Below are 219,049 nucleotides of genomic sequence, written 5' to 3' on the forward strand. Positions count from 1 at the left end.
CGCTGGTATTAATCTTCCACTGATTTTTTAACTCCATCTTGGCAACAAATAAATAAATAATTCAGTGGAAATATTAATCTGAATTTGCAGCTTTTGTTCACCATATCATCTGTTTCTCCTCTTATTCCCCATCTGAGGATGAACAGCAGGCAGAATGCCAGGGGGTTTGTATTATTTTCATTTTATGTCCTTTTTACTTTAGCGTGCATCACACAAAATATGGGCTAACTCACAGCCCAGGAGTGGAGAAGGGGTCTACTAAATAAAAGGACTGGAAAATGAAAGGAGCAGGAGGGGCTGGGAGGACTAACCACTGCTGTCTGCCACGGGTGAGCAGGAGCTTTATCACTCTGCTGTAGTTAGGATCACTAATAGCTGCCTATCTTTGACTTGTGATAACAGCTTTTCTTTTCATCCAAAAGTATACTTAGAAAGCACAAATTTAAACAAAACGCCCTATTACTGATGGCATGACTTTTTGCCGTCTCTTAATGGATCTTTACATTAAGAAAAATATTCCAGTAGGGGGAACAGGGAAAATTCAGAATCTTGCGTTTGTTAGTCATATTGAAAAATACTGGCAAAAACCCACCTTTTTCAAGATGCTTATATACAATATAAATATTGAAAAAAACCCTGGTTAGCCTATAGCATCAGTAAGAGACAGCAGTTTTCATGTAACGCTTTGCATTTTTACCACTTAGCCCAGCTTGAATCAACCAGATTTTTTTGTCACTGTATTTTAGGATTGCCTTAGGTCATGTAATCACATTAATATAGTGGACTAAAAGTATTACTGTCAAGTCCTCAGAGTTTTCATACATTAACTTTATTAGACATCTTGTAACAAAGAAAAAACCATCAAACAAACCCGTAATTCAGTAGTCATTGTAACAGTCAAAAGCCTTTCACTTTTCAGTGAAAGCGCAGTATTTGAATGAACATTTCCTTTAAACCAGTATGCCTTCAGGTTTGTTTGGCTGCAGCAGCTGAGAGACTGCTCCATTTTCTTTCTGTATGTAAAGTGCCCTTTACGAAATACCTGTCACTCAGTAGCCCTTAACTTTTTTGACTTCCAGGCAGTTTGCATTTCTTTATCCTGACAGCCCATCAGGCAATGATTGCTCATGCATGCTAGGGCACACCAGAACCCTCTCCCTTCCCTAAACCACCTTCTGTTTAAGGCACTGATCAAATCCCTGCAGAACAGCTCTTCACACTCCAAACAGCTACCTGAGGTTGTTCTGTATTGACAGGAGGTATTTCTCATCCCATTCACTGGAGTTAGGAGTGGGAGGTGTTATTATTTCATCTCTTCTTATAATCCAGAGAATGAAAGAGCAAGAATGCCATTTGAATGCAGACAACTCTCAGGACAGTCAAACGTGTTATAAATATGCTACGGAAGCAGATCCACACACTGTAAAATTAAAACAAACAGAAATCCTCCAGAGATCGGGATGAATATCTAAAATGTTGTTAGATTGAAAAACTCGTGTTCTACAAACACACTAACTGCATTTCCTGCCATATGCCAGCATATTTTCTGCCTATCAGAAAGACTTGGCTGGAATATGAACAGGATTTCCCTGAGCACTTCCAATAGCCAAGATTCTTCTTTTAACCTCTCCAAGCACCCACCTCCTTCTCAAATGTTTGAATACATCCATGCCACACAAAGCAAAGTTGCTGGTGATTTTCAAAGCTGCTCATCTTGATTTTTCACCTAACTTAACAGCTTACATTATTGCACAAACATGTGCAGCCATTTCTGATAGCACGTGCTTGGGCAGCACTGTTCCAATTTTAGGGGTAGGAAGTGATTATCAGTGTTGATATCCATCTGTTTCTGTGCAGCCCCATCAAGCATGGGCAGCCACTGAAATTAGTGGAATTTCATATAAAGTCATCAACATGAAATATAATTCACAATGGGCACCAGTGTGTAACAGTCCTCATCTAACTCCCCATTTCTTAATCTTACAGTGCAAAATCCAATATTGACAGTTACCCTCACCTGCTACAAAGTACTCCCCAGTTCCTTGTTTACCCAAACAATCTTTTGGTCCATTCCAAGTGCTGGGCAAATAATTTACCAAAACGACAGTAACAAAGCATTTAGCTCTAAAATCTCAAATGTTTACTTTTTAAGTAACAAGTAAAAAAAAAACAATGTTAGCACTCAAGAAGCCTTTAGAATCCAAAATCTTCACATCCTTTGTAGAAACTCCAGTACTTTTCCATTACAGCACATGGTAGAAACTCCTCCTTACGTACCACTACTATCTCACGGAATTGAAGAAAATGTGTCAGACCTTCCTCTGAGTTGAACTGGACAGAAGAGCCTGTTGAAAATGAATGCAAATGATTACAGTGCATATCGGAGTAACAGAAAGCAATCCCTGTCACTGTTATCCAGAGAGGTGTTAACAGCTTGTTAGAACCGCGTGTTAGTGATCCCTAGGAATTTGTAATGCATCCTGGGAACCTTGTCACGTACAACCCTGGCCACCTCACTGGTATCCCTCACTTGCACTCAGGCTTCTGTGAGACAGGGGCCATACTACACGTTGTGGTGCTCAGGGTGAGAGGTCAGCCATCCCAGCCTTTGCCAATTATACAAAGGGAAAGTGCAGATGTTCTTCAGCACTGCTTACATTTGACATGTTGTTTTCACAAATAGGTAAGTTTAGTGTACTGCCCCAAAATTAAGGAATCCCTCTCACAATGCCCTTCCTACAGTCCTGAATGGACTATATGAAAAGGAAGGTGTACACCTGTGTACAAGAAACCGCAGGACTGAACAATGGGTATTTGCAATACTTAAATATCTGCTGGACTGAAGTAACTATTGCAATGCATAAACTTCAAGGCACTTGTGCCAGTGCAGGAGAAGCTGAATTTTTCGTTTTCACTGTTAGAATTAGCAGCACAGTAACACTGTGAAGATCCAGCAGTAAAAAATGTTACAAGACATTTACGTCATAATAGCGCAGACTCCAAAAGCCACTGGGAACTGCAGAGCTCCAGAGTTACTTGCTCTTGTTCATCTTTCGTCCACACTTTTTCCCTTCAGTACCCTTGCACAAAATATCAGAGCTGCTAAGCTGTCACAAACAGCCCAACGCAGAAACCGCCAGTGAGGGCAGAACCATCACATGTAGCAGACAATATCAAGAGAGGGAGGGCTGTCATGAAAGCTGTGATGGCCTCTGTTTTAAAACAAACCAAACAAACAACACAAATAACAAAAAACAGTGTTCAGACACTATTTAAGAGCCTTAAGAAGCAAAACAGGATAGGCATTTCAGGATTACTAGATCAGTCAAGGTAAATTGTTGTCAAAATGCAGAGAAAACATGTTTGAAATGACACCAGTTGGTCATTCAGCTTGCACTTACTTCTGGGCTACCATGTGCCATCCCAAGAGCTTGTCTGTCTCAGTTACCACAGTTTTCCAGTTGCGTTACCTACACTGATTCCAAAATGCAGAATATATTCACTGAACTGACAACACTGGCAGGTCCCAATGCTAAAACCATCAGAGTATCTTGCAGGTATTAGACCTTTTATCTCCATGTCTCAATAAAGATTTCCCTGCTGTTTCCTGACTTCCAGAGCTCACCACCCAAAGCACCAAAGTGGCAAACAGCAATTAGAAGCGAGAGGTCTGCGTTCGGAATCGCAAATATAGAGTCTTGTGCTTGAAGATGTGTGTAGTTCCACACCCATGGCATCCACAGCAAAACTTGTGACTTCAGCAAGAACAGGATTGCATTTGGTACCTCACACCCCCTGTGCATCTTCAGCACACTCACACTGTAACAGAGCACGTAATGGAACAAAGCACACAACCTGATATCAGTCCAGGGTATATTTAAGTATCTTGGACTACAATAAAGATAGACAGGCCGAGCACAAGTCCGACCTCAGAAGTTACATCGCAACACTCCTCACACAGTCGTTATCACTTACAAAGCAGCAGCCAGGCACAGAAGAGGTCAACTTACACACTCACCCAGAAGTGGCGTTTCAAAGGGCACAAACAGGAATGCTTGGGTGGGAAGTCACAAAATAGTTTTAAGGACACCTTCAGGTAAAAACTATTTCAAAAGTAAGTCTGTGATTTTTTAAATAAAATAAACTGGCAGAAACTGAGCTGAAACACTGTCATTGAGTCTACATGCACATTACAGGCATGACTTCAACCTGTTTTGATTAGCTGGAAAAAGCTTTTTCATTCTTAAACGTACACATTTTATACGTAAGTACAGGAAAACTTCTTGGCCAAGTCTGAAGTTCATTTAACATCCTGTTTTGAGAGACCATAATTGGAGAAAAGACATTCCTTTCTTAGTCTGGAAATACTCCTCTCAGCACTCTCACTGCAATATTCTAACTTATTTACTAAAATTCTCAACTCAAATTTGAAAATGTAATAAAGATATGACCAAATAAGTCTATTGAAATAAACTGTTTCAGCAGCTGACCACTTTCTTTGTTGATTCCTTTGGGTCAAATTAATGTTTTACCTGTTGGATTAATATTTTGTAGATTAAATACCAGCATTCTATCATGAATACAATTTACCTGGTGAATAATTAAAATCTCTATCTAATTGCTACCTTTCAGTAACTTTAGGTAACAGACAACAGTTAGCAAAAGCACAGTAATTCATACATCTCAAAGCTGTTCTCCTCAGTTCTGCCATCAGAGATATCAAAGTTTCATAGACAATCATTTTTCCTCAGTAGAGATGGATCAGTAATTGAACATTTAGTTCCTGTGTTTCTTCCTCCGTATTCTGACATAGATGACTAATGTCCTTTCCATTTCCGTTTTTCTTTCTCAATTCTTCTTCCCTTTTCTCTCTCCCTTTGCTTACTTTTATTTTTAATCTTTTAATACCCACTTTGATGTTTCCTTTCTCCCTTTTGCTATCTGTTAACTCTCACCCCGTTACAGAAGACCGTCAGCATACAGGCTGTAAGCAGTGCAGACAGGCTCCCACACTGCTACTGAAAACTTGTCTTTGTGCCTCGGGTACAGAAGGAAGCTTAGTAAAGACGCACACGCCTTCCTGCCCTTGCTGTCCTGCCATCTTGATGAACTACAAGATAAAGTATCAGTCAATATCAATACCAGAATGAGCCTTTTTACAACAAATCCAGGGAAAACGCATATTTTCTCTAGGTACTGTCTCTGGTCTGCTTGCCAATAGCTTTCCTGTCTCTGTTGGTATCTGTTTCAGCCTTATACTTTTGAAACCATTCTAAATGTGCTTCAATTTTGTTACAACTTTTGCAAAACTTTGTAGCTGCTAAGAACCTGAAAATTGTATTTAAGGAGAATTCCCCTTAGTGGTGCAATGATATTCATGTCACATCAGAATCTCCTGTTGCACAAAGGTCAGTCACCAAGGATTGCCACTTCTGTGCAGTCACCATTCTCTGATCATTAAAATAGCCACTGAAAGATCAGTGTTTAAAAACGGCTATCTCACCAGTATCCTCCCTATTTTTCCCAAGCAAGAAAGCGCTAGAACTTTCCAGAGATATGGTTAAGCATTTTATAACTATTTTACTTGTGTAAATTATTTGTAAGAGGATTTAAAATGTTTTTGCAGTTTAAGCAACATATTTGAGGCAATTTACAGGTATCTGTAAATCCAGTTTCAATACTTCTGTTAAACAAGTAAAGATTATTATCACACCTGAGGGAAAGACAAACTGATTTGTAGTATCTGTGGCAAAGTCACAGAAGATGCTGTTCTTGTGACTCAAATGGATCTGGTCCAGTGCTGCTAGCCTGGACATGGGCTACAGATGTGTAAAGCAAAGAGAGAATCTAAGAGCAACACACTCAAAGGTGACAGCCTTTGATCTACAGTGTCACAAGGGAGTATTTAGAACAAAAACCTGTCTTAAAGCACTTTCAAATTTCTTGGGCCTTATCCACACTTCTCTCAGGAACTTAGAAACAGAGAAGACCAGTCACAATGCAGGGGTTGTCCATTCAGACCACGTAAGGCCTTGGAAATGACGGCAAGTGCCTCGCATAAACAACATTTTTGTATCCTCTGACTCTAAAAGGCTGCTACTGAACTCAGGCACATTAATTCTGCCCACACTAGTGGTCACTTTGAAAATAACTTTTCTTTCACCTGATCAAGACCTGGTATCTCGGAGGAAGCGATTTCTGTGGGCAGATTGTCATTGTAAGAACAGATCTTCTCTGACAAAATAGGATACTTTCCTGGTATTTTTTTTCCCCTCCAAGTGCCTTTGCTTGTCTCGAGGTCTCTCCACAGTTCTTGATTCACATGGCACAGATCTTAACTCAGATCCTCCTGTGAATGCTGGAGTCCAAGGTCTCAGCCCTCACAAACGCATCAGTAAGTAGTGATCTTCCTCTAACAATCAGACATACGATGCCAGTCAGACACCTCAAGTTAAGGTGTCCGTCCTCTAAAAGATAAAAGCCAGCAGGGATTTTGGCTTTTTGCTTTGTGATCCTCTGTGCCCACCCCCATCTGGATTTTGAAAGCACTTTTTCCCCAGGAACTAATTTATCAAGTGATCCTAAATTATGCATGCTACATTTTTTGCATTGGTAATTATGACCCTTTGAAAAAAATCGAAGGTTATTTGTAACATCTTATGAAATAAATAAATCATTTGTGTTTGGAAGATGCCTAATGGACAATAATGACCAGGTACTTCATAGCACAGCTCTCACACTCAATAAAGAATAGCATTCCTCAGAAGTTCATTCTTTCTTTTTGTTCTCCAGTGAGACTGGCAAAACCAATGTCACAAAGCAGAAAAAAAAAGGATTACATGTCTAGAATCATGCTTCTTTGGAAGTATTTCATAACAAGTGCCTTTCTTGTTACACTCTGTATTTGCATGGAAAAAAAGACTTGCAGGTATGATTAAAGATCAAGAATTCATGCCTTTTATTATAAAGCATCAGTTTCAAGGTTTATGCAGAAATCTCTTTAATTACTTTATGTTTCACGTGGCAGAAAGTATTGTTCCAACAACAGGGACCTGAAGATGTTATACTTTTTCAAGAGACACAGTTAAATCTTTCTGTTTCTAAATGTCTGAAAGATGTTCAATATTAGTAATACTTTATAGCTTTCTTGCAAGCTTTGCCTAGGTAAGTGATATAAATACATTATTCCCCATTTAAACTTTTGCCTACGTCATCATCCTATACAGTAACTGTTCTTTCTCCTAGGTAAATGCCTGTTAGCCAGTAACAAATACTTTATACAATATGACACATTCTGAGTCATTATTCTTCAGGGTCCTTGGATTAATGTACTAGGATATTGTTAAATTTTTTATTTAGCGATGTGGCAAACGCAAAACCTCCAATCTACTACAGAAAACCAGCAATGTTACAATAACCTATCAGGGAAATGAGAGAACAATTTAAATCTCAGTGGCTTACTTTCTTGAGTATAGTTGTAACATGATTTTTCCACAAAAGGTGAGAGAGGTACAATTGACATATATCCAAATGCCAATCAGGAAATGTACATAGCCTCCCATAAAATAAACTATATTCAAGATTGAACTAATAAAGAAATAAAATATACTAAAATAAGTACTTGTAAAATAAAACATAATGGCTGATTCAATTTTTCTCAAACAAATATTTTTATACAGCTGTCCAGATGGCCTGTCAGTTTCTTGATTAAGTCAATCACTGTATTTAAATATCAAAATACTGCATTTGACAACAACAAATGCATACACTAGTATGCATTAAAAGGCCCCAAGATTGCTTTAAAATTATTCACAGGAGACTACTTCTTGTTATAACTAGCAGGGTGCAGGTTCCCAAAGTAGGTTTCTTTCTTTTTAAACTTATTATTATATACTTGGTTATACAATGATTCACTTGTATATTAATTTGGAAGCAAAACAGAAGGTTCTCTAAAATTATTTCTTACTATCTTAGAAAACATTAATTTCATGTGCCAAGATGGTGGATAAGAACAGTTCCAGGGCCTACCTTGGGTAACTAAAACCAGAACACTTTAAAACCCTTGCAGTTTATAGCACATTGAGGTGCATACTGGAAGAAAAAGGGGACAAAGAATAAATCAGGTTTCAGCTCAGGTCAGAACAGCTATTTGATAAACAACAGCTGATTTTTTTTGTGCACTGGAAAAATCTACAGCCTTAGAAAAACTTCTAGAGCCTTCTGCTAGGCTATTATCATGTCATGATTTAAAGACTGAACTGTTTTGTTTTAAAGCTTCGTCCCAACTTTGTTGAAAGTATCTCCTGAAAAAGAAAAAAGATTGAAGTGTGATATAAGCTGAACAGTCACCAAGGTAAAATCTCCAGGCTGTCTCCTAAATGCTTTCATTTGACATCGTCAGAGTGTGGTGTCGAAAGTCTGTCTTCTGTTTCAAGCAAAGCAGCCGCTGAAGCCACTGCCTCTTGAAGCTTGCTGTTTATCATGTTGCCTTTCATTTATGGCTTTCATAAGTAAGATGAAAAGGTAGATGTGTTGTAGGAAGATTATCTACAGCAATTCTGTTTGTCTTAGTCGTCTCTCAGTCTCCACAGGACTACCAAAGCAGATGAAAATGTTATAGTGCAGCTGATGAATTAAGGAGATGTGTCAGTTTTCAAACAATTTCTTTTACAACTCATTTCACAAAGCCGGTGTTTAAACATCTTGAATATGAGTCAGTTTACTTACTTTTAGCCAGGCTTCTTAAAGACTGATGGTTTCTGTATGTAGCAAAAAGAGGCAATGGTTGCAAGTTTTAATAAGCAAGATTCCAGTAAGATATATGGGGAAAAATAATCACTAGGAGCATGGTTAAGCACGTGAATATGTTGTACAGCAATGTTCTGGAATGTCCATCCTTGAAGATAACAATAATTTGACTGGACAAGGTACAAAGCAACCTTATCTAACTTGAAGCTAGTCCTATTTCAAACTCCACAGATCCCACCTAACACATATAGTTCTGTGCACTCACACTGTCACCTAGTTACTTTTGAAGTGATTTTCCAGTTGCAGAAAAACCTGACTGACAGATAAGAAATACAGGCATAAAATTCTTAGAATTGGCTTCCATAGCATGTAGTCCTTGAAAGCTGCTTTGTTTTTTTGCGGGTTTGTTTAGGTTTTTTTGGCCTCCTAAAAAGTGAATTTTGTTTGGCTCTTGCTGGTCACATAGCTCACCACCGAGTCAGTCATGCAACATTCTACTTTCTACCTTATTGCTGATAGTCAAATAAGAGCAGATAGAGGATTTTGGAAATGAATAGTGTGCAGATGGAGGAAGTCTATACTTCAGACATGGTATGCAAAGTTACTGGAAAACACAGCTTTGTAAATTCTTCTGATAGAACTATGTGCTTCTTTCTAAAGTATGTAAGTACCTAAAGCAAATGCCTGGAACTTTAAATTGATGGAAAATACTTTAAAATATTTTGCCTGCATGCCATAAAGAAAACAGTGTAATAACTGCACCTTGAGATAGCTCTGAGATGGAAAATGATTATGGACAGAAGTATTTGTCTACAATCTCACTTTGCTTCCAAAGTACAAAATACAAAGAATGTATAGTTAATCTCCCTATCTTTTACAGTCACATAAATGGGAACATTGTGTAGTTGATGAATATTCTGCTATAGGTAACATGGAAAACACAAGTATTAGATGCCAGGTTTTTCTTTTTGTATGGTGTGTTTTTATTTTATTTTTTGTGTGTATGTGTGTGGTTTTTGGGGGGTTTATTTTGTGGTTTGTTTGTTGGAGTTCTTTCTAAACTCATCCAAGTACTTCTCTTCCATATTACTATTGCCATTACTGATGGTGATGATAAGCCACTAATCCAACAGTACCCAGTAAAAAAAATTCAGATGTACAGAATCAAGTTCCTTTAAGTCATGCCATTTTGTAAAAAAAAAAAATAAAAAAAAAATTAAACTTGAGGTTCTCAGTTTACATCTTGACTTTTCAATTTCTAAATGACACTCATAATTTTTTCCAGATTTCCTTCAAAACCATGAAGAATAGTACAGTTTTCCAGTAGTCTCTTACATAAATGTCTGAGCATAAGCAGAATCTGGGGCTCTGAACTGGAGCACGATGCAGCACAAAATATACTGCAAGCTTTCAAGAACGGGTAACATTTCTTTGCATAATAATTACATGGAGCTTTAAACATGTTGCAGAAAAAATATGCAACAATAGGCTAGATTTGTTGTTTGGACTAATACCAAAGTAATATCTTCAATCAGTTCAAAGAGGCACACGACATCCCTCTACTGAGGAGTTTACAATTTAAAGTCTAATGGAAGATTCTTGCAAATACACCCATGTGATGCTTACTAGTAGGCAAATTTTACGGCTACCTAGAAGGTACTGTAATACTTAACAGCTTGTTTTCATTCTACTGGAGGAATTCATTTGGATTTATATATTCTCTGGCCAAGTCAGCAGTTTCAGCATCACAACTTTGTACTAGTGCACAAGACAAGAATATAACATTGACTAGCAAGAATATGAAATTAATTACTCCTCTATCATTTTTCAGGACTAACAAAGCCCAGAAAGTAAACTAGCTAAAAGCCAATTTATACAGCTGAGTTTTACAGTCAGAATTTATTTAGCATGAAGAAAAGCAGCAATGGCATCGTGTATCTGACTGGTTCTTTGTAAACAAAGGCAGAGGGAAAACAAATACAGCAAATCCATCTCTGGGCTATGAGGCCTCTCATGGCACTTTCAAAGCTTAATTTAAGAGTCTCAGTAAAATACCCACAGAAACACTTGTTTTTAATGGAATCTCCCTAAGTAGGAGTTTGCTTTTCAGTGTTTGCTTTAAAAAATATTTTGGTCAGACTATGAAACCTGAAAAGCTTCTCCTCAGAACTGGATCCAAAAGGTTCAGGTTCTATAAGATAGATATGTGCTGCTGGTTAAAAGTTTTAAAGGTTACAGTGCATGCTAAGCAGTTTCTTCTTTCATTTAACAGGGTAATTGTAGAAGGTGTAAACAAAAATGTATATATGGAACATTTCTGTAAATTTCCAATCTATATAATTTTTATTGTATAATGAATCTTTAATTTGGCATAAGCCCAACTGTCTGTTAGCAGTTACCTTTGCTACAAAATGATTCTATACTCATGCTCTAAAACTTTCCATACAGGATTAAGCACTCGGATAATAGGGTGGCAAGGACCATATATGCTACAAGACCATTATCCTGGCAAACAGAACTATAACTAGTAACTATATTTGAGAAAACATGAATGTGGCTGTTCATCTGTTTAGTAAAGAAACATGACTCCTATGAGCCACAACTTGTGTAACTTTTCAGTTCATATACAAGGACAGTTCAACCTGGGTTTTTTATGCATAGATATGAATACAATCTACTACACAACGTATTTTTATAACTTTAAAGAGCATCCCCCTCCAAATATTCTGCCATGGCATTTAAGATAACAAGCCTACTTGCTCGTATTAAAAAAAAAGAAAAAAAGAAAAAAGGTGGGATAACAAAGCATTTTCCGCAGAGTACTCTCAGCTCTTGAGTTTACTTGAACCTTTGCACTGTAGCTGCAAGGTCTCTGGATAGACTATCAGAAGCATAAAGCATTGCTTTATGGTGGGGTACACTTTCAGTTTACAATGGCTGACACCGATTAGGCTCTTTGCCTTTGATTTCCCTCTGCATCCCACAGCAGATCTGACTCAGCCCTGGTACCCCCTTCAGTGCAAAGCATCACCTGAACTGACCAGTCTGAACTGACCGCTGTTTGCGGTCAATCAGGGTCAGCCCTCGGCAGTGTAATCAAAGGTGGCAGAGGCAAAAATACTAGGTCAAAGTGCAGTAAGCACTGTTTAAACTATATGAATATTAAATGCAAGGTTTAATGTGTAATCAACATACCAATGTAACACTGAAAACAAAAAATTACAAGCTCAGTCAGCTCCATGAAGATCAGAGGCCCTTCAGGAACACGTCCACTTTCCCCTTTAAATTATATTACATAGAACTGTTCAGCAATGCTTTTGTATCATATTTCTCCACCTAAGTCCAGAAGACATTTGCCTAATCTATTATTTCTCTGAGATACTTAATCTACTACTGAAAGCGATATGGAAGCTATTTTGTTAAATACATCAAAATAACAAAATGTTTCTAATTCAGGCACACGAATCCAACATAACGAGCTCTGTAAAACTTCATTATTGAGTCATCCAGATCAACCCAACCCATCAGAAAAGTCATCATTTTTCTCCAGCACTCCCTCCCTCTCCAACACAAATCAATTCCATGCCACCTACTTTCTTTCTGCTTTTGTATATCTCATATAGCCCTTGCACCCACCATTAGGTTTTTTAGGCAGTTAAAAAAAAAAAAAATCTTACTCTTAAATTCCCTGGCAGCAGCTGCTTCTCTTTCAGTGCACAGCGACATTTTCACAACTTCTGTTTGTGGCAACGATGGGGTTTTTGGCTGAATATTGCTCAGGTCAAAGTTCCCAAGAGGCTGAGAAATGGAGACAGCAGCAGGACTCTGATGGTGCTGGTTGTGGTTGCTGGTGTCCCTTGTGATAAAATTATTTCCTGAGAGCATAAAAAGATCAAGATAACTTTGTTCTAAGAAAAAAACCAGTATTGTTTAATGCTGGAGGTTTAATGGTTTAATGCACAGAACAGTCAAGCTTTTTATTTTTCCTAAAGGTAAATGCTGAGATTTCCACTTAGCCTTTTACACTACCTGACACGTGTAAGGGCGTACTTTCCTGTGCTCCTTTACCAGCACAGCCATAGCTGCCGTAAGATGACTGAGGTGTTCTTGTATTTTAAAAGTATGTCTTCCTTGGCAAAGTTACATTAGATGCCATGTAAACTTAACTTGAAAAGTAGCCTACTAAATAGATGGGAATTTCGCTGCTAGTCTCAAGGAACACAGAAACACAAGATATCACATATGATCTCATCAAAACTATTCTAATTTACTTTCATGCAACCTCATTGAGCTCAGCTGCCCATTTTATGCTAGATATCTGAAGTAACACTAACATACACCCCCTGAAACAGCTCACATGTTTTAGCTATCAAGAAATTATCTGGATTGCCTTGGAAACACCCTTTACTACACACAACTTTGGAGTCTTTCATGACCTAAAGGTGAGCGAGAGTTGTTCTAATCTTTACAGATGGCTAATGGTTATTAAAGGCAGTAAGGGATTGCCAGCGCATAGGAATTGCACTGCTCATGCAGTTTTCCAAAGACCATCTTCCTGAAACAGCAATCTGCAAAATGAATGTCCATATCATGCTTACTGTGACAACTGGATATGCTTTTATTTTAAGCCACTTTGCTGGAATTTCAGTGTGAAACATCTAACACCAACATCTGCTCTGCAACTGACATCTGGTCTTCAGCTGATATCTGCTTCAGAATCCTTGTTATTTGTGGCCATTTTTAGCAAACATTATGTCATCATTACACGTATCAGAAAGCACAGCCGTATAATCACTGTTTCTTCTGTTTTCCTATGTACAGACAGTCTAAAAGTGCTGTTTATTTTCTTAACATTTTGTTCTCACTCAGACTTGAATACAGAAATTCCTACTTGCATGATCCTAGAAGAAACTAAGAGCTCAGACTCAAAAAAGGAGCATAATGTTAAATTTAGTTAGGATTTAGATGACTAATTCCAAAATTGCAATCTTTATGGTTTCTCTTAAATACATGCATTGGTCTGGGACTGCTTCACTACATGGGCTCTTCAAGTTTTTTGCATTAACATTCTTCAGGTACCTAAAAATCTGCTGCTGTACAAACCTTAAAGCACCTTAATCTCAACCAAACTGAAAAGCTGGGACATTTCTTACGCTGGTAGCCACAAAACAGCAACTCCTTTACCTGTCTTGCTTAGGGACCCTGATTTAGTAGAGGTTCTTATGACATGCTTCCCAAATTGGGCTCTATACAAAGCTCAGTGGTACAAAGCTTTTTTCCATTAAAAGACGGCTAGACACAGCCACTGCATTATACAATTTTATTCCCACTTTCCCATTCTCTTCATACGGTTAACTTAGTGAACACTGAGCTAAGATTTGGGAAACTGGGAGGAGTTTGGGGGAGGGGTACTTAATAGTATTCTCCTCCAAAAACACTCAAATTGTCAGGCCCCAGTCTTCTTTTTAATGATGCTCTGGGATGCACAGGAAAGAAATTCAATTCATTAGTAAAGCAAGAAAAAAACAAGACTGATTCTTTATAAAAGCAGGATAAAACTTCTACTATAAAATACAGAGGCTGTTAAGTACATTAGAAAGATAAAAGAGTGCCTGGGAATGTCCTCAGGCAAGCAGCACAGAATTTCTCACATTCACACCAGCAAACCTTCCCGTGCTGTCAGGCAGGCTGGCTGCAGGCAATGTGTCCTTTGGGAACAGCACCTGGAACAAGCTGAATCCCGAACCGGGCCTGGAAACCATTCGGGAGCTGCACTGTACCCACAACTGTTCTCACAATGTAACAGTGCAGGTTAATCCCTCTTCTGGAGTGATTTAAGACATGGTTTAATTTCCTATTATATATCTGCCTGTGTAGTGTCTAAAACAGAACTGAAACTGAGGACACTTTGGCTTCCCCTCCCTCAATTTCTCACCTAGGGCTAATGGGCTGGAATTACTGTGGGTTTAAATTACACATGACAATAAAACTTCTTTAAATAATTTTTCCCAGATTACCCTGGGTTATTAGTGAAAAACGGGGCTGGCCGGGGGAGGGAAACAACCAAAAAACATGTACTGATCTTCAGGCTGGTTTTTGTTTGTCACGAGTATTTTTTGAATAAATGGATTTCTGATTTAGAAGTTACAATGTTTATAATAAATTTTCTATGAGAGGAATAATTACAATAATTAGTGAAATATTCAAAAGCCACTTAAAAAGTTAGGAGACTAAATCCATTTTAAGTCACTTCCACATGGTATAAACTTAAGTTATCAAAGTATGGCAATGTAAACTCATAATGAGGATGCTCTTAGCCTGAAGAAAATACCAGCAGAACACAGCAGCCTGAATATCAAATTAGTTATTTTAACTTACTATCTCTCAATTTACTTTTAGTATGTTAAGAACAGAACAAGCTTGGTATCCCAGTTCATGTGAGGTGCAGTGTCTCATTAAATCAACAGAATCCATCACAAACCTCACAGCTTTTAAGACTTCAAGTGCAACTGGCTGTCAAAGGGAATAGGGTTTCCCTGGGAACAGACTGTCAAAATTAAGCTGAAGTTTTAAACTCTGTTGGACAGTTCTGAAAAAATTGCTCAATGTCATTTTGTCATATTAATGCTGTTTCTTATGACTGTTTATTTTCAGAGAAGAAAGTATTCCCCTACTTATTACTGTTATTACTGGGATTTCCAACAACACAGATTTTTTAATGTGATTTTAAGATGTACATGAGATTAGAACTTACGCTAGTGTATCTGAGTTTCCAACAGAATTAAAAAAAATATTAAAACAGCTAACTAATAACTTCACTATATATTAAATATTTTTAAAATAAAATGTTACATAAATACTCTTCCCATAGCAACCAAATCCTTAGTAATTATTCACTTCACACAACCAACTTATGGAAGAAATGTACTTCTTTAGAGACCATGTATAGGTTCTGGCACTATTTATTTTCAAGCTCAAAATCAGCAAAAAGCATGTTGGCTGGAAAACTATCAGAAAGCAACAGAGGAATTTTGGAATTTAAGCTCTTTACAAATCACTTTCTGCTGCTTTCAGTCATGGTGAATATTAGATTTTAAGTGGTACATACCCAAAGGCTCTCCTTCTTGTGATGGTAATTCCAGGTCACTAGAAACTGACACTTCTTCATCAATAAATTTTGACAACTGTGTCCCAAGATATGTAACCTGTACAAACAAATCTAAATGGATATCTGATCATTTTAATTAGTGTTTATTCTGATGGGTGTAAAAACTTCACTTTTCTTATAAAACTGAGTTTATGAACTTAACAGTCTAATGTGTGTCTGTCAAGAGCAAGCAGATATTTGGATTTGCTAATTTGAATTCTAAATGAAAAAAGCATAATACAATCCACCTGCAAAGCCCTCTAAAATCTGCCAGTGTTTTTGCAACATTTGTCCTTGACACCCTGACATTTCTTACAATCTTTTAGCTTTTCCTGACTGTTTCTTAATCATCTTTAAAACTTCCATTTCAAAGCACTGAGAGCTTACAGAGTGGACATTCCACATTCTCTCAGCACTCGTGACTAAGTTCATCATTGTACAGCTACAGTGTGGCTCGCTCTTTGTTGCTTATTCATTAAGAGCAACAAAAGTTTATGAAATTTAGGCTTGTACCCTCTTTTGCTTTAAGAACAGTAACGTGAAATCTGTTATTGCCATTTATCAGTGCTAATTTGCAGAGTAAAATCAGGCCTACCTTATTCCACACATACTTCCATGTTACAGAAATATCACTTCCTAGTATGTCTTTAACCCACTGAACCACATTCTGCATTGTTTGTCTCTTACTGGTTCTGATCTTGCCATTGCTTAAGAGTGTGGCTTTATGACTGAATTCCTAAAAAAGAAAAATTAAGAAGTAACTTTCAACTCATACAGTCACAAACCTGAATTAACATTCTTAAAGCATGAAAAAATGCTGAGAAACAATATAGCTGAGAAGTTGCAGCTAATGCTGATTGCTTTGGAAAAAAAAAATACAATAATTCAATGCCAGTATCATAAACTGTGTTATGTAAAGCAAGAAGATTTATTCCACCACAATGACATTTTTGGCCACACAGACACCACTGTCAGAGGACAAATCTCCCTATACGTGTTGCACCTTAGGTCTTCTTAGACATAACAAGGCTGTGAATAAATTAATTTTGCAACAGTGAACTCAGGAACTCGTAGGAAGTAAATCTGTGCAACATGAAACTGTGCTGAAATGCAATCTGCCTTACACCTGTGAAACAAATGGATGTCACAGTGAAATTCCAGCAATGATTCAAAGATGAAACGTATTTACATAAAAACTTCACTTGTGTCAAGGGACATCACTTACACATTTTAGCAGGAACCTGACAGCCTTATCTTGTGCAAAATTAAGTATAAAATAATTTATTTTCACTGTCTCTTTGATAATGCTAATACAGCCTAGTTCTGCAAACACATATGCACCTCCAGAAGCACAGCTTATAGTTGTTCAGTAAATCACAGTTTTGTTGCACTGGTCTCAGTTAAGCTAACACAGCAAAATAATGAGGAAATTAGCTGCTGATAAACTACATTAGAATTTAGCAAGGGTGCTTCACATGTGTGAGGTTAAACAATCAGAATAAGACAATGATCCACCACCAAATACTGAACTGCCTCCGAGAGCATCCACTGACTTGGGTGTCTGTAAGAATATAAATTAAGATGTTTAACCCAAATATTTTGATGAACACTCCATCCAGTTCACAGTTCCACAGTTTAGGTCTACAGTGTTCAAAAAATGCATTTTCCCTGCCTAAAGCTAACTTTAATTAAGGACTATGTACTAGCTGTACGTTGTTCCCAAGTACATCTCTATAACGATAAAGAAGGAAACTTTACTCATCATCTCCTCTTTGCAACACAAAGGCACTGCCTTCTAAACTTCAGTTTCCATAGCACTATCTTCAACAAACAAACAAGTGTCAGTTTTATTCTAGTAAAAATCACTGATTTCTCTACACTCTAAACATCAACATTTCAATACAGGGTTATAATTCCTTAAGATCAATCTGCATCAAGCCAGTATCACAGATAACAGTCTTGAGAAATGACAGTAAGCATGCTGAATTCTTCATCCTTCCATTTAGTCATCATGAGGTTCGGAGGAATATTGCACATTGTTTAAAGAAAAAAAGCGTGTGTATATACCTATGACCCATCCCAATGTAGAGGCTTGTGACTTACTGATGCTGCCTTATGTTACGAAACACAAGACTACATGAAATAGCCACTCTCCGCAGAAAAGCATTCCTGAGCAGATTATAGGTGCAGAAAAAGGAGCCTTTTCTACATTAGCTAAACCTGTTGAGTTGGCTGAAAAGGACGTTTCATGTTTTAACAAAAATGTTGCCCTGGAAATAAACTAACTCGCAGCTGGGAATTCAGTCAATAATTCATTTCCTCAATACCAAGCCAGTCCACTGTCAGCTGCCTTGCAAATCTGCTCTGTATTTGGAGGCAGAGGGACATGTTTTTGTATTAAAAAAAAAAAAAAAGAGGTTTATTTTTCTTTTGCAAATACGTTTCATACCAGACTGTAAACTATAGAACCAAATGGCATGTCAGCAAGCAATTTTGCATATATTCATGTCTATCACAGCACTATGAAATCCTTGATGTCACATCCCTTTATTTGATGGATTTGATAGTTCTTTCCAGGAATCACATTAGGTCATAAAAACTTTAACGTTCCTGCTCCTTCCAATATGAAAATCAGGTATCACACAACGCAAAACAACCAACAATTCCACTCTGGTTCTAGCAACAGCAAAAGTTAGACACAAATCTTACACATGCAATATTCTGGGTGTTACAATTGTGGGCTAAGAAAGACAATATCCATAGCATTTTCCTTTAAAACTCATCCAAGATTATCTGTAAATGACAAATAAAAATTTTCAACACCAAGTGCTGAAGTTGCAGACTAAATAATGAGAACTGCTGTTTCCCCTTTCTAGTGTTTGTTTAGGTTTTTGGTTTTTTTTCATTATATATTACTATTAACATTATTATATCTCAACAATTACCTGCAGTTTGAATTCTAAAACATTTTCACCTGGCTTAATCCTTCCCAATTCAAGGAGATCTATCAACTGGAGCTTTTTCTTATTTTTATTTCTATATCTCACTTGTTTTTGTTCACATTTCTGATTACTATAGCTCTGGGAAGATTTCTCACTGAAGTTTACTGGATAATCTGTATTTGAGGTAAGATTTGTAAGCACTGAGTTGGCATTAGATGAGTTCTCTCTACTCCGAAAGATCATTTGCTGCAGATGATATGGGCAGTTCTTTGTTGATGTTAACCGAATAATTTGCTGCTGCTGCTGCTGGAAAGCTTCTTCCCTGTTTACATATCTGTGTAGATCCTCATCTGGAAGAATCTGCTCGCAGTCGCTGCCTGGCTGACAGACATTGTTATTGACAACAGTGCTTTGGGCTTCTGCAGTATTTAATGCGTTGGTCACTGAAGTGGGATTTAAAGACTTGTTTCCTTGTTCTGCAATCGCTACACAATCAATGCCTTTTTGCTGTGAGCACTTTGTTTTAGCAGTGGAAACAGCAGGTTCTGAAGGCAACGTCACCACTTCTACTGCATTTGTCGGCTTTGACATGTTGTCGAAGGGATATTCTCTGACCCTGTTTTCAGATGCCAAAGCATGATCGGAAGCCTCTTTGCGTCTAATTGCTTCTTTATTTGCTCCTGTCTCATCCAAGCAGATGTGTGGATGTTGGCTGCATTCCTGAACTGAAAATCCACTTTCTAAAGAGAGCTGTGCTTCTACTCTCTTTCCATTAGCCGTGCTGGCAGCAAGCCCCATACTAAATGTAACTACATCAGGACACGTGACTTCATCAGCAGTTAAACTTTGACTTTTATCATTTCCATGGGAAATAACTAAGTTTGAGATTTGCTTATCTAAACACGATGCACTGAACACTTGCTTTGCTTTTTTGTAGTTTTGTATTTTCTGGACTAATTGTTCCTGGTTTTGGGCAACAGTCAACAGGCTCTTTTGCCTAGAAGCAAGATTAACTAATTGTTTTCTCAGAGCTCCTTTTTTAAAAGAATCCACTGAAGCCCTATAGAGAGAAAAAAAAAAAAGTAATAATAAGGACACCAGAGTTACTGCAAACACAAAATAAACACAGTAGATATAACTCACTAAGAACAGGAATATGTTTCAAAGGACTCTGTCAATACCTAAAATTTAAACAATCTTTTCATCATGTATGAAGGTTATAGTTCAAATCCCAGGCTTATGGACAACAAATAGCAGAATCATGTCTAGAAGTAGGATGCAAAACACCAAAACTTCACTAATAGCCTTGTCCTCCTATATCACCTTTAACTCATGGAATCAAAACTGGGTCTGTATTATCAATGGCTGCTCTTTTACAACCACAAATCACAACAGTTTATTTAATTCAATGTCTCTGCGGCTCTAATTTGGAGCCTTTTAAAGTAAGCTCAGGATGAGTTACTGAAAGAAGATACTATCAGAATTGTTTTACGATGTACACAACACAACGTTTTGTGAAACCACAACTGTAATAATACCACATGACTACTAAGAAAAGAAAACAGAGCAGTTTATGATATTGTATATTAGTCTGGGAATGTCTCTCCCTTCATCAGACCCTGCTCCCTAGCTGAGCTGGTCTCCCTGTGTGACTCCTTCCCTGGGAGACTTAATTTCCTCACTTCCTCTGGCACAAAAGCCACCAGCACAGCATACTACTGTTTTCGCCTAATTTCCCCTCATGAGACAAGTGATTGCACTACTACTCTGGTACCATGGTGGGAAGATGGGGGGAACCACAAGGTGTGAGAAAAGGAACAGCAGTGTGGTTTAGAATCCTAGTCCATCGTCCCAGCATTCAGGCAGTCCCTCTTAGAAGGATGCAGAGAGGCTTTGCAAGAGCTTTGACAATTCACACAGTCCATGCTTGCACTGAGGTGAGCACTCCCAGCTCACAGTTGAGGTGTCCTCACAAAAAAAGGAATGTCTGCAATGATGCTCCAAGCCACTGCTCTATACGGCTCTTGTGTGCTGTTGGTTGAACTACTACCAGTCCAAGGGCGCTAAAGAAACAAAACCAGAGGCAGAGACACTAAAAGTTTCTACTGCCTTCCTACACAATGCTGCAAAAGTAATCTAATTGCTCAGAACCTCCATTTCCTAATTTTTACTTGGGTATTTTCCCACACCTTCTGTATGTTCATTACCTAATTTCAATGCTCACTGTGTGAACAGTAACTGATTAGTATGCATTAGCTAAACTGTGAAGTTCTTCCTTGATGTAAAGTCTTACTTGAGTAACTGAAGCCAACATGGATCACACTTTTGCAAAATCTGAATGAAAACCACAGTTTTACTTTCACACTACTGTGTGTTAACTTTCTATCAATCTCCATTAGTATTGCTATAAGGAATTGCTTCCTATAAATACAGTCGTACTTACCTGTATTTTTTAGCAAGGGTATCCCTTTCCCTTTTCTGTTTTGTAAGCATTTCATTCAAAGTATCTTGCACCTTAGACAGCCTCTGGATATACACATCTGCCAAATATTTTCATATAATCAAAATTATGATGGCAATGAGGAACAGAAAGTAATTCTAGTAATATGTTTTTAATGCAGCAAATACACAGCCAAAATATGAGAATTCTGTTACAGCAATTCCTTTCACTGTCATACATACTGATAGCTCTTCACAAGTACAATACTTTCAATGAAATTTTTCATAGAAATAATTAAATACAAGTTACACTTAAGAGGAGATAGCCCCATTTTTGAAGTGTAAGTGCCTTGTCTAGGAAATTACTAAGAGAACAGGATAGATTAAAGACCTGTCCTATGGATGGTAAGCACCGAAACTTTGGAACTTCTTTGTGTTGCTAGGAGCTACATAACCTGACAACTATATGTAAGGCAACCTGCAGAAGCTACACAATCTTAAGAAGGTGACTAAAACCTTTATGTTTGAAGTACTATAAAACAGTTCGATGAGCTTAGACTGTTCCAAGTTACATATAATGGTAGAAGCATATGTATCATAGTTCTACATGGTTTCAAATCCATATTATAAAATTTTAAAAATTATAAGTTGTCCCTTTTTGTTGACTATATTTTTCTAAAGTAAGAACAACAACTATAAATTGATCTTTATATGCCCTGTCTCTTAGCCATAAAACATATGGAAGAGCTAGTAAGTCAGGACCGGCAAACTCCACTGGGACAATATGCTAAACACATAAACTAATTGCTGAAGTTGTAACACAGGAAATATGAGCTTTCTATAATAATGAAAAATAGGAAACTACAGGATGGCATTTATGAAATGTTTCCCCAAACCTGTTTCATAGTATCTACCAATATTTACCTAATTATTATAATAGAAAAATATTAAAATTATGCTCTTATTAAAGCAGCTTAATAGGGAATTTGAATGTATTATTTACAGTAGGTTGTACTGCATGCAAATATCTTGATTTTATCCCACATTATTAGTTTGTCAATGTATTTTTATGTTCTTGTTAAGTCTCCAGCCTTTTCACAAGTAATAACTGTGATTTAGTTTAAGAGGTGCTAGATTATTAATGGTTTTGTCGGTACTGGTAGCAGATCAACATGTTCATTTCTCTCATTCCTCTAAACAGGAAAAGTGTGATAGCTTTATTTTTCTCATTTATGAAATCACCTCAATCTCTGTCTATACGCTCTGCCTATTTTATCACCTACCTGTCTGTCAAACATTTTTCAAGAAGACATGTTGATTTTAATGAACAGTTCATATGCCATAAATTTGAGTTGCAAACTATAAATCTGTGTAATTCCATATTTCACATTTATTTTTAAATGGGAGAGAGACTTGGGTCAATGGTGTTCCTGCAGAAAGCTTTGCCACTTGAACAGTCATGGCACAGACACAATACAATTAAACTGCTATACAGCACCAGCATTGTGTTCTCCCAGGAAGTCAATGTCACTTAGTGGGCTCTTGAGATTAATCTGAACTGAGATTTGATAGCCTAAGACAAATTACACCTCTGGGCACCAGCATTTCTGAAACTGCCCATCATCCACAGTCTGCCTTAAAGATCTCTCTTTTTTCGCTCATAAATTATTTTAGGCTCCTGAAAGTCCAGCCACTCTAGAATGAAAATGTTGCCTCTGTTACTTTACATACAGCCAGAGCTGCTCTTGATCATGGAGGGGCTCATGTACTTGTAACTAAAAAATGTTGCCAGCAGTGTGCATTCTTATCTAATTATCCCATTTTATATGATTATGTTGACTTGAAACACATGCCTTCAAGCAGCATGCTTCCCTTTTTATCATCATATTAATTTCTCTGTAAACAGGAAATAGCTCAGGAAGTGCACTTACCTGGGAGCTGTTTTCCAAATCTTATTCTCTGAAGCTGTATTTTACACAGGCAATATTGAAATATATTATGTGCAACAGTATTTTAAGAAAAAATATACTATCACAGATATTTCCCCATGCCCCGCCAAAAAAAGTCAAACAACTTGAATTTATGTCTACCTGCGTCTTTGGAAGTTCTCAGCTCAAGTAGCAACAGTTCTTTTTGCTTCTCTTCTGCATCTTGTATGGCATCAACAGACTTCCATTAACAAACACAGAAATGCTAGTAAGAAGTAGAGTCAAGTGCACCAAATAAAGCACAGGCCACGATGCATGGTCTGCAGGATAAGTATTGGTGGACTCAAGTCACTCCAGGAAGGGAATTACTGTATAAAGGCAGTGGAGGCACTGGTAGGACAGGTGTACGTAGTGCCAAGGGTATGCTCTGCAAGGGGCTGTCACAGCCTGGTATTGCCCAGGCATTTAAATTAGTCCATGCTCAGAGTTCCACCTCTGAGCACACTGCAGGGATTAGACAGCGAATTTCACCATAGCATCACCCAGGCAATGTAGACACAGCCTACAGATACCAGCAAGAGCTTTCCTAACATACAATTTGTGCAAAAATCTTCCTGGCTGTTTTAAATTATGATTAAACAATTCCTAAATACCTTCACTATCGTGAAGCAAAATCATACTCTTTCCAAGACCCATTTTGGAAATGTGAAGAAAAGCCTCATATTTCTGACATTTTTTCTATCCATACAGGCAATAAGAAATGTATAAAAGTATCAGCTACTGTTTGCACAATAGAAGTGTGTCCACAGAAATCACAAACAGAGAGAAGTGATAATACATACACTTATATACTGTAAACCACAGCTTATATACTGTAAGCCACTGCTTAATGCTGTTTACACATACACTCTAAAGGGTTAATGATTTAAATAATATTTTTATGTTATTCAGTCAGCAAAGGACACTACACAGTACTACACTACGAAGCAGTTTAACAAAACTTTTATCTGTATTTACCAAACTGTATTTCTCATGTTGTGGCTCCAACGCTGCATCATCATATTCAGAGTAGTCATAACAATGACGTTTTGATCTTAACCTATAGGGATATCTCCTCTCTTCACAATTAAGAAAAATAAATCGAATTCAAGAGTAATTTGCAGGAGCATAATATATTAGATTAGCTTATATAGATTACAAAGATGCACTGGCAGATCACATCATAAAAACGTATCATAAAAAATTATCTTGTACATGCAAATGACTTCAAATTTAGACAGCATAAGAAAGCTAGTCTTTAAAGCTTCCACTTTCAGAAACACAAGGTTCCTATGGAAGGTAGTATGGATAACAACAAAAATCCGAAGAGCCAAATATGTCCTTATACCTCATTTTCTCAGGAAGAAAAAAAACCCCTTATCTATACTGTTTTCTGAAAATAAATAAATACATAAATAGAATTCAGTAGTTAGCAGAGTTAAAAATATTAGTGCCAGGCAATATTCAGCTCCATAAATCAGCAACATTTCAATATGCAGTTTTTTTCTTTAGGACTACTGGATAATCCTATGATTTACATTATGAAACCAACATACCTGTAACTTCACTAGTCTCAAGAGAACGTACAGAGTCCATAGCACCATAAGACTTCAGCAGTTCTTTCATTTCATCATCACAAGCTTTATCCAAGGCACTTTCCCCTGAAACATCTCTCTCACAGGGATTTGCTCCATGCTCTAGTAGAATCCTGGCTGCCTATTATATATTCTTATTATTATTAGTGATAATTCTTGTCATGGACTTAAAATACAACTACGTGTGTTGCATCTATCATAAATCCCAAATAATAAAGGTACAAATAAGATACTCTAAAACCTCTTACACTTGCAGTCCCAACTAAACAAACAAGCTTAACTGGCTGTTATCACTACAGACTTGTATCTTACACTTCTAATTTTTCCATTAAAAGACACAAATCATTAATAACTTGTCATTAAACCTACTATCTTCATACTATGGTCTCGGAGACCAATTACAAAACTTCATATATCTAAATTAAATAGAACCGGTCAATTGTATTAAGAAAAAAGTGCAGAGAAGTGGATTCTTTTTAAGCATTTAATAGTGGTTTTCGTTTTTTTGGTTTCATGCTCTGATGATTTTTTTCCAAATTCCAAATCAATTGCAAGTCTGCTTAATTGTAAAATGTGGAAATGAGATGAGTGGCATCAGTGGAACCATCTACCCCTATATTTCATAGAATGCTAGGAATCACAGAATGTCCTGAGCTGGAAGTGACCCACAAGGATCATCAAGACCAACTCCTGTCCCTGCATGTGACAACCCCACAGTTCACACCATGTGTCTGAGGGCATTGTCCAGTCTCGTCTTGAACACTGTCAGGCTTGGGGCTGTGACACCTCCCTGGGGAGCCTGTTCCAGTGCTCCAGCACCCTCTGGGGGAAGAACCTCTTCCTAATGTCCAACCTGAACCTCCCCTGGCACATCTTCCTGCCATAATTCGGATCATGTGGAAGTGCTGATGACATCAGAGCTCGGATGGTAAAGAATTTGCATACATGTAATTTCTCATCTTTAGCATTTCTTCTTCTTTCTTACATTCAGAGGGCTGTTAACTATCACAAAGTTATCAGAAAGACAATATTCTCTTTAAGTTCAGAATCATCCCCATTGGTTTTCCCCCACAATACTGAATAATTGCTTATATATTTTCAAGAACCCTGCTGATAGTTTGGCATGATGACTCAGAAATCATCCCCTTCATTTTATCTTTCCTTGCAGAAAAGACAAACGGCATGAATTATCAACTCTTCTGACAGGAATAGAAGTGGTATGCTTGGCTCAACCTGGCATAAGCTTTTTACACTTAGTTCCCTGGAACTCATTGTGTCAAAACAACAATTTGTTTATTCGTGTGCAGTTCTGGGCCCCACAATTCAGGAAGGATGTGGAAGCCCTTGAATGCAGCCAGAGGAGGGCAACAAAGCTGGTGAAAGGGCTGGAAGGCTTGTCCTGTAAGGAGCAGCTAAGGACTTTGGTCTTGCCTAGTGCGGAGATAAGGAGGCTGAGGGGCAACCGTGTCACTGTCTGCAGCTTCCTGAAGAGGAGAAATTGAGAGATGCTGATCTCTTCTCACTGGGATTCAGTAACAGGACACGTGGGAATGGTTTAAAGCTGTGCCAGGGAGGTTTAGATTGGACTTTACCACGAGGGTGGTCAAACAACAGGCTTCCTAGAGAGGTGGTCGATGTCGCAGGACTGTCAGTATTTAAGAGGCATTTGGACAGTGCCCATAATAACACATGTTAACTTTTGGTCAGCCCTGAGGTGGCTGTGCAGTTGGACTAGATGATCATTGTAGGTTCTTTCCCACTGAAACAGTCTATTCTGATCTACAGTACCACAGAATGGTTTGGATGGGAAGGGACTGGTTAACGAAAACAATGGCTGATTTTTCAACAGCAGGCCTAGTTGTTGTTTTTTTTTTTCTTACAAAAAATTTTTGCGATGAGGGTGATGCGACACTGGAACAGGTTGCCCACAGAAGCTGTAGATGTCCCATCCCTGAAGTGTTCAAAGTCAGGCTGGATGGAGCTTTGGGAAAGCTGATCTAGTGAAAGCTGTCCCTGCTCATGGCAGGGTGGTTGGAACTAGATGATCAAATCAAGAATGCTCGATTTCAGTACTATTTTTTAAAAGCCCAACACATGGGAGAGAAATATGGGGACCTTCTCATTTTTTCTGATTTGTCTGTTGGACTGAAAAAGTCAACTCACTGCACAATTTCAACTGTCACTATTGAAAAATATTTCTTTCTATAATTTTGTAACATTTCAAGAATATTGGTTTATTTCCTAAATGCAAATCTACACTAAAATTGTATTAGTAAATTTGACTTTCCTTATTTAAACCAGGGTTTTGCTTTGCTGACCCACTGCTGTAAATCAGGCTCAGGAAATCTAATGTAAAAGGAAAATGTACCTCCAAATAGTTGCCATAAACAGCATCATGTATCGGCAAAATACCATCCAGACTTCTGCTGTTAACATTAGCACCAGCTTTGAGTAATTCTAAGATCACTTCAGTAAATCCTCTACTGGAAGCTTCATGAATTGGTGTCCAACCTGATAAAAGCAAGATGACACATAATGCATGTATCTGATTTGGAAAGATCCTCACAGATCACTAATTAGTGAGTATATATTTTGCTGCATTTGCTGTACTGTGAGCAATGGACTACTCTCTTTAAGATAAATCTCATACAAATAATCATCTTGAAACGCCAAAGTAAATTAAATTTCCTGTGTAATTTCAGTTTAGAGAAAAACTTATCCAATACTAAGCAGAAAAATCCTGTTTACTTTTCTATTACCCTACTAAAAACAATAAAAGAAACAAAACAATTGAGTAGCAAGACTCTAAAAACTCAGAAGCATAATACTAATAGTCTCATTTCTAATCCCAATGTTATTTTATAGTATCAAGTCTGCCAGACATCCAGAGTAGAATACCATCCATTCTGAGACTATAAAACAAGAAATGTGTTATACATTCAGGAAGAAAAAAGAAAAACAAAATCTTCTAATCTGATTTTTGTTGTCATTTCCTAAGGAAATAAAATTTGTGTGAATGTGCTTCACATGTACACATATTCATGTGCATTAGCATTAGCTTTCCTGCAGAACTTTCAAGTCTGCTTTCCATACGTATTTCCAAAAAAGTGCTCCTCAGCAAAGGAGCAAAACCCGATTAATGCTCCTGCTGAGAAAAAGGCTGCATTACCTCCATGCTGAGACACAAAATCCAGCAAGCACTGATTGTGCTTGCACTTGTTGCATGACTTCCTTTCCTCCTCACAATTACATCATAACTCAGGATTCCATAATTATATTTAAATGACACAAATTATATAACACTGTAAATACTGTAAACTATATAAAATTGTATCATAAAATAAGCCCATAAGAGAGGAATTTTCCAACCTGCATAGTCCTGTTCATTGACACAAATTCCAGATGATATTAGAGTTTTCACCAAAGATAAATTTCCCTTCCTGGCAGCAATATGAAGCTGATTTTCTCCTTTTCCATTTTTCCTCTGCTTGGTCTTTCCTCCAGCTCTTGTATTACAGGTGCCATGCAAAATTACAGCTTTTCTGGTAGACAGGGAGGATTCTAAACACATATTGGGTGTTCATTAGGCACCACAAAAAATGTTTCATTATAAAGAAAGAATTAAGCTTCATAACTCACTTGAATTAATGTAAAAGTCTACAACACTGTTGCCTTGATTATTCAATAACATTACCTGACTACATCAAAAGGTTAAAAGGTACTGCCTAACAGCTCAGATCACAAGCATACCCTATGCAAAAGAATTTACAGTTCAAATCTAGATGACTTAACAAGGGTACAATGAACTAGAGATCAACAAAAAGGTAACAAGGTTGACATTTTACACCTTATAGAGGTATGTTGTATTTCTCCATGGGCTGCTTTCAAGTTGCCATGCATGCCTGCTAAATATATAAAGCACACACATAAAGGTATTTAAGAAACTATATAACAGGCAAGACTTGACCACCTCTTTTCCATTCCTAACTCTGTATCAGGGAACAGATAGGTTTCTGCACATGGTATTTCTACAGCTTTGATATGAAAAAGTCCTATGGATTGACTGCAAATCTTTGATTAATGTCTTGTGACATAGATGAACTGGCTTTTAATTAAACTTGTGCAAGATTGGACCCATCACTGTAAATATGAACTTGATTTAAACCTTTTATTGGTTCACAAAGTAAACAACATCCACTTTAAATTTTATGATGTGATTATCAGACAGGTCCTAATTCTAATACTTCAAGTAACAGACATATCAAATTGTTAAGAGATACAAAGAAAAAGCAGATTAAAAAAGTACTGATTCTGTATATAAAGACAGTCCCATCTTCCCAAACTGCTACCAAAAATACAGGGTTCATAAATCTTCAAAAGCTCTACTATGCATGACAGCTTTTCTAAATTCTTGTTCCTGCTGTTATTATGTTGTGTTATCAAATTTTTTAGAGTTTCACTGTGTTCTCTCTCTGATTTCTGGAAAATCCGTAATTCAACCAAAAAAAGGAAGTGTAATGTTTTAAATAAGCATTTTGCAACTCCTATCCATGTGCTTCTTAATTATTCCTGTGAACAATTAGTTTCTGCACCCCAAGCATTTCCTCTTCTCATCAGACAAGCTGTCTTCTCAAATAATTTTCAGTTATCAGTATCCATTGCTTCAAACATCGCCCATGATTTGACAGCTGTCTTTCTTCAGGCTTCTCCTACCTTCTAGAAAATCTGCTTTTCTAAGGTTTCCTTTAAGGTAAACTACTGAGCCTGTCATTCAAGACTGTTTGGAACAACATGAAGGACATAGTGCAACCCTATTAAAGACGGACATATAGCAAGGATATATCCATGCTAACTATAAACTAGCTTGTTCAGGCAATGCTGCAGCCAGACTGTGGCAGTGTGGAGCTCATTGGAAGCTACTCTCATCTGTAAGAAAGCATTCAGGTGTCCTTCTTTGCATGGGGGGTGCTTGGCCCATACCCTACTTGCAAACAGAAGGCTTAATGAGTTTTCTTTTTTAAATGAAAACTGAGGTTCTAGTGCACACAGAGGGAGGCAGGTTATTAAAATAACCCTCTAATCTGAGGTGTGCTTTTCTGTAAACTGACGTACTATGTTTTGCCTAAAAGCTTCTGAGTCTGAACTCTCAAAGCAATCATCTGCTTTCTGGTTCTTCTGTTTCTTCCCCTTTGATTCATGGAAGAATGTCCTAGGGACTCTCTAGAGACATAGGAGGAATAAAAAGGTGCACAACAGCCCATTAAGCTAATGAACCTTAGCAATATTTACAATTATTTCTCTTCATCTGCAGCCAAGTTTTCCAGCTAAGTTGTCATGCACAACAGTTTTATTCATGGTTGTTAGGAAACATTTGCAAAAGCCTAATGGGACATTAGTATATGAATCACTAAATACTGGTTCTCCACGGAATGAATTGCCAGGTGGGTCACAAGCAGGAAAGATCAGCGACTTGACAAATACTAAGTCCAGTCAGTCAGTACACATGTGAAGATAAAATGGAGAGATTACAGTAACCAGCAATCAGACTATATTAGGCTGACATGCCTCAACAACTTCAAGGACATCCTCCTTCAAGAAGCCATTGGAATACTTCAAAAATGGTCTATAAGTAATTATTTCCACAGATTAAAAGAACAGAAGCAAGCTGTTTGTACCTTCCTTCTGTATAGTCAGAATAGGAATGCTGAGAGCCTAGCAAGTGACTGACTGTAGATGGAAGTGACACTGCCTCATTGAAGAAGAAAATATTTTTATTCAAGAACAGAATAATATAAGGAATACCACTGGGACACAGGAACAATCAGATGAGATATAAAAGACGCTTAATGAAGAAAAGGCATGAAACAGCAAAAATTCTGAAAACCCCGCAAGTCAGAAAACATTATCCGATCTTACACTTTTTTTCTGCTGCAATCTGAATGTCACTGCTCCAATCTCCAAAGCTATTAATGCCTCCAGCTGTATAAAGGGCTATACTTTCTCACATCACCTCTCAAACAAAAACATTCTCTTCGGACAATGGAAATAACTAAATTTTAGCTGAATAAAGTACTACTTGAATAATCTCTTTAGGGAGATAAAGTAATCTGTGACATGCTATTCCAGAGGAGACCAAAATGTAAGATATATGTATGGAATAAAGTTTTTTTTAAATCACAACTGTATGTATAGGGGGCAAAAAAATATAAACAAAACAAAACAAAGTATTAATGCATACAGGCCTTCTTACAAAGACTAAGCAGGAATATAAGAGATACAGAAAAAAACAACTGTAGGGAAAGAAATAATTTCTATGTTCAATGTTTATTCTCCCAATAATAGATGATGACATATATCAGATTTGTCAAGGGTTTTTCAAGAATGAAGTAAAAAGGCATTTCTACATCAGAAGGAACCAATTTGGAGACAGGAAAGCTAAGTACTGACATTGCCAAATAGTAGAGAGCAGTAAGTAACAAAAAGCACCTATTCCTTTCTTTTTCCCTTCAACTTCTAAAAGAAAACATGAATTTGGAGTCCAGAAACTCAAAATGCAGCATCTTAAGATGCGTTGAAAACTAGCAACCACCTGAGACAGGAAGAAGAAACAGTTTTCTGTACAGATGAAGGCAGAAGAGGAACAGAAGACTGTGACAATCAAAGAGAAAAGAATCAGCAGAAACTTCACACAGTTTCTTGGATGTTTTTTGGCACGTGTTACAGAGCATTGCATATTTTGGCTGATGATTCCTTGATGCAACTTATAATACTAGCCAGCATATAGACCGAGTCGCCAAGGAGCAGGAGGGTACTAAGCAAACAACAAAAAGAGATAAACAAATGAGTACGCTGACAGTACGCATGCTAATGTATTTGTCCACATCATATGTGTGTGAGATTGGGTGGGCATATGTATTTGTTATACGTGTTATTTTAAGTACACACGCTGTTATGTACAAAGGTTTTAAAAGCATTTAATGCATGCAGGGCATGAATCCTATTGATTTTCAAAATATATACAATATACTTAATGCTAGAATTCATTTACATGCCACTCAAAGGCAACCAAAGTTTGACCAGTAGACCCCAGCAACACACAGCTGCAGTACAAGGAGGAAACTACATTTTTTTTCTGCATACACTTGGAAAAAATAAATCAAATACTATATCCACAAACAAATACACATGCATTCACACATACTTCTATAAACCTACATAGACATAAACCACCTTTTCCTACGTATTTATATACAAAGCATGCATTTACACTGACACAGTAGTTATTTGAACAGTAAAGTTTCACAGGGCTGGAAACAATTACAACTAAACAGTGTGCAGAAGAAATGTCAGCAGAAAAACATTAATAATACCTAGGAGGTATTTCACAATATATCCCACACTCAAGACAAAAAGCTGCATGGATTCAAAAACTAACCTGTCTAGGGAATTAGAGAGCTACAGTAAATGAGAAATTAAAGAATGGGATGTGAATGGCAGGAAATACAAATTATGAGTTGTAGAAAACTGCTGTGGAAAACAAAAGAATACTAGGAGATAGTCACAGACAACTAAGGTCCTACGGTGGCATTATTTTAAAATCTGTCAAAACCGGAAAAAATTATTCCCAAACTCTTAATGTCTAGAGACAAATGACAGAATTGTCTAAGACAATCAGAAAAGACAAATACTCTATTCTGTAACAAGGCAAAGTTACATCTAATGACACAATTCTTTTCAACACAAGCAGAATGCAAAATGAAATGAGGATAAACATTTTTCAATTAGTTGTCCAGATAAATTACATTTTAAAGTTTTAAGAGAGAAGGGGTCCCATCTGAACTACAGGTTTTGATTTTAGTAAGTGGAGTGCTATGGTCCTCTGGTTCCAGAAAGAACCAAAGTACATGAGATGACTGCCAGCTTTACTAAAAAAGCATTAAGTGAAAAATAGTTGGGGGTGATGATGACTAATCAGTTGGACCAGGGCTCTGCTGTGACAGTAAGGCTACAAGATAAATGCAACTCTTAGACATGGCATGAAATTGCTAAAAGGAAAGCTGTACGTGGAGGGAGAAGAGAATATACCTAGCAGAGGACGCTAGGTCCTTATCCTCCTATAATCAGAGCCTATGCTGATTTGTGCCTGATGAGGATACAGTCTATAAAATATAAATGTATATATGTGTGCCAAATATATGGAAAGATATGTTTTCTTTGACCTGTGATATGTAAAATGGTTAACAGAGGACCAATTTAGTGTTATTGTAAAATATCATTTATGCAACGTAGTTAACTAAGGATCGATTTAATGTTATTTTAAGCTCTTGGTTATGATCCTGCATCCTCTCAACCACAATGCTGAAAAACTAAAGAACGTAGCATAAATAAAATGGAGTAAGTATGTGTGTTCTGTAAAACAGAAGTTCTGGAAATATTTCAAGTATTTGGAACTCACTAGAGTATTTGCTCAACATACTATGCATATTTTTCCAAACCTTCCCTTGTGCCTTCTTCATATATGTCTGGAAAAAAACCCAAACCAAACCAAAACTCCAATGTTTTTATAAAATATTAACTTTTCACCTGATTTCTTGGATGTTTGCTGTTCCGATGCTTGACCGAATTGTGATTGATTAGACGAAAGCTTGTTTTTGCTGCTACTGGAAAATGAGGCTGCCTTTTGGCTTGTCTCCTGAGAGCATAATCTTACTCTTTTAGTTTGGGCCACCTCTGTTTCAGTAAACTCTGCAAGCACGCTGGTCTTTGCATTTCCTTCTCTGGTTTCTTCAGTGCCGTCTGTTCCACTCACTCCAGCTAACACTCCATCTGTTGGTTTAACAAAAGAACTTAAGAGTATCAATGGCATAATGCTCAGTAATTTCAGAAATTATAATTAATATAAAAATGAATGCCAAAATGACCAACTAGCCTAGGTTAAAAATGCCTGCAGTAACTCACTCGATTTTTGAAAATACTTAAACACAATAAATCTTTTATCCACTATTCACCATATGTTAATGTACTGAGAATCCAAAACCATGCAAAGATTGTTTTGTGAAAATATGACCTATATTGATTCTTAGGTATTAAAAAAAAATAACACACTTCAGAATTTCATTCTTATTATTGTAATGACACATTTTGGTAAATACAGTGGGGACTTGGATATAAAACAGCCCCCAAAAACACAAAGCAAAAATTACTAACTAGTTAATCTGACACACTGGACTATGCCACAACACATTCCATGTGTCTGCTGTTTATTTATGGCAAAATACATTCTCTGGAGACCAACAGCTGTGCATTTTTTTTTTTTAATAAAATACACAGACCACTTACAACCAACTCATAAAATACTTATTTTCAAACAAAACACAGCACCTGCTTTCTGAGAGGTTTCTTTCTGCATATTTTCCACAACCTGAAATGAATAAGGAGACTTGTCATTTGCACTAACACCAAAAGGTAAAACTGGTGTTGAGTCGGTCTCCTGGAAATCCTCTCGTCTAATTTTAAGTGTGTCCTTCTCATGGAGTTGGAAAGCTATAGACTCAGTCTCTAAACTAGTCGCATTTTCAGTTTCCATGTGACATCCTGCAACACTTTCTTCTGCATTAAGCAGGATCCTCCCTCCTTTCTCTGGTTGTGGAGCCTTTTGTTCAATGGTGCTTAGTACACCAGTAGTAGAATTACAATGACTTCCAGAAACATTTTCTCCATTAGTAGCTGCTGAAAGCTCACGTGCTAACAGTGTCTCTGCATTTGCTTGAGGTCTCTGTTCAATGCAGCTGGTTCCATCTTCAGATATATTAGTATAAATGCTCTGCACCTCATTTACAGTAGTCTGTTGTAGTAAATCTGTGCGGTCTGAATCCACAAGATTTGTACACACTGGTTCTGAATAATCTGTCTGTAAGGAATTCTGTTTGAACAAATGCAAAGGGAGTCTCAGATCCATTAAATTTGTTTCCATTAACATCAGATTTAACTTGATTTGTCAAGTTTTTCAAAGAAATAATTGGTTCTCACGGTGTTCTTGTATCAGTATTTAGATTCCTGTCACTCAAACTGCTACTGTTACTCTGCCAGAGACTATGTTGATCACTGTCATACCTCCTGACTTCTTGTCACAACTTTAAAACAGATACATCATGAGAGGAAGTCAAAGCACCTAAGTATTGACTGAGAATCAAGTTCTCTTAAATCAGTAGTATGACTACTTTGGGCAGCCCCTTTTTCTCTAGAAACCACTGATGCAGGGCATCGCAAACCAGGGATCTTCTCCCCTGTTACAATAGTAACCAGTTCTGCCCTTTTCTTCTGTAAATGGATTTTCACTACTGCAACTACTGAATTCATGTTCCTGTTGCAATCCTGTTTGACTTAGCTCAGCTTTACCTACAGCATTAACTGGAGTGTAACCATCATGAGAAACAGCAACAGTGTGGCACATTTCACTACGTCCAGCATCAGGAAAACACATTTTCTGTAATTTAATTGTTCATCAGTTTATAAGGTTTACAAGGTTCCATCTAACATGAAACATTACTTCTGAATAGTTTTACTCTTGGTTGTAGCCTCTACTATAAGACTAGTAGATCTATTTGTCTTTTTTTTGAACTTTGTTTTGAAATTTGTTTTTCTACCTTCAGAATCCTGAAGAAGTTTATTTTTTGTGTATTTCACCAAATTTGTTTTTCTGCTTTTTAGCAAGACTTATTTTGATGCTTTAGTATTATCATGTTGAACTGTGCCATCCACAGTTAATTCTATCTACAAAGCACGCCATATACTTAATTTCATTTTCTGATAAATTGCTATACTATATACTAAAACTGTGCTGATTTCCTCTGCCTGTGAAGCTTCTTAAAACAGCAGGACAAAGAAATTAAGGAACTAAGAATTATCTTTATGAAAGTGTAATAATTAATGGGTGAAATCCAACAACAAATATTACTGAAGTGCTTTACACTTTTATTTCTTTCTGAAAACTGACCTGGTTTCAAAGCTCTGCCTCTAAAGAATTAAAACTATATTGCTTCTGTGGTCATATACCAAAGCTACAGTTTCACACTTCCGGCAACCCTGTCTGCAATGACTCTAGGAAGTTAGAAAGAAAGGGAAATAACATAGTAAAACCACACAGAACTAACTCATGGCAATCTCACAACAAAACTACTCCAAAGGCCAATGACTAACTAGAATTATCCTGTCGATTACTCTGTATCTGGAGACAGAACCAGAACACAAACATTGCTACAACTCACACAACTAATGAAATCATCAGTTACACAGCCACAGTAACAGGTTTTCCCAATTACATATTTACAACACCTTGCACTTGGAGAATACTCTTCAACAATGGACTAATGTTTTAAAGTGCAATCTAAGACTATTATACATCATGCATGCTATTATAGCATAACATTTCTAAGGACACAGGAGACTGCACCACTGTTAGTAACAAGGACAAATATCATAACCACATGAATTTAGGAAGCAAGAAAAATGTGTATGTGCAGACTGTATTATACGTTACAATTACCAGTTATAATTGTTCAAAGACGAGAAAACATGAGGGGGAGAATACAGGTTTTAGTATCAAACGCTGTAGTGCTATACACAAACAAATTAAGACCCAAGTGGCTGATCATGGTGTCCTGTCTTCCTGCAAGGCACAAGCTCCTCCCGCATCTTACGGAAGTCTCAGGGCATGATTGTATAACCAAGAACAAGCAAGACAGTGGCTCCCTAACCCTTTACTATGCAACCGCAAAACAACCTGCTACACAGAGACAAGAAGCAGTTATCCTACTGCTACAAGTCAGGCAACATTTCACAGTTTCAGTCAGGTTTCTGCAAGTACAAGGAGGCACTGATGTGCTGTGGTTATTGTAAATTACCTCTGCAGCACTTGCAAAAACTCAGCAAGAACCACTGTACCTGAAAGGCAGCCAATTGCCTCTGTCTTGCATCTTCATGACACTGCAGCTTATCCCAGTACCAGTAAGGATCAGCAACTGCTCACCAAAGAATTAGTATGACATTGAATACTACTCTGTTTCAGTCCCTAATGGGTACGAAGCATTTTGTACCTTATGTTTTGATTTTGAAACATGTCAGAAACAGACATCTGCTTTAGTTTAGTGAAGACTGTTACTAAGCCCTTAATAGGTTAGCATCAAATAAACATCAATATTCTTTGTAATGATGTACCTGGTGCAGGTCTGTATCCTCTGCACTTTGAGTATTCAACTTACTTCTTGAGTCACCTCTACCTGAAATGAAAGACAGAAAGAAACGAGAATTGAGAGAGACCACAATTCTTTACCTATATACCACCTTGTGACCATACTCTTGTGTGTAACCATACTTACGACATTTAGCTATCCAGAAAAATGATCAAGCCATAAAGCTTTTATTAGAATCTAAAACATATCAATATATGCAACACGTATCAAAATCTCAGAGTCCGATCTTTGTTGCAGATGGCATCTTGTATGAATCAGGACAGATGACAGTGAAGTATGACATTGTGCTTCCAAATTTTTTTGAAGATTACTGACCTGAGCAATTCTTTTGAAACTTAGAGGAGCTACTGCATTTCATTAACTTCTAATAGGCTTTCCTGATCCCCAAGAGGCTTTTCTGAAGCCAGTGATGGCTTACATGTCTCCTTGTATAGCATATTTGAGCAGGGAAAATAATGGAGTAGCTAAAGACAAGTTGTTGGTGTAAAAATAAGCAGGAACATTCCCCAGTACCAATTCAGTGCCTTGCTGATGGGTTAGTGCTCCAGCTGTGCTGATGAAATGGCATAAAAAGCCTGTACCAGCTATCAAGAGCTTACCCTAGACACCAATATACTTACTTAATCCACGCAAGCTCTGTTTACTTCTGGCCAATATGTTCTTAAACCTAGACTAGCCACATCATATTGAAAAAAAATCTAGCTAATCATCCTTTGTTACTTTGTACTGCAACATGAAGCCCAACCCCAGCCCTAAGGCTCACCCAGCAACTCATGCTGGAACCAGCCTTAAATTTAACAGACATTTCACAGCATGGCAACTCTTCCTCCACCACTTCTGGGAATCTGCCATGCCAGATGCTAACCCTAGGTTTAGGATCACCGTTAGTCCACTCAATCCTGCCAGTCTTAGTCTTAAATTAAGACCAATGGCCCAGCTATTGAGCAATGATTAAGCCAAACCATAATCTAAACCATTATTTTGAACGTATTTTTAGCTCTCACTAACACCCTGTCCTTCTAACCCTGGTGTGTCATCTCACTGCTTGTCACAGGCAAGCCTGGTGTTATCCTCTCACCCTTCAAGGCTAGTTTAAAATTCTGTCAACGCACACCACTGGCTTGTGAGCAAAGACCCTCTTTCCCCTTTGAGAAACGTGAACCCCATCTGATGTCAGCAAACCTGGTGTCATACAGACCATCCCATTTTCGAAAAACCCACATTGTGGTGGTGACATCAGCCACGGAGTCATGCATTAATAGACTGAGCCCATCTTCTTCTTCCAGTGTTGCTGCTCACAACTGGGAGAGGGAAAAATTACATGTGCTCCAGATTCCCTTGCTAACCTTCCCAAGGCCATGAAGTCTCTTTTGGTTGCCTCTGCACTATGTGTTGTGGCTTCATCACCACCCACATGGAGGAGTAATATAGTAATAGTCTAAGGGTTGAAGACTCCTTCCAGACTTAAACATGTCACAGCCCACACTGGCCCACTGCTGCCCAACAGTCCTAATTCTAACTCTAATCAAGGCTTATTTTGTGGCACATCTTTGTACCTGCCCCTGACCAAGCAGCCTCTTCTCAACCTTTTCCTCAACTTAGTTCTTAAGACTGTAGAAGATCCAACTCTCACCTTAGCTAAAATGTTCACCCACTGAATCCTTGCAAGCTCACTATCTATTACCTACAGCAGTTTTACCCTACTCCCACACCCAACACTAGCAGTTAAGGCGTGGCAACCCCTAAGATCTAGATCTAATCCTAAATCCTCCATTTTGTTATCTTACAGATGCTTCAAAATGCAGCCTCTACGTCAGTTTAGAACCAAATTATATCTCTAGCTCTAAGCCACACCTCAACCATCAGCAAGTTCAGCCATGCCCCATCGTACACTTAACTAAGCAACAGTATTTGTGCTTCACATTTTTGCTTCAAATTTAAAGGCAGAAAAGAAAAAGCTGGGTATTATTACCTTTTATACTTTGACAATGTGTAATCAACTGTGCTGAGTAAGGAGTGCTCACTGGTACTCAGGCATCAGCCAGTAAAGCCCGTGGAATTACTAGCAGTGATTAAGGAAATACAGTGCAATAGATGTTCTGAATCTCTCCATGTAGTGGTGATGGTACGTCAGAACAATTCTCTCCTACCTGATACTGAATGTCTTCTGGATTTTTGTACATAGTGTTCAAGCAGTTTCCTCATAGACTGGTCAGAAGCTTCATCTAATGCACACTTTCCCATCTCATTTTTTATTAAGGGATCAGCTCCATACCAAAGTAATAATGCTGCCACCTAGAAAAATAAACTTTTCAGATTGTTTCTTTTCCAACAGTGTTTTCCACACTCCCTCCTTATGCAAGCTTCTCTCTCTTGTACTTAACAACATGAGCAGCTAAAACCAAACCTAAGGCCTATGACAAATAATCCTGGTCTATTCTAGTTAATATACCCCAAGCATTACCCTAGATGCATCTTTATCCTATAGTCTTCTTCATTTTTACAAATTTGTTCTAATTATTAACCTGATGTCATTAAGCCAAGGTCTCCAAAAATAAAGGGTACGATTCATACCCCCGTGGCTCTTAACTGGTAGAAAATAACCACTGAATTTATGATAGGAGTCAGCTTATCTATTTCAGATACCTACTCCAGGATAAAATAAATTGTGTTCTAGGTGTGTCTATTGTGACTCCTGCTACTGCAAAAGTGAAACTGTGACAGCTATTTCAGATGTGCAACATACATCTCGTCAGGTGAAACCCACTGGGGTGGTCTTACCCACATCATGATTTCAGTACATATATAGAGCCTGACTGTTGTTATTCAATAAATTAACACTTCAGCAAAATGTTCCATGTACCTTTGCAGAATACGTTTTCAAGACACGGGAAATCTACACTCTCATGATTTCCTTTCTGTGCATAACCCTCTAGTCTTATTCCAGCATTAGTGTGGTTTTACTCTGCATGTCTCTCTTCAGCATGTGTTATCATTTCAGACTGAGCTTGACTCACACCCTTCACACACACATTTAAAGTCTCTCATACTTGTAACCAGTTTGCTACCAAGAAAATTGCTAGTGAAGTTTTCTCAATTTGTATATTCTCCTGACAACAGAGCAAATAAAAAAGGGTTCAATTCACAGCAAAAAAACTCTTGGGCTTCACAAGTTGTCCCAACTCTATTGATTTTTTCAATGAGTAATGTTGAGAACTCTTGTTCCTTAATGAAATCTTTAGCTACACATCACAATTGTATGCTTTCCCCTTTAGCTATACTATTAGAAAGTCTTTCAGAAACTTACCATTTTTCTGAAATAAGAAATAAATTTTGCCATACTGCAAGTGCAGAAAGGGATAATGCAGTCGAAAGTGTATTTCCAATCTACAATAACTTCATGCAGAGAAGGTAGCTTTGACAGAAACAGCTCCAAATACTATTTTACCAAAATACATATTACTGAGTCACTATCACTATTTTACTGCTAGTCAGAAGCAACAGAAATTAAGTCTGACAGACCACTGCAGACAATTTTTGCTGCTCCTGAGTAAATACAGTGCCACCAGTGTAGTACCACTCCCTGTGGCCATATCACCTCATATAACTCCTAACACAGCTCTGTGTTGAGTGATGTGGGTATGCTCCAGGTGACCTAGCTGAAATCAGTGTTCTTCCAATATCATCCAAGTTGCTGACCCCTAAATATTACTTGCGAAGATGCAGAGTCCTTCATACATAGCCTTGGACACAGAACTTATAAATATTTCATGAACCCGCAAGAGTCTGTGATCCACAAACTGAAAACCAAGCTTGGGGCTCTCAGGTTTCAGGGAAAATTATTAACCTAAAGTCCACCCTTCCTCTTCGCTCCAGGGACACCTGGGGAGAAACAGATTCTCTTATCTCAGTTGTGAAACAGAAAGAGAGCAAATGTCTAGGGACAAAACTTATTACACCTCACAAAAAACAAACAAACAAACAAAAATCTTGGAAATCAATAAATATTAGGCAGCATATATGCATTTACAGAGAAAGAAACTGCAGGAAGGTAAAAGGGACACACAGAATTCCTATCGAAATCTGGGCCACCCTAGCAACGTGGACAAACATACAGGCAGAGGCAAGCACTGACAGACTGAAAGAGGACCCACAATTCAGATACAGGCTTATGAAACCAAAGTATTTGGCAACAAAACTTATAATTAATTCACATTGACTATTCCGTGTCACTGAATAAGACCATGCAAAATATAAAGCCATGTCTTCATAACTCTCCATGCTATGTGTCAATAGACAGAAAGTGCCTGTGCATAGCTGTGGCTGCATTCCATACACGGATGTTTACAAAATCATGGGGAAAAAAAAAAAGTCTTTAAAACTCCAGAAGAATGTTCAGGTCATAAATTACTCTGCAAGGTGATACAAAATCACTGAAACACGAAGTATTAAACAGTAGCAGTCTATTCCTCAGTACTTCAGCCATTGTCCTAAACAGTTAGAGAAACGATTTCTACTTTTGGACAAATCTTGCAAAGCATGCAATGGTCTGAAGAGAAATTGGGCAGAAACAACTTGCAAGCTCCTAAATTCACCCACAATCTGAAAAGACCAGCCACATGTAAAAATATTATGTGACCTTCAGGACACAACAACTATAATATCTATTTCTAAACCATAATTTCTGTTCAATTTGGAATATACCTCATAATGGCCTTCTTTAACTGCATCTTGCAATGGTGTTATTTTTTCACTTTGTCTAGAATTAACATCAGCTCCTGCTTTCAAAAGCTCGTTTGCTATCCCATAATAGCCTTTCATACTTGCTCTATGCAGTGCAGTCCAGCCTACGAAAAAGCAAATGCTGTATTTCACATTTGGATGAAATAATTTATTAACATTTAGGTCAGTTTTAGGTTGTCTGTTTTATAACTATTTCAGCAGATATATTGAAAAGATACAACTTGATGCATTTTACAGTAAGTTGCACGAAGAAATGTTTATCAAAAAGTCACAAGTATTGGGAGATCTCATTCTTTTGTCAAAATTTGCACTTATTGAAGAACCAGGTGCTGCTGTAACAATATTAGTTTTATATTTGATAGTTGTGTTATGAAGGAAGAGAGTAAAAATGATTACACCCACATGTTAGTAATTTGTCCCTGAATAAAATGTATAAGCTATTTTAAGAACAACATAATTTTTCATGGCACTGTTTTATTTACACAGCCATGCTGAAGGGTAAGAAAGAAGAGATAAAATAAAGACCTGGAGTCTTTATTGCCAAACAAAAACGTTTTTTAAGACTATCCAATAACGGTTCGAGTTTTCAAATGAATCAGTGAAAAATCCTTACTGAAATTCCCTATCCATTCCCAGCTATATGAACTAAATCAAGACATGAGCTTCATGACCCACAGAACGATTTATTCATGAAGGAGGTGTTGAGGAAAAATAAAAGATGGCATGTAATCCTTTGAACTGGGCTTAGCATAGCCTTGTATCAGCTACTTAAACATTCATTGTGTAACAGTTTTTTCCTAAGGTGAGAAAAGGAAGGGAAAAAGACAGAGGATCTTCCACTTCCTATCTTCCACCTCTCAAACCAGCATGCCCTCCAGAAGAACAATTTGATGGACAGCCTCACTCTTCAACCATCTTCTATTATCAGGAGGTTATCTAGGCCTCATTCACATACTAAATAGACAAATTAATAAGTGACTTAGACTTGTTAAGACTGTTCTGTGCCCATTAAGCAAAATTATCTTAATTTCATTGGAAAGAGAAACTCTTTGGGCTCTCTTGTACACCACACAAACAAGAATATTGTATATTTATACAGAATTGGGTCTGTTATGGGCACAAGATGTTGTATCAGGTTGCCCAAAAATTTTGTACAATTAGGCTTTGCTCCTGAATGCTTGAAATTCAACGAAGTTTTGACCACACTGTCTAATGCCAACAGTGCTTCAAGACAAACATTTTTTGACAGGATCATCTGTAAAACATTCACATTTTATAGAGCCTATTTCATTAGGAACTCTAGTAACTCGATATCCTGGAGCAAAAGCTTGAAATCCATTAAGGGAAGGATAAAAAGTTTCACTAAGTGGAAAGTACCTATTTCTCTCTCAGAAAAAGAGTATCCTCTATCTGGTATTTGCCCCTGCAATATCCAACGTGCAACACGTTCAATTGATGATCATTAGAGTTTAGCAACATGATTCTCCAAGGACACCATGCATGCTCAAGATGAAGGAGAAACATGAGTTGCATTGCAACTGTTTTTTGGCTCCTTCAAGGCACCATCAATTGAGACTCACACTGATGCTATCTGTACCATGCTGTCTATATCCTACATACTGACGTCCAGGAAATAAAAAGAAAGGGGAAAACCAACCAACCAAACAAAAAAAGAAACACACAAGAACTCAGTAAGGTACTGAAGCAGAGTACTGTAGCACAGGAATAAGGACAAATACTATGCTGCAATATAGATAATCACTGTTGGAAGGCTTTAAAGAAAGAGAAAAGGTACTGAGGTAGAATACAGTAATCAGAACAATGATTCCAGAAGAGGGTGAGATCAAAGCACATTTCAAAGTGGCACAAGTCTGGCAACTACACTTCTTTCTGACTGCACCACCTTCACTATAAAAGAAGGAAGCAGGGCCAGGTCAAGTGCCTCATCTCTTCTAGGAGTTCAACCAAAACACATTTTGTACAGTTGTGCTCCTTTTGCACCAAAAAGTAGTGATGAAGAAACAGTGGCCTGTCAAAAGATGCACAGGCAGAAAAAGGAAGCAGCCCTGATGCCAACATCTGGCATCAGTGCACTTTAGTTCACTTGCACACAGAGGCTACAGCTGAACCCACATTATCAATATTTCCCTGTTGTTGGCAGGTGGCTTTGAAACTTACCAAGAAAATACCTTCTCATCTACCTCTAGCAGAATTTAACACTTATGACAAGTCATTTTGTTTGCTAAAACACCAGTACTATGCTGTAGAAATCTGAAATTTGCTGCTGACCCCATTTATTGATATGTTCCAGAAAATATTTAAAAAACGGTACATTAATTATTTAATTAAGGGACTGTTTAGTGATAAGCATAAACAGGATTCTTGAACTAAGGCTAAGTACACTTAATTGCATCACTTTGTAATTTTTTAACTGCTTACTTTTTCCACAAAATTTCCTGTTTTAATATAGTTATACATAGGTCTATATATTTTCTCATGAACAATTATCAAGTTAAACCAATAGAAATTTAATAATTTACCAACTAGTAACAAACCTACAGCCTTGTCCACTGCACTAACTCATAATATGCACTTTTATTAGTTACAGGTAGATACTTGTTTTGAAAACAGTATTTTAAAACTATTGCAACTTACCAGCATAATCCCGAACATTCACACTTCCATGGGATTTTATTATCTTACGTACAAGGTCTATATCTTGATGAGCAACAGCTCTATGCAGTAAGGTCTCACCATAAGTATTTCTCCTTCTCATTGTTGAAACTGAAATGGGGCTACCAGGGTTTATAGTAGTAGCAAGGGCTTCCTTTCCTGAAAAATAATGTAAAAGATAAGTTGAACAGAAAAATACCTTTCCTCTGTAATTTTGGCTTCACTTTGCCTACAGTTAGTAAATAAGCTTTCTGGAGAAAAAAAAAAAATATATATTCATTCAATCTAGTAGAAACAAATATTTAAAAAAAATGAACTACCAATTTAATAATAATACCACTCCATAAAAGATGCTATAGTTAATTCCATACCAAACCTCCAACAGAACTGAATAAACAGAAATACGGTTTGGTAAAAGTATGTTAAGCTTAGACTTTTTCCTTTTTAATGACATTTTTTCAAAGTGCATTGTTTCCTACTGGATGATAAAACTGCTATTCTAAGTTACAGTTCATTACAAGATGAGCATTTCAACAGCTAGCCAGTTTTTCACCAATTTATCTTTTTTTTAAAAGTAAAATTTATCAGCAGTTCTTTTGTATTTGTTTACATCTTAAAATCTCTGCTTCATGAGCAAGGAGTATTTACACTAGGATAGTGATTGAGATTAGCTTCCTGAGACTACTTTTCCCCGTTACTTCATAACAAGCTCAGACATTTCTGCAAAGAGAGAAAGGTGAACAGCTGCTTGGGGATACGAGACCTAAACGTAAAAAAATAAAATGTAAAAGATGTTATTTTTTAACTTTTAGTTTATTGTTTTACAAAACAAATGCTCTCTCCTCTTTTCACTCATTACAGTTTTCAGATTGGGTGAAATAATTTCCAATACATAGATGAGCTGTCTGTACTTCACCAGAAGTACCAACCTAGCATCCTTCATATTGTGGAGAAGAGCATCCTCGCTACTGCCTCTTCTGAAAAACAAGGAGAGAAGAGAGAAGGGAGGAAGGAAAGGACAGCTGGACTGCCTGCAAGACAGCACATTGCATGGCCTAGGCCATTCATCGATCTACTAATGAAAAATCTGGGGACTGCAGGCTATATACACTGTTCTTCTCCACAAGCTGTAGCAGATGCAGCTCACTGGCCCTAAAACTCCACCTGAGTGCCAGAAATAGATATTAAGTATGACCTTAAAACACATAGTTCTCCTAAAGCTCGAACTCACAAAACTCTCGGCTGTTTTGTGCATGGTGAGACACTGTGAGCTCAGACTAATTCCCAACCTTAAGTTTTTGACTCTGTGTAGATTTTTAGAACCTATATATAGGTAGATACATAGATACCTATATATAGAATAGATATGGGTTTACCCAAAACCTTTTCTCAGCTGAGGACATGGACAGTCCCTCTCCTCTACCTCTTCAGCCTTGCAAGACCTTAATCATTTCAGTTTGTAGTCAAAGCTGGTCTAACCTAGCCAGGCAGTTCAGGAGAGACTGAACCACACAGACATACAAAGAACAAGGGACAGTTTCATGCTACACTTAACCCAGTTCAACTTGCTACTTCAGGAGGACCCATTTCACATCACTTGTACCTTGCCTTCCTTACCGCCTTCCTTGTGTCTGACCTTGTGCAAAACAACTGATGCCTGCTGATCCAAACTTAAACTTTTTGTGAGGCTATTTTTTCAGTGAATTACCAAACTAAGATGACTTACAGATTCTAGATTATTAGGTCTGATGCAAAAGGGAGGTAAAATTGTTAGACTGGGTTAACAAAAAGTTACCACTATAGGCAGTACAACTCTTTCTGCAGAAATCATGCTAAAAACCCCATAGCTTGTTTTTTGAGTGGAAATTGAGTCAATTTTTTGAGTGGAATTGAGTCAATTTGAATAGATAAGCAGTTAGTCATACAATTTCACATCTCATTAAAATGGTGCTTCCATTAATTAAATAACTAAAACCCTGCAAAACAGAAGGGTTGTTAATTCAAGGTAGAATTATTCATATTTTCTAAGATCTATAATGTAGCTGTTACAATTCAAATACTTCTAAAGTTTGTAAGCTGTTTAACTGATTGTACATGCACAGATAAATCCAGACTAACTGGGCTTAAACAAACAAACAAAAAATTAAGACCCCCAATCTTAAAGGTAATGGAGTGAGCTCTTAAGTGAGGAAATTCTGTATTGTTCTACACACTCCCTCTGCGAGGCAAAACATTTCTCTGCATGTATTTTCAAAGGATGAAAAATACCAATCTTACCATTTGACAAAGGAAATTGCAAGGAAAAATACTTCCAAGAGTGCTTGATAACAGTGGTAGTGAAGGCCCTATAATCCTATATTTGCAACAGACAGCATAACAGCAGCAGGCATCCAAAACAGAATAAACTGTTCTGTATAGGCCAATTCTTCGGGATGGCACTGCCCTTGGAATCATGTTGCTCACAGAATACTAGATTATTGAAGGATACATGAATGTATAAAAGGACCTACATTCTCAATCTGCATAGAAACGTTTTTCTTCTACTTTTCAGAGTACATTGTATTTTTTCATATTTAACACTGTGATAAAAATTGCATCTTGAAAAAATTCTCATGATTCTTAATGAGTTTATGCAAACAAGTCAACTGTTAGGTTGCTATTATGTAGGTTTAAACAAGTAAGGAAAATTATCTATAACTTTAATTATTAAAATGTTTGTACCATCTTTTTAAAAGAAATCCATCCACAACATATTAGAGAGGTTAGGAATTAATTTGATTCAGTATAGTTTTTAAAATAAAAGAATAATCTGTATGATAAACACCAGACAATATCTTACTCAGCTTGTTTTTGATTCTCCTGCTCCTTCTCTGCTCAGCTTTTCTATCCTTGTTCAGAGTTATTTCTTGGCATATGTTGGTTTCTAGATCCTGCTTGTCTTTAGAAGCAGATTTCTGAATTTTACTGACAAAAGATTTGCTTAGAATCAACAAAAATACTCTCTTGTTTATATAAACAGATGTTTATAGTAGAGCTAAGAATGTGAATGTATTTGATTTTTAAAGGAAGTCTGTAACAGCATGCAACCATATAGGCTAACTCAGGTACTACTGAATAAAGAGTAAATAAAGAGAGAAACTAACTTCCAGAACATTAAATAAAAGGTAAAACCTTTACCTTTTGATCATTTAAAGTAATTCACATGAGGAACGAGTACTCTGCATGCACTGTATTCGTAACATTAATTTTAAAAAATTATTTAAGAATATTATGCATGATTTTGCCATACTCAAGATCCTTAGCTTTGTTTCTTGCACTGCCACTGTGACACATCCTCTGCTGAATCTTTGCTAGTGTTTGGCAATGACTGGAAATTGTTGTTGGGGCTGTTTCTGTACATGTTGCAGCCTCCACTGAATATGAACTTCCCTCCCCAGTTTGCTTTTCACTAGAGGTGGCACCCCAGTAACCTGAAATTACTTCTTTCTCTTTCTGATGACCATTCACAGGCTGTGGAAAAAAAAAAAAAAAAAAAAGAAGAAGAAATATTACAAGCAACTGGTAAGCATGCAGTTAAGGGTTGCATATATAATAGTTCCAAGAACATCATTGTCTTATGAATTACATGTGTGCTCACAGATAATGGAGGGGTTGCTTAAGTGAGTAACTGGAATGCTACAGATACAAGAGACAGAGGCTGCCACAGGAGAGGAAGTCCCAAAGTAGTATGCTGCACAATATGCCCCTGGCAGAATTAGCCAAGGGAATCAGGATACTCACAATCGCAACTTAGATAATAAATCTAGGCTGGCTGACAGCAAACAAAAGTTGTTACTATCCGAAAGCTGTTTGGCTAGACTTAACAGATTTATTTCAGTTTCCTATGGACACGTGCTCCTGTCCTAAAAAATAAAGTTATGTTTAAGATGTCTTAAGCTAGCACATCTTAACTCATTCTTACACAAGCCTAGAAATGTGTGCATGATCAAGCACTCTGTTTTGCCTGGGGTTCAGTTACTCCCAGCTGAGAAGTTATTTCTAAAGACATACTGTCCCTGAGCTATAGCCACCACAGATGAGATTCACTTCACGTACATTCAGCTTTCTGAAAGCCAGGGATCTAGATGACACTTGGCATTCTCCTTACCCCTACCACTGACAAAGAGGAAGAGCTACTTTCAAGAGATGATAGTGATTCACCTCGTCTTAAGTTGTGCAAAGGGGAACCTAAACGATTGGTGTATATCAGAGACTCATCTAACAGTAAGAGAGAGAAATCCTGCCCTAAAGATATATCATCACATGGCAGTTAATTTGCGTTACTTGAGTTTATTCACTGTTTTAGACAAATGAGTGTGACATGCTGCTGAGTATCACTCAGGTTGTTGAAACTTGGGTATTCATTGGCTTACTACACGTATGAGTGATGTTGAAAGCTCTTAGGACACACCCTGAGCACACATGCACACAAATTCTTTTGAAGTGAAGCGGAATAGTTTATTAATCCTTTCTTAGGATGCAGACCGAAATGGAGGTTTTGCTGATTCATATTTTTAATTGACATATTCAGCAAAGAGGCAACTGAAGTGGTGAAGTTCATTCCTATAAGTGGTCCCTCCAGGCCAAGAGATGATGCCTGTTAACATGGCAACTGGGAAACAACAGATATTTTAGTTCACAAAACTATCAATGCAGTACTTTCCATGGCATTACATATGCTATGGGAAGAGGGCAGGAGGAGAAGAAAAAAACATGTCAAAGGAAAAAAAAAAACCCAACCAAACACCTATTTGCTTTATAAGGGACCACATATTAAAATAAATGGGCTATCCAGCATCCTGCTTGCATCTTCAGGACAATACAGGCTCTTATATTTTGGGTACTTGTTTCACCACAACAAGGATACTCTGAAGAAACAAGGATGAGAAAAGACCAAGGTATACAGTATACTGTTAGAACTCAACAGTTACTGAAAAATTAACTAGTATTTTTCCCCCACTAAATCGCCTTCCTATTTTCTGTCTTGAAGAACAGCAGATGGAGGAACAAAAAAAAGCTAGAAACAATTATTAAGTGACAAGAGGTTATAGATCCTCGTTCCCACAGGACCCTGCTTCACAATCTTAACTGAGTAAATCCATACACTAAGCTTCACACAGCTGTGCTACAAATTTCAGAAATGAGCATTTCACTGAAAAAGCTCTGTAAGTTGCCATGGTTCTGAGAAAATTAGCCTAGAGACCTTTCACCACCTTGAAATTAGCTACCTATTAAAGATCAACTGGAGGGAAGGAAAAAGCAGAAGGGGTAAGCAAAGGGAAAAGGGAAAGGGAGTCTTTCCTAAGACTCATATCTCCAAGTAATTTGGCTATTCTATAAAATATTTTATGATAAACATAAATTTTCAAATATTAATTAAACTGTGTACATACTTGCTCATTTGTTGTCCTCTGCAAGGTAGATCCTGTTAAGGCTTTTATTTCTTCTGGCTGAATTATAGCAAGTTGAGGCTCAATCACGTTTGTTATTTGTGTACAATCATCATCTAATTGGGGAATACTGGGTTCTGAATTTAATGTCTCTCCCTCGGCGTTAGGCTGAATCACATTTGGCACTAGAGGAGTGACAGGTTGTACTACAGATCCTGACAAGGCATTCAGAGCTGTCACAAGCTCTATTGGCAGAGCATCACTGCTCTCATCTGCTGATGGATCGCAGGAAAAGGCATGACCCTTACACTCTAATGTATCAGGCAATGGGCTTATCATTTGAAGACTCTCAGAATCACTGAGGGATCTCAACAAATCACTCACTTCCAATTCACCAGTCTCTATACACTGTTCTGCGAATACTTCCATGAAAATCCTCCCTAGAGATGTCAGTGAAAGATCTGTATCATTATTAGGGGAATGTTCTTCTACTCTGTTATCTGTGTCAACAACTGTCATGCAGTTTCTCTGGCAATCTTCTAAAACAAGTGGAAATATATCTTGTGGTGCCTGTTCCTTTGGAACCTTCATTGTATGCTCCAGAAAGGCATCTAGACAGAGGTTTATTTCTGGAAAGACATCTTCATTACTTAATTTCTGTAAAATCCAAACATCAAAAAGAATGTTTACAAAAAGGAATGGAACAGCTCAAAAAATCAAATAATCAACATTCACTTAAGAATTAATCCATATATATAGATATACATACTTTAATTTGCAATTTTTTGCATAAACTATAAGACTCAAAGCCTTCCCTAAGAACTCATACAGTTTCTTAACAAGGGTTAGACTGAGGTCTCCATTTCAAAACCAGAGCACTTCAGCTGTTGTTTTCCCTAGCAGTGAAAATCCAGAGTAAGAGAGACTAAATTTATTATAAGGTCAAAGATATTATGCCCTTGCCAATGACCTGAGGGTGTTAAAGGGCTTTAGAGGAAATGCATTAAAAACTTCCATTGCCCAGAAATAATGAAAATGAACATATTCACAATAATATAAAAAGCATAGTTAGTAAAACACAATATATGACTTTTGATTATGTGTTTATATGGATCCAACACAGGTATGGAGCATTTGTGCCTCAGAAGCTCCAGTTCATATCCTCAGGAGTATGTTTGGAGGCTGCACATTTGAGTTTCCACTCCCAGTGCAGAACCACAAGACCATAAATCTTATTGGAAAAGTAACACTGCTACTGTTTTTTCTACTTACTTTGAGCTGCTTTCAACAGATGCACCCCTTTTTATACCCATTAATAGCTTTTTCATTTTTTTCCTATCCCTGTTTCAATGTTTCTGCAGGAGAAAATCAGATGCCTCAGCAGACCTAAAACATTTTTTCTGTATTACATTTGTACATAATAGTGCTGTTGCTTAGTAATACTGGATCTCTTTCAATACATTTTCAGACTCTTGCTGCCAGCAAGTGGCAATACTGAGTAGTACAAGAATCCTTTAACCACTGGTAACATAATTTTGATAATACTCACACAAAATTAAACAGAAAGGGCAGAAATCTGACAGCATTGACTCACATTCAGTTTGTAAGCCATTATAAATCCCTGATTCTTTGTTGAAAAATTATTCCCCTGTCTGCTGTTTCCCATCTTGTAACTGTGTAGTTAACTGCTCTTTTTTAAGTACTAACTACTTTTTACTTTTCTGTATTGAATTACAGTTTCTTTTTAGACCACTTCTCTCATTTGTGCAGACTTTAAAATATTGAGGAAAAAACCCACTGGCATAACTTTCTGTACTTGACGAACAGTGGTATGAACAGTGTGTGTATATATATTACAAACTTCCTAAGAAAAAAGGCTTGGTGCATTTGTTAAAAGGTAGGTGAAATATTTACACTAGTGGAGAAGGATCAGGCAGGCATAAATTACTGATTTTGCAAGATCTTAAAAACCCAAATGGCAACTGAAATCCAATACTTAAATGTGACTGGTGATCACAAAACCTCTATCAAACTACAGATGCCTAAATTTCTTGAGCACCCATTTCTGCTGGCAAAATCCTGTGAGACTTGCTCTACAAGTCATTAAAATCTACAAGACACAATAGAAGTCAAAACTTTCCATCCCTAAAACTCATTCTGAGCTGCCACTTACCTATAAAGACAATTAAAGTCCCGGTGCCTAAGGGCCCTGCAGCTGTCTGTTGAAAAGGAACAGAGGAGCTGCTGCAGGAGCAAGGCTGAGCCAGCTGGGAACTGAAACAAAACAGGGAGTTCTCTCTCCGGTGGACTATGGTCTGGTAAATACAGTCAGAATACACTAAGTTTCAAAGGAGGAGCAGGATTCCCTCTCAGTCAGCAGCTCAGCAGTAAAACATAAATATTGAGGTAAATGCAGGTTCAGGTCCATCCCTGACCAGGAGAGCTGTGTTTTAAGAAAGCGGTTCCTATGTAAGAATTCCAAAGAGTAAAAGGTATCTCTTTGGCATAAGGCTGTTAATACTTTTTAGGGTTTGAATGTCAGCTATCTCAAGGCACCTGTGAATCTCTTCGACTGAGCCTGAGCACATTACTTTGAAAGCCTTCATTTAAATCCCACCATCCTCGTGTCTCAATTATTCCCACTACAAATTCAAACCAAGGTGTTCCTTAATCCAGGCATGAATCCTGCTAACCTTCTAGCATTAGCCCAGAATCCCTTGGCTCCCCATCTTACCCAGTAAGCACACACTGGGTAACAGCTGAGCACAGCAACAGTCAACTCCAGCCTCAGCTGATTCAGAACTGCACACCAGAGGAAGCAGATGGACAGTGAAGTCAAGCAGAGGTCTCATCTAAAACAAAAACCCCAAATTTACTTGGCCGGGGACATAAAACTCTGCATTAATAAATTCACTGCACCAAATGCCAGTGAGTGAGCCCGGTTTAGCCATGCCTCAGATGCCCACCTCTCACTGTGCACTACATGAGAAAGCTTAAATCCAGCCTGTCAGCTCCAGCACACGGCAGTGCATTCACATCACTGAGTGAGCCATGACATGAGAGGATTTTTCTTCCACGTGTTTGAGAACATCAAAAAAGTTACTGAGAAACTGATGGCTATTTGGCGTCACAGACTGTGGCTTGCAAATGTTACAAGATAAAACCGGACTAATACTGAAGCATAAATAATAAGGATGGAGTAGAAATGTTAAGTGGGCTCCTGTATCTGCTGGCTCTGAGTCAGACAACAACAGAGAAGTTCAGGTTTTCAATACATATGTATAGGAGAATCACTGTAAAACTTCAGAAGGATAAACATTACCAGGTTTTGTGAGAACACTGAGCTGAAGATTCCTCCAATATACTGTGGCATGAGGGAAGCACAGATAAACACAGAACAGTTGAGGTTGGAAGGGACCTCTTGAGATCATCTAATCCAACCTTACCACTCAAGCATTGTCAGCTGCAGCAGTTTGCCCAAGACCATGTCCACTCATGCTCTGACTGTTTCCACAGGTGGAGAATGCACAGCCTCTCTGGGCAACCTGTTCCAGTGTCTGACCAACCTCAAAGACAAGAAGTGGGATTTTTGTGTTTGGATGGGATTTCTTTTTAATTTGTGTCCACTGCCTCTTGTCCTATCAGTGGGCGCTACTGAGAATTCTAGCTCCCTCATCTTCATTCCTTCCTGTCAGGTGTTCATACACAGTGGTAAGATCCCACAAAGCCTTCTTCATGTTGAATAATCCTAGCTCTCTCACCCTCTCCTCATATGAAAGACCATAGAATCATAGACTAGTTTGGGTTGGAAGGGACCTTCCATCTAGTCCAATGTCCATGCAACTAGATCAGATTACTCAGAGTCTCATCCAACCTGACCTTGAAAACTTCCAGAGGCGGGGCATCTACCATTTCTCTGGGCAACCTGTTCCAGAGTTTCACCAACCTCATCATAAAAAAAACCCCTCTTCCCTATAGCTAGTTCAAACTTCACCTCTTTTATTTTAAAAGCACAGGCTCTTGTCCTATCGCAACAGGCCCTGGTCCTATCACAACAGGCTTTGCTATAAAGTCTGCCCCCATCTTTCTAATAGGCCCCCCTTTTAAGTACTGAAAGGCCAAAATAAGGTCTACCTGGAGCCTTCTCCTCTCCAGGCTGAACAAGCCCAACTCACCCAGCCTGTCCTCACAGCAGAACCGTTCCAGCCCTCTGATCATTTTTGTGGCCACTTCTGGACCCTCTCCACAGCTCCATGTCTTTCCTGTGCTGGGAACCCCAGAACTGGATGCAGGAGTCCAGGTGGGGTCTTACCAGAGTGGAGGGGCAGAATCACCTCCCTCAACCTACAGATCACGCTTCTTCTGATGCAGCCCAGGACACAGTTAGCTATCTGGGTGGCAAGCACATCTTGCCAGGTCATGCTGAGATTCTCATCAACCAACACCCCAAAGTTCTTCTCTGCATGGCTGCTCTCAATCCATTCCCTACTCAGCCTGTATTGGTATCAGTGGTTGCCCTAACCCAGGTGCATGACCTTGCACTTGGCCTTGTTGAATCTCATGAGGTTCACACAGGCCCACTTATCAAGCTTGTCCAGGTCCTCTGGATGGCATCCTGTCCCTGAGGCATGTCAACTGCACCACTCAGCTTGGGGTCATATGTAACCTTGCTGAGGGTGCACTCAATCCCACTGCTTCTGTTACTGATGAATATATTAAACAACACTGGTCCCAGTATGGACCCCTCAGAGATGCCGGTCATGACTGATCTCCATCAAGACACAGAGCCATTGACCAGTACCCTCTGGACGCGACAATCCAACCAATTCCTCATCCGCTGAAGTTCATCCATCAAATCCATATTTCTGCTATTTAGAGAGAACAATGTTGGGGGGGATTTTCTCAAAGGCCTTACAGAATCAGATGCACCAGTCCTTTAACCATCTTTGTGGCTCTGTGTTGGACCTGCTCCAGTGTGTCTGTATCTTTCTTGTAGTGAGGACCTAGAACTGGACACAGAATTCTAGAGGTGGCCTTACCAGTTCTCATTGCAGGACCTACTCTCTCAACTCACCGGCAATATTCTTCCTAACGCAGCCCAGAATATTGTTCACCTTCTTCAATTTATACAGAATTCTAACTTTTATTTATAGGTTCAAATCTATGGGACTAGACAGAAGAGTGGTGATGCTACGGTCTCTGCATTAAGCAGGTTATCTCAGCAAACAGTTACACTGCATATTGCTATCAATTGCTCCACACTCGAATGTCAGAGAAGAAATACTGGAACTGGTATCCAGCTGTAAGTTAATGGGAGGTTTCCTAAGAAGCTGCAGACGGCAGGCCCAGTATGATTATCTTGTTTCTCTAGGACCATGCTGTTGATGCCACTAGTCCTCCAGAAATTCTCAAAACTGTCCATGACATTGCAACGGGAGTTAGTTATACCAGTTACTTTTTGCTGTGAAAAAGGCAACAGAGCAAATTTCAGTAACAATTTTTTCATTCAGCATACACAGACCTGAAAGCAATGAACCGGTCAGGGATCAACTGAGACTAGAAATCAAAAAGCACAAAGAGGGCATTGTGCTTCAGAGGGGCAACAGAAGGAGATAACGCAGAAGTAGCAGAGCAGACATTAAGCAACACTGCGGTGGCACGTGACAGCACACAATCATATGACACAGAGGCAAAGGCCAAGAACCCCTTCATGCAATGATGCCAGCATTTCCCCCGCTAACTGGAGAGAAATCTGCTTGGATTTCAGTGACTGAAAACCAAGAATGAAGGGAGTGCTGGAAGGGGAAGTGGAGAGGAATCGAGGGCAGATTTGACCACTGGGTGTTTATTTTGGTGGTTGCAGAATCTTCAACTCTTGCTCAAGATATTTCTGGATTGGATGGTTCACATGGATATATTGCAGAATTTTTGCTACCGTGTTTTCTCTAAGCTGTCAGGGAATTCCTTCTTCTCTCTGAGGTTTGTCTGTCTCTCTCTTTCTTTCCTTCTTTCTTCTTCCTTCTCTCTTTCTCTCTTTCTTGCTTCCTTTCCTTCCCTTTTTCTTTCTTGCCTCCTTTTTCTTCCTTCCTTTTCCTTCCTTCCTTTCTTCTTGTGCAAAAGCAGTGCTTGCAAGCAGACATTTACTAAAATAATCAGTACTATTTGTAAGCTACACTTGTAAGATTCCAGTTGCATTAGGCTTCTCTAAGTTAGTGTTGGTACAGTCTCCATCCCTGCACTCCCCTTCAGCTGTGCATTTCCACATCCTCTCTTGTGCTGCACTGATGTAGCTGGATTGAGAAGATAACTTGGCTGAAAACTAAGCCAGCTATAAAAACTGAAGAGCATCTGACAGTTATTCCTCAAAACTTACTTCATGTGGGGGGTCAAACAAGTGTTAGTATTGGCACAAAGGCAGCATCAGAAGCACATGGCAAAGAAGATGGGCAGTACCTTGCAACACCTAAACAGACAGGCCCACACTGGAGTGGAATCATCCCCAATGCAGTATCGCTGGGAAAGGAGCCAACAAATGAGGGGAAAGGCAGCTCCAAGGTTATTCCCTCACTTCTACCTCATCAGCAGTGAAACCTATCACTCATGAGCAGCTTCAGGACTACCAAAGAGATATATCAAAGAGATTAGTACTACCTATTTTTGGCCGTAAGTAAGTCATTACTCCCAAAGATTCCTCTTCAAATACCTTCCTAATGTCTCTCCCACCACTTTCATTGGTGAAAAACATGTTTTAAGCTACTAAATGTCTTCATTACTTTAGTTTAAGTAACAGCCCTTACATAGTCTGTGTCACAGTCTTTCCTACTTCACTGTTACTGCTACTCTTCTACCCTTGTGCCCTGCAAGCTTAATAACTGCAGTTCCTACTGAAAAAACAGAAAAAGTTAGCTCTTACATTGTTTTAACCTAATGCGCTCAGTGTCAGTTTCAAAAGTTGCGTGCCTGCTTTTAAAAATGAAAGAACCAGGTATTTTTCAGTAAAATACTCTCTAATGTTAATGAAATTAAATTAAATTTTATATACATTCAATTGTAAAAATATACTAACCTCTTCTTCTGAATCTTTCTGAAATCCATTCAATTCAATATCTAAATTTAGGAGAGTAAACATATTTCAGCTGTAATTTCCACTTCTGAAAGTTCTCATCTCTAATAAAATGGCCTCACTTCCTGATTAAGGCTGGGGTTTCAAACCTTAAAAATTACTATAGTCACGTTCCATAGTGAAAATGACAATACGGTTTCTAGTTGGGCTCTGTTAGTCACCGAATTATATTCCAGGGCTATTCTGTGACATTTCTTCACTGTGGTTTAAAGGCCTGCATTTCCAAACACTATCAGCAGGTGGAACTGCTGCCTATTCCACAGGATGAGACCTATCCCCTGCCCTCTGGAATTACAGTGCAATTAGACAACATGGCTAAAACAACCCAATAAATTACTGCCTCTGAAAAGGGCTGATCCCAATCCCCTTGCTCCTATCACCATGTTTTAACATTCACATGACCCCCTGGGTATTTCCTAACCAGATATAAAGTGAACAGTTTTCTGTTGGGTTAGCAAAATTAGCTCAAACAGGGAGACAGCAAAACAGATGGGGCAGTCTTGCACTACTGGGAGCACAGATGAAGACAAGTACAACTGAAGTAGCAGCAGAAGACACACAGATCTGGGGAATTACAAGTAGCATTTCTGTCTCTCCCTTCTTACACATCTTCGATTCTTGCTTATGTTAGTAAGCATCATGTAGGAACCCTCAATGACTGTTACATCCGTGCTTACCTTACATATTCATATGGGACTTGAGTACCATGAGCCCTGTAACTTTTGCCAGAAAATTCCACAGCAATAAAAGAATTTTAAGCTGGAAATACACCACCGGCTTGGGAAAACAGTTAATTCTTCAAACAATTGTAACATAATACTTACAGAAATACAACTATGAAAATTAAACAACTGTTGTAAAAGACACATACAGTCAGATTCTAAATAAACATACATAGATACTAATCTTCAATTTCTCAAATTATTTTGCCACACCTAGAGCAACTTTCAGTTTTGTACAAAATACAACATACCTACAGAATCATCTTGCTGTCTCTCTACTACAGCATTTAATGAAAAAACAGGCTTAGAAATATTTTCAGTAAATGATGGACAGTTTATCCAATCCCTAGAATTAAACAATACAATGAAAAGTTGTTATTCAAAAACAATTGTAATCTGCTCACCTTATGAAAATTTCTGCAGTACTTTTGGGTTTTTTAAATTTACTTACAAATATTTGTGGAAACAACTGTAGCTATTTTAAAGGCAGACATCTCTTTACAAGGACATGCAGTAACAAAGACTTTCAGATTTACTAAGTGGAACTAGATCACAGAATCACAGAATGGTTAGGGTTGGAAGATGTGTTTGTATACTCATTCTATAAGAGAAAAAATGGCCTTTCCTATTTTTTATTACTTCTTTCTGTATTTCTAGTATAAATCCATCTTCTACTGAAATCCTTCCATAGCTTTTAAGAACAGAAGGTCTAATATTATTATTACAAATTTGTATTTGTTTGTCTAAAGCTTTCCCCCGAGTTGTTTACTGTCATTCCTGTTGCTTATGCCATTATACCATTTAAGGTAATACCATCAATAAAAATAAACACACATACAGTTTGACTCAGACACAGAATTACCTCTGACAGAAACAGAGATCCTTCACTAAGCAAACAAGAAAAATGCTTCACAACAGAACACCAAAAATAAAATAACATACAAATGGAGGCAAATTGAAATTGCTTAATTACAGTATGCCTGACTGGAATTCCTGTGTGATTTATCATACTCACTGCAGTAGAGACTGAGACTGGTCAGACGCGTATGCCTCCTGAGGTACCTGAATGAAAATAAAAGACAAAACCAACAAGTTAGTAAACAAAGTACTTCATTAGTTATTTTCTCAGCTTTATTACATTCTTTTCTTCTTCCTTCTGTAACTAAGCTGGGAAATGGAATTTTTTAATCTGATTCTTACATACATTACTAATAAGATATAAAAGCCATTCCACTCAAATATTTTTTTTCAATTTGTGCTTTTTGAGATAAATGTTCAAAAATAAATCGATAGTAGGAAAGACAAGACTCAATCAGAAGGAAAACATGCCTATGTAAGTAAGATATGATTGCTTTAAACTTAGGGTGTTTTCTACATCAGAAGACCAAAATACATGGCATTTTTATTTCAGATCCCAGTTTTAATGCCTTTTGTAGCAATTCTCTCTTTTGGGGGTGGGTGCTGCTCCAGAGACTGTGGAGTTTAGTATATAACTCTCAACACCCTTGAAAAAGGCAGAATTAAGGAACTTAGCTGTTAAGACCTGTACGTCAGCAAGCTCTCAGTGGCAGGGCTGCCACATGCAGACACAGAAAAGGGCATGCAGATAAAGACAGAGATAATGTCAGACCAGGAGCTGAATTCAAACTCTTTAGTACAAGGAGCCTGGATTCACTTTTTGTGCCTCTGACTGTACGTAAGGGAGAGATCTTCTCCAGTATGGAAAAATGAGCCTTTATGTAAAGCCCAAAGCAACCTAGGAATGATTAAGATAGGCAAGTGAACTGCAGAAGAGTTCTCTTCCCTATGAAACGAAGACTGAGGATTACTAGTAGACCACCAGCATACTAGCTTCAATTTTAAACAAATCATTGACATACAGCTAAGAACATTCACAGTCCTAGGAAAACGCTGGGAAATAACATCTTGGTGTGGACATCAAGTGATCACTTCTTTGACTTTCACAAGGTATTAGCAACACTATAAGAACAACCATTTAAGCAATGACCTAAAGAGCAACAGGTAGAGATCACCCAGTAGAAAAGTCCACTAAAAGGCTCCCTGGAACAGAACAGATTATTTAGAACAGCTTGTGCAACAATTACTGACTGATGTAGTTCCAAAATATGGCAATGGGGTAGTTGGCAGAAAGTTACTCACTTTGCTAACACACCCTTTGTACAATTCAGGGTATTTACACAGAACGTTATCCAGAAAGCAAGTGAGGTCACGGAGACAGCAGAACTACTAAACCTCTCTGGCTAACATTGCTCAGATAGACGCTCAAAGCTCAATCAACTACCATTATATCTCAGAAGAAGAATGAGCTTTTTTCTGCTAAAAAACTGGGTTCTAAGCAAAACCAGTATATTGCAGACTGAGAGATCTTCTCAAATCAAATAGTGTTTGTGTCCACTGACTACAAGTACTGGGGTACAGCTTTGTGTCCTTCTCTTTTGCTTTTGGTCAGGAAATTCCTGCAAAACTCAACTGATCTTTCTCATTTGAGCAATTATTTATAGAACAAATCATCTCAGGGGACCCCGGATGTGTCCCAAAAAGACTAATGCTCAAAGGCTGTAAAGGCCACCTAACAACTTTAGGTACACTTCATCAAACTGGGGGGGGGGGGGAAGCCTGGAAAACTTGAAAGCACAAACTTAAAATTGTGAGGACTGCCTGAACAAACTATGGAAAAGGGTGTTAATAAATAATGGAAGCAACCTGTCAGCTGGAAAGAACCTGAATGGTACAAAATCTGTCTGTATACCTACTGCATCTCTGGTGGAAGAAAAGTCTTACTTACAGTCTCTTACATGGTAGAATAAAAGACAGGACTGCATATCCCAAGCCTTCCCCAACCCATCTGAAGTACAACGAAAGGCAAGACGCTGTGGAACAACTGAAGAGATGTGACATTTCCTGAAAAATTTCACAGCCACTCTGGGCTGCACAACCCTCACATCACATCAAGATGCTGTATTCATATAAGATCACATCTGAAGACACAGCAGAAGGAAAGCTTCTATGTAAGCACATTCCATGTTGGCTCTCAGAGTGGCTGAAGAACCAAACTGCTGCAATTTACACATGCAAGTATCAGGGATGACAAGCCAATACTGTTCCTTACAGCATTCAGTAAAGATTTTATTTCATACCGTTCCCATGCTATGTATGACCAGACTGCCAGTGGCATGCTGTATAGGTCTCACCAAAAAAAAAATGCTGACAGTTACCCAACTATTTGGTGAAAAGTACCAGGTTTCTATGCACTTCTGACTTTTCCTTTTGCAGACGGGGGATTTGTCCTTAGACTTGGAAGAATCCCTTACTGGGATTGTAGACTCTTGTGAGAGTCATGAAGCCACTCAGGTTAGGCAGTATTCAGCCAGATCAGCTTCCACAGGACACAGGGAGAGGGTGCGTACTTCCCTTATTCCCTCTCTCTTCAGAAATGGGCACTTCCCTCATTCCCTGTGTCCTTAGGAAACTGTGATAAGCTTCAGTCAAGACAACCTTAGGACATGCAAGCAGCAAAATAAACTTATGGAAAAAAGCCTCTGAAATAACAGCATCGTTCTGATTTTCTTCACTGTTTCCTGTACTGCCAGTTGAGACAAATTCGTTTGCAAACCTGCAGTGCTCTGTAAAATCACCCGCTTAAGCAGAAGGAATGTCTTTTTTCAATATATTTTTTGTCATCTAGGAGTCAGTTTAGTTCTTTTAAAAAAATGTCTTATACTGGAATAAGGATATATAGATGCAGGTCTTCAGACTGGTGAATCCACAGCACTAAAGACAGTGTAACAGTCACAGGTTTTAAAACAATCTCAGTGAAAGAGTAGAAACCTGTTTGTTTCTAATTTTCTCCTGAGCCTGTCATATGCAGGTGGAAACCTGATTGCTCAATTAACAGAAGTTTATGGGTTAGTTACCAACTGTGGCATATATATTACAAGGTGGGCAAATTAGTAGATTTGAGAATGCAGAATTATCCATAGAATAGAATAATGACCCGATCATCACGCAAGCAGACATTTTATTCTGCATTTCAGATTATTATCTCTCTTGTTTTTTAAAGAAACAACTGTCCAATCATTGGATCACAGCTAATCTCATAATGAGTAACCGAGGGTGTATTCTGGCATGGTCACGCCAGATGGTTATCTTTCAGCTCCTGAAGTGAATGTGCTAAAAGGTTTGTGCTCTGTGACTTCCTCATCTTTGTCATGGGTTTGTTGCTCAAATTTTAAAGCTCATGGCCAGGGAAGAGACTTAGATACATTCACAGAGAGAATGCGCTACAAACATGACAACTGTCTTGCCATAGAATTCATTTCAGCTGTAAGCCATCAGGCTCTTTTAGACACAAAGAATGGGATGCCTATTGAGTTTATTAATAATTAATAGTTAGGTATGCGTAGCAGAAGATGTATCAATTCTATACATACTGGATTTATGTGGTTTTCCCTCCGACTGTATGTGTGATCACAATACTTCTGTATAAAACAGATTTCTGGAGAGTGCATTCCTAGAAAGGAAAAAAATAAAAATAAAAACCAAAGCACAAACCAAACCACAACAACAATAATTACAGGAAGTTTTGATTACCTTAATTTCTACATAACTTTCCATAACTCTCATGGATTTCTACATAACTCAGTAATTAAGGCATATGTATCAAAGCTTCTGATATGCAATGGACTTAAGTCAGTCAGTCTAACTAGATTTTGAAACTACAATACAGGAGAGGTCAGAAATTAATAAAACAAGCTGGGGGGAAAATTGCATGATCCACTTGACTAAAAATATATGTACTCCTATATGGAATACTTTAATGACTATGCAAAGAAAGAACTTTTCTCTGGAGAAAGAAGAAATTAAAAAAAAAAAAAAAAGAAAAGGAGTAAGAAACCCTTAAGGCAGGACCCTTAGGTTTCAAAATCAGAATGTTGTCACTGACATTAACAAAATATCCAAGAAATTAATCTTTGAATGCATGTCATCACCAAATTGCTCCTATACAAGTACACATAAATACACAAATAATGAAATACTAATTCTCTAACTTACTGAATATAAAATGCTGTAGGCAGAATGCTAAAAATATCATAATCAACTACATTTACAGACACAAAAAACCCTCACCTAACCCTCACACAAATTCCCATTCCACAAACTGAGTCAAATAAACGTCCCTTAAACCATGTGTGTTGAACGGTGCCAGGTTTTAATTCCAGTGGATAACCACAGGTAAATTCAAAATGGGATGATGATTCTTTCCTTAGACAAAACTATGAGTAACTGTGAAAGGTTCAGCATGAAGAAATTACAGTCATAGGAAAAGTTTCTGCAGATTTCAGTGGGCTGTAGGTAAGATTCATATTAACTCAGAGAAGATTGATAAAAAATTATAGTCCACTCGGGTCTTCACATTGGCAAAAAGACAAAAAAGTCTGGAAGAACTCCAAGAACACCTTGTGTCACCTAAAGACTAGGCAGTATCTGTATTGCTGGACTAAAATGTACAGGATGCAGGTCAAATGGATTATGTAAAAATGCCAAGGAGGTACCAGTAAAACTGTTACGTAACTATAACATGCTTGTTCAGGCAACCTACTCTAAGGGAGTTATTAGGGAAGATTTTAAGGCTCTAAATGAGTGTGCATGCATTTATGTTTAAAGTAATTTACTAATACACTTTAAAAAATGCACTTAAATATCCCTATCCAAATTTTGTATGTTACATTTAACTGATACAGTAACAACATTTTTGAAAATATTATATGCAACTGTAGTTACATACTACTACTAAGCGTATAGATTCCATTTATATTACTATTATGTGTTTAGATTCAATTTATTTTATTCTGCTCAAACACAATATACATATATAAATAAAAAGGATATCCCTATATACAGTTCAAACATTTCCCAACCCAGGCATTCTCCGAGTACACAGGAAGAATACAGAAATAAAGAGCAAACCTATTTTTCAAATATTAAAAAGATACTGAAGATTCTTCAAAACTACGAGCTATAACTATGGAGATAGTAAGAGGGCACATATAGTCCATAACAATGAACTTACCATGTAACATTTACGTTTAAATAACATGGACTCAGCCAACATCCGCATCAACAGATCACTGAAAAAAACAGAGTGGAAAATATGTCCTACCTCCAGTAATTTTTGTTTCAGTTGTCAAAGCCATGTCCTCATAAAGAAAAAGAAACCTTTGCAAAAAAAAGGAAAAAAAAAAAAAAAGCCTGTTAAACAGTTGGATACTGTGCTTTTCACCTCTGTAAACCCAACGAACTGTTGAAGGCAGTGAAAGGCGCCCACCTCAGCCTCTGCTGTCAGGGCACTGCTGCCCACAGGCATCTCTAACGCTAACACCAACACCCCCAAACTGTACCCAATATTCTGGACAGAAAACCTTCGACAGGAGGCACATCACCACTTCACGGATTTTCAAGCAATACTGGGCCACAAAGCCAGCACGAAGAAGTGTAGCTGCTTCATAGCTTCAATTCTTTGCCGTGTCTCAACGGATACAGGATATAACACCATGGTACCAAATTAAACTGCCAAGAAATAACATCAGCAGCAAATAGTGTTTTCTTTATTTTCTCTGAGTTAGTTCTGGTATGTTTCACTTTCACTGACTATGAAGTTATTCAGGAGGGCACAAGAGGCAGAAACCTGGAGGCTAACAAGGGTGTGTGTGTGTAAAATCAACAGGGCCACTTGCAAAGCTGCGAACTACCGAGTCTAAGGGAATACAAAACCGATTTGAACGAAACAAACAACACATAAAAATGCGTATTTATGAAATAATGGAGAAGAGCTGTTTCGGACTCCGGGACATCGGGCGCAGGAGGGGATGGGTCCCGCCTGTGGTTGTTCTTCTGAGACGGAGCCCAGCGCTGGGCAGGCCGGAGCCAGCGCCCGCCTCTCCTCAGGAGGGCCCGGAGCGGCCCCCTCAGGCCGCCCCGCCGCGGGCTTTTCCCCACGCCACGCCGGCTGTGTGCGCACAGCTCCGGGCAGCGCCGCGTTACCACCTCCTGCTGCCGAACTCCTCTTCCTCCACATCGCTCTCCATCACAGAGCCATCCACGACAGTCTCGTCACTGTCGCTATCCCTGTTCGCCCCCCGCTCCCCCATGGCGCCACCGCTCCGCTCCCGTCCTCTCTCTTCCCCTCCCCTCCTCTCCCCTCCTCTCCTCTCCCGCCCCGTGGGCGCCGCCGCCGGCCGCCCCTCCCCCCGCGTGCCGCGCGGCTCCCTCAGCGGAGGCGGCGGCCGCCATTTTGTGGAGGCCTGAGGCCCGCGGCGCCTCGCTCCCCCCGGCCCGGGGGGCTCGGAGAAGGCAGAACGGGAGAGGAGAGCTCGTCTGCACAAGCGCAACCCCTCGAGTGCAGGTAATATTGGAGCGGCTGGCGGTAGAAGTTAAAGGCTGCCCTCCCTTCGGCGCCATTGGGATGAGTGTCCCTCAGCACTGCTGGGCACAGTGCTGCTGTCCCCACACCCTCAGCCGGAGCCGCCGCCTCCTCACCAGCCTGGGGCTCCTGCTTCTGGCCCTGTCGTGCACATCATTCGGAAGAGCTGCATAGCACTTAACATGCCAACCTGTGCGTCATCTAAAATCGCACCCTTTTCCTAATTGGTGTACTTCCGTGGCCACGTTCAAGCACCTAACTTCATCTGCTGTCCTGAGCACAGCAAATGCTTCATCTGTTCAAGACCAGGAGCATGTCTGAGATAACCAGATTAGTAATGCCAACGTTGTCACAGTACTTGACTAGCATTCTTGTACATATCCCAGTGTTGTTAAATGGCTCCGATGTTTTCCCCGGGCGGCCCCGCGGCCGTGCTGCTCCATGGCGTGTCTGTGGGGCTGCACCGTGGGCCGGCCGCCACGGTCACACGTGAGCAGACCGTGGATGGCGGAAGCCGTGGATGTTACCCACGTAGACTGCACATTCCAAATCGTTGTAGTGGCTCCTGCACCCAACGAAACTGGTAATAAAATTAGCGTTTTTGTTATTTGCCAAATCGTATTCATCACCCCCTGCCACGGAAAAAGTGTAAAAATAGAGCAAGATACTAAAGCTCATCTTAAATTATGTATAAATTATACATAATTGTTGCAACTATGTACAAATTGCTGGTTTGCTTCAACTTAGTCTTATCCATATGCAATTATAATAATTGCTGTGCATGTAATCAAATGACTCAAGAAATCCCACTGGTAATACTTTGCTCCTTTCAGGTAGGAAAGGTGAAATACTAAAGCGAGCGTGAGTATTAATAAAGAAGCTGTCAGGGAGGATGGATACGCAGTGGTAAGCTATTAGGATATAATATTATCGCACCAAGTGGTGAGCCACACCTGACTTGGAGGGCCCAAAGAGATAAGGAGCCTCCCGTGTTCATGAGGAAAAAAGAACTATTTCTGCTTTGGCCAAAAGCCACAAATATAAATATATTGTTGTTGTTTTTTTTTCCTGTCAGGGGCACCACTGCTCTCCGCGTTTCTTCACGCCGTGGCAAAGCACATCCAGGCACTGGGTCAGCAGCGGCGTGAGCCACAGCAGCACCACGACGGTACGAACTCAGCAGGGTCGCCCTGCCTGCCCACAGCCCGCCAACGCGAGGGCGGGCAGCGCGGGGCACAGACCCCGCGGCAGCCGGGGCGGCTGCGGGCGCCGCTCGGGGCGGCGTGGGCGAGGCAGGCCTGTCGGTCGATCAGCATATGTAAATAAGGCGCATCCTGCCGCCCAATCAGGAGAGGCGGAGAGGGGAGCGCGGTAGCCCATTGGCGGGCAGCCCATGGCGAGATGGCGTGTTTCTCGCTCCTGATCGAGTCTCGAGCTATACGGCGTTCGCCGGGCGGTTGCCTCGGCGACGCAGCGAGTGACGTGCCCCGGGATGGGCGTGCCGGGCCCTCGCCATTGGCTGCGCGATCGGGCGATGGCGGCGGTTGGCGTGTCGTGCCCCAGGTGTCCTTGCTCGAAGAGGAGCGGCCGGCTCAGTCCGCAGCGCCGGGGGAAGGAGAGCGCCTGTCTGCAGCGGTGCGGGGCCGAGGCGGTGAGCCGGGGCCGGCAGGGCAGGGGAGGGGAGGGCGAGAGGGCCGCAGGGCCGCGATTCGTTCAGGCGCCGTGCAGGCAGCCCGCCGTTGCGACACGGGTCCTCCGTGGCCGGGGAAGAGCTGCGGCTCAGGGCCCCGAGTGGCTTCTCGGGGATCGGCCGAATAACGGTGGCGCGAAGGCGGGCGCCGTGGTCATCGCTGCCACTGCGGAGCGGCGGCGGTGGCCCCGAGTCCCGGCCTGCCTTACCTGCCGCCCTGGTTTGCGGGCAGGGGCGGCCGGAGACGCCGTGCCGGTACGTTCCTGAGGCCGGAGGGCGTGGCCCCGCGGGGTGGGCCGCTGAATACCGTCCGTCGCGCCCATGGGCAACGTCCGGATCCGCCCGGCAACGCGCGGAGCCTCTGCGGCTGCAGGAGAGAGCTCAGCCCTCCCCGTTGCGGCTTCCCGCGGGCTGCGGGGCGGCCCAGCCTGGGTCACTCTGGCGGGCGGCGCCCCCCGCGTTTCGCACCGGGGTTTGAGGGCCTGCAGCGGCGGGCCTGCGTGAGGGTGGTTTCAATTTTTGAAAACACAAAATGCTACCTGGCAGTTTGACAGGGTCAGTGTGGTGTCATGTGCTTCTCAGGTGAGCTCTGCACAGGTTTTCGCTCATGTTTTCGCCACTCGGTTCCTTTACAGTACCGTAGATATTGCTGAATCAACCAGCAAGAGGTGGAAACTTGTGTTGGTCGGATGCATGGTGTTATAGATGATTGCTCTGAGGTTAGTGAGAGCTGTGTAACAAACCTTAGGTATTGAAGTCATGCAGTTACATGGCAGGTTAATGCTCTATAGTATTACATACAACCAGTCTAGTTTGCTTTCTACATGCTGGTTATGTTTTTGAATGGGTTGCATATGTTTTTTGTTTGTATTTTGTTTTAATTCCCAGAATGGATTGTTTTACTTAATAGTCTCCTGGAAACTTTTGATGGAAAATGACGGCGTGCAGGAAAATGGATAAGATTTATAAAGCATCCCTTTTGAACCACCATTTTGAAATTTAATAAAATATTTGTAATAAAATACAGCTTTGTATTTAATGTCATGTCTTGCTAATTTCAATGTAGATATACAAATATTTTAAACAATTAGGAATATGAGCTGATCACACGCATTGAAATATTTTTTACAGCACCCAGTAATGCAGAATCAGTGTATGAAATCTTCATCAATATTTTCTATAAATGACAACTGCATAGCAAAAAACCTCATTTGCTTCAGGCAGGTTAAATAGATGTGAAGGCTTTAATCCTTTTAGATTAGGAGTTACTGCCACTCATTTAACCCCAAGATGAGGCATCCTATATTTCATAGCAGCAGCTAATTGTAAAACATCGTCTAATAATAGATAATATGGATTATTATTTTCACAATCAAATTAATGAATTTTTCCCTAATTATGGAAAGCCATTTTATACTTCTTAGTTTTGCTTAGAAATGTGAGAGATAATATCTGAAGAAAGATTTAAAAATCTTTCTAGCTCTACTATTTTTAATTGTGTAGATAATAATTTCAACTGTCAGAGTTCAGGAGTTGTATTACTAGTTTTAGGACTAGTAGGACTCTCTATAAAATAGTCATGTAGTAAGTACTAGTTCTGATTTTCCTGAAACAGCACGGTATTCAAAAGTATTCGTATTTTCATAGGACCTTGCTATGCCTTTTCTGTTTTTTGTGTAGTATCAAAATCTTTGATGCTAAGATATTGCTCTGGCTATGTCTTATTTTAGCTTTCATAATTAGAAGATACTTTCCATTCTGATATGGAAAAACTATAGTACACTTTGGAGCAGTTTTGCAAAAACATACATTTACGAAACACTACGTAGATTACATTAAACAGGGAAAGACAAAGGATATTTTTTACTTTAAAAGGAGTGTGTTGTTTTGTTTTGTTTTTAAAGGAAAAAAGCTTTATGTCAGGAAATGAAATAATTTGTTCATAAGGAAAGCAGTCCTCTGTTATTTTTTCCCCATTTGGTTCCATAAGCCATGAAAATCCTGCCACACCTTCACTGTGGAAGGATAAAGAAAAACAGATTGATGCTGTTGGTGCTCATATGATTGAAATTGGCATTGGTAGGAAATCAAGATGATTCTGGTATCTTCAGGAACACTAAGCAGATAGATTTGCCCTATCTGTTATTTTCTCATTTGAATGGCAGCTTCATTTTTGATATACAAGCAAAAGAAATAATACTAGAAAAAAATGTATTCCTAGAAGCCTCATGGATGGGTTGTTACTTTTAAGGCAATGTGAAAGGACTTCTTTATCCACTTCGAGGTGGCAATGTATATAGCCTTCAATCCTTTATGGAAATCTTTACAGTGCTACTATTGTACATGTAAATACTGAATTATAGATTGTCTTGTTAGCCAGCTACTATTTAAGGGTCTTTTGAACCTGACGATATATAGTTTACATTCATGACAGAGTTTTATAAGCTGTTGATTTTGTGCAAGAAGAAAAGCAAAGTCCCAATACTAATGCATTTTATGACATTTTGTTTCTATTCTATAAAACATAAATAATTATCCTTGATGAACTTATCTAAAGGTACAACACAGAGAAAATAGACTAGGATGTGGGGTTTTTTTAACTGAATGATGTACAGAACATCCATATTCTCATTTGTCTGAGAGAGGTGTGAGAGTTTCTGTGGAATGTTTGTTGTCTGTTGAAAGCAGAGGGGATGATAAAATGCATCACTAGCCTGGGAATTAGTTATGGGTGCAAGAGAACTGCCACAGAATACTGTGTGTGATAAGGACTTGTACTTGAGGTGAAGAAGGAACTGTTTTGAGCGTGATTAACTTGAACCACTGAAGAATATTGAGTCAAAAATAGAGAAGATGCAGTCAGAGGAAAGCAACATTGCAATTCCAGCTGTTGAAATAGAGCGTTGCCGACAGTGGTAATTTATATAACATAAATTTATAGAATTTATATAACAGTTGGTAATTTATACAGTTAAAATAAAGTTCATCAGTATATTTGATAAGAAGAATAATATTTTTGATGGAAAAGTGAGTAGAAAGAAGTAAATTAATTTAGCAAGTGTTTACATTGGTGGTAAAAACAGGAAGTTGGAGTAAAAGTATCAAAATTTTGTGATAGGAAGATACTGAGAGATGTTCTGAGAGTGGCGGAGACTTCTTAATAAGACCTTGAAGAAAAAAGATAGAGGTATATTAAAAAAAATGTTGGGAAGGCAGGACAAGATCATGTATTTCAGAAGATTAGAAAGAAATGTGTTTTACTTTGGAGGTTGAAGGGTGAAGATTATTTTACTTACTCATCTATTACTTTTTTCTGAGGGATGACTTGCAGAAATTGATAGAGCTCTGTCTTTTTTCCCTGAATCTCGTATTTGCTTATACGAAATATTCTTTTATTGCAGGTTGTCTAAGTATATAACAACAGTCTTGAAAATGTTGTCCAGACTCTTTCGAATGCATGGCCTTTTTGTAGCCTCTCATCCATGGGAAGTCATTGTGGGAACAGTGACCCTCACGATCTGTATGATGTCCATGAAGATGTTCACTGGGAATGATAAGATCTGTGGCTGGAATTATGAGTGCCCCAAACTGGAAGAAGTAAGGATTTAAATTAATGTTCTAGTACTTACTGTTAATCAGTAAATCCAGGGTTTTCTGTAGAGTAATATCTGGTTATGACATATTAGGAGGAAAGGAATTGTGTAGAACCTTCTTTATTGCCTTCTTTTCCCATTGTGGATCTTAAAGCTGTATGCAAGCAGTGACATGCTACAAAAGGTTTTCATCATATCTAATGTTCATTTGCACAGTAGCTAGTGAACAAGGATTTTACATTAATATTGTTTGCAATATTTAATTTTTTTAAGCCAGACTAGCAGTAATTCTTATTTTATTCTGAAACTTCATTTTTAGTGCTCTGCACAATGTATTTTTTAGTTACTGAAACTTAAAAACTAGTTACTACTTAATGTAAAAGCTAACCAAATTGTTTTGTATTTCAAACAGGATGTTCTGAGCAGTGACATCATCATCCTGACAATCACACGCTGTATAGCAATCCTTTATATATATTTCCAATTTCAGAACCTAAGGCAGCTTGGGTCAAAGTACATTTTAGGTACTGTGCCTGATTTTTGTGTTTGCTGTACGCATTTCAATTGTTTCTTCTTAATATAAATTGTTAATAAACATTAGAATTTTAATACTTACATACAGACCATTTTAATTTTATTCTAATCTTAATAAAATTAGAATAATTTTAATTTATGGTAATTATTTTCTAGACAGAATAAATGTTCTGCATAGATCAAAGTACAATTTTTTTAAGAGAGATTGCGTAAGATTATATAAACACTGGAAATATAATTATTGAAGTAACTGTTTATTGTGTGAAACACTTAAAAATATAGAGCTGTGTAAGCCAGTTTGCTCTTTCACTGATAATGAATGAGATTTATGGCTTTTATTTCTTAAGAATCTTACTTTGAATGCAGTAAAAAATTTAGTTTTAAATATCTGTACAAAAATGCCATCTACTTCATTTGGTATCTCAACTGCTGTTAATGTATTCTGAAAGGTGAGAATTGTGATTTGTTTGCTTCAGGATTGATCTAAAGGTATAGTTTTTCTCCTCCAAATATATAGAACAAAAATTTCCAATTATTTTATTTCTTTTTTTTTTTAGGTATTGCTGGCCTCTTCACAATCTTCTCAAGTTTTGTTTTTAGTACAGTGGTAATTCACTTCTTGGATAAGGAACTGACAGGTTTAAAGTAAGTAATGGATTGTTATTCTGGATATTCTGCTTGAATTTTTTTTCTGTACAGTAAACCCTGAATTTTAACATATATTTTCTTTTTTTTTTCAGTGAAGCTTTGCCATTCTTTCTGCTTCTGATTGATCTGTCAAGAGCAAGTGCATTAGCCAAATTTGCACTCAGTTCCAACTCACAGGTTAGAGAGGTTGAGGTTTTTTTGTTTGATTGGGGGTTTTGTGTGTGTTTTTTATTTGGGGGAAGGAGGTTGTGTGTTTGTTTTTGTGGTTGTTGTTTTGTTTGGTGTTTTTCCCTTTTTTTTTTTTTTTTTTTTGCAATGGGTTTTTTAATTTAATGTCTGAAGATGAACATTATCCCATGGCAGGGGAGTTTGAACTAGATCATGTTAAGGTTCCTTCCAAGCCAAACCATTCTATGATTCTATGAATAATACAGATACAGATGGAGGGATATATAGGTGAATGGTGTATTGGTGATATATAAAAAAGGATCAGATTTTATCCATATTATTTGTTTTCTTGTCTTCGATCCAGATCGGTGTGCAAATAAAAAGACACTAAAATTCATGGGCGTAATCATGGGAGCTTAGTTATTTGTATGTATGAGTACTTCATAGGTTCAGAACTTTAAACAAGCAATGCTTATTGCTCTGTTAAGGAGGCTAGAGTTCTTAGACCAAAGTCTTGCCTAGAAGAGGTATTAACAGAAAAAAGTTAATTTCTAGAGCTCAGGAACAGTATATTAAAAAAACATCTAAAGTTACAATGCCGATACTGGAAAAAGCATTTATAGACAAAATCTTAGCAGAACAAACATAGCATGTATGTAGACAGAAACATTCATGCTCTAATGCAATTAACACAGCACAGCAGGAGGGATTGACAAGACATCTTGCTTGTCACACATTGTAATGTTTTTTTCCTAATAGTCTAAGTTATGAAATAAATATATTTAGTGAAACTAATTCATACCTACAAAATACTGTACAAGGTAATTTGGTATACTAAATGTAACAAAATATTGTATATTTTCACATATTGTAAATTAAAGTATATTGCACAATCTCTATATATGCAATATTATTACAGGATGTTGTTTATTATATTATAGTCATTGCAAGTACAGAAATTTTTATTCATTTTCGTGAAAGTATTTCACAAATAGGTTTTCACTGCAGCTTCTCTCTCTCTCCTCCCAAAACCACCACCAACAAAAACCCAGCAGCAGACCCTCCATCCCTTTCCCCCGACTCCGCAAAAGTTTTAGTGTCTTTTATGTCCTCTTCTCTGCCAGCTGAGTCTAGAGAGTTAAATAGTACGATAAAAAAATAATGAAAGTTAGGGTAGAGGTATGTGGTTGAAAGAACTTCTGAAATGCCATGACAAAGCGGCACCTATTTTATATCTTAAAGTGTAGAAGTCCTGTTCTTCTGAATGTAGTTTAACCAAAGTCTATGCCCACCAGTGTTGTAGGAGCTTAGAATGGTGATGAGCCAAAGGTAAAGAAGTTAACCAAAATTAAATAATCTTCTGTAAATAAAGGCTGTAAAAATAGAATAACTTATAGGAAATAACGCAATTATAGAATGCCTTCTCTCGTAAAAGTTCATTTTTAATATATGTTTTGTAAGACCTTATCACCTTAATGCTACTCAATTAACTAATCATGTACTAATCATGTTACATATACTCCCTTAATTTGATTTTTGTCTTTTTGTTAACATTAAGACATTTTTATTTTTAGGATGAAGTAAGAGAAAATATTTCACGTGGAATGGCAATTTTAGGCCCTACATTTACACTGGATGCACTTGTGGAGTGTCTTGTGATCGGTGTTGGTACTATGTCAGGTCAGTGCTATGGTCTTAAGAGTAAATCTTTCCAGTTAAAAAAGACTATTTGAAAGACACTGTGATATTGAGAGTTTCAAATAATAGGTGTTACCTATGAGAGTGGAGTGACTTAATCCATTTATTTAGCTTTTTTATTTACATAATGTCAGCTAATTGTTATTTGCTTAGATAAGTGAGGAATTTCAAGCTTTCAGTATGAAGCTTTAAAATCTTGGTGAATTGTAATTGTATCTATTCAGAATTAGACTTTAAAAGTTTTCTGTAAATACCCTACCATAACTACATACTGTGCTTAGAATAAGTTAATACACAATGACTAGGGCTTAACGTGCTTGTTTTTCATTAATCTAGACAGTTCCTTCTATAATCTGCGGTGTCAGTGTAATGATTAGTTTCTTACTTCTGCAATGCTTCAAGTATATAGAAAGCACATTGCATATTCAAATGTTAAAAATGTCTTATTTTTCCATGTAGGTGTACGACAACTTGAAATTATGTGCTGCTTCGGCTGCATGTCTGTTCTTGCCAACTACTTCGTATTCATGACCTTCTTTCCAGCTTGCGTGTCCTTGGTATTAGAGGTAAGACCAACTTCAAGACATCAGGCATAGTATTCAGACCCCGTGCTTCTTGTAGGCTGCACATTTCTTCATGAAGTTATGCACCAGCATGTTTGACTTCCTATCCAAGTGAACAGAGGGCAGGCGCATAAAAGAGTGAATGGTGGCTCAGCTGATAACAGTAACATGTTAATGCTGCTATAAATAAGTCACACTCAGTAGTATGAGTTCTGATCTAAAGCAGAGTAAACAAGTAAATTATTTAGTGTCCAGGGTTTTTCACTATTTGAAGTCTAATGTAGGCTAAACAGTAGACTGTAGGGTAACTCTTCCAATGGTAAATTCATAATGACCAAATAAAAATACAATGTTGAAGCTCACTTGTTGATTTTTCTAATATGTACTAAATAGGACCTATTTTTAAATTTTGTTACTTTTGCAGCTTTCAAGAGAGAGTCGTGAAGGGCGCCCTATATGGCAGCTTAGCCATTTTGCTCGTGTTCTGGAAGAAGAAGAAAATAAACCAAATCCTGTAACACAGCGGGTCAAAATGATTATGGTTTGTGGCTCTATTTCATCTGTGGTTATGCAATCAGTAAGGTGTCCTGACACAGTGAATAAAGCTCTTGTTTTCTGTAGACTTGTATTCTTCATCCCCTTATTCTAGTTTATTGTAGTAATTTTTAATAACATCCCCTGTATATACACCTAAAATCTTCCTGCGTATGCCATTTCTGTGTCACTCATGGCTTTTATTATGTGTACCAATTCCTTCCCTCTTGCCCCTACAGTTCCCCCAGCTTCTGTTTTTTATTACTTCAGCAAGAGGAAGGATGTAGTGGGACAGTTTCTAAGCTATGAGTTTTACGACAGGCCAATAAGAATGTTGATGAAAGGTGTGGATAATCAGCCTTTAGCTTTAGACTATTGAGGCACGAAAAACAAAAAAAAGCCCAAGAAAACAAACAAATGAAGAAAAATTTTAATCTTAGTAGGTTGGATACCTACTTACCGTTGAAAAATTAATATTTGTTGTGTTGTTTTGTGTTTTTAATACAGTCCTTGGGTTTGGTTCTTGTCCATGCCCACAGTCGTTGGATAGCGGAACCAGCTGCTCAAAACAGTACTGCAGAAAATTCAGTGGGATTGGATGAGAATGCACCAAAGAGAATTGAACCTAATGTTTCATTGTGGCAGTTCTACCTTTCTCGGTAGGTGACTTTGCAGAAGAGAAGTGCGTTTCCTTGGTCAGGCTGTATTCTCCAGTGCTGCCAAGCTATGATCTTAAGGTACAACACATGTAAACTTGTGGATCTGACCAATGTAGGATTTCTTGGAAGTAGAGATAACATTTCATAAGAAATATTTCAATATTATGCCATTCGTCCAATCTCCTTGAAGTAATCAAGAACATGATCAGGAGTCAGCTGTCTTGTATCCATCAAAACACTACCTTTTCCCACTAGCACACATACAAGTGCAAAAGCCATGCCACTATGGCTTTTCCTTCAGCTCAACTGAAGTTAGCAGCACCCGTGTTCCATATTAATTCTGAAAACTCAGAACTGTCTGGTTTATGGTGTTTTTTTTCCCCCTTCTCTTAGCAGTTCAGCTTGCATTATAGTAGCCATTATTGGTAAAGGATGATAATCAAAACTTTCTACTTTATCGTTGGGAGATAGGTGTTAAATCAATTTGATGTAGCTGCTAGATGGCGAATACTTTACAGTAATTTTTCTTACTGGGACAGCTTTTAGCTAAGATTTAGGAAATATTTCTTGACATCTGAAAATTCTTATGTTGTTAATAACACCAAACCCAATTTCTTTACCCTAACCTAGCATACGTGAATGTCCTGATAGGAGATGTCTTTTGACTGGAATTTCTATAACAGTATAAATTACTATGAAACTATTACGCTTTCTAAAGTAAAGGGATGTCAGAATGCTCTTATAAACAACAAATTGTATATACTGTGTATTTACTTTTTGATTTTTCTGTTTTAGAATGGCCAGTATGGATATTGAACAAGTCATCACTCTTGGATTAGCCCTTCTCCTTGCTGTCAAATACATTTTCTTTGAGCAAGCAGAGACTGAATCCACACTATCACTAAAGAATCCCATAACGTCTCCAGTGATGGTTCAGAAGAAGGTCCCTGAGAATTGTTGCAGGAAGCAATCTGGACTTCTGAAAAACAATCAGAGATCTAATACAGCAGAAGAAGCTTTAGTTCCCAAAGATGGAAATGGTAATTGTTAGCATTTTAAAGTCTGAACCTATTCCTGAATATTTGGAACAAGTAGTGAAATCTGTGTTGGTGTATTGTATTTGGAATCAAAACTTAATAATTTTGTAAACCAAAATTGTTTTACTTGTCTTTTTGCAGCCGAAGTCATAAAGCCTGTATTAGCAGAGTCATCAACCAAACCTACCTTTGTAGTTGGCAGTTCCAACTCTGTGGAAAATTCTTCTATTCCTAATAGAAAGGAGGAGGAAATTGAGTTACCTAAAGAACCACGTTCTATTGAGGAGTGTGTTTGTATACTTGGAAATGCAGAGGTATGGAAAAATAACAATTTTTTTTTCTTTTTTAACCCTCTACTGCAAAATCTGATTTAAGAATGCTTACAGCTAATTTTTCAGAATTTAAATGGTCCTTTTGATTATAATGTCATTCTTCAGAAAATTATATGACTTTAATAATTTGAGTGGGGGGGTCATGACTAAAACAAAACGTTTTCATTAGTCACTTCCCTTCCAGTCAGTCAGGGCAGGTGAGAGAGGGAAGCAGCTTTATCACTTATGACATACCAAGTCATTGAAGTGTCATCATGTATACCTAGAAGTGTCTGAGTGAAGAGTTTTGGATGACATCCTGGCCTACTGTAAAACCTGACATTGGCAGTTGGTTCCTTTAGATGTACTCTGATAGTGTCCAAGTAAAGTTGTTCCCTTTTTCATTTGAAAGGATTTTCACCAAGCGAATCTGTACTTTCTCTCCCCACCCTTTACATTTCCAGAAAGGAGCAAAATTCCTTACTGATGCTGAGGTTATCAGCTTAGTTAATGCTAAGCATATTCCTGCATACAAACTGGAAACCTTGATGGAAACTCAGGAGCGAGGTGTGTCCATTCGCAGACAGATGTTATCTAAGAAACTCCCTCAGCCTTCATCTTTGCAGTATCTTCCTTATAGGAATTATAATTACTCTTTGGTAAGTAAAAGGCAGACAAGGAAAACTCACTGTAAAGCCATTTTCCAAATACGTGCTCGGAGTGATGTATATAAATTAACAATGAGCTTGTTCAAAACTGATGTATAAGGAAATAAAAGAAGGGAAGCATAAGGCACTACCTTTTATTGATCTTGATGTTTCTAAACCTAGAGAGGTGGGTAGGTTTTGTAGCTTACCCAAAAAATATTTCCTACTGAAATATGCAGCTGCTTTATCTCAGAAATGCAGAATGCTGCTAATACTGAGCCTGAGTTCAGCTGAATGATAATATTACCTTGAGCTCATGTTAAAATGGAAGTTTATTTAAAATTCATTTAACAGTATTAGGTTTTGTTTAATAGTGTTTAAGACTTAATAGGATTTGATACATCTGCCAAATACTAGACTTGGAACAGTATTAGCTGTTGATAGTGGTGGCTGTTAACTTTTTGAGGTGGGAATTGGTTGCTTTATGAGTTGAGTTGTCATTTTTTTTCTAAGATACCTTGTTGTAGTCACAGGCATAATATGTAACATGCTGTACCACACCACTGCAGTATAACCTTAATGATACCTTTTGTATTGTTTTTGTAAGGTTATGGGAGCTTGCTGTGAGAACGTGATTGGATATATGCCTATTCCCGTGGGCGTAGCAGGACCACTAATTTTGGATAACAAAGAGTTTCAGGTGCCAATGGCAACAACAGAAGGATGTCTTGTAGCAAGCACAAACAGAGGATGTAGAGCAATATGTGTAAGTATTGTTTGACTAGCTTGAAAAGCTTCCTATATTATAAAACATATTTGGGGTGATATCGGGCACATTTTTGTATTCTTAAAAACACTTTCAGTAATCTTATTTTGTTTCTCTTCTGCTTTGATTTTTAGCTTGGTGGGGGAGCCAGCAGCCGCATCCTGGCAGATGGGATGACTCGAGGACCTGTTGTAAGGCTGCCCACTGCTTGCCAGGCTGCAGAAGTGAAAGTTTGGCTTGAAAGCCCTGAAGGCTTTAAAATAATGAAGGAAGCTTTTGACAGCACAAGTAGGTTAGTACAGTGGCTATTCCAGCCTTATTTCCTGACGTAAGACTTGTATGGATGGTAGGAAGGTCCTAACGTTTTTTTGTGTACTGCATGCTTATTTTGGCTATCCCAGGTAGTGTGACTCTAAGAAAACAAAAGTCACTCTGGCTGCATACCACAGCTAGTGATAAACATGTTCCAATGATAAGTGGTAAACAACTGCTATCTTAACAACAAATATATTCGTTTGCAATACTTAATACTTATTTATTTTGTCTAAGCTTTTGAAAATAAACATTAAAACTTACTTGGATTTTTAGTAGTTACTATGCAAAAAACAATTCAAAGTTTGGAATCTAGTCTTTCAGATGGTATTACTTATGTTGATATATAATTTGTGAGCTTGCGGAGAATATAGGGTAAACTAATGCTAGAACTGAAATGCCAAAAAATGTAAAAGAGTATTATGAGTAAGTCTGCTTGAAACCCTAGAGTGTTTTTCTAAGACTTAGGATTACCTGCTTTCTTTAGGAAGATTCAGAGAGAGATTTCCATATCAGTTTTGTTTCTTACCAATCTTACACATATGTCCTTGGATGACACTTGTATGTTGGCCAGAATCAACTCATGCTGCTGTTAAAATGCAGCATTTCCTGGTTTCTGTTTGACTTGTGGAGCTTGTGCTCTTGTTGAAGACAGCATGGGTTTTGCCTTGCTGTAAAACTGACATGAGAATTTCCAAAGGCCTCGTTTTCGGCTTATACTTGGTAGTCAGATGTTTCAAGGAATACAAATTAATTCAATTTTTATTTCATGATGCATAAGGGATAGAAAACATAAAAAAGCATTGGACACTTTCACAGTGAACATTTTAAAAGTATTTACTCGTGAAGACTTATGTCCATAGTAGCTGAAGATTTTTCCTTTGCTGAGGGAGGAGGAACACAGTGTACACTTTGCCACTTCAAAGTAATTTAATCTTTCCCCTCTTTTCCCATGAGGGTTGTTAGTAACAGTTACATTTTCTTGCAGGTTTGCCCGCCTACAAAAACTTCTCATCAGTTTGGCTGGTCGTAACCTTTATATCCGTTTTCAGTCTGGAACAGGAGATGCAATGGGAATGAATATGATCTCAAAAGTAAGGACCAGTCCCCTGAAATCTTTTTAGTAAATGTGTTTTTCTTTTACACAATTAATCTTTTAAAAATAAATACATTATAGCCTACCAAGGTGTGACTACCTGGCATGTGAAGACAGGATAATGAGACAGCACTGTTTGCAGTGCTATAAAATAATAAGTAACTTGTCAAATGTAAACAAGAACAAGATGAGAATGGTGAAAGAGAAAAATAACTTTGTATTTTTTTTTTAGTTATCATTATTAAAATATTCTTCATAATATGGAAGTTAAGCTGGTTGCCCTGTTGTTTTGGACCAAGTATTTAATCCAGCAGTAATTAATCTGTTACTGTGTTTATCACTTCCTTGTAAATAAAGGTTTAGTAATCTGGTGAATGGCAGCAGGGGGATGTTCTCTAGTTCTGTTTGTTTGGTTTTGTTTTTACACAAACTTGTGGAAGAAACAGATACATGACCCACAGATTTGGGGGATGCCTTGTGCTGTTTGAGATGAATACTGATTGCCTATTCTATATAAAATTTAAGCCTATCAGAACCATTACATAAATGGGTCTTGTCATAGACAGATACTAAATATAGCATGCCTTTTGTCTGATTTTTCTAAGGTGGAGAAACTCTTTCCACCAAATCAAAAATTAATTCATTTAATGCCTGTAGTGTTTCACTCACTTCGTGTTGTATCTTCAGTATGGTAAGCATATTCCCATTCACCTAGAATGTATCCAGAGAGTCCATATTTACTGGGAAAAAACAGTTCTTCCCCAGACAATTACTAAAGTGGTTAGAAAAAAGATAGTGATAATCAGTTGGTGGGGTTTTCTTCCTGTTTTGGATTCCTTCCTGAAATTATGTTATTTTCTTTGGCTGTAACTGATTACCTGATTAATGTAATCTTGCTGTTTCACTGTCCTTGAGTAGCTTGGTTTGCAACCATAATGATATACTGCCTTCTATCTGTTTCTCTTCTAACAGGGAACTGAAAAGGCACTGGCAAGGTTGAATGAAGAGTTTCCTGATCTCCAGGTTATAGCTATTAGTGGTAACTATTGTACAGACAAAAAACCTGCTGCTATAAACTGGATAGAAGGAAGAGGGAAGTCTGTTGTTTGTGAAGCAGTCATTCCAGCCAAGGTCGTTAGAGAAGTAAGTATTTGCTTTCTTTTACTATTTTATAAAAATGCATACATTTTATGGAACTGATACCTATCTTAATTTTTAACTGTAAGTTGCTTCCCATGTAAGGATGATTCCTGCAGGTATTTTCAGATACTGCTCTAGGATAAGCCATTTTTCCTGCAGCAGTAGATACATTTTGTTTTCATTGCCTTTTCTGACATATCATGCATATATTTAATGATGCCTATCTAGTTGAAGTCATTAGGATTTTCACTTTTTACCTTTGAAAAAGTATGCCACAGTTTAAAAGTTTTTTACACATGGAGTTTTGCCTGTCATTAAACACAGACATTTTGATGATTTCACTCATTTGTTGTCTCTTGCACAAACCTGGCATTCTTTTCAAAGTTTATATGACCCCTACTACAATGAAAATGCATAATCAGGTACTGCAATTAATTCCAAAGCTGCCTTAGCATCTTGCATGATGACGGTTAACCTTTATAACCTCTGCCAGTCCTAGCCCCTGGCACACTTCTCCAGCATCGTAAGAGCTATTTTAGATTCTCTTCCACCTGATCTCAGAAGACTGGTTGTGTGTGTCAGACCAGATCCATTGCCTTTTACCTGGTGCCAGCACTAGCCGTGAGAGACAATATACAGGGAGGAGTTTACTACACCGTACTCAGCACAGCCTTCCATCAACTTGTTCAAGATGGTCTGAATTGGTCCTTTTGCATTTGATGGATTTGTTTGTTTTGCCCCAGTAACTTGTCCAGTTCCTTTTGTGAAACTTAGTGTAAACTCTTATCACTAGTATTCCAGGCAGAATTCCACAGTGCAGCTACACCTTATGTGACAACTGCCTTCTTCTTGTTGATTTTATTTGATGATGCCCTAGTTTTGTACTGGAAGGCATAATAAAGACTTCTATCTTCACTTCACTGCTAAAGATTTTATAACTCTAAGACAGCCCTTCCACTTTCCCAGCAATTCTCATTTTCACACTGGAAAGTACAAGTTTCTCTATGAGGAATAAATAAAAAGACTACTTCAGCAAAGGTCTTTGAACACTCTTATTTCTAGTTCTTATTCAGTTCTAAAATTGTGGGTACAGAGTTGGACACATATTCAAAGTGTGTGTGCAGCCTGGATTTACACATTGACATCATTTTTGTCCTTTGGTTTGCTTCCTAGTAGCTTGATTTTTCGAAGTGTTTGCATTTTTACAGCTGATTCAGTGGCAATATCTATTGTAACCCTAAGGTTTCATTGCGGAGTAGTAATGGGTAGACAGTCCTTTGGTAACAGGCATTAATAGTTTTTAGGTAAATCTGACATGTTTTTCCCCAAACATGTACATCACTACATTTGCCTACAATGAGCTCTAATACATAAAGTTTAACATTTTTGTCAGTGTTGGAGATTTTGTGCAGATCTCTGTCAGCAGTTGCTATTCCTGCTACACTGGAATATCTTAAATGATGCTCACAGCACTATCTTCTTTTATTCTCTTTGATCATTATTATACCAAATTCAGTATAAATCTCTTACCTGAAGGTTTCAAAATACAGTCAGTATAAGTTTCACACTTAATTTGATATTACTGTGCACAGTGTTTATTTACCAATGTAGCACAGTGGTTTGTATTTGAGCTCTTCAGTTTAACTTCATATCCTTATGCAGACCAAAATTTAGGACATAATAGTGTCTGGAGCAACTCGAGAGGACTGTTGCTATCATGTCAAGGTGAATTAATGTGACATTTCTGCCATGTTGATTTTGTTTTATGCTGAAGATAAATGAGAATGTGAAAAAAAGAGGATGTAGCTGGTGAGCTTTTCTTAAAGGCCTCTGTGAGTCCAAATGCCTTGCACTGTTTTTTCCATGGTTACTTGGACAATGCAGCCTGCATTTGAAAGGGCTCCTTTGGAACAAAAATGGAAGTAGGCATATGGAAGGAAACAATGGGGGAGGGCTTATTAATCATAAACAGAGTATTTGTTCTCCTGCCTAAGGAACAGTAGTATAAAAGTGTATTGCTTTGTCTAGGTATTGAAGACAACTACCGAAGATCTAGTTGAAGTCAATATAAACAAAAACTTGGTGGGTTCTGCGATGGCTGGGAGCATAGGTGGCTACAATGCACATGCAGCAAACATTGTGACAGCTATCTACATTGCCTGTGGCCAGGTAGGTTTGTATTGCACCAATTCAGGTTTTCTTTAGTTCAGTAGTTCTTAACCAAACACTAAGTTGAGTGCTTTGGTTTTGTGTTTTTTTTCTCCTCCCTGATCTGAAGGATGCTGCGCAGAACGTGGGCAGCTCTAATTGCATCACTTTGATGGAGCGAACTGGTTCCACTAATGAAGACCTGTACATCAGCTGCACAATGCCTTCTATAGAAATAGGAACTGTTGGAGGAGGCACCAACTTGCTCCCACAGCAGGCCTGTCTGCAGGTATAAATCAGAAAGTTTAAAGCAACTTGGCTTCTTAAATCAAAGCTTGCTTTCATGTTGTGTGTATTGTGTCTGAGTAATGTTGTGGGAAGGGAGCCTCTTGAAACTTGGTGGATTTGACATGTACATTTTAGAACCGTCTAAAAAATTGTTTTCATGTATCTAGTTTCTAAAGCTTAAGATGTTTAATATTAAAGAGACTTAAAGCTAGTTAATTGGACATAATTCTGAAATACTTACTTTAATAGTAGATTTACCATAAATCTACCTAGATTTCATAGCATAGTATTGCATATTTTTCTCTCCAGATGTTAGGGGTTCAGGGTGCAAGCCAAGATAACCCTGGTGAAAATGCCCGTCAGCTTGCTAGAATTGTTTGCGCTACAGTGATGGCAGGGGAGTTATCATTAATGGCAGCTCTTGCAGCTGGGCATCTAGTCAGAAGCCACATGATCCACAACAGGTAAGAAATGGAAGAATTCTCATCTTTCTCTGCTGTTTTTCCCTTCTGCCAACTACTCAAGATTCAATAATAATTATATGAATAATTGCAACGTATAATTGCAACTTTAAACAATCTAATATATTTATCTTACTGTTTTTATTAGGTCGAAAGTAAATCTACAAGATCTTCAAGGAACCTGCACCAAGAAAGCAGCTTGAATACTGAAACAGCTTTGAAACGAAGCATTGTTCTAGCAACTGAACAGGTGCATGGGGATGAAAAAATAAAAATCTGTGAAGTTTAGAATGAAAATCACCTTCAACTCAGTGATATCTGTCTAAGATAAAATTGAGAGATCAAGGGACTTGTATGAGACTACTTACGCCTTTGACCTTCTTCAGTGGTTAGAGATGACTTCATGAAAGAAGTCCTCTCAGATGTCTTGAACATGGCTTTGGAATTCTTGCTCTTACACATAATTTTCCAAAGGATCGGTCTTATGTTTTTACAGGTTGAGATTATTTTGAGTAGTAAACTTCTGGTAACTACCAAGCTGAAAAGTGATGTAATGTACTTTGTACATTTATAAAAAATACGTATTGTTGGTTTAAATTTGGCTTGAATGCACTGGTCCTTGCCATCTTTATTTTCCAGTTAGACAGGCATTTTTTAGAAGTGATCGCAAGCCCAATCACTTTCTATGAACTCCCAGTTTTAATTTGGTTCACATACAAAACTTAAGTCTTAGGCTATAACACAATTTTACTGAATCATGTTAGTTTTATAGACACCTCTGCCTATATGTAGTACTTGATCTGCTGCTGCTTCAGCTAAGCAGCATTCAATGTTTTAGTTCCACAAATGAGGTTATTCCTTTACAGAGAACCTGTGACCTATAAAGTTCTCAACTGTTAAATATAATCTGTGCTGAAGTAGGAAAACAGTGTTTTCAACTGTTTTGTTAATTTGTTGAAGTAGAAAAAGTAGATTTTGAAATTGTTAACTCCAAAAACGGTTATGTGTCAGACAGGTTAGTAATTTAACCAGATGCAGTTTCCCAAATGTTTTTTTATTCGAGTGCATTCAAACAGGAGTCAAGATCAGATGTTTACACTTCTTTTAAAATATGTATCTTAAGGTACAGTGTGTTTGCATATTCCTAATTATTCTTCTATTTTCTTAAGTGTTTAACACCTATTCTCCAGGAATAGGTGTGTATCCACTGCTTAAGCTAAGATGAAATGAAGTCAGAAAATCACACTGTTCTTCAACATGACCTTTTTTTTTCTTTTGATGTTTTAATTCCTTTTAAACTTTCTTTTTGAGGGCAGGAATATTTATTTTAAAAAGAAATTTTATCCTTTTTTCAATGAAAAGTACTAGTTAAGGGAATTAAGTGATATTACATGTTATTGCGACAAGCAGTTTTTGTATTCAAATACTGTACTTGGACCAGTGAAGCAGTCTCAGGTGTTCTTAATGTAATACAGAAAATCCAGATGTATTCTGGTTTGATTCATTTTTGGGGATATTGCTAAGTGCATCGCCTTGCCTAGTTAATCACAGGAGATGGGTTTGGTTTGGTTTGGGTTTTTGTTTGCTTTGGGTGGGGATGGGAATCAGTGGATTGGACTGGGTTTCTTACAGGAATGTAGTGGCATTCTTAAAGGGGTGACTAGCAGAGGTGCTCTTCTAATGTGCAAATTTGATATAAATCATGATGCGTTGTTTTGTAGTACATCAGCACATTAATATAATTGTAATGCGCTCATAAAGCTAATGTGCAAGCATGAAGACATACCACATGCTAGATATGTCATGAAAGCATGTAAATATGAATGTTTATCTTCCTGCAGTATTGTTGCTAATAGCTACCATTTTATTTAAGGAAAGTTGGAACTACTTTGTTTCTGTGTTCATTCAGTGATCTTATTTAAAGTAACACTGTTCTGGCAACAAATGGTTCAGTGTTTATTTTGGTTGATTTAACTGACATTCTGTCTTGCAGAATTAACATTTTGTATTATTACTAAATTGTGTACATTTTGGTACAGAACTACTTTTTCAGTTTCAGTAAAACAATGGAAAATATACTGGCTGAATTCTCATATTTTAAGCTGACTTCATTACTTAGTGACACACCTTAGTAGACAACATAAGAGGGTTAAGGAAAATATGGCTGGCATACAGTGCTAAACATAGTGGGGCTGTGACATGAGAACTCAATCGTGTTTCCAGAAGCCTGTGCTCATTTATTCTCCTCGAAGCCGAATTACGCAGTTTGTGCCAGTGGGAGAACAAATGCCCTGCATGCTGGGGCCTATTTGGGCATTTCTCCTGTCTTTCAGAAAACTGCTCGATTATCCTTGTGTTTTTTCAAGTGTCCACCAAAACCAAAGTTTCAAAGATGCTTTTAAATCTGTGAACTCGTTACCTGAATTGTGAACACTGCTTTCACCAGGTAAACGTAATGTTATCAAAATACACAGTACTGTTCAGCAAGAGTAAAAGAACCCATCAGTACCACATAAAGAATTATTGTAAATTCTTGTCAGAGATGTCATAGTGCGTGTTAACAGCAAAGTGGTTAAGCTTTTAGGCAGCATCCCACTACAGCTCCTGGAAACATACAAATTTTTCCCCTCTGTTGTGCTTTTCCTCACCTGTAGCCCAGCTCTGGTCTTGGAAATGTCCATCAGTCTATAATCAGACACACAATGCAGTCTGCATTTTTTCCCAGTCTCCTCAGCACTACAAGTTTCACACCAGAAGCAGAGGTCACCATTTGATGTGTGTTAGAACGCTGAGGGAAGCAAAGGGCTCTTGTTTCCCTGCACACACACTGAAAACTTTGCATAGCAAAATTGCTTCAGTACAAGAACCAGTCTTGCAGTGTTTGAGTCCTTTGCAAAACCAAACCAGCTGTAACGTAAATGGTACATACCACTACAGCTGGTATAGGTTTCCAAACATTTTAACACTGTAGAAAAAAATTGTAAAAACAGTGTGTATGACTCTGGTAACCAGTTTTCTTCTCTCTTTACATAGATTACCACCTTTCTTCTCTGTGTTCTGAACCTGCTTTGCCCCTCTGCACACCAGTCCCCTTCCTGCGGTCTCATGTGAGAGTTTCTGAGCTGTGAGGCTTGGAAGCTCTGCAGCTGTCGCTGGTTACACAGATACATTACCATCTCTGTCTCTTTTGGGACACAGCTCACCATTTTTGAGGTTCTGTCCCACTCCCTCTCTGGCTTTGGTTAGGGAAGGTTTACACTGCACAATGACACCGGCTGAAACAGGGCGATGGTGGTTTGGGCTTCAGGCGATGGTGGTGTTGCAGCAGCAGTATCTGCCACAATCCACAACAGCCAAATAAAGACTCACAGAAGGTTTTGAGTTGGAAGGGACCTTCAAAGATCACCTAGTCCATGTCCACCTGCCGTGGGCAGGGTCATCTGCTACACCAGGTTGCTGAAAGCCCCATCCAACCTGACTTCAACACTTCCAGGGATGGAGCTTCCACAGCTTCTCTGGGCAGCCTGTGCCAGTGCCTCACACCCTCATAAGAGATAAATTCTTCCTTACCTGTTTTATTCTTCTGGAGAATAATTGTACAAAGCCAGTCCATTTTCACAAGCTAGAACACCAGCATGAAATAACCATGCCATAAAAATTATGCCAATGGCCAGTCTCCTGGGATCCCTGGGTGAAAGACCGCACTTAGGCAAGTCCATCAAGCTCAGAGCAACGCTTATCACGCAGGGCTGTGGCTTCTGCCCCTCCATGGGTACCGCAACATGGTTTGCCAAATTGCTTCCCCCTTCCCCATAATGAACTGCTGGTCTCTAGGAATAAACAGAAGGCGATTCTACAGCACGTGTCTGCCACAGGCTGTGACACCATCCATCCACACTCTCAGAAGAGTGATCTCCAAAGGAGCCAGTCACCCTGCTGACAGAGCGCTGTGCAAAGTTGCCCTGAAAATCTTACTTCACCCTCAAAAAAGTGGGCAATGTTGCACCCCTCTTTCGCCCAGCACTGATTATGCCCTCAGTTTTTCACCCATCACCCAGTCAAACCTGCCTTATACGCCGTGCACGGGTATAACCATCCTGCCAAGAATAAAACTTCTTTTAAAAAAGGTACTCGAAACAAGCCAAGTACTAGTGCAAAAAGGTGTACAGCAGTCCAGCTTGTTCCCCTTCTTTTCTGTGTGAGAGCTGGCATAGCTGTGCGTGAGCTGGCCCAGTTTAATGACACTAAACCAGTTAAAATTTGCTCCACTTTTGGAATATTGTCTCTCAAAAAGTGATTCATGAGTGAAAAAGATGGGCGGGCCTGCCAGGCTGTTGTGCTTTAACCCCAGCTACAAACTTAGACCGTGATAGCTGCTCGCTCACATCTCCCCGAATGAGTGAGACTGGGGAGAAAACTGGGAGGGAAGGGAGAAACTCATGGGTTGAGATAACAACAGTTTAATAAGACAAAATAATAATAAAAAATAAAAATAAAATAATAATAATAATAACAACAACTACTCAGTGCAATCCCTCACGAAACTCCAGTCATGCCGAGCAGCCAGTCCTGGAGAGGAGAGCACCCTGGTCCCCAGGAGCTGATCCCAGTGAGAGAGAAAAGAGACGGAAAGGGCCAAAGGCCAACTGCAAAACGGCAGAACAGCAAAAGGCCGAACTGACTCCAGACTCCCAAGGGAACAGGACCCCTGACTAGAATTAAATGAAGCAGAAAACACAAACTCACAAAACTAACAATCCAGAAAAGCCAACTCCCATTATATACTGAATGTGAAAGTGCGCTGCAGAGCCGCCAAGGCAGCAAGCAGCTGGGTAGCTGCAGGACTGGGTCACCGCTGTGTTTCCCAGGACTGGTGAGGGGATTTGGAGATGTCTGGGGGTGGGTGGAGTCCCTTTTGCTGTCTATCCTGTCCCGTCCTACGGGGGGTCGCCTGGTTTGGGGTAATGCCTGTTTTCCACATTGCACTGCTGCATAGCTCCTCGGACTACAGGGCAGAACTGCTGAGGTAGCTGCAAATGGGGAATTTAAAACAACCTGCCTTTCGAAACAGAAAAGTAGACATACTCCTAGGGTTTTTTTAAGGCATTTATAGTAATGCTACCATGCACTTTAGCTAGGCAGGAGAGAGAATCTGTATCACCACACAGAGAAGTGAACCATCCCCTGTGAAACACTAAAGCGAATTTTCGACTCACTTTTCCTAGCTATCTTTCTCAACATATATCACTTTGTTCTGTGGTTCTAACTGCACTACGACCACGTTAACTAAAGCTGATCTGTATACCAGACAAAACCAACTTTTTGCTCTTACAAGAGCAAGAACAGACCTTTTGTTGGCTCTTCCTGCACTTCAACACAGGCCTGTTGCTCACGGCCAGGGCAGCGCACGCAACACGCTGCACCCCGGCTTGCTCTGTGCCCCGAACTCACCCCAGTCCAGCGGCACCGCTGGTCTCCGCGCTTGTCCCCGTCTGCCAGGGCTGAGACCAAATTTCTGCCGTGTTTGTGTCAGTTCTCACTTACGGGCGTTCGCCTGGTGCTGACATGGATATAATTTATGTGGGGGAAGCGGGAAGCCCCACCGCGGTGTGGAGACACGGGCAACGGAAAGACGGACCGTTTGCTTTCCGTGCGACGTGAAGGCTTCCTATGAAAACTGCTAAGGAAAGACTCAAATTTAAAACTCCAGGTTTAGAATCTGCAGAACCGGGTTTAACTGACACACACCGGGAATTTCTGCTACGTTTTGAAAACAGAGGCTTCTCCACCTGGGAGGAGAGGGGCGCGAAGCCCGCGGCGCGCCGTGGAGCCCGGCCGCCGGGTTCCCGCCTTTCGGCACCATGGTGACGATGTCACCCGCGGTGCCCGAGAACCCACCCGGGACACCGGGACCCCAGCGACACGCACCGGGCAGCAGGACACAAACCGCGACGTTTCTGGCGAAGACTTTACAGACGATTTTACCCGTAGACCTTTCACAGCCGCGGGAAGCCTGACGGGGTCCGGGGGGCTGCGGGAGCTGCCACAGCTCGGCCGAAGCAGCGCTGACCCACACGGCCGGTCCCGTCCGTCGGTCTCCCGCTCCCTTCAGCCGAGGCGGCCCCTGCTGAGCTGCAGCCTCCCCCGGCCCCGCCAGGCCCGCCCCGGCCCCACCGAGCCGCCCCCGGCGCCGCCGGGCCCCGAACCCGCGACCCTCCGCACCTCAGCGGGCAGAGCCGGTGCGGCACCGCCGGGCCGCGAGGTGGCGCTGCTGCCCGGGCCGCGCCGCCGCCGCCGCTCCCGCTGCCGCTCCCTCCGCAGCTGCCGCCGCCGCCGCCTGCGCTCGGCCCCGCGGCCCGGCCCGCACCATGGAGGCGCCCCCCGTCACCATGATGCCCGTCACGGGCGGCACCATCAACATGATGGAGTACCTGCTGCAAGGTAAGCGGCGGCCGCGCCGGCGGGCAGCTCGCTCCCGCCGCCGAGGAGAGCGCCCGCGGGCCTGCGTGCCGCCCGCCAGGCCGCTGCCGCCTCGGGCCCGGGGCTGAGCGGGGGCGGGACGGGGCCGCGCTGTGGGCAGAGGAGCGGGCGGGAGGGGGTGACCGCGGCTCCGTCTCCGCCCGCCCCAGGAAGCGTTTTGGACCAGAGCCTGGAGAGCCTGCTGCACCGGCTGCGCGGGCTGTGCGACAACATGGAGCCCGAGACGTTCCTGGACCACGAGATGGTGTTCCTGCTGAAGGGGCAGCAGGCCAGCCCGTTCGTGCTGCGGGCGCGGCGCTCCATGGACAAGGGCGGCATGCCCTGGCACCTGCGCTACCTGGGGCAGCCGGAGATCGGCGACAAGAACCGGCACGCGCTGGTGCGCAACTGCGTGGACATCGCTACCTCGGACAACCTGACGGACTTCCTGGTGGAGATGGGCTTCCGCATGGACCACGAGTTCGTGGCCAAAGGGCACGTGTTCCGCAAGGGCATCATGAAGATCGTGGTGTACAAGATCTTCCGTATCCTCATGCCGGGAAACACGGAGAGCATTGAGCCGCTCTCCCTCTCCTACCTGGTGGAGCTCAACGTGGTAGCACCAGCGGGACAGGATGTCGTCTCTGACGACATGAGGAACTTTGCTGAGCAACTCAAGCCTCTGGTGCACCTGGAGAAAATTGACCCCAAAAGGCTGATGTGATGGAAAAGATGGGCAGTTACGGCATTGCTTTTGATAAGTGTTCCTGAAGAGAGTGTTTTCCTAACAAGCTTTTTGGGGGCAAATAAAACGGGGAGAGGGGAATAAAGGACAACATATCAGTTTTGTCATTTGCAGTTACTGTTTATTCCTTGTAGATGTGAATCAAAGTGGACACTTGAAATTAATGCCATTCAAAACATCTATAAATGCCAATATTGGTAGTTTTCATTCTTGTGTTGGGAAGCATATTGCCTAACAATCCCAAACGGTCAGACTGACGGGAATTCATTGCTCTGCGTACCGACATCCCGGTGCTGTTTCCTTGTTTGTTTTGTTTTTAAGCACCATTCATGCATCCTACCTAGTTATCCTATTTAAGTAATACGTGAAGTTAATACGCTTTAATGCAGGAGGTGTTTAACACAAGCATAAACCCAGGAACTACACCATACAGAAGAGCAAGTGTATACCTATTTACAGTAGAACAGTAAAGTAATAGCGTATCTAACAGGAACAGTTAGGACACAGGATACTTTATAGAGAAACTGTTTCTTATACAACCAAAGTTAAAACTGGAAAACAACTCAGCAGTATTACAGCTGCGAGAGGTTTGCAAACCTGTTAATGCTGTCTGTTTCACTGAAGTTGGGGATGGCAGTCTTCGTTAATGAGAAACCCCTTAGCACCACATAACTCCCTAACAACTAAAAGCAAAGACCACTCCCACAAGAATCTTCAAAATTAGCCTTTTAACAGGTGTATTTTCAACACTGGAGTTTGGGTGAGTGAAGCCATGGCAACCGGGTGCCGTGTGTTCCACGGATGGACATGGGGACACCTGTGAAGTTCAGCATCGGCTGGAGAACGCCGTTACGCTGAACACAGCAGTGATTCTCAACAGGGCACAAGCAACGCCATCACCTACGTGACTGCTCATTACCTACACCAGAAATATTTCTCGGAGGGTACAGACACACCTACAATTCTTCTGTTTATATTCGGGCACAACTCGCCTTCATCATCACACTATCTGGATTTCTTATACCATTTCAGAGCATAACCCACCAGGGTGCAAGGGGACTCCCCCAAATCCCAAACTTACTGGTTGCTCTGTGATTTGCTGCAGTCCCACCCCGACAGGTGGGAATCCGCAGGGCTGTGTCGTACCCTGCCACTGTGGCACTGCTTAGGAATCGCTTGCCACGGGCTTCCATGGTCCGTGGCTTTTCTCTTTTGACACAGAATTTTAGAAAGAAGTCCAGTGGGTCAGAACAGTTGAGCACCGTATGCCAGCTTCTCAAAAGGCAGGTACTTTTAAGTACGCAGGTCCTTCCCGTTGCATCTGAAAGGATCTCACTTGGTAATTTACCTTGTAAGTCTCTTTCTAATTAGAGGGGCAAAGAAATTGCAGAGCATTGATATTAATGTAATGATGGTAGAGAGGAAAATCCACATGGAATTTCAGGCAGACCAGCTCAAGCAAAAAGAGACTGGATGGAAAGTTCCTAAATGAAGTTTTTATACTTTAGATGATAGTCTGACTATTGCTTGGGCTAAGTTCTCAAAAATAAAAGTGATTTAATCTTAAATAGTTCTTTTTAAGGAGAATTAGTTTAAACCCTAAAAAGTGCACCAATCCACATTACCGGCTTTCCTAATTCTAGCTGTAGTCTATGTATAGAAGGGGCAGACGTGCAGAGAAAAAAAGCTTACTGCATCAATAGTTACAGCTGAAAAACTGGACCCTTTCAGGCACTTAATGCTCAAAGAGTATATCCCTTTTATCTAACAAAATATACTTTCTCATCCTATAAAACTTAGCTTTTATAGCTGGAGACTAAAGACTATACCAATAATATTAGTAATACACACTGGTAAATTCTGTGGCATAACTAATTATCATTCATTGTATCTAGGGTCAAATTACGTTGTTGTTATACAGACGGCTGCAGAAATGCTCAACCTCCTCTTACTGAGAATTACATTATTTTAAAAATTGCAAACATAACTTACTGAATCAAGAATGCGACTGCATTATTTTATTTTGGGGAATTTGTTTTTGCCAGCTAAACCAGCTGCATTTTACAAGGGCAGGGCTTACCTCAGGACTTCGTTGCAATATATTACCCAAGGCAGCAGAGCTCAAGGTGAGTTTTATTTCTGTGTAAGTAATGCCTTCTGTTATTTCACATTGTTCCTCCAGTCTTGCACACTTGTAACGTTTCTACAACTTTACTGATTAGCATATATAAAGTAGAAATCCCTCCATAGCAAATAAAGGCAGGATTGTTATTGATCCATTAGGCACCAGCTACTTCTGCTATTAAGAAAGCTCATCTCTGTTCTTAGAAGTTCTTCATACTTTAGAAAAAGCCACAAGTTTTATCCTCTGGCACTCCTCAGTCCTGGATCTCTATATTCTTCCCATGGAAACATGCTAGTTCTGTGCAAATGAAGACAAGAGCTGAAATAATTTGGAAGTGCTCTATATTAAGAGTATACTGTATGGGAACATCTTTTAACACCCCTCTGACACGCTAGCACAAAATGAGCTTTTTGATGTATAAACTAATTTGGCATTCAAGTTTTCATCTCTGTAATACAAGGAAACTGCTTTCCTGTTAAATGTTTTCCATGTATTATAATATTATATATGACTTTAATCATGATCTAAAAGTTGGTTATAAGGTAAAATGTGTTCTAAATAAGTTTCTCCAAAGCACTGAAAGTTAAAAATAACCACAAACCAGGATTTCTTTTTTTCATAATTTTTAATACTTTTCACTTTTAAATACTGGTTTTAAATTTGTGATTGTAACATGGAAGAGCCAACTTCTTTTAATTTTTAAAACTTATCATTAGGATCATAAAGCTATTATAGAACAAACAGTTACACTCTACACACTCAAGGTACTCAAAAAATATGATTCATGTTTTAAGTCTGTAGATGAACAGTGGCAATTAAAATACAGCATTATCTGTACAACTTGACTAAAATACAGGTGGGAAATCTGATTAAAGAGAGTCTGCACAACTTCAGGTAAGCCAGCTCAGCCCAAGTAAATAAAAGGTATTTTTTTTATTTTTATTTTTTTTTTATTTTTTTCAAAGTGCATCACATTTTTCACTGGTAAATTTGTCGAAATAAGATGTTCAAGTTCTCAGATAGGAAAACAATGACCATCTCATCCTCATCCCCAAGACAAGTTCTATAGAGTAATTTCCTTCAGATCTAGTTTAGCAATGTCCAAATTCTCCAAACAGACACAGATATTCAGAGAACAATATCTAACAGAGAAGATTGCTGCGTCCTCATCCCTTCACATTGGTTCAGCTCATAAAAACACCCATTCTAGAGTCACAAGCTGCTTCTGCGAAGACCACCACAGCTGTATAATCATCACCGATCCATTAACAGGAAAAAGGGAACTCAGGGCACACAGATGTGTGGCAGTGACTGAAAAGAGGGATGGGCTCAACAGACACAGCAGATTTTATAAAAGCAAGATCCCTCCCAGAAGCAAGGATCTAATGGCTACTTGCACACGGACAGTCTCAGAGGAGAGGCCTACACAGAACTGCCTTTTTTCCATTTGTTTCTAAAGAGGTCAATTAATATAGATTTCTCAATCTTGCAGCTCCTCAAGAAGCCTCTTACCACTGACTGGGCAGGGCTAGCTGTAGTGAAGTACCAGTGCCTTTAAAAGCAAAACGTATTTTTTACAAATAGTATCTGTAGTGTAATTTTATTTACAGAATAAATCGCAAAAGTACATCACATTTAGTGCAAATGCAACTAATGATATAAGTTTATATACTGCTTTGTAAACTTTCCATACCTTTGTAAAATAAAGCTATCCAATTAAATTAATAAACTTGCTTGTGTTCCAACAATTGACCAGAAACAGCAAATAAGGAGTTCTCTTTGTATTTTTGATTTTTTTTTTTAAGTTCCCATCAGTGGCTATGGTGGAATGAACCATTGATTGGTTGATTGTAAAAAGATGAAGCACATCTGAGGTATAAGATTTTTTTAACATCGCTATATAAAATGCTCACTGGTGATACAGTAAACGTGTACAAATTTTCATCTTATTTGCCTTACTAGCATTACCATATAGGCACTTCTCTACATATTCAAATTAACAGAATAACTCTGTAATAAGGCATATTCCATGCACACCATTAGAGAAAGGCAAATAAAACGGGAAGAGTTATGGAGCACAAAATCCGCATGCATGTGTAATCATGTGTAATGTATGATTTCATCTGTATGGAGAAGATGAATAGATCAAGTTTTTTAACACTGTGCAGATCATCACATTTATAATCATCTACCAAATCTTCATTAAGTTACTATATTATATTTATTCTCAGGCACCAACCATACTCTATCAAATAAGACTTTCAGCTTTCTTTTGAAAAAAATATATCAAGTCTTTTTTTCTTGAGATACACAGGTTAGTTAAACACCGAGCAGTCTCTCAAGAGTTTCCAGCTATGTGACACAGCTAAGAGACCTCAAAGTCAGTACCGGTCTGCCACAGTCCTCTTCTAATGAGCATCTCCAGCATCAAAGGCAAGCAGATATCTGACATTCAAATTCTCACAGCAACCAAAGGGAACTTTCCAGTAAGAACTACGCGTCCTTACGGCTCTGATGGGTTTTTGATCAAGAGGCAAATAATCTTCTACATGAACCTCATAGCATGGCTTTACTGAGATGAGGAAAACACATGCAGGATCTGAAAATAATGTACTCATCCTCATTCTAGACTGGGAATGTTGTCTGATGTAGTTCAAATTACTTCAATATATATATTATAGTGTACCTTCTCACAGCTTCAGGAAAGCCTTGGATATCATGCAAGAAAGCAGTCCGCATACAGCATGGACAGATGACTTCTAGCTTTCAGTTAGTCTCTGGCCCTCTCATACAGAATCTTCTTATATATTTCTGGATCATGTTTAATAACGAAAATTCTGTAGCACATATTACATAACTAAAAAATACAATAGAAATATAAAGATATCTGGAAAAAAAAATAAAGCTTTTCACACTCTTACTCCTTCAGAACTAAAGATCGTCATAAGAGTAAGACAATAGAAAAGGCAAAGTCATAAGGATATTGACAGCCCTCAGTTATTAACTGACATTTTATGTAACAAGATGATTCATTATAGAAACCAGCAGCAATGAACTATGATTATACAAAGCCAAACAAAACCTACCAGTAAGTCACCTAGGCTTTACTGAAGTCCTCTCTCTCCCCCCTCAAATTACCACATAGATTTTTGTGCATATAAAGCACATACAGTATGCTATATGTGCAATGTCTTTTGTGCTTTTCACACAAGCACAAAAACTGTGTGAGTATCTTAGGTAGGTTGACAGTGAAATTCTGCAACTTGTTTAAAATTAAAGCAGAAACCCATGTTGGTGATTCAAAGTTGTATGCGTTCTTCCTCTTCTAAAGCAAGCAAATAAAAATAGAGCCATATACATGTTATCAATACATGTATTTATAATTACACACTGATTCGGCAAGAAAAGTTAGCATGAGAGAACTAGTGTTAAATACCCAGCCTCATGGTGTTGCAACACTTCTTCACTTCAGTATACAAAGCCTAGAACTTGGGCCATAAAAAGACTGTAGATCCTTCGTTCCAGCATGGAGTGTTCTACGCATGGTCACTTCTCCAACATGGAATGCTCACCCAGTCTTGTTCTAATTGCTGCAGGTAAGCGAAGACAGAAATACAGCACTGAAAAGGCTGATCACTAATGCGAAAAGAAAAACTTGTTAAACACCTTAGATAGTATCAGCACTGCTACGATCACATTTGAACTGTTGGCTCATGACAGCCTTGCTTTAATGGTTCACCTACACTAGTTCTCTAACAATATACAATTAAAAATGTGAATCATTACAGGGCTACCTGTCACAGATGGATCAAACAACTAAGACTTTTGGTGTCTGACATCATAAATAGAACCCAAAGATAGAGGTAGCCTATGTCATGCACTGAAAAAAGTGATGAAAACTCATTTTCAGATCATGCTGTAATATCAGAACTACCAAAGGGCATTTGATAGTTTGACACTACAGTTATATATAACAAAGTATATAGTAACAGTCTACATTAACAAAAATTAAGGTAAGCCTTTCTTAACACTAAGGCTTATGTCTGACAGATTTAGATAGGCCAAGAGTGATCAAGAAATTCTCTTCCACATCATATGATAATTTAAATGTTTCAATTATTTTAGATTAGCACAATGATCTATACCATTAAAATAAACCTACTGATTTCAGAAAACATCTGTAAGTCCCTTTTCTTTCTTAGGCTCATCAGAAGGGCTAATAAATCAAGTCACAGCCTTTTAAATACTCCAGTAATTGACACTGGTCTGTCAGAAAAGTTCCATTAATAAAAATTCTAGACCAAAAATGTTTTCTCAATATAAAACAATACTTTGACCTTCATAATATTCTATTAAATATGGACTTATAAGTAGAATTTAAGATACTAAAAGCTCATGAAGCTCTAGAGAAATTTCAGTATGTATTCTTCTCAGAGCAAGTATAAAATGCCTGTGATAGCTGAGGAAAAAAAATACTTAAATCATTTTATACTTCTACATAAATCAGACATGTATGCAAAAAACTGCAAGATAAACTAGTGAAAGTCTACAAAAACTAACACTTGGTAACTTGTGCTGCCTTTACTTGTCATGCTAATAATATACACTAATTACATGAATGTTTTAAAACTATACTGCATACATGTATTAAAACTAAGCACTGAATTAATGCTACTCGTAAGACATTTCTAGACCGAATACTTCTGTTTGGCCTTAAATTCACAACAATGAATCAAAAACAACAAAAAAATGAATGTATACCTGCTAGTACTAAAATAAAATAGGCTTTCCTGCTGTTTTCTCTTGCACATACGATGTAAAACGCTTCAAGAATTTTGGATATTCTCGTTTTGCCACTGCCCGTAACACTGATGCCGGCGCCCATCCTCCTGGGTTCACTAGAAGCAGACAGGAAGAAAGACATTGAAATACAAGCACATCTACAAAAATCTAGAAAATAAATTTTAAGTTCATTAGTCCTGCAACTCTTCCTGAAGTAATGGGAAAGAATAATAATAGTAGATTTTTTTTAATGTCCTTACACCTTGAAGTGTAGCACTTTGTACTCTTACATTCAGTCCAGTTCTGTGATGCCATTATTTAGAAAACGTTGAACATGATGTTTTGTGAGTCTTTGGGTAATGCTCAAATGGAAGATTATATTCTCTAAGGACTTCCAACAAACAACAGAGACTTGAGTTACTTATTATTTCAAATAAAACAGAAGTCAGTCTTAACTTTTCAATAACTTCTGCATTTCTCTAAAGAATTGCTGCATAGACAATGTCTTACAAATTATTTTTAAAGGACTTCAAACAAAATTAGAACTGATTCTAAAAGATGCTTCAATTTACAGGGCAAGTATTTTGCTGAAAAAGCTGCCACTTCCCATATAATCATAGTTCAGAATTTATCAATGACAATGTATTTTAAGTAATTAGAAAACTTCTAAAAAGGAAAGAAAGCAGCTTACCCTAGAGTTTAACACCATATAGTATTATTTGTACAAGATTTAATACAAATTACATCACTTCTATATGGTACAGATTTAGTGTACCAATTTTTCAGACTTTTGACTCTTCAGTAAGGCATGTAATTGTTGGTTAAAAGTAATATGCAAGTGAGCTACTGCAGAAGAGTTTTGTAGTTGCAGCTAATAAGTATGTAGCTCAAATACTATAATACAGTGCTAAACACTGGGTACAGTAACAATACAGTTTGGTTTTGATAACTTTTCAGTCAATGTGAAGAATTCTACCAGTTAAAAAATAAATATAAAAAATTATGAGACTATATTATACAGCTTGCAAACAAAATTTATTCACTGCTCCTTAACACTGAGAGTAAGAACTGTATCTTCACTATCAGGAGCTTTTCAGCCTAACAAGATGACTCTGGAAAAAAAATTACAGCAATATATGAAAAAACCCCATAATATTACTGAAATGAAAACCTATGCTGTCATGCCAGTGGCAGACATTCCTTCTGCCCTCCCTCCTGCACCCCAATGTTCTGTACTTCGGACTGAGCTACATACCACTTCCATTAACTGCTCCCAGAAAGCAATGAATGGTCCCACTGATTCCTGTACCACATTAATTCGAGTCTTTTTGAACACACAGACCACAAATGTGATGCTATATATAAATTTAACAGAAAACTGCATTAAGCTTTTTTTGCCAGTCTTCAGCTCCCCAGAATTAGCATATATCATGAATATGATACTGAAAAATTTTAGACTTACCATTAGCTACATATGTAATCTTGCATAGGATGTTGTCCCTGCTTATTTCCTTGTTCCCCTCTGGTGGGCTTACTAATGTCTGACAAATCATAGCAATATTTATTTTGGCACGGACACAGCGATTGTTTAGCTGCCAAGAAATGAAACATTTGTAAGACTCAAAGTAATATTTTTTTCAGCATACTTAACTGCCAGCATTTTCATTTACTACAAGACATTCCAGAAAATGTGTTTTTGAGAGTTAGTATTCCAGCAGTATGTAACATGAATGTGAACAGGGAAAGCATAAAACTAAAATGCCTGAATCCCAGGTTCCTCTTGCTTAATACATATTACAAGTGAATTACTTCAATTATTGTGACAAATGAGTAAAGAAATATTTAAAGAATAATGTATCAGCATTTACATATATCAGTTAATAACTACTCCCTTGTAAGCACACTATGGCATAGCAATGAGCAGATAAATACTCCAAAGAAAACAATAATTGCTACTATCTGCCAGAATCAAGGCAGAACTGTGTAAGATGGAGGTTTAACAGATTCAATATCTACAATTATACAAGCCTACTCCTATATCTGATAATACTGAAGAGTTATTGATTTTATTCCATACAAAAATTCCATGAATTTTCCTTCCATTCTGCTTTAACACCTGAGATCTCCCAACTGTTGAGATAAGGCAAGAAAGTTTTTGGATCAGGACCTCTTCATCAGGTGATTATATCACCTGGTTTACATAAACTGTATTTTTGCAAAACCCGCAAACATTACTACACAACCAAAACATGTTATCTTAAAAGCAGAACTTGATAGAATGAAAACACTGCTTACAGGAGCACTTTCATGTTCCACAGAGAAATTGCACACAATCCACGTTTCGGGATCATTTTCACTGAAGGCTGGTATCTTTCTGATGGCAGATAAATACAGCACATCCCTTTGAGAAGCTGGCCACACCCTCTGCAGAGAAACATCTGAATATAAGCTTTTCCAGTTTTGCAAATTAAGTACTTACTATCCTTAGATAAAGGAGAAAAACAAGTAAGGCAAACCAGGTCAGTCATGTTATTTAAGTAAAAGTTTCTTCAAGTTAGTAATTTCATCTTCAAAACTGAAACAGAACATGGCTGCTAGACAGATGTGTATCAGGTTATATGGCTACACTTCATTTTTAAAAATTTAAGGCAAAAGTTTAAGGACTTTGAAATGCAGAAAGTCAAGCTGCAGTGACTTTTTCAGTAGGCAAACAGGAAGCAGCAGTTCCCCTCCTGTACACTCAGCCTCAGTTTTACATTGTAGTTAATACCTGTAAGCTGCAAACTGAACTAGTGGTTCAGTATTAACAGATGTGTCTACCGTTACTTAAGTCTCCACAGAGAGAGGGAGGATGAGAGAAATATTTAAAGCAAACGCTATTTCAAAAAGCTTCTACTTCAGTAAGACCAATGTGGTAAACTGATATTATCTAAGAGGAAGTTTCAGAAGCAAAATGTCTGAGAAAATAAGAAAATATACAAAAGTCATTTTTCTGACACTCAATAGGGGAAAAAAAGTCTAGCTTTTACCACACTACCATACAGTTTTACACAACTGTCTCGCTCAAAATCACAAGCCCTCTGTTACACAAGTTTTAAGGTAAACCCATTAATCATAAAAACACCAAAGACAAGTATTTGGTCTAATATTTGTGTATACTAATAGTTGGAATCATGCACGATAAAAGATTAATCTGTACATCTCATTCCCATTTTTTTGAACCTTTAAGTTACACTTTTTGGGTTCTAATTCAAATGAACACTTTAGTATATTTAAAACAGAACTGGCTGGGGGGGGTACATAAAGTAGTTACAAGAACAAATGTACCAGCAATTACACCACTTCATAATGCAAATGTGTATGTCAACTAATTGTGGTCAACAATAGCTTGCATTATTGCGACAAAAGATACAATACAGTGGTACATGTTTCTTCTTCATAGTCAGTGTTCATTTATGGCTTCAGTTTGCTTCACATGGCTCTTACCTTGTTGTCAGTGCTGTATTTAGAGATTAAAACCAGTCCCCATTTGTTATTACAAGCTCTATCAGACACATGCACAACCCATTATGCTATCAAGACAAGTCTGAAGAACTGACAAAGTTGCAGTTTAATAGAGAAAACTGTTGAACAGTATCTTAAGTTGTTAAGTTGTTGAAATATTACAGAATAACATTAGGACACATATGCCCCAGACTGTATCAGTAACGTACGCATACAGCTACAGTTTTATTACCTTATGTGTCTGGTAAATGATGATTGCATTATCAGCTAAGTTTTCCACAACATGGAAATTTTCAATTGTTGCTAAAAGAGGAAAGGAGAAAAAAAAAATCCATCAGTAAACGAGCAGAAATATTAGGTCAATGTTATAAACAACAGCGCTCTTATAAACATGCAAAGCTTAAGAACCAATTCCTTACTTTCCCAGTCATTACGAACATCAACATTCCAGAAGTAGTGGCAAACTTCATGCCCAGTTACACCTTTAACAGCATGGGTTGCTTTCAAAGGATCTAAAACTATTCCATTCTCTTCCACCTCTCTTCTGTATACCTGTAGCACAACAAAAAGAAATGTAGAATAGAAATTGTGAAAACTCTTTAATTGTTTAAAATTTCATCAGTTTTTTTTTTTTAAAAAACACTTATCTAGAAGACTTAACACGCGAAAAATTTCTCATATTAGTGTTCTCTGGCAACTACAAATGCAGACATTCTTATACAGCAGTTCACATTAAAATACCAATATTTTAAGAATATCTACTTCAAAAAACAATTAAGCTACTTTATTTACCACTAGGATCCATGCACAAGGATCCATACAAACACAGTAAAGCAGCTGACACAGTAGCTTGCTACTCTGTAACATTTTCATACATTGAATTTACACATCATTTTGATACCAAGTTTCAATAGGAGAGAATGAGAATGGATTCTACACACACAAAGCTACTGCAAGAGTTACACAGGATTTTGTATGAATCAGTATATTAGAAGCCACAGCTCTTGTGCACTCCAGTCCTAACTTAAACAATGCTATTCTCAGAAGTTTTAACAGCATAACTTGCTGAGTGACAGTATTCCCAGAGAACCACACAATCACTGAGGCTGGAAAAGACCCTTCTGATCACTGAGTCCAACCATGAACCAAACGCTGCCAAGTCCACCAGACTGAAAGCATCTGTCTTCATAGCATATCATTTTATATAAAATAAACAAAACCCCAAAAGCTTACCTTCATTTCTCCTTCTTCTACCACTAGCTGCCAATTGGCATCTCCTCCTACATCTTGCAAGGAATATGTCATATGGTTTTGTACCATCTCTTCCACCTTGGAAAGAAAAAAAAAACCAACATATTTTTACTCATTCTTTTAATCTTCTTGGGCAGAGATTTTACAGTACTGGAAGCTGCAAGTCAATACTTCAAATCCTGTGCAGGAGCCAAATTTGGGCAGTGGCTTTCTATTACAGGTTAAGAACAAGCAGATAATTCCACCCTCCAGAAACAAAAGCCAAAATCTTCATTCAACCTCTTTCTGGGTACTTTTATCCTTTCTTTGCACTTGTGAACTGTCAAAACTATTTCTACCTAAGACAGATTTGTTTTAGCATATAGGAACGTACTTCAGGTATCTCTAAATAGAATTACAATGCGCTGTAAGATTTTCACTGAAGACCATTTAAAAAGTTGAGCAAAGGTGAGGGGGATGGGGCAAAGACAGACAAGCTCTAAAAAACTAAAGGTATATCAAAAGTCATATTGGAAAAGCAGTGAAGGAAACAGTCATGAGCAAAGCATGCCTATTCTGTTTCATTGGCATCTTTGCACAGATGCCAGCTAGAAAAAAAAAGAACAGAAATGCTTACATTAAAAAAAAATGATGATACAGATTCACTACTATTATAAAATACTAACTTAAAAATTATTTAGCTAAACATCTGCATGCTTTTCTGAAAGGCCAAATGTTTTATAATTTTTTATCAAGCTATGTGAACATCTCATTTTTTAATTCCATGTGATGTGCATGAAAATGGGTGCTGGGACAGGAAATGGAATTTTATTTGAAATCTACAATCTTATGTTTCTTTAGCTCCTAACCCCCTTTGAAATCCCACTCTCCTCCAAATAAAAAAAAAAAAAGAAGCAAAAATATAAGGTATCTATTGATGTGTAATGTTTACAAGTACTGGAAACACTTTAACTTCTTTCCACCCAAAAGGTAGATGCCTACTAAAACTTGTTACAGCAAATAAGCCCATGTGATTGACAAAAAAAGAAAAGGCAATACAAGCAAAGGTTAGTTGATTGACCAAAGATTAGCCTAAGAAATGCACAGGATTAATAGCCTGAACCCATAAATGTTTTTTCACAACATACAAAAAATATGAAGCCTAGTATGCATATAAAATAACTTACATTTGAGCAAGTAGTACAACAAGTGGAAAGCAAAATTAAAGAATACTTTTTCCACCCCCCGCCCCCCCCCTCAGTGAAACAATGACAGTACAATCCAAACCAGGTAAGACTGTGGGCTAAATATTCAATTTACTAGCTCTAGGTCACACTTATTTCAAAAAGGAATCCTCGCCATGCTCCCAGCATTTACCTGCAACACCTTCAAGTCCTATGTCTCTTCTCCCCTAGTTCCTAAACTATTAAGGACAAAGCTAGCTTTTAAATGTTTCTTTGGTGTTTTGGTGCTTTTTGCTTTATGCTAAATGCAGAGGGATGATGGGCACAGCATGGGGGGAAGGGGAAGGGGAAGGGGAAGGGGAAGGGGAAGGGGAAGGGGAAGGGGAAGGGGAAGGGGAAGGGGAAGGGGAAGGGGAAGGGGAAGGGGAAGGGGAAGGGGAAGGGGAAGGGGAAGGGGAAGGGGAAGGGGAAGGGGAAGGGGAAGGGGAAGGGGAAGGGGAAGGGGAAGGGGAAGGGGAAGGGGAAGGGGAAGGGGAAGGGGAAGGGGAAGGGGAAGGGGAAGGGGAAGGGGAAGGGGAAGGGGAGAGAAGGCACCCACAGAAGTGTAATCTAGGAGTTCCTTTTACTTCACTAACGAACTGCAGTGCCTACAACTGCCTTGTGCACGCTACCTGTCCAAACTGTACATAATGAACACCCTGGCCACACTCCATCAACCTACACCTATTTCAGAGCCACAGAGCCAAGATTCACAGCCACTTTGCCACTGGGGAGGCCACACTTTTACCTCTGGGGTCCTGGCAGGCTACAGGAATGGTCTGCAACCTGCATGCCATGCAGCCTTGGCCTGAACATTATTAAGTGGTAAGTTCTTCACTTTAAAGGCCCCCAGAACAGCTCAATCTATTTTAAAATATGATGGTCCTTTAAAAGAAAGTGATCTGCAAAACATTCACAGCATTATGCCCACAACCTCCCACTCAACTGGCAGAGACAAATCAATGCCTTTGTATGGGCACACTGAAGAACCAGCTCCCATCAGAATACATGTTTATACTTCTCAGTCTTAAAAACAAAGCTGCAAGTTTGTACTTGACCTTTTACTGATACCAAAATTCCCTCCATATCAATGAAGTTCAGGAACAAGTCACATTTATTCAGAATCAAGATATTAGCTTGCCTTTCCAAAAGCCAAATCCTCTGCTTGGGAACAGAGGACAATTTCATATGTTAATAAGGTCCAGAGCAGGTTGCCACCAAAAGGTGTGCTGCTTTTCTCTTCATTCTCTCGGTCATCTTTCACCTGCTCGCTCAGCAGCAATGAAGCTCCAAAGCAGGTGGACTGGCTTCATCTGACAAAAAACTGTTCCGGGGAAAATATCTGGGGACCCAGAAGACTAGTTTTCTATAAATTCAGAAGAAAATACTTTCTGCTGTAAGCCCACTAATTTAATATTGCATTCAAAGGCAGTCAGTATTAACTTCTACGTAATATAATCCACAAAGCAGCCGAAAAGAGCAACAACTTGACTCCAGTCTGTTTGATCCTTATCCTTATTTGTGTTATTGTGACAGGGACCTGGTCCACCTCAGATTTGCTTTAAAATGGTGCACACCAGTGCTCTAATATTCAGGTTTATCATATAAATGCACAAACACTATCACAGGCATAAATGAGGTGAAAATGAGGATGCCCACATATTTTAGAAACTATGAATTTCCCTTATATTGAACTGCCTACATACCTACAGCCTGACAGACAACAAGTTCCTATCTTTGGAATCATATTTGCTTTCTATTACTTCATCTCCCTTCCTCCTCCCAAACGAAAATGTACTTGAAAACTAAGTTTACTATTGGAGTAGCAGTAGATGAGCCTATCAGTTTTGTAAAATATGACCTGCATATGATTTGCCTTGTCTTAAGTTCAAATTTCAGAAATAAACTGACTGCAAAATGTCAAGACAACTGCTGAGATTCCAGTCCAGTGAGTAAGTCCTTCAGTTTTTGGGTCCTGCTCATAAAGCTGGTAGTAAGGTCTGCAGGTGGTATAATTCCAGGCTCTGTTAATAAAGAGAAAATCCATTCCTGCTCTTTGAAAAACCAGATTGTTTGCAGCATTAATTAATAATTTCAAAAAACTCCAAATTAACAAATCCAAGAAGGATGCTGCATATTCACAGTCATATATGGACCACAGCAGGAGGAAAGTAGTGTCATGAATGTCATGTCTGACCAACTTTTTTTGAGACTAAAGAGCAAACACATAAACTCACCTATCTAATTCTACTCTGAACTATGACATACAGAGAAATCACTCAGAGTACTTTTGCACATTACTGGAATATGTCACTATGACTACATTGACATATTCAGGATGTCAGATTTATTTTCTGAAGAATAATCAAGTATATTGAAACTCTTCAGTAAAAATTCTCATACACACGCTCTTGTTTGTCAACAACATAGTTTATGAACTTTCAGCAATGAAAGTAGTTGCAGAACCTTAATATCTTAATGTCATTATGAACAAATGTTAAAGACAAAAATCAAACCTTTCCTTACAAGCAAGAAAAGCTATTCAATTTGAAGCAAAGACCATCTCCATCCCACACAAAACAGGTGTTATTCTACTTTTATTATAATCAGAAATGCCAAATTTTCAAATTGTAGGCATTTCTATTAAAGCTACTGAATTAAATCCAACAGTTTCACAAGATTTGGGCCTCTGCACAAGTGATATGCATGCAAGCAGAATGTAAAAAGACAACCATTTAGTAGAGAAATAGAGAACTCTTTTGTTTGTCTCAACATACTAGTTTAAAGCAAGCAGTGATTTACGTAGCAAAAAACCCAGGTTCTAGAGAAGAGGATGAAATACAGCAAAGATATGCAACCCCCACTCTACACATTAATACAGTACCTGGGCGCTGAATCTGTGAACATCATCAGAGGCACTGACTAGATCAATGGAAGACATGGAGGAAGAGCGACTATAGGGCTACCAGAGACAGACAAAGAAAAAACCAAGTAATCAGAACAAAGGCACAACAGAGCATTCAGTACCAACTTGCAAGCACAAGATAATGAAGAAAAGAAAAACAAAAGCACCATAAGCAGCAAGCACAGCAGCAAATGCTGATTTCATGCACCTATTATGTATTATGCTCCCAGTGTAGCCCTGAGAGGAGCATAGTGTTTCCAGTAACACTAAAAAAACTAACCCTTATACAAAATAACTTTTTCTTAAAAATAAAACCAATTAAATGAACTTCGTTGAAAGTATCTTAAACTGAGGTAAGCAAGTTGTGACTTTTCCTTAATCATCTGACAAGCCTGATAAAAGTCAGTAGTATTCTAAATGGGCATTCAAATCAGTATTTTTGAGCCAAGACAAGAAAGAAGTCCTCCTTCAAATGAAAATGAATAAACCATTGAAAGTTACTAGAAACACCTAGGAAAAAAAAATCTCACCTAGTCATACAAAATATTATATAGAAATACCATAGGTTGGCTCATTGTTCAGAGGGGATCATGAGAAATACCATACCTTTTGGACAAATCGATGAGTCCCTACAGCAGAATATGAATCTCCAGAAGGTAAGGATGTCGGCCAGTGTAATCTGACCTTTTCACTTTGGGACTGCAACAAAATAAGTTTAACTATTAGTAGTCAGCTGCTACTGTGTGGACAATGAAACAAGAGTGAGTCATCCTCAATCTACACAATGGCTAAGACGACTAATGCTGTCCATGACAAACATGAAGCTGTCATCCTGCTGGAATTCTCAGTAAGTGAATGGGCTTGAAACCTGAATTAAACTATACTTCAGGGTGTATTTCTGAGTTAAAGAAAACAGGTGGGCAGCATTAAGGATCCATGTAGTAGCACGACAGGCACTCAAAACTCTTCCTCTATGCTTGGAGATCCCAACATGGGTAAACATTGCTGGGTACTATATGCCCAATACAAAGTCTTTTAATTCTTAACCAAGTCACATATTCACTATATTCATAAGCCTGGATACTTCTAAGACAAAGGATACACCACTTTGTTATTCCCTCTCGTTTAATATACTGCTATACGTTCTTATATTGTATATGTCTCCTCACATGCATTTTATCCCTTTTTAATCCTTGTCACTGAAGTGTATTCAATAAATTAGAGAAGTAGCCTGAGCCAAGAGAACTTTAAAATAAAACCAAAACCCAACAGAACTAGTTCTTTCCTGTTCTACATAATGCTAGAGTTAAAAGAAACTTCAGAGCAATAATTAGGTTTTGAGAAATAGCTGCAGTGTTTGATATTGCTATTTGCACACAGCAACAGTTAGATACAAAGGTAAGTTTTATACAGGACACTTATTTAGGCATTAGAAACTAGAGACATTAAATTGGCTTAACACTTATACTATCCATTTCTACGTAAGCTGTGAAGTCACTTTCTCAAAATTAGTGTTAAAAACAATATTTAACTATTAAAAAAAAAAAAAAAAAGTAGGGTAATAATTCCCCTCATGAGTGTCAGAATAAAACATCTAGAGCTTCAGAACATGCACCCCAGGACTGAGCTTAAGTCACGGAAGTCTCCCATGAAGTGCCCATCATTAAGACATTTTCCAAGTATTAATACCTGTTCTTCCATTTTATCCTGTCTATCGAGAGCAGCTTCAACAGCATCAAAGAATTCTTCTTCATTAATCAGACTATTAGGACCCTCCTAGAGCACAAGAAATAAGATTGGTTCAAAATCTTGGAAATATGAGAATTCCACTTAAGTTTAATAATAGAAATACGTATTTATATATTATGCATATAATTGATGGGAAGCAAATTTCCCTCAAATATTTTCACCAATATTTTTAGACTACAACTCCTCTGAAAACTGTACTTGTTAAAAGAAAGTTACTCCCTCTAAATACATTTCGAGATAGTTGTATAAAGAAGAAAAAACCCCACGAAACCGAGTAACAGTGTCAATACACTTTGACATCAGATATAGGTTCTAATTAACATATATCTTCTCTTAGAAATGTTTACAGTATGTCAGTAAAACACACATATTAACATAATAGTCAGACTCCTTCCATGTATTCCAGTGCCTGAGGGCAGATTCAGATATGTACTCAAAACACAACAAAAGACGACAAAATTCCACGGATCTGTATTGAAAATTCTTGGAAATAACAGTTTAACACTGAACAGCAGGTAGAGTCAACAATTAATAAACAAGTCTACTAAGTAAAATGGTAATTTCAGATAACTAGGTTTACTGCTTTTATTGTACTGTAAAACAAGCTGGTCCTACAAATTTCAAAAAATTACAACAGAGATAGCTGGGAGAAGCAGCTGAGTTCCTAACCAGGCAGACAAAGTCCAGCTTCCTATCCACCTTCTTTTACAGTGTATGCCTCAGTCACAGCAGAGAACCTAGGCTCAAGTATCTTTCAAAATATCTCAAGGCTATTTCTCAGGCTATGATTTTTAAGTAGAAATGTGTTTGATTAATGTACATGAAAGAGTCAAGTTCTTAAAAACTATGAAACTTCATTATAAGTGCATTAGCATCTGTTATTCTTGAAAAGGTGGTTTAAGCATCTTAGAATTTAACTAATTATCTCACCGAGGAGGAAGATGCTGAAATATGCAACTTAATACATAAAAGGAACCTAAAAAAATAACTGAATTTGTCAACATGTAATTTCAAAAGGCAGTGACAAGTTAAAAATCAAGTCAGCTTAAACTTCACATACTAGGACTGCCTCTGTAGTCAGGGTTTTCATATTTGCTTTACGTATCTATAGAGCTGAACCATTAAAGAAGGAAAGCACGAAACTGTTGCGTATAAGCGGGATCAAATGTACAAGAAAAATAATCAAAAAGCAACAGAAATATCTGTAAGCAAAATGCTTTAGCCAAAAGCAGAATATGGAAGCCTGAGGTGAAAGCACACTTCTATTATCAAAAAACTGAAGACAGATTCTTCATACAGTTTCAGTTTCAAAGGTATAAAAATAAAAGCAGCATGAACACACTTGGACTACCCAAACATCTCCATTTACACAGCTCTCCCCTGCTTTGAGAAACAAACCAATCTTTAAAAGTCAAACTGTTTTTAAAGATTTGGAAAGCAGAATTGTACCTCATAGTCTGGCCCTCCAAAGTGGGACTTTTTCTTCAGTTCTGTCACAGCATTTTTGTATGCTTCTTCAAATCTTCTCCTTTTCTCTACCTCCTGAAAATTACACCATCATTTGATGCAGTGAGAATGAATTAACTGATAATAGACAACCTGCCAATAAACTGAATGACAAGTGTATTTTTTTCCAAGTAACAATTGCAAAGCAGCTGAATTTCTGAATTTATTTGCATACATGCATTATATGTACCCATACACATGCATATATAATAAAAAGCTTGGGGAACCAGCTACCTTGAGGATACCTTCTTTAAGTCGTGTGGAAGAAACTAGATCAGCAAGCAAAAACTGGTACCTACTTTAAGCATAGCTATTCATGGTTCACTGAGGGTCAGACTTCATATCTGGCTGACCGTTTATATAAATCTTGACACAGATGCTTGGGCAGTGATAAAAGGCTGAAAAGTAAGACTGCTAAAAAGCTAACTTGTTGAATGTGGTGAGATACTAATGAGTCACAGCATGTAAATTTGTATCTATAATTATCTGGCATAGGATCAATGTGAATCATCTTGTGAACTCCAAGCAGAGACTAGCAACTCAGCATCATTCTCCCGTAATAGGTATGTGACTGTAGTAGAACCACTGATGATATCTATCTTTCTCGTTGTGTATTTTGAATAAAAAAGTAGTAATCCCAGGAAGAGATTAAGCCTAATATTTACCCTGTAAATTCTACATACTGCAGAAATTCTCAGTGAAAAAGCTATGAATACTTTTGAAATTCTTGCAGAATTCAACGTTAACACATAAGAAGTTCTTCTGCCCCTTTTCAGAATCACTTCAGGTGGAAAAAAGTCACATTGGTGACAACTGGACACTACACACTACTTCTTGCAGATATAATTATTCAATTTGAACTTTAAAGATGCAGTGGAAAACCCTTAAGCAACACTGAAATGCTAAGTTTATGAACTGGGAGTTTGGTGGTAACATTCACGCTGGAACAAATTTTCCAAGTTCTAAAGAAAAGTTTGAAAAGTAAAGCAACAGTTTCAACACAAAACGAAGTAGCATAGTTTTCCACACATAAATTCCTAGGAAAAAAAGCAGCACTAAGATGAAGACAGTATTGTCTTTACCTGTGAATGCTGGCTTTTGCCTTCTGAAACTATCACTAAGAGGCAACAACTGCTAACATGTTTCATAAAATTTTGCATGCTTATTGTTTTGGAAAGTAACTGGAGAGTCCTGAAGATGCATAAAGCCTGACTTGCATATAAGTCATTGAGAGAAATCATAGAAGCTTCATTGCAGAATACCTGGAATAAAAAAACAAGCAAAACACCCCCCAGTTCCTCCTCCTGTTTATCCCAAATCCCCACACTTTGTGTACTTCAATCTGCAGATTACTGATAATTCACGTGTCAAAAGACAACTCTCCAAATTTTCCAACTTCTCTTGGCAACAACAACAAATAAGGCAGAAACTGGGAAACTGTTTGACTACATAGCAGAAAATTTACTGGTTTATTAAAACTCTGTAAAATTTAGTATGACATTTAAGTTAAAATTATCGAAGGTGAACAAAATAGGCAACTTAAACATGTTAATCTTAAAGTAAAATTTAATGTTCAGAATATAAGTTTGCTCATTAACAACTAGTAAGGCCAGAGAAAGCAAGAATAGAGAAACATTGCTGTAGTCAAGACAACAAGAAAAGCATCATCAGACAGATTTTGTTGCAAATAAAACAATGGACCAAATAGTAAAGATTCAATCCTTTCCTTGTTTATCCATTTTAGGAAAAGTCTATTTTAAAATGCATTCAAGGGACTCATGCTGAAAAGTAATGAACTGGAAAAATAAAAATATCTTAACAGTGAAGAGTAAAAGGTTGAAAGCAAAACTATAAAGGAAATTACGTTTGGATAACAGTACATGCTTTTGTATTAATTTATTCTGTCCATCTGACTCTTTTGCTAACAGAAAACTAAATACAGAATTCTAAAATTAAGCACATTATTTTAGCAGCCTCCTTAAAAATTAAAATATGCTTTTTATAATAATTGGTTTTCAAAGGTTTACAAATAGTGTCCAACCTTCAGAATGTAACTTCAAACCGTTTCTTTAATTTACAAAAAAAGGAGGGGGTTACAGAGAAAAATTCTTCATAACACTGTTATTCGTCTCTAGTCAAAGTGTGGTCATGTCCAGATTCAACAAATTCTACTGAACTTGAGCTTTTTTAATACAAGAAAATTTTTAGGACAATATAATTTTGAAACATATTTGTTTCCAGTTCAACAGACATAAATCTGTCTTGAATCTTTAGGCTAAGTTAGCCCTCTACAAGATGGAGGTTCTATGTATTTGTGAGGTAGTGGGACTCTTACTAATGACTTTGTGTGCTGCTGTTAAGTAAAAAGCAGTTCTGAAGCTAGTGGAGTGAGGAGGCTGGAGAAGAGAGTGAGCTGGATTACAGCCGTACTTGTGAAACACTCCTCAGTTTTAGCCACTGACAGAGATCTTTTTCCTCCTGTGACAAACCTGCACAACGCAGAGCCAGTCACATGCATGTGCTGACATGCAAAATGACAAACTTGATCCTGTCCCTTTCAGTTCTCGCTAGATGGTCTTTTACAGGCATTGCACAGACTTACAAGAGCTCTAAAATCCTCCCAGCTAGAACATAAACAGAAACAGCTGCCCAATTTCATGTAATTTTCCCCTCTAATCTCTCCTAGAGATGGTATTCTTAACTTCATTATCTCACAATATCCACTTCCTTTTCAGAGCAGTTCACACATCTATCCAAGAAAACCAAAAGTAAAGATCAACACCATTCTCCTCCCACATCTACTTAGAGGACAACAAACAATATTTGCTCAGGCCCATAACAGTAGATGCTCCTATAAAGCCATGTTTAACCATTAAAACAAGATAAAACAAACAAAAGCAGCTCTACAACTGAAGTGGAATAGTGTTAGCAGAAGTCTGAAAGCAGTCAACTGCTGTATTTAAGGGTGTAGGTGCCAGAGTGCTGGTCACGGGTGACTGCAGGGGTGGCCTCTGTGGGAGCAGACCGGGGGCTGCCCCATGTCAGCCACAGGTAGTTCTAGCCCGCTCCAAGACGGATCCACAGCAGGACACAGCTGAGCCCATCCACCGTGCGTGTGCACCTCTCTAAAAATGTATTTAACAGCAAAAAATACCCCAGGGAGAAAGAGGGAACAAGTGAGAAACAGACGAGATGCCAGAGCCAGAAGAGGAGGAGGAACAGTTCCCAGGCAGAGAACATATCCACACTGCAACCCATGGAGGACCACACACTAGGACAGATGGACATTTTCTGAAGAAGTCTTATCCCATGGAGGACCCACACTACAGCAGATCTTTCCCAGAGGACTGCCACCCATGGAGAGGACCAGCACTGGAGCAGGGGCAAAACTGTGAGGAGGAAGGAGTGACAGAGATGAAGCATTTTGGACTGTCTGCAATCCCCCATTCCTCACCCAGCACTGCGTGGGGTGAGCGAGCAGCAGGTAGAGGGGCCTGAAGTGAAGGAGTGAAGTTGAGCTTAGGAAACGGAGGAATAAAGCTGGTTTAGTGCTTGTAATTTTGTTTCCAATGAACTAGATCTATTTTAAATTAGTGACAAGTTGGTTTTCCCCAAGTCAAGTACATTCTGCCACAACAAGGACCAGTAAGCAATCTCCTCACCTACGAGCTTTCTCATCTTATTTTTCCAAATAATCCTGCTGGAGGGGTGGTGAGCAGCTGGGTGGGCATTTGGCTGCTAGCCAAGACTAGCCCACCACACTCTATTAATTTATTCAACAGAAACCTCCTCTTCCAAAAGGATAGCAATTAGAGAAATACCAATTAAAAGTAATTATTTTGAATCAGAATTACTTTACCATGAACATGCTGTAAATCCCAGAAAATTTAACTGAAAAACATGACTTTAAAAAATTTGCAAATCTACCAAAGCAGAGCAACTTAAAATCTCCAAGGTTTTAGAAGCTTTTGCTATTTTGGTTTATTGAAAAAGAGTCCAAATAAGCCTGTGACCCTTGTTAAAATACACTTACTCATGCTGTATCAGTCACATGAGACCCAAAGTGAAATTTAAGTTTGAAATTTTTAATCACTTGCAGCTAAAAAAGTGCTTTAAAGTCAGTCCACAGAAGAAGGAAAAAAGTGACAAGTACCTAATCTAAACAAATTCAAATTCTATATTAACACATTATTCTGTATTAACATCTACTAACCTAGGGACAAGAAATATTCACTTCATCCATGCTTTAAGCAAAGTCTGATCAGCAAAAGCGAACTGTGTTTGCTCAGCCTGGAGAAGAGAAGGCTTTTGTGGGAGGACCTAATATTAGCCTTCCATTAACTCCACGGAATTCAAAAAGAAACTGAGCCAGACTCTTCACAGAAGTCTACAGTAGAATGACGAAGAACAATAGGCAGATACTGGAATAAGAGTTGCTCCAACTAGATATAAGGAAGCATTTTCTCACTATAACAGTTGGGCAGCAGAACAGGCTGCTCAGAAAAGCTATGCAGGCTCCAGCCTCGGAAACTTAAAATCAGACTTGATAAAGCCCTAAACAACCAAGTCGAATGTAAAAATGTCTTTCCTCTAAGCAGGAGGTTAGAGAGAGAAATCTCTTGAGGTCTCTAGTCCTACCTCAGTTACCCAAAGATCCTATGAATAAGCTTCAAGTATTGGATCTACTGCAATTCCTCCAGCAGTAGTTGGAGGAAGATGAATAGATGAAGCAGTAAGTAAGTGTTGACAGAAGTTGCAATACAGTTAGACAGGGCCAGGCCTTGACATATGGACAAAGAAGATCCAGGAGGCAGAGGCAAGGATTCAAACATGGATGTATTTTGTCCGAAAGTGTTCATTCTTTGAATTGTGCACCACTAAAACATATGGAGTAAGATTTAAAGTGTGATACACATGACATGGAAACATGTTAAATGAAATACAAGAGACAACCGCTAGAGGACTACACAGGGCACCAGAGAGTAATTTCAGGATTCTAGAAATCAAAGCCTGAAGAACAACCCAGCCATGCCTCCAGCCCATCTTCTAAGACAAGACACTGCACTGGTTGAGTAGGCTTAGCATGAACCAACAATGGCATTAGAATAACCGATATTCTAACACCACACATTTAAAAAATTTAACTAATTAGTATAAAACATTACTTAATCTCTCCAGTCTCCTGAAGGAGAGAGAGATAATTGTATCTTAAAGAGACACAAAGTTAGTACTGGTGGTTCTCCTCATTATTGTCACCATCTCTTACCACAATCAAAACGTATCAGAGACTTGCACATAATTTTGCAAGCATGGATAATTAGGTCTTGTTTAGAAGACTGCAAGAAATACACTTATTACTATGAAATGCTGTCAGGTTCTCTATACGTATAAAAACATAGGAATACTATCTGAACAAGGACCGGGAAAAGACTACGATGAATATGTTACTATATCACCAGTCAGGATGAGACCAACATTTTATAGGAGTAATAAGGAAAGCACCTAAAATTACTAAATGCTGTAAATGAAAAGAAAAGCAATAGCTGGAATAAAAAAAATAAAGCAATATCTGGAATAAAAAGTGTTAACAGCTCATCTGAATTTCAATTTCAAGCTAAAGAATAATTTTGTCAACAAAAGTAGAAGAAAAATTATCTTACCTTATCTAGCCTTTTTTGCCAGCTTTCTTCACGTTTTACCATGAGTTCAATACAATGAGAGAGAGTGGCAAGGATTCCAGCAGTAGTTGCCTTGAAAGTTATAGCTTCTCCTTTGAAGTCTATGCCATTAATTCCTTTGGGTGTCACATGCGGAAACACTAAAAACAAACATGAATCATGCACTGATAGCTGCCTTTAACTCAAACAAGCATTTTACAAGTATGCTTTATATTACAACTGTTTGAAGCAAACAGACGGCCTAGAAGCTTAGTTTAAAAATCAAAAAGTACTAATAATTCTCAGCTAACCACAGAATAAGAAAAGAGATTCAAAACAAGGAACACAATCCCTTCAGCATCATCTTGCTATACTGTATTTCAAGTCTGCTTGTAACGCTGTATTACTCTGCACTCTGCAAATCATGTGGGTGGAGGGAGTGGTAATACTTTGTAACAATAGCAGTTTGACAGCTTGAAGTTGGGCCTAATTAACACACAGCAACCCTAACACATCTGATACTGTACTAAAAAAGGAACAATTTCAAAATGCAATCGAACCCAAAAATGTAACATTGAAGGGTCCTTTACGCAGGTAATTATACATTTAAGCACCTCAACGTAAAAAGGTACGATATAAGAAAAAGGTATCAAATCTGTTGAATTATCTAAGTACTGTGGGGTTTGCAGTTCCAACTACTTCGTGCTGTCAACCAAGCCATCTGTTGCTAAGGCTATTTAAACAAGTCACTTAAAATGTGTGACAAAAAGAAGTGCCTATTATATGTCAAACTCATATGTAGGTTGACATAATAACAAATCAAACACTACACATTAATGTCAGAAAATATTAGAAAGCAGAAGGAACACCCATGTTAAAGCTGACTGAGCCCAGCAAGTTAAAGTAACTCCTGCTATGCCACGAGGCAAGCGAATGACTTATCACCCAGCTGGATATCGCTTCCCCCTCGCCCCCCCCGAGTCTGTCAGTTTGTCAACATGCCACTGTTATGGTTTTAAAAGTACAAACAAATATTTGGGTAAGTTTATCCAATACCTCTCTGCAAGGGCAAAGCAGAGCTTTCAAGCAGCTCAGTTCTTGTAGGGCAGAGAAATGCAACTGCTGTTGGCTAATGGCAGAGCACAGTATCTGCACTTCAGGAACAGAAAGCAATTGTCTCATGGTCTTAAGCAATGGTTTTAGTCTCTGGAGGTTTTATACACCCTTCTTTCAGAAGGAATCAAACTATTTTTCAAACAGATTATTACAGAATACACACTACTTCAAATAATAAGTATATGTACTATGGTAGAATACAGCTTATTTTTTGTTTCATGTTAATCAAGAATACTCCCTAAAAGCTAAAGATGATGGGGGCTAGGGGAAAAAAAGGAAAGTAAGAGAAGGAAAAATCTGCTTCGGAAAAAATCGTGAGCAGAGAAGCTCTCCATCCACAGCTGCAGAGAGAACACGGAGGAGGTTGAGACAGTGCTATAGGCTGGTAAGGAGGCGATGCAGTGGATCAACTGAGAATAATGAAAATCACACAACAAGAGCTCCACCCATAACACTTCATGACTGAAAAATACAGTTCATACTAATAATTTGTCCTGCTGGTGCAGACTGTGTTCGCATGCAGGCTCACCAGTACAGCTATAATGCTTATAGATGTGATTTTTCTCAATTATGCAACATGCTAGATGTGCTGATGAAACTACCACTGGCTGCAACACTATAAAATCACAGCAAAAATCTCTACTGTAAATTTCAAGGGAGATATGGGAATGCAGCCTCGCTTCCTGGAAAAACGCCAGCTTTTGCTCCTGGATATCTTTAGGTCTCACCAACAGCTCATGACCATACAGTTTCAATCATCATATATTCTAAGTCAATCTTTAATGACTAGCCTCAAAGTAGCAGCGACACATGCAGAGGTGGCTTATCTCCTTTCACCCATTCTGGAAACAAAACCAAACCAAACCAAAGCCTAAAACCCAATAAACTTGTTGCAGGAAGATGCAAAACCTGTTTCTTTGAAGAGATGATCACTCAAGAGATTCCTTAATGATGGATGGGAGTATTTTGATTCACTCCTAATCACAGGAGACATGTGTCTTCCTGGAACACAGCAGAACATGACCTCAAGCCCCGTCTCAGTTTCAGTTGGGCTTCAGCAGATTAGAAGTATTTGTCAAGAGATTTTTTTTTATTTGGAGAGCCTCAACATATTATTAAAGATTAACTTTTTAACAGTTTTCAATGTCACCTGCAAGACCGAGTTTTTCAAAATGAAGTCTCGCATCAGGAGATCTATACAGTTCAAGGTGAAGGCTAATAGAAAGTGTTCTTACCATTGCCACTGCTTTTCTAATTTGGTGATCAAACTACATGCAGCCAACTGGAAAAAGCAGCAGCATGATTTTTCTCCTACTTTAACTTCAATCTCAACATCTTCCAAGTGGTTCGACTTTAATTATACTTTCTTTCAAGCATTTTGTTTTATTTCTGATTTGTTTTATCTAGCCTTTCATATAAAGGATTCTTCATATCATGCATTAGCCTTCAATAGCTCTTTAGTTCTTCCCTCCTACATCTCCATGTTTGTTAGGATAGGTCAGTTTTCCCTTCTTGTTCCCCTGACTGTGTTTGTAACAGTTTCCCAGATATCCCAAACATCTGTGTTTGATCAATTATCTTTTCCAGTGAAACAGAAAATTATTTTAAAGACAGTAAGTAAAAAGAAGTGCTTTTATCTTTTCCATTTTATAACACCATAATTTATGTCACTAAATTAATTATAAGTGAAAAAGACATGTTCAGGTGCATGACTCATTTATTGGCACCTATTGTTGTTGATCTTCTGTGGATAGCAGAAAAATCAATACCAGGTTTCCTCTAAGAACAACACCATTATTTCAGCAATACATTGGTGAATATTCTTCCTCCATTCAAAGCACAAAAATCCAGCATAAATGCCATAATTTTTTACACCAAATTTATCTCCTTCAGCCTCTGTACCATTTCCATCTTTATAGTTCCAGTACAAAACCGCATTTTGTCTTCAAGAGTAGGTTTCACCTGCTTTTCCTATTCTTACATAATTTAAATCCAAATATTATTGTTTTCCTGAGCAGATGGATGGGAAGACTTCCTGATAGAGATTCTACATTCTTTGAATATAAGATCCCAATGGGTAAACATGCATCAGCTAGACTCCTCGTTTTATACAAATGATCATTGTTTCAGTTAACAGACTTTTCAATGGAAAAGTGTTCAGTACATTCAAATAGTTTTATAATACTCTTCCTAGCTTTTCAGTGATCCTAGAGAACACAGAAAAGAAAAAGCCTCCCTATCCAAAATGTCTTCTTCAAAGTAGTACACAAATCTCTACAGCCATGTTAGCTTTCTCCTCCCACCCAGGGAAGGTGCAGAAGGGAACAAATTTCAAAAGACAATGTGAATATGGTCCCTTAAGTCAGTCTTAAATCTGATGATCCGAGTATTAAACAGGTGCACTGGTGGTCTGTACAGGAGGCTCAAACACTCCTTTTCCTAGCAGGCTAAAGAAGAGGCTGAATTCATGCTTCTCACTTCCTGGAGTGCTGATGCTAGAACAGCCCCAGAATAAACTGGCAACCACTTATCAACTATAGTTAAAAAGATTGTTCCAGTACCTCCAGGACTGTACAGAGACTTATAGAGGCACAGAATCACAGAACCAATTAGTTTGGAAAAGACCTTTTAAGATGACCAAGTCCAAACATAAACCTAAGGCTGCCAAGTCCACCACTAAACCACATTTCTAAGAACCTCATCCACACATCTTTCAAACACCTCCAGGGATGGTGACTCAGCCACCTCCCTGGGCAGCCTGTTCCAGCCTTTGGCAACCCCTTCTGTGAAGAAATTTTTCCAATCTCCTTCCCTGGTTCAACTTGAGGCCCTTTCCTCTCATCCTGCCACCTGTGTACTTGGGAAAAAGAGACCAGCACCCACCTTGCCACAACCTCCTTAGGGAATCTGAAATTTAATAAACCAAAGAATCTTAACAGCTGCTCTGAGGCTAAGCTTTAGAAAAGGGTGAAGCTGAAGATAAATCTCTATTATCAGTTGGTCTGAGTAGCTTTCTGCCCAATGCACGGGTATGGCTCTCTCAACCTGAGACATCTACTTCCCCCACTGCATCACTTAGTATTCCACTTTAGGTCACAGACTCCAGTGTTTCTAATCAAGCTCTGCAGCACTTCGCTAGTAAATATTTAATGGATTTAGCCCTTAGAAATCAAACTGAGGCACAGAAAAACTAAAATGGAGATAAAGCTTTTCATAGAAATAATTGATCAAGAGTAAATTTAATGGATTCAGGAACCATAACTGGAATTAGAAGTTCTGCAAAAAGCAAGGGGCTGCAGAAAGCATTTTCTGTAGTGAGTTACAGCAAGTGAGTTATATTCAGGTACCCACAATACATGGCGATTTCTTAGCATTAAGTTCTCCAAGACTTGATACAGAACATTTTACAAGAAGAATAAGGTTATCAAATTTCTGTTAAACAGGTGATCAAAACATGCAGACACTTTGCATTTAAGTATTCTAAGATGACCAGATGTACTAAAAATATAGACTTTCCTAATGACATTCCCCATATCATATGTGTGTGTGTATATATATATATATATATATATATATATATATATATAGCAGATACATCAGAAGATGGTAGATATGTAGAAATGTTCTAAAGGTAAATTAAGCTGAAACTCCCACATGATCCTACAAAAATTAAGTTTGACAAAGACATCTCTTTCAAAATGAATCATGCAATAAAACTAAATTCTCACTTAACATTTTTTTAAAAAGGCTTTTTCAGTTTTCTGAAATTTGTTGTGACTTAACAATCCTCAAAAAAAATGTACACTTCTGTATTGACAGTAGGGTTAGTGGAACTTTGCACTTGCTTACAGGTGAGCATTGCAAGCTTGATTATCTTTGGTGATAAGAGGCAAGAAAGACTTATTCAAAACTTCAAGTTATACACCACTTAACCTTTGAAATCAGCATTACAATTAATCCTCAGTAGAGCCAGCACTTTTATATAATGGAAAAAAAAAATCTCCTCACACAATTAATTCTGGAAGCATGCTGAAAGCTCCTTCCATTTCCTTTCCTCCTTCCTCCTAACAGCTTTGGCTATAATCTAGAAAGAGTACTTAAATCCAGCAAGGAAAGATGTAACACATTGGGACAACAGCCAACTAAAAAGAAAACAGGAGACACAGAAAAGGCTTATTTTGCCCATTATGTCTTCCAGATCCTTGATGAAAGTTTTCACATTTTAAAAAACACTTTTGGCGAGTACTTTAGGGGATTCCATCAGATTTGAAACCAGACGTAGTGCAACTTCAAAGTTTTGTGAATCAAAGTCTGAGAAATACCTTATGACCAACTGAACTGTCAAGATGTAGAGAATGTAAATACTAAAATACTTCAGTCAGGAAACAAGAGAAAGTTTAAGAAGAATGCAAATAGATCTTAAATGCATGCACAACTTCTGCCAGGCCAGAAGTACCAGATTTCTAGAACAGAAAGACTGGCATGAGCTCTTCATATTTACTGTATGGATGCAGTGCGTATAATAACTAGATCATTTAAGATAAGAATAAAGATCAGAATTCTGCTCATCATAACAATGGAAAAGATACTTTTTTAAAGTGTTAAAATTATGATGAGTGAGAATCAGTAACAGTGTTCACTTAACCATTACATAGCCATAGAACCTGGAAAAACTACACTGGAACATACCTCATGGGAAAAGCATCATGCTCCACCACACTCCTAAAGCAGGTAACACTTGCAAGAGAAACTGCAATTACCCCTTACAAATCTCAGTTCCCAATAACTGAATGATGCAGTTGTTTCAACAGAATTTTGCAGTGAAGACTGCTTTGGACACATAATAGGAAATTCCAGCTTGACAAGCTTGCATTAATATTTGTATGAATTGAGAATAACTTAGAGAATCATGAAAAGCAGATACACACTTACATTTTTCCTTGCTGCTGTTACTGTTATGTAAAAAATCCCCATCCGAACGCATTGTAGGGAAATCATCTTCATCATCTTCTACCACTAAATTTGAGAGAGAGTGTGTTATGGGCATGAGAAAGCTTTTCCAATTCTTCAATGTGCAAGAAAGAATTAAGAGCATCTTCATAGCTAAGCATCATTTAAATTTTTTTCCTATAACAGTTATGGACTCCATACACTTTTCTTTTTTGACCCAAGGCTGCTATCAACATTACTGTCAGAAACCATCAGGAGACTAATATCTGCTCAGTGTTAAAGTTTAGATCTCGATTCTGCGGTAAGAACAACATTATTTTGGTGTTGTAACTGGATAAGCAGGGAGTCACAATTCAGCAACTATCTAGTCTTCTACTCTAGGAAGTTTGCAAAGAAGTGGAATTGTATGCAGCTATTGTTTTCCTACTACCAAAAATTTCAGGCTGCCAGAACAAACCCAGGGATGAATATATACATGCTCAGGAGACTGCATGGATATGATAACAGTCTGTGCTCTGAGAACAGCAACTCAGAGACATGCAGATAGCCACACCTGTGTCTATCTGGGCCTCAAGTGTGCACTCGGTGCTCTAGTTCCAGCCAATACTTCTCAGAAGCACTCATTATGACAGCAGCTCTGCCTTTTTTAAAAATGCATTGTTTCCATCAGAACCAGTGTCTTATTGGTTTTTCAAAATAAAAGGTAAGAGAGCAATAAACTTGAATTAATCTTAAGAGGGTAAACAATTATTGTTCTATAACATCAAATGCTTAAAAGAGCATTTTCTTTTGTACAGATGACAGCTACAGGTAATTTTAACTTAGGCAGATTTTTATGGGAATCTAACTTCTGCAGTGAAAATAGTTAATACTGTTCATGCAGAAATATCTATGATTGATCCCTATACTGAAGAGTAAATTTAACATATATATTTTATTTATACAGCATCAAATGCTCTAGTAACTATTTCAAGGGCTATTACTCTGCAAAAAGCCAAACTCCATGGAGATAAATGTTATCAGTTACAGTTTTACCTTTATCCCTCTGCAGTTCATCTTTGGAAACTGCATCTGCACAGGCATCAAAGTATTTTTGTAAAGTATCCACTTGTCTACACAAGATGTCTCTAAAGGTTTCCATTTCTGCAAGCTTCTCACGTAAGCTATGGCCCTTCTGAAAATACAAGAGAAAAAGGCATGAAACGCTTCTATATATTCAGCAACATTTCAATGCATCAATAAAAAAAATCTTGATTACTGCAGGTATGAAAAACAACTTAAAATACACTAACAACATTTTAGATATGAGCAGCTACGAAATACTGCTAATGTTAGAAGAATGTAGGAAACTGTACACAAGTGTTTCACTATTCATTTTGTCCACTGGTCTCAATTTTCCCTCTTGACTGTATCTGCTACTTTAGGGCATCCAACAAAAGCTTACTAAAAATACAATCTTGCATGCTACCAACTCTATGCCTATTTGCCTGAAAAGAGTCAGTTCTAGTTTAAGATTATTGTTCCAATCTTTACTCACTTTCCTCCTGTTGCTCCCCTTCTGCTCTCCCACAAGTACAGCCCATTCAAGTTCATAAATTAAGTACTTACATGCATGAGACAAGGAAAGTCATAATTTATCAATCAGAATTAATCAAATATATTAAGTCACAGAATCAGCATTCCTTTTCATTTAAAGGCTCTGATTTTCTGAAGAGTAAACTAGGAAAGGCTAATAAATGCTGCCACAGTCTTGATGTTCTTCCCACTGGAAGGTGACAGCACAGTTTAAAAGGGGCAACTGCACAGAGGCACAAGAGAGCTTCTTGTATAATCCATTCAACATATGATGAATTTCTAACACTTAAACTTTTGTACTTTTTCTGTCATTGCGTGAACAAGCCTTCACGTAAGTTATTTATTTTCCAGTTGTGTGTGTTATTTGCACATCAATACTAAGAAAATTTTATTCACCAACCTTGAATGAAGAGGTGGATGTCGCAGAGTATCCACTTGCTCCAGAAACAAGAGACACCATGGAGCCATGGCGTCGCAAACTTGACTCTGATCCATAGCCAGATTCAGTCTGAAAAACAAACCACACACAAAACTAGAGTGCTGAGGCTTTTAACAAAAAAGAAAAAATGTAAGCAAGATTAATGTAATTTCATCTGAAACCAGTCCATTTATTTCTTGTCAGGAAGTGGCAGGGGCTTAACTCAAATCATCCCTGCATACTTAGGATGTTGATCTTGATCTGTAAAGTTACTATGAATATATTTTTGTTATCATAATGATCTGCAAAAAATAAGTTATCTACAACCTACTATGTGCCCCCAAAAGAACAAGGAAGCATATATTTAAGGGTTCAAAAAAGGGACTATGTTTCATTATTTTGGTTTATGTAATCCCTACTAAACAATTTTCATACAGCATCCAAAAACATACAGTATTCTATAACTAATCAGAGGATAACGTGGTTCAGTTCAAAGACAATCAGCCTCAGTCAATCCTTCCATTCATTCAAATAGTGCCACTTTATATTTAAAACCAACAAAACAGAGATCATAGAAAGGCAGTTACTGCCTTTTTTCCCCCCTTGTTCCAGGTTTATTTAGCAAAATTCTTTATACGAGACTGAATTCATATTTTACAAAGAACAGACGTCTACACAAGACGAGATACTGAAAGCAAGAAGACAACCATAACAGCAACTTATTAAATAATGACAAAAAATCTCTTGGTTAAAGTAACATTAAAAAGATCAAAAAATATCAAGTTTGACAAATTTTCTCACAACTCAAACAGAAGCAGATACTGAGGAACTGAAAGAAAAATATTTCCCTAAAGGTTCATGTAAATGGCCTATGCACGGCAAAGGAGTAGAAAAACCCTGAAAAAGAATGTAAGAAATAAACAGATGGTTCAGAGTAATATTAGAAATAATGTCAATAGATGAGTTGATCAAGTAGACAGTAACAACATGGTGAAGGACTTTTGATAGAAATAAATTCTGCAGTAGCACAGAAATTCAGATGGGGTAGGGAGAATGGGAGAAAAGATGAATTATATAGAAGAAACAAGAAGCAAAGATGAAATTCTTGCTGTCGTACTTATGGAAAAAACTGAAACTGCATAGGCTTTGGAAGGCAGGAGAGTGCTGATAAATTAGGGTGCAAATGAACTTAGAGAGTATTAAAAGCAAGGAGAAAGGACAAAAAGTTGTTTAAATGTTGGTTAAAACAGTAGAATTTGGACAACAGCACAATGTGCTGGACATATATTTATGCTTGGGTTACAAAGAAGCAGTGACAGAGAAACATGCTTTTAGAGAAATGAAGATATTACTAAAGGGAAAAATGTGACTCCCAGAGCTGTCAACATAATTCCTAAATGAACATGACTGAATGAGATTATCCACCAAAACCAAGCCATAAGGAGCCCATTTGAAGAATTAGATGGATGACAAGAAAGTACCGAGGAAACAGAAGAGAAACAGGATGAGTATCATACGTAGAAGTATAAAAAGTCAAAGCGCAGTTGAAAACTAAATATGTCCAAGAAATGCATGTGTAATTAGAAAAAGGTACTCCAAAAATCTTGGCAGAAGAAGGCTAAGTAGCTTAAAAAGAAAGGGAGCATGTGTAAATCATACTACAAGGATGTATTACTAATTTAGTAATTCCTGCTATAAATCATGCATTTGCAACTATTTTATACTGAGCATGAGTCCTAGAAAAATAGCTATGTAAGTGTAGCAACCAAAGCACTGAAAGCTTGTGGTTGGTGTTTTATTGTGGTGGTAGTGTGGTGGGGTTTTGTTTGTTTGTTTTTGTGGGGTTTGTTTGTTTAAGAATTAGTCCTACTGTTTCTTTTAAAGCTTGGCTTTAAAATATCTTTTGGAATAGTATTTTTAATGAAAACATTCATAATGGATCCAAGAGGCTTTTTTTAGAATATCGATTCAAGTGTTTAGTAGTATACCTGGCTTTGGTAACATATTTGGGACATGGGACCACATTTTGAATTGCAATGCAATTTAGTGCAAAGATTATACTTTAATCCACTGGTTTGTAATTTTAGGTTTAACAAACATCAAACAACGAAGATTTGATTAGTTTTTTTTCAAATAAGTAAGGGCTTTTGGCTGTTTTTATGGACTTTACATCCTCCAAAGTCTTGACAAGCAAAAATAAAGTAGGCAAGGAAATAAAAGGATTTTTTAAAGGACAAGTAAAAAGTTTTGGGTGTACAATTATTTGGTTTCAAGAGTGTTCAATTCGCATAAGCCTCAAAAGAACATTTTGTAAGTCACACAACACTTTGAAGAACGAAACATTTATTTTAAGGTCCCTCTAAATCCAAATCTAAAACCACTTCACTGTTCCACTTGGAACTTCAGTGTTTAATCAGATGCTACAAATATTAAGATGACTCTGAATGTGCTTTTACTATAGTCAGTTGGACAGTAAGAACTCACACTATTTTCTTCGTAAGTTGTACACACTAGAAAGAAGGTAAAAATTTCATTTCAATGGGTATGACTTAATGAACAGATCAATTAAAAAAATCTAGCTAAGATATCTGTTGCATTGATGTCAGAGCATTTTAAACTAAGGACAGCAAATGTCTTCTGGCTGCTTTTTCCTTTAAGTGAGAAAGACAGACCTATGCTAAACCTGGGTTTAAGCTCCGTAAGTGAAATTTCCACATTTCTCTATCTGAAGACTTAATCAAACTCATATCTTAATAGCACTACTCTAGAACTTACAAGAATAACTGTAATCTTAGAAGCAGAAATTGTGGTGATGTATACTCTACATTTGAATTAATTAATTTTCTTCTACTATTACCCATATAGCTAATGCTCAGTTAATTTAGTTCACAAAATAAAAGCTGAGGGTGAAAGGAAGAAAAACTTCTTTCCATATGAATACATAAGCTTGATCTTTTTAAGGTACCTTCTCAGCAGTATATTTGACTGTCATTTATGCTTGTGATTAATAATTCCACTAAACAGTTTATCCACGCTTCAGAATTATAAACGAGGCAGCATATACAGCTTTCAATTGTATATAGCTATCAACTTGTAAACCCTACAAATAAAAAGATGCTGCATAAAAAGCATTTTGGCAGTTTTTAACTCTTTGCAACCAAGAAGCAAATTTAGCAAATGGAACAGCAGACCAAACTGCAGACAACATTAATTCAAAGCATGTGCATTTACAGATTATGTTCACAAAACTCAGACAACTATGTTTCAATAACTAATGGAAAAAAGTGAAAATTACATCAAGAACACTTATTTGTCAGAAAAAAAAAAAAAGTATTCCTTTGTAACTGATGCAGAGACAAGCCATCCAGCTCACAGCAGACACATGCAAGCAGCTTAACACAGAAAATGAAAGCATGCATCATGCAAAGCCCCACCATTCTACTACCGCAACATCTAAACGAGAGCAGGTCACTGGCGCATTTATGTCTTGCAAAGCAGATCATCATTAGCTATTCACTTCAGAAATAATTACATCAAGAGGAATGATGACACAAGCTTCTTCTGTTTACATAACTGTTAATTTCCAAAGATAAAAATTGAAAAAGCAGGTAAAGTCCACATGATAGAAGCTAACAGTCTCTGCAAGAAAACAAAAGAACTTGCAGAAGTTGTATCAATTCATACCATCAAGCACTAACGCCAAATTACCATGCTTAGTATATAGATGTGGTTCCTTAAAATTCCATGCATTCATCATAGCTTCAAAGCTACATTAAAACTGGCATTTGTTAGTACATTGCAACACCTTCAGCTTTCTAAGGCGGTGCACAAAATCCATTAATCCTTTCGTTATGACAGACGAGAGAAAAGAGGCACATGATCCAAAGCTTCATGTGATTCTTTACTGGAGCAGGTGTTGGTAACAGCAACAAGGCAGTACGTCAGAAAAGCCGCTTTCAGTAAAACAGTTAAGCATTCACAGGATCACACTGCAGACCTCCACTACCTCTCACACTGATCTGCTGGTTAAGGATCTCCTGAAGTGGGTCACTAATACTCCTGAGTAAAGCACAGACTCATGGGAAAGCTTCCCCACTTAAAAAAAAAAAAAAATCAAATAAAGCTAATTATTCTCCCATGTCTTCAAATAATAATTCTGGTTATGTATCAGTTCAGCGCCTGTCAAACACTTCAGTGTATGTTTGCCCACCAAGGCAGATATTTTCAGTTAGCACTATAAATTCTTTATTATTTTACATAACACAAGCAGCAGGCAGCTCCTCCCTCTAAGGCATATGGCTCACCCTAGGAGGTGATGAAATAGACTTCAGGATACAGTGACTCTAATCATGTTCTCTGCAGTATTCGTGAAAAATCCAACTAAAACATCCAAGAGATCAAACCACAATATCTTATGAAAAACAAGAATGTAGAAAAAAAGCAAAAACGTGAAACGAAAGAGCAAGAAGGTACTATTATATGAAAGACTTGGTCAAGACTAATTAGACAAGCTCTGTAGAATCTGTAATAAGTAATGGTCAAAATTGTTATTGTTGAACAAATCGAGTAGAACTCAGTTATACTATGCATATTGTTGTAAGACGTAACTGTGCTTGTGCAAGTTTGATGATGTTTTGTAGAACTTTGTAGTGGCAGTTAAACCAAGGCCTGAACGCCTGGATAAGGCAGCAAGGTCAAATAGGACAAGCCCCCCCCACCCAGTGACTCAGCTTCTCAAAGCCAGAAAACCAGCAGTGTCTGGTTTCTCAGAAAGCAACATCTTCCACAGCAGCTTCTTCCACAGCGACATCTTCCACCAACCCGAGAGCTGCTGGATGCCCACGAACAGCATCAACCAATGCATGAACGCGTGTATAACTTATATAAGCACCCACGAAGAGTGGAGGGTGTGCCCGTTGGCGGAACCGAGTTCCCCCGGTCACCCAGCGCTGTTTTGCCTAATTACCGCTTGCTGTAAATTCGCTTGTTTAATAAAATTAATTGATTGGCTCAAAAACTCGTCTTCATTTATAACAGAATCCCTGTGTTCCAAGGGCAATTTTCAGATGTGCTGCAAATGCTTTAACAGGTACTCAAAGACAGAAGGGTTACCACTAGGGTGAGCCAAGGAAGGGCTACCTAGGAATGGCTGCAGACAGTAAGAACACTACAGACACTACAAGTAGGGCATTTGGAGATGCATTTCTGAGGTTTTAAGTTAAAGAAACAATGAAGGTGTGTATGCAGGTCTCATTTTTCAATTGTTCAACAGCTGCTGACAATGGAAATTCAAGGTTTCAACAATAAAGTAATTATTAGCGGGAAGGCAGAGATAGGAAAGCCACAGTCCAGGTCACAGCAGCTGGATGATGATTCCTCTGCCTACAACCCTCACAAGCACAGTGCAGGAGACTACTTAGAAAGCAAAAAAGCTTCTAACATGACCTTGTTTTGGAACTGCAAAAGGGTAAAGAAACATAGACAATCTTCCACCAACAGAGATAAGTGTTGCCATTCCATAGAAAATAGGCATACCACATGCACAGGAGGAAAAAAACAGGAATTCTGAGTTGAAAAATAAGTATAATAAGACAAGTGAAAAAACAAACTATATCAGTATAGTCCTAGGATTATTCTAACTGCTACACTCGCTTGTCCAATCCAAGTGACAATTACATTTTGGGTCTTCACTTCCAAACTCCATGTAGTTTTGTTAAGTCACCACGTACTGCTTGCAGACAGTAAGCCGCTTTAACAGCTGCATGAGCTAGAGTAGCACACAAACTGGTAAGACCTGGAACCACACACTGCTTTTTGAAGAAAGGGAAAGGGCCAAGAAGCAGTATCAACACAAATCATTGCAGAGAGAATGCAGGCTGACAAAGAGGCAACTAAAGGCAAATGACTAGTCTTTGATCATCTTTATCCATGTAGTTCACACCCGTGTTTAATTACATGGATGTGTACTATTTTTCTATGAATTCATTTAACCATTAACATACACAGGAAAACTATCCACCAAATACTATTCAACATCTTTAAATGCTAAAGACTACACAAAAGCTGAATAGGGAGAGGCAAGTGCTTCAAAAGCAGAATGAAGAACAGCCAGAATGCTGAGCAGGACAACACTCAAGAGCCCTCAGCAAAGCTGCACAACACAACGCCTTTACAGCGCTGCTCCTCAGGCTTGAGAGCCACTGTATTAAAGCATGACTTTACAGAATAAAACTCTTCCCTGAGCAAAAGTACCAAAACCCAAGCTGACAATAGTGGCACACCTCTGTATATTGACTCATCAGTAAAACTAAAGCAGCTTGTACTACTGGGCCATGAAGATATAGCAAGACTGGGAGAGGGCTACATCTGTCCCTCCTATGAATCTGGGCTGTCAGAAGAGGGAGGGACAAGTAAGATCTGTAGAGCTACACAGGGACTAGAAATCTCCACTCTGCTAGTAGACACTGTCAGGAAAAGCACTGATGTGCTGGCCTCAGCTCCAAATGCACTGAAGCAAATGTTCTTATTTGTTTTAATACTTTGAAAGCTAGAGGGGAATACTGATAGTTTAAAAGTTTTTTAAAGTTTTAAAGAATGAGTTAATTCAAATACATACTGCTTGATCTTGGTTTAAGGATAGTCATTGCACAACTATGCCTTTAAAATAAGAACAGTTCTGATCCTAACAGAAAACACTCATCATATTGTTCTTTTTAAAAGTGATACAAAGTCACTCAAGTTAAATTCCATTTAATACTTTAATATTATTACATCATCATTATGTATAAAATTCAGAAGGTTGTGTTGCCAGGGATGATGCACAAGTGCTGGCAGGCAGCCAAGCCAGGACATGGCAGGGAATCCTGCCGCAAGAGCCCAAGAGCTGGCCACTGAGCGTGCTGTGAAAGAGGCGCCCGTGATGTGGACGGGACAGGTTGTGCAGGAATAACCTGTCTCATACCAACAGCCATGGGGCTAAAGCACACACTGCATTCAGACATTTAGGCAATATCTTTCTTATCCTTTGTCCTGGTTTTGTTAAAAACAAGTTTCTCTTTCAGTGAATTTTGCCTGTCAGCTAAAGCCTTCATATTAACCGCATTTTCCTGGAGAACCAGACACATGTTTTGGTAAACCTAGCAATGGAATGCAAACTTACTGATAAGCACGGATGGACATCTCGAGAGAGGGGCGACAAGAAACAAGTGACCAAGAAACTGACCAACTGTGTATAACATTCCATTCATGTGAATACTTCATATAAAAGTGGGAGATGACGAGGATCTCGTCCCTTTTCCCTTTTTCCTTATGGCCGACATTAGGAGAGGACCTTGCTAGTCGTCCCTGTGAACTGCGGCCTAGTGAGAGACTGAATCCAGCTCCGATTGGCTGCAGAGTCCAATCCAGGACTGTGGTTGCCGGCTCTGCAGTTGCTGAGACTTTCAAGATTGGTTTTGTATATTTTGTATTATTTTCTCTATTCTTATTAGTAGCATTAGTAAAACATTGTTAATTTTTCCAACTCTCTTCTCTCTGTCCTTCTTTTCCTCCCAGTCGTCTCTCCTTAGTGGAAAGGGGGGAGAGGGAGGGGCAAAAAGGGGGAAGTGGGGAGGAAGAGGGAGTTAACAATACATCTGCCAGGGTTTTATTGTCACCCCGCAATCTAACCCTCGACATCATTCAAAGTGGCAACGAAGGAATGATTACCTCTTACTCCACTTTCATTTATTTATTTAACCTATTTAAGGTAGTGCAGCATTACATTAATACCACCTCTGTGAAGAAGTGGAAAAACACATCCACAATCAGCGTTAAGCTGAAGGAGACTGTGCTAAAGACCATAATCAGATTTCAAAGGAGAGACCAGCATTAAACAGCAAAGGTGGTTGGCTTTTTCTTCATACCTGCAGAAATTTACTTGTTGCAAGCCCACGCAGTTTTGGTCCTGGAATTGAGAAGTCTATGTCTGCTTGTTCAGAAAAAAAAATTTTATTTCAGGAAACTCTAGAATTCAAAGTATAGGTGCAGACAAGGTTCTTACTTGCACAGGAAAAAATGGACTATAAAAAGCTTTAGAGCAACACAGAACAAATCCATCACGAGGCTTATCAATATGCAGAAAAACTATCACAGAAAGTGTTTCTGCAAACACCACAAACTCTTGTTCACCTAGTGCAGTTAACAGTTATCTTGTCACTTCCACGCATGGAACAGATTTTTTTCCGCTCCGCTCAATCCTCAGACATTCACCTAGCCATCAGAACAGAAATATCTATCAAATGTCCAGCACACTCCAGAGTACGAAATAGGTTGCAAGCACTGGAGAATGACAAAAGCTGGAATTGTAAAAGACAGAAAAGTCCATATTATGTTTGACAGAGGATTTAAGAAAAAATGATCTTACACCCACAGGAAAACTATAAAAACACACTCAGTTTAAACTTCAATCTTACAAGAATAATTTGGGTAAAGGCGGGGAAAAAGAGAAGTTTACTTTCAACACAGCATTTCTTTTGCAACACAACTCCTATCGCATCTAGGACGTTCTTCTTGACTTTTAAAAATCTATTAGCTATTCTTCTTATTTCCTTCTCGCTGTAGCCCTTGTTTTATCAGGTTTCAAAACCCACTTCCATCAAAGCCAAAGGAGGCTCACTGCACCCATTACACAGTTTAACAAAAAATATTATATGAAATAAGGGACTCCCCAGGAAATTAGTTTTTTTGTCATGTTCCTGCTATAGCTTCAGATTCCTGAAGTTGTCCAGGTTTGAAATTTCATAAAAATAGTCCTTGTATTTGTGTAAAAATTACGTTTGTTTGGAAATGAAGCCCAGTCTGGTTTAAATGCTCTTCATGCACACAGAATCCTGCTATCAATAGAAGCCTTACACTCATTTCCAAACATACACCAGTCTGACAGCTATACTGGTTTGACTGAAAATGGGTTAATTTTCTTCATGCAGTTAAACACATTTCTTCTCCATAGCTAGCATGCTCATTACTTGGACTTAGTTTGAGAACAAGAGATAACACCCCAGCACAGAACTGATGTTTTTAATTGCTCTGGTCTGAGAGACAAGGACATTCTGAGTGTTCTGCCCACAGGTAGGAGACAGTGAGGAAAAGGGGGCAGGGATGAGTCAGAGCTTGACTGACATCCAGACTGACCAGTGAGAGTATTCCATCCCATTAGTGTCATGCTCCAGATTTAAGAGTCGGGCTTTCCAGTTTTGCTCTTCTGCTATCTCTTGCTCTGCTTCTGCTCTCTCACTCCCTGGGGCGCAGCCAGGGGAGTTTCAGTCAGGAGCTTTAGTTCGACCTTTTGCCATTTTGAAGAGGCTTCTGGGCTTTTCTGCATTTTTCCTTTTTTTTCTATCTCTGGGATGAGCTTTAAGACCAGGTGTGGCTTGCTGGGACTGGCTGCTCAGTTGCAGACGTAATTAGTTTGGAATTGTATTGAGTACATTTTATTTCTTACATATATATAAACACATATATACGTATATACACACACACACATTTACTAGTAGTGTATTAGTATTTTGTTATTTTAATAAACTGCGTTTATCTCAATCCAAGTTTCTCCCTGCCCTTTTGATTCTTTCCCCTGTTGGAGGGGGTGGGGGGAAAGGGTGAAAGAAGAGCTATTATGGATGTACGCTAGCTCGGGTTAAACCACAACAGCAACATAAAGATTCCATATCTTAAGCTCAATATAACTGGGTAGTAATTCTGTTCAAAGGGGGGGTGCATGTGTGCATGCATGCACACATGTGTGGGTGTTTATGTTTTGTTTGTTTCATTTTTTTAACAAAATATTAACACACTACTTAAACAGTATCAATTATGAGGTGCAAGATCTTGAGTCTAACACCTGATACACAGGGGATGTAGTAACACTTCTAGAAAGTTAAATAAAAACATGAATTGGTTAAAAAAACTAGTACTACCCAATCACATAGTTCTCATGGTAGTCTGTGGGTCAAGAGCAAGCCTAACATGATAAAAAACAAAGTGCTGAAGTGATAAATTATCATAAACACTTCAACTGTTTATACGTAAGACCTAGTCCCAGAAACAGATAGGCAAAGATATGCATATAGTGCAGCTACCACCTCAAAAAACTTCAGAAGCAAATATAGGTTATGCTATGAGCTCTGTATTTCTGAGTTTCAAGTAAAGAACACATTCGGATATCTAAAGAAGAAAAATTCAGATAATTTTCAAAACCTTGTTGAATCACCAAACAGAAGCATGAGAGTATGTTCTCCCATCACAAAGTAACTACATTCTAACAGGTCAGGACTGGGAAAATTAAGTTTCTATACACCTCATGTTACTTCTCTGTTAGTTTATTTATGGAGAAGCATTTGAAAAGACACCAGTTCATGTATTTAACCTCCCCAAGTCAATATCCTGTGTGACCACTAGAGGGAAATCGCAAAAAGGAAACAGACACGTCCAGAGGTTACTATTGGTCAAAGCCCAACAGTAACCCTTATCCTGTTTCTGCTTCAGTCCCTGCGAGTACAAGCCTCCTTTCCTCGGCAGACAATTAAAAACAGAGCAGTTTTACCTTTAGCCTTTATAATTACATTTGAGACACATTGCTAAGTGAGGATAAAGTTTTGTGCACAGTATACAAGAAGCAACAATGACATCTATTGCTGAAAGTAAGTCAGTGAATTATAAGTTTTAATAGAGATTAGTGAAATTATTCAGAAGTCGCACCTCTCACCCAGTCCAAAACAGTGAAAAACGAACGGCTAATTTCCAATTAACACTGTCTAAAGTCATTAGCAGCAAATTTAACACTCTGAAAAATGTTTAGGCACAGATTTCATCGAACTTCATCTAACATGAAGTAGTTAGGCTCAATATAATTTAGCTTTAAAAAAAGATGCTTAATATGTGACATATACAAAACTGGGCACCACTGTCTCAAGTACCACATCCAAGTAGAAGAGTTTTCTCCAAATTCAACTGCTCTGCCATTAGTCTGCAGCTGTCAAACACAGAGCACATTGTGAAGAGGAGTTTTAAATACCAACCAGAGGAACAGGTACAGGATTTCTCCATACACAGTGTCTGCATTAAGTAGTTCTCACCAAACTAGTTTTCCCTGTATGCATATGCACTTTGAGAAGCATCAGAAGAAACCAAGTTCCAGTTAAACCCTTCCAAACCCACAAAGTGATACAGTAGCAATATAGACACATTTAATTTGAAATAAACTCACTAGCTATTAATGGAGCAGAAAACTTAAGCAGGCTTACTTAGGAGTCTGTAGAACTGTTTTATGCAAGGTAACTTCCAGAAAGCTCATTTTTAATTAAAATGTTGTCTGGCATTACACACAATATCAGTAAACCTACCAGGAAAAAATACTAAATTCAACTTAATCTGCCAATACAAAAACATGCCCCACACTATTATTAGTCATTCACACCAAAAGCAGCGACTGCGTTTATTTTATGAAAGCAAACACCCACTGTGCAAGACAATAGGAAAAACAACTTCAAGCACAGCACAGGCCTCTACAATAAGGTGACCTACCCTGCCCTTGAAGGAAAACAGCTCAAAAAAGGTTGCTTCTAGTGCACCAGAAGAAAGCAAACCTAAAGCGTTATCATCAGTTTTAGACAGGACTGTAATACTGTTGGCCATCATTAAGCTGTATGTTAAGCTGTGGGTCACCTTTTTGTTCTTACTGCTTTCCAGAGGGGTAAAAAAAAAAATGTATGAACAAGACAAAGGATGCCAGTGTAGTGCTGAACATGAACATAAAAAACTCCCTGCAATAAGCATCAGCTAGAAAATAGTGTACTACTGATAAAACAAGCACTTTAGTAGCCTATTCTGACTTAATCTTCTAATAACTAACTGTCTCGTTCCATTACAGCACTGTGTTTTGTACAAGCTGTAGGAACACTTTCTGCAACAACTTGTGCCTTCATTGCACACTGTACTATGAAAAGTCCAGGCATCTGCAGAAACACATTCAATATGTATGTCCTCAGGATAAATAATTTTGTAGATCCATATATTGTCTACATACTGCAGAACTTCAGTCCCATTGTTGGTTCCCTTACAGTGGTGTATCCCTGAAGAATTCACCATTGCACTCTTCAATGTCTTTATAATTTACTTAGACTCAGGACTTCAGGGATTACTTAGTGAGTTTGCTGATGACACAAAATTGAGAGGAGCTGTTGACACTCTCAAGGGCAGAGGGGTCCTGCAGAGGGATCTGGACAAATTGGAGAACTGGGCAATCACCAACCACACGAAGCTCAACAAGGGCAAGTGCTGGATTTTGCACCTGGGACACTGCAACCCTGGCTCTAGATTCAGACTGGGGGATGAGATGCTGGAAAGCAGCTCTGTGGAGAAGGATCTGGGGGTTCTGGTCAACAGCAAGTTGAACACGAGCCAACAGTGTGTCCTGGCAGTCAAGAGGGCAACTGTGTCCTGGGGGCATCCAGCACAGCATTGCCAGCCAGGCAGGGAGGTGATTGTCCTGCTCTGCTCTGCACTGGTGCAGCCTCACCTGGAGCACTGTGTGCAGGTCTGGGCAACACAGCATAAAAAAGATACTAAGCTACTGGAAAATGTACAGAAGAGGGCTACAAAGTGGGTGAAGCATTTGGAGGGTAAGCCATATGAGGAGCAGCTAAAGTCACTGGTTTGTTCAGCCTGGAGGAGACTGGGGGGAGACCTCATCATGGCTACAGCTTCCTCACAAGGGGAGAAGAAGGGGCAGGCACTGAGCTCTTCTCTCTGGTGATCAGTGACAGAACACAAAGAGAATGGCAGGAAGATGTGCCAGGGGAGGTTCAGGTTGGACATTAGGAAAAGGTTCTTTACCCAGAGGGTGCTGGAGCACTGGAACAGGCTCCCCAGGGAGGTGTCACAGCCCCAAGCCTGACAGTGTTCAAGAAGAGACTGGACAATGTCCTCAGACACATGGTGTGAACTGTGGGGTTGTCATATGCAGCGACAGGAGTTGGACTCGATAATCCTTGCAGATCCCTTCCAACTCAGGACATTCTATGAGAACGCCACCCGTGTTATAAGAGCTCAAAAACTGTTTGAAATACTGATGCTATTGCCTGTAGACACTGGAGGGTGTGCTTGGGGCAGTGGCATTATAACTTGAGGAGAATGGCCATATTTTTGCCATTCTCTGCTTTGAATAGCACCACATTAGAAGCTGACTTCAGTCCATTGCTAAGTGAGAGGATGGAGACTCCCACCTGATGGTAGGCAAGGCATTTCTTGTCCATTCTGCATGGCAGTGACAAAAACCATATTCTGCCAACAGCTCTTCATACTCTGACAGATCTGCATACGCATGTAGTCTAGTTCAGGCATGACAAAACAGCAGCCATAAAAATGGCAGTGAAATAAAACTATGGTATCTTTATCCAAAAGCACTCTAGACTAAAAGCTGCCCCACAGTCTAGAATAGCATAGGAAAACTTTGCAGATTGCCTGTGTATCACAGGGATCTAAAAATAGAAGACTTTTTTAGAGCATTTTATATGAAGATGCTATAAATGAGGCTGACAGAAAACCTTTCCAACTGGGTGACACACAAGTTCTGCTTCTAATTGCAGCCTCAGGTCACACACTGCAGAGTTCCTTTTCATATGACCAAGCCCAAACACATAGTGGAGCATGGTTTTACTCCAGGGTGCATCACCTGTCTACTCACATGGATACTCCAAGAAGAGAGGCTATGTGTGACTGGTACTGCCAGCTGAACACTCTTGATCTACTGAAGACATGCACCTAGCAGCCATGATGGACTGTTTTTAAGAACTAAAACATAAACCAGCCCAGTAAGTCTCTGAAGATCAATTAGATACACTTACACAAACCTCTAGTCCTATGTGTTGCTTGATTAGGTAATTGGAAATACAGTCTAAACAGGTGATGTTGCTTATATTTGCTCTTTCTTTTTACATTTCAAAGTGACAGGTTTAGGGAACAGACTTCCTAAAAATCTACTTAGTAATACCATGAAACACATTTTCTGCTTAACCTTGTTTAGCATATTTGGGGGCAGGCAGAAAGAAGAATGAAAGTAAGTAGAAGCTGCACCTTCAAACAGTGCAAGAATAAAAGCAAAATGTCAAGGAAACGGAGTTTAAATCCATCTTTTATTTACAAAGTCTGAAAACTAGCAAATTGAGGCAATAAAATTTCATTTTGTTAAAAAAGGATCATTTCAAGACAGGACTGAGGAATCCTTGTGCTGTAAAGTAGGAAACAGTATTAAGAAGGAAGAATTGAACTGCTATACAAGAAATGTGATTTTACCATAGAATCAGAATGACGAGGTTGCAAGATATCTCTAGTATCTCCTCCTGCTCAGGGCACATCCAGTTAGACACCCAGGCCTCCACCCCATTAGAAAGTATTCTTCAGAAAATTATTTTCAAAGCTGAAGTGATTGTTATGTAACATAACTGGAACACAGGCAAAGAAATATTGGGCTGGTCAAAGTGAAAGAATCTGCATTGTTTGCAATGAATTGAGCGTGTTGGGCTGGAACGGACTGAAAGCTTCAGTCCAGCTTTAAACAGTCTGAACTGTAACTACTTATTAATAAAGTTGCAACTCAGAGTTGCTGATCAAAAACAGGCTTAAGAGTGGCAAAAGACAAAGAACTATTTTTTCTTTCCTGAAAGGGAAGTTTCAACAGTTTGGAAGTGACAGCATTTAGGTTTGCTGCAGCATTCGCTTGTGCAGTCAGCTGAAACTGCTGATTCACTGGCTTTGCCCTAAAGCCTTCTTCCAGGAAATCTACAGTTTCCAGCAATAAGTGCACTTAGCATATTTAGTAACATTAAATGACAAGCAATACTGTATGTATTAAAGAGTTCCTGCTGATAAGAGTGCTAAAATAATGGAATGTGTAAGACATACCCAAGCCTAGTTTTCCTCCTTGAAAGAGCATGTTTGGTTCGATTATAAAGAAAGAAGCTTTTGTTATTTCCAGTAAATTACTAATAACTTGAGCAATTCATCTAATCTTCCCCTGAAAGCACAGCTTCTCCACAACATCTAAAAGTTTCACTACCAGCATTACAATGTTCGTCAGGGCAAGGAGTTCTTGTTAGCTGAGCAGCCTCAGCTGTATTTGCTTGCTTAAAACAGAAGTTTTTGGGTAATATACAAACCCCACAAGTTATTTCAGATTACTGGGAGGGAAGAAAGATGGACATCTCCCTCTTTATCTCCCCACAACATTTCCTGATGCCTGTGTTCATACCGATCAGCATACAACATTTAAATACTAGGAGTTAAATAGTAAACCTTTCTTTTCCCCTTGCCAGTCAAAATAGTTATGCCCAACACACCAGAATTTTGATTCCTCTGCACTAAGTTCATTTAGCTAGATGAAACTAAACTGATAGCAAATGCATCTTTTCAAGCATTATCTGTTTACAGGGAGAGACGAAGATCTTTTTGTCGTCCTGCAGTGGAAATTATATTAGAAGAACTACCTTAACAGCAATAACAGCAAGCAGACCCTGAATTAAAAAAGCAGGACATGCCCCAAGTCTTTTTGTTGTGTTTTTAAAAGAATTCCCCTAGCTCTTTAGAGTCACATTAGCTCCTACAGCTATTCTCTTTTTCAGTATGGGCACTGGGTGGTGGTGTGAGTCTGTGTGTCTGTCTCTCCAAAAAGAACCAAAAAGTTAACTCTGTTGAATGTTCCTGAATATGCATCATTGCTACTTGTGCACCCCACCCATGTGGCTGAACAGCATAAACTCCCTATGGCTAGGGTGTAACTGTGGTCTCCTAATATCAACTCAAATGAATGTCACTGTAATGAAAGCTCACTAAGAAAAACCACCCCTTACAAAGTCTTTTTAGAAAGAAAAAAGACTGCATTTGGTAGACAGAGGCAAACAGAGTATTCAAGATTTTTCTATTGAACTGTTAATGCACAGTAGTGTTTGAGCTGATGAGTAATAATTTTGAGTAAACAGCATGCAGAGCTATCTGGCAAGTGTCAACTTTTAACTGTTTAACCACTCACAACTTTGCCAATCACTTATCTTTGGCAACTGATCACAAAACCCAAGGGAATGGCAAGAAGATGTGCCAGGGGAATTTCAGGTTGGACATTAGGAAAAGGTTCTTCCCCCAGAGAGTGCTGGAGCACTGGAACAGGCTCCCCAGGGAGGTGTCACAGCCCCAAGCCTGACAGTGTTCAAGAAGAGACGGGACAACACGCTCAGACATGTGGTATGAACTGTGGGGTCGTCACACGCAGGGACGGGAGTTGGACTCGATCCTTGCAGGTCTCTTCCGACTCAGGACATTCTGTGACTACATTTCAGCTTTTTAACTTCTGTTCTTGATATCAAGAGCTTACCCAGATTTGAAGAGGCTTGTACCACCAAAGTCAAGCTTGATACAAATGTCTCTCAAGGAACAATATTGTTTTTAGGGAGAGCATGCAAAAACATGCTGCACTCTTGTCATGGAGAGCTCAACTCCTAGAACAACCCCACGTCATTCTGCCAGTTACAAACACTGACATTCCCCTTATTTCTATTAAGTGAAAGTATATGCTATCAAAATTATCTACCACAGTTGTTTTCACAAAGTTAATTACTAACACCTTTGAGTTTACTACTAGAATCCCACTTGTTTATAGAAGTGAGACTGGTTATTTACTGCACAGCCAGCTGCACGTTGAGTCTGGTAACTTAGTTCAGTCATCTCAAGACTCAGCATTAGATTTGGCACCGAGTTTACTTTAGCCACGGACAACACCACCCCCATTAAACAGCATTCCAAAAATATTGACTGACATACTTTTAACAGCTCAGCCATAGGGTCACAAGCCTTTCATCTGATACTCAGTTTGCACTTCTCAAAGTGTTTTCTTTCACATGGTATTGCACTCACAAGGCAATGCTCTGCTCATTTCCATTTTGGCCTGTAATTTTCAGACATTCTTTAGATACATCAGAACACCCTGGTTCACTGGCTATACAGTGATCAAAAAGTCTTCAGTCAATTCATGTATTTAACTAATTTAAGGGAAAGGTAGGAGTAAACCATCTCAACTAAGTTCACCGTCTTTTGGGGGCAGGGGTTTGAGAGAAGAAGAGTTCAAAATCTCTACTAAGATTGTGAAGACTACCTGTTAATTCTCTGACTAGATAGAGGAGAAAACTTTTTAATTAGGAACTCATGGCAGACAGCAATCACAGCTTTCATGGATGCAAAGATTTAAGATACCTTAAGTGCATATACATATACAGCTTCACACTGAGATACGCAGCTCTCAACAGAATAACAAGCAAGCTCAGCTATCAAGCAAGATACTGCTAAACAATCTAGCCTTTCATCACCCAGAAAAGTCTCCATATTTCAGAAGGTACTAGAAGCAGCACAATCACTTAAGAAACTGAACCCAACCCAAGCAGCACAAAAAAATATTTCTGGAAAGAAACCCAAACCTAAGACAGGAGAGTTGGAAATACTGAAGTTGACAGAACAGCAGCAAAAAATTAACACTCATGTATGCTGGTGAAAAAAATGAAGTTCAAGGTTTATGTGGTTGTAAGAAATACTGTACGGCAAAACTGCAGGACAGGTAACAATCTGCAGATTGCTTTAGAGATCAATCAGATTTAGTGGTTCTCAAGCTGAATCAGTAAAAAAAAAAAAAAATCGTGGTGTTGCAAAACAGGGTAGACTACAAGACCGACAAAATAATCCTGTCATCCTGTGTTCTATACAACATCTGTAGGATCCTCAGTAGGAAAACTGAGTCCAATCTGACTGCCATATCTCAAAGAAAGATGAAGACTGAGTTTGGAACTGAGCCACAAAACATATAAAAGTGTTGTAAAAGCTGTCCACATGAGCAACAATTAAAAACTGTGGAGTTGTTCTAACAGAAAAAGAAAATAAATCTGAAGTGTTGCAAAGATGAAGGGCATAATAATATCTTCAGACTGACTGTACAACTACTCTTTAAAGGAAAATTCAGATTTGATGAGAACAGCAATAAGAAACCTTTTTAACAGCAGAAACAGGCTAAAATTATCCTATGACCCCTCACTGTTACAACACCTACCAGTCTAACATATAATGAAACATGGCATCTAATGTGGATGTATTTAGTTCATATTAGTGGAAGAATTAGGATGAGCTTTATGACTTCTGCTTCAGGAAGGCCCTTCAGTTTATTTCTCCTCTGATACGTGTACTAGTCAGATGCCACTGAAGTACAAAAAAGCTAGTATTCACAGTTCAAGGACCAATGAACTCTAAAAGCTTGACAAGGTGCTTGGACTTGAGGCACAGCTACATAATTCTCCTGGGTATTTCCCCTTTAGTCTAAGATTCAGGCCAAAACACAAAATAAATAAGCTTGTTACTGCAGAGTTCAGAAGACTATACTTGGACCTATTTTCTTGTTTAGTTATCTGGGATTATTTCTGCAAACTCTTCAAATTAATATTTGACGTAAAATGTGAATACAAAGGAACTTTGGATACATTTTATGTCAACATACAACAGTGTCAGAATAGCAACAAGAGCTAAGTTTCTGCATAAGCCTGAGCAACAGTACTTGGTTTACTAGTTTCAAGCTAGTATACCATGTTTTTGCAACACATTTAAGCATATGTCTCTACAAGTCACCAGCAACTTGCATACACATCTAAGTCTGTTAAACAGGTAACAACCTTTTGCAGCTTGACACATACCTGAATGCTGTTCTGTAGCCCCCTCTCAGGCAAGCTGCGCTGCTGCTCCAAGTCAGTGACTTGCAACACCTCAGTGAGAGTGGGGCACTAGTTTCTGGAGCAATATGTCAATCCTTGTGTTTTTACTGTTTCAGAAAACTCCCATCAAGCATAGCTAAATTTAACAAACTATATATGCTTCAAGTGATCAGTGAAAGATTACTTATAGATTATCAGTGCACAAGTATTTTAGGAATATTTTACTCCTATGACCAGGTGGTTATTCTTTTATTTGTAAGTCAGACTCTTTTATCATCAGAAATGCTCTAACAGAAAAACAGCTGTTGCGCAAACTGGGAAACACAAGTAACCACACCAACAATCAGTTGGTAAACCTGGGTATTTTAAGCATGCAAAGCAAACAAACTGCATTCTAGCAACACTGGAAGGCATCAGAATCTACATAATTTAGCTGGCTTTTTCTTCCATATCAACATTCACTTTCTTTCACAGGTACAGTTATTTTTAAGCCTCTTTAAACAACCAGCCTTTTGTACTGGCATGCAAAATCCAGTTCACTCCAGTATCTTGCATACTGTATGAATATGTGCTGTATTAGTACTCGTCATTAAAGTCATCACAGAAACTAATAGGGTATTCTATACAACCCAAAGTGTTGGTATCAAACAGACAAATTTAGATTTTGTTGATGTGCTGCAGAGCATCAGACAACAGAAAACAAATCAATTGGATAGGGAACAATAGCTGACACCAAGACTACTGAAGAAACTTGTTCCAGCACTTAAGCCACCAATACTAATCAAAGAAAAAGGAGGCCTCATCATCAGTCTCCTACAATCCTCACTATGAACCTGAGAAGTAAAACAAAATATACCTATTTGCATACCTCCTGTACTTTCCTTCATCTCTAGTATTATTTCTACTTAAGCTAATTTGTCAATGGGCACAGAAGGGAAATAAGGGACAGAGGAACCCATGTTAGGATGAAATGCCAAAAAACAAACCAAAACATCAGATTAGACAGCCACATTCTTTTTCTTTTACAGACCTCACCAACTACTGCTGAGGAAGCAAATTATTTAGCAACCACGTCTTACTGAAATACCTAAACTCCAGGAGAGGAAGTAGATGGGAAGATCATGGAACAGACCCTCCTAGAAGCTGTGCTAAGGCACATGGAGGACAGTGTGGCTTCACCAAGGGCAAGTCCTGCCTGACTAACCTAGTGGCCTTCTGCAATGGAGTAACTACATCAGTGGACAAAGGAAGAGCTAAAGATGTTGTCTATCTGGATTTCTGTGAAGCCTTTCACATGGTCCCCCATGGCATACTTTCTAAATTGGATAGGTAAGGATTTGATGGGTCGATTGTTCACTGGATGAGGAATTGGCTGGATAGTTGCATCCAGAGGGTAGTGGTCACAGAATCACACAATCACAGAATGTTAGGGATTGGAAGGGACCTCAAAAGATCATCTAGTCCAATCCCGCTGCCAGAGCAGGAACACCTAGATGAGGCTACACAGGAATGTGTCCAGGTGGGTTTTGAATGTCTCCAGAGAAGGAGACTCCACAACCTACCTGGGCAGCCTGTTCCAGGGCTCTGGCACCTTCACCGTGAAGAAGTTTCTTCTCAAATTTAAATGGAACCTCCTGTGTTCCAGTTTATACCCATTGCCCCTTGTCCTGTCATTGGTTGTCACCGAAAAGAGCCTGGCTCCATCCTTGTGACACTCAGCCTTTATATATCTGTAAACATTAATGAGGTCACCCCTCAGTCTCCTCTTCTCCAAGCTAAAGAGCCCCAGCTCCCTCAGCCTTTCCTCATAAGGGAGATGCTCCACTCCCTTAATCATCTTTGTTGCTCTGCACTGGACCCTCTCCAGCAGTTCCCTGTCCTTCTGGAACTGCAGGACCCAGAACTGGACACAATATTCCAGATGCAGTCTCACCAGGGCAGAGTAGAGGGGAAGAAGAACCTCTCTCAACCTACTAACAACCCCCCTTCTAATACACCCGAGGATGCCATTGGCCTTCCTGGCCACAAGGGCACAGTGCTGGCTCATGGTCATCCTGCTGTTCACCAGGACTCCCAGGTCCCTTTCCCCTATGCTGTTCTCCAATAGGTTGTTCCGCAACTTATACTGGAACCTGGGGTTGTTCCTGCCCAGATGCAAGACTCTACACTTGTCCTTGTTATATTTTATTAAATTTTTCCCTGCCCAACTCTCCAGCCTGTCCAGGTCTCGCTGGATGGCAGCACAGCCTTCTGGCTCAGTGTCTGTATGGAGATAAGTGATGACTGACTGGCATCCCTGAAGGGTCCATATGGGGACCAGTGCTGTTTAATGTAAAAGATACACAATGTAATTCCTCATGAACTCCATCCACACCAAGAAGCCAGTTCCAGGGAGAGACAACACTCTGGTCCTGAATAGCCAGTTCCAGGGAAAGAGAAAATGGCCAAAATGCCCAGAGGCCTCTGCAAACAGCAGGATGGAAAGAGTCTGAACTAAAGGAACTCCCAAACAGAACTCAACTGAAATGCAGCAGAATCAGAACAGGTCTCTGTCTCCCTTGGTAGAACACTCAACTTGTGTTAAATACAAAGCATGATGCTAATGGGATGGAATATTCTCACTGATCACCCTGGATGTCAGTCAAGCTCTGCCCCATCCCTGCCCCACTTCCTCGCTACTCACCCCTGCAGGCACAGAGCTCAGAACAGGCCTTGGCTCCCAGACAACAAGTAAGATACCTGTAAACTATTATGTTCTCTTTGTTCCAACTCTAAGACACTGGACAATTACTTGAAGAAAACCATTAACTCTGTCCCAGAGTTTTATCTTCTTGTTCTCAAGCTAAAAGCAAACAACAATCAGGCTAGCTATGAAAAAGAAGTTTCTAACTGCATTAAAAAAAACCTCTTTCAGTCAAAGCAGCACAGTTGTGATTAACAAGCATTTTGTGAAAATTTTAAGCTGAAAACATTGGTTGGTTGTTCTTCTCTCCCTCCACCACCCCTCATATTCTGGAATGTCCTTATTAACTGTAATCAAAATTATGCTGCTTAACCTTTGCTTTGCAGTTTTCCAAATTAATCTTTGAACTAGGATCAACATTCAGAAAATAATAGTCTCAAAAGTAAATATCGCAATTCTAGTTTACTTGTTTGGAAGTGCATCTATTCAATAAAGAAAGTCAATGGACTGTTTTAATACTTACGCCTAAATTTGACTTTACTAGCCTGACAAATCCAGCTTTTCATTTCTTTCCACTACCTAAACTAGTTGTGTACTTAATGCAAAAAAACAGGAACTGAAGCATCTCTCCAAGTTTGACTACTGATAATTTAGAAAACAAGTTGAAGCATATCAAGAGTTTGATATTAGAATTATTTACAAACTAAACTATATTTGATCTGTCGAGGCTGCAATGTCCCCTCTCCCCGAGCTATTTGGGGAAAAAATTTGCTTGAAAAGAAACCTTTGTTTTACTTGCCTGATGGTTCTGTATAACCCCTGTTCTAAATAGTTGACTCCTCCTCTCGGAGTGTCTAATGAACAGTAGAAACAACTAAGTCACTTCTTCAAGGTAGCAACTTGCTGCCGTTCAGTGTCTCACTTTGAAATTCATGTTTCCTGCTCTAGGTATAATGACCTTGTAGATCATCACTTCAAAAGCAAAAGGAATCTGTGGTGGGTTGACCCAGGCTGGACACCAAGTACCCACCAAGCAACTCTATCACTTTTCTCCTCAGCTGGACAAGAGACAGAAAATTTGATGAAAGGCTTATGGGTTGAGATAAGGATAGAGAGATCACTCAGCAACTACCTGTCATGGGCAAAGTAAACTTGGGAAGATTAACTTAATTTATTACTAATCAAATCAGAGCAGGGTAATGAGAAAAGAAAGCTAGATCTTCAAACACCTGTCCCCACCACTCCCTTCTTCTCAGACTTAACTTTATCTCTACTGATTTCTGTATCTCCTTCCCTCAGAGAATCACAGGGGGATGGGGACTGCAGTCAGTTAGTTCATCACATGTTGTTACAGCCACTCCCTCCTCCTCAGGGGGAAGGCTCCTCACACTCTGCCCCTGCTCCAGCCTGGGATCCCACCCACAGGATTCAGTTCTCCACAAACCTCTCCAACATGGGTCCCACCCACAGGTTGCTGTTCCTCACAAACTGCTCCATTATGGGTCCTTTCCAAGGGGTGCAGTCCTTCAGGGACAGACTGCTCCAGCGTGGGCCCCCCACAGGGTCACAACTCCTGACAGAAAACCTGCTCCAGCCTGGGCTCCTCTCTTCACGGCACCACAGGTCCTGCCAGGAGCTGCTCCAGCACGGGCTTCCCACAGGGTCACAGCCTCCTTTGGGCACATCCACCTGCTCTGGCATGGGATCTGCCCTGGGCTGCAGGTGGGTATCTGCTCCACCAGGGACGTCCGAGGGCTGCAGGGAACAGCGGCTTCACCATGGGCTGCACCACGGGCTGCAGGGCAACCTCTGCTCCAGCACCTGGGACGCCTCCTCCCCTCCTTCCTCACTGACCTTAGTGTCTGCAAAGTGTTTCTCTCACATATTCTCACTCCTCCAGCTGCTGTTGTGAAGCCGCTTTTCTCCTCTTTAAATATGTTATCCCAGAGGCGCTGCCACCATCACTGATGGGCTCGGCCTTGGCCAGCAGCAGGTCCATCTTGGCTCTGGCTGGCACTGGCTCTGTCAGACATGGGGGAAGCGTCTGACATCTTCTCACAGAAGCCACCCCTGCAGCCACCCTTCTACCGACACCTTACCATGCAAACCCAATATAGCAACCTATCTACTCCTTACATGCCAAACTTGTAGGACATCTAGATGTCTGCCTGGAGAATGAAATTTTCCAGCTCACCACACTGAAGAAAGGTATTCTAAGAAATTCAGCAAGTCTTAAAACAATATTTCATGTTGATAAACACAAGATTTTGAAAATCGAAGACTTCAAACCCTATCAATTTTGCTGAAGAGTCACAAAGTTGATAATGAACACATTCAGAATCTGTGTAAAAAAGATTAAAACTAAGATGGAACTAACTGGGGCAAGTCTAAGCTGATGCAGAGTTTCTCATGAAGCATTCACTTCTTAACAAATTCTCAAAGTTTTCAACTTGGGTGTTAAGATTAACAGTGCAGGAAATAATCATCTAGGTCTCATGAGTTCAAATTAATTTGCTCAAAATAAGTTTAATTATCCAGATGGTTCTCACAGCAAACAGCAATTGACTCCCCTCATCTATACCTTTGGAAAGTAACAGAAGTTTATGAGGTAACATATCAACTCCATCAGAACAGAGAGTAAAGAATGAAAACTTTGGATAAGTTCAATATGTGTAATGAAACACTTTTTCATGCTATGTAGCACACATTCATTTTATTTATTAGAACTTACATGCTGCAGGAGTCCATGTTCTCTACAGGTAAACCCAGACATTTTCCCCATAGCAGAGAACTAACAACATTTAACACAGTTTCACTAATCTTGGGTTAGAAACTCCATACTCCATTTTCAAACCATGGTAGGGTCCTTGAGTCGGTCCTTCAATTTATGATTTAAGAAGAGAGCAAGCTTTCAAAAGCTTTGATACCTTGGTGCTCATGCACTATCAATGTTTTTAAATGGGAGAAATGTGGAAACCTAATCTGGTCTAGAGTGCTTCAGCAATATCCATTGCCATTAGATCCATCTAAGAAAAGGTTATCAGCCATCCTAGACCTCACTATCTCTTATGGCAGGAGAGACGAGAAGCTTCCTAATGATACACACCCTTAAAATCAGACATTTTAGAGATAAATATCTGCTCATTACATTTAATGAAACATTTAAGTAGACGAAAGGACTCCTGGTTACACGAGAACTACTTCCTTATGTGCCTCACTGCTGGTTTAGACTTTTCCCTCCTCCAGTCCAGGGAGATTTTAATAAGCTTTTTAGAAGCTGTACTTTAAACACTGAACTTAGTAAACATTCTGGAACCTTGATACAAGAAAAGGCTAATGCAATAATAAGACACAGCAAAGTTTAACAGTTTTTATGCTTGAACATTAGAAGTTTCACATTTCTCAGCTACCAGCTACTCGTTGGTGTTGCTAAACAGAAAGATTTTGAGTCTGCTCATACTCAAATTTAATAAAAAATTCATTTTAAATCAGTGTTTTCTGTGTTTGGAGCACAGTGAGATACATTCACAAAGTTTCAGTCCATCTTTCATAGTCTAAAGATAAACAACCTTGTGACATGCTACAGTAAGTCTCACAAACATACTTTTGTTAGCAAATAGCTTAAGCAGCCTACCAGACCTACCCACTCTGTAAGCAACAAAGAGCTTCGAAAACAAACAAAAAAGTACTTTATATAGCAGTAGGCTCAAGTTTATAAAAATGACTGCTTAGTAAAGGATATAATTTCCTCTGTCAATTTTATTCAAATTATTATGTGTCTGTTCAAGAACCTAGTTCTCAAATAAAACCCATTTTTATCTGGTAAGAAGTTATCAAGGAACTTTTGCTTGAGTTTTGGTAACCTGACCAGGACAGCTTCTCCAGAAAATTTCAGAGTACACAAATAAAAATCCAAACTTTTCAGTGAAACAGGATATTTTGCCTCACAAAAGCACATCTTCTTAATCAAGTGTTTAGACATAAAACTTCCATAAGAGGTGAAGAAAATTAAAGAATGGGTGAAAAGTTACTTAAAGCTAAGTATCACTGAAGTGTTGTTCATACAAATTCAAATGAAAAATGCGATTAACTTGCAAACTCAAGAAAACACATTTTTCAGATCCTATCAATGGTATTAAGGGATACAGCTTTATAGGAACAAATTACTGGAAAATGTATGTACATTATAGGATATAGCACTAACCACTCAATTTGGAAAATATAAAAACAAGACATTTGGGGACACATTCTATAAGAAATGTTAACAATAATCAGCCTGAAAACTGGATTTGAACATTTCTGGTTTATGCTTAATTAGATCAAATACATAGTTATGTGCATATAGCATTTTTCCAAGGTTTCAGGTAACAAGATTCCTATGTATTTTAAAAAGAACAGTGAGTAGGAACAGATGCACCTCCATACCTACAACATTCATAACAAGAAGCTGCTACTGTATTATGACGACAACAGAATACGGCACTGGAAAAAACACACTAATAACTCATTTTCTGAGATTTAATTATATACTCTTGAGTCCAAGCTGTTTTTACAAGACTACATTACCTTTCGCTGTTTTCCTTGCTTTGTCTTGATCATAGCATTTAGTTGCATACTACAAAAAGAATGCTTTTAATATATGAACTGGTTTGATGGTTTGTTTAGAAGTGAAGTGCCATAATATTTTCCTCTCCATTTAAGAATGAAAACAACTATTTGTCTTGAATATTGTAAACACTATGGAGCAAAAAGGAGTATGCAAGGAAATAAAAGATGTCAAATAGCCGTGAAACTGCAAACTACACATACTAAAAAAGCCATCAGATTCAGAACAGTGAAGTCCAGTGTTATTACATTAGGACAGCAAAATGCAAACTGAACTATTTCTCATCAGTTCAGCATATACAGAAATAGTTTTATTCCCACTTCCTACTTGTAGACATACTTTTCTTCAGTTTATACAACATTCCAGAACATGACTCTCTTTTAGCAATGAGCAGAAAGATAACTTTAATGACATAATTAAAAAAGCACTCATTACCCCTAACTGAATAATAACTCTATGTAAATATTGAAAAAAAACAAGTAGTGAAATTTTCCAATTAACTTCTCACTCCACTCCTTTAAATGTCAAGACAGATCTGGTACAACTTATTGCCTTTTTTTTTTTTTTAAAGAACACCAAATTCTTGCAAAGCATGAAAGTTTAAACCATCTCAACTGAAATCAATATTAAAAGAGGCCTCTTTTTTTTTTAAGTGGAAAAACTGCCTAATTAATCAGGCTTCTTCACAAACGCAGGCCACTTTTGCACTGCTAGAACTTAAATCCCTCAACACTCACTATGATCTAAAATGGAGGTTGTGTAAGATTAGTTAAGTTTACCAATAATACCAGACACAAAAAGAAAAACAAACAGGTGCCTCACGACACGGGCTCGGCAGTAAAGCAGAAGAAAATTCAGTGTTGATAACTGCAAGGTTTTTGGTTTTGTTTTGTTTTTTTTTTTTCATGAAACAGGAAAACAAGTCCAAATTTACACATTCAATGACAAATTAAAAACTAATACCACTTGATACTTTAATATTATAAACAGGTGGTTCCTAGAATTGTCATCTCAGAACTCAGCAACAGTTAAGGACAACCTTAGAAGAAGGAAAAGAAGAACATGAAAAAGACTTCCCTTTGAGGTTGTGCAGAGTAGAGCTTAAGACAGGATTTATGTTTTTTCCTCCTTCATTCCATGCAATGACCCAGCTTGCATTTCTGCCAGACTTCAGGTTAAGTTCTACATTTCACCATCTAATCACTGACCAAACCTATCCTGAATTTTAGCCCAAGGTTATAAAGATCCAGGTCCCCACAACCCACACCTCAAGACCTCCATGCCTGTAAAACACCTTTTCAAATGCCAGCTCTATGGATATGTAATCCAGCAACTTATTCAGTATATCTCTTTGGATATTTCTCTCACATATTGCAATAGTAAAAAAATTCAGTATTTTTTTTTCAGAATACTCCATGGTTAAATTTGTATTTTTTCACTAGACTAAAGAAAAGAATCCTGTTTTTTTAACTTAATATGTATGTTTCAATGTTACCCATGTATCCAAGTGAAGGCAAAATGCCAGTCTATAAATGGACTAATACTCTAATTGAGATGATTTTTCTTTAGAGAACCATTATCAAAAGGCAGCGCTTTAAATTTAAGAGCATGTACAGCTTATTGTAAGGACTGCCCAATAAAAGCTGAAACTTCCTAATTACACATAGTACTCATAAGCAATACTTCAAGAAGCTCAAGGTAAAAATATGTACTTAGATACCTATTGTAATTTGTATTCCTGTAACACCCGTACAACTCAGATGCAGAATTTGCATTGTGCTAAGTATTGTAGCTACACTCTACACCTTGGGGCAGTGCCTATCTTGTACCTGAAAACAAAATGGATGTTTTGCATGCTACATACTTTAAAATGAAAATAAATTAGTTAATTGAAAGACATAAGGAACAGATCAGGAAAGATGAACCAAAATGCTGATGAAGAGTAGGGCCTTAAAAGACAAGGAGACAAATGGCAGTAATCAGATACAGTAAAAGCAGCCAAATGATGAAAGAGAGGAGCCTAAAACCAGAAAGATAGCCTAGGAGAACGGACTCTAGGACTAACAAGTTTAACCTGTAAGACAGATACAGAATGATTCAATAATCAGTGAGGGAGGATGGACAAAACCATTAATAAGTCACTCAAACATAATGCAAGCTTTTGTTTTCCAAGCTAGAGAGCTCAAGAAAGGTTCACAGTTATATCTCAGTTCTCTAAATTCTTATCTATGAAGAACAAGCAAATCAATTTATTTGAAACATATTTAACACACAGCTTCAATTTTGCAGCTTTTACCTGTCATAAATAAATACCTTGAGTACTTTAATGACTGTACAGGGAAGCTTACAACTCCCTGCAAGCACCACCAGATCTAATAAGAGAGTGGAAAAGGAAATAGCAAAAAAAAGAAAAAACATACCTTGTGTTGTTCTATTGCATCTACCCACTGTTGTCTGTGGTCTGCGTCCTGAGCTCGGAGGTACCAAACACTATCGTTTACGCTAATATCAAATCTGCATTCATCAAAGTCATGGGGCTGTGACAGAAAAGAGTGTAAAAGTAGCTAAAATTAGCAACATGATCAACAATACCTCACAATATTTTGACACTCTAAAACATTGTAGTTAGAAAACCTGGTCTACATTGTCTTGAATTCATCCTATATTCTAAATTCTGTTTTATGTAGCTGTCTCAAATAATGAACATACTCTCAAAATTAAAAATGCCAGTCTTCTGAAACAGAAAAGCCTGTAACAACACATTCTTATTAAATAAAATTGTCACAAAAAAATGTTCCACACAACCATAGACTAAAACATCATTCTTCAAACAAATCTTTCAACAAAATAACCACTGGACACAGCCAGGAAAATTCGCCTATATATAAAAATATTTTTTAAAATTTCAAAGCAGGAAAAAAATAGAATTGAGGTTATTGCTATCAGTACTGATTTCAGATGGAAGGAAGACATACATTGTAGCAAAAAGCACCAGGGGACAGAACCATAAAAGGAGACTACAGCAAAACGCCAAGACCAACAACTAAAGGAAGCTGTGGCACCCCCTGCCTCACCTGTTTTCACCATGTAAGACAGGATTGTCAGGTAACCACAAGCAACTTGCAATCCTTTCCAGCGTGGCCTCTTGAATGCATCTAACCTTCAGTTCACATGCCACAAATACTAAAACACTTCTACTAGCATTACAATGAAGCTGGTAAGGAAAGTACAGGGAAACAAAACCAGGACCTAATTTGCCCTCTGCCCTGACACCCTCAGTTTAAAGCTACTCACTAGCAAACATCCAACTGAGCACATTCCCCCCACCTCCTCTCCTGAAAACTATTGTTGAAGAAACCTAACACAGGAATAACTGAATTTTGAATTTGAATACAAAGAAAAATTACAAATGCAAATAACCTTAAGGAAGCTAACAGGTTTTAAGGTGAAGGCAAATGACAGGATCTCAAGGACCACAAATATTGATTCTAGGTGCTAAAGACAAGTCTACACAGGTTAGTAATTTCCTTTACAGTACAATAACCACTCTGTGAATACGCTTATCTGGCAGACAACTAAAGCACTGTGGATCACTCACAAAACATTCCACAAAATAAAAACTAGAAGCCAGTCTCATTTGTTGTCATGCACCATAGTCCAGTGTCAGTGAGAATTATTGTCAAAAGATCTGGAAATGAGGAGCTACTTACACATCACACAGTCTTTCCTGTTTAAATATACTGAGAAAAAAAAGCACAACAGAAGAAGCAAAACTACCAAATAAAAAAGGAGCAAGGAAGAGTTTAACAGAAGTACACAAAGCTTGATGTATCTAAAAACCTCACCTATTTGGTTCAGCATCTGAACTTATGTTCAATTTAAAGAAATTTAAACTTTCTGCTGGGAGGGAGGGGGGAATAAAACACAAAAAAAACCCACGCAACAAAAGCAAAGACCACACACACACACACAAAATCCCAAACCGACAACAAAAAACAACGGACAAAACTGAAAATCAAGTCAATCAACTGCATCTACCAATTGCTTACTACCTGACCACTTCAACCTAATTCGACTCAAACAGTTTTCAAAACTCGTTCTATACACTGCTTTGCCTCCACTGAACTGCAGAACATAGTGATGTAAGAAGTTACATGTAGTGGGTTGATCCTGGCAGGACACCAAGTGCCCACCAAAGCCACTCTATCACTCGACTCCCCAGATAGACAGGGAGGAGAAAACAGAACAAAAGGTTCATATATAGAGATGTGTACAAGGAGACGTCTCACCAACAACCACTGGCAAAACAACTGTCTTAATTTAATTTATTACCAACCTGAATCAGAACAGGATAATTAGAAACAAGAACAAAACTAAAGGCACCTTCCCACCACCTCTAACCTTCTTCCCGGGCTCAACTTCACTCCCAACTTCCCCACCTACTCCCCCCTATGCCATGCAGGGGGATGGGGAATAGAGACCGCAGTCAGTTCATCACATGTTGTTACAGCCACTCCCTCCTCCTCAGGGGGAAGGCTCCTCACACTCTGCCCCTGCTCCAGCCTGGGATCCCACCCACAGGATTCAGTTCTCCACAAACCTCTCCAACATGGGTCCCACCCACAGGTTGCTGTTCCTCACAAACTGCTCCATTATGGGTCCTTTCCAAGGGGTGCAGTCCTTCAGGGACAGACTGCTCCAGCGTGGGCCCCCCACAGGGTCACAACTCCTGACAGAAAACCTGCTCCAGCCTGGGCTCCTCTCTTCACGGCACCACAGGTCCTGCCAGGAGCTGCTCCAGCACGGGCTTCCCACAGGGTCACAGCCTCCTTTGGGCACATCCACCTGCTCTGGCATGGGATCCGCCCTGGGCTGCAGGTGGGTATCTGCTCCACCAGGGACGTCCGAGGGCTGCAGGGAACAGCGGCTTCACCATGGGCTGCACCACGGGCTGCAGGGCAACCTCTGCTCCAGCGCCTGGGACGCCTCCTCCCCTCCTTCCTCACTGACCTTAGTGTCTGCAAAGTGTTTCTCTCACATATTCTCACTCCTCCAGCTGCTGTTGTGAAGCCGCTTTTCTCCTCCTTAAATATGTTATCCCAGAGGTGCTGTCACCATCACTGATGGGCTCGGCCTTGGCCAGCAGCAGGTCCATCTTGGCTCTGGCTGGCACTGGCTCTGTCAGACATGGGGGAAGCATCTGACATCTTCTCACAGAAGCCACCCCTGCAGCCACCCTTCTACCGACACCTTACCATGCAAACCCAAAATCAGACATCAAGTTTTCTAGTTCAGGCCTGCCTTCTTCAAACAGCCTTTGCTACATTATTACCATATATAAGAAAGATTTTTATCCACTTTAGAGTAGGAAGCTTGCCAGATCAATGTGTCGTGCTTCCATGTCTGATCTCAGCGACCCATCTGCCAGGCCCTCCTGTAGCCATGTGACAGGGGACATGCATCTACAGTAACTGAAGACTGTCCCCCAGAACCACCCAAAAGGCAAGTGTACAAGAATTAGCTATCAAGTTTTTTTCCTGCTGTGACTGTATTTTTCTGTTCAATGTCTCACTCTGAAGCCCTTTGGGAGGAGTTAAAAGCACATGCTACACTGTCAGAAGGACTTTCATATGGAAGTTACTCCAGTGCACAACCATCCTTGTCTTTCCCTTGCCTCCATCTCTAACCTAAACATCTGCTAATGTCACCTCTTCGCCCTTTTCAAGAGCAGGTTTATGTATTCCCTTTCTTTGCATAGCAGCTTCTAATACATTTGAAATTCTGTGTCTCCTTGCTACGACAGAGAAGGGAAATGTTTTTGTTGAGGTCCAGCTAAAACCTTTAAGCACTTCTCTGGGCCATTCACTGCATGCACACTTCAGCCTTACCTATCGTTAAGAGACTAGGGAATCTAAAAGCCAGGTCTAGGGTTATAGTCAGCTCACTGTGCAGCTCCATGCTACAAAAAAGCCAGTCGATCAAGTGCTCCTGTTAGACAAGTTGCTTAAAGATAAGAAATATCCTCTAACAAGACTAAAAACTGCTTCAAAAGAAGTTCAGCAGGTGATACATTATTTGCTCTTGACAGATGCATGCTACCTATTTACCATCTTATAGTACTCATTAATTGCTTATTTTCCATATTTTTGGCAACTGAAGTCAGACTCATTATTTCTTCCACTTTTCCTCTGCCTTTTTTTTTTTTAAGACATGTCCCATTGTAAAAACCCTGAACTGACTGAACATGAAAAGCAAGTTCTCTAATATGTTTTACCAAGAGCAAGTAATTACACATGACCTGTTCTTTTCTAAACACAGAAAAAATTGCATTGTTATCAATTAACCCTTTTCTCAACCAGGAATGAGTTCACGTTTCATCTTCATTGATAACTTGGCAGACTTCAGCCTGTAACTTTTTGCTGTCATCTGTTACATTCTCCTCTCCATTGAGCTATGGACAAACTTCCTTCATTTCTCTCTTGCTATAAGTGCTTTTACTGTTTTCTGTAGCTGCATCTGGGAGAGACCACAAAGTGTTACTCAGCACTTTTCACGTCTGTCTTTCATACTTATAACATCCTCCAGAGACAAGTTAGAGCCTCTCCTTATACTTGCTGGAAGCTTTTCCATTTCTCTTCACTTTCTTCCTGTGGATCTCAACTCACTTCATTTAGATCTCCTTTTTTTCCTGAGGTTCACTGTTTCTAGCCTATTGTTGGCTTTCCTCCTTATGCTTGGAAGCAATTATAAAATGGTACAGTCCTTAGCCAGCTGTGTGACAAAACACTGGAGGATAAATAGGGATTTTAATCTGTAACAAGCTAGGCACCTGTGCTTGACGCTGGCATATGTCCTACTGCCCTTTGACAATCAAGACACGGCAATAAAGAGGTATGTTTTCATCACACAGGGAAGCAGGAAGCTAGCAGGAGTTCACTGTCTACCCCCAGGACTAAAGCGGGTTGGAGAACTTCAGCTGCTTTTTCTCAACACCTCCACTTCACAGCAGTCTCAAGAAGCATATATAGATAAATTGAGAGGGCACTCAAGAGCAAACCCAGACTGATGTGACAGTGTGAATGGGAGCACCTGAAAACCTTTCTAGCATTTTCAAAGGTGAGCTGGGCAGACTTTAAGAGTGTGTGGCCGAGGCAGCCTGCGTGTGCGCCAAGACCTCCTTTCAGAGCCAGTATTAAAATAAACACCTCACAAACAAAACAAAGAAAAAACCACACACACACAAAAACCAAACCAAACAAAACAAACAAACAAAAAAATGAAACAAAAAAACACACCTAAATCATAATTCCATGCAAGAATATGCTGCAAGAAATATGCCTCCAGCATCCCCAAACACTCTCTGTCTGGCTCCTAAGCTTCCCTCCAAGGTACCTACAGCGAATCCTTTTGGAAAAAAGGCAACTGCAAGTATTCAAATGTCCCAGATCTTTCTGTATAAAACCAACTGATACTAGCTCTTAAATGCTAAACAAGCAAGAACAGTTACCATGAAGAAACATTTACTTGGCTACAGTTGCTGAGGAAGTTCATAGCCAGCTCAGGTCTCCTGAGTCATAGCTGACCCCATTGCCACAAAATCCTTCCTGCTATAGAACTCTCAAGCCTGAGGTATTCACGAAATAAACTTCAGAGCAGTATCTGCTTGAAAAATACTGATTCAAGTGCTTACGGAAAATCACACAGGGACGCTTAAGCGTTTCTATATACTTCATGACCTTCAAGAGTACTCCACGGGAAAATACTTGAACAAAGAAACTTTTGATTGCTCTCTCAGTACTCTAAATGGTATTTCTTCTTTTCCCTACAGAGGAAAGCTGGGGCAATTCATAGTAGATCCAGCTCGAATATGCACATCACACCTACTGAAGCATACTTGTGCTGCTGTTTCCACTGCAGAACTAAAACTTATCTACAGTTAACATTGTAAAATTTTGAAAGTTTTTCGTATTAAGAAAATACCAAGCAGAGCACTAGGACACAAGACAAGCAACAGACACCTACAGAAAATGAGAACTACCACTCTCTAGTTCTCTCTCAGACACAAATGTCAACACGATAAATGTGACAGAGGCTGTTATCTAGCCTAGCTCCACCAGTTTGCAGTTATTAACAAAACAATACTACATACTGCTATGAAGATAACTGCAATTTATAAATACACTTGTGCTATGCATTATAATAACATATTAACTGAGTGAAGACAAGCATTGTACTTACCTAATTCAGCAGTACAAAGCTATTTATCTCTGCAGCTTTGACACAGGTTTTTTTGGTGATGCCAGTAAGTAATTCTTTTTTCCACAGAAGATTAAGAAAAATTTTGTATAGCTGTACATTGATTTTGCCCACAGTTAACTGCAAAAACCTGTTTGGCTTCTGAATGCAATTCTTTAATTTCAAAATTTCAGTCATATTTACGCCAGATTCCAAAAAACAAAAAATGCTTATTCTCATGCATCCTGCTGGAGCACCACATTATTTACTTTTCTGTGGACTGAGTTATCACAGCTATAAAGTCTTGCAGGAAAACTATGTTAATAAAAGAGTGATTCTACAATGAAGGCAAATATTAAGGTACTACCTGTTTTGTTCCCTCTAATACAACTATTGCAAAATTGAGATAAATCATTGCTTTAGAACAGGTATTTTGTAAAGTGATGCATTTTGATTTACGTAATTAGGCTTACAAAGTTATCTTAAGGAAAGAAGTTTGTTCTTAAGTGAAAAAGCTTGACCAATCTGAATTCCTCTGATGATCAGTTTGCTTTCAATCATTAGCAAAGACTTTAGTAGTAGCTTTAAGCTAAACATGAAATCTGATGTCTCCCCCACTTCTCTTAGTGCAACTCAAAGCAAGTTAACAGAAGTTCTCATTATTTTTTCCAGGTAGGCCTGAGGATGGTATTGGTCAAAAGGTACTTCACTGAAAAAATGAATTAAAACTTCTGTAATCAAAGGGGAAGCTTTTTCTTAAAAAATGGCCTAAACTTACATGCCTTAGATTAGAAGATCTAAAGCTATTAAAAAAATGCTAATTCTCAGCTTTTTTGAATGTCTTATGTAAGTAAAACTGACTTAAGTTTATTCTTCCTATATAAATTTTCCATATATTCTACTGATGTAAATTTTTTTTTTTTTTTTTTTGCAAGTAGGATTTGTACAAGGGCAAACCACCCCAGATCACATATCCTCCACTCAGAATTAGAGTTAGTGCATTTCACCTTCTGCTTCATCTGATGAGAGAGCACTGGAACATCCCTTTGCAACTCTGATGTCTATCTGCAAGCATCTTTACATTCAAAAGTCTTAAAAATCTGTGAAGGTAGTCTTCACCAACTATCAACTTCACCAACTACCTCTCTTATCAAAGTGGACATGAAAAGTTATACCCTGGAAAATGAGATGCAAGCCATCATAACCAATGGCTGCCAGCTCAGAGTTGAATATAATCTATTCCCACATGAACAGTGTCACTTTCATTCAACACAAGTTTCTCCACTGGTTTGTGGATTAGTTTTTCTGCCACCTTTATGGAATTCAGGAATATATGTCCCTTCGCACCATTCTGCAGCTTCCTGAAATCCACCTCTTACACAGCACTTGAACAAACCACCATCAGTACAGGCTGCAGGATGAAGGGATTGAGAGCAATCCTGTGGACAAGGACTTGGGGGTACTGGTGGATGATGGATTGATTGCACATGAGCTGCAATGTGTGCATGCAGCCAGAAAACCATCTGGGCTGCATCAAAAAGAGCAGGACCAACAGGTCAAGGGAGGTGATTCTGGCCCTCTACTGCACTCTGGTGAGACCCCACCTGGAGTCCTGCATCCAGCTCTGGAGTCTTCAATACAGAAAAGACATGGACCTGTTAGAGAGGGGCCAGAGGAGGTCACAAAAATGATGACAGGGATGGAACACCTCTCCTGTGAGGACAGGCTGAGAGAGTTGGGGTTGTTCAGCCTGGAGAGAAGGCTCTAGGGAGACCTTACTGTGCTCTTTCAGTACTTAAAAGGGGCCTACAAGAAGGATGGGAACAGACTTCTTAGCAGGGCCTGTTGCAATAGAACAAGGGGTAATGGTTTTAAACTGAAGGAGGGAAGATTCAGGCTCGACAGGAGGAAGAAATTTTTTACAATGAGGGTGGTGAAACACTGGCCCAGGTTGCCCAGAGAGGTGGCAGATGCCCCATCCCTGGAAATATTCAAGGCCAGGCTGGATGAGGCCCTGAGCAACCTGATCAAGTTCAAGATGTCACTGCTCATTGCAGGGTGTTAGACTAGACGACCTTTTGAAGGCCCCTTCCAGCCCAAACTATTCTATGATTCTACAATTCCTCCACAAAAAAAGGAATTCAGAGCGGTTATGACATTACAAATATCTACAAATCTGCCTATATGTTCACATAGGTCATTCAATAGGTCCTGGACCTGTATTTATTAATTCAAATGCCAAAAACCTCTCTATCCTCTCTAGTTTCCCACAGGAAATCCAAGAGATCATTCCAGGACAATATGTATAGGACAAGGGAGGATAGAGGAGAACAAGTAATTATCAGAATATGCTAAACTGCATCTATAAGATGGTATTACTTCTGAAACAGACAGAAGTTCAAGAGAGGACTGTGCTCACACATAAGCAAGGGAACCTCCTCACAACAGGAGGCAGCAAACGGGAAAAAGGGAGAGACACACATTTGATAATTTAGGAAGCAACAGACAAAAACACTATTGCATGTGAAACAAGTGAAGATGTAACATCTTACATGATAAGCTCTAGAAACATGATGCTGAGGACTTTAAAAAGTAGCTTATCTGATGCCACTGAAAAAGGGGAAGTCAGTGAAAGCAACGTTAACTAGTAACAAGATCAAATCTAAAACAACAAAAACAACTGCTTCACTTCATCACTTTCAGTAAGTAGCATGTATCAAAATAAGAACAACGCTGCCATTATTGAGAAGTAAGGCTAACACCATAGTGTGTATTTTGACTGTGGAAGCAATTAAAAAAATAACCTATCTAATGCCAGGAAGGAAAAGTTATATAAGCTCTTTCCATATGTTCTTATCTTAAGATGCTAACAAAAATCCAAAGGTAAAAAGTTTACTTCAAGATTTGTGCTGTATGATTGAAGGAAATAATTTTAAAAGTACACATGAAAACTGCATTTCAGCTCCCATGTAAAACCAGTACAGAGTTGGCAAAGTCTGGGATTATTCAGCTGAAAAAAAAAAAAAAAAGGCAAGTGAAAAACCTCAGCCAAGTTTCAAAATCGCACATCTTAAAATAATTTTCTAAAGCATTTCATTCATCGCAGATCAAAACTGTAGAGGAATAACCCCTCCCTACCAAATTTAAAATGGCTGAAAACATGCTAACTTATGAAAAACTATCAAATAGAAAAATATAGTGAAATGAAGTATTACAGAGATCATTTTAAAATTGTATTCTATATGGTGAATAGTACTTAAAATCATCAATGGAAGAATCCTCTCAATCAGGTGAATCAAAAAATGTGTTTTACCAATGAACAGTATGCTTGGCAAGAATTTTACCAGACAAGATAGGTCTAAAAGCACAGTCTCTTGTGCCCTATTAGATTCTAAGGAGAAGCATTTAATGTAGTTAGTATACTACTTTCTTGAGAAACCGCTCATTATTCAGAATACTGCTATTCCAAATGGTCTGCTCCTCCCCGTATTCTTCCTTGACATTATTTCATCTGAATGAGCACCATCACTGTATTTTCCTTTAGAAATTCCTTCCTCTCCCAAAGTTTGGGTACACACATCAAAATCCTCCCTCTGCTTAGGAATAATCCTTGTCCTTTCTCATTCTTTCAAACAAGCACATGAATCACAAGCTATGTATACGATGACTCTCTAGATTACTGTGACGCTGTGACCCTGGCTGACTGAGCACCCCTGCTCAGTCACTCACTCCTCCTCAGCTGTACCAGGCAAAATATAAGATGAAAAGTTAGTGGGTCGAGGTAAAGACAGGGACATCACTTACCAACTGCCATCGTGGCCAAAACAGGCTTGATTTGGTGAACATGTTTTCTGAGGAACAGCTGAGGGAACTGGGGCTGTTTAGCCTGGAGAAAAGGAGGCTGAGGGGAGACCGTATCCCTCTGTACAGCTACCTGAAAGGAAGTTGTAGCATGGAGGGTGTTGGTCTTTTCTCACAAGTGGCAAGTGTTAAGATGAGAGGAAATGGCCTCAAGCAGGAGCAGTGGAGGTTTCAGGAAAATTTCTTCCCAGACAGGGTTGTCAGGCATTGGAACAGGCTGCCCAGGGAAGTGGTGCAGTCACCATCCCTGGAGGTGTTTAAAAGGCATATAGATGAGGTTCATAGGGACATGGTTTAGTGCTAGAGTTAGGTTATGGTTGGACTCCATGATCTGATGGGTCTCTTACAACCAAAATGATTCTATGAAAATTAGTTTCATTTATTGCCAGTTAGAGTTGGATAGTTAGAAACAAAGACAATACTAAAAACATAGACACAGGGGGGTGGGGAAGGAGGGCTGCAGTCAGTTCAAAGGGCTTTCGCTCTGCCAGTCCCTCCTCACACTCCTCCCCTGCTTCAGCATGGATCATCTTCATGGCTGCAGTCCTCCAGGATACATCTGCTACAGCGTGGGCTCTCCACAGGCTGCAGCCTCCTTCAGGTCATATCCAGCTGCTATGGTAGGGCTGTCCACAGACTGCAGCGTGGACAGCTGCTCTGTTCCTCTCCTACCAGTCAGTACCCTCCTCAGGGGGCTGCAGGAGATCCCTGCTGGGCACCTGGACAACCTCTTCCCTCTCAGCGCTCGCAGGGCTGCTTCTTGCCCTTTTTCCTCACACACAGCGGAGCAGCACTTTGGCCCTTTAACTATGTTTATCGCACAGTGGCAGAGGGGCTCAGTTGTGCCCTGCAAAGGGTCCGCTGGAGCGGGCTGGAACCAGCCACATCTGGTGGAAGGCAGAGTGGCCCAGCCCCTCCTCAGGTAGGCCAGCCAGTAGCCCCCACTCTTGCCATGCACACCCAAACTATACAAGTCCATCAATATCATTTTGCCTCTACAAGTCATTTTTGAAGACACTTGGCTACAGAACCATAAACACTGAAGTTACTAAATAAAGTCATTAATTTTGCAATTAATTTTTTTGCATTATTTTTTTTTAAATATCATGAACTATCCTAGATATATCTCTCCAGTGGAGCAACTAAGAGAAAGCTTTGTGCCTCATTGTTTATAATACGGTTTATTAAACATGTACCGAAAATGCAAGAGGTGTTGCAAGTTCTAATTCACTTTATTTGTAATAATTCTCCGCCCCACCTCAAAACAAAATCCAAGCAGATCCACAAACCTGAGAAATCAGGGTCAGACAAAATTCAGAACACAAAATTCTGGCTTCCCTTTCTGAATTGCAAAATCCAGGAAAAACCTACTAGAAACATTATACTAAGATACCTTGCTTTCCTTGCTGTTATTCTCAAGCAATAATAACCTACCTTTTGTTTACAACACCTGGCTGTATTTTTTTTTTTTTTCAGGATACAGAAAAACCTTACTGCAAACAAGCAAGTAAACAACACAGCTTTGTGCCTACCAAAATATTGATAATCCTTTTAATCCTTGGGAAAACATGGGACATCTCTTTGCTCATTACTACATTACTTTCTCATTATGGCACATTCATACACATAGAAAAATCTTGTCAAGCATATAGGCTTAAAAATATAAAAGCCTATTAAATATTTTTACATTCCTTGCTACTACCCAAATATTTCACTTCAGGTCTTAACATATTTGCCTTTCAAAATGCCTTTTAACACTTTTTTTCGTTTAAATAATACCTTTCCAAACCCTAGCTAAGTAGAGGCCCACTGCACCTATGAAAGCAGAAGCATGCTCAGTAGAATTTAATATTAGCTTTGTTAGCATGCTATGCAAACTTTAAAAATCAGCTTGGTTTGAAGTAATGCAAAGCAGCTCTCCCATCTGAGAATTTCCTTTTAAGTCTGAAACAAGCATATTCTTTATGTCACATTAGCAGTGAAACCACATTTAAAACTTGAAACCTACAGTTCTCAAGAACAAACCTGGTCAAGCTGATTTTCTGCACATCCGGCAAAGGGGTTCAGAAGAAGTGATCATATAAAAATAATCTGCAGATTTTTTTGTGAGGAATCAGCTATCATATAGTCTTACAATACCAAATTTGTTAATTATTATTTTATCCAATTATTTCCATGTTAATAATGTGGAATTACTATGTAGTATTGAGTCATGCTGTATTGGTTTATATGTAAACACACCTCTGACACATGCTATTCCAAACTGCCTACTGAAAAACCTATGACTTAGAACAGCAAGATCTAGAGTATAATACCTGTGCACTTGAAATACCAGCTAAACTTTGGTCAAAGACGTGGAATGTCACTGTGTTATTAGAAGAGAGCAAGACTGAAATAGCTGTAAAACAACATGTGCACACAGCCATCACCTAAAGTGATCTACCAGTGATTGTAGATACCCTATGTAAGAGCTCCATGGATTAGTGATAAGGTATTAACAGATTTAGATACGGACCATGAGATATCAGGATATAACTAATGGACCTGTCTGTTTGAACACAGTCTGAAAAATGCTAAACTTTATCAAAGTCGTAACAAATTGCCTTTAGAGCTAACTATCAGTCACTGACTCCAGGATACGAGATACTGGAAATGGAAACGTGCCTGTTTGCACTTTGGTGGGAACTGGAGACCAAGTCCCCTAAAGAAAGATACATATGATGCTTCTCATGTATCCACTGACAGCAAAATACATGCATTATCTGCCAAAAATCATGCATTAGCCGGGGGTGGGGCAAAAATCAGAATTATACCATCTGGAAAAACATCAGCTTAGAATTGACTCAAAATCACCAACTTAAACTCATTAGGAATCCCATCATACACAGCAAGAAGCTACAGTTAGTAATCAGGTAGGAAGCAAGGCAACTTCAGATCAACCTTAGAGAATGCAGAAACCCTGTGTGTAACTTTAAGAAGTTATTTTTTATAGGACAGTCAAATACAGGAGCAGGAATCACATACACACTGCTGGACCCCTATAATCACTACCTGTGTATTGATTAGCTTTGTTGTATATCACACTATGTACTGCAGTGTGCCATGGAAGACCCAGAAGCTGTACATAACCCAGCAGCAACAGTACAGTATGGATTTCACAAGAAAGTCATGAAGCAACATGAGAAGATACTCTACACTAAAAGCCATGCTTTGCAGCACTACATGGAGCTGGCAGAGAGAGCAGAGCAACCTAGATTCACAGGGGTAGAATTCATGAGCCACATGGCCACAACAGCAACTGAAGTATATGCCTGAAGGAGGAGGCAAAAAGATGAAATGGGAGAAGTGGAAACAACACTCAATAGTCATCTGTGAAGAACTATTCTGACTGTATGAACAGAAGTGAAAGGCTGATAATTTAGCAACTTTCCAAGGCTGCAAAACAGGAGGTGGTCTCATGGAGCTGCATATTAGTAGATAAAATAAAAAAAAAAAAAACAACACTATTCCAACTTTTTCGCTTTGTATTTGAAGAATACATATCAGAAAGTGAGGAGTGGTATTGTACAAGCCTTCAATACAGATGTTTAAAATGTCATTAACAGCTAACATAAGACAGATCAGATAATCAGCAGCAGGTTGCCTAGCAGGACTTGTTGCTCAACAGTACAACCCTGGAGGGGGGTGACTTATGAACCAATTGTATCCACAAACAATAAATCACTCTTATGAAGATGCACAGAAATAAAGATTTAGCAAAGGACTGCAAATAACACAGAAAAATTTGCTCAGATATAAATCCACAGCTTTAACACCAAATGCAAACACTGAAATTATTTAAGGCTTCATATAGTATCCATGAGAAGCACTCCACAGCGTGAAAATGCTCTGATGTAAACCACAGGCAGGAATTTTGATCCTCAAGTGGATGTCAAATCATGAACATTGTTAAAACTTAATTAATTGTCTTAATAAAAAATAGTTGAAAAAAAAAAATCAAGTGAGGGAATGATGTTCTAATCGATAAAAAAAAGTTAACAGAGATAATTTCAAGTGTGTGGTAACACATCATTACATTCATGTATTAAAGCAGAACTCTTCAGCAACATTAAGTAATCCTAAAATATTTGGCTAATACACATTACTGATTTTTGTCCATATCTTAATCATTATGAAATTAATAATCATAATATGAAGAACAGTCTAATAGAATTTTGGTTAGAAGAGACTCTTCAGATCATCAAGTACAACCATAACCTAACTCTAGCACTAAACCATGTTCCTAAGAGCCTTATCTATAAGTCTTTTAAACACCACCAGGGACAGTGACTCCACCACTTCCCTGGGCAGCCTGTTCCACTGCTTCACAAACCTTTCTGTGAAGAAAGATTTCCCAGTATCCAATCTGAGCTGATCTGGATGCATATTCTTCCACTTGTGACTTGATTTCCCCAGTGCATACTAAGGAAGAAATCTTGAATTTCTCCACCCTACTAAATAATTCCTCTTTGCTTCCCAAGGATATAAGCACTCTGCGCCACTTCGATAAGTACAATGTTCTGACATTTTCACTTTGAACATCCACCCATTCTTTCCTGGTTCAGATAACTCAAAGACATATACAAATTTGTACAAAGGATGTGAACACTAAAAGCAATTGTCCAGGAGAATTCCGTATTCCAAGCAGCTTGTGTCTAGTGCATCGGCACTGTCCCAGTGTCATTGTCTCCTAGGCATCAGTTCCCTTTTTCTCCCTCGCTCTCCTGTTGCTCTTTGGCAATTTCCTCTCCAGAATACAATCCCCTTGGGCCTTTCACACAGAGTACACACTCCTGACCACACTTGCCTCTGTCTAGGATATCCATTCAGATTTCTCTCCCATTTAGTCAAGATTTGCCACCACTATGGATTTAGCTACTTATTTAAGGCACACAAAGCCTGTAAGTACTAACCGCCTTGTGTCCTAAATAAACCTCTATCTAGTCAGGGTTTATATTCTACATCTTAGTCCACTCAGGTCATCCTTTTAGTAGCAATTAAGGCAAAGGAAGCACTTCATCAAATTACAGAAAATTAATTATTTAATTAAATGCTCACCACTTCATACTAAGCCAGATTGTTTTCCAGTCTCAGACAGCTGGAAACAGTATTTTCCCCATGAACTTAGGAGTTATTACAAATTCATTGCTCTGGTGCTTCTGCCCAGGGCATGGATTTATAGCTTAGCTTTTTTAATAAAAGCTTTCACCAACTAAAAGCTATCAGTTCCCACTCAACTTAACTAGCAACAGAGTGGATCAAACGTATCAACAGATAAAAGCCGCAATTACATGTGTTTTTCTTTTATCATAAGCAGGTCTGTTAGCAAGATCAAAGTTCAGAAAAGTAGCTAGAAAAATGCAAATCCAAAGTTTACCCGCATTATTCCTCCAAGAGGGCCCACTTCTATACACTTCCATTCCAATTGCTTCTGAAATACTGTTACATTTCACATTTTATAAAATCGAAAATAAACATGACAATACACTGTTAACATCCAGGTAAATTTTTGAAAGTCTATTTTGCAAGACTTGATTCTTCATGCTAAAAATGTTTTAAACAATACCAAGAATATTTGCCTAGCACTGACATCTCCTTCAACTAAAAAAACCACGGCATTATTCTAAAACTTCAATACTTCTAGAGTTTAAGGTTTCTGTGAAAAAGGTTCTCATAGGAAGCTTCCGTATCTGTGTAAGCTGACATATGCATGAAGAATCCTCTGTTAACTTGTCCATCTATTTTTAAAAATGTCAATCTGTACTTCCTCTCACAAGTGCCTAATTATTAACGGTGGTCAGTGTCATACTATAAATAAACAAGAAGTACTGCTAGAGTGAGTAACAGTGGCTGTTCAACTAATGGTATCTTTTTAAAGTGGGTAAGTTTTTTATTATTGGTGGTTGATTACTGGAAAGAACCACTTCACTTTTTCTTCAGATCATGTATAAAGAAATGAGAAGCTTAAAATTGGAAACTGTCATGGCTCTTTCACGTACATACATTCTTGTACTTTTTGTAAACTGGAACTAATACATTTATACCAGCTCTAATTTATAACATGAATATTTATTAAGTTCTTCACAAAAGCAACTTTTTGTTAGTTAGGAAAAAAAATAATGCAGCGTGGGAACAGCAGTTCCAGCTAAAGGGCCCTGGACAGATTATACAGAAGTATGGTTTTTATGAGTGTAAGAAGTGATAGCCCAGGCCAGTGAGAATACCTCGGGTCGGAAAACTGCCTCCATATGTATGATGTGTGAATGTCCTTGGGCCTGATCTGTGAATGAGTGGGAATGCAACTGAAATAAAGATAACATCAGTGTGGTGTGTTTTTAATAACAATTATTGGAAAAACATTTTATGCAACATGTTAGTCCAGGTCCACATCTGTAAATCCTATAAATTGCCACTGACTAATAAAAAGGCCCCAGCCTGGCTCAGCTCTGCTCTGCCCGGCTCTGTGCTCCTTCCTGGACAAGATCTGTCTATGTGTGCATCTTTCTTTGTGTCCTGGTGTGCGTCGCTTCTAATGGCCACAATGCAGCAAGCATCTCTCTCAGGTAGACTTCGGTCTTCTACCTTCTTGCCTGTCCTGAGCTCCAGATACTCACAACAGATATTCAAGAAATCCACCCTTTTGGTAGTACATTCTGAAGAAGAATGGCTTGCAACTTGTAAATTAATATAAAATGGCATTACTGCCTTCATTAAGCAACAGTGCTTCCTAATTATTGTTTCTGGAAATTAAAAAAAAAAAAAAAAAAAAACACACACACAAAGAAAACAACAACAACATACCAACAAAAAAATGCCACACAACCTATTTTACTGAAATTATCTCCATTATGCAAACTGAATTTATTGCTAAGTCCTGGTCCAGGCATTGCCACAGAACTGTCTAAACATCTCTTTACAACACAGAGTGTCCTAAAAGAAGAGTAATAACCAATAACATGTTTCCATTAAGATTTTGACATGAGTATGCATCATCACAGTATAACCAAACAAAAGTAAATCATTGCATCTTGTTTAAGCTACCAAATTAGAAATCAAGAAGATTTTCTACATCAGTAATATATACAGAAAGGAAGATGGAGGCCGACCACTAGATTAAAACAACATGGCAAGTATGCATCCTATCTGAAGGAAAACCTGAAGGTTAGGTTGGAACATAAGATTTGAACTCTTCCTGTATAGTCATCTCCAGTGACAAACACATGGCTAAGTTTAAGCATTCTTAAAATTTATCAAACACGACATTTCTCTAAGCATTTTTCAAGATCCCCCATAGGGATCCCCACGGAAGAACTATCCTGACCAGCAAAATCCTTTCTGGAAAAACCCTGGAACTTGTGATACACACACTTTGTTGTCAAGACTTTGTAAAGAGGTTTGAAAATCTATTAATATAAGTTACCACCAGGATTAAATTAGTGCTGGCCTTTCTGTGAGACTGCCTGAAGCCAGGGGGCATAGTAGATCTTGAGAATTTGCTTCCAGATTAAGTTATTCTGTGCATACCATGATATGTTTGATATATCATGCTGTGACTGCATGAGTTACTACAAGTCACTCTGTACAAAAGCAGCGATTGCACTATGAGGACAGACACAGTAATCAAGACAAAGACAATACAAGCTTAAAGGTCATTTTGGAAGCTGGACTTCTAGCTCCAAAGAACATTTGTTTGTTCTTTTAGTGACAGACCCTAGACCTTCCAACTCCAAAGCTGAATCCCACAGATCCACCACTATAGGACTGCCACAAACATCCACCCCTAATCCTGTACACAGAAGATTGACTTTTGGAAATGAAAGAACTACAAAGCTTTACAGTAAGGAAGGGTATATTTAATAAATACCATCTGACTCTGACAACCAACTACAGCAGTAATTTGGGACATTCAGACTGGATTAATGTAACAAAGCTTAAATTTGTGTATATTTAAACTTTCCGTTATACGCATAACTTCTGCTCATCCCTGGACCACATAGCAGAGGTTTTAACTTGAGTTTAAGCCTCCATCCTGTTATAACTAATTAAACACTTTCAAGGTGTTTTTCCATACCTGGCTAAAAGCAACTCAGCATCATGTATTGACTTTCATTGTCCTCCCCATAACTTAATTCACAGGCCCAGTTCCTGGCAGTTCATTACTTGATCTTATCCAATTAGTATACAATAAATACTCATCCTTTAGGTCTCTATTCCAGAAAAATCAGCTCTCTTCAGTCCCAGTGGTTATTACAGCAAGTAGTCTGACCAGACCACGTCATTTTCATTCAATTAAATACTATTGTCACAGCAATCTACCTGTTTTGGAGGGATGACATTATAATTCTACACTTGAAATACCTGAAGAAACTATTTTAACAAGCTAATTTAACAAGTCTTCTTCGCATTAAATTAACAGAGAGAGATGACTGTCTTACAAAATATCCCTGTAGAATTAGCTGCTTTTCAATCTCTGCCAGATTTGACAGGAACGATACAATAAAAGCAGAAGCAACTGTGGCTTTCTGAATACAACATTCACGTCTCAACTAGTACTATGACTTACCATCTGGCTGATCTTCATTGTTGTAAGACTATGTGGACATCCTATAGTGCGAGTAGCGTTAATTACACACAGAAAATCATTACATTCCCTGTTGAATCCAAACAAGTATTCCTAATGTGAGGGCCTAAAAGAAAGCCTCATGAAAATCCAATCATCCTTCCCTAAAAGGAAATACTATAGCCATCAACACCATCCAATTCCACTCATCCTGCTTTGTCCTGAAGGGGAATTTATTGACATACACCAGGTTAGGAAATAGGTAGTTACTATGCCCAGTTCTGGATCAGCAAGATCAAAGAAAACTAAAGTTACAGTATAATGAAAGCTTGCTGAAAAATATTCAAAATTAAGATCCCAACTACATGAAATCAGTGTTTTTGAACATTAAGCCAGTCAGAAACCTGTCTTCCCCTCTCTATCCAAGTAATCACAAAACATATAGTAAAGAGTTAAGTTCCACTGCTACCAAAAGTAGTTTTCACACATTATCGTCTTAACATTTACTTTATCAGCTATCGGTTTTCTTCAATGGGTTTAAATATGTTTGTAAGCTTAGCTAGTAAGACATTACAAGGACATGAAAGTAAAGATTAACTACGTACTTCAGGAAGAATAATTAAACATTTATCTTCGAGCATAATTAATTTTCTATTGAAAACATACTTTAAAAAAAATATTCAATTTGCTACCAAACAACTACCAAACCAGAAGCACTCTGGCTTAGAATAGATTCTGAAAAATAAGAGAGCATAATCATGATAGTTTAAAAAGCATATTTCTATATCCTAGAGACATGAAATAATCCAATACTATTCCTGAACCTTTAATACTTACACAACAATCACTTAAACTACAGCTAGAAATAATTAAGAGTTTACTGTGTTTCAGAGATGCCATCTCAAACCAAAAATCAAGCAGCTGAACTGTCAAATAACGTTACAAAGCACAAGCCTGAAGGAAAACTGGAACAACAAAGTATCAGGTAAGCTTTTAGAACTGTGACACCTTTTTTTTTCCTTTCTCCAACTCTGTATACTGTTTCTTTCTCAATGTACTCGAGAAACTCAAGAACCTAAAAAAAATTGCAACAATTCAACTCCAAATTACCAGATGTAACAAGTGCCAAATAGAAGAGGAAAAAAAGAAAGCTATCTGTAAGAAGTTCCAGTAGTTATGCACTTCCTAGTCAGAAGATAAGCTTGCCAACTTCCCTTCACAAAGTGCATTGTACCAAAAAATTCCAGCAGCAATAGCAGCACCACTATAATCTCTCACTCTGCAACCACAACTGGAATTCAGGCTGCTGCGATGTGCTCTACAGGATGCTTCCAGACGTCCCTTGACCCACTTCCTTGCCACCACCCCCCTGTGCCTCTGCCTAGTTGGCACGTTAAGCCTCTTGCCAGGGAACTTGAGACCTTTTTGTAAGTCCTGATCAGAGGCTGCTACTACTACAGGCTGACAAAAACACACTTTAATTCAGAGCTCCTAGAGACAGCTGTTGTGCACCACATTTTCCTGAGCAAGTCAAATCCTGAGCAAGGTTTAAAAGTTTAAGCAGCTTAAGAAATAGTTTTAAAATAAATTAGGTGATCTGTTTTAATATTTAGATGACTGCAATACCTGTCACACATCTAAATGTAAAAATCTGCCTTTTCTTCACAAGATGTTTTTTCAAAATGCATACAATTGATGTACTCAATCCTGTCTTTTTTCAAACCAAGCTGTATTTAATAAAATTCTATTTGCAAGCTGAATATTATTAAGAAAGAAAACTTCTAATTTGTCATCCTTAATTCAGTTTGAAAAAAAAAAAATGTTGAACAAGAACATAAATAGTAAGATTTAACACTGGTATTCTAAGAACTTGTGTGGTACATAGAAGTCCAGCTATTTTTTGCCTAAATCACATAACTGGACTGACTGTTTAACAGTAACGTAGAATAGCTACAGCATGCTTTTTGGCAAGCATTAGTCATAATTAATACACATCACAATTCTGAAAGCCACAAAAAGCAGATTTTTATCTTCTAAGGCAAACTCATCTTTGAAATTTCATTTATATGTAGGCTCTTTATTCTTACCAGTGTAATACTAGATCTTTTAGCATTAAACAAAACCAGCAACAATAACTTCTTCAGAGGAGGAAGCATGCAGTAGAACATTTTCTCTTGCAAATGTTCTGGAGTCATGTTCAGAAAACAGTGTCAAAGGACTGGTGGATAGATGATGGCAGAGCGGCGGATGTGGTCTATCTTGATTTCACTAAACCATTTGACTGTCTCCCACAGCATCCTTAAAGCTAAACCGAGCAAGTGCGGTCTGGATGATCGGGTAGTGAGGCGGATTGTGAACTGGCTGAAGGAAAGAAGCCAGAGAGTTGCGGTCAATGGGACAGAGTCTAGTTGGAGCCCTGTATCTAGTGGAGTGCCTCAAGGGTCGGTACTGGGACCAGTACCATTCAATGTATTAATCAATAACTTGGATGAGGGAACAGAGTGCACTGTCAGCAAGTTTGCTGATGACACTAAGCTGGGAGGAGTGGCTGACACGCCAGAAGGCTGTGCTGCCATCCAGAGACCTGGACAGGCTGGAGAGTTGGGCAGGGAAAAATTTAATGAAATATAACAAGAACAAGTGTAGAGTCTTGCATCTGGGCAGGAACAACCCCAAGTTCCAGCATAAGTTGGGGAATGACCTGTTAAAGAGCAGCGTAGGGGAAAGGGACCTGGGGGTCCTGGTGGACAGCAGGATGACCATGAGCCAGCACTGTGCCCTTGTGGCCAGGAAGGCCAATGGCATCCTCGGGTGTATTAGAAGGGGGGTGGTTAGTAGATCGAGAGAGGTCCTCCTTCCCCTCTACTCTGCCCTGGTGAGACTGCATCTGGAATACTGTGTCCAGTTCTGGGTCCTGCAGTTCCAGAAGGACAGGGAACGGCTGGAGAGGGTCCAGTGCAGTGCAACGAAGGTGATGAAGGGAGTGGAGCATCTCCCTTATGAGGAAAGGCTGAGGGAGTTTAGGCTCTTTAGCTTGGAGAAGAGGAGACTGAGGAGTGACCCCATTAATGTTCACAAATATGTAAATATGTAAATATGTGTCACGAGGATGGAGCCAGGCTCTCTCAATGAGAACCAATGACAGGACAAGGGACAATGGGTACAAACTGGAACAGAGGAGGTTCCACTTAAATTTGAGAAGAAAAGTCTTCACAGTTAGGGTGACAGACACTGGAACAGGCTGCCCAGGGAAGTTGTGGAGTCTCTTTCTCTGCAGACATTCCAAACCCACCTGGACACATTCCTGTGCAACCTCATCTAGGTGTTCCTGCTCTGGCAGGGGGATTGGACTGGATGATCTTTCGACGTCCCTTCTAAGCCCTTACATTCTGTTGATTCTGTGACCACTACCCTCTCTCTCTAGTGCAAAGTGTAAAGACTGTGACAGATGGTAGCGCTTTTGGGAAGCTGGTACAGGGTCTTAGGCTGACCCCTGGAAAAAGCTTACAGCCTCCAGAGGCAAACTGTATCACTACCCACAGACACCTCTAACAGAATAGATAAAAAGCTGCTCACTGCAGCCGCAAATGAGAACAGCTTGTTTTCTTATTAGGAAGTCCTTGCCCTGCTCCACAGTCTTCCACTGATACCATTAACTTTCATAACACATCACCTAATAGAATTTGCCATACCTATGTTTGCTTTCACCAGACATGAGCCTACAAATATGCAAAGCTGGCAATAATGAATTAGCACTTACTGTAATCACAGCCTTGCTCAGACAGATGGAACCCCTGCAGCCATACTCTGTTTCATCTTCAGACTTGTAATAACTGAGTGTGTTGGTTTTCAGAACTACCCATCGATCCTGCCATCCATGGATGTAGTTGGTCCACTGTAAAAAAAAATTCCAAAGATCAGTGAACAGAAAAATAACAATAAAAGACAGTGTGGCTGGTATTTCTCCAGCTTTCCAGCACCAGGAGGGGAAAAAAAAAAAATTAAAAGGTTCTTCCGAATTGCGAAGCTTATTCTGCTCAGAGCTCCTAAAACAATTTTACAAACTCCTAAAGGCACTAAAACCCAGTTGCTTCAAATGGCCAATAAGATAACAGATGTCTTGACTTCAACTGCATTGCTCTGGGCAGTTAAAATAAAGGTAATAAACACACTGATGACACAAATTATGGAAAGTGGGGGGAAGGGATGATTAAATGTTAATCGATACGGTGAGTTTAGCCACTTTATTTAAAATCTGAAGTTAGACCAAAAGCCAAACTTGAGTGGAACATAAAATAATTTATTTTACATAAAAGTTAATTTCTACAAAATTATTTTCCTAAAGTATCTAGTTTTCTTCATATAAATACAAACATGCCTTTATCTCACAGTACACTATATGACTATTGCAGTGCCTACAGTAATCAGTTCTTTATCAATTTAATATTGCCCAGAGATATTGCTTTAGGTTTTAACTCCTAACCAGTTGCTTATTAAGAAGATACTCCAAACATTCATTCGTTATTGAGATTTTTCTAGGGACTCCACATTCACACATGGAATGAAACTGATACTCCAGGAACAAGTCCTGGATTCATCCTACACAGATCTAGTAAGAAGGGAATAAAAGTTCTGATTATTAATCTTATATTTGCAACACCTTCCCAACTGCACTGTGCAGAATCATACAACACAGATAAAGCATCAGGGCTTTTCCATAACTGACTATATAGTGATGTTTGGTCTTCACAGTACAAAAATAATAAATTAGATTAACATGGAAAGAAAAGCATCAAAAATAACTTTATTATGCAAGTATTTATTTGGTCATGACAACCATTCTTTAACAAAAAGCTCTAAGAAGGGAGCTCTTTTTAGCATTTAAATCTAATCATTAGTCATAATTTTGTAATATATAAAAGGGAGGAAGAAAGTCAATTAAAAGGCTTGTTTCTACATTATAGTGCACATACTAGTTAATACAGAGAATGATATAATCATTTTGTTTGGAAAAAAAAAGTTTGTGATCAAGTGTGACCATAAACCTAACACTGCAAAGTCCACCACTAAACCATGTTCCTGAGCACCACATCTACACATCTTTTAAGACACCTTTATGGATAGTGACTCTACCACTTCCCTAGGGAGCCTGTTCCAGAGCCTGATAACCCTTTCGATTAAGAAATTTTTCTGAATATCCAATGTAAACCTTTCCGGCACAACTTGAGGCTGTTTCCCCTTGCCCTATCACTTTATTTGGGAGAAGAGACCATTCATGTCACCAGAACCTCCTTTCAGGTAGTTGTAGACAGCGATAAGGTCTCCCCTCAGCCTCCTTTTCTCCAGGCTGAACAGCCCCAGTTCCCTCAGCTGCTCCTCATGAGACTTGTGCTCCAGACCCCTCACCAGCTTTGTTGCCCTTCTCTGAACTCTCAGCAGCACCTCAAAGTCTTTCCTGTAGTGAGGGGCCAGTGTCCCATAACTACTTGTTAACTCTAGTAATAACAAGAAGAGGTCTAAGGAAAGCAAATTCCATAGCTGAGAAATCCCTAACAATTTTCAAGCGTAGGCAAGACCTTGATTTGTCTCCAAAGATAAAGTGCTTTGTGAACTCTCAATATATCAAATTGCTAAGTCCAGTATTTCTTAAATAAAGCCTCAGCTGTGCTCAGTACACGAAATAGTAGCACAAGCATTCATGGAGGTGTATTATTTCCTCCCTTCCTCTTTTCCTGTCTCTCATATTCCCAGCTCCTCCCAGATGTGAAAGGCAGAGACCAAAGTTATCTTGGGCAAAAGAGCAAGGGGCAAGGAGGAAATCACCTTCCTTTCTGTGACAGAGTTAAGTGAGATAAATATAGCAGTGAATCTTGCATTTGCTGTTGCAATCAATGCTTGCTGTTGCAATGAAAATGTGTCATGAATTAAGATACTCCTTAAAACATACTGGGTAGCCATATGGTTTTGGCAAAGAAAAGACAGCTGTTTTCTCAAGCAGCTAGATTCTTGCATTTCAAGAAAGATTCTTCCACACTGAAGTTCCTTCCTCATATCCACCTTAAAATGGTCAGCAGGAAATGCAATGGAAAAAAGTCTAGAGTTCTGAAACATTTAAAGAGACCAGCAGGACATACTTCTAACAAGCTTCTCTCACCAAATTACACCATTCCCTTCAAAGCTTTTCTCTTCACTGAAGGGCAGAACAACTGAAACACTACTAAGCACACAGAGAACTGCAGCCTACTTTTGTTGCTTTAGAATTTAATTATCCATCATAAGTTTAAAACAAATAGACATTCCTTAGAAAGTCTGGTATGCTACCATTTTGTTTTAGCTAGTTTGTCTCAAGTACTACTGAGGCATCAACTAACAAAAGGTAAACTTCTCCCTCAACCATATTTACTGCAACAGGTTTCACCATACGTGACTATTCGGATTACATCCCATATTCTCACAGGAAAGGCAGTGTGAGCTACACTTAGCATAATCATCCAGTAAAATATAATTTGCACATACCTAACCTACAGAATGTCAGAAGTCATGGCTTCACCTGCTACACCAGTAAGAAACAGCACCTGATGGAAGTCTTAATTGACCAACATGAAAATCAAGAACATCCCACAAATATTAAAGTTTCCAATGACGGAAGCATCTAACAGAAGAAAACTTGGCAACAACAACAAAAACCAACACCAAAACCAACCAACAAACAAAACCCATCACCAACCACAATAAAACTACTGTTATGGCTGTCTTCTCAGCATCCAGGGCTGTTTTTTGACCTCTGTATCCTATGACCTGTGCCTTCTACATCTCACATAGGGCAGGAAGAAAAAACAAAAAAACAAAATGTAGTGCTTTAATTCTAATGACATTTCAACGTTATTCTGAAAGTACTTTCTGTATTAATAATAATACAACTCATTCCAACTCAGTAATTCGACATTCAACTTTGGAGTACTCCTAAAAATAAAATTTCCCAGCATCACCCAAAGCATACTTGCAAGTCATCTTATTTTCAGCGATAAAAGAGAAAAAAACTTACGTTTTGGGTTTTTTGTTGTTGTTCTGCGGGTTTTTTTGTTTGTTTTTTAAAAAAAGGGGGAAACAAGCTTTAGTGTCATTTTCCTTCCTCTGCTCCCCACCTCCCGTATCTCTTGCTGCAGGAGAGTTTTATTGCCCTGTTTTGATACTTGGGCTAAAGGCTGTGCCGTTCCTGTGCCGGTGCCCGCTCCTGGGGAGCTATCAGGGGCTGCGCCCGCCTTCGGGAGCTCCCGGGAGGCGAGCGGGGTGCGGCGGCCCCAGCCCCGCACCCGGGCCCGCCACCGGCTCCGGCCAGGAGCCTGAAGCGCGGGGGACACGCGCTCCCCCGGCCGCCTCCTCCCGGACCCCGCTCTCCTGATCCTCACACCGAGTGGGCTGGGGCGGGACCAGGGGGCGGCAGGGACCCCAGTCCCGGCGGGAACGTCGTCTCCTCCAGCCACCCGACCGAGCTAAAACCGCACCCGCGGCTCTCCTCCGAGGAACGGCTTCCTCCCGGGGTGGGCAGGGGGCCCGACGGCGGGGATGTGCCGGTGTCCGCGGCTGAGGGAGAGCGGCGGTTGGTCGGCGCCGCAGCGCCTGCCTGGCAGGCTCCCCGCCGTCAGGTGGCAGCTGCCCCGGCCGTGCCAGCGCCTCCCGTGGAGCCTCCCGGCCCCCCCACCAGGCCCCTCGGCCTGATCCCCCGGAGCGGACAGAAGACAGGCGGCCGGGGCCGACGGCCTTGGGCCAGCCGCGAAGTGGGAGGTGGCGAGGAGAGGGGATGCGAGATGCCGCGGGGCACAGGCTGCGGGGAGGGGGAGAGGCGGCTTACCTTGCTGAGCACCCCGCAGAGCTCAACAGGCACCCCGAGCTCGGTCTCGGGGTCCTCCTCGGAGCCCGAGGAATTCCAGCTCTGGTTGTCCGACATGGAGACCTGATCCGCAGCGACCGCCGAGCAGCGAAGAGCCGAAGCAGCCCCCGCCCACAGCTGCCTGAGCCTCCTCCTGCCGAAGGGACGGGAGCGGCGGGCTCTACAGGACCGGCACAGCACCGCTCCGCGGGTGCCAGCAGCGCCGCCCGCCCCTGCCAACGACCGGCCGGCGCCGGGACACGCAGGCTCGAGCTTCGCCCTCACCGTAGCTCCGTGGCCCGCGGTAAGAGCCACAACATAGGGGTGGCGAAGGGAGGAGGGGCGAGCGCGCGTCCGCCTGCCGCGCACTCTGCTCAGCAACCAGCCGCTCCAGCCACCGCCATCTTACGTGAGGCGGGTGCTCCGTGCCACTATTTACCCGCTCCGCCCCACACCCTCTCGCCCAGCCCCGCCTGCCGGGACTTGTAGTCTTCCCCGGCGCAGCGGGAAGCCAGCCTGCCCGTCCGCCCGCCGCTGCCTCTCGGGAAAGGTAGTTCTGGTGATCGTTAGTGCAGCATAGCGTGCTGGGAGGTGTAGTCTACCCAGGCGGCCGCCTGTCCCCGCCAGATGGCGGCCGCCATCTTGATTTCGTCGTTTCTGTGGCGCCAGCGGCGGGCTTCGCCTCTGTGCCTCCGATGAGGTGGGGAACTCCGCTCCCGCCAGGCGAGGGCAGCGGTGACGCCTGGGGCAAAGCTTGCTTTGTTTTTTGTTGGATGAGGGAGGACTCTTTCTTTCGTGAGGTTAAGCGTCTCTCCAGCCCTTCTTGATTTCTGGCATGAGATGTGGCCTCGTCTTCACTGCCTCAGGCCAGCTGGACTTGGGGGGTGAGCGCCAAACCTTTCCCTTAACAAAAATGGTGGCCGCGGAGGGCGCAGGAAGGGGAGGGAGGTGCTGCCAGGTGAGTCGTGAGGGGAAGGCGGGTCGTCCCGCCGCAGATAACGGGTTCGTGCTGCCCGCGCGGGGCTGGCGGCCCCCGGCGCCGCTCCCCGGACCCGGGAGGCCGCTGCGGGCCTCGCCCCGCGGGCGGCGGCGGTCGCGGTGGGGCCCGGGATGCCGAGCGCGCCGCGGTTGGGCTCAGCAGTTCACTCCTTCCCGGCCGGCCGGGCGGCGCCGCCCGCTTTCGTTTTGCTCAGCCGCCGTGCCCGAAAGCGTGTGGAGAGAGGAAGGTGGCGGTCAGCTGCGAGGTAGCGGTGTCTTGTCTTTTATTTCTATAATGTTTTCGCAGTTTAGGGAACGAAACGATAAATTAATTAATTAATGTATTTATTTATGTTAAGACTTCCATCTGAGATGTGTGCCCTTGCTGAAGTTTATGGTTGGAAAAATATTGGCAGCAAAAAAAAAAAAGTTAAACGTGTCACTTCACAATTTATGAACAAATGTACTGGGTTGGGAGGGACTTAAGATTTGTGTTGGTTCATCTGCTTTCTCCTGATCTCGGAAAAAAGCTAAAAAGTTCAATAGTGCTGGTTGAGAAAGCTTCAGTTTTGGAATACACGCTTCTTGTTATATTGAAAGAGCAATGCTCTACAATTTTATTTTCTCTGACTTCCTTCTTATGACAAATCGTCATATTTTTCCATGTTTTGCTGCTTAACAGTTTCGTTGAGGGCTTATGAGTTTTTGAAAGAGCTCTTAGCGTTGGCATAGCTATTTATATGCCTTTTCTATATATGCAGCACCTAACACCTAAATAATATGAGTACCAGCTCAGATTCTCTGGTATAAAGATGTTTATAATGAATGTAGCACTGAGAGTGATTGGTAAAGTAGCGTTGCTGTCCGAAGCAATCAGAAGTAAAGAACAATTACAGATGTCTTGCTATTTGTGTAATCACTGGAATCCACAGAAAAAAAAATGTGAGTCTGCTGTGGGTAATGTTTTAGACAATTTTCTAATATAGAAAATGTTGAGAAACTATGTTTTTTGATTCACCAGCTGTTGAGGAAGAAAACAAGGGGGTTTTTTAGTGTATGTTACAATGTACTGCATCTGTTAGGCAAGCAGAGTGGCCAAGTTTTGTATATATTGACATATATGAGAATAATTTACAGTTTTTCCCTGCAGTATATGGATAAAGTGCTATAGCCTGAAAAGCGATTCATGTTTTCCCCATTAAACTGTGAATGAACTTCTTTCCCTATCTTGAGAGCAAGAGGGGAAGAGACATGTCTGAGCAAGTCCTTTTGGTAATGGCAGTGATGTGTACTGCATAATCATGCACTGTCATGCTTTTGGTCTGGGATTATTCACTTAGTTCCAAAAGTAGGTTGTTTTTTTTTTTCCTCTCTTTCCAGAATATAGATTAACTCAAACAGATGTTAAAAATAAAAATGCTAAGGGTAGATACTCTTTCAGGTTGTTTGACAAACATATTTATAGTTTTTAGAGAGAATATTTGTTTTATTGTTAATTTTAGCTAATGTTTTATAACCAAACTTGAATAAATACTGGATGCTAAAAGGTTTGCCTTTTTAATTTCTTATATAATGTTTTGTGTGGTCTTTTCCATATATATGTCTCTTACTCCTAATGAGATCACTGCATATCTACATTAGCAAGAAGTGTGGTGTGGTGGGAGTAGATTTGTAAAGGAAAGATTTGATACTGAGGACCTTAAATTCACCTTATATATGCTTTAAGAGATGTTCTTTCGGACTGATACTACTCTGGTCCCATGGAGGGCACCTGCATTAGCACTTGTGATGCTTCAGGTGTGCTCTGAAAACACAGTCTTAAAGTTTAGTGTAGTTTGAAAAGAATCTGGTTTGCTTGCTTCAAGACCAATCTGGGATGCAAATCGAAGTGTGGGAAATAGAGATGATCAAACTGATACGCTCATGTAGACCACTCCTCTCTACCTCCTTGTGTGCCTTCTCCACTGGACCTTCAATTTGCACTTCATTGCTGTGTTTGTTTTATCACAAGCTCCAGTACTCAATCTGTACCCTTTCTAGTGTCTTGGAGATTAACTGGAAATAGTCATCACCTTTGATAGATTAGTGGAATAGATACTGTCATCTTGCATTGCTAATGTACTACTTGTAATACGTTTTTTTTCTATTTTTTTACTTCTAAGGATGTCAGTCATAAACATTATTAAACATTATGAACTGGGTCACTTCATAAATAACTTTTTTTTTTCCTCCCTTTTCATATCTCTTATTTCCATTATTATATCTGCAGTTTTAGCATGTTCATTTTATGTTATTAAAACACATTCACCACCAGTGTATAAACATTTTCTAGTATGTTCATTGTCATGGTTATGTTTGTTCTTAAATTTTAAAATATTTTACTTAAGCGGAGGCTTAAATGAGCTTTGTTTATGTCACACTGTATTGCCTAATCGTGTAGGCTCTGAGATATGTTTCAGACAGTTTTTCCTAAAGCAATTGTGGTCTCTGTGAATCACTGTATTAGCGTTTTTCTTCTAAGTAAAAAAAAAAAAATAGAACATTACGACTTTTTGTGAATATATTGACATTAAGCACATCTGTAGAAAAAAGATTGCACGTAACTACACCAATTCTAGTGCAGTTTTTACTGATGAATGTTTTTAATAATAATTGAATTCCTTCATTGTTGTTTTTCTGAATTAAACTGCTGCAACATTTGTTTTCAGTAATATAGAGGTACTAGGAAGACTTGGTTAGAAACTTGAGATAACTCAGTTTAAAATGTCTTGCAAATGCAGAATAGAGGTGGTAGAAGATACCGCAGTTCTTTGCCCTTTGAATAAACTTTGAAGTTTTGAAGACATGAGTTTTTTACAGATAGAAAAGCTGAAAGCAGGATATACAACATAATTATACTGCATCTTTCCTGCAGAAGATTAATGATTATGAGTATTCCACTTGTTTCACTTGCATCGATCTTCACATAAGTGAAGAAATATCCTAACCGTTTGATGAATGGTGTAAAATGGGTATTTTGACATTTAATTTTGGGCACTGTCAGAAGCAGTCTCTATTATCTGTTTATTCTGCAGTATGAGTTATTTATTTTTTTAAAGGATTGAATTGTCTGTAATTTGTTATATCTTAAAGCCAGTGAGTTCAGAAAATACATGATTTTAGGGCTTTGTGTTTTGAAGGCTAATTCTAGGTGCTTGTATGGGATCTATGTTTTTGTAAAATGGTGAATCAGCTGCTACTTGAAAAATAGTTCTATTCAGCTGTGTCAGCTTGGGCACTCAAAATTTTCACTTCCATGAATCCTGGCCCAGTTTTCTGTTCAATATTAATTTATCATGTACCTTGGCTTACTACATTTGTAAAATTCCTTACATCTTTCTTAGAAGATTCTGTTTTCTAGGTAACTGGATTTTATTATATATTGAGAGAGTGAGAATAGTGAAACAGTAGTAGTTTTGAACGCACAAGTACGGAAACTACATGGTTAACACTGTGTATACTAAATGCTAATAACACTTTTGTGCAGGTCCTCCTCCTGCCAGTTCCTTTCTTGTAAATCATTACAGGATTAAAACTGACAGGAGTCCTCTTCCCAGGACTATTCAGAAACCAGGGCTCTAGTAAATATCAAACCTGTGGCTGGAGAGAATTGAGCATATAGTTCAGAAGTACAGTCTGATGTGCTTGCTTGCACATGTCTGTTTTGGTGTTTTATCCTGCTGAGAAGGAAAGACTTTAGACCGGCTGATATTTAAATCATTATGGGAGGAACATGTTTTTACAAGAAAATGAGAGTTAAGTAGTTTGTTAAATTTGGTCCTGTCAGCCTGAGTGTTTACTTGCCAAGTGAATACTCGGAAAAGACAGGTGCACTTCTTGTTGGAAAGTATGTAGTATTATGTTACTGTTCTGGGATAGAATCCTTATCCAAGTAATGGATAAATTAAGTAGTATGATATCAAATGCACTACTGGAGTTTGTAGTGTAACCTTTTAAATACCAGAAATGTTAAAAATATTCTAGGTGGGTTGAATTTTCCCAGTTTGTTGAAGATATGTTTGTTCTTGTCTTAGAAATTCAATAAATAAAGCAATGCATTTGTGGGACACCAGTTGTTCAAGTGGCCTGACTATTGACACATGAATTTCTATACCAAGGTGAGTTAGCTGGGCTTTAGTTCTTTAACTTGGTGACTCGAACAGTTCTTCAAGTATTCTTTTATGCTTAATAAAAAGTAATGAGGTAGATAAAGTAACAGCTTTCCGCATCTCTTGTCAGAACAATTTTCATTAGGTGTTTTTGTTTGTTTGTTTTGGTGTTTTGTTTGTTCTTCTTAGAAAAGGACTAAATTTCTTATACTTTGATTCAGTGTCTATATAACTTTATACACAGCTCGTTTGGGGGATATGTTTTATATTTTACATTTATATAAATTGAAAGTTTTTGCAAATAGGCGAGTATGAGTTGTCTTGAAATCTAGAACAGTAACTGCTCATTAGTTGATAGCTTTATTTATAGGGGGAGCTGCTTACAACGCAAAGCATAATTTCATCTCAATACAAAAAATGTGACTGCAAAGAATTGTTATTAGTCACTTTTTTTTTTGTTAGCATTCGCCCTAGGGAAACATGCTTATCCAGCTTGCTTATTTTTGTTCATGTTGCTTGTCTTGGCTTATGAGGTTTTTGGTTGGCTAAAGTATGTATTATGGAGAGGTGGTCGCCCAGCAAAATTTTTTGTCAAATATATTTTTTGAATAGAAAATTGCCTCTTCTGAAATCTTAAGCTACCAAACTACACTTTTACTGAAGGTATGTTAAAGATGGGTATTTAATATTTGACTTTTGAGGATCTTACGGACACTTATAGGTGTTATAGGAGTTTCACATTATTCACAACCGTCTTCTACATGGATGTGATTATTTTAATAATTGTTTTATGGAAGAAATTTTTCCATCCCACACTTGCACTGAGCGCTATAAACTTTAGTAGTATTTGATGATGGGTCATTTGTAAAGTTTTCGTAAGAAAAACAAAAGGCCAGTGATGTCATGTATGTATATATTGATAACTGGAAAGACAGTTTTTCTGTCTTTTTTTCTCCTTGATGTCTTTATTGTAGTACTAACTTCAGAGGCCTTTATCTTTGAAACACAGAGTGATCTGTACCACACCACACACAATTGTAGCCAAAAGCCCGAGAAGTGATCTTCTGTGGTCAAAACTGAGTGAAGTCAGTCCTAACTTTGTTAATTGTTTATTCTACTTTTAGTGCTTCTGCAGAACTGCTATTAACAACTTGACCTTGTCATTGAAATTAAGGGTAATACTGATCTTCTGATGCAGCCTGTGTAATGACAGTATTCCTGTCGTGTCTCAGAGCCTACACTATTAGGCAATATGCTGTGACACAAACAAAGCTCATTTAAGCCTCTGCTTAAGTAAAATATTTTAAAATTTAAGAACAAACATAACCATGGCTATGAACATACTAGAAAATGTTTATACACTGGTGGTGAATGTGTTTTAATAACATAAAATTAACATGCTAAAACTGCAGATACAATAATGTAAATAAGAGATATGAAAAGGAAAGGGAAAAAAAAAGTTATTTATGAAGTGACCCAGTTCATAATGTTTAATAATGTTTGATTCTCTACATTTTTATGTGAAGTTAGCTGTTACAATTTTGTGTTGTTCTTGCTGAAGTAAGAATAGAAGAATTTAAATAAAGGAATATCTAAAACATTTTATTTGACAGAAAATAGGAAATTTATTATGGGCTTATACTACAATAAATGAGGTGCCAGGTTTTGATTAAATGTTATTGGAGGGTTTTATGAGTTTTACAGAAATTAAATCAACTATTTAATTTAGAACCTTGTTTTAGCTGTATTAAAAATAATAATTAAAAAAATCATATAGAAAGGAGTCTTGTTGCTATTTGCAACATCAGTATTATTTTACAGACTGTGGAGACTTGCTGAAGGCGATTGAGTTGTAAAATGTGGTCCTTTACATCTGTAATATAGGTCTTGATTTCTGTGTTTAGCTTTTATGCTCTGGGGGAAGTAGGCAGTTGTGTATCTTAGTAACTTCGTTGCATCTCACTATTGGCATAAGCTTCTGTGATAGCAGAGATGTCAGAATTCTATTTTCTTTATGAGGAATGGTACACAATTTACATACATTAAATCGTAATTCAGTATGTAAATAAATTATTTTTCCTCCTTTTCCATAATGATGTCAGTTTCCAGTCCTAATATTTCTTTGCAACAAGTTGTTAATGCTATCAATGAAAGGCAAACTTTTAACAACCTGCATAATAACACGGTGTCCACTGAACTGAATATTCTTAGAAATATTTTTTTTCTTTCTTTCATATTTTATTACATGAAAATAATAATATGAAAGCATTTAAGTTATTGTATCATTCATAGGGTTTCTGTTGCTGAATTGGAGGATTTTTACTGAAGATAGGCTTCAGGTGTGACACTTGATCAAACACAAGCCATTTCCTTCAGGCTGTCCAAATATATGCTAGAGGCACCTGAAATTAGATTGTTGCTCTGGTTTTACTGCTATTTCAGTCTCGTGATCCTTTAATATAACCCTGTCTGTCTGGTTCAGTTGAGTTTCTGTGCCTGCTCCTAAAAAAGCTTGATTGGGGTTTTATTAGTGGTCTTTTTCTACTTGTGAGCATTCCAGGTTACCAACAGAGCTTCTTAAACAGCAGTGTTATTCCTCTCCATTATTCTGTTGGCATCCACTGCCGAAGTTTTCCCCTTTACCTTTAGAAGTCCTGCCGGTAGCAATTGGAAAGTTACTTTCTTCACTTATAGGTGATTCTCCTCCTCCGTTGCCCCCATTCCCAAATCACAGGAAATAATAGGATAGTATTTAATTGTACACTGCCTTCACAAACTTCTCTGATTTCACATCTTACTTACTCAGTATGATGCTGAGAGTGATTTAACATGTTCTGTTAGAAGAAACAGCTCAGTCATGCAGCAGCTTTTTGAGGTGACATCATGCCAAAAATATGTCACTCTTTGCCTAGACTGTTCTGAGTAAGTGTTTCCTTAGACTCTAAAGCTGCACCCACTTTTCCCAAGTTGTTTTAGCAAACATTTGTGTCACCACAAGCTAAGTATTTTCTCTAGGTCAATTTTCTGCTAAAACAGTTACCCTTTGTCCTTATCAGTTTCTACAGTGATGTTTTCTTCCCATTTTGCATAGTTTCCAACTGTTCTTCTCAAGCATTTCCTTTAAATATTTCCATTTTCATTTTTTCAATAGCAGATGATTCACTGATTTTATTTGACAAGTGCTGTTTCTGTTGTCTTATTGTAGTTTTTGTGATTCATTTCAATATACTAAATATTTTACCATTTTTTTTCAGGCCTTTTAGTCTGAAACCAAGATAATCTTCAGGTTCTGTTCATGTAAAGATGCTGAAAATTGTATCCATTGTTATTCATGTTTTCCCTTCTGTACACCTTTAAGCTTTAGTGGAAAACTAATGCCACGTCCTAAAATAAATATTTTCTTCTTAATTCCAGCTAAGATGTTATTTGATATACACTTCATGGTCTGTTAATAGCAATGTATTTTGGTCCATATTAGAAGCTGAAAAGATAAAACACATCAGGAGACCACCATTTATGAGGTTTTTTAAAGACAATTATTTTCTGCATCACTGGTGTCATGGTATGGGTTTTTTTTCTCCATTGGTACGTAAGAGCATGATAGAGAAGCCTTTTTCTGACATGAATTAGTGTTTAAAGCCTCTGCTATAAGACTGCACCTTTATGAGTTATCTGAATGAGAAGTAGGAAAGATTTGTATATGCTAGTGATAAAGACACTTTCCAGAACAAAAATTTTGCAAAGACTGGAAAAGGAGATGGTAGCAATCTTGGGCTCATCCCAACTTCTTGAAAGGAAACAGTGATAAAAGAAACAAGAGGAGTAGTGGAGGGGCATTTATTTACTTTCAGGAAAGTATTTATTGGGAATTTTGTCTGTTACTTATCAGAGATCGCCAGCAGCAATGGAATTTTTGTGTGGCTAATTGATAGGGGAGTGCTTATGAGCTGGAGATTAGACTTGGAATGTTTTGTGGGATGCAGTGTTTTTTCCTTTGGTTGAAGCCTAGCAAATCTGTTCTGGTAAATTCTCTAAGAGATTTTCATACTGTAAGTGAAAAATTTATGAAAATGTTTATCGTCATAGTCTTTTGTTTGATAGATACATGTAAGATCTAGGAAGCCACTCCCATTCCCAGTTGTCAATATGATAGCTCAAGTGCCACAGAAGAGTCATGAGTTCTGGTTTCTGCATCACCTTCTGTTCTTTGAAATACAAGCTGGAGATAAATACAGCATTACTTACCGGATCTTGCGTCTTGGGAGGACATCATTAATAATAATCTGAATTAATAGAACATGGTTAAAATTTGGATATTTTTCTCAGATTTTTTTTTTTTTTTTCAAGTTGGCCTTCTTTAATATCTTGACTTCATTTGGCTGATTTGTTTCAGGAGAAGATCTTCACGAAGATACAAACATTGCCAATATTAGTTTTTAAAGTTGCCCATGTCAACTTTAGCCAAAAATTCATCTGTGAATGCAAAAATGCATAATGACCCTTTGCAGTTGGGTTGCTTATGAGGCTCACCTAGGTCCTGGAGTGGTACAGTGACATGTAAAGGAAAAACGTGACACACTTGGATTTGTGTCATTTGTGTTTTTTTAAAGAGCAGCTGTATGTGCCTGAAAGGGTGTGGCTTCTGCAGGCAGGAAGGGCTCCTGTCACAGGGAACAGCTTGAAGGGGAAGTTTAGGAGTGAATGTTCTTCCTGCTGAAGTGGTTTATGAGTCAGCAGCTTGGGTGGGAATACTTTATTTCTGTATGCTTTTCCAGTAATAAATACATGTTAACTAATGTATATCAGTATCACACTTGGGTTCTGCTTGTTTTAATCTGGCAAAAATAAGACCACAGGTTTGTGTTACAGGGGGTAAAATTTGCTTTCTTTAGTTTTTTTAACATCAACGTAATAACTAGACGTTTTACCATCTAATTGGAGCCTTTTGAAGAATTCAGCTATTTACTTTCATAAGCAACAAGGGAAGGTATCAGAAGTTCACGTATCAGAAGTACTTGCATGTGTAAGAAATTACTGATGGCAGTAATTGAGCAGTAAAGGCTCAGTAAGTTGAATTTGCTAGATACCATGGCTCTACAGATTAATGAAAAAATTGCATGAGTTTTACCCTGAATTAAACAACAGCATTTTACTCAAAACTCTTAGTTGAAGCCATCTGTTTCAAAAATATGAACTTTAACAGAAAAGTTTTAAACTTGAGCTAGAAATTACTGGGAAATATTCTATGGCTTGTCTCAAGCAGAAATGAGGAATAAGAATAGAATGCTTAATCAATATAACAAATTAATTCAATCTTTTTTTTTTGTTTTTGTTTTTGTTCAGCTGGAACTTAGAAACAAATATATGATTTAAATTCTTTTTTCAGGTATTAAGTTTTATAAGACATACTTGTTTTCAAGAAGTACTGTGAAGAACATGAAAAAAGTTGGGAACAGCTCGTGCAGTGATGGATTTCTTCTTAGAATGGGCCTCAATGATAACAAAGCTGGAATGCAAGGTTTGGATAAAGAGAAAATCAATAAAATCATAATGGAAGCTACGAAGGTTGGTTTGAGTAATCTTTTCCTAGTGCTTTTTCTGTTGTCCAGTATTATAAGGCCCTGTTCCTCCCTTCCCCAAATTTTATCCCTAACATGTGTAAGTGGAGGGCAGCTTGGAGGGCAGCTTCCAAGAAGAAATGCGTGTGTGGGGAGGAATGGAAGGGACTACTACAAGGTACTCTTTGATTCATCCACGGGGACATGGAGGAACATGACTGAATCATCCTTAGGTGCTCCCTTTTTGCCCAAAGCAATATATAAATATCACAGCATTGTCCAGAGGTAATTGTAGAAGTTTCAGCTTCCTTAGGCTTCGTGTTTTCCCCTTTTCCATTCATTTTGTCCGCCCTCTCAATAATTAGCCAAGCAGATCTACCTTTATTGGCCACCTTCCTGTAACTGATGAATTTGATGTGATCAGGTTTTGCTAGTACTTTTTGTAGAATCTCACTTACTACCTGTTGTTCTTGCCATCTTAGTACTCAAGAGGTGGCAAGCAGCATGCAGCTTTGTACCAAAGATCCAGAGGACCTCACAAATCTACAAAGCATTGAAATATCAGTTCTTCTACCTGTTATTGCAGAGTCTTCACATAGAACTATATGGGGATAACACTTCATTTGAGCAGCTCTAGATTTTTTCACTTTTCGTTGCCCAATGTATATTTCATGTGGTGTCACTTTGGCCATAGTTGCTGTGCTTGACATTTTGCTCATGAATTCTGTGTTGACTACTGTTGCTCTGTGGTAAACTGCTGCAGCGATGGGGGCAGGGCAGGAGGGTAGCTGAAAACACACCACAAACAGCTCTTAGTTACTGTTTCATTTCCTCCTATGAAAGAGAATGAACTGTGAGACAGACCTTCAAAACTGATACACAGGCCTCTATGTGTTAGAATATATTTCTGTCAAAAAAGATTATAAATGGCAGATATACCTTGAGAAATCTAAAAAGAAGCATTGATTTGTTTTCCTAAGCTTTTCTTTACCTTTCAAAATTACACCTACAAACACTATCCACAATTATATTACAACCAGGTTTTATAGCATTTCAGCTGTGGGATGTAAAAATCCTCAGAGCTTTATAACAATCTTAAGTATCAGGTTGTTTCCCACACCAACATTTTGGTACTTATTTCTTTCAATGAGTCTCAACAAGTCATGTTTGGTTGCAGAGGGGAGAAAAGATGAAATGCATGTCTGATACTGAAAGAAAACGCACCTTAATTTTCTTTTAAGTAGAGATTTCTTCTAAGCAATGAGACGTGACACATTACAATCTTCACATTCATAATTTTTGCCATTATTAGAGGAGTGGATAGTTTTGCTTTTTATATAAATATATTGTTCTTATTTGGCTATGACTGAATTCTTGACATCAGTGACAGTTTGGTAATCGAAGTCTTTGAGCTACAAGTTTGTCCACATTTGCAGATTTTATCAGGTGGTTCAATAAAGGACATTACCTCTTCCTGCAAGTGTTTTATCTTGTAAGCTAACCAGATGTTGCAAGAAAATATCTTATTTCTTGGTTTTGAGTTCTCCTCTTTTCTATTTCATTGTATGCCCTCTTTTCCTTGTTATTAGTCAGGAAGGGAAGTCACGTTATATGTTCTCTACATTATTCTTGTCTTTTTATGTTTTCATTCCATCTCCTTTTATTCATTGCTTTTATTGAAGGAGCAACTACTTGCTTGAGAGCAAGAGGGCTTTTTTTATACCCCTTTGTGCTTTTGTTCATCCTCTTCCAAATAGCTTCTAATTCTGCCACGTCCTTCAAGATTAAATGATCAGTGCAATACTCAACATTATAAGTGGATTTGACTTTTACAATGTCATTATTTATTCCCATGTGGATTAAACTATATGGAAGTCTGGCAAAATGCTTGATTTTTTATACTCCTTTTCTTGGAGTTATTGCAGAGATTAGTTTGACTGTTATCTACTATTTTGGAATTTCTGTTGTCCAGTGTTAGAGTGAGTAAACATAGTAGGTTATCTAAATAGTCTCTTGTACTCATCTGAGGGAAAGCTATCTCAGAAGGAAAAATATATGTATGTCATTTGAGGAGAGAGATGTAAAGCACCACTGGTCTCTTTTGTGTATTATTTATATGAAAATTTAAAGAATGCATTAGAATCTGTTACTGTGCTTTATGTTGTCTGTATTTAGAGATCAAATGTGGTTGTTTATAGGAAAAGACAAATAAAAATCTTAGTGTTTTTGCAATTTTCTTCCAGGGTTCCAGATTTTATGAAAACGAACTTAAAAAAGATCAACAAGTTAACCAACGAATTGAAAAAATGATGCAGCTAAAAGAGAAAATTACAACACAACAGCTCTTGAAAGCACAGTTGCAGGTACTAATCTTGTGAAGACTTTTTGGAGTACACGGCAAATTATAAACATTTTGGTGTGTTCAAGGTTATTGCCTTAAATTCTGCAGATAAGCACAATGTTAACTACCATTTTTATGTTAGTGCGATTTTTGATGATGTAATCTTAATAAAAACTTGCTAGAAGAAGAGATTGTAAAATCACTGCAAAATGTTCTCCTAATGAATAACATGAAGCAAAGTGATTACTGTTCGAAGTTCTAAGTCTGATGAGTTTAAAGGGATGTCATGATGGTTTATGTAAAAGTTTCATTAAATTCCTTGTTAATAAGTGTCATCTTGAGTTTACTTTCCATGTTTATAATACATGTATACTTGTGTTCAGTAGCCTGCAATGGGTTTGGGAGCATGATATTAGTCAACTCTTCTGGATTGAATTTATTCCTTTTTTATGCTAATTGATGAAAAAATCATCGTGGCAAGCAGTCACAAGAGATACAAGTGGCCTGAACTAGAAAGACAAAGAGGCTATTTCTCTTCTCAGGTGCTAATGATAGATAATAGTATCCAAAGCATTACCGTGTATTATTGAAGGTTGTTAAAAGAAAACAGTGGCACCAAGGTTGCACACTAAACATTCTTAGGTACGATTGAATTAGAGTTGCTTGTACAAGCTTAATTGCTTTCCTTTTACATTTGTACTGTGATTCAGTCTTTAATTACATGATTCCTGTTTCATTCAGTGCTCAGTGCAGACAGTGTTCACTGAGTGGGCAATTATTAAATATTTACTGTTGTCCTCATTGTTCAATGGGTGGCCTCAAGCTTTATTTTTTGTACACTAGTCAAATCCAGCTTTGAATGCAGAATTACTCATTTCCTCATAGACTTTTCTGTGTTGTATAACAATTCTTCAAATTATTCTTGCAATGCTCCAACAAAGTAGAGTGATACCTTTGTTTTGTAGATGAGGAGCTGAAGCACATGAAGATTAAACACATCCATTAACTTTGAATGCAATTGTGAAGATTATCAGTCCCAAGATTTGGTGTTCAGTCTTCTTTTGTTCATTGCAGATTTGCAAATCTTATCTGTAAATTAGATGCCAGAGCCAAGAAAAGCTTGCAATTCCAGAGTATCTCTGGAAAGTTAGTTGTAAGGCTGTATGCCTCAACTATTCTGAGTTGATCTTTAACATGGATCAGTTATGTCTTTGCTTGTCCAGGTTTTCTTTTTTTAGTTTTCTGGGGTAGCTTTTAAGTCATTAAATATGAAAATATACTTGAATTTCTACCACTAAACTTTTCATTTTACAGAAAACAATCTTTCTTATAGAATGAGTTACATGAATGACACACATCCTATAAAATTAATGTAAGGGTTTGGAATTAGAGAATATATAGTGAAAGCCAACATATTTGAACTTCTTTGACTACCCTCATGCTGTCTTTTTTTTGAACTTGATTCTTTGATCTTGCAACACAATGTTATTTTCTTTTAATGTTTGATACAAAAATAGCTTTCTTTAGAAGAAAAAAGCAGCTTCAAACAAGAGAGAAGTTCTTTCATGTGGGTCTCGCTGGGACCTGAGTTTCAAACCTGGTGTTGAAAGTCTTTATGCCACTTGCTCAAATAGCAGTCTTCTTTATTTCCAGTGGAGTAACTGTTAAGTCAGCTGCCATACTGCATAAGAACTGTCATTAAAGGGGAATAACATGCACACTTTTTTGCTGACTAATTTTAGATCTTTGCTTCTATCAAAACATCTCAAAAATCTTGGATTTTGGGTCTGTCCTCTGTGTGCGGATAAGCTCTTGTTCAGGATTGATTTTTGCCCTCATTTCTTCATCATAAGCTCTGACACTTTTGCTCTCTCCCCTCCTTTTTTTTTTTAATTTATCCTATCTTGAATTTTCCTTTTCTTGTCACATCTCAAATTACCACCTCCTCTTTCCAAAGCAGTCCTCAGAGTCCCCACTGAAGTCCCCATTCTCCTGGCCCAGCCAGTCTTTATCTGTGTCTGATATCCTAAATGCCTCTGCCTTTTCCTGTCAGGTACCCACCATCTACTCTTCCCCCATGCCATAATCTCCACGTTTAACTTTGCAAGTCATTTGTCCTGTTTGTTTTCTTTATATGTGCTGTGTGTTGTTTAATCAGCTTCTCCAGATCTTCAGATATGGAGTTTGTCAGCTCTTCTTATCTTCTTATCTTCTTTATTGTTGTTGCCTATCAGGTTCTTAACTCTTCTTTTTTAGTACTATCTTATGAGAAAACCATGAGTTAATTTGTTCTGTGAAAATTTGTAAGTAGGAAGTACTCCAGAATTACAAAGGTATCCAGGTGTCTACTTCTATGAGTGCTGCAAGTTGTCATCTGCAGATCAAGGCTTGTTTGTAGAATGGTTAGAGGCTCGGCTTCATAAGCTGGCAGTTGATGTAAGTGCTGTAATATAAAAACAAACAAAAAAAATCCCTATTTGCTGGATTTGTTGGACAAAATCCTGGTTACATGGTGACAACAGTAATATAAATAAAATGTAGACACTGCAATGTGATGCTGTCTTTCTCACCACTTGAGTGTGTGTATGCCAAGGCATTTGTGCGAGTATTTCTTGTATTCTTAGTTTTCCTTAGAAGGGCTCCTTTGCTGAACAGCATTTAACACCCCTGATTTTGGAAATATTGGAGATTAGAAAGTTAGTATAAATCTTCTTAAAACCGCCATTTCCATGTACATGTATTTCTTTAGGGTTTCATTTGTTGTGTTTTGGTTTGTTCTTTTTTTTAAATAAACTTTTTAGATATTTTTTCATCTACCTTAGAGATGAAAAAAACCCCCACAACTTAGTATCTCTTTTTGTCTTCAAATATAAGATGGGGTTTTGGATAAGTTTTTTATCTTTTTTATTAAGCAGCTCTCTCAAGGGGAAAAAGAGAGAAACTGTCTTCAAGTAATCATGTAAATTGCATGTAAACATTCCTCTCCAGAACCATAAACCCATTGCAATAAATCCAGAGACATCTCTAATTGTACCTTGATGTCATGAATGTGTGTGTGTCTTTGTGCTTGCAAGCAAAGCGAACCTTGTTCGTTTTCACTACGTGTATTTCTTGACCTCTATTGTGCATATTTGTTGCTTTTTTCTAATAGTAGCAAGCTTTCGTTGTGTAAATAGAGATCAGCATAGTCGTTTGTGTGGTTAGATAATCATAGTTTGACAGCACTTCACTTCTTTTGTTTTTGTTTTCTGATATTTTCTCTCTTGCTTCTAGAATATTGTGTGATGCTGCCAACATAGTCATATTGAACCAGTAGGCCTTAAAAATTGCCTGTCAAATAATGTACTCATTCTTCTTGTGACACACTTCATACCTCATTCATAGTTTAAAGACGTTTCAGAAACAAGCACATGATCTGCAAGTCTTTTTGTAAAAGAATGCAAGGAAGTTAATCAATTAAAATATTTTGTGGAGATGTCTGTGTGCTCAGCCTCTGTCTCACAGTGCTGTGGAGCTGATGGAGTACTGCTCACAGTGTACTAGTAGATGATACATCTTTAACTCTTGTAATGAAACACGCTTTCTATGTATGGGCTTTTATTTGAAAGTCACCTCGCAGTTCTGCTAGCAATCCAGTCTCATATGGTATGGATTCCTGTAACAAATGTTGAGGAATTTTGTGAAGGCGTCAACGGTAGCTTACTTAGTAAGTAAATGAGCCTGCCTGTTTGAGACCTCATTTCTGACAAGACAAAGTAGATGGATCTGCCATGTGAGCTGTTGGTCTTCTCTTCACCCATCTAGGCCAGTTTTCTGAAATGTGATAGCTTAATTTGAGTGTTGGAAATTCTCTAATACATGTTTTCACTTTTTTAAAATAACCTGTATCATGGTAGCTGAGCTGCATATTGAGTGATCTTACAAAGTTTCTGTCTGAATCAGATAAGGTTTCTTTTTTTTTTTTTCCCCACGTAGATGAGTTTTTGTTGTTGGGTTGGGTTTTTTCCATTGGGTTTTTGGAATTTTTTGTACTGTTTGCTGCAGTAGTTTCTCTTTGGGAGCAGGTTTCATCAGAAACTTAATTGGGTTTTTCGTTGGTGCTGGTTTGGTATGGTTTGGGGGTTTTGTTGTTGTTTTTTTAACTGCATGCCAGGTGCAGTTGAATTTTTAGGATCATATGTACGGTTGCACTTCTGCCAGGTTGTTTTTCCGTTGTTTGTTTATTCTGTTCAGGTGGACAAACTTGTGATAGAACTGGAACAGAACCGTAACCTTAACAATACAATTGTACACATTGATATGGATGCCTTCTATGCAGCTGTGGAAATGAGAGACAATCCAGAGCTGAAGGAAAAGCCCATAGCAGTGGGATCAATGAGTATGTTGGTAAGGCCAAATATCAAGCTAATACAGAAACCAATTACATTAATCTAGAGCCTAATAAACCATACAATAATATGACACTTTTATACATAGAATTTTTATAAGTATGGAAAAAATAACAAAAATAGAGAGAAAACATCTGTTCTTACATTAGATCATGTAAGCTAGATTTTATTTTTCAGTAAAAAGTGTACTGATTAAAGCTTAAAGGATGTAGACAAATTGAAAGACAGGGGAATGCATATAAACTCTCAGCATTGTTAGTCTTTTCTGTGTGGAGATACGCGATTAGAACTTGATTAATTACCCCAAAACTTAGAACTTCATTACTAAACGCTAAACTTATTTCGTTTCTCCTAAGTCCACTTCAAATTACCATGCTAGGAGATTTGGTGTACGTGCAGCCATGCCTGGATTTATTGCTAAAAAGCTTTGTCCACATCTAACTATAGTACCATTAAACTTTGAAAAATACGGCAAAGTGAGTAAAGAGGTAAGTCTGAAAGTGCTCTCTAACCAAAATTTCACTGTACTTGGTGTTAGACTGTATCAATACCTCAGTTATAGGTAGTATGTAAAGTGTTAGTTTAAATATTTAACTCTTCAATGATGTGGCTTTAAACATAAGTTAAACAAAATATTGGTGCCTTTGGGCAAGGAGATGAAAAAGCATTGCATTCATCCATCTTGCTATTTTAGTGAAGTCAGTAGTGATACTGATAGAGATTTTTAAAACTGTATAGTGGTACCGCTTGAGCCTTATAATTTTTAAAACTTCAAAACCGTGGAGCATAATCTAATTACTCAGAAGCTGCAAATACATAGGAAACATGGAGGTAATAATTTCATACAATGCATAGTCGTCTTTTCAAATGCAAATTACTGCAGAGAGAAGCAAAGAGCATTTAGAGTGTTCTAAATGCAGATTAATTTGTTTTAAAAGAAGAAACCTGGAATAAAGAGGAAAAAAGAAATTGTGAGAAAAGAAATCAGATTTTTCTTTAATTGAAGTAATTTTAGTTAGTACCAGGGCATATACTTAGTATACCCAGAATTGTGGTGGGTTTTTTGTTTGTTTTGTTTTTGAAGAAAAGGAAGGGTGGAAAAAGAAAATAAAACAATCTTTTGGAGGCCTTAAATCAAACTAGTGCATGGCATAAGTCTCCTGACTTTAATAAAAGTATGCCAAGATTTTTTTTCTATGAAACCTCAATCTCTCCACATAAGTGAAGTAAGCTTCTTTACTCATTTTGATCTTATCTGATTTTTCTCACTTTTTTTATAAAAAGGCATGTATAAATATGAGTATTTCAGCGTGGGTTTGAACTTGTTAAGAGTCTTGGATTTCATTATATGTATTTCATTTGGTTTTGATGGGGAAAAGTATTAAAGGCTCGGGTTAATTTGATTTTTCAGTTATGTTTTTCTCCTAGGATTTGCGTTAAATATTTATAATTTATTTCATTTTGTCATTAAAAGTTGAGCAATGAGTCCTACCTTTAATCAGTTTCAGAAAGATTAAGTGCATGTGAATAAATGTTGTGATACCTAAGAATTTGACCAAAACCTGTAGAGAAAACATGATGCAGTCAAATTTTCCTTTTTTTTTTTTTTAAAAAAAAAAAAAGTGGGGGTGGGGGCGGAATGGAAGAGGGAAGAGACAAAAGGTAGAGATTTTATTTTGACCATTTAATTTTTATGTTTCCTTTTGGGATGATGCACTTATCACTAAAGATTTTTCTAACAAATTTTGCTTGTGGTTTTAGCCAGTGCTTTAAACATTGAGTATAACATAGGTTTGAATGTAATTTAAAATAATTGTTTTGTTCTGGCTTTAACCTTTGCATGTGTGATGTCTGGCACACAGTGCACAGAAAGGTGCATCAATTCTGAGGTCAGAGTTTTATTCAGATAGTTACTGCAGTGTCTGTGAAACTAGTGCCTGTGGGGTCCTCCACTGATCTTAATACCTCTGCAGTAAAATACACTGCTCAAAATCTGTTTAGTTTTCATTTACTGATATCTTGCTCCTTGTAAGAAGCAGTACTATAAATTTCCAATATCAGTAGTTTGTTCTATAGTTATCTTTAAAATTGATTGGTCATCTTGAAGTTTCAGAGTATGTTTGTTCACTTAATAATTGTGTGTCAAGATCCACTCTTACAGCAACAAGGCTTTAAAACTTCCACTATGTGTTTATAAAGGTTAGAGAAATATTGAGTGAATATGATCCAAATTTTATGCCGATGGGCCTAGATGAAGCCTACCTGAACCTAACAGAGCACTTAGAGGAAAGACAGAACTGGCCTGAAGATAGGAGAAGATTCTTTTTTAACACAGAAAGCACTACAGAGAAAGGTAAGCAAATTAATCTCTTTTCATGCAGTCGCCTGACACTGAGGGGAGAAATGTTTTTTTCAGAGATCATTGGCAGAATGATGGCAGCCCTAAATTGTAGTTACAATTTAAGTTTTATTTTCTTAACAGGAAATTATGATTACTATAGCATGGAATTTATTATCAGAATAGCACAGGATTTCTACAAGCAGAATCAATGTAGTACAATATAGAAGTAGCATAATACTGTATTTGTAATACAAGCTAAGTTATAATTTCTAATCATGTAGACCCTCTGCAGATTCGGTTGGATCTTAATACATGGTCTGCTGTATAAATATAAATATCATAATTTAGACTCAGAAATCACGTAAAAGCATGTGAGTCCCTCCCTCAGTCCTCAGAGGAGGCAGACGGTGGTGGGGGCATCCCTGGCCACCCAGGGGTCCCGGTCTCACTGTCCAGTAGCCATTCTGGTCCAAGTTCCCCTTTAGGACTTGTAACCTCTCGGTTTTACAGACAGTGCCCTGGGAGCTGTTACATTTCCCTGTTCTGTGGTGGGGGCACCAACACCACCAGGTTGGGCAGGTGCTGGGACCTTCAGGGCTGACAAGGGAGTAACGGGCCTGGTGCCCAGGAACCTGTGACCGGTAGGGAAGGGAAGAAGTAGCCTGTTTGGTTTGTCTGCTTCATGCACAGGGGCATCAGGGACTGGTAGGGAGGGGCAAAGGAACAAACAAGCAACCTGCTCGGTCCCAGACAATGACTGCTTGCCTTATAAAATCACAGTAGTTACTGTAACCATGTTACCAGGCGTTGGGAGCAGGGGCTGCCAGTCAGATATGAATGTAATGTAAGCTTCAGATGAGCTGCATCCGTAGGGCAGATACTTAAGTCCTTGCATAATTCACCCTCGTGTAGACTCTCTACCTTCCATTTGTTAGTTTACAGGTTAACTTCTTCTGCTACTCACCCATGCATAAAAGGTATGCTGCAGATGATTCGGACTTGGAGGATATGTTTTTTCACCTGAGTAAAATGTGGGAAAAGTGGTACTAGGCTTACTAAAACAAATTGCATGATTTATGTGTATATTTTACTTTTACAATTTAACATGATAATTTTGCATCTAAATAGTAATAATCCTATTACTTAAGGAGGTATAGAATAAATAAATTTTCTGTTCTAGAGGTTATTGTATTTTGCAAAGATGTTTCCTAAAGTGCTATAGTGAGTCCTGTACATCAGAAACATGAGAAGTTGTCTGCAAAGGCAGTGTCCGTATGCTCTAGTTACACGATTATTTTACAAGACTAAAAATGTATAAAGTAATGCGCACTGCAGGAGTTACAGTAATGGTTAAGGTATGACTGGATTTCACTTGGCTCTAGAAGATGGAGTTGGAACCACATCCACAACTGTGTACCCAATCAGGAATAATAAAAAACGAGTCGTACAAATGGTTGCTCAATGCCCAAACCAGAACATTTAGATTATCAATATTCCAAAATTATGTAAATAACCATTAAGAGGATAATCAAGGCTACACTACTACTTAAAAGCATTAATAGAATGGAAAGAAACAAACTGACAGTCTTTACAACACTGATATCCCTGATGTGTAGTCACATGCCTCTTCATACTTCTCTAACCTCTTTGTTTTTCTGAAACACAAACAACGAGCACTCAGAATGTAAAACCATAGTAGTAAAGTTGGTAGAGTCAGACAAAGGGCTTCTGATGTTACTTGTTGATGGCAGTTGAAAACAAGAAGCTCACCAGGCTTGTGGTTCTAGAACGAGATATTCCAGAACGCCAATTTTCTTTGGAGAAAAAACTTCTTTGAAATATGTGTCCGTCCGTGTGTCCCCCCCACCATTCCTGTGTCCCCCCCCCCCCCCAAAAAAAAAGGAAGTATCTGGCCTTTACTGTGGTATGAAATAAAAAACACCAAAATTTTGATGTTTTTCTGCTGCTACAGCAACAGACCATTAAACTTTGTTGCTTTTTTTTGAGCTATGTCCAGTCTCCTAGCCAATTTTTCCAATCACAGCCAAGGTCAAATTATACTAAGAACAAAGCAGTTAGGACTCTCATGTCTTCAAACAAAAAGCAGTGCAATTGCTTTGGATAAATATTTTCTTTTCCTCAAACAAATAAATAAAATTGCTAATGAACTCTCTTCAGCCAGTGCAAAATGAAATAATCAAAATATATGTTTTGGTTTGATGGGTTGATTGTTTGTGTTTCTGTCTAACACAGATAAAGATGATGTAAATATGTCTGCCAAATCTGACAAAGATGGATACTCTTCTTCACCAGTACTGTTTGAAGACAACACACCTCTGATGGATGATGACCCTGAACAAAGACATCAGTCAGAGGAAAATTCGGTCGTCTTTGGAAATTCTGCAGAGGAAGTTGTGAAGGAAATTCGGTTTAGGATTGAGCAGAAAACTCAGCTGACTGCTAGTGCAGGTATTCAGGCATGTATTAATAATAATGCTTTGTACTTCCACAGTGTCTTCTACTCTAATCTCAGAGGGCATTAAGAAATCAGTGTTGCCACAGCGTTCTTGTGGTGCAAAGATATATGGTCTCTTTGCACGTCCTCACAGACTGTGACTTTCGAGTGTTTCAAGAGATATTATGGCTATCAAAGCCACTCCTGGTTGGTTTGGTTTGTTTGTTTAATCATATAAACTATTATTCTTTAAATATTCTTTAAATAAACTTTATTCTTTAAATATAACTAGTGTGGAAGAATGACCAGTGCGCTCAGGATCTAATCGTAGCACTGGTGGTTGTTTTAGTGCTTCATGTAAACTGTTTTCATAAGCCAGTTGTCATAGTGAAATCTGTCACTGATTGCTAAATCGCTGTTTGAATAGCAGATCCATATTATTAAGTATTTCTTACGTTCTTTTCTTAAGACAATGTAAAAATTCATTTAAAAGTTAGCTCTCAGAGAAGTATGTGTTGAAGTTAGTAAACTGTTCACTAGTTGTTTGGTATTTATCATTCAAGTTTTATGTCTTTTGACTTCAAGCAACCTACCTGTAAATCTCAGCTGTTTTGATAATGATCTGGATTAGGTAACTGAAAAAGTTGTATGTCCCTAGCCACTTAGTCTGGGTGACATTTGAACTGCCTTGTGAACCAGGTCAGTGAGGCCTCGGGCAATGGTGAGCTTTATGAAGCAGATGTGGAAGGCCAGGGAAGTGTTGAATGTAAGCAGAGGTAAAGGGACAGCTAGCAGGAAGAAGCAGGATGATACCCGCCTTCAATGTATGTTATCTTACGACTGGTAGCAAAATAATAATTATGTTCTGCTGAAAGTTTGTCTTCCTAAGGATGAGTTATTGTTTAGAAAACCGACATCACATAGCTTTCATATCAAGCATTTTAAGACCAAAACTGAAAAAGTTAAACTTTGTCAGAATTAGTCTTTTTGCTGAAATACAAGGAAGAAATATCTACTCATTACGAGTTCTTTATAACTCTTGTAAGCATTTCCTTTTGTCTTACTGTAACCACTGTCATAAAATGTTTCATTCATGTAACTGATGTTATTTTTAAACACTTGTTATTTAACCCCTCATGACTGGTTAGTGCATGTTATGTTACTTTGACTGTCTTAAAATAGTAGGAACACTTCATCTCGTGCATCCATTATATTTAATCTACCTCTTGTGTTTATGTTCTCACACGCCTATTACAAAATGTTTTTGCAGAATTGTGACAAATCTGGTTATCAGTTATTGTAATTCTTGTGCTTATATTTAGTCTTCGCCAAATCTGTAGACTGCTCTTGTGCTTTTAATATTGAACAGTTGAAATTAAACATTGCCTTGTATTTTTAAAAAATATGGTTTGTGTTTGTTTGTTTTTAAGGAATAGCACCGAATACAATGTTAGCAAAAATGTGCAGTGATTGTAATAAACCTAATGGGCAATACAAAATTCCTCCTGAGAGACAAGCTGTGCTAGACTTCCTGAAAGATTTGCCCATTCGAAAGGTAAGAGATACTATGACATTTAGCGTGCAGTCATGTATGTTCCATATGTTCTAAACCCAAGATTTCTACTGAAGAAATATACTTTTCTAGGTAATCTGCCCAGTTCCGTTTGATTTAAATTGTTCTTGGTATTGGATTACAAATGGAAAGTTTCTAACATAATGATACTTACCATTTTTCAGGTGCCAGGTATAGGAAAAGTAACAGAGAAGATGTTAAAAGCCCTAGGAATCGTTACTTGCTCAGAACTTTACCAGCAGAGGGCACTGCTTTCTCTTCTTTTTTCAGAAGCATCTTGGCGTAATTTCTTGGATATTTCCCTTGGTTTGGGTTCAACACATTTGGAAAAGTATGTTTTGGGTTTTTTTTCTCCTGCATTTACATTTCTATAAGTTTTTCCTTGTATATGTCACATACTGTATACTTCAATACATATTTTATTGACAAACATTATGAAAATTTGTCTTTAATATATTTTAAAATATCTCTGATACCTGTCATTGTTACATTTATGGTTGAGATACACACTACAGCTAAACAGTAAAGAACAAAAGTTTGTACAGCCATGTCTAATACATGAAATCCAAAATGTCTGTCAGAGAAGTTGTGCATAAGCGTGTATCAAGAAATCAAGTCAATGTAATTTAGGATAACCTCATAATTACTAGAACAGCTAATGAGAAATGAGTTTTCCTAAGCAAAGGTGTTCAGTCTTGTTTTTCTATAAAAACAATAAATTAATATATTTATTGGTTTTTATTGTTTTCTGGTTGTAATGGACATTGCATTGATTTCTGATCTTCTCTACCGGTAAATTGTTATATTTCTAAGGAATATAAGTGAAATTTCTGTATCTCCTATTAAATTTATGTACATATTTGTAATGATCAACTTGTGAATTTGCTGAAATAGAACTAAAGATTTTTATATCCTTTTTCGTATCTGTTCCTTTAAGGTTTCTACTACTTTAATGCCTTTTTAGCCTTCTGTTTGGGAGAGAAGAAATCAATCCTGCTAGTGAATACATCTTTTCGATTATATGTCTCATTTTTAAGCCTCTCCTGAGTACAAACATGGAGAACTTATTCTTAAAAATAAAAACCATGGCATTTTACTGGTTTTGTAACCAAGAGACTTAATTTAAGATTGAATCATTTCTTTTAAATATCCCTTCCTTAAAAATCTTTTTATCTTTTGTGTGTTGCTGAAATTCTATTTTAAAATTGCTTGACAGTTATTTGGTTTCATTAGGAGTTCCAAAGTGTCTTAGGTACTTCTGAAAGACCTACTCTGACAGTAACAGATCTTCAGTTTTTTCCATTTGACTACAACATAATATATAGTTAGCAGTTTGTAGACCAGTAATGTGCTAGCACAAATGTTTGTGTGTTTTGGTTTTGTGTTTGTTTTTTTTTTTTTTTACATTTTCAGAAGTATGTTGGACTGAAACAGAATATGCAGTAAGACTGACTTTGTGGTGACTTGATAAAAGATAAAATGTGGTTTTCCAACTGTTTCTGTTAAGATAGTGCAACCTTAAATGATCCTTTAATAATTCATGCACTCTCTCCCTTTATTCACCCTGTTTAGATGTTGTACAGTCTGGGTAACCTCCCAGTACATTTGAAAAAAAAAAAAAAGAGCATTTCAAAAGCCAAGATTATTTTTGTGTAGGGGAACACATTTTTAATGATCTTGTCAAATAAATTTATTCTTGGTTTTGTTTTTATTAGCACCAACTTGATTTCAGCGATTTTACTGTGGAGAAAGTAAGCCCGTAATGTATTATCACCGGAGTCCTCAGTAAATAGTTCATCTTATCGTCATTATCTTTGACGACCTTCTTTTAGGGAAATCTGAGAATACTAGATTTGTTATTTCCAATACTTAAAAACAGAAGAAGGACCTGAAAAGAAAATTGTTTGCACAGCTCCTTATATGCAGAAGAGTTGTTAAATGATGCTCAATTAAAACCAGAAATAAAAAAAAAAAAGTCAACCAACCAAACAAAGCCTTAATACATCACCCTTAACATGGGCAGTAATTTAGACAGAAAGCAAACTAATTCCTCAGATAAACAAATATTCAGATGAACATAGTATTTTCAGGATTTTAATGGCACTGCTTCACAGTTACAGCTAGGTCAGGCAGCATAGGTTTTGTAGTTAGTTTCATTTTTAATTAAGATTCCTTCTTATGTCAGAGGGGAGTTTTGTTGAAGGTTTGGTTTCTGTTTTTTTTCATTTGGGGATTTTTTGTTTATTTGTTGTTCATTGTTTTTTTCCCAAACTTCATTTTTCTTGACATCTCCAGCTGATCTATCTTTACATATCTACAGTAGTTTAAATAAAAATAAATCTCAATTTTGCACTCAAACTTGATGTACAAGATTTGTAGGAAAAGTTGACACCCAGATTTTATAGAAGAGACTGCTGTTTGCTATTGAAGCATGATTGGTTGACTCAGAGTTTATTGAAAAGATAATAGTTCTAGGTAAAGTGAGTATAATAAATTGTTCTTTTTTTTTTTTTTTAAAGGGATGGAGAAAGAAAAAGTATGAGCACTGAAAGGTATGCATCTTTAATATTGAAAAAAATGCATTAATCACTAAACCTACATAATGTCAAGTAGCACTGTTGTGTATCTATATGTGTTAGAAAACAAACAAAAAACCCACACAAAAACAACAACAGAAAAAAAAAACCCAACACATTTACAACCAGCTTACTAAATCAGAATCAAGCTTTCATTAGTTTTTTTTTCTGGGCTTTGGAATACTGTGGAGGTACTTCTCTCACTTTGAGTGTTCTCTTTTCTCCTAATCTAATTCTCCTAATGCATTTAATGCATCAAAGCGGTCTTTAAGCCATAATATAGAATGGAAATATATAAAGGCTAGAATTTTTTTATAAGTTATAGTTTAATGTCAATATCAGTCTAGTAGCCTGCAGTCACATGCACAGCAAGTATGGCATAAGGTAGACTTGCAAAGCAGACAGTAACTTTGCATGGTTAACTAAAATTGGTTACATGTCCTAAATTTTAAGGCTTTATCAGTGTAAAGTTCCTTAAGAAGGTGGTGGATGTAATTTTCAAAAGTTCATTTTTAAAAAGAAAATATTTCAAGGAGAATGTATAGAGCACCATAATAATTATCCCTACCGTCATGTATCGTGTCTTCTTACAAAAGATTCTTATTCCTGTTGAGACTTAGTAGTTGTGGACAGCTTAAATAAGCCCTGTAAGATTTGGTGCCACTAGAGCTGAGAAATTTATGACAATAGTCTTGTGCAGGTTTGCAGACAGACAGATAATCTGAGTAGTCTATTGTAACTTTCTGCTTTTCTGCCTTCTCTTTTTCCCTAAGGGAATCTGTTTCAGACCAGAGACGTCAATGGGCTGATGAGATCATGAAACTAGTTTATATGGGGGGAGGAGATGGGCCTGAAATATCATTCTCTCTGTCATGCCCCTTCCAAACTTACGACTTTCACAGCTTCCCCATTACTGCAGCATTGCAATGCTGTAAATCACTGCAGCCTTGCCAGGATAACGTGAGTTACTCCTTGGATAATGGCATGGGACCCACAGTAAAATACTCATCCTGTTTGGCAGCATGCAAATGGTCTTAGGGGAATGTGAATCATAATAGAGGATGACTTTTCAATACAATCAGGTAAACCTGATATAACTGAGAGATGTGAAATCCAGGGTAACTATATAAACTTTGCACTTGTACATTCAAAGCCTGGCACGAAACAATGGATCTCTGAGACCTTTCCAAAAACACCTGATGGCTGTAAATTTTGCTTCCCAGTTTTCCTGAAACCCATGTTAATGGAAAGTTGTCTTTCATGTTACTACTAAAAAGCAAATGCAGAAAAACAACAACAAAAAAACCCTGTAATTCCCCTGTCTAGCAAAGGCAGTTAGCAGTGGTTTTGGCAGAAGGATAGTTCTGCCTCCTCCAAGGCTAGACGTAATTATCCTAGCTGGGATCTTTTTCTCAGCATCTGAATTATTTATTTCTGATCCTAGGCACTGATGTTGACTTTCTAATCCTTCCTTTCTTCTGATGTTACACAGCACTGTACAGAGGAGATTAAATACAAATGGCTGGTTCTGTGAATTCAGTTGTTATTAGTATCCTCTCTTGCATATATTATAGCATTAAATATATAGCACCTCAACTCTCATACATTTTCAAATAGTGCATGAAAAATTGAACACCAAATTATTTCAGTATTTGAAAGCCTTTCAAATACATTTTGAAACAAATAAATGTGCACAAATGTTTCTTTATAGTATTTGTATGAATATTTGTTTTTCCTTGAAGTAATCATTCAAACCTACATAACCTTTTTTGATGTAGATTTGTTTAACTGTACTAAAAATACTTTTAGATGACAGCCACTGAACAAATTTTAGGACTCACGCTGAAAAAAATATCTTTATCTTAGAACATTCAGTGAAATGAACACAGCAGAAGACCAGTACAGCTTGTGTCGAGAACTCTGCAGAGACCTTGCTCAGGAGCTACAGAAAGAGGGGCTTAAGGTATTTATATTATTCCCTGTTTACTTGCAAAAAGACAACACTTTGCACTCAAACTTATTAAATGTAGCATTAATGTGAGTGCTTTCAGCAGGATCATACCATGTGATCTTCAGAAATGTCCATTCTTTAATTTTCAGATGTTTAGAATGATTTAGGCAGCATTTTGTTCAGATGACTAATAATATGTGGAATATGTGGAAAAAATTAGAGTAGTTAAGTTATTTAGCATATAAGCATTGTATGCTAAAAGCAATGTTTATAAGCAAATAATAGAGCTGATTGTCCATGAGATATGCTTTGGTCAATCACATAATACTAATGTGTTTAAAACACCACGTTTCTCTCTCATATTCATACAGGATTCAGTCAATAGCCAGTAGTCTAATTTATGAAGTTTACATGTTGCTGACAAGTTGTTCACACCATTCAAGGGTATTAATGGTGGCAACATTCCCTGTATTCCTTCTCCCCAAATTTTTTTTAATTATCTAGAAAGAATAGTTCATATTTTCTATAGAGGTCTTTATGGTAAAGTGAGGAATAACATTCAAGATGCAAAAGACTTGTTATTAGTCTTCTTCAGCCATAAAAGATTGTTTCAGAAGATTACGTATTGAAAGGGGAATCATCAGCTCAGAAGGACAAAGGAATAAGCTTACAAAGGCACCCTAACAAAAGGAGTGCCATTTATTTACATTTCAGTGGACACACCAAATCACACTAATGGTTTGGAAGGTGTTCCTAGGGGAATATCTCTGCCAGACACAGATGCTATGTGTGACTTTGAAAGCACATGCAGAAGGAAGGGTGTTTTCATTGAATCCTTCTTTGGATATCATGCATCCTTAGGAGTTTTCCCAGCAAAGTTAAGATATCTGTCTCTGAAAGCGTCTAAGTGAGGTAATTTTTTGTTGTTGTTTTGTTTTATTTTTTTTGTGGACAGGGTAGAAGTTGTGACTGTAGCCAGAGCATGAAATCTATTTAACATACACTGGTGGCACATGGTCTGCTGGGAATCATAGTGAGATGACCCAGTTCAGAGAATTCGACTTTGGCATCAGTTTAGGAGCAAGTGCTGAATCTTGCAGGCCCTTGTATAGATTATGCATAATAATTGTTTTTGTGCTGTATATGCTTAACGTTTTTTTTTCTTTTTCTTTTTTTCCCTCACCTCCCAGGGTAAAACTGTTACCTTGAAGCTAAAGAATGTGAACTTTGAAGTGAAAACAAGAGCTTCGACTGTACTTTCTTCTGTTTCTACTGAGGAGGAAATATTTGCTGTTGCTAAAGACTTGTTAGGAACAGAAATTGATAGTGTTGCTCCTCATCCTTTACGAATAAGACTTATGGGTAAAATATTTCAAACATGTTCTTCCTGTTCAGAATTAGGTCTTGCAGTGTATGAATGTAATAGACTATACTCTAAAGTAGAATTGGTATAAATGTCTTTATCTTTTCTCCATTACCTTGGTAGTTTTTGCAAAGTGAAACAAATCTAGAGTGCTGAATACTTAGGAAGGTTTTACTAATTGAGGTTGTACTTTTCCTAACACCTGTTGGCCTTGGAACAACATGCACATTGACATGAGAGTAGAATCTTAACACATAGCAGTGCTTAATTCTGCTGCCGTGAAAGAGCTTTTAAATCTGCCTTGCACCACAGCAACAGGTAGTTTCTGTCCATAACATCTTGTAGAAACAAATGCTTTAAAAAAAAAGTGCTTATGGATCTGAAGATGCTGTGTTCTGCAAGAAATTTGAAAATTAGAGTTAAAAATAAATTCTAAGACCCATGTGTTTCAGATGCTTACACATTCTGCTTGAACCTTTCAGTAATATATAAAGATTACTTGTCTGTGGTATTAGAATGGGTTGAAGAAAAAAATATTTTGTTGGGGAAACTTAATGCAAAACTCTCATTCAGACTGAATTCTAGGTAATTATTTTAAGTTTATGGCCTCATGTTGTGGTGTAATCAGTTAAAACTTCATGGGTGTTGAAATGAATAGTATGGTTGGCAAGTATTTGGGTCTGAAAAAATTATATAGAACTTGTGATCCATTGTTAGCATTTGCAGGTAGTACAGCTTCCATTTACAGATAAAATGCTGTTGTGTTGAGTGGGTGTATACCTCAAAAGGTGTTAATTAAGAGTTATTATCAAGTTTTCATAAAATTGGTATTATAAATTTGTTTTTCATCATTAGGTGTACGAGTATCAGGATTTCTAAGTGAAGAAGAGAAGAAGTACCAACAAAAAAGCATTACAAGTTTCCTAAAATCAGGAAGAGAAGTTGGTTTTCTTAGTCTTCAGCCAGGGATGTCCAACCAAGAATGTTTCACAAAAAATTCAGAAGCATCTCCCAGAGGGAGTTTTTTTGATAAAAAGCGAGCTGCAAGACAACTAAACAGGGAGAATTTTTCTCCAAATGAAACTGTAGGTAAACAACCTTTTCATGATAGGAAATCATCAGCAAAATTTGTGGAAGAAACAAAGAAAGTCACAGACTTGCAGAGTTCTAATGTATGTAAGATCTTCACCTGCCCTGTTTGCTTTGAGGAGCAAAGCAGCAATAATTTGGAAGAGCTTAATAGGCATATTGATGAGTGCCTCAATGGAACTTTTATTAAAGATACTGTGGAAATGTCCAAGAATAACAATTCAGGAGAAAGTACACTTAACTTTCTACCACAAGTTAAAAATGAAAATGTTGATGAGTGTCAAAAAAATAAAAAAGATCAATTAGCAGGATCAGACCAGTCTGCAAGTACATCTGACAAATCTACTAGCAATAGCACAGATAAATTCACCCAGGTAATATCTGATAAACCTAATAGAGAAAGACAGCCTAGCAATCTCAGTGATATGGCTAGAAATGTGTGTATGAAACAGTGTCTCTTCCCCATGAGGATTTCACAAGGCAGTGAAGACCATTTTGGAAAAACTGAACATACAGAAGAAACTAGTTCATCTTGTTTCTTTGAAGCCAAAGAAGAGAGTGTTCTTGTTTGTCCAGTTTGTAATTCAGAACAGAAAACCACCAGTCTTGTGTCATTTAACAGACATGTGGATGTCTGCTTAAATAAAGGTCTTATCCAGGAACTGACAGAAAAAAAAGATTTTCCCACTAAGACCTATAATATGGAAAACTCAGACAGAGTTGGTGAGTATGCACGTTAGGATATATTTGATTCCTCAAATGATCTGCTTGTACACTTAAATAATTTGGTAATGGTATATTTGGAACTTCTCAGGGCTTTGAGGTTTTTGCAACAAATTCATTTGAATAAGGCCTGTGTAAGAGCAAATATTTTTATTTTAAAAACGTCAAATCAGTTTTCATGATGAACTAGTTTTATGAATGTGATGGTAGTTATACAGTGCATTCTCATTTACCATGATGGTGACATAGGAATTACAGCTCATTTCTGTAAATTGCCTGTTTGCTAACCCCAGCCATGTTCAGAAAGGTGTTAGTAAGGCTTCTGATATTGAAGTGAAAATGAATGAAAACGTCTTCAGGCTGGATTGTTTCACAGATTCAGTGGAGGCAAAAACAGAGAGATGGTGAACTAAAGCATAAAGGCAAGAACTTGCAAGAGTGTTTTACATCTAATAAATATAACATAACTGTACCTGTAACATGCCAAGTGGTTTCTCTTTTTGATGAAGAGTCAGTCTTTGGTCAGCTTACAACACATGGGCATGTAGTTAAGTATTTGTTTAAAGTACCTTTTCCCTGATGTAGCTTCGAAGCTTTATAAGAGGAATGAAAACGTTAGTGTGTTAGAATTATGAAAACACAACTAAGACTTACAATATGTATCTTTTACACAGAAAATTTTATAGGCAGTGTTGTTATTGCGTGTGAAAACAAGCTTTGTTTTAAATTAAAAACTTGCTGTTGGCAAAGATTCTTTTTTTCCTCCCTGCAAGATAAAAAAAATAATTAAAAATATGTTTTTCAACAGCCACCTTGAAAATCAACTACTATTGCTGAGAACTAAAAGAAGGTTCAGATTAATCCCTTACAATTCAGTAAACTAAAGTCTTTTCAGTTGTCTCTTTTAAAAGCGTTATTATAAACTACAGTACTCAAACTGCAGACAATAAGATGTTGTCTGCTCCTTGAAACAGATTGCATTCACTTATGTTCAAAAAACACAGCTTTAGCTAAAACTGTCCTTTCAAATGTGCTGCCATATATGTAATTTCTGAAGCTTGCTTTCTTTATTGAAGTAATTTTGTTGTTTACAATTACTTTTCAGGAGGTTTAAGCAGAGGACAGCAATGCACAAATCCATCACAAGGAACAAAAAGGTAGGGGTTTTCTGGAAACTTGATGACACAACTCATTTTAAAATGATAAACTTCAGAAAAATATTCAGTATTGTAAAAGTTGTGTAGATATGCATTGTATATTTTAACCTCTTACTGGTTTTTATTCTCTCTTCAACTTTAGGTCTGGACTAACAACTTCACAGTCAGTATCAAAAAAGGCGAAGTCGAGCAATTCCAAGCATACAATAGAAAAGTTTTTTAAATGACTGTGTGGCAACATATTCTATATGAAGTATTTCATAGTATTTTATGACTGCAAATTCCTTTAGTGTTATTGGTGGACTGGATGCAGGAGCCTGTCACTTTGGAGCCATTGTATGAATGTGTAGAAAGGACGTGATGTTTGAGATAGAAGAGGTAAAACTGAGTTTGGGGCATGTGATGGGTTTTGGGGCGCTTTTTTTTTATTTTCCCAGTTGTTTCCAAGAATCAAAATTCTCTAGCACTTCAACTTTGTTTGTATTGAACATGTGGGGATCTTTGTTAGAGTCACGAGCAGCCTCATGAATTCTCTCTGCTGTTGAACAAAGAGAACGGGGATTAGAGCTGCCATTGAAACAGCCTGTAGGGCAAAAAAGCAGGTATCATTAGCCGGGGTGCCATGCTGTGCTTACTGAAGGCCCTCTTCCCACATCTGACCTGCCTTCTCCATGTTGGTTGTATTGGCTGTTTTAGCCATAGTAGCTCAGGCTGACACTGCCTTGGACAATTAAACACCAAATTTAATTGTGGTACTAGGTGTGTGATAACAAAGAAGAGCTGAGTTGCTTCATTTCAGCTTATGAACATCTGCCTTCTCAGTGGACACAAACACTGACTGGTCTTGCAGTTTCAAAGGAAAAGATCAAGAATTTGAAGCACAGTCAAGCTTTCATTGTTGTCGTGGCAAGTGACTTCAGTACAAGTTGATGGACCAGCCCTGAAGGACTCATTGTGATGAGAAGCAGGATGACTTCATTGATTTTAAAAAATGTTAATAAGCCTGTTGATGAAAGAGGGATTTCTCCAGGTTAGTCACACAAATGCTGTTTGATCATTGGGCTTTCCAAAGAGACTGAGAACTTCAGTTTTCTTCACAATTATGAAATAGTTACACATCAGTAGCACTAAATTTACTCTAAATAAAAGGTCTCATGGTGCAATAATAATATGAATGATGTGCAAATATGGAAGATGCTGAACTTTTTTATTGCTTATTTGTCTTTTTCTTTGAAATTATTTTGTATTTCTGAATAAACAATCTTATGAGTGCATATGTGGAAGGAGGAAGTCGTTAAAGTGCAAATATTTAAAATAATGTGTTCAGATTTTTTTCTGTTCACACCAAATGGCTTATATGTGGATGTTTTATTATAATTAAATATTTATCAGGATAATAATTTATGATAACAGTGTATTTCTTAAAAGTTACACGAACAACATCAAACCCTGTATGAATTACAAACTGCTTTTTCATTGCAAAATCTGTAAAAGAAGCAGCTACTACAGAAACGTGTTTTGTTGTTTAATTGTATTGGAAGTATCTGGGGGTTTCCTTGATTTTAAATAAATGAATATGTACCTGGTACATTTTAGATGCCCAGGCTAAGTCCAGAATGTGGGGGTTTTGTTTCCAAATTTGCTGGAATGACTTCACCATCTCTACTTGCTCACCTGTTTGATTGCCAGGTGCCACTGTACCCACAGGTCTGTCATTTGGACTCATGTCAGTGCTCCCTTATCTGCTTTGGACCAGGTCAGCTGGCCTGATTCAGACTATGTAAGCTGAATCAGTTGACTTTTTCTAAACCAGATCAGTAAGCATTCAGCATGAGCTCTTCCATTGACAGAGGTGGGAACTAGAAACTTTTGGTAGGAAAGACATAAAAGCAACTCAGGGAACAATGATTTAAGCTAATGCTGCTGTTTAGACAGTGAACATCTGTCCCTTTATAAGTTTGTATCTGTCTGATTCAATAAAAAAGTGTAGACTCTAAGTATTACTTGTCATTTTGTGTTTTTCTTTAAAATGTATTTTTACATATGCATTACTTAGCAAAAAGTAAACTACTGTAAGTACTTGAACAAGTGAAATTGTTTTGGTTTAACCTGAGCAGTTGTCATACTATCAGTTTAAAAAAAAAAAGTAAGTTAAAGTCATGGAGTATGTTGGAGTTAGTGTGGAAATAAAACCCACACTGTGATTCTAAAGCCAGAAAGGTCTCTTTTTGAGATGTATGTAAAAATAGAGCTTTTGGAGAGGTTATTCTGTGTGCTTAGAGAAAGTGCTTCGTGAAATTATTGGAATGTTTTTCATGTAAATTATTTACTGCAATGAAAAACAGGAGCCTTTTTTCTATTCCTTATAGGTTATCATGGCACCTTTATTACTGTTTTTATCTGAAGAAGGCCTTCAGTATCGTCATGAAGTTCTGCAATATGATTTTTTTTAATCTCGGTTCTTGTGGAGAAGACCATGTACACCATGTTTTTGTTTTGTATTTTTCTCAGTGTATTTGCATGTTATATAATTGACCTTAAGGACTATCAGGGAGTGCGAGAGTGCAATAGACCCCTAGGGTTGCACCCTGCCTTCCCTGAGGCAGGTCCAGCAGGTAGACAGGGCACAGGGAACTCGCTATCCCCTGTCTGCATGGCGGAACGTGGTGGCTCAAGGGATAGGGGACAACGGCAGCGTGTTTCTGCCCAGCACAGCAGGATGGTCTCTGCTGTGACTACCTGCCCAGCTTCCCTTGCACAACCAGTATGAGGCTATGCAAGTGGAACCAAACAACAATGCTGAGGATGATGGTTCAGCTAAGCTGGAGGTGCTGCAGAGATCAAGTCAGTCTATGCCCTTCATTTAAACAGCTGCTATAAAGAAGAAAAGGTAGGTTATTGTCACAGGAGACTCCCTTCTGAAGGGAACAGGAGGTTCTTTATGCAGACTGGACCCACTTCCTAGGGGAGTCTGCTGCCTCCCTGGGGCCAGCGTTAAAGGTGTGAAAACTTCCTGCGCTGGTGCAGCCCTCAGATTATTAACCTTTCTTAATTTTTCAGGTAGGCAGTGATGAGACTGAAAAGGGAAATCCAAAGGCAATCAAGAGAGACTTCAGAGACTTGGGATGACTGTTAAGCAATCAGGAGCACAAGTAGTGTTCTCCTCTGTCCCCTCAGTTGCAGGAAATGATGAGGGAAGACACTCCAGATCAATACCTGGCTGCAGGACTGGTGTCACTGGCAGAATTTGGGGTTTTTTGATGACAGGTTGGTTTAAATGTCACCCGGTCTGCTGATGACAAATGAGGGCACAGCTGTCTCAAAGAGAGGAAAAGATCCTTGGGCAGGAGTTAGCAGGGCTCATTGAAAGAGCTTTAAACGAGGTTTGAAGAGGGGAGGAGAGAAAACGAGGAGTAGCAGAGATAAACCCAAAGGTGGTAGGCCAGCATTTGAGGGATGGGGTGCTAGTGTGCCCCTTTGTCTACTGTCTCGGTGGAGGTAGGGGATCCAGAACCATGTGGTAGAAGAGACATGGAAGCACCTGAGAATGGCCACAAAGGAATCAGGGCTTCTGTAGTGTCCTGGTCCGATTTCGGGCTCAGGAAGGTTTCAAAATGATCCCAAGAGTGAGGTGGAGAGAGAAATGAGGTTAAATGCCACCTATCAGGCCAATTTATTCAATCAATTAATTATGTGGAATGGAGAGAGAGAGACAGAGTAATGAAATTCAGAAGGAAAATGAAGCATGTATTTGAGCAGATAAGCAAAAGATAAGCAAGAGATAAACACCATCTGGATTCAGCATTGTCTTCCATCTGTCCCATTGGTACTGGCAGGTCTCAGGTTTCAGGTCCTCAGTAGTGGATGGCCACACAAAAGGTCTTTTCATGCGGCTTAAGCAAGCAGGCTTTGAGACAATTATTTCAAATACCTCAGCCTCCCACACTCACACTTTGGGCTAAGAACCGCCGCCTCCCACAGCTTCTCACTGGAAAAAGGTGGCAGGATCAATAGCCCAGGTGAAGTGCATCTATATGAATGCAGCCAGCATGGGCAACAAACAGGAGGAACCAGAGGCCACGGTGCAGCAGAAAAACTGCAATGTAGTTGCCATCACAGAAACATGGTGGGATGACTCCCACAACTGGAACGCTGCATTAGGTGGCTATAAACTCTTCAGAAGGGACAGGAGAGGAAGGAGAGGAAGTGGGGTAGCCATGGATGTTAGGGAGGATGTTAGGGAGTGTTTTGATTGTCTGGAGCTTGATGAGGGTGACAGTTTGGTCCAGTGTTCATGGGTAAGAATCAAGGGGAAGGCCAACAAGGTAGGTATCCCGGTTGGGGTCTGCTACAGACCACCCAACCATGGTGCAGAGGCGGATGAAATGCTCTGCAGGCAGCTGGGCGAAGTCTCACGACCGCTAGCCCCCGTTCTTGTGAGGGACTTCAACCCACCAGATGTCTGCTGGAAATACAACACAGCAGAGAGGCAGCAGTCTAGGAGGCTCCTGGAGTGCATGGAGGACAACTTCCTGGCACAGCTGGTCAGTGAGCCTACAAGGGAAGGCACCCCACTGGATCTGTTGTTTGTAAACAGAGAAGGACATGTGGGCAATGTGATGGTTGGAGGCTGTTCTTGGGCATCGCGGTCATGAAATGATTGAGTTTACTATTCTTGGAGAAGTCAGGAGAGGACTCAGCAGAACTGCTGCCTTGGACTTCTGAAGGGCAGTCTTTGGTCTGCGTAGGAGGCTGGTTGGCAGAGTCCCTTGGGAGGCAGTCCTGAAGGACAAAGGAGTCCGGGAAGGCCGGTCACTCTTCAAGAAGGAAATCCTAAGGGCGTATGAGCAGGAAGGTGAGCCAGCAGGGAGAAGCACAGCCTGGCTGAATAGAGAGTCTCAGCTGGAACTCGGGAATAAATGGAGTATTTATAATGTTTGGAAGAAGGGGCAGGCTACTCAGGAGAAATACAGGGATGTTATGAGGTTATGCAGGGAGAAAATTAGTAGGGCCAAAGCCCAACTAGAGATGAATGTGGTTACTGCCATAAAAGGAAATAAAAAATGATTCTACAAATACATTCACAACAAAAGAAGGGCTAAGGAGAATCTCCATCCTTTATTGGTGTGGGGGGGAAACATAGTGACAGAGAATGAGGGAAAGGCTGAGGTGTAAATACCTTCTTTGCCTCAGCCTTTAATAATAAGACCAGTTGTGCTCCAGGTACCCACCCCCCTGAGCTGGAAGACAGGCATGGGGAGCAGAATGAAGCCCAAATAATCCAATAGGAAACAGTTAGTGACCTACTTCACCACTTGAACGTGTATGTTGGCTATGGGGCAAGATGGGATCCACCCAAGAGTGCTGAGGGAGCTGGCAGAGGTGATCACAAAGCCACTTTCCATCATTTACCAGCAGTCATGGCTGACTGGGGAGGTCCCAGCTGACTGGAGGTTAGAGAAGGACTTGGAAGTGTTAGGTTATCAGTTGGACTAGGTGATCTTCAAGTTCTAAATAATTCTATTATTCTATGATTAATTTAAAATCTGTTTTCATTAGCATCTGGAAATTTTTTTGTAGTTGTGTTTAACTTAATGTATGAATTATTTCCTGTGTATGAGCCATTCCACGCATACTATAAGCACAGTTTTGAAGCACGTGAATGATCTAGGTTGGCAGCAGAGGAGAAATTTTGTGTATGTCTCCTATATTTTAAGGTCAATATCTGTTCTTTATCTTGAGTTCCTCTTGTAGTTATGATTGATAGAGAAAAATTATGACATTTCTGTGATGTTAATGTTTTTCTCTCCACCGCTTCTGAAGAAAGGATGACAGCATACGCATGACCACAAAGTAAGAAGTATGCTTGACATAAGTGGGACAGCCATAGACTTCTTCCCCCTAAGAAAACTTGCTTGAGTTTATCTTGTAAATCCTCAACACTCAAAAACTTGGTCTTTAGAGTAGCGTTTTCCTATTTAATTTGTTTAGTGCTATCTATACTGATATCTTCATTTACTTTCGAGCTTTGAAATAACTTGCCCACAGAATGTCTTACTATGGTTGGATATCAATATGATTGAGAGTGTCTGGGTGAGAATTAAGGGGCAGGCTGGCAGAGGTGACACTGTTGTGTGTGTCTATTACAGGCCACCAGATCAGGGCGAGAAAGTTGACGAGGCCTTCTACAGACAGCTGAGAGCAGCCTCACAGTCACAGGCCCTGGTTGTGGTGGGGGATTTTAACTTCCCTGATGTTTGTTGGAAGGACTACTAGGCCAGCCAGACACAGTCCAGGGTATTCCTCTAGTGCATTGACGATAATTTTCTGATGCAAAGGGTGGAGGAGCCGACTAGGAGAGGTGCACTGCTGGACCCCATCCTCACTAACAAGGAGGGTCTGGTCGAAGCAGTAAAGGTTGAGGGCTGCCTTGGTTGCAGTGACCACGAGATGGTGGAGTTCAGGATCTTGTGTGGCAGGAACAGAATAGCAAGCAGAATTGCAACCCTGGACTTTAGCAGGGCTAACTTTGGCCTTTTCAAGCAATTGCTGGGGGAAATCCCATGGGCAAGACTGCTTGAAGGTAAAGGGGCCCAAGATAGTTGGTTAGTGTTCAGAGACTGCTTCTACCAGGCTCAAGATCAGAGCATCCCAACACGTAGGAAGTCAAGGAAGGGAGCCAGGAGGCCTGCGTGGTTAAACAGGGAGCTGCTGGGTAAGCTCAAGTGGAAGAGGAGAGTTTATAGATCATGGAAGGAGGGACTTGGGAAGTATATAAGACTGTTGTCAGAGGATGTAGGGAGGCAACTAGGAAAGCTAAGGCCTCCTTAGAATTAAACCTGGTGAGAGGGGTCAAGGACAACAGAGCTTCTTCGAATACGTGGCAGATAAAACTAACACCAGTGGGCTTTGTAGGCCCACTGATGAACGAGGTGTGTGCCCTGGTGACAGAAGATACAGGGAAGGCAGAGTTACTGAATGCCTTCTTTGTCTCTGTCAGAGACTGTCCTGAGGAGCCCCGTACCGCTGGGGCCACAGAGGAAGTCAGGAAAATGGAGGAGTTTGCCTCAATTGATGAGGACTGGGTTAGGGAACAATTAGGCAATCTGGGCATCCATAAATCCATGGGTCCGGATGGGATGCACCCACAGGTGCTGAGGGAGCTGGCTGAGGTCATTGCTGGACCACTCTGCATCATCTTTGCCAACTTTTGGGAAACAGGAGTGGTGCCCGAGGATTGGAGGAAAGCAAATGTCACTCCAGTCTTTAAAACGGGCAAGAAGGAGGACCCAGGTAACTAGAGACTGGTTAGCCTCACCTCCATCCCTGGGAAAGTGATGGAACGACTTATCCTTGGTGCCATCTCAAGGCATATCAGGGATAAGAGGGTTATTAGGGGCAGTCAACATGGCTTCACCAATGGGAAGTTGTGCTTGGCCAACCTCTTCACCTTTTATGAGGGCATAACGAGGTGGATAGATGATGGCAGGGCAGTGGATGTGGTCTACCTTGACTTCAGTAAAGCATTTGACACAGTCTCCCACAGCATTCTCACAGCTAAGCTGAGGAAGTGCAGTCTGGACAATCAAGTAGTGAGGTGGGTTGCAAACTGGCTGAAGGAAAGAAGCCAGAGAGTCGTGGTCAATGGGGCAGAGTCTAGTTGGAGGCCAGTATCTAGTGGAGTGCCTCAAGGGTCAGTACGGGGGCCTATATTATTCAATATATTCACCAGTGACTTGGATGAGGGAACGGAGTGCACTGTCAGCAAATTTGCTGATGACACCAAGCTGGGAGGAGTGGCTGACACACCAGAAGGCTGTGCTGCCATCCAGAGACCTGGACAGGCTGGAGTGTTGGGCAGGGAAAAAATCAATGAAATATAACAAGGGCAAGTGTAGAGTCTTGTATCTGTGTAGGAACAACCCCAAGTTCCAGCATAAGTTGGGGAATGACCTGTTAGAGAGCAGCATAGGGGTCCTGGTGGACAGCAGGATGACCGTGAGCCAGCAACGTGCCCTTGTGGCCAGGAAGGCCAATGGCATCCTGGGGTGTATTAGAAGGGGGGTGGTTAGTAGGTCGAGAGAGGTTCTCCTTCCCCTCTACTCTGCCCTGGTGAGACCACACCTGCAATATTGTGTCCAGTTCTGGGCCCCTCAGTTCAAGAAGGACAGGGAACTGCTGGCAACAAAGATGATTAAAGGAGTGGAGCATCTCCCTTATGAGGAAAGGCTGGGGGAGCTGGGGCTCTTTAGCTTGGAGAAGAGGAGACTGAGGGTTGACCCCATTAATGTTTATAAGTATGTAAAGGGTGAGTGTCATGAGGATGG

General features: G+C 38.7%; 5 protein-coding genes across 29 annotated transcripts; 3 read left to right on the top strand and 2 right to left on the bottom strand.

Annotated features, from left to right (window-relative positions):
• Nucleotides 1-811: 811 nt before the first annotated feature.
• On the bottom strand, nucleotides 812-67,317 carry ANKRD31 (ankyrin repeat domain 31). 4 transcript variants are annotated; one of them, XM_065047334.1, is made up of 26 exons: nucleotides 67,120-67,317; nucleotides 63,961-64,016; nucleotides 62,231-62,310; nucleotides 58,795-58,841; nucleotides 58,031-58,125; nucleotides 57,001-57,041; nucleotides 49,938-50,591; nucleotides 47,795-48,015; nucleotides 47,345-47,469; nucleotides 44,488-44,664; nucleotides 41,794-41,936; nucleotides 39,240-39,384; nucleotides 37,055-37,116; nucleotides 34,220-34,760; nucleotides 33,422-33,664; nucleotides 28,208-28,399; nucleotides 27,207-27,349; nucleotides 24,800-24,959; nucleotides 24,222-24,322; nucleotides 23,367-23,445; nucleotides 21,281-21,377; nucleotides 18,841-19,897; nucleotides 16,491-16,631; nucleotides 15,857-15,953; nucleotides 12,426-12,623; nucleotides 812-2,345 (listed from the first exon to the last, which is right to left on the bottom strand). In XM_065047334.1, exons 2-26 carry the CDS (start codon nucleotides 63,992-63,994, stop codon nucleotides 2,194-2,196), a joined length of 5,025 nt encoding a protein of 1,674 aa, XP_064903406.1. In that variant the 5' UTR covers nucleotides 63,995-64,016; nucleotides 67,120-67,317; the 3' UTR covers nucleotides 812-2,193. The 4 variants fall into 4 exon arrangements, with proteins under 4 accessions (XP_064903406.1, XP_064903405.1, XP_021147904.2 ...); XM_065047333.1 differs by lacking the exon at nucleotides 67,120-67,317 and adding an exon at nucleotides 64,845-65,073; XM_021292229.2 differs by lacking the exon at nucleotides 67,120-67,317 and having other exon boundaries at nucleotides 63,871-64,974.
• Nucleotides 65,065-85,589, top strand: HMGCR (3-hydroxy-3-methylglutaryl-CoA reductase). Of its 5 annotated transcripts, XM_005505927.4 has the most exons (21): nucleotides 65,065-65,202; nucleotides 66,296-66,388; nucleotides 70,312-70,507; nucleotides 70,916-71,027; nucleotides 71,595-71,682; nucleotides 71,778-71,862; nucleotides 73,428-73,533; nucleotides 74,011-74,117; nucleotides 74,539-74,655; nucleotides 75,156-75,307; nucleotides 76,103-76,347; nucleotides 76,486-76,658; nucleotides 77,120-77,314; nucleotides 77,910-78,068; nucleotides 78,203-78,360; nucleotides 79,369-79,474; nucleotides 80,449-80,619; nucleotides 82,645-82,785; nucleotides 82,895-83,053; nucleotides 83,362-83,516; nucleotides 83,662-85,589. In XM_005505927.4, the coding sequence occupies exons 3-21, from the start codon at nucleotides 70,343-70,345 to the stop codon at nucleotides 83,714-83,716; spliced, it is 2,649 nt and encodes an 882-aa protein (XP_005505984.2). In that variant the 5' UTR covers nucleotides 65,065-65,202; nucleotides 66,296-66,388; nucleotides 70,312-70,342; the 3' UTR covers nucleotides 83,717-85,589. The 5 variants fall into 5 exon arrangements, with proteins under 5 accessions (XP_005505984.2, XP_064903417.1, XP_064903419.1 ...); XM_065047345.1 differs by lacking the exon at nucleotides 65,065-65,202 and having other exon boundaries at nucleotides 66,282-66,388; XM_065047347.1 differs by lacking the exons at nucleotides 65,065-65,202; nucleotides 66,296-66,388 and adding an exon at nucleotides 66,685-66,871.
• A 4,206-nt stretch (nucleotides 85,590-89,795) lies between these two features.
• MED18 (mediator complex subunit 18) lies at nucleotides 89,796-90,830 on the top strand. Its single transcript, XM_065047363.1, has 2 exons — nucleotides 89,796-89,954; nucleotides 90,143-90,830. The coding sequence occupies exons 1-2, from the start codon at nucleotides 89,882-89,884 to the stop codon at nucleotides 90,694-90,696; spliced, it is 627 nt and encodes a 208-aa protein (XP_064903435.1). The 5' UTR covers nucleotides 89,796-89,881; the 3' UTR covers nucleotides 90,697-90,830.
• A 2,618-nt stretch (nucleotides 90,831-93,448) lies between these two features.
• On the bottom strand, nucleotides 93,449-178,293 carry CERT1 (ceramide transporter 1). Of its 7 annotated transcripts, none has more exons than XM_065047348.1 (18): nucleotides 178,064-178,293; nucleotides 173,972-174,106; nucleotides 151,937-152,053; nucleotides 123,440-123,547; nucleotides 122,500-122,638; nucleotides 121,447-121,530; nucleotides 115,402-115,559; nucleotides 109,685-109,777; nucleotides 108,176-108,262; nucleotides 107,093-107,185; nucleotides 106,466-106,543; nucleotides 102,362-102,457; nucleotides 101,548-101,680; nucleotides 101,361-101,431; nucleotides 99,920-100,048; nucleotides 99,087-99,216; nucleotides 97,604-97,740; nucleotides 93,449-96,432 (listed from the first exon to the last, which is right to left on the bottom strand). In XM_065047348.1, the coding sequence occupies exons 1-17, from the start codon at nucleotides 178,157-178,159 to the stop codon at nucleotides 97,613-97,615; spliced, it is 1,875 nt and encodes a 624-aa protein (XP_064903420.1). In that variant the 5' UTR covers nucleotides 178,160-178,293; the 3' UTR covers nucleotides 93,449-96,432; nucleotides 97,604-97,612. The 7 variants fall into 7 exon arrangements, with proteins under 7 accessions (XP_064903420.1, XP_064903421.1, XP_064903422.1 ...); XM_065047349.1 differs by having other exon boundaries at nucleotides 93,449-96,478; XM_065047350.1 differs by lacking the exon at nucleotides 106,466-106,543.
• Nucleotides 178,188-212,719, top strand: POLK (DNA polymerase kappa). 12 transcript variants are annotated; one of them, XM_065047336.1, is made up of 15 exons: nucleotides 178,188-178,385; nucleotides 188,594-188,772; nucleotides 191,009-191,128; nucleotides 195,340-195,492; nucleotides 195,851-195,982; nucleotides 197,694-197,847; nucleotides 200,089-200,304; nucleotides 201,721-201,845; nucleotides 202,028-202,194; nucleotides 204,383-204,415; nucleotides 206,306-206,402; nucleotides 207,581-207,752; nucleotides 208,609-209,565; nucleotides 210,671-210,722; nucleotides 210,865-212,719. In XM_065047336.1, exons 2-15 carry the CDS (start codon nucleotides 188,644-188,646, stop codon nucleotides 210,947-210,949), a joined length of 2,592 nt encoding a protein of 863 aa, XP_064903408.1. In that variant the 5' UTR covers nucleotides 178,188-178,385; nucleotides 188,594-188,643; the 3' UTR covers nucleotides 210,950-212,719. The 12 variants fall into 12 exon arrangements, with proteins under 12 accessions (XP_064903408.1, XP_064903409.1, XP_064903410.1 ...); XM_065047337.1 differs by having other exon boundaries at nucleotides 200,149-200,304; XM_005505929.3 differs by lacking the exon at nucleotides 178,188-178,385 and adding an exon at nucleotides 178,600-178,965.
• The last annotated feature ends 6,330 nt before the right edge of the window (nucleotides 212,720-219,049 follow it).

This window comes from Columba livia, chromosome Z (assembly GCF_036013475.1).
Source record: "Columba livia isolate bColLiv1 breed racing homer chromosome Z, bColLiv1.pat.W.v2, whole genome shotgun sequence".
NCBI lineage: Eukaryota > Metazoa > Chordata > Aves > Columbiformes > Columbidae > Columba > Columba livia.

Bases quoted from the DNA above. Each gene is read 5' to 3' on its own strand.
- HMGCR (XM_021292240.2), top strand. From the start codon at position 67,443: ATGCTACCTGGCAGTTTGACAGGGTCAGTGTGGTGTCATGTGCTTCTC. The intron at 71,863-73,427 runs GTTAGAGAGGTT...TTTTATTTTTAG, and splicing joins CACTCAGTTCCAACTCACAG to GATGAAGTAAGAGAAAATAT. The intron at 83,054-83,361 runs GTATAAATCAGA...TTTTCTCTCCAG, and splicing joins CACAGCAGGCCTGTCTGCAG to ATGTTAGGGGTTCAGGGTGC.
- POLK (XM_005505929.3), top strand. From the start codon at position 178,917: ATGAGATGTGGCCTCGTCTTCACTGCCTCAGGCCAGCTGGACTTGGGG. The intron at 178,966-188,593 runs GTGAGCGCCAAA...TTCTTTTTTCAG, and splicing joins AGGCCAGCTGGACTTGGGGG to GTATTAAGTTTTATAAGACA. The intron at 202,195-204,382 runs GTATGTTTTGGG...TTTTTTTTAAAG, and splicing joins GGTTCAACACATTTGGAAAA to GGATGGAGAAAGAAAAAGTA.
- MED18 (XM_065047363.1), top strand. From the start codon at position 89,882: ATGGAGGCGCCCCCCGTCACCATGATGCCCGTCACGGGCGGCACCATC. The intron at 89,955-90,142 runs GTAAGCGGCGGC...CGCCCGCCCCAG, and splicing joins GATGGAGTACCTGCTGCAAG to GAAGCGTTTTGGACCAGAGC.
- CERT1 (XM_065047348.1), bottom strand. From the start codon at position 178,159: ATGTCGGACAACCAGAGCTGGAATTCCTCGGGCTCCGAGGAGGACCCC. The intron at 122,639-123,439 runs GTTGGTGAATAA...TTGTATTTTCAG, and splicing joins CATCCACCTCTTCATTCAAG to AAGGGCCATAGCTTACGTGA. The intron at 109,778-115,401 runs GTAAGATAATTT...TGTAATTTTCAG, and splicing joins GGCAAAAAAGGCTAGATAAG to GAGGTAGAGAAAAGGAGAAG.
- ANKRD31 (XM_065047333.1), bottom strand. From the start codon at position 64,948: ATGGGGGAGCGGGGGGCGAACAGGGATAGCGACAGTGACGAGACTGTC. The intron at 33,665-34,219 runs GTGCTGTGTTTT...TTAAACCAACAG, and splicing joins AGAAACCTCTCAGAAAGCAG to ATGGAGTGTTAGCTGGAGTG. The intron at 19,898-21,280 runs GTAAGTACGACT...TTCTCTCTATAG, and splicing joins ACCCTTGCTAAAAAATACAG to GGCTTCAGTGGATTCTTTTA.